This window comes from Pinus tabuliformis, chromosome 8, assembly GCF_031772625.1.
Source record: "Pinus tabuliformis cultivar Carrire ecotype Pingquan chromosome 8, CPIR1, whole genome shotgun sequence".
NCBI lineage: Eukaryota > Viridiplantae > Streptophyta > Pinopsida > Pinales > Pinaceae > Pinus > Pinus tabuliformis.
In genome coordinates this window covers 203,610,014-203,898,371 of record NC_142294.1, presented here as the reverse complement: position 1 = coordinate 203,898,371, position 288,358 = coordinate 203,610,014, and the positions used below count along the sequence as shown (strand labels likewise).

The 288,358-nt window shown below is 38.6% G+C and overlaps 1 protein-coding gene and 1 pseudogene across 1 annotated transcript; both read right to left on the bottom strand.

The window, feature by feature from the left end:
* Positions 1–115,099: 115,099 nt before the first annotated feature.
* Positions 115,100–284,189, bottom strand: LOC149234830 (non-structural maintenance of chromosomes element 4 homolog A pseudogene; annotated as a pseudogene).
* A 1,860-nt stretch (positions 284,190–286,049) lies between these two features.
* Positions 286,050–286,436, bottom strand: LOC149234829 (uncharacterized). Its single transcript, XM_089368389.1, has one exon. It carries the CDS (start codon positions 286,434–286,436, stop codon positions 286,050–286,052), a length of 387 nt encoding a protein of 128 aa, XP_089224515.1.
* Between the last annotated feature and the right edge of the window lie 1,922 nt (positions 286,437–288,358).

Below are 288,358 nucleotides of genomic sequence, written 5' to 3'. Positions count from 1 at the left end.
AGCACTTGCATTTCATATAATAAAACATATATTCAACATGCAGACCAAGGAACACATGAAATAACTCATTAACACAAGCTATTGAGAAAAATAAACCAGTTTGTATTAATAACGAAACAAAGAAACTCTTACAACCTGGCCTTGGTGTTGTGCAAGTTCCTCCCAGGGTCCATCAAGGGTTTTCCTCTACTTTGACAAAGCTCACCCTCTTCCAAGTAGAATCAAGTAAAGACAATCTCTCCTCACAAAGGCTCTAATGGAAGACCTAAATCCTGCAGCATTTACCCAAAGAAAATGTATAGCTCCAACCTCCTCTCCCTCTGGCTCAATGTCTTTATTTATAGTGCTGTAAAGAGGTTATTCAGGTCCACTATCAATGGGATCATCCCCCTCTTTAGGTGGGATAGCTCCCTTATTGATGGGATAAGTTCCCCCTTAATAGAGATACATGAACCAACTGGAGGCGCATCCATTTCATCAAACCGACCTCTAGAATGTTCTAGAAGTAACCACAAGTAACTTTTTCAAGATAAAACTTGCGCATTTTGCCTTTTACAAAGGGACGCACCTGTCCCTTAACATACAGAGCGTCCATGGACGCAGATTTTGTGAACATGGTCAGCGTCCCCGCAGGTAAGGCTAGAGAGAACCTGCGACCCCAGAGATAAACATAGTTTTTACAAGACTTTCTCTCTTCTTTGAGTTTGAGATGGATAACAGAGGCATGAGACTTGCCTAAGAGGGTAGCATGACTGTTGATTTGAGCCATACTAACTGTAAGTAGTCAAGGTGACATTTTTTAGTGTAACAGTCACCAGTTCAAATCCCCCGTGGATGTTAACCTACAAAAAAAAAGACAATAGAATATGTCACAAGCGCATAGAAAATAATATAGAGGAAATAATAATGTGAAAAGAGCTTAGTTCTTTGTTTATTAAATGGTATGTCATAGGACTACATCATAAAAAAATCCATGGTTGTACAAAGCTGAAGGTTCATATTTACATTATTTACAAATGCCTTTTCACTTAGGAGTCATGTGCTTGCATCATTTGTTTTATTGTCAAATATCGTGGGTGGATACCATGGTTAAATACCATGGGAAATTATCGTGGCGAATACCATGTTTGTCAAAACAACAGGCTTATAACCCATGAACGGAAAAAATCCAAGATTAATCATATCGATTTGATGGAAAAAGTGGATAGCCACCAATTTGGAATTAACTCATATTACAAGGTTAAACATAAGGTGAGGAATATCATAGTAGTGAAATCTCCTAAAAATTAAAGATTAATCCTTTTGATTCGATGGAAAAGGTGGATAACCACCAATTTCCACTCGGATCACCTTTTTCCATTGAGGCAACAGTGATCATGGCTCGCTAGGAGGTTCTCAGGCTAACATGTAGGTGGAGGTTGCAATCTACATTTACAATGAATAAATACCATAAGTGTTTGGGAGTAGCTGGGTGAGGTGGAAACATATTTGATTCGAAAGTGAAATTGTCTTTCTGAATCTGAGGTTATGGATGTAGTTGTAGTGTGGATGCAGGATGTAGGGGATAACCATGGTCGAAAAAATCAATAGATGTACACTATTGACCTCTCCTAGCATATGAAGGCTCTCCTTGCAAAGGTCCTACTTAATAGGAACAATGCCAAAGATGGAATACTCATGGTTCTAGATGACATCGCGTTGTAGTTGAAATAAATGACTGATAGGTTGATGTGTATTGAGGAAGTGGTAGCTTCTGGCATATGCCTAAGCTACACTAAAACTTATGGCTTTAGTGTAAATCATGGTCGCTACTTCTAATTCTACCTAGTTTTTAATGATTTTCTCTTTGTTGTCAATTTTCTTGTTCAATCATAAGCCTGATAAGGTTGGTAGGAATTATGTAGATAGTTCTCATGAAGTCCATAGATATATACAATTTACTGTGTCTAGTATTTTTAAACCTTTTGTACAACCATTTTTTGCAAACTGGTAATCTTTTGTTCTGTCAATGGTTTGGTTTCTAAAGTGGTAAGCCATTTACAATAAAAAATGGATGACACTTATAATTTTTTTATCACCAATAAAGATTATTAAGTTACAAAAAAAAGACTTTAGTAGACATGATAAGTATTTGTTATACTGATTAGGTCATGTTATGGTTGAATTTCACCAATATCATTTGAATGCTTAATAGGCCAAGAAAAAGGGAAAAGATGATTCTACAAAACATAATGTTAATGTATCTTATTATTACATGGAGAAAACAAATCATCATGGAATGTTACTGAGTTTCATACAATTCTGAATATATGCAATATATTTCATAACACTTATAGAGAGAATTTGAAAATTTTAGTATTTTAGAGAAGTCTTGATTGAGTGAAAAGGGAGGTGGAGGAAATGTAATTTTTCATAGGAGATTGGTTATGAATGATAGAAATAGCATGAAGAGCTCATGGCATCCCAACATGAAGGGGTGGGGTAACTCTAGGTCATAAATTCTTACAAAATGGTGGTAGCAAGTAAGAGCACATGAAGCCTCCCATAAGACACATCAAGGGCACCAAAGAGAGACTAAAAGGCGAAATCTTAATGTTTTAATGATTATTTAGAGAAGGTAGTTGAGAACTTGATATTAGAGCTAACCTTGCAAGAAATCGAGGGATAAATCTAGTATATGTTAAGAGTTTGTAGTCCTTTGTGGTTTCATAGGATTTTTGCCTTTGGAATAAATGTTATATTGGTTGGTTAATAATAAGTGGAAGGTAAAGGGATATATTGAGTTGAAAATCAATACAAAAAGGTTTTTAATTTCTAACTTGAGGTGCAATATAGTTTTTGAGTCAATGCCATGTTTTCTTAATTCCACTAATTGCATATGGTGTATAACACACAAAAAATTGATCTGACCAAGGAAGACATCTCCAAATTTCCAATTTGGATTATACTGTATTCCCTTTTAGTGGATTTTTGAATAAAGGAGGTGACGTAGAACCAAATGCTTTGCTCCAACACAATAATATTGAATAACTAGGCTTCTAATTTGGTTCATTAAAAAGCCCTAAACTATACTCCTGGCTCCGAAATTTGTCCTATTGAAAGGATATGCAAACCTACAAAACTAGTGAAAACCTATAGGATAAACAAAACACTATGGGGAAAATAAATTATAATATGGGATAAGGAAGAAAGTTTCATAGACAAATTCTATATCCATTGAATCCCATTAAATATATCTATCTATCTATCTATCTATCTATCTATCTATATATATATATATATATATATATATATATATATATATGCTCCCAAATAAAATGAATAGTATAACCTTCATTCACTTTTTTTTCACGAATCCATTGTCCTCTATCATTTATACCTACCTAAAAGAAACGACACTTCAATAAGATTCATCATCACTTCCTCTACAATTCCCTATAGTTTTTATTTATTGCTTTAAAACAAACTATTTTCTAATTTAGTAGAGTGAGGTATAGGATTGTACATTTAACCCCAAAAACTCTCAATGGATACTAACCACTTCCCCAAAAATAAGGCATGGAATTATTTATGTTGTAAATCTACCAAGTGTCCTTAAAATTTTGGTAGTTTGTGGGCTTGATACATCTACATGCATCATTCTCTCTTTGTTTAAATTTTTTTAAGCCTAATAGTTCAATGTCCTTGGATGTATTTTTCTTTCTTTCTTTTCCTCTATTGATCAATCCATTTCAAAAAACCTGTTATATCCCCAAACATCATTTTATTGCCATCGTGGATGAATCATAACTCACTTACACATGTAGATAAAATCATCTACATTGCCTCAACGTTATTCTTCACAAATGTTTTTGATGATCCATTTACGCTCTCTTTGTTATCTTTTAGGTTACTCCAAAAATTTTTACACCATGTCTAGGGGCACTTCATGCAATTCAAGTACATAGTGTATGCTTAACCCCTAGATAGTCATTGATGGAGTTGCATATGGGAGATGGTTCATGATGGATTTTTACATGGAGATGGCTTACTCAATGGTTGCTTGACCTTGGTTGGGTGCTTGTTTGGCATTCTTCCCTAGGGTATTGGGGATATATTGACAACTTAGGTAACATCCTACGTGTTGGCACACATAGATGGTTGCTTGCTTGGATAACACCCCACGTAGGTGGATTAGGAGCATTTTAAAAATTTGGAGGAGGTTGTTGGGCCTTAGACAACATAGGGTATCTTGAATTCCTATATAGAGGTTCGATCGAGCTCAGGGATGCCTAAGTGGTGTTACAATTGGAGCCTTGTTTATGGACAACATCACCTTGGAAATTGGCATGTGTAGCCTGGGAGTGTAGATTTTCACACAATGAGCCTACATATGCATATTGTATGTTACCAGTAAGGGCATTGGCCCATAATGTATTATTGGCCTCCCTTACTCGTCATATATGCAGGGGAGGAGAGAATCCCTCACTCACTTATCATTCTTATCAAACTTGTATTAGAGATAGGAGGGGTGCACTGGTCTTCCTATCTCTCTTAGATCTTTTTTTCAACTTGATATCTATCTCTCTTGAAGTCACTATGGTTTCCTAGACTTGTTGGAGCATCTTGAAACAAGAGTTAGGATTTCATCCCTTACATATTTAAATATTGGGGTTTTGAGATGAAGTCTTGGGTTGTCCTTAGTGAAGAGAAGTAGAATAAAGGACATCTCATGTTGAGATTGGTAGCTTGGGAAGTACTATGTTGTAGCTGTTGTAACACCCTCCAAAAATTTGGCTTACACTCAATTTCAGAGCCTTCCTTGGTCTTGTACATTGTTGTTGCAAACACCAAAGCTTGTTTCATGATCTTTCTTGAAGTGTTTTGTTCCCTTTCGCATGTTGGGTAAACTGTCATCTTTTGGCATGTTTGACTATCGCATAATGTTTACAATCCTATTATGATCGTTTTAAAGGTATGTGTTTGTGTATACAATTTTTTCTAACTATATAAACATATATGGCACTCATTCACAAATTTTTAAGCACCGTCGCACAATTGTCATCACGGTCATCCTAAAGTCTATCTTAAGTTTCACACTTGTTGTACCGTATCGTAAAGCTGTCACACAGAGGGAAATAATTTGATCATATGTTCGAATGATCTATGTTGTCGTGTAATCAAAGTATTCTAAGTGTGTGATCATAGTCAAAGTTCATCATTGTTCATCACCAATCTCACTGATCCCACACTTAGCCATTTTCATAAAAACTTCTTGACCGAGAAACCTAGCTTCATTGAGCCCCTTCTAAATTGTGCACTACGCAGTGTCAACCCTCTAGCTGTGACCTTGTTGCTTGGCACAATGCAATGTGCAACTCCTGTCTCCTAGGGCTGCTGCACTACGTAGTTTCTGTGCCCAAGTCCTGACCTTGACCTCCAAAATTATGCATTCATGTCCCCAAACCAGCTTAAACTGTGCACTTCACATTCTCAAGCCTCAATATCACCCCCTGAGTCCTTGAACTATGCAGGTGTGCAGTCACCCAACCTCCCTTGAAACCCAAAATTGCGCAGTTGGCTCTCCTAGTGTCCATTCCCTCAGCTTGCCCCCACAGGTATGGAAAATGCATAGTCTTGTCCCTCATACCTTCTTAGGTTATGCACTGCGTAGTCTCAGAGCTCAAGTTGTTCCCCTAGCTGCTGGAACTGCACACTGCTTAGTCACTGAGTCCCTCTTCCAAGCTTGTCACTTGTTTCGGGCTCAGTTGGTGGATCAGAATGCATCATCTTAGACTAGGGGGTTTTCAAATTGATGTCGTCTCATCATGAGTGAATTGCAGGAACATGTACCCTATCATGTCATGGCAAGATGATGGAGAAGGAGAATAAGGAGGGAAGCATGCTTAAATACTCTCTTGTAGATGAACTTACAAGTTGATCGATTAAGAGAAAACGAAGGGACAATAGTTTGCAACCATTGATGAGCCCCAATTTTGGTACAATTTGGGCTCATTTTGGCCTATTCTACTTGCTCAAACCATTCATTTTTTATTGCTTATGCATGCATTTGTTAGTTTATTCATGTTGTTTGTAGGAAGAAGGGTAGGCACTCTATCTACGTGACTAATGCATTATGATTCCAGGTTTTGGCATTAAAAGGGAGCAAAAGACAACGAAAAAGGAGACAAGGAGACAACGAGGTGGCACTGCTGGTTTTTAGGAGAGGATGTCCACGGTCTTAGGGACATTCCTCATGATTCCCACCAAGAACTCTGAGCTCCAATCCATCTCCCCTCCGAGCTTAGAAGCAGCCAGCTGTTCTACAGGAACAACAGTTATAAACTGCTCTACAGGAACAACAGTTATGACCGTCCTACAGGATCAGCAGTTAAACTCTAGTTGGACAGCCGAGCTCCTAACATCAAGGACACTTGTTGGATCATCGTTTTTGTATAAGTATAGAGGCCTTAGCCTTGGATAGGTTGTTGAAACTCTCGTATTGCTATTGTAATTTTGGAGCACAGCTCAGTTTTTGTTCCTTTTTGTAAGCCAATTTGGCATGATATCAGATTATGAATAAAGAAGGCAGATTCTGATCTAGTTCTGAGTTTTCTTAAGGAGACTATAGCTCTCAGGTTAGGGCCCAACCTGAGAGCCATAGATCCCCTCTGCTGTAGTGTTGTTTCCATTTCGTTTCGGCACCTTGAGTTTTCCTTTTCACATGCAATTCGAATTACAGGTTGCTAATTTAGTTGTTTTCATGAGTTTAGATAGGATTTGCTTATGGTGAATTGGTTTACAGTTGCTTAGGTTAGAAGAGGATAGATACAATTTATTGGAGCTCCAACAAAAAGGTTGTTAAGGCTCACTGCCATCTCATCTGGGATTGGAGTGCAGTCCATGACTAACCACCAAAAATACGCATTTCTTTATTCCATGATTGCTGCAAACACAGTCACGTTATGTTAGATGCTTCCACATGATTCACACCTGCACCACACTCCTTTACCACAGCTTCATGCACATTCTCCTTCGCGTTTAGATTGCTGTTCATTGAATTATAAGCACAGGTAGTCTAAGTTAATGCATTTTCGGTTTGGTGACAGTCACAAGCATTTGTTCCATTTACACTGCTTTCTCTCGTTCCATTACTTCGTCCTCCATCTTGATCACGCATGCAAACACATCTTTGACCTCTGCTCCGCTCTGTTATCTCCCAAAGTCTTTCACTCCTCACGTACTTCCATTCTCTAGCCCTTTCGTTGACCTAGCCCTCTATCTTCCAACCTACTCCCTACATTCGCTCCCTATCCCTATTCCTCCACTTCTACAGCCATCACCAGCCTCATTCCTACCTTACACATCTCCCCCTACCATTTCATCACTCCTCCATCACGCCAAACACTCACGGTAGGTCATCCTGTAGCCGTTTGTAGACATCCTGTAGAAACCAGAGTATCCTGTAGGATCCCCTGCAGACTTCCTGTAGGAGGCCACTCACTCGGTTGCCGAGCTTCTGAATGTGAGGAACCTCTGTGGATGGATGCTAAGGATCCCTAGGAACCTCTCCTAGCCTCCCCAACCTGTCCCACGCTTTCCTTCCTTCTCCATCCCATCTGCACAACCAAACCCTAGTTAGCACAAAATCACCATCATTCCACACACTTAAAGGAAAAATACAAAAACATATCTTTCATGATGCAAGTAGTTTAGATCCATGCATTTGCACTTATTAGAGGTAACAACAGCATTGGTAGAAGTTTCATTCCCATTTTTTTGCATTGTAGAGGTTAGACTAGTTAGATTAGGGTTTCCTAGGTTTACATGCTTTGATTTGCTTTCAGTCCATTTTGTCAAGTAGAGTAGTTTTCCTTTGAGAATAGCTTTCGTCCATCAATTAGCAAGCTTCTTCTGAGAGCCTATAGAAGTTGGCTTGAGCCCTAGCGGACTTGTGCCAGCTGACCAAGTGACAGCTGCGACAAGAGCTAGTACTTGTGCATATAGCACCGTCGCTTCCAAGTTTGTACGAACTACCGGGTTGATAAAATGAGAGACAAGAAGCCCCAGGAGTTGTAGCATTATTGCTACAATACTGGAGCTCACCATCTTTTTGGCGCCGTTGCCGGGGAAGCGTCAGAGTATTAGTAATTGTTGCTTTTCTTCTACTTTCGTACTCTTACTTCTGCTCAGTAGTTTATTTCATTTCCGTTCTGCAAAAGTAGCTTAGCATTTCCTGCTTTCCTAGATTAGCATTTCCTGCTTTCATAGATTAGCATTTCCTGCTTTCCTAGATTAATATTTCTTGCTTTCCTAGACTAATATTTCTTGCTTTCCTAGAGTAATTTTTCTTGCTTTCCTAGATTAGCTTTCCAATTCTGCAATTTCATTTGAGCAATATAGTTAGTTGTAGATCACTTTGTTTCAGTTTTGCAGGTACCAAAGAAAAAGCAAAAGCACTCAAAAAAAGAAAAGTCCTTTCCATTTCATGCCTCGTAGGAACCGAGATAGATCAGGCAAATTCCTACCAAACACCCCCACCACATCACTGAGTCACCCTTCTCTCTTCTTTGGTGACAGTGACCCAGAGGAACCTATAGGTGAACATCCTGAGATATACCAAGACCCTATAGAAGAAGAAGAGTTAGAAACCACTCCATCTGAAGCCATGGCTGATAATAGGAGAGAAGATGAGAGAATAGAAGGAGCTTTCCCCATCCGAGAGACCAATGGAGATATGAAAATGAAAAACATTAGCCCCTCCGCCTTGCCTCACTTCCATGGACTGACCACTGAGGATCCTGATACCTTCTTGTTTGAGTTTGCTATCCTTTGTAGAACCTATGACTATACTGAAGATGAGCAAAAGATGAAGCTTTTCCCTTCCACTCTTAAGGATGCAGCACTACGCTGGTTCATGGGATTACCTGGGAACAGCATCGCTACTTGGGCTCAGATGCAGCAAGCCTTCAATACCAAGTATAGGGATTATTGTAGGTCCAAGGAAACCAAGGGAGAGATCTTTCGAATGACCATGGGGAATGATGAGTCTTTAGAGGATTATGAGGAGAGGTTCCAACTTAGCTATAAACGGGCCAGGTGCACACTTGACCCTGAATCCCTCAAGTTGGTTCTACTCCGAGGAGTCCCTGAAGATCTCTTAGACACCCTTCACATGTTAGCTGGGGGGGACATTTACCAACTGCCTTATGAGGACATCAAGACTGTGTTTCGAAATCATTCCAGGGCAGCTAGAAAACGAGGTAGAGGAAATCTCCTCTCCACTGGTGTCCCTTTCTCCAAACATGAGTTTACAAACCAATTAGAAGATCTTAAGAGTGAGGTGAGACAGACCATTGCCATGCAGCTGGACACATTCAGGATCCAGCAGAAGAAAGAAGAAGCTGAGAGAGCCTTGGCTGTCTTCTGTCCTAGGTGCACCAGAAGACACCCTAAGAACGAATGTCCATTGCATTCGGTTGAAGTGTGTTTCGTTTGTGAGGAGGACCATCCTACCAATCAGTATCCCACCTTACCTGGGTTTAAAGCCATGTACCAAGGAACCGAAGCCCCCACTGAACCTCTCTACTTCATCAACCAAAGGAGGCCTCAAGGATCTAGACCTTATCAGCAGGGGATGCAAGGGGCATCTCAAGCTTATTACAACCCCAACCACTCGACTCCCATGCCTTCCTGGGGTCCCCCTGCTCATCCTTCTTGGTCCATGCCTCCTCCATGGTCTTATCCACCTCAGTACCCTACTCAACCTACTTCTCATCCATATCACTCACATACCCAGTCGCAGCCTCAATGGAGTGCTCCTCAGTCGGGGTGGAGGTCCCAATACAACACTCCTCCTGCCATTTTGCCTCCACCACCAGTTCAACCTCAGCCTTTACCTCCTGCTCCTCCAAGGCAACCTCAGATGCCTGCTCAACCGAACCCGAACCCCAACAATAGACAGGCTCAGCAGGTATATACCGGGGAGACCTCATGCCCTACCTATGCTGTGGAGATCCAGGAGATCAATCTTAGATCTGGAAAGACTCTTCCAGATCGCCAACCTCCTCCCCCAGAGGATGAGGAAAACCATCAGGAGAGTGAACCAAAGCCTATTCCACCCTTTCCTGAGAGACTAACAGCCACCACACAACCTAACCCAGAAGAAGATGAGCTTTTGGGTGAGCTCAAGCAGTTGTGTGTAAAAATCCCACTTCTCCAAGCCATCAAGGATGTGCCAATATATAACAAGCTGGTTAAGGAGAAGTGTTTCAAACACCCAGGCAGACGGAAGAAAGATGCCTCAACTATCAATGTCATAGGACAGCTGTCTGACCTTATGCTAGGACAAGTCATCTGCCCAAAGTACCTAGATCCTGGAAGCCCTGTAGTAGATGTTCACATCAATGGCACCATTATCCCCCACACCTTGATTGATCTGGGGGCGGCCATCAATGTGATGACCAGGGATACCATGCTTAAACTCAATCTTCAGGGTTCCTTGAGGAAGACCTCGACAGTACTGCAATTAGCAGATCGCTCCACCGTGACTCCCGAAGGGATTGTGGAGGATGTCTTGGTCTCTATCGATTCTTGGGAATACCCTGCAAACTTCCTGGTTCTGCAACCAAAGGCCAAGCTTACTGGATATCCTCTCATCTTGGGAAGGCCTTGGTTAGCTACTGCAGATGCTTACATAAGTTGTCGGGCAGGAAACATGACCATCAAAAATGGTCCCATGTCCAAGCAACTAGTCTTATACCCTCCTGCCCAACCTTCTTTAGAGCATGATTTACCACTCTGGTTGGAGGAAGGAGAAGAAGACGAGGTGTATTCAGCACCTCTGTGTACCCTAGATACCACTAGAAGAAATCCCCCAACCGAGGATGATTTGATTGAGACCCTGAACCAGAATCCACCTTCCAATGCACTATCTTTAGAGAAGTTGGTGGAGGATGCCCAAGCTAGCACCTTAGTGGACCTTTGTACAACCAGCCCTGTCACTCCCAGAGTCAAAAGTGTGGAGTTCGGCCCTGAGAGAGCATTAAAGATCAGCTCCTCCCTATCTCCTTCCCAGGAGAAGGAGTTGTGTAGCCTATTGGCCAGCCACTTAGATGCTTTTGCTTGGAGCTATAAGGAGATGAAAGGAGTCCATCCCTCGGTCTGTACCCATCATATATACATCAAAGAGGATTGTAAACCAGTTAGGCAACCCCAGAGGAGAATGAATCCAGCCCTTAAGGACATTGTCAAGGAAGAATTGCAGAAATTGTTGGATGCCGGATTCATCTACCCCATCTCAGATAGTGAATGGGTGTCCCCTCTAGTGTTGGTTCCCAAGAAGAATGGGAAGTGGAGGATCTGTGTAGATTACCGTGAGCTGAACAAAGCTACCAAAAAAGACCATTTCCCTCTACCTTTCATAGATCAAGTGTTGGATGGACTGGCAGGAAAGAAGTTCTTCTCTTTCCTGGATGGGTTTAGCGGGTACAATCAAATCCAAATCAGCCCGGAAGACCAAGATAAGACCACCTTCACTTGTCCTTGGGGTACCTTTGCCTACCGTGTCCTTCCCTTTGGGCTATGCAATGCTCCTGCTACTTTTCAGAGAGCTGTCTTGAGCATCTTCTCGGAGTTGGTCCATGATGCAGTGGAAATATACATGGATGACTTTACTCCTTATGGGGCCAACTTCCAGGAAGCATTGTCCAACCTGGGGAAAGTCCTAACCAAATGCACCGAGATGAACTTGTCCCTCAGCCCTGAAAAATGTGAATTCCTAATGACTGAAGGGACCGTGCTAGGCCATACAATTTCTTCCCAAGGATTGCAGGTGGATCCTAACAAAATTGCTCTCATCAAGAGGGTTCCACCTCCTCAAAAAGTAAGGGATGTCCGGAGTTTCTTGGGATTAGCAGGATACTACCAGAGATTCATTAAGGACTTCAGCAAGTTAGCCTCACCATTGTTTGGTCTGTTGGCAAAAGATGTGGAGTTTAAGTGGACTGACGATTGTCAGAGGAGTTTGAATGAGTTAAAGGACAAGTTGGTGTCAGCACCAATCTTGAGAGGTCCAAACTGGGCCCTACCTTTCCACATCCACACTGATGCCTCGAACAAAGCCATAGGTGCAGCCTTAGGACAAGTTGAGCAAAAACTTCCATATGCCATTTACTTCGTTAGCAAAAACTTGTCCAAAGCAGAGCTGAATTACACTGTAACCGAGAAGGAATTCTTAGCTGTTGTCCATGCACTGAACAAGTTCCGACATTATATTACTGGTTACCAGACTTTTGTACATACTGACCATGCTGCTATTAGATATTTGATGAATAAACCAGATGTGAATGCTCGTATTATTAGATGGTTACTTTTATTGCAGCAGTTTGATATAACCATTGTTGATAAACCAGGGAGAGAAAATGTTGTTGCTGACTTCTTGTCTAGATTGGATTTGTCTGCAGATGAAGATGGGACGGTGGATGACCAGATGCCTGATGAGCATCTGTTTGCTATCTCAGTACTCTCTCCATGGTTTGCTGATATAGCAAACTACCTTGTTTCAACTCAGTTTCCTCCGCACCTCTCTTCAAAAGAGAAGAGCAGAATCATCAGAAAGAGTGCCTCATTTACTTGGATTGGGGGCAACCTGTTCAAGCTTGGCCCCGATCAGATCTTAAGGCGTTGTGTAAGGGAGGAGGAAGTCTTCGACATCCTCCTCACCTGTCATGATGGGCCTTGTGGAGGACATTTTGCAACAAAGAGAACTGCCTTCAAGATCCTGCAGGCAGGCTACTATTGGCCCACACTTCATCAAGATGTCAGAAGATATGTCAGCCAGTGTGACCAATGCCAAAGAATGGGGAAACCAACCCAAAGGGATGAGATGCCTCTCCAACCTCAAGTGACTCTTGAGCCATTTGAGAAGTGGGGCATGGACTTTGTGGGTCCAATCAATCCCTCTTCGAGGCAAAGATCCTACATCATTGTGTGCACTGACTACCTGACGAAGTGGGCAGAGACCAAAGCAATCAAAGCAGCAACAGAAGAAAAAGTGGCCGAGTTCCTAAGAGAGAACATCTTCTACAAGTTTGGCTACCCAAGAGAGCTGGTGACCGATCAAGGGAGCCAGTTCACATCCAACTTGGTTGAAGATCTACTAGCTCATCACAAGATCAAGCATAGGACTTCCACCCCCTATCATCCTCAAGCAAATGGGCAGGTGGAAGTCACCAATAGAGCATTAGAGGGGATCTTGACTAAAGTGGTGAGCAGCAGCAGAAAGGACTAGGCAGATCGCCTGGTGGAAGCCACATGGGCTTACAACACCACTTGGAAGACCACCACCGGCTTCACACCTTATGAGCTGGTCTATGGGAAGAAAGCTTTACTGTCCATTGAGTTTGAGTATAACACTTTGAGGATGGCAGCTCAGCTGAACCTAGATCTCAGCCATGCACAGTAAGAAAGGTTATTGCAGCTGAATGGACTGGATGAGCACCGCATGCAGGCCCTCCTTCACTCAGAAGTGGTTCAACTTCAGAGGAAGGTGTGGCATGACCAACATCTCCATGACAAGCAATTTCAGCCGGGAGATTGGGCTTTGTTGTATGATTCCAGATACAAAGATTTCAAGGGGAAGTTGAGAACCAGATGGCTAGGACCATATTCAGTGGAAAAATGTCATGATAATGGATCTGTTCTTATCCAGACCATTGATGAGGAAGCCATCCCCATGCTTGTCAACGGGCATCGATTGAAGATCTACAGGAGGCCTCCCTCCAGACACGAGTTCATCAAAACTATGGAGAAGGCAGTATTGGTCATAGAGAAGGGTCCTGCCCCTGCTTTGGGCACACCCTGAAGCATCTAAAAAAAAAAAAAAATAAATAAAAAAATAATAAAGATCCTTGGGTGAAAACCTTCCTGAGGCGCCCAAGGCAGGTGGTAGGGGTGAAAACCTCATCTGAGGCGCCCCTGCTATCTTTCAAAAAAGAAAAAAAGAAAAAAGAAATAAAGATCCTTGAGTGAAAACTTCTCTGAGGCGCTTAAGGCAGGTGGTAAGGGTGAAAACCTCATTGAGGCGCCCCTGCTATCTTTCGAAAAAAGAGAAAAAAACAAAAAGAAAAAAAAACAAGATCAATGAGTCATTATGTGAAATTTGCATGCAGATTGCAGGTGTTCTATGGAGGAGAGGAAGCCTCTCAAGTCAAAGTCAAAGGTCCTTCTCATGCAGCCAGGACACCTCACAAGCTCCTCCTCCAAGAATGCTTATGTTTTTCAAGGTATGTGCAATTTTATCATGGTTTGAATCTTCTACAGGAAACTGCTGTCTTTTTACAGGAAGACACAGATTTTCTACAGGAAGGTGTGATTTTCTACAGGAAGGTGCAAATTTCTACAGGAAGAGCTGCCTGTCTACAGGAAGCTCTGTACTTCTACAGGGAACTTCCTGTAGAAGCTCAGAACGAGCCAGAATGCGTTTCATGAGCAGATCTGATGACTACGGGTTGGTGTGGACGCATGCAAGCCTCTTTTGGGCCCATGCACGACGCTGATACCTTGCTCCACCATCCTCGTCACCATGCAACCAAGATCCCTGCACCAGCAAACCAGATCAATGAGTTCTCGTGGAAAAATCAGTTGTCAGAGAAAAATGAACACCGAGAGCTCATACCATGTCCATGTCGAGCATCAGAAGCTTCGGGAGCGCGATTAGCAGGTCATCTCCATTGTCAAGTAGCATGCACCCAAGGAGGTGAGACTGTTACAAGGCACCCCGCGGGAATCCTGTAGCAGTCAAACCTGCAGGAGTGGATACCATTCATCGCCCAGCCATCTGCAAACAACACACGGGCGCATGCAACCAGAGCGTCCACTACAGCGCCAGCATCCTGTAACCACGAGCCTCCGGGACTGTGTAAGCCACATGCAGCAGGTAGATCCGTCGTCCAAAAAAACTGAAAATCATGTGCAGACGCGCGCAGGTAAGTGTTCTAATCCTTCCTTCCATCAAATCGCATGAGTATTACTTTGATTTGTTTGCATGGCGTAGAAATGAATGGTTGAGCGGCCGTAAGGCCAGTTGACTGGCCACGTTGGCTAGTGAAGGGATAGTCAGATGATGGGGTGGCAACCACGACAAAGGGAACACGCAGCACGCACGTGAAGATCAGTCCCGTCAACCGAGAAACGAGTTTAACCGAAAAGGGCGGCGGCAGATCTGTGGGAATGAATGCGGCAGCAAGTGAATGTGTAGGCGGATGATGGGTGACGTCACCCAACGGTCCGGCGGGGACAGCTCACCCTCCGCACCACGAGCTGCGCCGATTCAAAATCTAATCGGCTAGATTGTGCGCGTATATCCATCCACCTCCACTTCAAAACTTGAATAACTCTTCTGAATACCTCTGCATGTTGATACGCCAAGCTTTCGGCCGACTGAACGCCGGTGAAGCACCTCTCGACCGCTGGCCAACTACCGTTCTCCCCGAAGCCTGCGCACTGCTCCTACAGGAACAATTTCTACAGGAACGCAGTCCTATAGGAAGCAGTTTCTACAGGAACGCAACTCTACAGGAAGGTGAAGTCTTCACGTAAGAAAAGGTGGCAGAAAAGAGGTAACCCTGAAACTCCTTCCGCAATTGGCTTTCAAAGGTGGCAAGGTCATTATTCACAGTCTGGTCATAAAAAAATATTGGATTGCCGTGCCTATACTATCGCTTCTACAGGATAGCAGTATAATTAGACTGTGGTCTGTGAATTCATTGCATGCTCTGTCTATAAGACCGAATTTCCTTTGTATCTACCGCCTTTGGTCAAAACCACTCTGTTCATCATGCCTGGTGGGTTTATCAGGCGAGAGCCCACTGATTCAAATACACTAAGAAGAAATCCGGCAGTGGTTGAGCTCTTCACTAGAGCACAATGGATGCCTTTTTGTGATAAGCTACAGGGCTACGATGATGAAGTAGCTGAGGAATTCTTGCAGGCATTGAAGCCTAAATCCCAGACACTGGCCACAGTAAGCTTCAGAGGTCTCAGCCTCCAACTCACCCCAGAGCACATAAGTCGAATCATAGAACTGCCCATGGGTCTGCCGTGGGATAAAGAAGAGCGGAAGCAGAGCCAGCAAGCAAAGAAGGAGTTCTTCCCACCTGAAGAATCATTCACAGAGGACAAAAATGGGGTGAAAAGGACAAGCCTGTTGCCACCATGGAACGAAGTCAGTTTGCAAATTATGAAATATATCACCTGTGAGGGTCGTTATAGCATCGTATATGCGTATCACTTCAGGCTGCTCAATGAACTAAGACACCAGATTGACCTCCCTGCAGCACAGAGGCTGAGCATTCCTTACTTTTTACTGCAGTCCTTGATGGAGTGCTCTACAAAGCTCAAGGACGGAATTCCGGATCAGGTAGCCCACCATGGGTTAGTCAAGCTTCTTGTGGAGGATGCTCTCCACTCATATAAAGTCCCCCTTGCATGGGAATCATTTAGGAACTTAACAAGAGAAGGGGACATAAAAAAGTTGCTTGAAGAAACAGAATCCTCTAGCGGTGAAGAAGAAGAGCCAGTAGCCAAGAGTAAGAAAGGGAAAAGCCAAAAGGTCCCGACTCCAACACAGAAGAAAGAACGAAAGGAGAAGGAGGAGGGAAAGGATGACAAAGCAAAAGAGGACACCCCCATCCTGTCAGCAAGGGAAAAGAGGTTGAAAAGCAGGGCAGTCAAAACTGAGGTGGTCCCTGCCAGCCCAAGCACCTCGTCAGCTCCTGCAGTCAAAGCCAAAAGCAAAATCCATGCAGCCAAGCAAGAAAAGGTGGTGAGAGTTGCATCTGCAGGAACGCAAAAACTGGCTTCTACAGGAAGCCCGAAAACACAAACACAGGCTTCTACAGGAAGCCCGAAAACACAAACACAGGCTTCTACAGGAAGCCGACAACAAAGACAAAGGCTTCTACAGGAAGCCCGAAGATCAGTAAGGAGCAGGCTTCTACATGAAGCCCAAGAGCAACAACAAAGGCTTCTACAGGAAGCCCGAAAATCGTTGGAGAATAGGCTTCTATAGGAAGCCCGAAAGTGCAACCACAGGCTTCTATAGGAAGCCCGAAGACAGAGACAGGGGCTTCTACAAGAGGCCCGAAGGTCATTGAGAAACAGCCTCCTATAGAGAGTCCGAAGACAAAGAAAGAATCTTCTACAGGAGGCCCGGAAGCGGGCAAAGCAGGGTCTTCCACAGGAAGCCCGAAATCTAAAAAGGAGGGGCCCTCTACAAGGAGCTCCGAGAGAGCAAAACGCAAGAAAGAGAAGGCTGGCATTCTTGAAAAGGAGGCAGCAATGGCACTGGCTGCCCTCAGCACACCTCCAAAACCGAAAGAGAAAAGGGAGAGGGAGACCCCTCTACCACCTGAAGCCAGGAGAAGCAAGAGGATGACCACGGGCAAGTCATAGCCTCCACCCAGCAGCCAAACCACTTCAGGGGATGTCCCTACTTCACCCAGTGCAAGGACCCCCTCTAAAACATCAGCCACCCCCGAAAAGGGGAGCCCAAAAATAAGTTCCTGGACACGAAAGATAGGCCAGTCGCCTTCCGAAGCCCGACTCAAGGAAATAGGAAAGGGGAAGGAAGCATCACCCTCGTCACCACCAGGGGCAGAGAAGGCAGGGCCATCAAAAGCAGAAAAGAAAGAGCCTGTTCCGGTCCCGAGTCCTCGGCCAAGGACAAGGAGCAGGAGCAAGGTTGCTCAAGGATGAGCAAATGGTTCAGCTGGGGGGTGATGATGAGCCCCAATTTTGGTACAATTTGGGCTCATTTTGGCCTATTCTACTTGCTCAAACCATTCATTTTTTATTGCTTATGCATGCATTTCTTAGTTTATTCATGTTGTTTGTAGGAAGAAGGGTAGGCACTCTATCTACGTGACTAATGCATTATGATTCCAGGTTTTGGCATTAAAAGGGAGCAAAAGACAACGAAAAAGGAGACAAGGAGACAACGAGGTGGCACTGCTGGTTTTTAGGAGAGGATGTCCACGGTCTTAGGGACATTCCTCGTGATTCCCACCAAGAACTCCGAGCTCCAATCCATCTCCCCTCCGAGCTTAGAAGCAGCCAGCTGTTCTACAGGAACAACAGTTATAAACTGCTCTACAGGAACAGCAGTTATGACCGTCCTACAAGATCAGCAGTTAAACTCTAGTTGGACAGCCGAGCTCCTAAAATCAAGGACACTTGTTGGATCATCGTTTTTGTATAAGTATAGAGGCCTTAGCCTTGGATAGGTTGTTGAAACTCTCGTATTGCTATTGTAATTTTGGAGCACAACTCAGTTTTTGTTCCTTTTTGTAAGCCAATTTGGCATGATATCAGATTATGAATAAAGAAGGCAGATTCTGATCTAGTTCTGAGTTTTCTTAAGGAGACTATAGCTCTCAGGTTAGGGCCCAACCTGAGAGCCATAGATCCCCTCTGCTGTAGTGTTGTTTCCATTTCGTTTCGGCACCTTGAGTTTTCCTTTTCACATGCAATTCGAATTACAGGTTGCTAATTTAGTTGTTTTCATGAGTTTAGATAGGATTTGCTTATGGTGAATTGGTTTACAGTTGCTTAGGTTAGAAGAGGATAGATACAATTTATTGGAGCTCCAACAAAAAGGTTGTTAAGGCTCACTGCCATCTCATCTGGGATTGGAGTGCAGTCCATGACTAACCACCAAAAATATGCATTTCTTTATTCCATGATTGCTGCAAACACAGTCACGTTATGTTAGATGCTTCCACATGATTCACACCTACACCACACTCCTTTACCACAGCTTCATGCACATTCTCCTTCGCGTTTAGATTGCTGTTCATTGAATTATAAGCACAGGTAGTCTAAGTTAATGCATTTTCGGTTTGGTGACAGTCACAAGCATTTGTTCCATTTACACTGCTTTCTCTCGTTCCATTACTTCGTCCTCCATCTTGATCACGCATGCAAACACATCTTTGACCTCTGCTCCGCTCTGTTATCTCCCAAAGTCTTTCACTCCTCACGTACTTCCATTCTCTAGCCCTTTCGTTGACCTAGCCCTCTATCTTCCAACCTACTCCCTACATTCGCTCCCTATCCCTATTCCTCCACTTCTACAGCCATCACCAGCCTCATTCCTACCTTACACATCTCCCCCTACCATTTCATCACTCCTCCATCACGCCAAACACTCACGGTAGGTCATCCTGTAGCCGTTTGTAGACATCCTGTAGAAACCAGAGTATCCTGTAGGATCCCTTGCAAACTTCCTGTAGGAGGCCACTCACTCGGTTGCCGAGCTTCTGAATGTGAGGAACCTCTGTGGATGGATGCTAAGGATCCCTAGGAACCTCTCCTAGCCTCCCCAACCTGTCCCACGCTTTCCTTCCTTCTCCATCCCATCTGCACAACCAAACCCTAGTTAGCACAAAATCACCATCATTCCACACACTTAAAGGAAAAATACAAAAACATATCTTTCATGATGCAAGTAGTTTAGATCCATGCATTTGCACTTATTAGAGGTAACAGCAGCATTGGTAGAAGTTTCATTCCCATTTTTTTGCATTGTAGAGGTTAGACTAGTTAGATTAGGGTTTCCTAGGTTTACATGCTTTGATTTGCTTTCAGTCCATTTTGTCAAGTAGAGTAGTTTTCCTTTGAGAATAGCTTTCGTCCATCAATTAGCAAGCTTCTTCTGAGAGCCTATAGAAGTTGGCTTGAGCCCTAGCGGACTTGTGCCAGCTGACCAAGTGACAGCTGCGACAAGAGCTAGTACTTGTGCATATAGCACCGTCGCTTCCAAGTTTGTACGAACTACCGGGTTGATAAAATGAGAGACAGGAAGCCCCAGGAGTTGTAGCATTATTGCTACAATACTGGAGCTCACTCTCTTGTAGATGAACTTACAAGTTGATCGATTAAGAGAAAACGAAGGGACAATAGTTTGCAACCATTATCCAAGACTAGAGATCATTGAAGATTCCACATCACCAAGCCATGCAGAGGTGAAGAGAAAAATCATCTTCAAGAAGACATCCAACACTTAGCAACAACAGTGACTTGAAATTGCCACATCATCAAGCAGTCCATGTTAGTAGTGTCATGTCATGTCATGTCATGAGTGGTCATATGCCACATCAATATTGTGGATCATGTATATTGTATTCAAATGTGTTGTAAAGTGAAAGTCCAAAGGACACACATGGAATGTAAAGAGTCATATAAGATGAAAAGTCATAGGAAGTCAAACACTCATGAGGGTAGTCAAAGAGTCACCCATGGTTATATATACTCCCTCATTGTATGAGCAAATGACTTTTTCACCTTGGCTCCTCCCCACAAGGCATTAGAGAGATAAGCTAATTCTTTGAGGAGCAAGGAGTGGCTCCAATGCTCCTTTAATGGAGCTAGTGATGTATAACGTAAACATGTGTCTTGAAACGTTTACTTAATAACATAAGCCTTCAAGGCCAGCACATTATTCATGCATGGACTATGAATGTTTGTAAGACTATTTTGCAGATGTGTGTATTTCATGTTTGCTTTCACATGTGCTAATATAGTTGAACTATTTCGGTTATTTTGGTACTTATAATATTGAGAATGTGATGTAATGGTTGTTATTGATGTCCCATCCTTATGGACTATTCCGTAGGATAACAAATCTTTCTTCATTTGTTGGTTGTAACAAACGTTGCACCCGTTGTGGATTATTCTGTTGGATGTTAGAAGAACCCTTCTGGTTCATGTGTGTCTCTTCTTGGGTGGTACTATTATCTCTCACTTGGAGGTTCACTTTTCTCCCCTCTCTTCAGTAGAAGAAATTGACACAGTTGCAACTGAACACTCGCCAGACACACCTTCTTACTTTTGGAAGGAACCATTGCATCCCTCTCTCTTATTGACAATTAGAGCCATGGAAAATATTTAAGGATTCAACAACTGGGCCTTTATACCAGATGAGACTCATACACCAAATGGTGTGAGGTTTAGTTGAGGTTTCACATTGGGGAGATCCCCTGAATGTTGGTAGGTCCAGCACCGTCAACATTTCTAGCACTAGAAAGAGGGCAGCCAGTGTTTTATGGCTTATAACCCCACTTACCCTAAGATCTCATCTTCTGGTCAAGGCGACAACAATCATTGCACCTCCCCTACTCATGTTTTTTGAAGTTGGTGAATCTTCTCAACCCAAGCCTAAACAAACTTGTGAAATCCCATACGATCAGATTCGGGCCATCTGTCCTATAACCCGTCAGTTTATAAAAGTTGTTGGATTGATCCCAGGAGTACTCAGCCTACCATATTCTCCGAAGAAGAATAATACCACCCCCACAGGAATATTGGTTTATACTCTTGAATATTTGGTTCTTGCCACCCTTGAAGAATTAGTAGATTGCAGGTTTTAACCCCATACAAAAATTGCTTGCATATGAATTCTAAAAATAGAAAATAAACAATGGCGAGAGCATAAAACATAAAACAAATATACACAGAGATTTCCACTGGATCCCAAAACCAGGACTACCAGATTGATTTTTCATTATATTCCTTTCAATGTTACAATACGTATATACACATGTCAAATCATCCATAAACCCCAATCCATTAACCATGGATTAGAACATAATCATAGTTCCCTTGATCATATTTACAAAACACCATGGACCAAAAACCATCATGCCCAAAACTATGTGTGAAATCCATGCCTAAAACCATAGGTAGGTCTGCCCATTTAACATAGGGTCCAATTTTGTTTTTCCCAGGGTGCTTCCCTAGATCCTGTGCAGGGGCTGCCACCCCCCCGTGCATGGGGTAGTCGTGGAAGGAATATAACACACACCCAACATTCTTCCACTTGCTGTTTTATTTCCACAAGAGAGCTTAGTCATTGGTCCACCCCTACAATGCCCATTGTTTCTCTACACCAAGAGAACTTCTAAGTGCTCACAAAATTTGCCAATGCATCTACAATATTCTTCAAAGTGTCCACCTTTACTAGCAACACCTTTTTGTCCTCAACCATATCCCTCACAAATTGATACTGAACATCAATGTGCTTTGTCTTTGAATGATAAGTAGGGTTCTTTGCCAAGAAACTTGCACTTTGGATGTCACAGTCTATCCTTATAGCTCATTGTAGCAACCCCATACTTGAACACAATCTCTGCAACAAACTGCTTCCTTGCTTGCATGAGTGGCTGCCATGTATTCCGCCTCTGTAGTTGAAAGTGCCACTACATACTATCTCTTGCTCATCCAACTGACTGCACCTCCAAACAGGTTAAATACATACCCACTTGTTGATCTTCTCTAATCTAGATCTCCAAGCCAGTTTGGCTCAACAAATCCACGGATGTGAAAAACTATATCCAATCCTGGTCTTCCTTGGTAGCACAGATCATAATCACTAATGCCACACAAATACCTGAAAACATGCTTGACTATTATCCAATGCTCCTTCCCTGGTTTTGACATAAACCTGCTCAATACTCCCAATGCATGTGCAATGTCTAGTCTAGTACAAACCATTGCATACATAAGGTTACCACATGCAATTGTGTATGGAACACATGACATGTCCTCTTCCTCTTCTTGTGTCTTGGGACATTGTTTAATAGATAACTTTACACCTACGTGAATAGGAACCTTCACCGGTTTACTATCTTGCATATTAAACCTCTGCAATATTGTCTTGACATACTTCCTCTGGTTTAACTAGAGCTTCCTTTTTGCGCGATCTCATTTAATTTCCATGCCTAAAATATAGTTTGTAGTACCAATATCTTTCATGTCGAATTTGGAGGACAATTGGGTCTTCAATTCCTGGATAATTTCTTTATTATTTCCAGTCAACAACATATCATCCACATACAAGACCAAATAAATAACACGGTCACCAATTAATTTAAAATACACATAGTGATCTACTTTGCTTCTAGTGAAGCCAAGTGCCCGTACATATGTATTAAAATTCTGATACCACATCCTTGGTGATTGTTTTAACCCATACAAAGATTTTTTTAACCTTCATTATAGTTCTTTCTTACCCTTCACCGCAAAGACTTCAAGTTGCTTCATGTAGATCTCTTCTTCCAGATCCCTGTGAATAAATGTTGTCTTCACATCCATCTGTTCTACCTCAAAATCAAAAGCAACAACAACATATAAAAGTAATCTAATAGAAGCTACCTTGGAAACAAGAAAAAAATATCACCAAAATCAATTCCCGACACCTGGGAATAACCTTTTTCTACCAACCGAGCTTTGTATTTCTCCACCTTGCCTTTTGCATTCATTTTCTTCTTAAACACCCATTTGCTGCCAATGGGTTTCCTTCTAGCTGACAACTCCACCAGATCCCAATCCTCATTTTGTGCAAAGATGCCATTTCATCAACCATGGCCTCTTTCCAGAGTTTGCCATCCTCTGAATCTACTGCTTCCCTGATAGTTCTGGGATCATCATCACTAATAGATAAAGCAAAAGTTGAACAGAAAGTAGCTATACTATACCTTTCTGGCTGCCTTCTTTCTCGAACTGATCTTCTCATAGCTGGAGTTTGCGGCTCTTCATCTTCTAATTCCTCTTTTGTTGTAGAGTTAGATTCCTCCTCCTTTAGCTCAAACTCTATCTTCTTAGGTGCCTTTGGTAGGAATTCATGTTTAAAACATCTTTCACCTCTCTAAACACCACATCGTGGTTGTACACAAACTTCCTTGTTTCTGGGTTCTAAAGCTTATAACCTATTAAACCATCCTTATACTTAATAAAGATGCACCTTTCAGATTTACTATCCAACTTGGTTCTTTTCTCCTTTGGAACATGTACATATGCATCACATCCAAATACCCTCAGATGTGAAAGAGAGGGTTTCTACCAGTCCATACCTCTTGTGGAGTCTTATCCTCCAACGCTAATGAAGGTGATCTGTTTACCAGGTAACATGCAATCTCCACCACCTCGTCCCATAATTCAAGTCCTAACCGGGCACCACTAAGCATGCTTCTTGCCTTTTCCATCAATGTCCTGTTCATTATTTCTACAACTCCATTTTGCTGAGGTGTGTATGGAATAGTCTTCTACCCTGGTATACCACACTTCTTATAGAACTCTTCAAATTCCTTCTTGCAAAACTCTCCACCGTTATCTTCCCTTAACACCTTTATCTTCTTCTCTATCTGGTTTTCCACCAGAGCCTTAAATTATTTAAACCTGTCAAAGACTTCAGATTTCTTCCTGAGGAAATATATCCATGTATTCCTTGAGAAGTCATCTATAAATGATACATAGTACATAGACCTACCGAGTGATGGAATTGACACAGGTCCAAACACATCGTTGTGCACAAGCTATAATATCTGTTTCGCCCTATTAGCACCAGAGGGGAAACTCACCCGATTCTGCTTCCCATATACACAATTTTCATAGAAATCAAAATCTAGAGAGAAATTAGACATACCTTCTACCATACAATTACCATGAAGTATTCGAAGGTCCTTCTCTCCACTATGTCCAAGCCTTTGATGCCATAACATGGTATTTTCTCCAAAGATAGATTTTCTACTCCACTTTCAGGAACCACACAACTGTAGCACCCATCAATAACAGTGCTACCTTGAATATTGTATAGAGTTCTAATCCGAACTCCTCGCATCAATACCAATGCTCCCCAAACCATCTTGCAGGTATCTTTATAGAACACTGTTTTTACACCTGCATCATCCAACTGGCTTACAAAAATCATATTTCTGGCCAATGCAGGAGTATGCAGAACACCTGAAAGTGTTCTAATCCTTCCACCCTGCAACTTCAACTTGACTTTTCTATGACTGATGACTATAGCCTTCCTGTCATCCCCTAAGAAGACATCACCACCGTCATGTTTATCATACTTGTAGAACCACTCCCTATGGGGAGTGAAGTGAAAGGATGCACCTCAGTCAATCAACAATGCCTCATGATCTACATGTGGACTTGAAGAAGCCAAGTACACATCCCCACCTTCATTTGAGGTAGTTTTCGCCTATGCAGAAGGAGCATCATCAAATCCATTTCCTTTCTCATGAGCTTTAGATCTATAGTCCTTTTTGAAGTGCCCTTTCTTTCCACATTTCCAACACACCTTTACAGGTTTTCCTAGAGATTTAGATCTCCCTCTAGATTTAGATTTCCCACTCGAGGACTTATTTTTGTTTCTATTCTGGGACAGTCCTTGTACAGAAAAGGAATCACCATTCTGGCCCTCCATATTTTTCCATCTCATCTCCTCCGACAACAAGGATGATATTATTTCATTAAACTGCAAGGTAGTCACATTGCTACTATTGCAACAACCACACTATCCGACGAATCTGGTAGAGAACAAAACAAACTGAAGCACTTAACTTCATCTGAAAATTTTATATCAATAGATAACAACTGGCTTACCATAGTTAAAGGCGTTCATATGCTCTGTCACTGAGTCTCCATCCTTAATCCTCAGGTTATACAACTTTTTTTGTAGGAACAACTTATTCATCGGAGACTTAGATTGGTACAAATTCCCTAACTTGTCCCACAAAGGCTTCGCCGAAGCTTCCCCTGAAGCATTCAACAATATTGAATCTGAGATACACAACCACATTGTGCGCTTTGCCTTTCGATCCAACTTCGATTAGTCTTCAGCTAACATTATCGTTGGTTTAGTACCCATATCAAACGCGATCCACTTATCTTTATCCACCAAAAAATCCTCCATATTGAGTTTTCATAACTCAAAACTTTGACCATTAAATTTCTCGATCTCTATCTTTCCAGCACTCATCACCTTCTTTCACCACAAGAATCAATCCCACAGATCTACCACTGAAAAGGGTCTATCACAGGCCTGAGCAAAACCCCTCAGCAGCAAAGGCATCCCCTTGAAGCCAAAAACAACTCTAATACCAAATGTAGGTTTTAACCTCGTACATAAATTACCTGCATACGAATTCTAAAAATAGAAAATAAACAATGGTAAGAGCATAAAACATAAAACAGATATACACAAAGATTTTCCCCTGGATCCCAAAACCAGGACTACCAGATTGATTTTTCATTATATTCCTTTCAATGTTACAATATGTATATATATATATATATATATATATTAACCCTGGATTAGAACATAACCGTAATTCCCTTGACTGGATCTACAAAATACCATGGAAAGAAAACCATCATGCCCAAAACCATGTGTAAAATACATGCGCAAAACCACAGGTAGGTCCGCCCACCTAATATAGGGTCCAACAAAAATTCTTGGGGCACTACCCTGAACCTTGTGCAAGGGGGCTACTGCCCCCCCTGCAAACCCCCCGACAGGGGGGGCTTTCACCCCTCCTGTGACCCCCTCGTGCGTGGGGTAGTTGTGGAAAGAATATAAAACAAACCCAACACAGACTCCATGGAGAATGTAGAAGAGCCTCCACTCTTTCAAGGTGGTGACAGAGATAATGTTGTACTCTCAAGCACAACTTTCTATGGGTTAGACAGAGAAGAGGAGGAGGAAGAAGAGCCATCAAATTATGACAAAATAGAGGAGGAGAGTGAAGAAGAAAACATGGAAGACCAAGATCTGGACTGGATGACTCAGGGCCCACTTTCACTTCCAGGTGTTCTACATAATATGACAAAGCATTCAAAGAAGCTCTTAACGAAGTATGACCCTGATAAAATAGTGAAGGTTGAAGACCATCTAGAAAACTTTTACCTACATCTGCAAACAATGGATGTACGTCATGATGATGTTGGATGTAGAATTTTTCCATGTACCTTGGATTGTAGAGCACTTGTATGGTATCAAAGCCTTCCTCTAAACTCCATCCAGAATTGGAGGGGATTTAAGAAAATCTTCCTTGAAAAAATTGTTGATGATAAGACCCTCGCCATGTTATTGAAAGAGATGGGTAATCTTAAGATGGATCAAAAGGAGAAAGTGAAAGATTTCAATAAGAGGTTCAACTACATCTTGAATAAATTTCCAGAAAACATGAAACCTCATGAGTCCATCACAATAGATTACTACACTTCTGCCTTTCCAATAAGCATTGTGCAATTTGTGAAGCAGATTGTGAAACAAACATTAATGGAAAATTATGATGATGCTACCCGTAAGCATTAAGGAGAAAACCATCACTTCGGAAGTTAGAAACCAAGTTACATCCCTAGACACTTCGACCATTCTTCCTGGTGTGGAATACAACATAGTTGATGACATGAAGAAGGTTCGTGTGAACATTTCAATGTTTGAGTTAACTAAGATCACGAGATAGCAAGACATCCTCTTACGAGCACTTGGGCAGTCCACCGCAGGTAATGTTTCCTCTTCAGACAAGGGATCTGGCAAGTCTTCAGGTTCTTTCGAATCTGTACTTAACTCTTTAACAATGGATTCAAATACAATGGACCACTTAGGGTTCCACAGCTCTTCCATGCCTCCCCCTCGATCGGCTGAATGGTTTGGGCTCTTATACATGGGCATCGACGGAGTAAACAACAAGCGACCCTGTGGGTCGTTGGTGGAGGCCAAGAATAGGTCGGTGGAGGTCAGGGATTCCAACCCCGCCCGACACAAAATACACGTTGGTTGAAATTTGTTTTGGTGTCATGGTCAATTTAATACTGTTTTGGTTGTGGAGGTGCCTGGGAGGCGGGCCAGCTAGGCTGGCTAAGGCGGGTTCAACCCCTGCCACCTCCGGTATGTTGACAAGTGGTGAATCAGAGGGGTGGTGGGTCCGCCTTTGGTGGCCCGCCCACCAAACATAATATATATATGTATGTTGAATGGTCATGGGGTGTGGCAGGGTAACAACCCACCACACATTTTGAATTTTATTTAAATATAATATGATAAATCTCGGCGGGGGTGGCAACCCACCACCCTTGTTTTAATATTTTTTATTTTTTATTTTCATTTTTTTAAACTAAAATAGTCATTTTTAATCCGCCCAAAAAGAGGGTTACTGGATGTTTTAAGTAAGTGAAAAATTCTCCCGTCTAGTGGCCGTATTCCATGCGTCGGGTTGTTGCCAATTTGTTGCCTCATTAAGCCTGCCACTTGGCCCAGTTTGACCCAAAATTTGACCAGCCATAACTTGAGCATACGAACTTGGTTTTGAGTGTCGTTTACACCATTGGAATTAAGATGACGAGCACTATGTTCTCATCCTAGTTTCACTTCCATCTGAAGGCTTTTATTGTTTTTTTTTTTTAACTATTTTCAAGGCCACTTGTAATTTTGGATCCTCCTGGATCACTAGTCCTTGTGCATACGATATGTGGACTTTGTACTTCGATGGTTCCAAAACTCAGGAGGGCTCTGGAGCTGGTTGCGTTTTAATAGAGTCGCTAGAAAGAAAGCATTTGATCTCTATCCGCTTGGAATTTGAGTGCACGAACAACACCGCAAAATATGAAGCACTCATCTTGGGCTTGCAAAGAGCCATTGACCTCAATGTTTCTACCCTGAAAGCATTAGGTGACTCAAAATTTATGGTGTGACAGGTTTGAAATACCATACATTATGTGTCACTTCATCTTAGAAGCTATCAACAATAGGTATGGCATTTGATTTCACATTTCCAAACTTTTAATATCATTATGTTCCAAGAATGTGTAACACAGCTGCAGATGCATTAGCAAATGCCACTCGTAGGTTGTCACCATTGAGGGATGGTTTTTCTATTAAAATTATTTATAAGCCATCCGTCCCTGATAATATCACTAATTTACGTGTTTTTGATGATGACTAGCAGATATTGTGCTTCATGGCGAACATTGATGTGTTCAAAGATGCAACGATCGATGAGGACGAGCATGAAAAGGAATTGCAAGATGCAGCTAATGCAAGTAAAGGAAATATTATCCCAAAGGGTGTGGTATCATTAGAGAAGTTGTATGACCTTGATAATCGCTTCTAGGGACTTGTTAATGCTAAGACCCACAATTCCACACTGTCACATGAGCAAATTAACTTGGGAACAGATAAATATTCCAAGTATGTCAATCTTGGTACTTGCTATACACCATAAGAGTGACAAGCCTTTATCTGCTTATTCAAGCAGTACTGAGATCTGTTCTCTTGAACATACGATGAGCTTAAAACATATGACACGCGAATCATTCAGCATGTGATACCAATAAAAGAAGGGGCCAATCCATTCCAACAGAAGTTGAGAAAAGTACATCCAATGCTTAAGCCTCTGATTGGATCATATATAGAGTGCGACGCTCAACTTGGGTGTCAAATTTGGTCCCAATGAGGAAGAAGTCCAGGGAAATCTACTTGTGTGTAGATTTCTAAAATATCAATCTTGCCTAGGACAAGGACAACTATCCTGTGTTGTCCATGGAATAAATACTGCAAGCAGTATCGGGGTCAGAAATGTTTTCTTTATTAGATAATTATTCCAGATATAACCAAGTTCTGGTTTCAGAGCCTAATAGACTTAAAACCACCTTCTGAACGAAGTGGGGCACGTTTGCATTCAGGCGAATGTCGTTTGGGTTAATCAATGTCCGTGCAACATTTCAACGTGTTATGGACATCACTTTCCGCGGGCTGATTGGATGGAGTGTAGTGGTTTATCTTGATGATGTAACAATGTTTTCCAAACAAAGGTTAGATGACATATGCCACTTAAGGAAAATTTTCGAGCGATGTCGCAAGTATGGGATATCCTTAAATCCCAAGAAAAGTATCTTCGCAGTGTCCAAGGGTAATCTCTTGGGACACATTATTGCCAAAAGTGGGATTAAGGTAGACCCGGACAAGGTCAGGACAATCATGCAGATTCCCTTCCCAATGAATAAGAAGGCTATGCAGTCCTTCTTGGGGAAAATAAATTTCCTTAGCAAGTTCATCTCCAACTACGCTCAGATTGTCAAGCCCATACAAGATATGGTGAAGAAGGATGCAATTTATAAATGGGATAAAAGGGAAAATGATGCATTTTCCTGTATCAAGCAGTCTATCACAGAAGCACTTATACTGTACAACCCAAACTTCAATAAATATTTCTTTCTCTACACTTTTGCTTCTGATGCTTCTCTTGTTGCTATACTCACCCAAAAGGATGATTTGAACAATGAGCGACCTATCTCCTTCATGAGTGCAAGTCTGTAAGGACCAGAACTTAACTACCCCACTATGGACAAACAAGCTTATGTGGTATACAAGGTGATAAAACACTTTCGGCCCTATCTATTGAAGAATCATTGCATTGTCTTTGTCCCGCACCCAACAATCAGATCATTTCTCGTCCAACAAGAGCTGGGTGAAAGGAGAGGGAACTGGATGACCGAGTTGCAAGAATATGATCTAGTAATCAAGCTAGTTCACATAATAGAGGGCCATGGTATCTATTGACTAGCGACATAAGCATTGAACACAAAGGAGGAAGAAGAAGATCTTTCAGGACGGGAGAAAGAAATTGATATGTACAACATCGAGCAAGCCTCCCCCACTACTAGCACAAAATATTGGTACGCTATTGTGCATCAATATCTTGAGCACGACATTGTTCCCTCCAAGTTTTATGCAAGACATAAGAGGGAACTCAAATTTGAAGCATTATCTTATCAGTTGGTGCATGGGGTGTTTTTCAGAAAACACCACAACAGAGTACTACTTAGGTGTTTGGAAACACACAATTTAGAAAAATTATTGCATGATCTCCACGATGGAGCAGCATGCGGTCACTTTACGGGAAAAAAAACAGTGCATAAGGTCATGCAAGCTAGCTTTTACTAGCCTACATTATTCAGAGATGCTCATGATCATGCCCGCAATTTTTTGTTCTGTCAGAGGTGTGCCGACAGAAACAAGAAGTCAGCCACCCCATTGCAACCCATTGCAGTGGAAGAACCTTTTCAACTGTGGGGTTTGGATATTATTGGAGAAATCTTTTTGCCTTCATCAAAGAAGCAATGATACATCCTTAATACTACATATTATTTCACGCAATGGAAAAAAGCAGTTCCGCTCAAACATGTGAATGATCAGGAAGTCATTAGCTTTCTGCATCAGAACATCATTTCCAGGTTCAACATTCCTACTTCACTTATTTTAAACAATGCAAGATATTTTTCCTCGCTAAGACTTTATGATTTTGCATTGGAAAATGGCATTGTATTGAAACATTTAGCTAATTATTATCTGCAGGTGAATGGTCTTATTGAATCCATGAATAAGAACCTAATATGCATTATCAAAAAGACCATATTCTATGAGCAATGAAATTGGCACTCTGCTTTGGTAAATGGCTTATGGGTTGACTGAGTCATGCCAAAGCCTTCGCTGAACACCTCCCCTTACTTCTTGGTGTATGGAAAAGAAGTCATCCTCCCACCCAGCATATACTTTCCTTCTCTCCAACTCTCACAAGAATCCCAAGGCAAGCCATGCCTGTTAGTGCAGTGTAGGATGGACACCCTTCGCAAGCTACAAGAAGAAAGGTTGAAAGCAAAAGAAAAAAATCACTTCACAAAAATCGTATCAAGAAGTGGTTCGACTAGAAGTCTGCAGGGAAGAATAAATACAATGTGGGTGACTTAGTCTTGAAGTGGGATAAATCCCACGAGGACAAAGACAAACACACTAAGTTTCAGTCCCTATGGATTGGGCCATTCACAATGCATGAAAATCTTGGCCATTACACTTATCGTCTTCAATCACTTGACAGGAAGATTTACTCTCTCCCTATCAATGGCCAAGAATTAAACACTATTTTCAATGAATATCTGGGGTTGTGCCCTACACTGTGCACATAGTATTTTTTTTGTTTTTTTTGTTTATTTTCTTGAGTTTTGTTTTAGTTTTCGTCATGTGAATAAGTGTTGTGCATGTACATTTTGTGGCTTCCAAGAATGTGTGTGGCCGAACTCTAAAGAGTCTTGTGACACTTCAACATTTGGCTAGTCTTCTATCCATCTTCCTTGTTGTTGGTTATATCTTTTGACCAAAGAAGTTCCAACCGAAAATACGATCCGTCTGTAAGGAGAGTTTTGATCCAACCATGAACCCATGTCTATTCCGGAAACCTCATGCCTATACTCAGTATTTATGTTTCGGTATATTCATGCTTATCCAACTAGTAGAAGCAGAGAACGGGAAAAAATCTAAACGAGCAAACCTAAATCAGAGGTCTCTATTGCTTCTCTGAAGGAACAACCTCTTCTGCTCTCAATAAATTGAGATCCCTCTTCCGCCCAAAAATAAATAAGTGCCGATGCATAGTTCTCTTTAAAATAAATAAATAAAGGAGAAAGAAGAGAAAGGCTTCTTACGCAGAGAGGTGAAGCAAGCAACTCTGCCTGGGTATTGTCTAGGCTCGCTAGCAGTGGAGCGATGTTTGTGTTCCTATGTGACTTCTTCGGGGTACTCTCCAGGCCTGCTAGTAGCGGAGAAACACCAGAGATGAAAAATTATACTCTAAAAATCTTAAGCTCGCGAACTACACTACCCTTCCTGACTCAAAACATTGTGATATTACTGAATCTTATGTTGTGTTCAACCAAGAAGGTATAAAGGGGACCATGCCTATTCGTGGGGTAAGTGGGAAGGCCAAAGTAATCTACACGATGAATCAATACTCCCTGAAGAACTGAGGCCCTGCACAAAAGAAGTTAACTGAGATAAAGAAGTTGGAATTCAACTAGTGTGTCACCAAGTGTTGTAGTTGCTGCAACACCCTCCAAAATTTTGGCTTACACTTAATTTCTAAGCCTTCCTTGGTCTTGTACATTGTTGTCACAAACACCGAATCTTGTTTCATGATATTTCTTGAAGCGTTTTGTTCCCTTTTTCATACTGGGTAAAATGTTGTGTTTTGACATGTTTGGCTATTGCGCAATGTTTACAAGCCTATTCTTATGGTTTTAAAGGTCTGTATTTGTGTATACGAGTTGTTCTAATTATATAAACATTTTTCACACTCATTCAAAAATTTCTAAGCATTGTCGTACAAGTGTCGTCACGGTCGTCCTAAAGTCTATCTTAAGTGTCACACTTGTTGTACCTTGTCGTAAAGTTGTCGCATGGAGGGAATTGATTTACTCATATGTTCATATGATCTATGTTGTTGTGTCGTCAAAGTATTATAAGTGTGTGATCACATTAAAACTTCATCACTGTTCATCATCGATCTCATTGATCCCACACTTAGCCATTTTCCAGAAAAAATTCCCGATCGAGAAACCTAACTTCACTGGGCCCCTTTTGAATTATGCAATGCGCAGTCTCAGCCCTCTAGCTGTGACCTTGCTACTGGCACTATGCAATGTGCAACTCCTGTTCCCTAGGGCTGCTACACCACATAGTTTCTGTGCCCAAGTCCCCAACCCAAATTAAACTGTGCACTTCAAATCCTCAAGCCTCAAGCTGATCCCTTGAGTCCTTGAACTACACAACTACACAGTAGCCCAAACTCCCTTGACTCCCAAAACTGCACAGTTGGCTCTCCCAATGTCCATTCACTTAGCCTGTCCCCACTTGCTCTGGAAATTGCATAGTCTTGTCCCTCAGGCCTACCTGGGTTGCACACTGTGCAGTCTCAGAGCTCAAGTTGTTCCCCTGGCTGATGGAACTGCACACTGCATATTCACTGAGTCCCTCTTCCCAGCCTGTCACTTTTTCCAGGCTCAATTTGTGGATTAGAATGAATCATCTTAGACTAGGGGGTTTTCGGATTGATGTTGTCTCGTGATGAGTGAATTGCAGGAACATGTACCATATCATGTCATGGAAAGATGATGGAGAAGGAGAAGGAGAGAAGCATTCTTAAAGACTCTCTTGTATCTGAACTTACAAGTTGATCAATCAAGAGAAAGCGAAGGGACACTAGTTTGTGACCACTATCCAAGACTGGAGATCATTGAATATTCCGCATCACCAAGCCATGCAGAGGTGAAGAGAAAAAGCATCTTCAAGAAGTCATCCAAAACTTACCAAAAATAGTGACTTTACATTTCCACGTCATCACGCAATCCATGTTAGCAATGTCATGTCATGAGTTGTCATATGCCACATCACTATTGTGGATCATGTACATTGTATTCAAATGTACTGTAATGTGAAAGTTCAAAGGACACACATGGAATGTAAAGAGTCATGTAAGTTGAAATGTCATAGGAAGTCAAACAACCACGAGGGTAGTCAAAGAGTCACCCACGGTTATTTATACTCCCTCATTATATGAGCAAAGGACTTTTTCACCTTGGCTCCTCCCCCCAAGGCATTAGAGAGATAAGCTAATTCTTTGAGGAGCAAGGAGTGACTCCAATGCTCCACCACTGGAGCTAGTGATGTACATTGTAAACACGTGTCTTGGAAATTTTACTTAATAACAGAAGCCTTCAAGGCCAACATGTTCTTCATGCATGGACTATAAATGTTTGTATTTCATGTTTTCCTTCACATGTGCTAAGATAGTTGAACTATTTTGGTTATTTTAGTACTTATCATATTGAGAATGTGTTTTAATTGTTGTTATTGCTTTCCCATCCTTGTGGACTATTCTGTAGGATATTAGACATATATTTCTTCATTTGTTGGCTATAATGACCATCACACGCACTATGGACTATTCCATTGGATGTTAGAAGAACCCTTCTGGATCATGTTTGTCTCTTCTTGGGTGGTACTATTACCTCTCACTTAGAGGCTCACTTTTGTCCCCTCTCTACAGTAGAAGAACCTTGGCATAGTTGCAACTGAACACTCACCGGGCACACCTTCTTTCTTTTCAAAGACACCGTTGCATCTCTCTCTCTTACTGACAATTAGAGCCAAGGCAAATCTTTAAGGATTCGGTAATTGAGCCTTTATACCAGATGGGACTCCTACACCAAACGATGTGAGGTATAATTGGGACTTCATGTCAGAGAGATCCCTTGAATTTTTGGTAGGTCAAACACCATCAACATACTCCAAACCCTAGGGTACAAATTTGTGGAGGAATTTGACCCACATGGGCTTTGTGGGCAAGAGTACCCACAGTTGTGGGGATTTTCACCCAAAGTTGTGGGTGTGAATCCATGATGAGTTTTGGACACTTGGCACTTGGAGATGATGGAGCACCCTGAAAGGAGCTAGGGGTTTCTTGTAGCACCAAGAGTGGCCTTGTATATTGTGAGATAATAATTTTTGAATGTCTTTGTGTGGGCTCGTGGCACAAAGGACAAGTTGGCCTTGACTTGAGGAAGTTCCCTTAAGGGCTAGACGTTGCCAGAAAAGGAAGGTATAAATATGAGAGAGGAGAGACCTCATTATGATATCCAAGTGCAACAACATCACAAAGATACATCTATGAATTGGCAGCAGATTTGAAGAAGCCCTAACCGAAGATAAGGAGCATTTTTGCATCTTCTTATGACTGGTTTTGGAGCGAGTTTGTTTAGGATTGCAAGCCGACATCTTGGAGGAGAAGTCTGGAAAATTTTGTGCATATTTTGAGGTGTTTTATTCTTATGTTCTGGGTTTCATACTTCTGCGTTGATTGCATACCGAGACACATCTTTTGAGGAGGGTCAAAGACCTAGTAGGAGACCTAACCTAAGCTGCAATCACAACAAGGGACAACACAGTTATAAGAGACTTTAAGTGAGGGAGAATACAGATTTTTGGAGTAGATAGGGCTGACATGAGCCGTAACTAGAGCTCAAAGATTGTACAAAATCTAAGTTTAAGGGAGTAGCAGAAGGTTGCAAAAAAGGTATGTTTGTCCTCTTTATTTGATGTTGTTTGCTAATGGATAGATAGTCCAGGTTGGACAATTGTTAGAGGACATCTTTTGGTTGTTATGAGTGTATTAAGTAGGTGTTATGTTATGCCCTACGTGAAAACTTGAGAAGTACATTGGGTATGCTAGTAGAGGCAAGGATTTGGAGGCTAGGCGTTGAATCTTTGAAGGATAAAAGAAGGCAACCAAGTGGACTAATCATTGAGCCCAAGTTTGCTGAAGAGAAGGACATATTGTAGTGATAGAGGGAAGCACTCAATTCCCTAAGCTTGTATTCATTGGAGAAACATAGGAAGGCAATATAGGAAGAAGTCCCTAAGAGCTAAGGAGTAGTAGTGGGCAGTCTAGGAGTTGTTCACAAACGGAGTTGTGAACAACTCACAAGAAGACCCTATGAGTTGGATTCATTGATGGACTAATGAGTAGCTAGAGGGAAGATTAGAGAGCCATGTTCAGTGACTTAAAGGATCAAGATCCATTAATAGAGGCAAAGTTGCAGATGGGAGTAGAAGGACCAACATACATGTTCATGGTATGACCAAGTGGAGTTGTGATGGTGCACTACATCAGCGATTCAGTCAATTATATATTGTTCAAGGTAGATTGGTTGTAATAGTTGTTGACACCAAACCCTAGTTTGTATTATTGTATCAGTTTTTGTATGAGGGCCATGATACCTGGTATGAGAGCCCTAGAGTGCTGTATTATAAATAACAAATTTGGGTTACTGAAAAATTGTAAGAGAGTTATCTATATGTGCACGTGTTGATTTACTGTTGTATTTGTTTCGCTGTGCAAAGTAGTTTGTTTTGGTATTTGAGTTGGTAGTGTTAGAAATTCTTAGACCCTAACCTAGATTATTTAGTGTCATGGAAAAACAACATGGTATCAGAAATACTTTGAAGGGATAGTGAATCAGAGTGTGCACAAAGAGTACAACTCAAGAGGGAGTTGATCACATTATTGTTGAAGGAATGATAACAATGTCAAAGATATTAGTTGGTCTGCAATATGAGGACAAGTTGGAAGGATTATCCAACTATAGTCCATGGAAGGGAATGATCAAGTTGGTTATGATGGTGAACATGATCTGGGACTTTGCTAAGAAAGAGATCAAGAAGTTTATTGACCCTAAGGAGTTGGAAGTGTATGAAGAGATGGATATGAGGGAAAAGTTGATCATCCTAGATGGTGTCAAGGATCCTCTAATTCCTCATATGTATAGGAAGAACTCTTCCCATGAGATGTGGAAAGCTTAGGATTCATTTCAGAATAAGAATGAGAACCAACAGTTGGTATTGTGGGATAAGTTGAAGGCCACCAAGATGATAGGGGGTGAAGAGGTGGCTTCATATTTGACAATACTGTCTCAGGTTCGAGATGAGCTTTCCACCATCAGAGTGATTATTACAGATTTTGAGATGGTGAGGATTGCTTTGAAGGGGTTTACTACAGAATGGAAGTTTTTCATCAAAGGGATCGTTGCCAGAGAGAAGCTACCAAACTAGAATAGGACGTGGGATGACTTTACTCAGGAAGAATTGCGAGACGAGGATCTTCATCTGAAGAAGAAGGCTTCTGATGATGATGTGGCTCTTACAACAAGGATTAATGACAAGCAAAAGAAGGACTTGAGTAAGTTGAAGTGTTTCAACTGTGGTGAGTATGGTCATTATTTGACGAAGTGTCTAAAGAAGAAGCAGGGAGATGATGAGAAGAAGAAGGGGAAGGTGGTTGTAGGTGTTTCCACTTATACCAAGATATATGACCTCTCCAAGAGATTGGAGAGTGATGATTTTGTTTTGATCTCTCATTTCTCTGAGGGTGCCATTGATGAGGCTGCATGGTATGTGGACAATGGTGCGTTGAAGAACATGATAGGTTCATAGGATGTGTTTGAGACTCTAGCTAAGTCGGACTCAAAGTTGAACATGGTGGCAGGCGACAAGAGTTAGAAGGAGATTAGAGGATCATGTGTTGTGCCATTCAGAATGGAGTTAGGCCAGTTGATGCAAGTTCAAGATGTATTGTCTATACCAAAGCTCATATATAATGTATTTTTTTTATTTTTTTATTTTTATTACCTCAGTGATTGAGTAGAAGGGGTTCGACATGATTTTCAAGGATGGGAAAGTGAAGCTGAGTCCTAAAGGATCTAACTTTGGTGGAGTGGTCAGTGGAGTTAGAGAGCATAGTCTATACAGGTTGACAAACAAGCCTATAAATCATGAGAAGTATAAGTAGGAGAAGGTCTATGTTCAATAGGTTCAGAGGGATCTAAGTTCTAGTAGAAGTTTGAAAGTTCAGAGGGAGAACATGCATCCCAAGAAGAACATGAGTTTAGTGGGGAGCAAGGTTGCTTCTATAGTTGGAAAGAAGGAATCATGTAATGGCCTAAAATCATTTTAGGAGAAGAAGAATTAAGAGGTTTCTAGAGTCAGTGACACTATTGAGAAGGGAACAGTTTATGCTTTTGGGCATGTTAGAGTGATGAGCTCCAAGATTTGGGGTAGTGTCACCAATAGTGACAATGATGACAAGCTACTTCCTAGTCTTGGAAGTACCTCCCTCGCTAAGAGGGAGTGTTGATATTGGTTGCTTGGGAGGTACTCCTAACCTTAGGGTATAGGTTTATGGAGGAATTTGACCCACATGGCATTTGTGGGCAAGAGTACTTAAGCTGTGGGCTTTGCACCTTGTGGGTGTGAATCCATGAGGAGTTCTGGACACTTGGCACTTGGAGATGATGGAGCACCCTAAAAGGAGCTAAGGGATTCTTGTAGCACCAAGATAGGCCTTGTAGATTGTGAGATAATAATTTTTTAATGTTGTTGTGTGGGATTGTGGCATAAAGGACATGGTGGCCTTGAATTGAGGAGGTGCCCTTAATGGATAAACATTTCCACAAGAGGAAGGTATAAATATGAGAGAGGAGAGACCTCATTCTCACATCTAAGTGCAACAACATCACAAATATACATCTATGAATTGGTCATAGATCTAAATAATCTTTAATCGAAGATAAGAAGGAGTAGTTTTGCATCTTCTTATGATTGGTTTTGGAGCAAGTTTGTTTGGAAGTGCAGGCCGAGGTCTTGGACAAGAAGTCTAACATATTTTGTGTATATTTTGAGGTGATTTATTCTTTTATTTTGGGCTACATACTTCTATGTTGATTGTAGGTGGATGACACATATTTTTAGGAGGGTTGAAGGCTTGGTAAGAGTCCTAACCTAGGCCACAATCACAACAAGGGAAAACATAGTTAGAATAGGTATGAAGTGGGAGAATGTAGGATTTTGGAGAATATTTTAGGGCTGATGTGTGACCTAACCAAAGCTCAGAGATTACACAAAATCTAAGGTCAAGGGGAGCAGTAGAAGGTTGTAGAAAAAGGTATATTTGTCCTCTTGAGTTGATGTTGTTTGCTAGTGGACAGATATTCCAGGTTGGACAATTGTTGGAGGAAATCTTATGGCCATTAGGAGGGAAACACGTAGGTGTTCTATTGTGCCATAAGTGCATACCTAAGAAGGAAATTATGTCTGCTAGGAGAGGTAGGGATTTGGAGGTCAGGGGTTAAATCTTTGAAGGATAAAGGAAGGAAACCAAGTGGACTAGTCATTGAGCCCAAGTTTGTTGAAGAGAAGGACATATTACAGTGATAGAGGGTAGCCATCCATGCCCTAAGTTTGTCTTCATTGGAGCAACACCAGGACGGAATTGAGGGGAGAAGTCCCTAAGATCTAAGAAGCAACTGTGGGCAGTTTAGGAGTTTTTCACAAACTCAGTTCAACTCGCAAGAAGACCCTATGAGTTGGATTCATTGATGGGCTAATGAGAAACTAGAGGGTATATTGGAGAGTTGTGTTCAACGACTTAAAGGAGAAAAATCCATTAATAGAGGTAGAGTTGTACATGGGAGCAGAAGGACCATCAAACTTGTTCAGGGTACGACCAAGTGGAGTTGTGATGGTGCACTACATCAGCTAGTCGTTTAGTTGTATCTTGTTTAGGGTAGATTGGTTGTAATAGTTGTTGACACCAAACCCTATTTTGTATTGTTGTATTAGTAATTGTATGAGGGCCATGATCATTGGTATGAGAGACCTAAAGTGTTGTATTATATATTGATAATATAATGAAGTTGGGTTATTGAAAAATTGTAGAAAGGTTGTTTATTTGTGCACATGTTGATTTACTATTGTATTTGTTCTATTGTGAAAGTAGTTTCTTGTGGCATTTGAGTTGGCAGTTTTAGAGATTCTAAGACCCTAACCTATATTATCTAGTGTTGTGGAAAAAAAACACCTCACACTGGAGAACATGCTTGAGTGATTTATGCTCACTGGAACACCTTGGTTGAGCTAGGGTTTTGGACATAAGGTGGATTCTACTAGCCATGTGATCATGTTATGGTATGTATATGAAATTCATCTTTATGCATGTTAGCGAAGTTTTTAGTTATCCAATACTTGTGTAAATGTCAAATTTTGTTTTCATCAATTTATTTTCTTCATAGTTTGTAATTTCCAACTCTATTTGTCTTGCTAATATGGCCCAAGTCAAGTGATTTGAAATTATAATTGAAGACTATGAGGATATATTTGAATGTTTTTCTATATTTTCTATAAGTGTTTCTTAGGTCTACATATGTAAAATAATATTTTATTAAAGTGCTTAAACTTATTGGAGCATGTTGGTATAGTTTCTATTATATTTCCTAATAATTGGGTTACTAAGATTTGAAATAATGTTAGATGTTGTTGATATTTATTTATATCTCATAATAACCACAAGGTTGAGAATTCACATGGTCAAGATCCAAGAAAGCTCTAGTTAAGAGATGGCGTTTATGAACTCCAAACTAAGTTAAATATCCACTCTCTTCTCCAAATTACTTCGTCCTGATTACCACTTCATGAGTTCAAAACCCTTACAGGCATTATTTTCACTCTTGGAAAAGAATTAATTATCCTATTGCAACCCTCCATTATAAATTTCTCTCCTAGCCTCTCATCCAACTCAACAAGTTCCTCTTCCAAGATTCATTATAAGTGACAACAGTATGTCTAATTCAAATAAATGTTTGATTTAGTTTCATTTTCATAAATAAACGAATAAATGATAGACATTTACTTCTTCACATCCACACTATATTCTACCACATCAACACATCAATAATGTTCTATTATAGTGATAATTTGATTGTTCATTTCATAACCTTGTTCAACCCTAATCTTCCAAGCAATACTAGATTACAAGGGGCATAAAACATGGGTTGAAACCACCTAAAGCCCATAATACACCTATGATTCTCTTTGCAAAATAAGAAGACAATTTTTTTATCAAGGGATACCAACCCCCTACCCTTGGCTAGGGTAATGACCTTAGGCATCACAAAAACATGTTTAGATGTACAAATTATACCGCCAAAGAATATGACACATCCAATAAACAATCATATGCTTCACCCTTACTACAACTTATAAATCAACCTATTCTTTATCATATTCATGTGCACAATTTTCTCCACTTATGTCTCAAACATTTTCTAAAGGGATTGCTGCCTCCTCCCACCTATAGTTTCATCTCTTATTTATTCACACATGTTTCCATGGTCCATGCGAGCAGGCTTGGTTGTAACTATTATCTTGAGCTCCATTTCATATTCTTTAATTTCATGCACACAATCATTGGCACACTTATCCTCTTTCTCGTACTCTTCACTTTCATTTTTTATAATATCCATTCTTTTCGTATCCATCTTCCACAAATGCATAAGTTTAGTACTTCTCTTGCCTTATTTTCAACTTCTGTCACTATATTCAATATAACCATATCAATCTTCTCAATATATTCAATCTTATGAAAACACTTATTTCCCACTAGTATTATATCTCCCTTCACATCTTCAATTCACCATGCTTATAATCTTCACCTATTATCACATATGCAACATTATATTTCTTTTATTCTACATCATTTTCATTTTCTTACCATCTTGGTACCTCTTTTCCTTGGCATTGTATATCATTGACCTTATTTAATACTTCTATTGGAACTTTACCATCTTCCATTTTTCCTAAGTCTTCCTCGTGCATCGGATCTATCCAAAAATTTTCATTATGCTGTAAAAATATCATGCCTAATAAAATCTCTGATAATTTATGGTGTCCATGTGTTGCTATCATGTTTTTTCTTTTTTGCTCTTTTAATAACAATGGTATCAGAGTTCAGGGAAGAGCACTTTATGCGACAGATGATGTGTGGTTATACATGCGTCGAGGAGAGATGGGTGTAGTAGATCTAGGCTATGTTGGGGATAGTCGAGTTGCAATAAGGAGGTCACATGGTTGCATGGATATAGATCTCAAAAGTATCCATTGGACATGTGGCAAGGTGGTTTGTTGAAATTAGCAACAATTGCATCCATTGGCTTAGAATACATCACTAACACTGATGAGGAGTTTCCAATAGAGTGTGGGGCATGGTGAGATCCCTGTGGGGTCCTTGAAGGACTGGTGTTTTAATTTCAAGCATTGGCGAAAAGCCATGGCGGCTAGGCACATGGGTGGTAGAAACTGAGTAAGTGGATGCAAAGGTAAGATGAATAAAAAATAAAATGAATAGTGGAAGGGTTTCCAGGATAATTTATGGTGTCCATGTGTTATTTTCTTTATACATTACTATAATGTAATTCATTTATATTTATTTTAATAAAAACCTCACCAATCCAAAATTTGTTTGTGATGATTTCCCACTAAATACTCTTCTTCCTTCTACTTCTATTTGAAAATGGGCTAAATTTGCTTCAAATCCCAAATCAACCATAGCTTCATCATTTCATGTATGGAACTCTTTAGGCTTACCTTCTTTCTCAAATTCATGATGCACGTTTGTAGTTCCATGCTTTTCCTTCTTAACCATCTTTTCTTTGTTGTCATGATGAGAGGGATTCATCCTCCCATTATCAATTTCAACCCTCTTTTTTACGCATATAATCAATTATATCCTTTGCTTTCACCTCTATGTCTTATTCATTTGTTTCTTCAGTGTACTTAGCCATTTTGACCACTGTGATCTCTTATCCTTGCATCTCCTAGTTATATTGGCTCAATCTACTCTAATAGTGGTCTATAATGTGGGGTAGACAACCCACATGTTTCATTGACATAAATCATCCATTGAAAATATTTTTAATTCTTTGCAATCACCTTGTTCATTATTTATTTAAATGCTCTTGTTATCTCTTCATGGTTCATTAAAATTAAAGCTTTTAATCTGTAAGCTATTGTGGATATTCCATTGGATAGTTTTTTCACAATATATATGATAAAAATATATATTATGAAGGTTAATTTTTGTAGATTCCAAATTTATAAATTATTATTTATTGCTTATGCATGTAATAGATAAAATGTAGAAAATAAAGAACAATAAAATACAATCGAACACCAAGCACAATGAGCACAAGATATGCTACGGGAAAGCCTTATGGGAGAAAACCCAACTAAAAAGTGAGGTTGCCTTGCTCTCTTTTGTCTGGAATGGAAATAATGCAAGTACAAAGGAGAAGGAACTCTATGTGGAATTACTTGATACTTGTGTCTTGATAAGTTGCCACCAACAATAAACTCCCTCTATTATGCTTTGTCACTCCCACTCCTAATTTTTTCTTCTTTATTGTGGAACAAGATATGATCGAAATGAATGGAACCCATTTTTCACCTAGTGGCTATGTATATAGCTCGATAACCAACTAGGGGTCAAGTTTGACTCCTTCAATTCTAAAGTAGAGTTACAACTTTGACCCTTCTAGAGTTTTCTTCATAGTCATGACGTGGTTAATAGTCCCTTCTAGAGTCTTCTTCATAGTCCCTACATGGCTAGCCCCTTTTGCATGAGTAATGGGGGCTGACATGACATCCCCTTGAATCATGATGGTCACCCATGATAGGTCAAATACCAGGAGGCATAACTTTTGCATATGAACTTTGATTGACATCTTTCTTACATTATTTGAAGATCTTTGAGTGTAGGATAGAATCATAGGGCTTCCACCTAAGTGGGAAAGTAATACCCCCCAAAAATTTCATTTAACGCGTCAAAATTGCCTCAAAAGGATTTAGATTCCAATTCTCCAAATGGGTCTCACTGATAAAATTGCTCCTATAAGTTGATTCATTAATTTTTCCACTCTGAAAGCATCAAGATAGATTAAATATTATATGGTGATCCAATATGGATCATGCCTCCCCATTTTTGAAGGTTGTTGATCCCCAAAAGATTTATTGGGTGAGATGATGAAAAGTTTCCTCTACCTTCTCCTTGGAGTACCATTTTGCTTTTCTTGGAAGTTGTCATTTTAACCTAATCTACCAAAGGTCATGATACCCTCGTCTTGTAGTTATGTGCCTCTTCTACAAAATTGTGTCCCCTATCAACTTGGCTTGGGAATTTGGAACTAAGTCCTCTATGGAAGGTAGGACTGATTCCTCTTCTTGATCCAACATGGAAGGCTCATAGAGTTTGAGATATTTCACATTCACCACTAAGTAAATGCACATGTATGGGGGTATAATACGTCTGAAAATTTTATCTCTCACCTTTTCTAGTATATTGAAAGGACCATATCAGTGAGCCTTAATTTTCTTACCAAGACTTTGTAACCTATCCTTATTCAATTGCAACCATACTCTATCTCCCACTATGAATGAATTCTCTATTTTGTGTTGATCATGCCTGGATTTGTACTTTTCTGTGACCAATTTAGTGTCTCTTGTACTTGTAAATGGATCTTCCTAATTTCTCAACAAATATTTCTAGTCTTAAAGAATTCCTTATAATAGCCTTCCTCACTCCTCCTTGTTTCCCATACACACAATCCAAAGGTGAAGGTGGTGTTCATCTATTTTCCCGATAGGGGAAAATTCAACCTCCTAGGGTCTATTTCCAGGTTCCATCTACATTTTTATAGAGGTTGTACTCCTCTATTGATCGCACTTTGGTATGCATATAAATTGAATGTGAAAAATTAAGCATTCAACACATGCACCTGTGAGTGGACTAGGTGTTTTTCAAAGTAAAATTGAAATGATAGCAAAATAAATTATGTATTCACAAATGTATTCCACATTGTCATCCATAAGATACACGAGGAAACATATTTGAGGCGAATCCAAATAGATAGAAATAGAAAGCATTAGTCTAGTTACTTTGAGAACAATAAAATGGTTTCACATATTTAAAATCCAAAGAGCATAGGAAAACATTCACGAGAATTTTACTTCATATTTGAAAATTAAAGTTTTAGAATCACAAATGACATGCCTTCCAAAAATAAGCTCTCTATGATAGTCAAAATAATAATTTATGGGATTAAAGTTTTAGAATAAAGTCAAGTGCTTATAGCATGGTAATAAAATTTAGTCAATTAAAAATAAAATAAAATGCATTCATCCCTAAGGGATTAGGATTATGCTCCCATGGACCAAATAGTAATGATAAAGGCACTTAGAACAAAGAGATAAAATGCACTCAAGGATTGGCTTTATAAAACATGCAACAATTAAATACAATCAGATTGATTAAAGATTGAGAATAAAGCAAGGAATTGCTTCGAAGGAAAATAAAAATTCTGAAAATTATAGAAGGATCATAAGTGGAATGAATCCTCTCTCTCTTCTTTGTGTTGATTTGTGTAGCTTGGGAGGTACTCCAAGCCCTAGGGTTCAGGGTTTGGAGGGAAAAGCGCCACAAGGGTCACTTGTGGGCTTGGAACCCTTTGCACCCAATCATGTTTGGGGTGATTCTTGAGGTACATTTTTACATGTGACGGCATGAGATGATAGAGGGCAGAAAGGAGAATCTAATGCTTAGAGAATCATAGAATTCCGAGTTGTAGAAGTGGAAAAATGAATTTTTGAAGTTGACAATTAATTATTGGTTTTCAAGTCATGTAGGCTTGATATAAAAATTAGCCAATAGATGTGTCTCTTCATCTATTCATTGGAGCCATTTCATTGGCTATAAATAAAGGGTGATGTGATGTGTTTTAAGGCATCCATATCGTGCAAAACATATACATCAAAGAGGAACCCGGTGAGGAGGATACTTCTGAGCCCTAGCCGCAACAAAGAAGGAGGCATAACAACAAAGTGGAGGACTGTCTTTGGGTCCAAAATTTCTGTAGTGGAGGCCGAGGGCATTAGAGGCTAGTCCGAGTTGAAAAAGCCTCCTCGCAAGTTTGGTTTGGAGCAACAATTGGAGAAAAAACTACCTAACATTGTTGGCCATTAGCTACAGACTTGATGTGTGCTAGGCTGAAGACGTGTGGAGGAGGGTTTCAGTGGGTTGGTTCAAACCTACAACAAAAACATGGTAGAGGAGGGTTATTCCAAGGGTATGCCACATTTCATGGAGGTTGTTTGAGGGTTGTTCAAGGGTCGGTTAGTGGTTGTTGTAGCCTTTAAAGGATGCCCTAACAAGTGATAGTCAAGGGCAGCGTGAGGACAACAGACTTGGAGCAGAAGTTTGATTTGTGTTGGGTCAAGCAGTGACCAATTTGGATAAGTTATCATTGTAGCCTATTGATGCCATGTGGAGGGTCTTCTATGATGGTGAAGAGTCTTCATAGGAGCATAATTGACAGTGATTGGATTGGGTACCATTGATCTGATTGTAGGGCAGTGTGTTGGCTATCCAAAGTAGACCTAGAGCAACAACAGACAAGAAGGATGTTGTTGGTGCATGATTGGGTGAAGTTTGCAGCCTTATTAGTAGCTCTTTGATGGACAAAAGAAGCTACTAGAAGGCAGATTGGAGATCGAGAATTAGGCCTACCCAGAGAGGAGATTGATGAGCCCATGTTCATTGTAGCAGAAGGGACTTGCAATAGTGATAGGTGGAAACCCTCCTTTAGTCTCAATGTGTTGTCCTTTGAGGGACTAAGGGGCAGCTAGTGAGAAGTACGGAAGCAAAGGAATGACATGACAAGATATGACATCGAAGCTACATCGAAGTTTGTCATTATATATTGTATACCATAGACTGTTGTATTATTCAGATTTGGTTTAATATAACGAAGATTGGTGATTGTACAATATTGTACAATTTTGTTAAAAAGTGTGTATATTTGTGCATATGTGATTTACTGCTTTATATTTCCGCTGTGAAAAGTAGTTTATGGTTGAGATTCTTGGTTTGGTAGTGTCAGTGATTTTAAGACTCTAACCTAGACCCAAGGTCATGGAAATTCAACATGGTATCAGAGCATGTCTAAGCTACTTTGGAAGTAAGTAAATCATAGTTGTGCACAGTGAAGTATAGCATGAGAGGGAGTTGGTCACATTGTAAGTGAAGGGCTCACTACAATGTCGAAGTTGTAGGCACGTCTCCGATATGAGGACAAGTTGGAGGGGTTGTCGAACTATAGTCTTTGGAAGGAAAGGATCAAGTTGGTCTTACAGGTCAACAGGCTCAGGGAGTTTGCCAAGAAAGAGATCAAGAAGCCAACCGACCATAACGAGTTGGAAATATATGAAGATTTGGAGGCAAGGGTGAGATTGATCATCCTATATGGTGTGAAGGATATCGTAATACCTCATTTGTCCAAGAAGAAAAATGCACATGAGATGTGGATGGCTCTTCAAAATTTGTTCCAGAATAAGAACGAGAACCAGGTACTGGTATTGGAGGATAAGTTGAAGTCCACCAATATGATAAAGGGTGAAAGCATGACCTTGTATCTGACGAGATTGTCTCAGGTCAACGATGAACTTGCTGCCATCGATTTGTCTACCTCAAATGGAGATATGGTAAGGATTGCCTTGAAAGGGTTCACTGAGGATTGGAATCCCTTCATCAAAGGGATCATTTCTAGGCAGAAGTTGCCAGACTGGGATAGGTTGTGGGATGACTTCATTAAGGAAGAGTTGTAAGACGAGGATCTTCATCCAAAGAAGAAGTATTCCGATGATGGCATGGCACTTGCAGCACGAATGAAGGGTAAGCAAAATAAGGACTTGAGTAAAGTCAATTGTTTCAACTGTGGCGAGATGGGTCATTACTCGTAGAGATATCTGATGAAGAAGAAGGGAAATAATGAGAAGAAGAAAGGAAATCAAGTCACTGATGTTGCAACTTCAACTAAGATAAATGATCTCTCCAAGAGATTGGAAGAGGAGGAATTTACTATGACATTTCTCGCAGGGTACTATCAATGAGGATGGATGGTACATGGACAATGGTGCAATGAAGGATATGAAAAGGTCACATGATATTTTTGAGACTCTAGTTGAATGGGACTCGAAGTTTCACATGGTGTTGGGCGACAAGAGTTAGTTGGAGATCCGAGGATCAGGTGTTGTGCCATTTAGGATGGAGACAAGATGTATTAAGTAGGTCTAGGATGTACTGTTTGTACCAGGACTTTGATACAGCATTATTTTCATCTTGATGATCGAGAGGAAGGGGTTTGAGTTTTTGTTCCAGGATGGGAAGGAAAGACTCAAGCCCAGAGGCTCTAAGTATAAAGGGATTGTACTCAGAGTTAGAGAACATGGTCTTTATAGGTCGACGGGAAGCCTTTGGATCATGGAAAGAGGCAGGTCGAGCAGGTGCAGGTTCCAGAGAAGTAGGAGCAGGTGCAAGTGCAGATGTAGGCTTCAGAGGAGAAGGTACAGGTTCTCGAGAAGAAGGTACACCTTTCCGATAAGAAGGTCTAGGTTCTAGAGACACAGAGGGAGTCAAGTTTGAGAGGGAGATTGCAGATTTAGAGGGAGACTTTTCAGTCCAAGAAGAGTGCATGGTCAGTGGGGAGAAAGGATGCTCCTAAAACTTCCAAGAAGTAATCATGGAGAGAGTGGAAGATTTTACAAGATAAGAAGAAGAAGCAGGGTGCTTCCAGCAGTGACAGTGACACTTTCGAGAAGGGCGTAGTTCACCGTACAGGGATTGCTGCGATTGTGAGCACTAGGAGTTGGGAAAGTGTTGCGAGCAGTGATGACGATGAAAAATTAATTCCTAGTCTTGGAAGTACCTCCCTCGATAAGAGGGAGTGTTGGTTTGTGTAGCTTGGGAGGTACTCCAAGCCATAGAGTTTAGGAGTTGGAGGGAAAAGCGCCACAAGGGTCACTTGTGGGCTTGGAACTTGTTGTCACCTTTTGAAAAGAGAGTCCTAGTTGCACAAAGAGGGAAAAATAATAGAGAGGAGGTTGTTGTGCTTTGAAAATTGGAGATTCAAGGGGGAATAACAGGTTCATCTTAAATCGTTTTGGAGAAATTTCCATATTCTCTAAACCAGTTCTTTCACAAACCCCATTTTTCCTTTGTTTTTTAAACTCTAGCCGGAAGCCCTTTTTATACCCAACTCTAGCCATGTTTCCCATCCCCCTTTGAAATGTTCTAAAAAACACTAAGAAATCATGCTGAAACTGTTTTTAAGTGTCGGGACCCACAAACCATAATCGCTATCGGCCCCTTCCCTTTTTGTGAAGCATATCTGCATGCCACCATTCCTTCTCGCTGATTGCAATAATCTCCCCCCCGATTACGATATCGCAATTGAGGATCGTACAAGTCAAAGTCCCTTCTAGCTTGCGATTGCAATGTGCGAGAACCCTCCCAGATGCGATATTTTATGTATCATGCCTTGTTGAAGTTTCACATCCAGACAATTGGCGAGCACTATGAAATGTGGCAAAAGGGCCCTCTCTTGTATTTTGATTGTGATACCAATAGGCCCGGATCAACGACCCAGATTGAATCAGCTTGGATCGACGTCCTAGGTCAATGAGCATTAAGGCATCTATTTCACTTCCGCTCAATGGGACGACGAGGGTATTTTTCGGCATATATCTAGCAGCACGACCAACAAACAGGGAAAATAGAGGTAATACCATGTCATGGCCTATTGCGATATCCCAGGTGAGCCCAATCCCGCATATCGGCAATCGCAATTGTCAAGGGGAGGCACTCCCATCCCGTAAGAACCTTTAATGGAAAATCCCGATGTGATAGCTCTACGATGAACTAACACCAAGATTTAAAGGTGGGGTGGGTCGGCAGTTGAGGCATGTAAGAAAGGAGGTGCAACATTCAAAATCGGCATGGGTTGACCCAGAAAGGCCCCTTGTGACACGAAACCAGGGTCGACGAATATAGAGTAAATGAAGACATGGAAGGTCAGGAGGACTTGATGATCCAGCATGGTGCTCCACGCAGAGGGAAGATGAAGTACCACCCAGGTGCCCTCTGCTTTTGTACTGTGTCATTAAACTGATAATTGACCACTCCCAGTTTTGAAGAACGAACGATCCGAGCTGTAAAGGCAGAAGCGACGGGAACTGAATGAGTGACACAGGTGAACAGGCTGTGGGCAAGCAACAAACTGAAGAAAATGTGATCACAGGGATTGGCATGGAGATATTTTGTTGGCATGTTCACCTGATTGATTGTTTTGTTTTGTTTTCCTGTGACTTGTCACCATTTATTGAAGCAATTAATTTTTGTAGTCATTTTTGGGCCATAGATCCATCCCAGGCCAAGACAGCTAGTCAATTTGACAACTGAGGCTCGACTAAAGATATATTGTTGTAATTACTGTTCAATGCTCCCCTCTCTAGATAAATAGTGGGAAACAACACTTCACACAGGTTTAAAATTCTAAAGAAAGAACTACATGTTATTTTCAATATTATATTATTTTATGATATGCATCTTTCATAATATTAAGGAAATGGTGGTGATTCCTCCTTCGAGTACTACAATATGTTATCCCTCTGTTAAATTCTATTATATTCAAAATCAGCGTGGGTTGACCCAGAAAGGCCCCTTGTGACACGAAACCAGGGTCGACAAATACAGAGTAAATGAAGACATGGAAGGTCAGGAGGACTTGATGATCAAGCATGGTTCTCCATCTAGAGAGAAGATGAAGTACCACCCAGGTGACCTCTGCTTTTGTACTGTGGCGTTAAACTAATAGTTGACCACTCCCAGTTTTGAAGAACGAACGTTTCGAGCTATAAAGGCAGAAGCGATGGGAACCGACTCAGTGACATAGGTGACCAGACCGTGGGAAAGCAAAAACTTGAAGCAAAGGCGATCACAGGGATGGGCATGGAGATATTTTGTTGGCGTGTTCATCCGATTGATTGACTTGTTTTGTTTTCCTATGATGTGTCACCATTTATTGAAGCAATTAATTTTTGTAGTCATTTTTGGGCCACAGAGCCATCCCAGGCTGAGATAGTTAGTCAATTTGAAAGCAGAGGCTCGGTTGAAGATATTTTGTTGTAATTACTATTCAATGCTCCCCTCTCTAGATAAATAGTGAGAAACAACACTTCACAGAGGTTCAAAATTCTAAAGAAAGAACTACATGTTATTTTCAAGGCTGTATGATTTTATGATACACATCTTTCATAATATTAAGGAAATGGTGGTGATTCCTCCTTCAAGTACTACAATATGTTATCCATATGTTAAATTCCACTATGTTCATGTTTCCTCTATGAATTCATGTAATCGTAGCTGCTAGAAATGTTTCTACTTTCTTATAGATTCATATGTATTGACTGGTTAATGCATGTGCCTATATGGATTGTTGAGATTATATCTTTAAAATTGCGCTCCATGAATCATCGCAACCAATCTCTCTTTCGTCCATTATGTCTACCTATATCTCAAATAAGTGTAGAAATTCTTGATGCTTCAAGCTCTATGTGATAAGTGTAGAATTCTTGATGCTTCAAGCTCTATGCGATGAGTTAATCCTTCTCCTTATCCTCTCTCATTTCTTTGTCAAAGCTTATTAAACTGTAGGTCCTTGAACTACTCAGCCTCCACTATTTTATGCATATATTTCTGTGAGTTGTATATGTGAAGAAGTACCAGAAATACATGGCTTACGCCTTTAGATGAATGAACCAACCCATGCTATATATATATATATATATATATATATATATATATATATATATATATATATATATATGTGATGTCTCTAGTTTCTTGAGAATCATATGAGACACACAGAATCTAGATGTGCCCAGGCACTGGTCTTGTAAGAAATCTGAGGCTATCTCTAGGAGCGACAACATCTTCTAGCACCATTGCCGGGGAACGTATTGAAGGATTTTTCCCCTAGGATACGACAAGTTAAGCACTCTTTGTGTAGGTGAGCAAAGACGTTCTGATTGCATCCTCATCACCTTGGCGACTCCACAAATCCCATTATCTTTTATCATCCTGGCATTTAGAAAGCCTCACACTCACTCATATACCTCTCAATAGAAAACCCCATTTGTATCTGACCCAGAGAAATTAATCTTCAGGAGAGTCTAGAAGGAGAAAAATCCTACTACCTATGTTACTGTCTCATCATTCTTTGAAGCTTCCTCATCTAGCTCCCAACCCACTGTCACTCACTACTCAAAATTTACTTCTAATATCCTTACATACCCTGCTCTTAGTCTAGCCACTCCAACCATTATTTTTTTGGCCCAAGTTCCTCCGGAAAATATCAATCCCCCTCCATTAATTCAAATGCCCCTCTTAATTTACCTCAACCTCTAAGTGCTATGCCTCAGGAATACCTAAAGATTTTGCCTAGGTTCAATGGGGAGGATGAAAACACTGCATAGAGACACATTGAAACCTTCTATGCTTTTGCTGAGATTTTGAGTGTAGAACAATTTGATGTCGTCCTGAGACTCTTTGTACAATCCCTTGATGGAGAGGCCAAAAAATGGTTTAAAGCCCTACCCAATGCCTCCATCACTACCTGGGAGGAACTCAAAAACTCTTTCACACAAAAATGGGATGAAAAGAGAAGTCATGAGTATGTCCTCACAGAGTTCAATACTATAAGGAAGAAGCCTTACGAGGATATTTCAGAGTTCATAAAAAGATTAAATAAGAAGTGTAATAACTTGCCTGGTGAAATAAAGCCTCCTCAAGCTGCTTCTCGCCTAATATTTGTGGGAGCCTTTGAATCTGACTTTGGTTTTACCCTAAGAGAAAGGAAGTCTCGCACTTTGGATGAACTCCAAGTTGATGCCCTTGAGGTAGAAGAAAATTTCACCTCGGCGGGGAAGTCAAGAGGTAAGGAAGAACCTACAGAGAATAAAAGGGGGAAAGAAGAAACATCCTCCTCCGGTTAAGTTAACGAATCACCAGAGCTAAAGTGGGAAGAAATGGATAAACTCATCAAGATTTTATTGCATAACGTGGCGAAACTTGAGCTAGAAAACAAGAGTCTCCTGAAACCGAATACTCAAGGTAACAATCGAGGTTATAACACACAGTACAAAAGACCACCATTGCAGATACCTCCAAGGGAAAGAAAGGACCAACTTGATCAGATCGCTCATCCTCCATATTTAGAGGATAATCCCAATGAACAATCATCAGATACACATGAGATGCAGGGAAACTTGTATTCCTCTTTCTCCGAAGAAGAACATGAAAAGATGGCTCACCAGGAGACAAGTCATGATAGAGAAGCAACAACAAATGAGGAGGACATTGGTGATTATTGTAAACAATTTGCAGATTTCATGCAAGCACAACTACACCAAAGGTATGATCTAAGATCTTTAAGAAATAGGTCGAGGGAATCAAAACAACAAGAGGGAACTGCTCCCCAAGATATTCCCCAGTGTTCGATAAAGGGAAAGGTAAGCTGAATCCTGACTCATCCAAGGCAAAAGTCTCCTCAAGTAAGGAATGCAATGGCTCCGAGGTACACACAGAAGAGAAGGCACCTGTTCTGATAAAAACTACCAATGATAAGGAAAGATAAGTAGAGCCAAGAGGTATAGAAAAAGGCCAACCTGCATTCAATCTTCCAAAGGAGCTCGAAAAGGTAAAGATTCATGTTCCTCTAATTGAACTTCCAAAGAAACCCACTTATAAAGCTCAAGTCTCTCAGTTCATGCTTCCATCCACCTCAGCACCAACCCATGACTGTTTAAACCTTTAAGAAGAAAGACCAATGGTTGTTTTTGGGCCTCATGTTGAAGAACTTGATCCTTCCACTGCACCCTTCTATGTGACCTTGGTAATCCATGACCTCTTATTGCATAACTGCATGTTGGACTCTGAAGCCTCACATAACCTCATGCACTTAGCTGTGACGGAATAGCTTGGGTTGCAGATCACTAGGCCCTACAAAGACCTATACTCCTTTGACTCTAAGAGGGTCAAATGCTTGGGAATGATAAAATATCTGGTGGTAAACCTGGCTCAGATCCCTGTGAAGAGTGTAGTGATGGACATCGTAGTGGCAGATATTCCCCTCGATTTGACATGCTCCTATCTAGGTCTTGGGGTTCCAAGGTGGGGGGCTCTATCAAATTAGATCTATCGTATGCCACTATTCCCACTTTTGGAGGTGAAGAAAGGAGGTTGTACAAAGAGTCCAGATTTCAAAAAACTGTGACCCCAACTGAAGGTTCTAAAAATTCCCCAGTATATGGAAAAGAAAGTGACCTATCCTACTTGTTCCTAGAAGAATATGAGACCATATTAGAATAAGCACCAACACACCTAACAATGCGGTTATAACACCAACACATAGATGAAAACAAAGTGTGGAAATTATACTTTGATGGAGCAAATTCCAAAGAGGGAAATGGAGTAGAAGTATTGTTGGTATCTCTTGAGGGCAGCCTAATACCCCACTCATTCAAGCTGGAGTTTGAGGAAACCAACGACATGGCAGAGTATGAAGCATTGCTCCTTGGGCTACAAACAACAAGGAATATGAATATTGAATGCTTAACTATGTATGGAGATTCCGCGCTGATTGTAAAGCTGGTCAAAAATTGGTGCCAAGCTAAACACTCCAGATTGAGGACTTACCAGAATGAAGTATGGGATTTAATTGATAACTTCTTCCTGACCTTTAATATCCAATTCCTTCCCAGAGAAGGAAACAAAATGGTTGATTCTCTTGTTGTAGCGGCAAGAAATTTCAAACCCCCTCGAAATCTGCTTCTCAAGTATGAGGTGGAGGTCATATACAGACCCTCTATACCTGATGATGTCAAGCACTGGCAGGTATTCAAGGACGATGAGCAGATCAAATGTTCACATCATCAATGCGCAGGCACAGTCTGCTCCCAATTTGTCATGGTCTCACTACGAATGGCCATATGAAGAAGCGCTGCTCTGAAACAATTGTCAAAGTGCTTAATCTTGTGGAAACACTGATCTCACGGCATTAGTATGCAAGTGGAATAAGCGATCAGATGGGAATCCATCAAGGAAGCATTAATCAAAAGATGAATCGATCACAAAAATTAATCAAAGAGGCATTGATCCAAGATCAAGAAGAATCGATCACAAAGAAATATAATCGATCATAAAGAGAAGAATCATTTGGGTCTTCTCGCTCGGTAGCTCTATGGCTATTTGGCCATATAGCACTCGGGTTTGTCTCCCGATCTGCGAATCTGCCAGAATTTCAAGCACTCTCGAGCTATCATGCTTTGCTGTAGCTCTCTGCGGCGCTCTAGCTATCTCTGTGTAATGCCTGACCCTCTTGTTCTGCGGCTCTCCATCGGCGTAGCCTCCTCATTGAGGTCTCTGGCACTCAGGCTCTCTAGCATTCCCCAACACAGGCTCTCGGGTTTTCTGGCACAGACTCTCTTCCTCTGGCACGCCGCCCCACATCTATGTTACCCATTGTGTTTTATAACACGTTTTTTGGGATGGGGCAGTGCATAAAAATCGGAGGTCTATTGCTTGTAATAGAAGCCGTTTGTATGGAACAATCGACGGGTGCAACAACCATTAAAAATAGGCCTTTTATCATTTTACAACGATATGTCAAAAACTTGGAAAACACTGAAAGATAGTGAAAAATCCGAAAGTTCGGATTTCAAAATTTATGAAATTGGACTTATAAAATTTATCAGGTCTGGGATATATCGCAAGTCAGGATTGCAAGGCGCCGATCGCTGATCGCCGATGTCGCCGATTAGATCTAGATTGTTGATCAGTTCCGGATCGGAGGGTCCAAATTAAATTGCATCTTGCTTATCGCATTTCCCTCTCATCTCTCGATTAAATCCTGGCCGTTGATCGGTTTTCCGGATCCGACGACTGGGCTTGCATCACTATATCACTATCGCTGCGGCCCAGGGTCCTTCACCGATATAGGGTATATGTTGACGCCGATCCGCCGATGTCGACATCGCCAATTTAAAAGCATCGATATCGCTGATTTGACAACCAATCACATAACTTAACTCTCCACCATCGTCGATTTCCTGCCCCCGATCTCCGATTAATCGGAGATCGCTGATCGGGGTTTCCAAAGGCCCGCCTTAAGTCTACCCTTTGGACTATGCTGATTGCGATTTGCCTCTTAAGGCTTAAAGTCCAATTTTTATGGAAAAACCTTATTTTCTAAAGGATCAATCTGACCTTCTTTTTGCGATAACTTCGTCATCCAGACTCAGATTGGTGAACTGTTCGCACCTCCACGATCAGGAAGATAAGCTCTTCGATTTGGTCCTAATTCTACATCATTTTGATTACTTTGATTTTTGAGCGTTTCCATGCCATGGTGTCTGAAGATCCACCTGGATCAGACAACTTGGACAACACTATGCACTTTTGAGGCTCAAAGCATTTCTGCAGGATAGGGGTCCCGGGAGGACACCTCTGTGCAATTTCTGAGTGCAGTGTAGTTGGATTGATCTGCGCATTTCTAGAGAGGAGTGCTGGTTGGGACCTGTGGGGTTTCAGCAGGCAAGGGAGGTTGGTGTCTCTGCGCACTACGGGGTTTCAACATGCAAGGGAGGAAGCTTGATTCTTGTAGAAACAAAGCATATAGTTCTAGGAAGCTGGATGAGGATGGGTTGCTTGGGAAAATGGCTAAGTCTTAGATCAATGAAACATATGCAAACATTGATAGGACTCGACTGTGATCACACACAGACACTTAGTGACACAACGTAGACCATCCAAAATACATAAGACATACATTGCTTGATGCAACAACCTTCGTGAAGTGAGTGCATGAGTTGAGTGTGAAACATGTCTATGTGATGACAACCACTCATACACTCACAATTCCCTTACAACAAGACACCATCCCCGTAGCATGAGAAACAACAACCCCTGTGCCAGAAAATGACATATGGTAAATAAGATGAGAACACGGAAAACTCTTTAGGATTAGGGAGGGGAGCTTTAAATCATCAACTTATCAACAAGTGACCAAAGATAATCGATCGCAGGATCCGAGATAGGCTCTGAAATTTGCATCCAACCCAAAATTTTGGAGGGTGGTTGTAGCCGCTACAACATAACCATATTCACTTGTAGTGTATGTTTTGTTATAAATTACTCTAGGCCTGAATGTACTACAATGCCTGGTGATGTGTGTGTATTATAGTCTCCTTCCCCATAAGATAGTGTTTCCACTTTTTTACAACTTGTACTATATCATAGAGATCCTTGACATAGGTAGGGTAGTTTAGGACTACCCCATTCATTAGTCAATTGCAATCCCCCTTCCCCCCTTTTTTATTCTTAATTTACTTTCTTTATTCTTTATTACATTCCATATTTTAAATTTTTTCTTTTTCTTTTTTTGTTCCCTTGAATTCCTAAATATTCGATTATCATAGTTAAAATTTTTAGTATCATAATCCTAATATCATATTACTTATATTCTATACTAATTAAAACATTAATTTTCTTTTCTAGATGATTAACTCATTATTATTTGATATTATTATTATAATTTTTATTATCATAATCTTTATATCATATATCATATATCTTATACCTTATATTAATGATAATATTATTTTATTTCTTTTATACAACTAACTTGATATTATAAATTTGATCTTTTCTACAATCAAAACCTTTTACCTCTCGTTTAACCTTCTTCCCCTTTATTGTTTAATCACCCTTCTATTTTTCTATATATTTCTCTCTTCCTTGGCTTGTTTCATTCATTCAACATTCATTGTCCTTAATGATGGTTGGAGTACCCACTCAAAATGTTGGACATTTCAAATTAATGCACACAATTCACCCCCAAAAAACTCTCAACATTCATGAACATAACTGTTGCATTGCCTAAACCAAATGGAATCACTAACCACTTAGACAATCCTTGTATAATTTTGAAGGAAATATTCTAGTTGTCTTCTTCCTTAACTCACACCTAATGATATCCCAAATTTAAATCTAGGTTGGTGAAGTATATTTCTTATTGCAACTGATCCAACATATCATAAGTCTTGGGAATGGGGTACCTATGCTTAAGTGTACTCTTGTTTAATTGTTTATAATCAATTCACATTTTCCAAGTACCATCCTTCTTTAGCACAATTATGGTGGGTGACCCCAACGTAGAGTACATTGTTGAGTCACACCCTGCTCCAATAGTTGTTGCAACTGCTTCTTCACTTTACTTGCTTCTAGAATGGATTTTCTATACAACCCAATATTTGGCAATGGAGAGTTTGGGAACAATTTAATCTCGTGCTCCCCTCCCCTCTTGGGTGGTATCCCTTTAGACTCCTAGAACACTCCCTCATATGCCTTTAGCAACCTTTCTAGTTGTTGTGTCTATTATTTAGTACAAACCTCCATAGATGCCTTTTCCCTTATTGACTGCTCACTAGACTAATTTTCTCTTAAAAATAGTAAATCACATTTCTTGTTAGAATTGATCAATTTCTTAGCTTAGTTGGAACTTACCAATGAAATAATGGACTTGCCTTTGTGCACATTGATGATGAATAATTTTTCATCCTTGATGAGGTGGTACTATTTGGCTTTCCACATGTAGATTTCATCTCATATGTACATATAGGGACTCCCAAACATAACTCTACATACTTTCAAGTGGAACAACATCCAATTCTACTTCATCAATAAAATCGTCACTAAGACCAAATTTTATCCTACGCTATTTTGTTACCTTGATTTATGGATCCTTATTGAGTCATCCCAATGGATATGGGTGATCTATAAACTAATGTAGACATTCCACTAGACAATTCATCACAAGGGATATATTAATTAAACTGAAATATATACTTTGAAGGGTTAATTCCTTTAGGTTCCAAATATGTTATTATTGATTTTATTGTTTTTGCATGCCAAAAGATGTGAAAAATAGAGAACAATTAAATATAAACACACACCAATCACAATAGACACCAAGATATGCTTTGGGAAATCCATATGGGAGAAAACCCAGCTAGAAGGTGAGGCTATTCTAGTCCTATTTTTTTTAGAATGGAAATGATGCAAGTACAAAGGCGAAGGAACTATCTATGAAGTTACTTGAGATATATGACCCATGGTTTGCTACATAATACAAACTACCATCCAATATTAGATACTCTGATCTACTATGGAACAAAAGGCACACGAGGAGAATGGAACCCCTTTTCCTCCCAGTGGCTCGGTTATAACACAATCTAAGAACGAACCAGGGGTTAAGTTTAACTCCTTTAAATCTCAACTAGAGATACAAATTTGACAATTATATATTTTTCTATATATTATTCACATGGTTAGACCATATTCCATGAGTAACATGGGCTAAATTGGCATCATCTCGAATTATGGTGGTCAATCACAATTGGTAAACTTATGGGAGACATAACTTTTTCATATGAACTCTAATCTACATATTTATTACACCACTGGAATGGTTTCTAAGTGTATAATAGTTTCATAGGATCTCATGCTTAAGAAATAATATTTAAGTTAATTCCTTTAGGTTCCAAATATGTTATTATTGATTTGATTGTTTTTGCATGCAAAAAAAAAGGGAAAAATAGAGAACAATGAAATATAAACACACACCAATCACAATAGACACCAAGATATGCTTTGGGAAATCCGTATGGGAGAAAACCCAGCTAGAAGGTGAGGCTATTCTAGTCCTATTTTTTTTAGAATGGAAATGATGCAAGTACAAAGGAGAAGGAACTATATATGAAGTTACTTGAGATATATGACCCATGGTTTGCTACATAATAAAAACTACCATCCAATATTAGATACTCTGATCTACTATGGAACAAAAGGCACACGAGGAGAATGGAACCCCTTTTCCTCCCAGTGTCTCGGTTTTAACACAACCTAAGAACGAACTAGGGGTTAAGTTTAACTCTAAATCTCAACTAGAGATACAAATTTGACCATTATAGAATTTTTTATATATTATTCACATGGTTAGACCATATTCCATGAGTAACATGGGCTAAATTGGCATCATCTCTAATAATGGTGGTTAATCACGATTGGTCAACTTATGGGAGGCATAACTTTTTCATATGAACTCTAATTTACATATTTATTACACCATTGGAATGGTTTCTAAGTGTATAATAGTTTCATAGGATCTCATGATTAAGTAATAATATTTAAGCCCCAAAAAAGATTATTTAAGGCCTCAAATTGGCCTTGGAAGGCTTCAAACCCCAATTATTCAAACTAGGCCCCATCGATAAAATGACTCCTATAAGTCAACTCCTTTAATTTTTCCAATATGAAGGAATCAAGATGGATGTATACTTATATAGTGATCCAATCTAGATCATATCTTCCCATTTGGAAGGTTTTTGGTCCACAAAAGAGTTATTGAATGAGGTAAGGAATTTTTTCCTCTATCTTCTCCTTGGAGTCACTTTTAGCCTTGCCAATAAGTTGTGCTTTCAACCCAATATACAAAAGGTCATATTGCCCTTGTCTTGTAGTTTTGGACCTCTTATGCAATATTGTATCCTTTTTCAACTCTACTTGAGCATTGGGTGTTAAATCTTCTATGGAAGGTAGGATTTGCCCCTCTTCTTGGTCTAATATGGAAGGCTCATAGAGTTTTATATTTTCCACATCCACCACTAAGTAAATGTGCATGTATGAGGGTAGTTTGAGCCTATGTAGGTCTTATCTTCCACCTTTTCTAATATCTGAAAAGGACCATATTATAGAGCCTTGATGTTCTCACTAGTGCCCTGTAGCCTCTCCTTATTCAATTGTAACCATACTCTAAATCCCACTGTAAATGACCTCTCTGCCTTGTGTTGATCATGCCCGACCTTGTATTTATCTATTGACTTCTTCAATGCTTCCTATATTTGTAAATGAATCTTCATAATATTTTCAACAATTTTTTCTACTCTTAATGCATCCCCTGTGAGATCCTCCCCCACTCTTCCTTGTTGTCCATATACTATAGCCAAACGTGAAGGTGGAAAATATCCAAAACAAGTCTCAAATGGTGACTTATCAGTTGAAGTGTGGATTTATTTGTTGTAGGAGTGATGTGTATTGACCAGATTTTCATCCTAGGTTTTTGGATGCTTCTAATTATAACCCCTCAAAAGTTGTACCAAAGTCCTATTGACTACTTATGTTTGTATGTTTTTCAATCTATTTGTTGATGGCATGTTATAGACCTCTTCAATTTTGTGTCCATCTTATTCCATAATGTAGTCCAAAATGCGCTGAGAAACCTGATGTGATTGTTTGAAATGATGCTCCTTGGTATCCCAAAATGCACCCAAACCTATTTAAAAAAAAATGTTTGCTACTTCTTTCCTCCATATGGACTTCTTACAAGGCACGAGAGTGAACATCTTACTAAACTTTTCAACTACCATGAAAAATTAGTCATTTCCCTTCTTGGTTGTTGGTAAACCTCCCACAAATTCCATGGAAATGCTTTCTGATAAATGAGTGGTTACAAGTAAGGGTCCTATTAGTGGGGTTACTTGTACAAGAAAGTATACGTTCTTTTATGTACCTATTTATTTCTTCTTACATCCTAGGCCAATACACATACCTCTACAAATTGGCAATTGTCTTCCCAACACCAAAATGTCTCACAACCTTGGGGGTGTGAGCCTTTCTAATCGGTTGCAGTCACTCACCTCAAGGAACACATAACTTGTCCAACCTATAGAGTAACTCATTATGAAGAGGATAGTGAATTTTTCTGTCACCATCGTTTGCATGAATTTTCCCTATAACTGTTGATACACCTTAGTAAAGTCCTCATCCTCTATATATGACTCTCTGTATGCATCACCGGTGAAAGGGATCCATGTGCATTAGAGTTCCCAAAATTATGATTTTTGACACAGGAAAACTTGAAAGCATGTCAGAAAACTTGTTTGTTCCTCCCCTTTTTGTATATGACCACTAAATCAATTTGTTGTAAAAATTCCATCCACTTTTAATGCCTCGTTTGTTATAACTTTATTTAGGCCTATAGGTACTACGATGGTTTGGGATGTATGTGGATGACTGTGTCCTTTCCCATCATATAGAGTTTATACTTTTTTATAGCCTATATCAAGCCATAGAGCTCCTTTTCATAGGTAGGATAGTTGAGAACCACCTCATCAAACACTCCATAATGCTAGCATACATCCCTTCTTCCCTTCATTTAGACCAGGCCCATAACATACCTACTCTCATCCATCTCCACTTTGAAGAGATGTTGTAATTTTGGTAATGCAAAAATTCGTACTTAAATGACTTTCTTATTCAACTCCTCAAAGGCCTTCTCTGACCCTTTCCCAACGGGAAACTCTTGCTACTCGTTGCTATGGAAAGGAGTGGAGAAATTGATCCGTTAAAAAAGAAGGTATTATAGACTATGTGTGAAGTTTCCTATGTTACTTAGTGCAATGGATCGAAAAGATTGCGAATAACATAAACACATAAACAAGTTGAAAACACATTCAGGCACATCAACACAGCCAAATTTAATAAAGGAGCTCACCAGAATTTTTGGCTATGTCTCTTGGTCCTTCCGCTTCTAGTGCTGACCTCTTTATTTTGTCTTCAAATTGATGTTACAGGTATGAGCTCGAAAACAGAGTCTCAAATAGGAAAATGGACATCACCACTGTGTTCAGCTCAAGATTTCGAGTCGAACGAGTACAGACTCGACCATATTTGGCCACTGTGACCTCCAGACCCCCTGGAATGGTCCAAAACCATCATTTTCGGTTATGTTTCTATGATATGGTATTATATACCAGATGTAGTTGCAATCTGCGGTGAACATGGGATAATGCAATAACACCAAATCAGAGGATCAGTGGTCGTGGGTTGACCCCGACTGTCCGGCCTTTTCCTGACAGAGATCCCGACACATCTCGTTCGATCCAATGGCTATTGTGTCACCCGCTCGCCAACTAGCTTGGCCGATCTCCACCGTCCAATTGAACGACTGTCGCACAATCTTGTGCAGATTCTTGCACGACCGATATCAGGTCGAGAGCACGTGAGAAAAGTGGTTTTCTCATGCTACGTGTTTCCCGCTAAGGTTAATCGCGTGAATTTTTAAAAAACTGTTTACCACCTTTAGGGCGCGTGAGATACCACTTCCCACTTTCCTGTTGGAACTCAAAGAAGTTAAACTTATTTTTATTAACCACATCACGTCTGTTTACAATGTTAACCTGCTTGCATGTTCTGACGATGCGTCGATCTCCTCTGATTGGACGATCACCACTCTTGTTTGTTGATATGACTGATCCAACGAATGTGATGTGAACCAATCACAAATTTCCATGTCACCTTCTTTGCTGACATCATCCAGAACCCGTGACCCATTCTCGGGTTGCCACGTGTCCTACTCACATAGGCATTGACTGTTGACCTTTGACTGGATCTAACTTCTCCATCCGGACTCGAATTTATGCGTCGTTCGCACCATTGGAATCATATTGATGAGTACTTCGACTTGATCCCACTTTCATCTGAATGTGAAGAGTTTGATCTAGAGGCAAAACTGAATCCATTTTGGATCACTCTTCCCCACTGGAAGCTTTTGGTCCACCAAAAGTTGGTTTTAGCTGTCGAGTAAGAGAGGATAAAGTTCCCCCACTTTTCCAATCTCTATCCATCATGCTTTACTTGGATTTGTACCTTTGAGTCCAACTCGAAGATACTCAACATTTCCCCGTTGCAAAGTTCTTATCCTCCTGTAGCTCATTGAGATACTCGGGCAAAAGATCTTCAATGGAAGGTAGCTGACCTTTCTCTTCGGGATCTTCAATCAATGAAGGTTCATACAACTGCAAGTTTTCAACATTTACGATGGAATAGATCTGCATATAAGCTGGTAGATCTAGGCAGAAAGCATTTTCACCAATTTTTTCAAGTATTTTGAAAGGACCATATCTAATTGGTTTCAACTTTTTACCTTCCCCTTGCAGTCTTTCTTTGCTGATGTACAACCAGACTTGATCACCAACTTGAAAACTATGCTCAACTCGATGCTTGTCATGTCGCACCTTATACTTTGCTTGGCTTCTTTCCAGCTGTTCTTGTACTGCCTGGTGAATTTCCTGGATTTGTTCAATGAACTTGGTTGCTTTGTCCACATCACTGTGTCCATCAATTGCTATGTTTTTACCAAAGACTAAATCCAAGGGAGACTTTGGTATAAAACCAAAACAAGTCTCAAAAGGAGATCTCTAAGTAGAAGAATGGTTTGCATGGTTGTAAGCATGCTGCACATAACACAAATGCTCATCCCAAAGTTTGGGATGCTTGCTGCAATATTCTCGAAGCAACTGTATCACTGTCCTATTGACCACTTCTGTCTGATCATCTGTTTATGGATGAAATTATGTGCTCTTCTTTAACTTTCTATCCATTAACTCCCATAGACTTGACCAAAATTTCCCGAAAAATCGAGAATCTCGATCGGATACAATAGAAGTGGGTAACCCAAAATGAACCCATACATTTTGAAAGAACAACTTTGCAATTTGTTCAGTTGTGACTTGTTTATTACATGGTGTCAAAATACACATCTTACTGAACCTATTGACAACTACATACAAATAATCATGACTCTTTCTAGACTTTGGCAATCCCCCAACAAAATCCATGGAAACACTTTCCCAAGGACGAGAAGGAATTGGAAGTGGAGCATAAAAGCCTAATTTTCTATTACTTGGCTTGCTTGTAGCACACATAGTGCATCCTTTAATATATCTAGAAATTGTATCATTCATTCGTGGCCAATAGCAGAATCTTTGTAATTGTGCAGCTGTTTTACTTACACGAAAATGACTTGATATGAGAGAAGTATGTGCTTCTCGAATTATATTAACTCTTTCAGTTTGTGGAATGCATAACTTTCCCGAATGATATAAGAGTTTGTCCTTTATGAAATAGTCCAATTCTTCTACCTGCTTGACATGACTTAAATTTGCATATACATCCTTAAAATTTGTGTCTTGAGCATATTGTTCAATGTAACTTTCATGAATTATTGAATTATGCTTAAGTATTGTGGATACATTTATAATTGGTCTTGATAACATGTCTACAACCTTATTATGTATGCCCTTCTTATATCTGATAACAATATGAAATTGCTGTAGAAAACCCATCGACCTGTAATGTCGTGACTGTTGCAATTTAATTTGTGAGTGTAAGTATTGTAGTGGTTGATGATATGTATGTATGATTGTTTATTTACCCATTATGTAATATTTCCACTTTTTAACACTCTGAACTAATGCATACAATTCTTTATCATATGTAGGATAGTTAACTACTGTTGATGTGAATGTCTCAAAATGAAAGCATATAGGCTTTTTGTGCTACATCAACACTGACCCCATGGCATATTCACTTGCATCTGTCTCGATCTCAAATGGATGCTGAAGATCTGGCAGTGCTAGTACTAGCGCTGTACTGATCCTTTCTTTCAATGTGTTGAAGGCTTTTTGTTGTTTGGCTCCCTACTGAAACACCTGTTCCACACTTGTCAAAGCATGTAAAGGAGTTGCAATCAAAGAAAAGTTAGCAATAAACTTTCTCCAATATTTCACTGCCCCTAAGAAACTTCTAACTTCTGTAGCAGTATTGGGCTTAGGCCAATTTACAATGACTTCGACCTTAGAGGGATCTATATTCAATTCACCACCCCCTATAATATAACCCAAATAATTTAAAGACGTTTTGCCAAATTCACATTTTGACAATTTTACATAGAGTACTTGTTTTGTTTTGAAAGGAGTCTTCCATACATCCTGTTCTGCAACTCTGATATGATGGTAGCCGCTTCACAATTCCAATCTAGAGAAGTAAACTGCATCTTTTAACTGATCTAACAAATCATCAATACGAGGAAGAGGATAACGATTCTTTATTGTGATTTTATTAAGTGCTCTAAAATCAATGCACATTCTCCATGAACCGTCTTTCTTTCACACTAACACAATAGGTGATCCTCACGGTGATGTGCTTGGTCGAATAAACCCTTGATCGAGCAACTCATGTACCTGCTTCTTTGTCTCTACATTCTCTAGAGCTGATAACCTGTACATTCCAATGTTAGGTAGTGGAGCATCTTTCTGCAAATAAATCTCATGTTCTATCTCTCCCTTGGGTGGAAGCCCTTTAGGCTCTTGAAACATAATATCATAATCAGAAACAATTTTAACTAGATCTTCTTTGTGTTTAGGATTACAACCTTGGAATCCATCAGATTTATCAATATCCTTTGCCTTTACAATCATAAGTAAAAATTGTTTACTTGAATTTACAATTCTTTTCATCTGTCCTGAATTTATGAGAGAGAAATTATCTTTGAGTTTATGAGCCCTTACAATATATTCAGTTCCATCCTTAGTGAGTTGATACTTATTTCCAGTTCGATAGAAGATAACATTTCTATCATACAAGTATGGACTTCCTAATACAATTCCACATATGTCTAATGGGACTATGTCTAACTCAACATCATCTACAAACTTTGAACCAATAGCAAAACAAAGTTTACATTGTTTTGTAACTTGTAGCTTAGTTTTATCACACACCCAACCTAATGGATATGGTTTTTTATGAGGTTTTGTTTCTAGACCCAACTTCTTTACAATTGCTTCAGAAATCAAATTAACTTGTGACCCACTATCAAATAATGTATCAATTTTAGTATGCTTGGAAATGACTCTAATATGAAATAGCTCATTCCTTTTCCTCTCATCATTATCATTATCAACAGAATGCGAATAAGTACTTGTAGATGCTTTAGAATCTTTACCTTTTATACTTGTAGCTGTAACCGTTGTCTCGTCACCTGAATCTAATCCCAGGTCCTTTTGAATAGCAACAACATTCTTTCGCTCTTTACTCCCAAACTTCTTAGGCTTCAATTTCGGATGCAAAGACTAGAAGTGTGACTCATCATGTCCTTCCTTCTTATAATGAGTGCATGAAGGTTTATCCATCTTCACAATGTTTGTTTTCTTCTCTTTCCATTTGAGTTTCTTCTTGCCTTTATTCTTGCTTTCAATAGGTTTGGATGATTTCCCAACATCTTGGGTTACATTTTTACCTCTAGCTTCTAGATGAGTTGCTTGAACTGATACATAATCTAAGCTAGTTGGATTAAACATAAGTATGGTATGCCTCAAATAACTATGAAGAACACCTATGTATTTCAACAATGTCTCTAGTGAGTCCAATGATATGCCTAATGTTAAAGCTTTCTTACGGAATTCTTGAGTATAACTTTGAACACTTTGACCTTTTAATTGACATAGTGTTTGCCAACTCATCATTGCTTGTTGCATATAAGCCAAAGGATAAAATTGATCTTTAATAGCAGAAACAAATTCATTCCAAGTTGAAATGATTTTACCATGCTTTTGGAGATCTGCTTGTGTCTTGCCTTCCCACCATACAAGTGCCGTTCCTCCAAGTCGAAGGTTAGCAAGCTGGATCTTCTTCCTTTCTGAAACAACTTTTTGCACCCTGCAATATACTTCAATTTGTCTTATCCAATTATCAAGGTTTTCAGCGTTAAGCTCTCCATCATAAATTGGCAAATCAAAATTTACATCTAATTTGATCAAAGAGGATTTCTTTTTTTTTCTTCTTAGAAGAACTATTTTTATGAGAAGAAGACAATGATGACAATGATGGTGATGATGAAGGAGATGGTGGAGGAAGCTTTTCCCTTGTCTCTTTATCTGGAGGAATAAAAAGAAAAGGTTCCTCTACTCCTTTGTCTAGTTTAGGTGATGAAGTGCCTTCACCTTTACCCATTTTTAAACTCATTATACATCTCTTCCACCATTGCACGTATCGTCATGAAACTATCCAAGAATTGGGATTCTGACCCAAGTGGATTTTCATCTGTCATCCTTCTTTGTGAAAAGACCCTTCCAATCTCTAGATTTTCCTCAACAAGTTCACCTTCACCTCGTCCAAGCCTCAACCTAGTAAGCATTGAAATCTTCACACAAACTTGTCAAACCTTAAAAAACCTTGCTGCTCTGATAACACTTGATCCGTTAAAAAAGAAGGTATTATAGACTATGTGTGAAGTTTCTTATGTTACTTAGTGCAACGGATCGAAAATATTGCGAATAACATAAACACATAAATAATTTGAAAACACATTCAAACACATCAACACAACCAAATTTAACAAAGGAGTTCACCAGAATTTCTAGCTACGTCTCCTGGTCCTTCCGCTTCCAGTGCTGACCTCTTTATTTTGTCTTCAAATTGTTGTTACAGGTATGAGCTTGAAAACAGAGTCTCAAATAGGAAAATGGACATCACCACTACGTTCAGCTCGAGATTTCGAGTCAAACAAGTATAAACTTGACCATATTTGGCCACTGTGACCTCCAGACCCCCTAGAATGGTCCAAAACCATCATTTTCCATTATGTTTCGGTGATATAGTATTATATACCATATGTAGTTGCAATCTGCAGTGAACATGGGATAATGCGATAACACTAAATCAGAGGACCGGTGGTCGTGGGTTGACCCCGACCGTTTGGCCTTTTCTTGGCAGAGATCCCAACACATCCCGTCCGATCCAATGGCTATCACGTCACCCACTTGCCAACTAGCTTGGCCGATCTCCACCGTCCAATCAAACAACTGTCGTGCAATCTCGTGCAAATTCTTGCACGGCCGATATCAGGTTGAGAGCGCGCGATAAAAGTGGTTTTCTCGTGCTACGTGTTGCCCGCTAAGGTTAATTGCGTGAATTTTTGAAAAACCATTTACCACCTTTAGGGCGCACGAGATACCACTTCCCACTTTCCTGCTGGAACTCAAAGAAGTTAAACTTCTTTTTAGTAACCACATCACATCTGTTTACAATGTTAACCCTCTTGCATGTTCTGACGCGATATGCATCGATCTCCTCTGATCAGACGATCACCACTCTCGTTCATTGATCTGACCGATCCAACGACTGTGGTGTGAACCAATCACAAATTGCCATGTCACCTTCTCTGGTAACATCATCTAGAACCCGTGACTCATTCCCAGGTTGCCACATGTCCTGCTAACGTAGGCATTGACTATTGACCTTTGATTGGCTCTAACTTCTCCATCCGGACTCGGATTTACACGCCGTTCACATCATTGGAATCGTATTGACGAGTACTTCGACTTGATCCCACTTTCATTTGAATTTGAAGACTTTGATATGGAGGCAAAACTGAATCCATTTTGGATCAACAACTATTGTTGAAAATGAGGCAATGAAATTTTAGAGGTGCCATGCTGCCCAAACAAAAATCCTAACCTCAAAAACATTTATAGGAATTTGCCACTTCATTATAACGAAAAAAATACTTACATATATTATTATTATTGAATAATATAAGAATTGGTGCTTTACAATATTACTCAGACGATGTGCTATATAGCATTGACTGGTCACGAGTGAGGGTGAAATATGCAACTTCTATTAACCAAGTATTTATTCTTTATTATTTTCTTTCTAACTAATTAATTATTTATGATTTTCTTTGTAACATTGCCACCCTTTAAAATTGCTTTGTCCTCAAAGAAAGGGTAATGAGGGGTATTGTTGGTGAAAATTCTGCTTCACATGATGCATATTCTTCTTAAAGGTTTTCCCATTTGACAAGGTATTCTTTTACGATTCTAAATTGTAACATTTTTTCCTTAGTTGCAAGAATTCTTTGTGGTACTAAAATAATTCTTTCTTCACCAGTGAAGTTTGGAATCTATGTTTGAATAGGTGGATCTTGTCCCAACACCTTCTTGAGGTAAGACACATGGAGAGATTATGGTTGTGAAAATTGTCCAAACTTCAACCCATAGGCTACTTCACTAATTTTTTTTTTGATTTGAAAAGGCCCATAGAATTTTGGAGCCAATTTGCTTTTTCCTTGTTGTTTAAGTGATAACTGCTTCTAAGATTGGAGTCTTACAAACACCCACTCGCCTTCTTCGAACCTTATTTTTGATCTGTGTTGGTCTGTTTGTTGTTTCATTCTGTTATGAGCTGTAGCTAAATTTTATTTTAATACTTTGATGATATTTTTCTCTTTGCTAAAGTGATTCTTCACTGCTTGGTCGTTCATGCCAATTAGTAAAAATTCCTTCTATTTTGGTGGTTCATAGCCATATAAGGCTTGTAAAGGTGTCATTTTAGTGGATGTGTGGTAGGTAGATTTATAGCACCATTTAGTGAAGTGCAACCATTGGGATCACTTGTTCTTCTTAGTTGTCACAAAATAATGGAGGTAAGTTTCCAAGCATTTTTTTTTTACAATTTTTGTTTGTCTATATGTTTGCAGATGGTAAGCTAAACACATATTAAGGGATATTTAAATTTGTTTGTAAAATTATTTCTAAAATTTCCCTTTAAAATTTGGATCCTTATCACTCATAATGACCTTCGGAAAACCATGCAATTTAAAGATGTTCTTACCGAAGACATCAACAATATTTTTTGTTGTATTTATTTTTCTGAATGCCACAAAATGTGCAAAAAATGACAAAAATCTTATCTTTCCTATTGGACATGGGTAATCCTTTGATGAAGTCCATTGATATCTCTTCCCATTTTTGGTTAGGAATATGTAAGGCATGAAGTAACCCTAGTGTCATGCTATCCTCATTTTTATTTATGTGACATATGGCACATTCAACGACAAACTTTTGAATATATTTACTAATCTCTTTCCAATAAAAGGATTGTCATACATTATAGTATGTTTTAAAAAATCCAACATTTCCCTCTATTCGGGAACCATGTGCCTCATTTAATATTGTGCTTTTAAAATTTGAAGATAAAACTAGGTAAATTTTATTCTTGTAGCATAAAATGTATTTTTTCCATTAAAATTTTGGATTTTGGTCTAAATAATTGATTATGGAATAACATTTAGGATCCTTGGCATATCCAATTTCAATTTCATTTAACCAATCGAAAATCACCACTTTTGTTGCACATGTCATTATTTCATCACCCTTTTGTGACAATGCATCAACAACTACATTTTATTCCCCTTTTTATGTAGTAATTCCATATCAAAGGTTGACAATTTTTCCATCCATTTTTGTTGTTTGGTTGATAATGTTTTCAATTGTAATAAGAATTGAATAATGTTGTGATCCATACACATTGAGACTTTTCTGCCTAAGAGGTATTGTTGCCACTTGGCTAGTGCATGGATAATAGTTAGCATCCATTTATCATATGTAGATTTTAAGATTTTCCTCTTGTTGAGTTTTTTACTCAGAAAAGCTATTAGATGACATTTTGCATTAGTACTATACATATCCCAACCCTTGAAGCATCAAATTCTACGATAAAGGGTTTTGTGAGATATGTTGTTATTAACATAGGCGTAGAAGACACAACTTTTTCCAATTCTTCAAAACACTCCTCTACTTGGTTAATCCACTGGAAGGATTTTTTCTTCAACAAGTTAGAGAGTGGTGTTGTTAATTAAGTGTAGTTCTTGATGAACCTTCTGTAATAATCTATTAATCCTAAGAATCCTCTTAGTTATGATACATTATTTGGCCTTGACCATTCCCTGATTGCTTTAATTTTACTAGAATCCACCTTAACTACTTCCTTGCATATGACATGGCCTAGGTATTCAACTTCTTCCTTACCAAAAGCACATTTTTGTATTTTTGCATATAACTGATTTTCTTCTAGGAGAGAAAGTGTTGGAAATAACACTGAGAGGGGGGGTGAATCAGTATTATCAAATTCTTTTCAATATACCTTCCAGATTTATACTTTAATTTATTCTTCAGATATTGATCATTAATTTGTATGTCAGTACCATATAATAATGAACAACAACAAGAAAAATAGATAGGCACACCAAAGAACACCAGATATAAGGTGGAAGCCCAATGTGGGTGAAAACCACCTGCTGCAATATGTCTCTATCTTCTTTCAATTAGAAACTTCTTTTACAAGGATTTTGTACTGGTGCAGTCCTTTACCAGTACGCAGGATGCAACCTGCAGAGAGCTACAACTCTCTCTCGTTTTCCAGTCTCTCCTGGAAGGGAGCTACAACCCCCTTTGCTCTTTTACTTCTTTAAGGACCATGTTTCATTAATTTTCAGACTGGATCCAAGAAGATCAAATAATCATCAAGTACATGCAAATCACCCAATCTCCTTATACAATCAACCAATGAATCACCCAACTTCTCAGAATGCTGTAAACAAAAAAGTAATACCAGAAATCTAAACCCAGAACTATGCAACAATAGATAAAAGACAGCCAACAAATGTTTCAAGATAGGTCCACAACTTCACCAATAGAGGCCTGCGAATATCTGGAGCTCTTCTGTGTCTAAACTACGCAGATCCACACCTGGTCGGTCTTCTGCTCTGCGTATCTCCGCACCTACTCGTTCTACTGCCCTACGTACCTCTGCTCAGATCCGCACTGCACTGTCTGCCTGACAGCATACCTCCGCAACTGGTTCTTCTGTTTCCCTGCATACCTCCGCATCGTCCCTTCTTCTGATTTGCGTACCTTGCACTGCGCCTTCTGCTGCGCTGCGGATCCCCGCACTACGCCTTCTCCTGCGCTGCGTACCCCCGCACTCATGCCGTGGATCGCCTGCGAACCTCTGATTAGGGCCAAATTAACAGTCCTCCAATGTGCCACAGACAATCAGATCCACAGATCTGATCATGCGCCCGAGAGATCATGTCTTATCAATAGATTCGCCTTAAGTTTTCTCCTTGATTTAGATCTAGCTTTTAAAACCAATCACCCAAAATTTCAGATCTTAAGATATTCAAATTTCACCAGTATCTAGCCAAGTGATCTCCTTTCCTTTTTATAGGCAAGCCCTTATTCAAACCATGGGACAAAACCATCGAAAACCAATACAAGGGATCCAAACTGGGGTTCAATAATTTAGATCCTATACCACGGGCCAAAACCATAGGATCATGAACGACGGGCTAAATACCAAGGGCCAAACATAAGAAACCCCACATGAGCGCGCTTCTCTGCATTGGAGTGAGTGAACTGGGGGACCGCACCTTCTGAACGGAGAACCTGCGGGTATGTCCGCACTTCCTGGACGACGAACCTGCGGGTCTGCACCTTTTGAACGATGCACCTGCGAACCTCTTATTTTCCATCATTTTGAGAGCCTGAACAGAGTTTTGCCACTTGAGTGAGTTGCCATCAAGTACAACACCTGTACCATAGAGCCAAACCAGAATCATAATGCCAACAATCTCCCCCTTTGGACTTGATGGCAACCTCAAGATCCTCAACGTCATTCTCCCCCTTTGACATCAAGGGCAAAGGGTTATGCTCCCCCTGAGAACATGCTTAAGCCTTTGCTTTGCTGATCATGCTCCCCCTGACTATAGATCAGATCTGCAAAAGAAGAAAAAATTTCTTCAAGAAGAACCATAATCCACCAAACACCATAAATGACCATGAAAGAGATAGAGACATATTGCAGCAATATTCAGATCAGCATCCATGTTCTCCTTCTGTACTTCCTCCAAGATCTTCTACCATAATGCCAACAATGCATTATTAGAATAATATATGCTCCCCCTGAACCTGTGCCATTCGATCTTCGACCAATTAGTAACCCAGCAAATGTACACATATACCCCATATGAAACTTGCGTACAACCAATAATCTCTGTTCAACAACAAGATGATGCATCGACAACCCCCAGCTTTTGCCTGAGGTATTCAAAGGTCTCCCTGGGCAATGGTTTGGTGAGTATATCAGTAACTTGTTCCTTAGAAGGAACATACTCCAACTTGACCTTTTGTTCAAGCACTTGTTCCCTGAGAAAGTGATACTTGATCGGTATGTGCTTGGTCTTTGAATGCATGACTGGGTTCTTTGAAATGCTGATTGCACTTGTATTATCACATAAGATGGAGATAGGTGGAGTACAAGTGATTTGAAAATCCTGCAAGGTCTGCATCATCCAAAGGAGTTGAGTGCAGCAAGATGCAACAACCACATATTCCACTTCAGCTGTAGATAAAGCAATCGAACTCTGTTTCTTGCTGAACCAAGATACTAATCTGGAACCCATAAAGAATGCACCACCACTTGTGCTCTTCCTGTCATCCACGCTTCCGGCCCAATCTGCATCTGTATAATCATGAAGTGTGAGATCTGTGTCTCTAGGATACCATAAGCCATAGTTTTGAGTTCCTTGAAGGTTCTTGAAAATTCTCTTCACTACCTGAAGATGAGTTTCCTTTGGATTTCCCTGAAATCTTCCAACTATTCCCACTGCATGCATGATGTCTGGTCGGGTACCTGTCAAATAAAGTAGACTTCCAATCATAGATCTGTAGGTTGGTTGATGCACTGCTGCTGATTCATCATTTGCACCGAGGCTACATCCTGTGACCATGGGGGTACATACTGGTTTTGCATCTTCCATGCCATATTTCTTCAAAATCTGCTTGAGATACTTGGTTTGAGACAAGAAGATCCCGCCTTCATTTTGTTGGATTTGCAATCCAAGAAAATATGTCAGTTCTCCAAGCAAAGACATTTCGAATTCTTTCTGCATTACCAAGGCAAAGCTTTGACTCATAGCTTCTTCATTGCTGCCAAAGATAATATCATCTACATACACAACAAGTATTAGCAATTTGTCGTTTTCAATTTTTATATAAAGATTGCTATCTGCTGATCCCTTTGAAAAGCCTTGTTGATGAAGATATTTGTCCAAACGGTAGTACCAAGCCCTTGGAGCCTGTTTAAGACCATAGAGAGCCTTTTTTAGTCTGCATACAAGATTTGGATCATTCCCAAGGATGAAATCATCTGGTTGTTCAATGTACACTTCTTCTTCTAAGACTCCATTCAGAAAGGCTGATTTCACGTCCATTTGAAATACTTTGAACTTCTGAAAGCTTGAGAGAGCAAGGAACATTTGGATGGCCTCAAGTCTAGCAATGGGAGAAAAAGTTTCTTCAAAGTATATTCCTTCTTGTTGAGCATACCCTTTACAAACAAGTCTGGCCTTGTTTCTAATTACTTCCCCATTTTCATTCAACTTATTTTTGAAGATCCATTTTGTCCCTATGACATTCTTATCTTTTGGTCTAGGAACCAACTCCCAAGTGTTGTTCTTTTCGATCTGCTCAAGTTCTTCATCCATTGCCTTGACCCAGCATTCATCTTTGCATGCCTCTCTTACATTTTGTGGTTCAGTGGAGGAGAGCAATGCCAAATAGCTTGAGGCTTCTGCAATTGTTCTTCTTGTTTGTACACCTGCCTCTTTCTGCCCCAAAATCTGAGATTCTGGATGATTCTTCTGAACGTACCTGGATGGAGTCTTCTCTTCTATCCTTATCTGTTCCTTTGGTGCCTCTTGAGGTTCTTCTTCATTATCAGTCTGATTTGAAGGGTAGTCTTCATCCTCTTCAATATTTTCATAATTTACTTGCCTAGGAATGTATCCTTTTTCATCAACCACTACATCAATGCTGTCAACAATTCTTCCAAGTCTTTTATTGTAACACTTATATGCCTTTCTGTGGGGAGAATGACCAAGGAGAATGCCTTCATCTGCTCTAGGTTCAAGTTTGCCAAGCTGTTCATCATTGTTCTTAATATAGCATTTGCTTCCAAAAATTTTGAAATGCTTTACCAAAGGAGTCTCACCATACTAGAGCTCATGAGGAGTTTGAGTGCTGTTCACTAGGACATTTGTTTTGTTGAGAATAACAACCGCAACAAATGCAGCTTCACCCCAGAAGGTTGCGGGAGTTCTAGATTCATCAAGCATAGAACGAGCCATTTGTTGGACCGTTCTGTTCATCCTTTCCACCACTCCATTTTGCTGAGGAGTCCTAGCTGTAGAGAATTCCCTTCTTATTCCATGTTCTTCATACAAATTGGAAAATTCATTTGAGGTAAACTCCCCACCTCTGTCGGACCTGAGGCATTTAATTTTGTGATCTGATTCATTTTCAGCCAAGGCTTTGAAGGATTTGAATTTTTCGAATGCTTCGTCTTTGTGCTTCATAAGTCCTAACCAAACCATCCTGGAGAAGTCATCAATGAATAATATAAAGTATTCTTCTCCTCAAGGTGACCTTGTCCTAAATGGACCACATACATCTGTATGGACTAGCTCAAGAGGCCTGCTAGCTGATCCTTCCTTCTCAGGGAAGTTAGTTCTGGTTTGCTTACCAAACTGACATGATTTGCATATTGTGTTGTCTGGAATTTTGATATCTGGAAGACCACGAACTGCCTGGTATTTGCATGCTTTCCTTATTTGTGAAAAGCTTAGATGCCCTAACCTCTGGTGCCATAGTCAGTGTTCATCATCCTTGCTCAAATAGCATTGTTGTTTTCCTTCTTCAAATATGTATAAATTATTTGGAGTTCTTCTACCTTTGATCACTGTTTTTCCTGTATCAAGATCACGAACACTACATCCATTTGATCGAAATATTACCTCGGTTCCTTGATCGCACATCTGACTGACACTCAGTAGATTATGCTTCAAGCCATCAACATACAAAACATTTCCAGCTTTGATCTTTTCTTTCAACTGAGTAGTGCCTTTTCCTTTTATGGCTGCATGGGTATCATTTCCAAAAGAAACTTTCTTTCCCTTTTCTAAAGCAGTATATGATTCAAGTTTTTCTTTATCACCTGTCATATGCTTCGAACATCCACTGTCGATGTACCATAGATTTTCCTGTCCTTCTGCATAAAAAGCTATCCCACATCTTTCTGGTTGTGGTTCCTTTATTCTCCATGTTCTGGTGCTTGAGGCTTGTTCCTTTGTCTGCCGAAACCTGCTCCTGCATTCAGAATCTTCATGACCGAAGTTATTACAAATAGAACATTCAATTTCATTTTCAAGTGTCGAAAAGTTGTTATAGGTCCTTTTCGTAATCCCAGTCATACTTCTTTGTTTTTGAGCTTCTCTAGTCATGATTGTCTTATAGGCAACACATTGAGCTACTTTGTGACCAAAGTTATGGCAAGAGAAACATTGGCCATTGAAGAAACTTCTGCGATTATCAAATCTACCAGCCAAATGATTGTAATTTCTATTGTCATCCATTCTTGAAGCAAATTGAGAAGTTTTTACCTGTGGCTGGTTGTAGCTTTTGTTTACCCTTAAGATGGATTGCCCTTGGTTTACCTGGTAGTCTTTGTTTGTTCTTGATGTAATTCGTCCCTGCTTTACCTGGTGATCTCCATTGGGCTTTTGCTCATTCCTCCTTGCTGCATCAAGATAACTCTTTGAGGTGGATGCTTGAGATGTTTCTCCATTATAACCCAGACCTGTCTTGATTAGTGGAGAACGCTGTACATTGATAATCTCATCCAGAGTTTCAGATCCTTTAACAAATTTAAGATTAAGAGCCTTTGTTTTCTCAATTTCTTTTCTAAGGCCAACAATTTCACATTCTAACTTCTCAAGAAATTTTTCTTTTTCATCAAGTTGAAATTGCAGAGTATCAATGATCACATTCTTTTCTTCTAAACATGTCTTGAGTCTAGAAATCTCTTCATAAAAGCTATCCACATCTATAACATCCATGTAATCATCATCTTCAAAAGCCATTAAAAGTTTATAGTCATTACCTCGTTCATCTTCATCACTATTTGATAGTCCATCACTGTCTTCATGAGTGTAATAGCTTTTCTTATTTGCATTCTGTTTCTTGTTCCATCTAATAGGTTCCTTTCCCTTGTCGATCTTATCCTTATGAGGACATTTGGTAGCATAGTGACCTAATCTTCCACAAGCAAAGCATTTGAAAGATAACTTACCTCTGAATCTTCCAGTACCCCGTTGAAGATTTCTGACAAAATTTGATTCTTCTTCTTCTTCTGACACGTGTCCTGACTCATAGTACTCTCCTTTGCCTGAAGCCTTGAAGGCAGCTTCTCTCCTCTTTGATGGACCTCCTTTCCTCATTTCATAAGCAGTTAGAATTCCATGTAGCTGTGACATTTTAAGGTTTTGTAGATTCTCTTTTTCTTCTATAGCAGAAACTTTAGATTCAAACCTAGGGGACAAAGATCTTAGAACTTTTTCAACCACAACAACCTCTTTTATTTCTTCACCCAATTTTTTCATACAATTAACAATCTCATCTACACGAAGAAAATAGTTAGCCACACTTTCATCATTATACATCTTGATATTTTCATACTGAATCCTGAGGGTTTGAAGTTTTGCTCATTTTACCTGATCATCTCCTTCATAGCTCAGAACAATCTTGTCCCATATCTCTTTTGCGGATTTAAACTGCATTACCTTGACAAATTCAGATTGAGATAGGCATCCTAATAGAGTATTGAGCGCCTTTGCATTTGTTTCATATTTCTTCTTCTCAGTCGGATCTGTAGGAGTTTCTGATGGAAAAGTATACCCAGTATCTATGATATCCCAGACTTCTGTACCAAGAGATTGAAGATAGGCAGTAACTCTTACCTTCCAATAAACGAAGTTTGTCCCATAAAAAATCGGTGGCCTGATTGATGCTTCCCTCTCGTAGTTGCTCATGATGAAATATCTTTCTTCAAGCGATCAAGCTTCTTCTGAAGAACCTGCTTTGATACCAATTGTTGGAAATAATACTGAGAGGGGGGGTGAATCAGTATTATCAAATTCTTTTCAATATACCTTCCAGATTTATACTTTAATTTATTCTTCAGATATTGATCATTAATTTGTATGTCAGTACGATATAATAATGAACAAGAACAAGAAAAATAGATAGGCACACCAAAGAACACCAGATATAAGGTGGAAACCCAATGTGGGTGAAAACCACCTGCTGCAATATGTCTCTATCTTCTTTCAATTAGAAACTTCTTTTACAAGGATTTTGTACTGGTGTAGTCCTTTACCAGTACGCAGCCTGCAACCTACAGAGAGCTACAACTCTCTCTCGTTTTTCAGTCTCTCTTGGAAGGGAGCTACAACCCCCTTTGCTCTTTTACTTCTATAAGGACCACGTTTCATTAATTTTCAGACTGGATCCAAGAAGATCAAACAATCATCAAGTACATGCAAATCACCCAATCGCCTTATACAATCAACCAATGAATCACCCAACTTCTCAGAATGCTGTAAACAGAAAAGTAACACCAAAAATCTAAACCCAGAACTCTGCAACAATAGATAAAAGACAGCCAATAAATGTTTCAAGATAGGTCCGCAACTTCACTAATAGAGGCCTGCGAATATTCGCAGCTCTTCTGTGTCTAAACTGCGCAGATCCGCACCTGGTCGGTCTTCTGCTCTGCGTATCTCTGTACCTACTCGTTTTGCTGCCCTGCGTACCTCTGCTCAGATCCGCACTGCACTGTTTGCTTGACAGTGTACCTCCGCAACTGGTTCTTCTGTTTCCCTGCGTACCTCCACACCGTGCCTTCTTCTGATCTGCGTACCTCGCACTGCGCCTTTTGCTGCGCTGCAGATCCCCGCACTGCGCCTTCTCCTGCGCTGCGTACCCCCGCACTCACGCCGTGGATCGCCTGCGAACCTCTGATTAGGGCCAAATTAACAGTCCTCCAATGTGCCACAGATAGTCAGATCCACAGATCTGATCATGCACCCGAGAGATCACGTCTTATCAATAGATTTGCCTTAAGTTTTCTCCTTGATTTAGATCTATCTTTTAAAACCAATTACCCAAAATTTCAGATCTTAAGATATTCAAATTTCACCAGTATCTAGCCAAGTGATCTCCTTTCCTTTTTATAGGCAAGCCCTTATTCAAACCATGGGACAAAACCATCGAAAACCAATACAAGGGATCCAAACCGGGGTTCAATAATTTAGATCCTATACCACGGGCCAAAACCATAGGATTATGAATGACGGGCTAAATACCAAGGGCCAAACATACGAAACCCCACGTGAGCGCGCTTCTCTGCATTGGAGTGAGTGAAATGGGGGACCGCACTTTCTGAACGGAGAACCTGCGGGTATGTCCGCACTTCCTGGACGACGAACCTGCAGGTCCACACCTTTTGAACGATGCACCTGCGAACCTCTTATTTTCCATCATTTTGAGAGCTTGAACAGAGTTTTGCCACTTGAGTGAGTTGCCATCAAGTATAACACCTGTACCATAGAGCCAAACCAGAATCATAATGCCAACAGAAAGTAATTATTATAAATGCTTAAGGTGTTCCTTCCATGTCTTGTTGTAGATAAGAATGTTAGAAAAAAAAACTATTACAAACTTTCTTAGGTTGGATTTAAAGAGTCCATTCATGGTTTATTGGATGGTGGGAAGGGTGTTGGTTAACCCGAACAACATTATCTTAAATTCATAGTGACCTTTGTGAGTTCTAAAAGAAATATTTGCCACATCTTCTAGCCATAATCGTATTTGATAATATCCTAACCTTAGATATAATTTTTAGAAATATTTTTTTCCATGGAGCTCGTCCAACATTTCATCTATAAATGGGGTAGGAAACTTGTCTTTTATAGTTATTTTGTTTAGGCCTCAATAATCTATACATAGTCTGAAGGATCCATCTTTTTTTTGAACCAACGCTACTGAGGATGTGTATGGCCTCTTTCTCTTTGTAATAACTCCACATCGTTATAGGTCTTAAATTGATATTTCTCTTTTTATTTTATGGTGCTGAGGATATCAATATGGTTTGATGTTCATTGGTGTTGAGTCCAATTTAACTTTTATTATATGTTCTATCCTTCTTTCTAGAGGCATCTTCATAAGTAAGTCTTGGAATACCTTGTCATATTTATGGATTAATGCTTTAATCTCCACGTGTTGAGAATGAACCTTTTTTGGTGCTACTATCTCCATTTCATGGCATTGTGTGATGTAGACTGGTGCACCCTTTCTAATTAGTTATGTCATTTGCTGAGAAGATACAATTTGAGTTGGTGGAGAATTTGAAAATTTTATATTTTCTTCCTTCCCATTTGAATTTAATAAATTTATGCTAGTGGTTTGTAGAATAGGTCCCCAAGGTTTGTAGCCATTGAATTCATAATATGACATCTACTCCTCCCAGGGGTACACTTTAGAACCTAGATTTTAATTTGTAATCTTCTAATTGCATCTTGACTGTGTGGCACTACCTAGCTTCATCAATTTGTTTGTTTTTTTCTATCGTTACTCTTATGCCTGTAACTATATATAAAAATATATTTAGTATTTTTGTGATATTTATATCTATGAAGTTATGGGTGCTTCCTATATCTATGAGTATGGTGACATTTTCTTTTTTATGTTCCCTATTAGTTTCAATATTTGGTGTTGAACCATGGTTTTCATTGATGTCAACTCAAGCAACAACCAAAATAAGCCCCACTTTCGATGAAAAAAAGGGCAAGGAAGATCGGGGTCTTTGGGGTCAGGGGCATCATCATTTTATTCTCCTCTTCATGCTATTTCCGATGGTAAGTGGTATGTATATTAATTCCTCACAGTTGAGGAGTTACACCTATTTAAATATTGGAGCCCCATCTTTGGTCAAGGATCCCCAAAGGATATGCTACAAGCAATTTGTTTGTATTTAATAAAATTAAAATAACATGGGCCTAGAAGAGATTATTAAGAGAAAAAGCAACCAAAAATTAATCAAAATTTGACCTCAATAAAATATGGGATTTTTGGCTCCAAAATAATTTGAAATTTGAATCTCTTCCTCTTGCTCAACATAATTGTCTTATTTTTAACCTCTATCCTATCTTAAACACACTACCTAAGCCTCTGATTTAACCTTGGCAGCTTATTTATTCTTGCACTTCTCTTAAAATTGCACTCATTCATGTGCTTCTTTCATGGTTTTCATAGTAAGGGTTATATATGAACTTAATTGTTAATTAAATAGATTTAATATCTTATTTTCATTTGCAACTTATATGTTCTCTTTCCTAAGGTAATTTGATAAGGCGAAAGTATTAATCAATGTGGAAGATGGGTTGGTGCAAGAATGATTCTTGTATCGTTTGTCTTTCTTGCACTTCCGAGGAAACTGTCAACTTTAACTTGGTTCACCGCTTACGGCTGAGACAAGTTGACAAACTATGTAGATTCTTTGCCAAAAGAGCAGTCATCTTTGCTAGGCTCGGAGCATAGAGGAATACGCAGGATGTTAAGACTAGGTTTTCGACCAAGAGCCCTTTATTAGTCTTTTATTAAGGGCCCAGAGGCCCAAGTTAAACTCTTGTTTTACTTTCTGTTGTAGCCTTGAGCTGAGACTGTATATTTAATAGGGTTTCTAGTGGAAGTTAAGTAGCGATATGCTAAGGAATTTTTGACAGACATTGTAATATTTTTGTGTCACCATATTTTTTGGGCTGGATCTAGAATCCACGATGTATATTTGCAACTCTTGAAGTTTAATACAAAGGATTGCGCCAGTTATGCATTTTCCTGTTCTAATGTATTTTTAATGTGTTATTTGAGTACCTGAAGTCCCAAATCTCGTAGCAGGGAAACGAGCTGGTTGGCTAGGGCCCAACCAACCCAACTCATTCTCCCTTTTTCGTAAGGTGTGTTAAATTTATTTTTATGCAAGGTTTGAGCATATCGTATTTCGTTCTTTCATAGTTAACAAGCTTTGACTTCTATGTAAGTTGTGTGATTCAGATCCGAAGTGTGCAGGCTTGGGTGTGTTTATTTCCCACTTTTTGGGTTAACCCTGCTTTCCTTTGATGCATGTTTAATTTCCTTTCTGCAAAACGAGTGTGTTTTGGTTGCTTGCATCGGTGCGTTTTCATTTATGCAAGTGAAGGTTTCTTAGTTTACTTCTGCAAGATATTTTATTTCCTGCAAGATTCATTTGCTTTCTTTTGCAAATTGTGTTTTATTTTTGAGTGAGTTTCCAAGCATTCTCAGCATGAAAGTTCAGTTTAGAATGAATTTATCTTTATGAGCTCTAATGAAACACTGTTTGCATTATATAGATATGTACTTGCACTTGTTTCCCTTGTGGAAGTAACTCAATTTAACATTGAAATTATTAAAGGGACCTTTAAGCTAAAACTTTTATTTATAATAAGTGCAGATCTAATTTACATAATAATAATCATCTCAGGAAGAAGCCTGCTGGTATTTGAATCAGATAGTTATTTTTCACATGAAAGAAGTTCCCTGTTCTAGCAAGGATTTTCTCTTTAACTTTCGAAGTACCTTTTATTTATGAATGCATGATTAGTTAAAGGGTCTTTTGCTGACGAGTGTTTACTTTCTCATCTCGGTTTCAACTTGCAATTTATTCTTACTTAACACCCTTTTCATTTTCTGCAAGTGGTTTGAAAACCCAGTACAGGAACGCTAATTTCTTGGTACATGAACCTCTGTTTCGATACAGGAATCGATATCCTGGCATAGGAACAGAGTGCTATGGTAAATGAACACAATGCTCTGGTACATGAATCCAAATCTCTTGTATAAAGGTCAAAATCTTCAGTGTAGGCACAATACATACTTCCAGTGCAAAAACATTGCTTTAGTACAGGAACATCGTTCCAATGAAGGAACGCTGTTGCGGTGTAGGAATGATGGTCCAATGCAGAAAGGAAAATATTTAACGAAGAAATTTTTTCTTAATAGTTTAACTATTTGTTTTTCCTACGACTGCACTAAACTTAATCTCAGATATTTATCTTTCATTGATCAAGATTGATTTGAAGTTCCTTTTATTGAGTTTCTAGAAAATACTTTCTTTTTCATTCCAACACTAGAATTCTCTTGGTATTATTTGCCGTGTGATCTTTTTGATTTTGCAAACTGTAATTAAGAAAGATAGGAATAGATTTAGTGAAGGTTCATATCATTTCTTGGCATTTCCCGTGCTACGCCTCTAAGATTACGTAGTCCTGGGTTGACAAATTAAGTATTGAAGGAGTTTGCTGAAATGCAATTCCCGCACCCAACATTTTGGCGCTTTTGCCGGGGAGGCGTTTAAGATTGGTAAGAACTTTATGATTTTTTGTAGTAGGGGTAAGTCTACTATTATTTTTTCTGCAGTGTGCTTCTATTTCTTGGAGGATTTTTTAGTGCTGATCTTTTATTTCACAACATTTTTTTTTTTTTAAGTTTTGTCATTCCTTTGGTTAATTATTTTAATATGAATACCTAAAAAGGGTAGGGGTCTGAAGCCCAATAAGGGCCAAAGAAACACTAATAAATCTGAAGTTTGTTCTCATTTTGGGCCTTCTTTTGTAGGTAGAAAGTTCAAACAGACACAAACTCACCACACGGGAATTGTCCACTTGGATTCTGGAAATAGTAGTTCAAGTGTGACACAACCCAAAAAGGGGGATAAGGAAATTAGTGGTGATCAAAGGAATAATTTAAACCAGAGTCAACCTTCTGATTCTGTTAGGAGTGGTCCGATTGGAGTTATGAAAATGGCAGAAAATGAGGACTATGTTGAAAGAACTCGCGAGAATCAGGCAAATGAGGAACAATCCACCTTTGGGTTTCCAATCATGAATTCGGGAACAACTGTACAAATGAAGAATATTCCACCTTCAACTCTTCCTCATTTCCATGGTAAGGTACATGAGGATTTAGATTCTTTCCTGTTTGAATTTGATATATTATGCAGAAGCTATGATTACTCTATAGATGCCTAGAAATTAAAGTTATTTCCTGCAACTCTCAAGGATTCAACTTTATGTTGGTTCATGGGATTAGGAGGAGATAATATAAATTCTTGGGACCAAATGAAGAGAGTATTTTTGACCAAATATCAAGAATATTGTAAAACTAGAGAAATGCAGGACAAAATCTTCACTATTGTGCAAGGTGATGATGAGACCTTGGAAGATTATTTAGAGAGGTTTCTATACATCCTCCAAAGGTCAAAACATAAATTTGACATAAGTACTATTAGAACCTTGTTCTTATGTGGGCTTACTGAAGATTCTAGACATAATTTGAATTTATTAGGACAAGGGGATATTGCTCAAAAAGATTTTGATCAAATTTGTGACTTGTGCAGGAAGCTCTCATGGAACCAATTTAGATCCGGTAGAGGAAATCGAAGTAGAACTAATAAAATTAGATCTACAGATGCTATGATTATTGGTTTGGAAAATAAAATGGACAACATGAAAATTGAAATTATGAATATTGTTAGCAAACAAATAGACTCTTTGAAATTTCAACAGAAATTGGTAGAAGAACAAGAGTCATTGTCTATTTATTGTCCAAAGTGTAGGAAAAAGCATCTTTTAAGAGAATGTCCTGCTGATGTTAAAGGTGCTAATAAATGTGTGATTTGTGCAGGAAAACATGCCACCGAGGACTGCTCTTCTATACCGGGACTGAAAGTAGCATTCGAAGGAGGGCAATCTGAACCCAAGCCATTGCATGCTATGGGAACATGAAGAAATTGGCCTCAGGTAGGTGTAGGTATGGTTCCTGAAATTCCACCACATTTTTATGGTTATAATGCAACACCATATTCCTGTCATAATGCAAATCACTCTCAACCTTGGCAGCACGGGAATCACTTTCAATATGGACAATCTCATCAACCTTGGCAACAAGGATGGAGGGGGTCAAATCATTCTCACTATTCCCATCCTACACCTATGCAATCATATCCTAATACATATACACCTTATCCCATTTCAAAACCATCTTTTCCCTCCTTACCTCAGCAAATTCAACCAATGCCAACATTACCTTTACCACCACCCTTTCGACCACCCTAAGTACTTTCTCAACCGATACCGAATCCTAATAATAAAGCGGTACAATTGATTCATTCTATTGGACTTCTCCCTTCTCCCATTTATCTAACCTTTCCGGTTGGGATCCATGAGCTTCAATTGAGACCAAGAAAGGTAGTACAACCAGAAAAACAAAAAAAATCCACGGTGATTATCGAGGAGAGAAATGAGGAGGAAACTCTTGATTGTTCGAAAGAAGATGTCACCATTTGACCCATTCCCACACATTTGGAGTTGCCATCTTCTTCAAAACAACCTCCCTATCCAGAGAGGCTATTTATGGAGAAAAATGACCCCACTCCTGAGTTTAGTCTGGCTTCCGAGTTTAGGAATATTTGCATAAAGGTTCCTTTGCTACAAGCTATTAAAGAGATCCCCATATGTACAAAAATCATTAGGGAACTCTGTCTTAAGAAGCCAGGAAGGAAGAGAGTAGAACCCACCATTCAGTTTGTTGGCAGAGCAGCCGAGTTGATGACAGGATGTGTGCAAATGGAGAAATATACTAATCCTGGAAACCTGGTTGTTTCTATCCAAATAGGTGATATCCTTGTCTCCAGTGTATTAATAGACCTTGGGGTGGCCATTAATGTGATGACTAGGAATACCATGGATCAACTTGGGTTGGTCCATATTCATCCTACCCCTACTGTGCTTGAACTTGCATATAGATCCAAAATCAAGCCAGAAGGTGTGTTGGATGATGTGGTTGTTTCTATTGAATTGTGAGAATACCTTGCAGATTTTATTGTGCTTCAACCTAAAAATCATGTGTGTGGACATCCCTTGATTTCGGGATGACCATGGCTTACCACAACCGATGCTTATATTGGATGTCACTCTGGTGATATATAAATTTCCCATGGAGACAATAGGAATAAAGTCACCTTGTACCCACCTGCTAGATCTGTTTAGGAGCTCAAAGATACCTTATGGCTAGATTGCGACAGTGGTGATGAGGAGACTCGATACATGTCTTTGATCCATCATCATACTAAGTCCACCTTGGAGGATGAGTTACAGTACTTCTTGAACAATCAAGACATAATGCCAAATTTTGACATGCTTTGTCAAATCTTTAGTCTAGATTTTCAAGAAAGTTATAGTTTTAGATCTGAGACTTTTGTGATCCATAATGTAGATAGCAGTCTTTTGGATTAATCACATAGTAAGGATTGGGTCGACGTTTCGAACCAACTAATGTGTTTCATCCTCAGGACAAGGTGAGAAACCACACGATCTGAGAGAATAAATAGCAGGGATGCATCAAGGTTCAGGGTAAGCCGTTCAAAACTAGCCATTGGTGAAATAAAATTATTAAGTTAGAAAATAACTATTATATGTTAATTAAATATTTAATCTTGAAATTGTAACTTATTTATCCAATTAAATGATAATAACTTTCTCAACCTCCCTCATCACAGACTCTAGCAACATCTTCCTGTACTCTTGAGCATGAGACCAATCTTGTTGAGATTAGTCCAGGCAAATGTTTACACATCAGCTTAGACCTGGATTCATCACAACAAGAGAAGATTGTTTTATTGTTGCGAGATCATCTTGATGCATTTGCATGGAGTTATGAGGCTATGAAAGGCATACCTCCCCAAACCTGTACTCATCATATCTATATTCAAGAGGGGGCCCGACTTATTCTACAACCCTAAAGGCACATGAACCCCACGCTAAAAGAAGTTGTGAAAGAAGAATTACAAAAATGATTAGACGTTGATTTCATTTATCCTATATCCGATAGCCAATGGGTCTCTCTATTGGTGATGGTTTCGAAAAAATATGGGATATGGCACATTTGCATTGATTACATAGAATTGAATAAAGCCACTCTCAAGGACTATCTTCCTCTTCCTTTTATCGATTAGGTGCTAGATACCCTTACCGGTAAAAAGTAATTTTCATTTCTAGATGGCTTTAGTGGATATAACCAAATCCAAATCGCACCCGAAGATCAAGACAAAACCACCTTTACATGCCCATGGGGGACATTCGCCTACCGAGTGCTTCCCTTTGGGCTATGTAATGCCCCAACCACCTTTCAAAGGGCAGTGCTGGCTATTTTTGCTGATCTCGAGTGTGTTGAGATTTACATGGATGATTTTTCAGTGTTTGGTGACTCATTCCAAGAAGCCCTCAAAAACTTAGAAAAAGTACTTTTCCATTACCAAGAAGCTCACCTTGCTTTGAGTGATAAAAAATGCAGATTAATGTGCAAAGCAGGGATAGTTCTTGGTCATTTGATTTCTGACAAAGGTATCCAGGTAGACCCGGCTAAAATAGAAGTTATTTTGCGTCTTCCTACACCCAAAACATAAAGGGGAGTGATATTACCGGAGATTCATTGAGAATTTTTCTAGGATATCTACACCCCTTTTCCTATTAATAGCTAAGGATAGTGAGTTCTCTTGGTCCACAACTTTCCAACAATCTTTTGAGACATTAAAGGAAAAATTAGTACATGCACCAGTTTTGCGGGGGCCTAAGTGGTCCCTACCATTTCGTATTTTCCTAGGATGCCTCAGATACTGCCATTGGCACAGCTCTAGGACAAGAAGATAACAAACTATCCTATGCTATTTACTTCATCAGGAAAAACTTGCCATCTACTGAGTTAAATTACACAGTAACTAAGAGGGAGTTTTTAGCCGCGATTTCTATTATAAATAAATTTAGACACTATATTACAGGATATGAAGTCTTTGTGCATACTGATCATCCTACTATAAAATATTTAATGAATAAACCATTGACTAGCCTTAGAGTGACTAGGTGGTTACTTTTTTTTATAGGAATTTAATGTTACTATTATTGATAGACTAGGAAAATCTAATGTTGTAGTTGATTATCTTTCTAGATCAAATAATCCTGGTGAAGTAATTCCTGTTGATGATGATTTTCTTGACGAACATCTTTTTTCTATGTCAACAAAATCCCCATGTTTTGCTGATGTCGCCAATTATTTAGTCACTGCAAAAACACCACCTCACTTATCCGCTCGTGAAAAGCGAAATATCATAAAGAAAAGTGCTGCATATTCCTGGATTCAGGGATACCTCTTTCACACTAGACCAAATCTCATTATTTGTAGATGTGTAAGAGAGGAACAGGTGTTTGACATTTTCAAATTTGCCCATGATGAACCTTGTGGTGGCCATTTCTATGATAAGAGAACCGCATATAAAATTTTACGAGCTGGCTATTTTTTTCCCTCCTTGTTTAAGGATGCCAAATAGTATGTCAAGCGATGTGATAGCTGTCAATGAATGGGTCAACCTATCCAAGCCAATGAAATTCCTTTATGTCCTCAGGTTATGATTGAGCCTTTTGAAAAATGGGTTATTGATTTTGTAGGGCCTATAAATCTAACATATTTGAATAAAAAGAATATCATGGTTTGTACAAATTTTGTTACAAAATGGGTAGAGGCTAAAGCTGTTTCTTTTACTACTGAAAAATCGTTGTTGAATTTTTGTTTAGTGAAATTTTTACTAGATTTGGTGTTCCTAGAGAGATTTTTTCTGACAATGGACTCTTGAATTCCCTGATTATTCTCCTTCCCATTATGAAATTTCCCCCTTTCCCGCTTCTTTTTTTCCTTCATGGACTATATTGTAGGATCTGATAATAATTCATGGATAAGACCATAAGGCACATGATAATACCAAGAACTGGCGAATAAAACCTCCTTTGAAAAACTCTGCAATTTTTTCAAGATTCAGCCTATATATTGTATTTTATTAGAAACCTCTTTCTTCAAATATGCCGCAACACTTTCGAGTACAGGAACAATGATATTCCTCAATACATGAATGTGTGCTTCAGTGCAATAATTTTGGAATTTATGTTGTAGGAATATACACTGTTGTGTGCTCCCAGGTGCAAGAACATGTGTACCGTTGCAGGAACGATGGTAGTCCTCCATACATGAATGTGTGTCTTAGTCTAGGAACCAAAGACTCCTGAGTGCAAGAACGCGCATTGCAGTGCAGGGATGTCCGGGATAGGAATGCATGCTTGGAACAAGAGTTTGGTCTAGGAACAAGGGAAGTTTAACTTCATTTAGTACATGGATCCATTTCAGGCATAAATGGATGCACTATTTTATATTATAGCATGCATTAATTTTTCCTACATTCGATTAGACTTTGTTTTATCATTGCTAATTAGGGTTTTTTTTTTTTTTTTTCTTATCTCTATATAAGCATCATATGTACCCTATGCGAAATCATGACTTGATTGGGGGAATATGCCAACTCTTCTCATAATCTAACTTTCACCCTTGAGCCTTGTCGATAATTAATGATGACCTGATCCTATATGACACCTTGCGTTGTTTATATAACAAATCTTCTCCATGACCACCGTCCTCTACCAATCATCATTTCTGCATGTATGTTGCCGTATTGCCTCTTTTCCAAGACTAAAATTTCCATGATGAGAGTGTGACCATTGAAGAATGCCGATATAGTAGCATATAGCTAATTTGGTAACTGCAAATTCTTTCAGGCATAGTCCTAAATCTCTTGTTGAGTACTTTTCAAAATTTTGAGAAATCAGGTAAATCTTGAACAATTATGGCACCCATTCGAATTGAACCATGGTCTATAGGTGAATTGGAGCAGACAGTTGAGTACAAGCATAGTTTGTCTCTGCTGTAGGAATCAAGATTTCTCCCCTTCCTTTTCAAGTTCGATGGTTGTGATTCAACCGTTGCACTTGAATTTTCTCGGACCTTTGATGGAAGAAGAGATAAGGTGGGGTCCTTGGAGTTTGAAGTAACTGAGCAATCTATTTCGCAAGCTACATGATTAGCGAGAATGGGGGAGCAGTGGTTCAAAAAGGAAAAAAATCAAGAAAGGATCTTGGCGCTGATTTGTGGTCGATAAGAATCAAAAGGTGGACTGGAAGGTTGGGTTACAATGAAATGCAATGATAGAGAAGTGGAAGCATTTGCTATATATCTTGCAAAAGTTTCTCACTTGTGAAGGCCAATATTCATTAACCTTCTTGTACCACATTCAGTTGCTACTGCATTTTGAATCAGGTAAGTTAATTAAATTCCCCTATTTATTATTGAAGAGTTTAGAAAAGATGTCTAAAAGCATCTAGAAAAGTCGGGAAAACCAAATTGGGTACAAATTATGTCATTATGGGTTGATTTCAATTCTGGTTAAAAAGGAGTTAGAGGGGAAGAATATGAATTGGGAAGAGTTCCTGAAAGATTTTCCAAGAGGGGAGCACAATGAAGTCATCAGGAAAGAAGGGCAAGGTCACTAAAGAGAGACCTGAATGAAAGGGTAAACCCTTAACCTCGCAGACTAGTAAGACTAAGGAGAAGAAAACCCCATCCAAGAAACCAGTACTGGAGGAAAAGCAGGAACCCATAATTGAAACCTCGGGCCCTTAAAAAAGAATAACTAGGAGCTCTGTCAAAAAGAGGTTTTCTTCCTCAAAGGGAGGCCATACTGTATCAACCTCTCCAATAAATATAGATGATTCACAACCCAGTTCACCAAATGAAAATAATCTCTCTCTTCTTGTAGATGCTGCAGTTCATTCGATGTTTAGTGCAGGTTATATGGAGGAGGAGGATAACACTCCTCTGTCAGTTTTGGTTGGGAAAATGAAGAAAAGGAAGACTTTGGAGACACCTGATGTGAGTGCAGGGAAGGAACCAACAATGGATCAAGGTGACATTGAAACGTAGGGTATTGAAACACAAGGTGACATTTCCCTTGATGACACCGACACTTGTTATGAGTCAACTGCTGAAAGAATTTCGACATAGGAGGAGTTTAATAAGGAAGATCACACTCTCTACATGCATAGCCAGGTCGAGGAACTGAAACAACGTATTTATGGACTTGAGATATTGAACCAGGTTATGAAGGAACAAAACACAATGCTGCAGAGAAGGAATGCAGAATTAATGGAGGAGGTACGAAAGAGAAAGTGACAAGAAAAGGTGTGGAAATTTTGAGCATCTAAATGCTATGGTTGCCTTAGGAAAGTGGTCAAACAACTTAAGAAGGCTCGCAATAAGAAGTCGAAGACAAGGAAGACAGGGATCAGTATTCAGATATAGGATTAAAGGGAGTTCTCCAAGCCATTTTTTTGTAGAAGGTAAGGTTGTGTGAGGACACACAACAAGATGGGGATGGGAGGATGTCGCTTAGCAGAATTGTCCTATTTTTAACCTCTGTAGCATCTCTTGTGGCGAATCTATTAACTATTGCATACTATGGTAACGGTATAAGTTTATGAGGGTCCCCTTTTGTTTAAGAGTATAAATGTGCATTCAGATCCTTCTCTTGACAAGTGAATCGTGGAAAATTTGTAGTGCATTTCTTGTTTTTTCTGAGACGCTTTATGGAGCTTTAACACAAAATGTCATGCCTTAATCCGAGCTCTTCAATATTATATGTTGTAGATTGTAGAAAGTGTATTTTGGCAGTTTTTTGAGGCTATGAGAGGCTGGGTTTTCTGAGCATTAATATCATCCTCTATCTCTATTTTCATAGGTTTACTGAGGCATAACCATCTGTACTATTTTGGCCTCTTGAGATATCCCTTCTCTAAGCTCGGTGACAAATTTGTTGTCTATTTTTGGAGGTGTTTTGGCAACTATTATCAGGTAAGCCTTAAAGCCCTAATATGATCTAATTTAAGGCATATCATAGTGAAAATAATATTTTCAAAACAAGGATATGATGTTTGGAAATATGTAATGACTATATACAAAGAACCCTCTACTCTTCGAACGAATGATGCTGGTAAGAAGCTCTGTGATAGTAATGCTAAAGCTAGGAATGTTAGTTTGAAGGGTTTAATAGAATCAATGTATGTTAAAATAATGCATTACATATATACAAAAGATATTTGGGACAAGATATAAAATATATATGAAGGAAACAAAAAGGTCAAGGAAGCCAAGCTTCAGACCTTCATAGGACAATTTGAGCAACTAAGAATGAATGAAGATGAAAATATTGTAGTGTATTTTCTACGAGTTGATGGAGTAGTAAACAAGATAAAAGAATTGGGAGAACTAATGGAAAACAAGGTAATTATCTTAGAAATATTAAGATCACTCCCATCGAGATTTGATTCTAAAGTCTTAGTTCTAGAAGAAATATCAGACTAAGAAACTGTTAGCATGGATGAGCTACATGGAATGCTTACAACCTACGAAATGAAAACAAAGCAGGAGAATCCATCTAAAAATGAAGCAACTTTTACCACATATAAGAAGATAGGGAGAAACAAGCAATAGTCGAAGCTAAGTCCCAGTCGCAGTTGTAGCAAAAATTTAGATGAAAAAATAACAAACTTTATGAGGAAGTTGAAAAGATGAATAGGAAAGTACAAAGGTAAGATACCCTTAAAGTGTTTCAATTGTGGTGAAATCGGCCATATTGCTTCACAATTTTTTTATACAAAAAAATTATATAATGATGAAGGAAATAAATTTCTTAGAAAGCTAAAGAATAATAAAAAAAGATACAAGAAACAAGGTAAAAAGAAGGTCTTCAAGAAACATGTCTACTCCAAAGAAGACAATTCTTCATCTGAAGAAGAAAGCGATAGTGATAGCCATAGTGAAAATGGCACAAGAAGAGTATTATCCCTAACAAAGGATGATCAGAAGGAATATTCCAAAGAAGATGAAGAGGAAGGTGAAGTATATCTTGAAAGAGAACTTATCAACACCTTAAAGGATCTAAATGTAGAAAGATGAAATGTCGATACCTTGGAAGCCAAACTGAGTGAACTAAAGAAACACACTAAAAGTCTCAACAAGAAGACTGAAGAATAAAAAATGATTATCGTGAATCTAAAAGTACAATTAAAGTAGACCAAGAATATTTAAGAAACACTCAAAAGGGAATTGGAAGAATGGACCTAGACAAAGGAGAGTTTGGAAGCATAGATAGTCTCACTATGAAAGGAAGCACATAAGAGTAATATCCAACAAAATTTTGCAAACAAAACCAAAGTGTTGAATGAAATTATCAACAGTCAAATTTCATGTGATGACAAGATAATATTAGGATATAAGCCCACATTTGTTAAAGGTTCAAGCTCCATGTTAACAAAATCTGACCAAAAGACCTATGCATATATTGTCAAGGAACCTATCAAGGAAGAGGAAAATATTCTTACAAAAGAGAAGTGTTGAGATCATAACACATGGAATCAATAATGTGAAAAGGAAGGTCTTTGGAATATCATGTCACATAAAATATCCCCCACTACAAGATATCAAACTATCTTCTTTGGTGTATGTTACTCTTGAATAATTTTGGACACAAAGTTGTGAATTGTAAAGTTTATGCCACGAACAAAAGAAACAATGGAAGCTACTCTTGGAATGATTATCCTATAAACTCTCATGAAAGGTACAATCAAAATTATAAAAAAAATTGGGTCACTAAGTAATGAAGTAGAATGCTACAAATGCAACAATTGTGGACATAAAGCAAAATATTGTAGGTTGAACACTCTTCCAAGGGAGACAAAACATGTATCAAATGTTTTGCTAAAAAAACCTCCAAGAGTCTGGAAGAAGAAGTATGAATGTTGTGCGATTTCCTTAAAATATCAAAGCAAGAAAAGAGTATGGTATGTTGAAAATGGTTGTTCAACACACATGACAAGGGATAAAAAAATTCTTGTATCTCTGCATGAAGAAAATGATGGAACATTCACATTTGGGAATGATGGTTTGGCTACCGTGACAAGAAAATGTACAATTAAGCTTGGAAGCAAGAAAGCCAATGTAGAAGATGTCTTGTTGATTTAAGATTTGAACCATAACGTTTTGAGTGTAAGTCAAATGTGTGATCAAGGACACACTCTTTTGTTTGACTCAAGGAAATGTGAGATAATAAGGGAAAAAATAGGGAGATTAGTGGTGTCTGCAACAAGGAATCCAAACGATATATACACCTTGGATGAAATTATAAAGGAAGTTTATTTCCTGGCAAAGAGGATGAAAGTTGGCTCATTCATAGAAGGATGGGACAAATAAACTTCGACAATATTGTCAGAATCAACAAAAAAGAAGTTGTGAGAGAAATGCCACATATTCCAAAACAATCTAGCACCTCATGTAAGCGCTGCAGGCATAAAAAAATATAAGATTTGAAATAAAGGCCAAGGAACACTCCACTTAAAAACCATTAGAGTTTATACATACTAAGCTTTGTGGTCCCATGAGAACTAAGGGACTGGAAGGAGAACAATACTTCATGTTAATGATCGACGATTACACCATAATGATGACAATAAGTTTTCTGAACAAAAAGTTAGAAGCATCAAAATGTTTTAGAATTTATAAAGATATGGTTGAAAATGAAATTGATTTAAAGATCAAATGTTTAAGATCAGATAATGGATGGGAATTCACATCTAAAGAAGTATAACACTTCTGTGGGGAACAGGGAATAAAAAGACAATTATTATTAGTGAGGACACCACAAAAAAATGGAATCGCCGAAAGAAAGAACAAAACAATAGAAGAAATGGCTAGGACCACGTTGAAAGATTCCAAATTGAGCGATGTATTATAGGTTTAGGCAGTGGAGACAACGATGCGTATTTTGAAGAGATGAATCCTTAAAAGCAACTGTGACAATACCTGATGCGAACTATGGAAGGGGAGATTGGAAAATGTCAAGCACTTTAGAATATTTGGAAGTAAATTCTATATTAAGAGGGAAGATAAAAAAAATAGGAAAATTTGATTCTCGAGTTGATGAAGGCACATTTGTTGGGTACTCACATAAAAGCAAGGCTTACAAATGCTATAATTTGAGACTCAACAAGACAATTTTTTTCTTTTTTTCTTTTTTCAAGGAAATATCTTGGCAGATCCATTTGTAGGGATCACTTCCCACTCAATTATTAATAGATCCTAACCCTAATGGTGTCGAGAAGAATTGAGCCCATTACCTCCCATTAGCAAGTTGCTTTAGTGACGAGAAAACAACCAATTAAGCTAACCCTCAGGGCTAAGAATATTTGTTCTAGGAAGATATACCCAAAAGGATCACTTCTTGTTGGTTCAACCATGGAGCTTGACCTTGAGAGTGTCAAGAGAATTGAACCCATGACCTCTCAATAACAAAGGTGTTTTAATGACGAGGACTCAACCAATTAAGCTAACCCTTAAGTATAACTCAACATGATAGTTGAAAACTTTAATGTAACATTTGATGAAGTTCATGGGCAAAAGGTCAGGCAAGGAGAATCATCTTCAAAGGAACAAGGAACAAAATAGATAGAACAAGAAGAAATATTTAAGGAGGAAGAACAATGAGAAAAAGTGTCAACCTGTCAACTGGGAAGAGACAAGAGATCATCAACAGGTACCTTCTAAGACTCCCAAAAGATGGTATTGAAAGAATAATCCTTCAGAGAAAATCAATGGTGGCAAGAATGCAAGAATAGGAAATATAAGAAGTTGACAAACACACACGATAGAACAATGCCATCTTGCACTATTATCTGAAACTGAACCTAGCATCTTTGAATAAGTTAGCCATGATGAACAATCGATCAAGGCCATGGAAGAAGAACTGGATCAATTTGAAAATAATGACACATGGGAAATGGTTCCAAGGCCGAAGGAAAAAAATGTTATTGGAACAAAATGGGTCCTCAGGAACAATCTGAATGAAGATGGACATGTAATTAGGAATAAACCAAGATTGGTTTGTAAAGGATATGCGTTGATTGAATGAATAAACTTCGAAGATATATTTGCACTGATGGCCAAGATGAAAGCTATTAGGATTTTATTGGCCTATGCTTGTTTTGAGAAAGATGAAGTTGTATCAGATGGATGTCAAATCAACCTTTTTGAACAGATAATTAGAAGAAGAAGTCTACATGGATTAGGTTGAAGGATTTCTGCTTCCTGGTAAGAAATATTATGTTTGCAGGTTAACGAAATGTTTGTATGGTCACAAGGAGGCTCCTGGAGCATGGTGTGATCGTTTGGATAAGTATTTGTAGAAGTAGATATTCAAAAAAGGAAGTGTCAATAACAACTTATATATAAAATTTGACCAAGACAACTTGACTCTCATTGAGGTGTATGTGGATGATATAATATTTGGAAGCGATGATGACAGTATGAGTAAGAAGCATACAAATGATATGCAAAGTGAATTAGATATGTATTTACTTGGTGAGTTAATGTTCTTCTAGGGATTCCAAATATATTAGGAAGATGATGAGATAATTATTTGTTAATCAAAGTACATCAAATAAATGTTGAAGGGGTTCCAAATAGAAGACATAAAACCAATTACCACTCCAATGGTGACTAGTTGCAAATTAAGAAAGGACAGTATATCCAAGGAAGTATAGATTGATGATTGACAGTCTCTTATATGTGACAACTTCAAGACTAGATGTAATGCAGGTAGTTGGGCAGGTGGCTAGATTCCAAGCAACACCAAAAGAATCCCATGTTGTTGCAGTAAAAAGGATCTTCAGATATATCAAGGGAATAATAGATTTTTGACAATGTTATCCGAAGGGAAATAAATTGACCTTGAAATATTATACATGTGTATATTGGGAAGGTGGCATTGAATATTGAAAAAGCACCAATTGGGAAACATTTTATTTGGGTGACTGCATTGTTTGATGGTTGAGCTTCAGTCTCCTTGTCCACAACAAAAGAAAAATATATATGGCAACGACGACATGTTTTACTTAGGTTCTCTGGATGAAGAAAAACTTGTAGGATCTCCAAGTAAAGTTTGATGAGTCAATTCCCCTATTCTATGACAACACCAACACCATATGGCTCTCCAAGATTCTTGTAATGCATTCAAAGAAAAAACACATTCCTATTAAATACCACTTTCTTCGGGGACAAGTTGTATAGAAGAATATCAAGGTAGAGTACATTGGGACAAAAGAACGAATAACCGACATCTTCACCAAACCTCTACCTTAAGATACCTTTGAGTATCTTCAGAAAAATATTGGGATTCCACTAGATTCACATTGATATACATTCCATACATCCAAGTAGATAGGGGGAGATAAAAATGTTGCAGAAAGGGAAAAATAGATATCTCATTAGGGGGAGCTACTATTTTCCTTTGATGTCATAGGGGGACATAAATAAAGGGGAGATGATTAGAGGCATGGAGTTAGGGGGAGTAGTGATCGTAGGGGAAGTAAGGGGGAGATTGTTGAACCAATTTTGTCATTGATGTAAACTCAATCGTTTTAGATGACAAAAATGATGAGGAATATCTGAGCATTTGGGGTCAGGATCATCATCATTTGAATCTCCTCATCATGCCAATTCCGATGGTAGGTGGTACATATCCTAATTCTTCACGATTGAGGAGTTACAACTCTTTAAACATTGAAGCCACATTTTTGGTCAAGGAGACCCAAAGGATATGCTACAAGCAATTTGTTTTTATTCAATAAAATAAAAAATAACATGGGCCTATAAGAGATTATTAAGGGAAAAAGCAACCAAAAATTAAACTAAAGTCAACCTTAATAAAGTATGGTTTTTTTGGCTCCAAAATAATTTGAATTTTGAATCTCTTCCCTCCAAGTGGTCAATTTTGTTGGCCCCTCCTAGAAGCCTCCATGACTTGTACACATCAAGGGATAATTTTACCTTCCAACACCCAACATAACACCTAGTATCTCTTGAATCTTTTCAGCCTTGAGTAGTCTTGCAAATATGAAGATTGGAAGTTGAAATTATAGGTTAGTTTTGGAAAATTTTCATTGGTTTTGTGTGTGGATCAACTCGGGTTTCCTGAGGCCATTCAACCTTATTCCTCTGAGATCCTGTGTATGGAATTTTTTCCGTGACATGGAAATCTTTTGAGATCTATTATAAGGGATGTTTTTGTCCCTCCTTTTGTTGGCACATTAGTGGAGAATATGAAGGTTTTTTGAGGTCATTCTTGGCTTGTTTAAGGTTCCTTTTTCTAAGCTTGAATTCTGTCCTAGTACTTATCCAATTATTTGAGTCCTGGTTTAAGATTGTTAAAGCCTACTTCTAAGGTTCTTTATCGGTGGTTGAGACTGATTTATGGCAAGATATCTAAGAAAAACCGTGACATTGAAGCTCCCTTAATGGTAGAGGTTACTTGGCACTTGTGGTAAGCTTTGTGCAATTTATTTTTAGCATATCTTGTGGTGGATCTAAGACCTATTGCATACCATGGTAGCAATACAAGTCTATGAGGATCCATTTTTCTTTAACAATATAAAATGTGCATTCATATCCTTCTCTTGACAAGTGAATCATGGCAAAGTTATAATACATTTCTTGTTTTCTCTGAGATGATTTGTGGAGCTTTAATACATAATGATTTACCTTAATCTGATCTCTTCAATAGAATATGTTACAGAATGTAGCACGAGAATTTAGGGATTTTTTTGAGACTGTGAGAGGCAGAGTTTTCTAATCATGAAGATCATCCTCTATCTCTGTTTTCATGGGTTTACAAAGGAATAACCATTTGTAGTATTTTGGCCCCTTGAGATAACACTTCTCTGAGATTTTTGAAAAATTCATTGTCTATTTTTGAAGGAGTTTTGGAAACTATTATGAAGTAATCCTTAAAGCCCTACTATGAGCTCATTTAAGGCATCTCATAGTGAAATTTTATGTCATATGAGCATAAGAGGGTTATAAAGTTTCTAGGTCATTAAAACTTGCATCCTTGTGGTTCTTCCAAGGCATAAATTGGATAATAGACTTTCATCGTATGATGTCGAAAGAAAAACCCCTATTTGTATAACATATCATTGTTTGGTATATCTGTATATTTGTATGACAAAATTTGATGAACTATCTCATATGGATTTAAGGGTTCTCATTAAGGACATATTGATATTTGTGCTATAATGATCTTATGAACAATGATCAACTCTAGACTTGACATCAAAATAAGGGGGTCTCATCTACAACATTGGACAAAGGAATTAGTGTGTGTGTGTGTGTGTGAATAAGGTCGAATCAGAAGAAAACATATTCACACATATCGTTAACATAAATTAGGAGCAAACATCTTCAGGTACACGAGTAAGATTTTATGCTTCATCTTATTTGTGTATTATCTTGACAGTATGAAAAAGGAAGTTCTGTAGTTGATTGACGATCTGTGGTATACATCAACAATCTTGAGTTTGTCTATGTTGAATTACTATTGAAGTAAAAGACAAGAAGCAGTCTGAAATTTGAAAAGTCTAATATGAAGCGCACATTGGCAAAAAGGTTTTCATTAAATACCTTTGTAAGTGGGTCATTATCCTTGGTACGGGAGCCCACAAATTGTTTTTTCATTTTTTATTTTAAGGGTCATTGGGTAGTGCAAGGCAGAAGATGGAATTCTCCTTTAGGTTGGGGCCTAAAAATATTTAAGGGTGGCAGGGTGGTGCTAGGGCAAGTTGGAGCCTGTAGGGTGTTGGAGCATCCTATCAGTTGCAGTTGATAACACTAGAGTGTTGGAGAGTCCTTCAAGTTGGAATTGGAAAATTAGGGTGTAGGAGCATCAATTTAAGAGTTGGAGGTACCTAATAGATTTGAGTTATTTTCTAGAGTACCAGGAAGTTGGAGTGTACCTTGTAGTTGGAGCTGAAGTAGTTTTTGTACTCATAAAATTATTAGAAAAGTTATTGATGGTTTTTCTCCTAGAAGGGTTTCCACCTAAAAATTTGTTGTGTACTGCTCTTGTCTTATGTTGATGATTATTGTTCTATTTTTAATGATCTAAATTTTTATAATTAACTAATTGTAAGTGAAACCTGATTCACCCCCATCACAGTATTTCCAACAATTGGTATTAGAGCAGGTTACTTCACAAGCAATCTAACCACTAGATGGGAGATTATGGAGTGCACAAATATTGAAGTTCCAGTATTTCACTACAAGAAAAAAGGACATTGGTGAGGGGCGAAAAATGTCACCATAAGCTCATTGGTGACGGTCAAAAGAGCCTTCGTCACCAAAAACTAAACGTCACCAAAAGTGGCATCGCCAAAAGTATAGGTGTTGTAGTGACATTCAAAGTCCATCACCAATAATGATTTATAATGACGGATAGTGACCGTCACCATTTCATATGAGCAATGGTGACAGACCATAGCCTCCGTCACAAAAAACTGAACGTCACCAAAGGTGGCGTCGCCAAAAGTATAGGTGTTGTAGTGACATTCAAAGTCCATCACCAATAATTATTTATAATGACAGATAGCGACCATCACCATTTCATATGAGCAATGGTGATGGACCATAGCCTCTATCACAAAAAACTGAACGTCACCAAAGGTGGCGTCACCAAAAGTATAGGTGTTATGGTGACATTAAAGGTCCGTCACGAATATTGATTATAATGACAAATAGTGACCGTCACCATTTCATATGAACAACAACGATTTATTGTGATGGATCTTTCATGGCCGTCACTATTGGTGCATATATATGGTGACGTTTGTTGACCCTCACCAAAAGCTGCATTTCCATAAGTATAGGTGTTGTGGTGACATTCAAGGTACATCACGAATAATGACTATAATGATGGACATCGACCGTCACCATTTCATATCAACAACAACGGATTATGGTTATAGAGCTTTGAGGTTCGTCACTATTGATGCATATATATGGTGACGTTCGTTGACCGTCACCATTTCATATTTTGGTGATGGTTGAAAAATGTCACCAAAGCTCATTGGTGATGGTCAAAAGCTCATTCCATATGGATCATGTCAGGGCACAATGGAATCGAACCACCAACCTTCTGCTTGTAAAGCAGGTGCTCTTCCATTGAGCTAGCACCCTTTAAAGAATTAGACTTTTAAAATTAGACCTTGAAACTTCATAAATTGTAAATTCTACAACTTTCAATAAATTAAAGTCTCGACAATATTTTACTAAACAAGCAAAGCAACATCGAAGCTGTAGGTCCCTACCTAATGGTTATGTAAGTTATGAAAAGTGGGTGGAGGGAAAAACAATTATGTATAAGAGAATCAATATGTTCAGTTGAATACTCAATTAGAAGTGAAAGTCTGAAGACATTTATAATCTATAAATGACCTATAACTAGAAAATGCACCAAATATTGCAAAGGAAATGTCATAAGTTGATAAAATATGGAAGAAGAACATTGATGAAGACAGATGCAATATGTTATAGGTTGAGTGAAAGAAAAATCTCAATGTTGTTGTTGTTTGGTGTTTACATATCTGAATGATATCTAAACTTCTGTGCAAATGTAACACGGATCTCCAGAAACCATGAACGACATATATATATATATATATATATATATATATATATATATATATATATATAGATATATATATATATATATCTCCCCTTTACACAAACCAACATACAATTTGGAATTTCACAAGTCCACACTCAAAACATGATAGCAACCAACAAATAAAAGAAATTGACTTGGACAGAAAGCAATAGCTTCACCTTCATTCTTGAGCTGCTTCTGTTTATTTGAATTTGACTCATGACATTCTTTATCTGACAAGGAATCAAAATCATCACTAGTATTAAATTCATCCAACACGGACTTTGGATATCCCACTAACATCTGTGTTTTTGTTTCCATGCTTGAAAACCATGGAGTTTCCTGTTGATAGTAGAATAAGATGTGTGCCTGCTGCTCAAGAACACATTCCTTATTAACCATTGTTACTTGACAAAAACCAAAGAGACAACACAATATCAGCGTACACAAAATCCCCTACCGAAATATAATCATAACTTAGAAAAGAAGTCTAAAAGATGTTCTTAATTAATAAATTTTGTATTTGGAAATATTGTTTCTTTAGATTTAAAAAAGACTATGTTGTACAACACTTCTATCTATTTATCCAGACAATTATATCATAGCATATGTCACACAGTAGCAATCTATAGTACCTAAAGTAAAAAGACAAATTTGCTCAAGAAAATAGATTTACAAAAGAGATTTGAAAACTATAAGTTTGTCATCAAATATTTACTTAATTTAACAACAAACTAGTTGGAGTTTGAAAATTAAAATCATTCATAGGAAATGAATAGGACAATGGCCAAAGTCATTATTCATACAAATAAAGCTAGAGTCACTATTTCCATTACAAATAACTAAAATTTGGGCAGTGGTCTAACAATTAGAGCTTATTTTCTGGGAAGACTCGTCAATACCATCATTTTTTTTCCACGGTCTGTTGTGTCTCTAGATCCAAATCAAATAGCTTGTCATTCTCAAGTTCTACCTTTCAAGTACTGATTTCTGGCTCACCCTTTAAAACACAATTATACCACTCCATTTTATTTTGTTTTGTCAAGAGAATTGGCAGGACCTTCCATCCTTTGTTTTACATAATCAATAACCATCCATCAATGATATAAAGAATAACAGATACACAACAAAGGCCAAAGATGTTCTTGTTGTATACCTATGTTCTAGGACTCATTTGACCTTACTGGTGCAAAGAGCTCACCTTGAAAAAATAACATCCACATGGAATTTATAAAAAAATTTAAATCAAGCTCCAAGTAAACCAATCAAAATATGAACATCCTTTTAATCAATAAAATCTCTGACTTAAAATAAAAGTGGCCTAGAATTGAATGTTATATCAACCATGTCAAGTAACTAACATCGGGTGAGAAATACAATCCATGCATATTGGATTAGTGAAATAATTGATCTGGTAAAGCTCAAAAACAAATGACTTAGAGCTAAGAAATGCAAATAAATGACTTAGAACTAAGACATGAGGTTTCCCTTTCAACCCTGTCGTTAAATAACTCTTCTTTATGTCACTTACCATTAAACTTTTTTTGATACTAGGTGGAAGTGGTATTGTAACATTAACCTCTGATAGTCTATTTCCATGACTACTTCTCAAGATCCACTCCATTACTAGCATTTGGGGCTAGATAAGATACATGCAAAAACCATCAACATGAAAATCAAATCTACATCCTTGTAAAAAATGGGAGGAAAAAAAAAATCCACAAATTGAAATACACTGTAGGATACCTCATTCCTGCAACATGATTATCTTGTCATGAACAATAAAAAAATAAATCAGGAGAAATGTAATTTTTGCCACATTTTGACAATGAAATCTTTTGCATATTCTATGAACAATTGATGAAAAAAGTCAGCTAAAGCTTGTCAGCATCAGGATTATAGTAAAACATAAAGGAACCGCTCCAACACATATATAATCCTAAACATAAGTATCTATACATATAAGTATTTATTGAGGACATTGTATTTTGTGAAAATATGGAAGTCAAATCTTTGAAATAACACAATTTATGGTACCATTGCCTTATGAAGTCCATTCATTCGAGTATTTACAGAGTCCATTCAGCAATTTATTCAAAGTTCAAAGTTCAAACAATTAACATGTGGCCTAAAAAAACTCAGACTTGAAAAGGATATAACCCAAAGATGTGGAGTATATATCTCACATTTATATATCCTAATTTCCAGACATTGAAATGACACTTTTTAGCATACTATTGTGAATTCAGCCCAAAATGCTAGAAAAAAATATTGATGGTTATTTTTCTAATATAGAAGTTTTATACATGCATTTATTTAAACAATTAGCTTCAATGTCAAACATATCTAAGGATGCACACAATACGTTGCATCTTTAGCGTTGGTGTGTGAACTTGAGACAACGAAGTCCAACATTAACAGTTTTCCTACAATATGCACTAGCATAATAGCTGAACAATAGTATTGTAGGTATGTGTTATGAATATATGTATTGCAGGCCAATAGCCCTTCCAATTTTGCCTATAATTTTCACTGGTCTAATAGGTGAACAATAGAACTGTAGGTGTGCATTCTATATCACTTACCTAAATCCAACACCTTCAGCATAGAAATTTCAAAGAATATGTCCAGAACTGGTAGGTAATTTGCAAAATGAAAGAGTTGGCTTGATTGTTTCTGGAGAAGACTAGATTCTTACATTGTTCAATGTAAATTCATGACACTTTTCCAAGCTTAGATGGAACAAAAAGGAACCAAGCTAGAAGGTTATTTAAAGAATCCTTACTTAGCTAGGGTAAAATGTTAGCCCTTTTTTGTCAAAAAGCATAAATGTAAAAACTTTAAGAAATTCAGTGAAGAGACTGTAGAAATGTTCTTATCAAACCACTAACATAAACAAAGCTAAGAAATATTGCTTTGTAGAAGAGATATTCATGGTCAAATTAACAAGAAAGTGACCTTTTAGCATAGTTAATGCACTAGTGCTCATGTCGTAATGTCCCAGGGCATGCTAGGGACTACAGGGAGTGCTCATGTACATCTAGAGAAGAGGTGGGGAGACATCGAGCTATAGTCAGGAGGACTACAAGTGATGAGGGGTAGATACTTGAGGTACCCAACCTCTTGGATTATACCTTGCTACGGGAGCCCCAAAGAGAGAGTAGCAGGACTGGCGGATGTGGGTAGAGATGGATGCAGATGAAGCAACAAAGGGTTCTATAGTGCAGGAGTCCCCCGGTAGCACGAGGCTAGCAGGATGCAATAGTGCAAGCCCTAGTTGCGGTCACAAAGGAGCCCTAGATGCAGTCATGAAGGGAGTCCTAGACGGAGTCTTGAAGGGGCTCTAGCCATAGTCGAAAAGGAAGCCCTAGCTGCAGTAAAAGGCAGCCCTAACCATAGTCAAAAGGAGGTTTAGCCACAACAAGAGAGAGGCCTAAGATGCAGTCTAGAGAGAGGCCTAAGACGCAGTCTAGAGAGAGGCCTAAGATGCAGTCAAGAGAGGCATAAAGATGCAGTCAAGAGAGGCCAGATATGCAACAAAAGGAAGGCTCTTATCCATAGCAAAGGAGGCCTTAATCCGTAGCAAGAGGGAGGCCTTTATTAGCCATCAAGAAGAAACATATAGCCACAGTCAAGGAAGGTCTAAAGTAGCACTCAGAGAGGCCCTAGAAGCAGTCAAAGGGAGGCCCTAGCCACTGTAAGAAGGACCCATAAGACAATAAGAAAGAAGCCCTAGAAGCAACGTGGAAGTCTTATGTTTTACTGTAGATACAACGTGTGAAAGAGAGGTTGTTTTGGGTGTTGTTCTTGGGTGCTCTTGTAGGGAGAAGGGCCAAAGTTTGAAGTTTAAGATCACAACAAGAAGAGGCATTCAATGTGGGTTAAATAGGGTTGTTCTGTAGCTATTCCAGGAAGACTGAAGGGTTGAAAAGAGGCCAACTATCTTGCTTGAAGCTTCAACTAAAGGATGAATTAGCTTAATAAATTTCATGATGGCCTTTTACAATCATATACTTATGAGTGAACCCAACTCTTATTATTGGGACTTATCCTAGTGTCTTGATAGGTGGGATATAGAGGACAAATACGATCTCCCTTTCTCCATTGCATTCCTCTGATCTAGGTGGATGTTGGTGGCCACCCACCTATCCCACTTGGACCTCAACAACTGTCTCTTTCAGTTTTTCAGTTTCCGTAGTTGTAGCACAATTTACTATTTTTAGCAGATTTTCGGGTCCTGAACTTCCGGAGCTGTTTTGAGGCCCTAAACGACGTTTTTTGGGAAATCTGGGAGCAACATGGGTCCATGAATGTTGCTCTTCCCAAAGTTATAGTTCTCGGATAAATATTTCTAACGAGCTATTGTATGCGTCAAACAGAGATTGGGTGCCAAAGTTACAACCCCGTGAAATTGATGTACCAATTTACCCAAACGGGGCCCACAATTTGGCGTTTCATCTTCTAGGGTTAGGTTTTGGGATGTTAAGGGTTTTCCATTGTTTCTCAACAATAAAGAGGCCTTCGAGCCTCATTGTAACATAGTTCAGAGGCATGTAGCTGCCACATCTCTTCTCAGAGATAAGCTACCATCGCCCTAGCTGGTTTATTTCCATTTCTGTTTGTAAGCATATTTCAGTATTTTACATTAATGAAATGAAGTATTATTTCCGCTGCATCTTTATGTATATGGTTATCTCTATATTTTGTTGCGTTCTTGTTTAAATCCGGATTAGTGGTATCAGAGCGGTTTGCTTTTTCTCTGTTTTTCTTTGCATGTCCCCAACGAGGTCGGGATATAAGGAGTTAGGGCTTGAACTGGTCGAACCTTTACAAGACCAGCCTCGCAAACCCCGACGACCTCCCATGGCGGATGAGAATAAAGACGAGGGGGCAGGAGATACTATCAAAATCTTGCTCGAAGAAGCCCTCGAGCGACAAAGGAACACGATGATGGACAAATTTGCGCAGATCCTTCAGCGGCTACCCAGAGGTGACGCATCGGCTTCCAACAACTACTCTGGAAATGCCACATCCTTTAAGGTACAAGTTAATTTTGAAATCCCCATCTTTGAGGGTCAAATAGATGCAAATACCATAGATAAATGGTTAAATATGCTAGATGGGTATTTTTTTGTTCATGAATTTTCGAGTCAGGAAAAGATTATTTTCGCTCTTCTCAAAGCAGCCCCCCACGTCAAGGACTGGTGGGAAACCTACTGTGAACAGAAGGATGAAAGTACAGGCTCACTATTTTCAGCTGCACCCACTTGGAATTCATTCTGGGATGCCATCAAGGAGCAGTACTACCCTATAAAAAGCTACGAGGACAAATACATAAAGTGGACCACGCTACGGCAGGGAAGGGACCAAGATGTGCCAGAGTTCACAAACATTTTTCATACCCTTCACACACAGTTGGGTATCAAAGATTCTAATCTGCATTTGGTACTCAAATACTGCGATTGCTTACACAGATACATCCAGGAAGAGATGGAGTTCCTGAACATCTCCTCGTTCGGCACGACGTACCGATACGCTGTCAAAATCGAGCAAAAGTTCAAACAGAAGAAGCGAGACTTTGGATCTGCGAATCCGAAGACCAAAGGAAAAAGCCAAGGTGGGGTGACCCAAGATAACCCGTAGAAGCCGCAAGAAAAGAACAACACCATGAAGTCAAAGAAGGACAGAGGTAAGTGGTGCGAGTTCGACAAGAGCCCCGCTCACAACACAAGTGAGTGTCAGACCAAGCAGTCGCTGGTGGCCGAGTTGAAGGCTTCAGAATCAGATTCATGTTCTGACCCTGAGACAGAACCTAACAAGGGGAATGGCAAAGGGAAGCAGATCATTGATGTGGAGCCCAGTGTCATTGTTGCCACTGCCAAGATCTAGAAGAATGAGCCCGAAGATCTAGAGGAGGGGGAGCATCTTTTCCACTCACAGATGTGGGTGAAGGGTTCGCCGCTACAATTCATTGTCGACAGTGGCAACCAAAAGAACCTCATTTCAACAAAAGTCGTGAAGCGGTTGGGCCTACCGACTACACCACACCCACAGCCGTACAGTATCAGGTGGCTTCACGAAGGATGAGATCTCAAAGTTCACCAGCAGTGCCGCCTTCCCTACAACATCAAGCCCTTCACAGACGAGATATTATGTGATGTTACACCTCTGGATGTTTGTGATGTATTATTAGGCCAGCCATACTTGTGGAGGCAACATGCTATGTATGAGTTAAGGCCTCGTGCTATCATTATTTCTTTTTGTAATTCAATATATAGGATACCTGAGGTAGCCCCACCTACCACCACCTCTTTGATCACTGCTAAGAAAGGCAGCAGGCTCATCTCCCAGACTAGGAAATTCATCTGTTTGGTTTGCTCCCAAAGTAAGGGGAAGATCGTCACCACATCCATGACCCCCGCAAAGAGTTCCTCCACTCAGTAGCAGCAGTAAAGGGATACGGTCATGACAGAACACAGGAACAACTTCTCCTCACCCACAGGGGTACCACACAAGCTTCAGGTGGGAAACAAAGTCTGGTTGCATCTGCAGAAAGAACGCCTTACAAGAGCCCATCAGAAGCTCCGACCACGCCGACATGGTCCTTACACCATTACCAAGGCTATGGGAAATAATGCTTTGGAGCACAACATTCCTCCATTCCTTTGCCTACACCAAGTGTTCAATGTGTACTGCCCTCAACCATGCTTCCCACCATTACTGGACACATCCGAGATTGCAGAATAGCTCACGAGGGACCATGTTCAGTAGATGGAGGAACTCAACGCAAAGGGGACCATTGCTTCCTAAGGGGGGAGGAATGATCTGGGTGGATGTTGGTGGCCACCCACCTATCCCACTTGGACCCCCACAACTGTCTCTTTTAGTTTTTCAGTTTCCGTAATTGTAGCACAATTTACTATTTTTAGCATTTTTTCGGGTCTTGAACTTCTGGAGCCGTTTTGAGGCCCTAAATGATGATTTTTGGGAAATTCGGGAGCAATATATCTTTCTAACGAGCTATTGTACACGTCAAACAAAGATCGGGTGCCAAAGTTACGACCCCAGGAAATTGATGTACCAATTTACCCAAACGGGGCCCACAATTTGGCGTTTCATCTTCTAGGGTTAGGTTATGGGATGTTAAGGGTTTCCCATTGTTTCTCAACAATAAAGAGGCCTTCGAGCCTCATTGTAACATAGTTCAGAGGCATGTAGCCACCACATCTCTTCTCAGAGATAAGCTACCATCGCCCTAGCTGGTTTATTTCCATTTCTGTTTGTAAGCATATTTCAGTATTTTACATTAATGAAATGAAGTATTATTTCCACTGCATCTTTGTGTATATGGTTATCTATGTATTTTGTTGCGTTCCTGTTTAAATCCGGATCATCCTTCCACCTTGAAAATCAAAAGGGGACATAATGAATTTCATATACACATACTTAATATATATATATATATTCCCAATCTCTTGTCATCTACTAGTTGCGCTTGCTTGAGCTAGGCTCAAGCAATTAGTCAATCCAGAGCATGCATATCCCTACTTATTCTCCACACACCTCTGGGTGGATCTCTCTATCCCTGTAGTGCCAGTAAAAGGGTTTGGGTATGTGTTGATGCCTCGAAAATCGCTGCAACAACATTGGGGGATAACCACCCGGTCCAGACCTTAATACAACTCCTTTTCCGTTTGGAATGGTGGCTCCGATTGGATATAATGGGACCAGTTTCCCAATAATGAATAAAGGGGATGGGTGAATGACTGATTATCTAATCTAACGATAGGCGAATAACTTAATCTATCAGCAAGATAAAAGAACTACTACTAATCCTGGGAACTATTGTACTTTGAAGTGTAGCGCTTGATGATCTATGTCTATTGACAGGCATATAGATGGCTTTATCTAATAGACATGGACATTTATTCATTCAAGGATTACTTTGTTTAAATAGTTAAACAAAGTGATTAAAGTAATATTGCTACACTTATCATTTATATCATCGATATATATATGATCAAAAGAAAAGCATTACCATAAACATCCCATAGTAGAGGGAAAGAAATGCTGTTAAAACACATACATATATTCGATAATAGCAAAGGCGATCAAATGACAATTCATACAAAAAGAATGAATTCAGACATAGATAATAGTACCATATGAGCTGCGAGTCACTCCCCAATATCAATCGCTATTTGAGATTCTTCTTCCAACGCATAAATACTTTCAAACAAAGACAGTAGTGCACATTTGTATAAAAACTTCCTTGCCAAAATTAGAATAATTGGTCCAGTTTTATAAAAGAATAGGCCTGAAGTACAGTAGTGCAACTTCAAGCTTTTAAGTCATATACAAAACTTACGACCCTTTCCAAAACAATGAAAGGGTCTATAAATACTAAATTAAGCTAACTATCTATGAAACTGAAATCCTACTTAATTGGTATCAATTGATCTCGAATATCTCCTTCACAGCAATCTGGCAGTCGGCGACATGAATCATCATGTAGGTTGTTTTCCTTTAAACCTGAGCTGACATATCGCAAGCATTGGCTCCACTTCGGGCGGTCTGTTGAGACGAGAGTTGAGCTGGGTGGCATAGGTGGCATCCTGAATATCGGGAACAATATACCCGATTGCATCTATAAGGCATTTGAGGGCGGCTCTTTGGCTGTGCGGTTTTACTAAGAAGAACCAATAGGCGTCCCATGTCAAATTGTTAATTCCTGAGATTAATCTCCCATTTTTCTCTAGTTCCAGATAACATGACTGCTCCAATGTTTTCGCCGCTGTCAATTTACCTGGAGTGCATTGGGAAATCATGTTAGACAAGTAGAGAGTATTATTAACCAATTCAACCAAATTACTTGTGGTTGATTTACATCTTGAAATTGCCCTCTCTGCTTTCATTAACTGGGACTGCCATTCTGTAAATAATATTTCCTTATGTGATTCTAAAATATTTGGTAAATTAGCCGCCTGTCCTTGATCGGTATCTTGCCACTCAAGAAAATTAGTTAATGTTTCTTCAGTTTGATCCAAGTCTGTTCTAGCTTTGTCTGATTTTTCACTTATTGATGTCGTCAGATCGCATAATGGTTCCGCCTGGGCGATTTGTTGACATAAAATCTTAATCTGTGCTATTAATGCCTTATTTATCTGTAATGCCTCTACTTTGAATTCGGCTATCTGTGGAAGATTCTTTGTTTTCTCAAGCTGGGCTGATAGTTGAGCAATCTGCTCATCTTTTGACATTAGCATTTGTTCATTCGCTACCCTCAGTTGTGCCAATGCCTCAGACAACTCTTTCTGCTTCTGGACTGCGCTGTGGTCAATCCTCTGTTTCTCTTCCTGCAATTGTTGAGTTAATTGATTATTTATTTGCTGTTGTGCTAACAATTGTCGTTCTGCTTGCTCCGCCTTCTGCTGTGCTTCTGATAGTTGCGCTTGCAATGAGAAGATCTCCTAGTCTTTTGTTTTTAATAAAAGACTCACCTCTGATGCCTTATCTATTGTTGCTGCCGAATAGGCTCCAGCGAATTGAGATAGTTTTGTTAGGTCGTCAGAGGGGTCAAATTCCTCCTTCCAAACTACATTGCCCGTCACCATTTGTTCTGGGAACAGGGAAGGTTGATCAGTCCTTCTCCTCTTCCTCTGATGTTTTACCACAGCTTTGTGTTTTGGGCTATAGAAGACATCCAAGGGAGGAATTTCTTCTATTTGCAAAATAATTTGATCAGAGGGATCCTTTGGGATTATCTCTATTTCTTTTGAACTGGGTAGGCCGCTGGTTTCACTTAGAACCTGTTTTGAAGTGGTCTCCTGTGTATCTGCTGCTTTTGATGTCTCGGCATCTTTAGAGCATTCAAGATTATTGATAATTGAATCGAATTGCTGCCATTATTGGAGCAATTTCGGGTCGATTTGAGTATCTTCATTCACCTCTATGCTGCTCTTTTCCTGCTCTTTTGTCTGGGTTTCCTCTTGTCTTTTTATATGCACTTCCTCCTGTTCTTTTGATGTAACCGGAGGTTCCTTAGTATGTCGCTGTTCAAGCTCGCTTGATGCTGTTGTTGGGGTTGTTGCTAACAGATCTAGAGGCAGAGTTTGCAACCTCTGTTCTCTAAGTCTGTTGAATTCAACTAACCCTTCATCCTGATATTTCATTCTGGCTAGTGATTTAACCTGAAATATTGACTCGGCTGAGGAGAACAGGTCATCGAACATATCTTCTTTATGATCAAACTTTGTCAATTTGGCCTGTTCAAGTGCATTATAGGCGACTTTGTTGGGATCAAATCGCCTATTAGGGAGAGTTGCTAGAGTTAATGATTTTATCTTTGTAGCTTCTTTCTCTGCATGTTTGAAATCATGCAACGTGTAGACACCACATCTCAAAGGAAAAGAGGGCCAGACCTGCTTCTTATTTTTCTTTAGAGTTTGTGTAACTCCTTCGGAGATAATCTGATAGGCTATTTCCCTCGCCAACAGTTTATCAGGTATGTACAAAGGAAGGACATGAGGTTCGGCTTGGCTACCGAAAATTCTTATATAAGTAAACTTTTCCTCCCCGAACCATCTTCCTATTGATGTCAAATCAATCCCTGCTTGGTAGGAAATCTTGGGAGCAGGTTTATCAAAAATAGAGTAATGAATGGGTAACATAAAGCCATTGCAGACTTGGTATAAATGGTGCTTATAGGAAGTTTTCCACAATTTCTGATGGTATATGTGAATAGGCATGGAGTCTTGTGAAGTCCACCTCCAGCCGAGCACGGGAAATTCAGAATTAAAACACAGGGTGTCTAGTATATAAGCACTGTAGTAGAATGGGGGAATAAACCTTTCAGTAACGTGGGTCTTGTTTCTAAAATCAAGAACAGCTGTTGCTAGCTTATCTGACAGTATAGTTTCCCAATCCATTATTTCACTGTTACACGCCGCTTCCATCAAGGGAACCATTTCTATAGTGAAATTAGAGGAATCGTGCAACCCCCACAATCTACACATCATTATCCCAGCATAACAATAAGGAGAACATAGAGAATCAACAGAGTACTTACCGGAAGATTAATGCTTGTGTTTTTCCAGATTTTGTCTCCAATCCCGAATGGGTTCGGATTCAATTTCGTTCTCACTTCGGAATTTCTCTAGAAATGCCTTGTTGTACTTCTTCTCTGGCTCAGGCAAATGATACATTTGCCTTAAATCATTAGCCTGAAATGAACCGAAGATTCTCCCATCTCTAGTGCAGAAGGTTCTGTCTCTGATTGGGATTTCCTCAATTGCCCACCTCACTACATCCGTATATGGGAGAATTTGTTCCCGAGCTGCTATCCAATGAAGGAAGGAGTCGGCTAAGTCCTTTAAAGTACCATTAGATTTCCGAGTCGCATCTGCCGTGGCTTGTACTGTTGTCACCACAGGTTCTTCAGCCTCAATCAAATTATAGGTACTTTGCCAAGTAGTTTTGCCGAGACCTGAACATGTAGTATCAGATATCAATCCTTTCTTTTTATTTCCTGGATCAGCGACGGCTTGTCCTGTGGCTGGTGAAGTGGAAGCGATTGCAGTTTTCTTAGACTTCTTCCCCATTCTGCTTGAATCTATCACTTCAGAAGAGTTCTGCACAGGAGTGAAAATAAGCGTAACACAGAGAATTGAGCGAGAAATATTGATCAATGCACGATTAAGGATTAACTTAAAGTGGCCGCGGATACAATTTGTGAAAAGATTTTTTAAACTTACTATTTGATTAAATAGCCGTTAAAACCTGCCAATCCTTTAAATGCCCATCATATCATTAATCGGCTGAATGATTTGTTTAAGCGTGCCTTGGATGTTTTGGTGGTTGAGCGCAAGTGAATCACTATTTGAAAGATAAGGCCTTTAATACGAATTAATCGTAATATCCCCGCTTTAACAACTTTTTTGAAGTTCGTGCTTTTGGCTTTATCGCAATTGGGCGTCGGGGGAAAACTTAAATCTTTATATTGGCACCTTTTGGAATCCCCGATCGCCGATAGCGATATCGCATCGCATCGAGAGTATTAACTGGGGCACTTTAAAAGCATGCATGGTATATCGCCGATCGCCGATAGCGATATCGCATCGCATCGGAGCGAACGGGACTTTATCGCATCGCGTCGGAGCGAATGGCACTTGATCGCATCGCATCGGAGCGAAAGGCACTTTTGTTATGGAAACTTATTATTGCCGATATCCGATAGCCTATTGCATGTTATCGCGTCGCAGCAAACCAATGGGGTTTTTAAGTTATGCCTCCTTTGTCATTGCGATATGCGATTGCTTTATCGCAATGATAAAAGATTAATCATTTATATTATAAGACCAAAATTGGTTTGTCAAAAAGGTTTTTTGTAATGTTTTCATTTTGTTTTCGGACCTCTTTGAATAATACAAAGTTGATACCAATTAAAACTAAAAGGGACCCATTTCATATGATAGTTTTGTGAATAAAAATGATATGAAATGGGGGGTTGTTGTAGAGCACAACAGTATGGTAAGGGCTGCTAGCTATTTTTTTGAACCTTTGTATTTACATCTATTTTCGCTTGGCCTTACCCTACTTTCATCTCTATGTATTCTCAAATTAAACCAACTACAAAATCAGAAACTTTGTTCTTGTGTGGTATCTCAAAATACTTTTCAAACATAAAATTACAACATACTATCACAAGGAGACTAATCATGGTTTAACAGATCAAACTTGACATCTTACATTAACAATTTCATTTTACGTGATGCAAGTCTCCTGCCCAGGCCTTGGAACCATGCCTAAAGGGATGTACTACATGGCCAGGGGTTTTCACTACCAATAAACTTAATTATAACTAATTATGAGAATAAGATAACATTGTTTATATACCAGATTGCTTAAATTAAAGATTAGCTTCCTGTATGAATTACAGTGCACTGATAGAAACAGAGATAGTTTCCAACAAAAAGCACCCAAAAAAGCAGCAAAAGTCATAGGATACACTTGTTTCGCTTCTTCGGTGTTGGTCTTTGAAGACCTCCACCACCATCATCACTTCCACATTCATCCTCCTGCACCCTAAGAGTTGCAGGTACCACTCTGCCCCTGTTCCTTGAAATCTCTCTGGTAGGAGTCTCTGTAGCCTTCTCAGAACAAGGAATCATAAGTGGATTGGTTCTGTGAGGCATCAACTCCTCACCACTTTCAACAGCTTCCATCATCAACTTCCAGTCTTTAAAATCAAACCGAAAAACAAATTGTCTGTAAGAAGCTTCTCTAGATGACATTTCTGTAGCTCTGGGAGCATTTTTGGGGACAACAAAATGTTTTCCATTTTCATCGATATTTATTTCAACTCTACCATCCTTTACTAGAAATGACAGCGCAAAGATGTTTTCCACTGTCTGGGAAAATGATATTCTATTTAGAACCAAATTCTCTAATCTGGCTTGCTTCTGTTTTCGCAAAATGTTAAATATGCTTGCCATATTCTTGTCTATTTATGATTTTTCATCTTCCGGGGACTCTTTCACTGCTTCAGGTCAAGTGCTTTCTGTCGGCTTAGTCTGTTTTCTCTGTACTATAACTTTCCTTTGCTTGGGTTCATTATCCATTGGTCCAAGCATAGTGCAAATTCCTGCCACATGCTGGAAAACAGAAGCAGCTAAAAGCCCAATATTTCTCCATGATATTTGGGTTTGATCATCATTTCCCTCCAAAGACCTGCTTCCATATGCCTGGTCACTATAGTTTCTTAGAATATCACTACTAATAAAATCAACTGGAGTATCACCATCATTGTTTTGTGATCTGTTAACAGTAGCGAGGAGTGTGGATGTGAGATCAAAGAGTGTATCAGCATCTGTAACTTGCTCACGAGGTCTCTAAACAAAATTGTGCAAGCTTTCCACTTTGCTAATTATAGCCTCAAATTTGCCAGATTCTGCTTTTAAAATATTTTCTCTCTCCTCAGCAATCGAAGTCTTGAGGGGATGATAATGGTACCTTAATATATAGTGTTGCACCATACTCTGATTGTTACCACTGCATGCAATAGCATCTTCTTTCTCTCTCGGGGGCTTACTGTGGCCTTGTTGTGATCCTTTTACCCCACGAGAGGAATCTTCCAGTGTTTGACTCAATGTTTCTTCCTCTTTAACTCTAGCTTGGGTACCAAGCCTTCTACCCATCCTTTCTATCACCTGCTTTTGGAGTTGATAGAAATGAAAATATTCAACCAAAGCTAGAAGGAAGGGCTTGAAATTGAGATTTCTGATTGAAGAACTGCCGTGAAATGGAAAGAGAGCAAGAAAAGATTTTCGTGTTGCATTGAAATGAGGGAGGGTAGGGAGTTGTGATTTCCCCTACCCTGAGAAGTTTGCTTTGTAATAGAAGAGGGATGAAGGCCCACTACAGTGGATATAAAGTCCCAAGACATATGCATTGTCAAATGAAATGCGTAGGTGCAGTGTGCCAATTAAGCGTGAGGATTGGGAGAAGTGACACATGTGGAAGAGTGGTCATATTATTGAAGAATTGTTTACACTGAGGAAGGACACCATTTGAATATGGTAAGAGTGTCAATTCTAACGTGGAGAGTTTCCAACACCACTTTCTCATCTACATGAGGGAGTTTACAATTTGTATATCTTTGTCTCAATCCCATGGTGAATATATTAGTGTGAGGATCCACTGTTTCATGATCCATATGTTGGATGATTTGCTGAACTTGAGCTTTATAAGGAAATCTCTTTAGATATCCAGAATGTCTTAGAAATTTATTTGAACAATTATTGTCTTACAACAATGTTTATTGATGATAAATTGCTTGGTAATGTACACATGCATAGAAGAGTGTGATGTTGGTTTGTGTTATATTCTTTCCACGACTAGCCCACGTAGTTAACCGGGGGGTTAGAGGGGGGGGGGGGGGCAGAGTCCCCCTTCATTGCGCCGATTATGTAGCGGGGGGGGGGTCACAGGGGGTTTGAGGCGTACCCGTAACCCCACTTTATGGGGTCCAGGGCAGCGCCTTGGAAAATTTTGGTTTTGGACCCTATGTTAGGATGGGCGAACACACCTATGGTTTTGTGCATGATTTTCACACATGTTTTTTTGGACGCGATGGTTTTCGGTCCATGGTATTGGACACGATGGTTTTTTGGTCCATGGTATTGGATGCTTCGACATGTATAAATATGTATTATAACATTGAAAGGAACATAATGAAAAATCCAGTTGGTAGTCCTGGTTTTGGGATCCAGGGGAAAATCTCTGTGTATATGTGTTTTATGTGTTATTCTCTCGCATTGTTTATTTTCTGTGTTTTAGAATTCGTATGCAGGTAATTTTTGTACGGGGTTAAAACCTACATTTGGTATTAGAGCAATTTTGGCTTCAAGGGGATGCCTTTGTTGCTGAGGGGTTTCGATTGGGCCTGTGGTAGACCCTGCTCAGTGGGAGATCTGCGAGATCGATTTTGGTGGTGAAAGAAGACAACGAGCAGTGGAAAGATAGAGATCGAGAAATTTAATGGTCAGAGTTTTGAGTTGTGGAAACTCAAGATGAAGGATCTGTTGGTGGATAAAGATTAGTGGATCACGGTAGATCTAGGTACTAAACCAACAAGAGTGTCCGATGAAGAATGGAAGAAGTTGGATCAGAAGGCAAAGAGCACAATACAATTGTGTGTCTCAGATTCAGTATTGTTGAATGTATCAGGGGAAGCTACGACGAAGGCTTTGTGGGACAAGTTAGGGGCTTTGTACCAATCTAAGTCTCTGGTGAATAAAATGTTCCTGCGGAAAAAGCTGTATAACCTGAGGATGAAAGATGGAGACTCGGTGACAGAGAATTTGAACGCATTTAATACTGTGGTAAGTCAATTAGCATATGTTGATATTAAAATTTCAGATGAAGATAAGTGCATCAGTTTGTTGTGTTCTCTACCAGATTCGTGGGATAGTTTGGTTATTGCAATAGGTAGCAATGCAACTGCCTTGCATTTTGATGAAATAGTCTCATCCTTGCTGATGGAAGAGATGAGACGAAAAAATATGGAGAGCCAGAATGGTGATGCCTTGTCTGTACGAGGATGGTCCCAAAAAAGAAACAAAAATAAGTCATCGAGTGGGAGATCTAAATCTAGAGGGAGATCTAAATCTCTAGGAAAACCTGTAAAGGTGGTGTGCTGGAAATGCGGAAAGGAAGGGCACTACAAAAGGGACTGTAAATCTAAAGTTCCCGATAAAGGAAAGGGATCTAACGATGCTCCTTCTGTAGAGGCGAAAACCACCTCAGATGAAGGTGGGGATGTGTACTTGGCTTCTTCAAGTACACATGTAGATCATGAGGCATGGTTGATTGACTCAGGTGCATCCTTTCACTTCACTCCCCATAGAGAGTGGTTCTGCGAGTATGAGAAATATGATGGTGGTGATGTCTTCTTAGGGGATGATAGGAAGGCTAGAATCATTGGTCGCAGAAAAGTAAAGTTGAAGTTGCAAGGTGGAAGGGTTAGAACACTTCCGGTTGTTCTGCATATCCCTGCATTGGTGAGAAATCTAATTTCTGTAAGCAAGCTGGATGATGCAGGTGTAAAAATAGTGTTCGAGAAGGATACATGTAAAATGGTTTGGGGAGCACTGGTATTGATGCGGGGAGTTCGAATTAGAACTCTGTACAAGCTGCAAGGTAGCATTGTGTTTGATGGGTGCAATAGTTTTGTGGTTCCTGAAAGTGGAGCAGAAAATCTAGTGGTCTCTAGAGAGAAGACCATGTTGTGGCATCAAAGGCTTGGACATATTGGAGAGAAGGGCCTTCGAATGCTTCATGGTAAAGGTATGAGTGATAGCTCTCTGGATTTTGATTTCTGTGAAAATTGTGTATATGGGAAGTAGAATCGGGTGAGTTTCCCCTCTGGTAGTAAGAGGCCGAAACAGATATTAGAACTTGTGCACAGTGATGTGTTTGGACCTATGAAGGTTCCATCACTGGGTAATTCTATGTACTATGTATCATTTATAGATGACTTCTCAAGGAATACATGGATACATTTCCTTAAGAAGAAATCTGAAGCCTTTGACAGGTTTAAAGAATTTAAGGCTCTCGTGGAAAATCAGACAGAGAAGAAGATAGAGGTGTTGAGGACAGATAATGGTGGAGAGTTTTGCAACATGAAGTTTGAATAATTCTGTAAGAAGTGTGGTATAGCACGACAGAAGACTACTCCATATACACCTCAGCAAAATGGAGTTGCAGGAATAATGAATAAGACGTTGATGGAAAGGGCAAGAAGCATGCTCAGTGGTGCCCGGTTAGGACATGATTTCTGGGCAGAGGCAGTGGATACTGCATGTTACCTGGTCAACAGGTCACCTTCATTAGCGTTGGAGGATAAGACTCCACAAGAGGTATGGACTGGTAAGAAACCCTCTCTTTCACATCTGAGGGTATTTGGATGTGATGCATATGTACATGTTCCAAAGGAGAAACAAACCAAGTTGGATAGTAAATCTGAAAAGTGCATCTTTATTGGGTATAAGGATGGTTTAAAGGGTTATAAGCTTTGGAACCCAGTCACACGGAAGGTTGTGTACAGCTGAGATGTGGTGTTCAGAGAGGTAAAAGATGTTATTAAACATGAAGTCCAACCAAAGGAACCTGAGAAGATAGAGTTTGAGGTTAAGGAGGAAGAGTTAGACTCTACAGCAGAGGAGGAATCAGAAGATGAAGAGCCACAAACTCCGGGTGTGAGAAGATCAGTTCGAGAAAGAAGGCAGCTAGAAAGGTATAGTCCATCTGCTTTTTGTTAAAATTTTTCTTTATCTATTACTGAAAATGATCCTAGAACTGTAAAGGAAGAAGTAGATTCAGAGGATGGAAAACTCTGGAAAGAGGCCATGGTTGATGAAATGGCATCTTTGCACAAAAATGAGGCTTGGGATCTGGTGGAGTTGCCGACTGGAAGGAAACCCATTGGCAACAAATGGGTGTTCAAGAAGAAGACAAATGCAGAAGGAAAGGTGGAGAAATACAAAGCTCGGTTGGTAGCAAAAGGTTATTCCCAGGTGCCGGGAATTGATTTTGGTGATATTTTTTCTCATGTTGCCAAGTTAACTTCTATTAGATTACTTTTATCTGTTGCTGCTACTTTTGATTTTGAGGTAGAACAGATGGATGTGAAGACAACATTTCTTCATGGGGATCTGGAAGAGGAAATATACATGAAGCAACCTGAAGGCTTTGTAGTTAAGGGTAAGAAAGAACTGGTATGCAAGTTAAAGAAGTCTCTGTATGGGTTAAAACAGTCACCAAGGATGTGGTATCAAAAATTTGATACATTTATACGGGGACTTGGCTTCACCAGAAGCAAAGCAGATCACTGTGTGTATTTTAAATTAATTGGTGACCGTGTTATTTATCTGGTCTTGTATGTGGATGATATGTTGCTGGTTGGAAATGACAAAGAAATTATCCACGATTTGAAGACCCAATTGTCCTCCAAATTCGACATGAAAGATCTTGGTGCTGCAAACTATATTTTGGGCATGGAAATTAAAAGAGATTGGGCAAAGAGGAAGCTCTGGTTAAACCAGAGGAAGTATGTCGAGACAATACTGCAGAGGTTTAATATGCAGGATAGTAAACCGGTGAAGGTTCCTATTCTTGTAGGTGTGAGGTTATCTACTGAACAGTGTCCCAAGACACAAGAAGAGCAAGAGGACATGTACCGTGTTCCATATGCAAGTGTAGTCGGTAGCCTGATGTATGCAATGGTCTGTACTAGACCAAACATTGCACATGTAGTGGGAGTATTGAGTAGGTTTATGTCAAAACCAGGGAAGGAGCACTGGACAATAGTGAAGCGGGTTTTCAGGTATTTGCGTGGCACTAGTGATTATGGTTTGTGCTACCAAGGAAGATCAGAATTTGATAGAATGTTGGATATTCATGGCTTTGTTGATGCAGACTGGGTTGGGGATCTGGATCAAAGAAGATCTACAAGTGGGTACGTGTTTAACCTATTTGGAGGTGCAGTTAGTTGGATGAGTAAGAAACAATCTGTAGTGGCACTATCAACTACAGAGGCAGAATACATGGCAGCCACTCATGCAAGCAAGGAAGCAGTTTGGTTGCAGAGATTGTGTTCAAGTATGGGGTTAGTACAGGGAGCTATAAGGATAGACTGTGACAGCCAAAGTGCAATTTTCTTGGCAAAGAACCCCGCATATCATTCAAAGACAAAGCACATTGATGTTCAGTATCACTTTGTGAGGGATATGATAGAAGACAAAAAGGTGTTGCTAGTAAAGGTGGACACTTTGAAGAATATTGTAGATGCATTGACAAAATCTGTGAGCTCTGAGAAGTTCTCTTGGTGTAGAGAGACAATGGGAATTTCAGGGCTGGAAAAATGACTAAGCTCTCTTGTGGCCCCCTGTGGAAAGAAAACAACAAGTGGGAGAATGTTGGGTTGTGTTATATTCTTTCCATGACTAGCCCACGTAGTTAACCGGGGGGTTAGAGTGGGGGGGGGGGGGGGGAGCCCCCCTTTGTTGCGCCGATTGTGTAGCGGGGGGGGGCCCTTTGTTGCGCCGATTGTGTAGCGGGGGGGGGGGGGGGGTGTTATAGACATATTTGGGCACTTCAACCCCAAGCTTATATGTCGATAAAATAGGGCTCATCAACCTCTAAAAGAGTTGTTTCATACCCTAAAAGAACATAGTCATCTGATTACATCATTCCCCAAAAGTTCCACCTAAGAAACCATCCAGAAATGGCCTAAATTGAACCATACTGACTACTCCACTGGCAAAGTGCGATGCATACTGAATGGTACACTGCTAGGGTGCAATGCATACTGATGAGGCCTTCTATAGGGTGCGATGGGCGAGCATGGACAAATTTCTGAGACAGTTTGCTAGGCGGTTGCTCATGGAATCTTCTAGAAACTTCTCCTAAGCCATTTGCCTCTCTGAATTTGCCCAGGGATGAGTAAGAGATCCAAGAAATCTCCAAGTGGAACCAATTGTAACAAGTGGAATGACACTAATCAAACCCCATGGATGACTCACACCCTTGCACACATCTATAAATGGATCCCTCATCTAAGAGATCTAGAGGCTGGAATATTGTGAATTGCAAGGAAGTGCTAATAGTTTGTAATTGAGGAAAGAGCATTGTATTGTTGGTGTGATCTTGCTATTTCATGAGGTGAAGAGGGATTGAAGCTGGGAGGATGATGCTGGATTAGACAACTGGGTTGTAATTCTCCCTTCTATTAATAAAGTTCTTCAAGTTTTCTTCCATATGATTGTGCAATTGTGAATGTTATCATTTGTGAATGCTATCATTTGTTCATTATATATCTGATTCTGTAATGTTTATGTTGTAATAGATCACGATGCTTTAACGGTTCTTTGTTGCTGTACTTGTGCAGGTACTCTCCAAGCGGGTTAAGTATGGGGAGGAGTTGCAAGCTCTGTCAAGGGGGAGAGAGATCAAGCAATGGATTAAGCGGAAGTTCCAGGTTGGTTCCATTATCTTTCTCTTATCTGTTACACATAGAAGAAATCATTGGATTGCTTTAAACTGTTGTTTCTAGGGTAGCTGCCAAACCTAGAGGGCTAGTTGTTCGACAAGACACTAGTTTTCCCAGAAACAAATTGGCGACTCCACTGGGGATGAACAGATGTTTGTTTGTTGTTATTGTTTGTTTTATAAACTATAGACAAAGCCTGAAGTCAGCCAGGTAGCCTTCGAACTGCTCTTGCTCTGCAATTGCATAGTAGATGAATGCTACTTCAGTCAATCTCTGGTTTAGTTTATGAATTAAACATTTGACTTGCAAGCACATCTAGATGCCCTTTTGGTAGCTCAGTAACCTCTCAAGACATTCCTTAATACTTTGCTCTTTACTGTTCATCAAAGCTTAGCTTAACTCATTGAAAACAGTTGCACATCTGAGCCAAAACCCACTTCAATTGCGCTCCCTGGACCATCGCACTGTCTTCCACTATAACCCAGTATGCATCGCACCTCCCAAGTGTAGTAAGTGCGATGCATCCCTGTTTCTGTGAAGCCCAGGTGTGATGACTGATTGAACCCTTTTTCCATTCTAGAAATTAGGGGTTTTTTGACCTTGTTTTCAATTTTGTTTAGTTGTTTTGCTGCTTATGAACAATGCCTCCTTACTGAATCCCACTTGCATCACATAGATCAGCCTCTATTAGATTAGGATTAGTGAATGTTTTTGTGTATTTGTTCATCATTTACAATCCCTTGTTGAAAAGTTGTTTAAATCGATTTGTCGCTTTGGTACAAAAGTGTTGTAATTGTTGTTTTGTGTCGAAAAGAGAAGTGTCATGAATTCTTCCTTCCCTGGATAGTCGATTGAACTTTTCTTCATGTATTTGGTTTGATTTGTTTATATTCGAAGTGTCAAAAGCATTTTTTTTATTCAAAATTGAAAAGTGTCATGGAGTCTTCCTTTCTCTTTTGAAAAAGAAATTGTCGAAAATGTCACTTTGAGTAAAATATTTCAGATCTTTGCTACATTTAGTTTTCCTTTTTGGCATTTTTCACATTAAGGAGAACGAAAACAAATACATGCATTTGCATTTAGCATTTTTAGTTTGTGTGCGAAAAAATTATTTAGGAAAATGCACTAGTGTGTGCTCTTTGCTCTTTGTTTGAAAGAATTGTAATCTTCTTTCCATAGTAGCTAGGATTTTCATTGCTCAAAATAAACAAAGATTGTTTATCATTGTAGATTGCATTTTAGGAATTTCAAATCATCATCATGCGGTGAACCATTGAAAGGAAAACTCTAAACAAGATCAACTTTAAAATAAATTTCAATGAACCTAACAATGCTTTGGAACTTAACACAACACATCTAGAGGTCTAGGGTAGAGACGTGTTCTGGTGTCATTAAAACTAGTGGCTATCATTTTCATTGAAGGTTGGGTGATTCCTGATCCTTGATATGACAAGTGCTAGCACGGACTTGTGTTCCCCGTACCGTCAAGTATATATTGGGAAACCATAATAGGCTTATATCCTTTATCCATAGGAAACTGAGTCTGCTGCCTTATTGATCGCAATGCACTGAACACAACATTCGGGAAGATTGACTGCCGTACATAAGTCCTTGGTAATTTCTCTTTAATTTATCACCAAGGTGTATATTGTATTTTTGTGATTGGTTTGGTAATCCCTCTGTCTAGATTTTCCAGAGTAGTCACTTTCGTTCCTTTTCGACTCTTTAAAAGAAAAGGTCCATCTGAGCACTTGTCCTTTCAGGCTCATTAAAAATCGAAGGAGACTAGAGTCATCTTTAGCTTTTTCTCGACTCTTAAAAATTGAAAAAGCAAAGTTGTGTCAAAGCATCTTTAAAATTAATTGAATTTGGAATAACATCCCTATTCCTTAGTTGATCTTAGGTTGAGATATATGGAGACAAATCTAGAGTCCACCAATCAAGGAATCCATTTTGAGGGGAATCCTGGTCTTTTTCCTTCTTTCGGAAATATTGGTGCTCCTTACATGGCTACATTATCCCTTCCGGGACTTACCATTGGCCTGCCAGTATGGCTGTTTTCAACCTCTGTGGTTCAAAATGCTGTGATTTCTCCGCAATCGAATCAACCACCAGTTGACCCTGAAATTGACCCTTCGCCTTCTTCCTTGCTTGTTTTTCCCTCCCATTCTTCCTCTTCACTTGGTGAAAGTAGTGATATTAGTAACCAGGTGGCTGAGAAGAAGAAGAAAGGGAAGGAGAAGAAGAAGAAGCCAATTCAGCAAGGGGGCAACAAAGCAACCATTGCTTTGAATGCATCATCTGATGGAAATCCGCCCATTAAACTTCCCAAACCCAAATTTCCATGCATAATTTGTGCGGGAGACCATTTTCATTGAGATTGTCCTTGCTTTCCTCAGATCTTGAGAGAATGGTCTCCCCGTTCACACCATCCCGTGTCATCAACTTTTGGAGATCATGTTGGTAACACACCTTCAACTAGTGATAGTAAAGTTCATGGACAGAGGAGAAAGGTTAAGTTTCCATGTAAGTTATGTGAAGGTAACCATTCCCTTCACCTTTGTCCCTTTTTGGATGAAGCCAAAAGAGTGTTGGATAACTGTCCTACTTCACCACAACGACTCCCTTCTGGTTACAAGAAAATCTCCCTAAGTCCTTTACTAGTTGAAAAACCGACTGACTTAAATCAACCGTCGGTCAAAACCACTCTCTCTAAAAGTGAATCCTATGTGTCTATACCTGACCAAAATCAACAAGTTGAGGTAACAGTTGACCCAATTTCACCTTCAGCTAATCGTACCTTTCCCAAAGAGAGTGAGAATGATACCGTTCAAATTATTTTGTTACTTTAGATTCTAATGAACTTGGGGGCAATCCGCCTGTTCCTTCACGACTGGAGGAAAACCCCCCAGTTCTCATAACTCAAGGGGTTAATTCACCCATTTATTCGGTACCCCCTCCAAGTAGTCTAGTCACTTCCTTTGATTGGAATCGACTGGCAAGATCCCACCTTCCTTCTTATGTACCTTTCCGGATCATAGTACAAGTTTGTAAAATGATCATGTCTGGCACTATTATAGATGAAGGTGCATCAATGAGTATCCTTTCCTCAACTACTTGGAAAGCGCTTGGTTCGCCACTGCTTATGCCTGTTACACAGAATCTATTAGGCTTTAACAAAGGAACCAGTCAACCATTAGGGATCCTTCCTAAGTTACCTATCACTTTGGGAGGGAAAACCGTTCATCTGAACGTGATGATAGTCCCAGGACCGTTAGATTACAATTTACTTCTTGGGCATGACTATGTTTATAACAGGGAAGCCATTGTTTCAACACTCTTCCGAGTGATGCGTTTCCCGCATAAAGGCAAGATTATCACTGTTGATCAGCTTTCATTTCCCGATTCAAGCATAGCTCCAAGTCAATCATCATCCCTAAATGGTCCTTTTACGTCAACGGTATCACTTGAACCTTCATTCCATCCACCTGATAGCCAGGAGTAATCTGGTGAATGTAATGAAGCTTTGGGGGGCATGCACCTAGTTGTAAAGATGAGTTTCCCTGTAGGTTATGAGATTGGTCTGTCACACCATTCACCTCTATCTATTCTGGACGTAGCCGACCTACTTCACCGCAGTGACTTCCTTGGTCTGTCACACCATTCACCTTTGTCTATTCTGGACGAAGCCATCCCGCTTCACCGCAGTGACTTCCATTTGGTTACAAGATACTCTCTTTTTCATCATGCTGGGGGCATGCAAACCTTTTCTCCAAGCATAGTTTTGTCATTTCGATCTTGTGTAAAAATGAAACTGACTTCAAGCATAGTTTCTCGTTTCAAGCTTGTGTAAAAATGAAACTGAATCCAAGCATAGTTCCCCCATGGTTCAAGCTTGTCAAAAAATGAACCCATTTACAAGTAATTAACCTTTGTGATTGCCATTCTATCAGCCTTTGAGCCTTGGTTGTGTACATCCCATCACCACCATTCCTTTGGCTGATCATACGCTTCCACTTGGTTGTTTTACCATTTTTGAGGAACAGTTGCAATGAGTGGTCTTATTAGCCAACCTCTTCACAGAAATCAACATGTTTTGAGAAGTTCCAAATTCACCGGAACTAGTTGCTACCTTAGACACCACTCGTTCCTCAAAATCGAGTCCCCTTTAAACCCTTTTTAGACTCGTTAAATATGAAAAGATTGTCGAGTGCTTGTCTTTTTCAACTCGTTAAAGTGATTGGAAAAGTCATCCCTCTTGTATTATTTTATACTTTTTCGGAACCAAGGGATTATCTTACAAAAAATTTGAGCACTTGTCTTTTTCAGCTCATTAAAGTGATTAGAAAAGTCATCCCTTTTGTATTATTTTATCCTTTTTCAAACCTAAGGGATTATTTTACGAAAAAGAACTTATGGAGTTTTTTTTTCATCCCTTTTCAAACTCTCTAAACATGAAAAGGACTGAGTTATCCTTGTCGTTAAACTTGTTAAAACAATAGTGACAAACTTGTCCATTCTAGACGAGACCGAGTTTCACTGTCGCTAGACTCGTTAAAACATAGCGACAGGTTTGCCTGCAAGGCGAATTATAGAACAAGCATATTTTATCCTCCTCAAGCTTGACAAAAATAAAGAGGTACTGGTTAGCAATGACTGGGGAAAAAGGGAAAAAACTTGAAGAATTTATGGTAGTAGGTCGCTCTTGAACATGGCACTTTCACTTCATCTCCATTATTGAGTTGGGTTGGGTTATTCCATTCACCGGTCATCGCACCATTGGTCTTTCATACCATCCATCTTTTGGGGTTAACGCTGCCAATTCATCTTAGTGTCGCCGACATGTTCAAGAGAAGTCATTCAGTTGAGAAACCACCATCCAGTTAATGTCTCATCCACTACAATACCTCCAACCTTCATTTTTTCATGACCGCCATTCCTGAACCTTGTGTCATTAGTTCATTTTCACCTCCCGAAATCATTTTCTTTGTTTCGTGTCATAGATGTGGGATACATTTAGGCCCTCCTACGAAGAGCCACTTCTTGTCGACATCAACTTATTATCCAAGAAGTTGGCTTAGAAACATTCCAGTGCTTTGAAGCTTGCATACATCAATGGCAAGTTTCTCACTTCCGGCAACAGGTTGACATCAATGGCCTTCGATCGAAAGATTTTGCGTGGTGTTCGACATCGGATCATATATTCACACCACGTGAATTGTACTATAGTACCTTGAGGGTCATTATCATTATCGGTGATTCCTCTCGTGCCTGTTAACAACTTACATCATTGGCTGGTAATTAAGGGATGTCTTTCCATGTTCAACTTCAGAACATCTCTTCACATGGATTGACTTGTACATCAGGCGAAGATTGAACGAGTTTGAAGACCTCGGATCTAGTTTCATCCATCCGGGCTGCGATATATTCAGGGATATAAAAACATCAAATGTAGGAAGGCTCTACACAGATGGTCATCCTACCTATGGATGATGGCTCTATATCTGAAGAATCATTAGTCTGTATCCGCAGACGACTATCTGATCTATGTACATGAAATGAATTTATAAAGTTGAGCATGGGAGTGCCTCCCTCAGCTAGATCATGAAATTATATTATAATGATGTATTGTATTGTAACTTATGCAGGTCACCTTCCAGTTCGAAACTTCGGATCCTCATGATAAAGCATTCACTCGACATCAATATTTGCGAGTTCATGCTTTAGGGGGCAACTATTATAGACATATTTTGGCACTTCAACCCTAAGCTTATATGTCGATAAACTAGGGCTCATCAACTCCTAAAAGAGTTGTTTCATACCCTAAAAGAACATAGTCATCTGATTATATCATTCCCCAAAAGTTCCACTTGAGAAACCATCTAGAAATGGCCTAAATTGAACCATACTGACTGCTCCACTGGCAAAGTGTGATGCATACTGAATGGTACACTGCCAGGGTGCGATGCATACTGAATGGTACACTGCCGGGGTACGATGCATACTGATTAGGCCTTCTATAGGGTGCGATGGGAGAGGATGGACAAATGTCCGAGACAATTTGCTAGGTGGTTGCTCATGGAATCTTCTAGAAACTTCTCCTATGCCACTTGCCTCTCTGAATTCACCCAGGGATGAGTAAGAGATCCAAGAAATCTCCAAGTGGAACCAATTGTAACAAGTGGAATGACACTAATCAAACCCCATGGATGACTCACACCCTTACACACATCTATAAATGGATCCCTCATCTAAGAGATCTAGAGGCTGGAATATTGTGAATTGCAAGGAAGTGCTGATAGTTTGTAATTGAGGAAAGAGCATTGTATTGTTGGTGTGATCTTGCTATTTCATGAGGTGAAGAGGGATTGAAGCTGGGAGGATGATGCTGGATTAGACAACTGGGTTGTAATTCTCCCTTCTATTAATAAAGTTCTTCAAGTTTTCTTCCATATGATTGTGCAATTGTGAATGCTATCATTTGTTCATTATATATCTGATTCTGTAATGTTTATGTTGTAATAGATCACGATTCTTTGATGGTTCTTTGTTGCTGTACTTGTGCAGGTACTCTCCAAGCGGGTTAAGTACGGGGAGGAGTTGCAAGCTCTGTAAAGGGGGAGAGAGATCAAGCAAGGGATTAAGTGGAAGTTCTAGGTTGGTTCCATTGTCTTTCTCTTATTTGTTACACATAGAAGAAATCATTGGATTTATTTAAACTGTTGTTTCTAGGGTAGCTACCAAACCTAGAGGGCTAGTCATTCGACAAGACACTAGTTTTCCCAGAAATGGGGGGAGGGGGTCACAGGGGGTTTGAGGCGTACCTGTAACCCCACTTTATGGGGTCCGGGGCAGCGCCCCGGAAAATTTATTTTCGCACATGTTCTTTTGGACGCGATGGTTTTCGGTCCATGGTATTGGACGCGATGGTTTTTCGGTCCACGGTATTAGATGCTTTGGCATGTATAAATATGTATTATAACATTGAAAGGAACATAATGAAAAATCAAGCTGGTAGTCTCGGTTTTGGGATCCAGGGGAAAATCTCTGTGTATATGTGTTTTATGTGTTATGATCTTACATTGTTTATTTTCTGTGTTTTAGAATTCATATGCAGGTAATTTCTGTACGGGGTTAAAACCTACATGTGACTGATGGCATGGATACTCGGCCTTTCGGGTCGAAATGGCCACCTCTAAAGATAATATTTGGAATATCCTTTGAGCCTTTCTTTGAGATGGCATCCAAGAAGTTGGAGTGAAGACATCAAGGAACTCTATATTTTGACATATTCCAGCTGAATCACCAAACATGCAAGAGAAACTAAAACCAGGGGTTATATAAGTAATAGCCCCAGTGTATGGGAAATCCAGGCTTTTAGAGGAATATTTCCGCATTTAATAATTGGATGAGGATGAATATTTCTGTTACACTATGTGTTGTTATTGATATGTTTGGACATTTTGGGTGAACACTTGGCCCATCTTCAAGAACATCCAATAACATTCGAGTCCAAGACAGATTTAAAGAGATCATTTATCAAATTAGTTGTCTAGCTATGAAAGACAATCAAGTTTTGGAAGAGATACATCGTAGTACTATCAAAGCAGATTGTGGACCATGTTAGAAAATGGATCAAAAAGGTTTTCAGAATGTCTGCTAAAATTTGACATTTAGCATTGTCTTAACATTTTCTTATCAACTTTCATGGAGGCAAAAAGTGACAGGAGAAACTTGCACAATAATGGCGGCCACTAGAATGAGAAACACAATGAATTAGAAAAATGGAATCTGTTGCTACGATGACACATGGGAATATACTTATTACTCTCAACGTAGTTGTACAGGAAAAATAATTTTTGCCTTTGAGTATAGTTGATGTATCGTAATGTAGCAGTTGTTTCCCTACTGTAATAAAACAAATATATATCCATCTCAAGGTGAAAGAATAACACCAATATACCTTCGAATGATATGGGCTATGTGTTGTGCTCAACAGCTAGGAAAGTCTCTATCGGTCATAGTGCGATGAAGCAATGGGTTCGGGTTTCTGTGCCTGTGCTGTCAAAGTATATCAATACAAGTGCTGAAAAAACATATGTTCAATTCCCTGGAACCTATCTTATTTTCATTACTTGTTTAGGATAAATCCACGACCATAGTTGAGAAACGTAATCAAAAGAAAATAAATATGTAGTTTATTTAAACAAATGTGGCATGAGCGGAAAAGATATGCACCAAATTACAAAATGCCAAAGTCAAAGTTCTGTATAAAAGTTTTAAATTAAACAAATTTCAAACAGTTTCCAAGAAGTTTAATGAATGCAATTGCCTAGCACTCATCCAATGGCCATTCGAGGAGGGTCGAAGCCATCCATCAATATGAAGAGATCTATAAAAGAAAACAGGGACTTTGAAGTAGGGATCCTTGATTTTTCATACCCAAATGTTGCCTGATTATTGAGAAAGGGCCTAACGAGTTAGTGAGGGTTTCTCTTTTGTTTTTGTTTCAATCTATTTTCATGCTTAGATTTTTGCTAATATGATGTCATTGGTGGACCTTAATATACGACGTTGCACCATACTCTGATTGTTACCACTGCATGCGGTAACATCTTCATTCTCTCTCAGGGGCTTACTGTGGCCTCGTTGTGATCCTTTTACCCCACAAGAGGAATCTTGCAGTGTCCGACTCAATGTTTCTTCCTCTTTAACTCTATCTTGGGTACCAAGCTTTCTACCCATCCCTTCTATCACCTGCTTTTGGAGTTGAGAGCAATGCAGAAATTCAACCAAAGCTAGAAGGAAGGGCTTGAAATCTATGTTACTAGAAACCAGAAAGGGGAAATGAAATGAGAAACGACAACGAGACGAGAAACGGAGTTTGGAGATTTCACATTCAAGAAACGAGGAGAGAGAAAAACAAGACAAATATGAAACATACAACCAAGCATTTGTTTCACATTCAAGAAATGAGGAGAGAGAAAAAATAAGAAAAATATGAAACATAAAACAAAGCATTAATCATTAACATTCTCGAATACTATGGTTCATAGGTAGTTGTTCATAGGCTTTAGCTGCTCACATTGGTCATTCCTTAATACTTATAGTGATCAATAAAGCTTCCATTTCTCACATAAGCCATTCTTGAATACCCATGTTTGATCCTCTAGGCTAGCAAATACAATAGTGAAGAAACACTTGGCACCGAATTCAAGTTTGATTTAGCCTTTGCATTTTCTGGATGAGTACATGATCCCACATACATTGTATATATTCTTGGATGTGACATGAGTGGACCTCAAATTTGGGATCTATTGTATCATTTTCCACACAGTTATTGGGTTATTATTTTCATGGTTGGGTAACAAGATGGTGGAGATTGAGTTTATCTCCATTGGATATAGAGCCAAAAATAGAGGGTTGTCTCGAACTATTGCCACTTGCAGAACCATAAATACTACAACATGTGTTTGAAGACAAAATCTAAAGAGAAAAATTTCAAAAATTTATCTTTAATCCATTATAATAGAAAACTAATCTTTATAATAATAAAAATAATATATTTTAAAAGTATAGTTGAACTAGATATTAAATTGCTAGTTTGAAAAAAAAAAAATTTAACTAAATTATTTAACTACTAATTTATATATATATATATATATATAAAATATCTATACACATTACTAATTTATAAAAGAGATTTGATCCCTTTAGGGCGTTGGTACATCCAAAATTAAGATGGATCTAGGCTAGTATATATTATTTACCATAATTATTGTTAAAGTGTATAATGGCTATCTCATATTTGTATTTGCATTGATTAAATGATTATTATATGTAGTCATGTTTTATATTAATTATTTTAATGCATCATATATATGGTTTTGTATAGTAAATTTATAATTATGTTAAATTTTAATAGTTAAATTTGGATATTATTTCTTGATATTAGTTATTGTTTTATTAATTTTCATTTTATTCTGTTGGATCCATTAAAATTTGTTATGTGAGTCAATGTTTCCAATTAACAAGTGTGGTTGATCAATACAAATAAGTGAAATAAATTATTAAATTGTGATTTTTTTTAAATTTCTACTTAGTTAAATATTATATATAAATATCATTTGTGGTTATAATATACCAAACCATTCATTTTTAATTGTTAAATATGATTATGTTAAAATAACTTAAAAAAAAATGTTATCACCTGGTTTTGAACTTACCAAACCATTCTTTTTTAGTCCCAAGATTTGTTTTTGTTAAAATAGCTTTTGAAAAAATGTTATGGCCAATAGTTTTGTTATATTCCATGGTTTTGTACTTTATATTCATTTAATTTGCTAGTTTTTGCACATGGTTTTGTTAGATTCCATGGTTCTGTATTTAATATTTATTTAATTTATTAGTTTTTTCTCATCAATTTTCTTTCATAAATTAAAACAAGCGAGAGAGACCTTGAAGTCTTGAAAAGAAATGTCATAATCTAGGTATTTTATTCTAGGCCCCTCTTAATATATTTTTGGTTGTTAGATTTTTGTGCCAAGAGACCCTTTCCACCTGGGGAATATGTTATAATATTTGGCATTTTAACTCAGTCAAAATAAAACAAAATCAAATCAAATAAAAAAAATTAAAAAACATAAAATTCTCCAGTGCATAGTTTTTTCTTGCCCATGGTTTTTTCCCATGGTACTCCTAACCCATGGTTTTTGTCCATGGTATTTTTCTGCAATGTAGCCTATTCAAAGGCTAATAACTAAAGCAACCTAGATCCATTTTAACTGTGGATCAAGCGTTGAGAGGATCAAATCTCTTCACTTAAAGAGGTTTGTAGCTAGAGAGAGAGAGAGAGAGAGAGAGAGAGAGAGAGAGAGAGAGAGAGAGATAGTTTTTTCTTGCCCATGGTACTAATCAAATAAAAAAAATTAAAAAACATAAAATTCTCCAGTGCATAGTTTTTTCTTGCCCATGGTTTTTTCTCATGGTACTCCTAACCCATGGTTTATTCAAAGGCTAATAACTAAAGCAACCTAGATCCATTTTAACTGTGGATCAAGCGTTGAGAGGATCAAATCTCTTCACTTAAAGAGGTTTGTAGCTAGAGAGAGAGAGAGAGAGAGAGAGAGAGAGATTTGATCTACGCTGGTTATTTATAAATGAAGAGGAGTATTTTCTTGTAGTAGTACTCCTATTTGTTTTGTATTTAAAATTTATTAAATGATGGATTTCTATTTTGTATTTTGATTTTTGAGACTTGTTTATTTTTATAAATTTACAATTATTTCTATCACTATTTTTATGTAATTATGAAACTTTCCATATTTATCATAGTTGAAATTATGTTTGTATTATAGACATATTAATCAATAGCTTGTTTCTCTTGAGCTTTATTATTGCAAATTATCTAACAGTCTCTCTTATCACCCATGAGAAAAGTATTTATGGGATAAAACTATTAATGGGATGGATAATAGATAATTATTATTTTTTATATATTAAATTAATGTCTTTGGTTGATGATATTTAATATTATAGATAGTCTAATAGTTGATAAAAGTTTCTATAGGATGGTTTTATCAAAATCCTTTTCCAATCATTTGAGAGGTTATAAACCAGACCAATGGAAAAAAAAAAATTGTGTCCCAATGTTTACATAAAATAATTAATTAACTAGAAAAATTAACTAAATTATTTAACTACTAATTTATAAAAATATATATAAAATATCTATACACATTACTAATTTATAAAAATATATATAAAAAAACCTTATAAAATTTATAATTTTATATAAAAATACACATTTTAAATATTAGATACAATCACTAAATCCGCTTTTAAATAAAAGCAACAAAAAAATAACAATTTTTTTTTGTAAAAACTTAACCATACACTGCTACACATCAATGGCTACAATTTAAAAAAAAAAAAAAAAAAAAAAATAATAATAAAATCCCTAAATAGTCAACGTTGTTAAAGATATATTAAGCAATTTTATGATTCATGTCGACGTCCAATCGGGAAGATATCCATATTGCAAATGAACCAGATTAACATTTTCCATAAAACAGTTTCAAAAAACGAACCGTTTTTGGAAAACCCAGTTTCTTGCATTAAAAAATGAAAACTACCGTATAAAACACCGTTTTCCGTGAAATTGAGATTTCTGATTAAGAACTGCCGTGAAATGGAAAGAGAGCAAGAAATTTTTTTTGTGTTGCATTGAAATGAGGGAGGGTAGGGAGTTACCCTGAGAAGTCTACGTTGTTGTTTTTTCCATTGTTTTCCAGGTCTGGTATACTACCAAATTAGTATTTTTGTAATTTCTAGTGTGGTATACTACCAAACTACTATAAGAATTCAGCGTATATTTAATATAAATTTCATTGCAAATATATTAATTATGGGGCTAGTTCATCTGAAGCTAAATTCTTAAAAAACAAAACCCAAATAACCTATTTTCAGGTGAAAAAGTTGGTAGATTCTTTGAAGAAATTGAAATCGAGGAAGGAATTAAAGGAGAGAAAGCGTACCTATGCAAGTATTTTCTTGGGCTCTTGAAAGAAGACCAAGGCTTCTGATCCTTCTATCGTGGTCCAAATTTGCCCAGTGAAAATAGATCCATGTTTTGTGAGCAAGCCATTAAAAAGATCCTCCTCAATCTTATTTCTCAACGCATCCAAATTCAGCCATGAAATAATAACTGCCAGCGAATTACTGCAACATTTCATGTGAAAATATAAAACAAATTTGCAAATCAATTCTAAGAATGGCCATAAATCTAGAAACCCTAAAAATTGATCCAACGGCCTATACCTGTTCCATATAGACACAAGTCAGATTGTACTGTGCCCATGGTTTTTCCTTTTTCCTTTTTTTTCAACTACTCAACATACATTACATGTGAAAATATAAAACAAATTTTCAAATCAATTCTAAGAATGACCATCGATTAGAAACCCTAAAGATTGATCCAGCGACCTGTACCTGTTTCCATATAGCCACATATCAGATTGTATTGTGCCCAAGGTCTATTTCCATATAGCCACAGAGTAAGGCAGGGAAGAAAACTTGTTCTGGTCTTTCCTTTTTTTTCAACTACTCAATATTCATTCGAATACACTAAGGCGGGGAAGAAAACACCACATAATGGTCTTTCCTCTTTTTTCAACTACTCAACATTCATTCGAATACACTAAAGCGGGGAAGAAAATGCGGCAAAATGGTATTTCCTTTTTTTTCAACTACTCAACATTCATTCGAATACACTAAGGCGGGAAAGAAAATGCGACAGAAATTAAATTTTTAATTTGGATGATTGTTAAATTTTTTAATTATAATTATTTATTTTTTTTTATAAATTTTAAAAACATTATATTTTATGAATATATCAAAATGTATGGAATGTATATTTTATTATCTTATTGTATACTCATTTCAAAAAATTATATTTTTTATTTTTCAAAATTACAAAATAATTAACCATGTTGTAAGTTGTAATTTTAAACAAATTCAGATTTGGATTTTATATAATTAAAAAAAAACTATAAATATTTTTTTATTAATGTTTAATTATCTAATACTAATATTATGGGTTTCCATGTTATTTAAACAAATGAGATTTGGTTTTATAATTATTATGTCAAACTTTAAAGCTAAAAATTAACTTTTAACAATGCAATCTTTTATAACCAATTTGGATGTAGTTCATTGTTATGGCAGTAAAAAATGAATCTCATGAGTCAATTTGGTTGTAGTTCATTGTGATGGTAGTAAAAAATGAATCTCATGAGCCTGGTCCCACCCACACATTGGTATAGTTCCACCCAAGGAACCATTGATCTTTCTCCATGAATCGGTAATATTGTACCAAGAAGCACCATAATGTATGGCATTTCTATTTCCCACAATTGAAAAAGCACCATAAATCCTTCTACATGAGCATTTTGCTTCCGTATTGTTGAACTAAACATGGCAAGACTTTCCTGTGGCAACAAGAATTTCTGAAACCCTCATCCCCCTATCACAATATATCTTAGAATCTGTCATGTTGGAGTGTAGTATCCCTAGTAAGCATATAGGAGTGTAGGGGAACACAACCTCAAAGTCAATGGGAAGCCAAGGGGAAAGGTTTGTGCATCTAAGAGGGATACCTCGATTACATAGATGTGGTTTTCTAAGCTTTTGCATTAATCAAATGTATATTTGAGGGGGAATTCAACCATAAAAAAATGCTTGACTGAATTTTCATACACAAGGGTTGATTCTACTTCGAATTTTGATACTTTGTGTTTACTCACTTTAATGTCATTACATATAACTAATAATTTGCAAGTCCTTGTCTCATTTGATCTCATTTTATTTCAATTGTGAAGTGACTAAGCCTTGAACCCCAAATCCTCATAGCTAAGATTTACAAAGTATGCATTGCCTCATTTCCTCTCATTTTACTTCAATTAAATGGAGCAACTATGCCTTAGCCCCAAACCCACACAACTAAGCTTTTCACACTACAGAATCCTCTCTCTCCCTAGTATTGAACTTGGTTTAGATATACTTTTTTTATAAGAGAAGCAATGTCTCACTAAATACCTTACATGTTAACTTATCATTTGATCCCATTACATTTTCCAAGCATTAAGGAGATTAATAAAATTTTAAAATTCAATTTCACACTCATTTGATGTAATCACCATGTTCCATCAATTTCAGGTAAACTCTACAAATAAATGTAAGTAATTATTTTGATTTTTTTCATTGATTCTAAATTAGCAAGTGAGAAAACTGCAGATTCATCTTTATTTTTAAAGTACAATCATCCAAAAAAACTCATCAAAGACTAAAGATAGGTTAAAACCTTTATGGAGTGAAAAATATTGTTGGTATCCTCCATAATAATACTACTTTCAGAAGCTGGGTTCAGATTTTACCACAAATGCAAGAACCAAAGTGAAAAGCTTATTTTAAAGTTTTTATAACATGATATATTATAAATTTTTTTGAAGAAGCACACAATACAAAAAAGTTTTGTATCTAGTATCATTCTAGATAGAGAAAAGTACTTGTTAGGCTATTTATGACATGAGTAAGAATTGTTACCCACCTAATTTCAAAATCATCACGGATATTTAAATATTAAAAAAGGAATTGATTAGGCTACCTATGACTAAATAAGAGTTATTCCCCACCTTTCCAGACTATCATGTACATTTAAGCTATCATATTTTATCAACATCCTTTCTATGATGCAACATGTTACAACTTTCCATTATATTTATGCATTATATGAGTTGATGTACTTGTTAGGTGCATAAATTCCAAAATAATTGTCCAAATACCCATGTTTCCACTAAATTAATTGTTTAAGTAAGAGACACATTTTATTGTAGGAAGCATGCATCAATCAAACACTGCTATACTCATAGTTTACAGACCTTGCCAATTTTTCATACACAAACACATTCAAGACTAATCCACAATAACAAACAATTCTCAAAACAATATTCTTCATCAAACATATACCAATGCATAAACAATGAGGAGACAAGAGACACATAGAATATGCAATCAACCAGGGCCAAAACCTCTCCCACATGAGAGGAAAACCCAAACGAGATCTTCTTCTTATATAGACTTCAATTGACGAATACCAAGATTATGGCCTAGACCCTTGACTCAATGACCTCTCCAAGACCAAGTCACAAGCCTCCTTTATTCAACTTCCTTATTTTTCCTTGAGTCAACGATGATCAAGCTTCTTCCTTCTATAACTCGACTATCCTTCAAATTCCAGTTCATGGATCAGATTTGTAGTTCTTGGCCCTCTTGCATAAACCCTAGAACATGTGGTTGACCAACCTTTTGAACCTTGATCTTCTTTGCTTGGATGGTATGAACTCTTATTATAATTCGGTGTGTAAACTTGCTTATCTTCTTCTTTGATTCGACTTCTTGGACAACAACAAGATCTTCGACCTTTTCTGTAGTAGATAGTTCTTCCTTCCTTCACACGTGTGGATCTATTAGCCCTAAAATAGACCCATAAACAACACCAAAATCTTCTCTCTTTGTTTCCTTCTCTTGGTTGGTTATCTTCGCACTTCTTATTACATACTTACTTAACCAAATTTGCTTGTCCACAAATGGAGGATGAGCTGCCCTATATATAGTGTTTTTTCCATCAAAAACACGCACTAGGAAGTGTTAAGGAGTGCTAGGGGAACACAAGGGAGCAATAGGTGAAAATAATGCATGCAAATGAACGATTAAGATTTTGTGACAAGAAGTGTTAGTGAGTTCCAGGTGTGCTAAGGAGGGAGTGATAAGGTATGCTAGGCAGTGTTAAGGCATATTAGAAGCCAAGGAAACATGCCAAGATGTGTCAGGTGCTAGGGTGTGCCAATGCATGCCACGGAGTGTTATAGAGTGCCAGGGAAACATAAGGGAGCACTAGTTTCAAATGCATGGAAATGAATGACTAAGCGTGTGTGACAAGGAGTGTCAGCGAGTTCTAGGTGTGCTAAGGAGGGGATGACAAGGTATGTTAGGTGGTGCCAAGAAATTCTAGAGTGTTAGGACGACATGCCAGGGTATGCCAATGCGTGTCATGGTGTGCCAATGAATGTCAGGGTGTGCCAATGCGTGTCAGGGTGTGCCAATACGTGTCAGGGTGTGCCAATGCGTGTTAGGGAGTGTTAGGGAGTGAGACATAAACACAAAGGAAAACTAGTTCAAAATGCATGGAAATGAACACATAAGAGTGTATGATAGGGAGTGTCAGTGAATTCCAAGTGTGCTCAGGAGGGAGTGAAAAAGATATATGCCAGGTAGTTCCAAGGCATGCAAGAGTGCCATGACATGTCAAGGAGTGGTATGGTATGATAGGGAGTGCTAAAGCATGCCATGGCATGCAGGGAATGCCAACATGTGCTACATAGTGCCAAGGGATTGTTAGACATGCCAGGTGCTATGACATGTCAAGATGTAAACTATGTTGCATAGTTGTTTTATGGCCATGGTTAGACGTGAGCCTTGACTTGGTAACTTCTTAAGTGAGATGAGCTAAGATTGGGCATGAGTAGCCTAAGATGAGTTATAGGCCATTCTTAGGTGAACAAGGGATAGTATAGTTGTAGTAACTGTAACTTGGTCAAGATGTTGTAGTTGAGGTAGGACTTGGTTGGTTCCCAAGTCTTAAAACCAATAAGGGTAGTTATGAGGGCATGATAGCTAAGGAGTGCCAGGGCATGCCAAGGAATGAAAAGGTGTGATAACACATGCCAGACAATTTCAATGCATGTCGAGGAGTGTTGGGGAGTGTGAGGGCATCACAAGGGAGAACTAGGTCAAAGTGCATGGAAACAAACGAATAAGAGTGTCTTCCAGGTGTCCCAAGGACGAAGTGTATTAGGATAATTTCATAATAGGACTTGCAATTGGTAAGCCTACGATTACGATAAGGGGATGGAAAAAGAAATTTTAGACAAAGGGAAACTTTTGTCTAGGAACACCACTATTTTTTCAATGACTTGGTTGGGTTCCAAAGTCACAAAAAAAGTAAGGCTATCTATGAGGGCATGAAAACTAGGGAGTGCTAAGGTGTGAAACGAATGCTAGGAAGTGATAACACATGCTAGAAAGTTCCAAGGCATGTTATTCATTCCAAGACATGCCAAGTGCTAAGACATGCCAAGAGGTGTCAGGTGCTAGGATATGGTGCCAACACATGCTAGGGAGTGCCAGGGAAACACAAGGGAGGACTAGTTTCAATTGCATGTAAATGAATGAAAAAGAGTGTGTGATAGGGAGTGTTAGTAAGTTCTGGGTGTGCTAAGGAGGCATTGATAAGGTATGTTAGGTAGTGTCAGGGAAACACAAGGAAGGACTAGTTTCAATTGCATGGAAATGAATGAATAATAATGTATGATAGGGAGTGTTAGAAAGTTCTGGGTGTGCTAAGGAGGCATCTCTGGACAAATTTTGGGAAGGTTTTGAGAAAATTTTGTGTTTTGGTGCAGACTTGCAATTTTTTGGTAATTTTTTGTCTAGCATCACAGCAAGCTCACGCTTTTCTTCTTCCTCAGGGCTCCAAATGATGTAAAATCAACATTTTTGGAAAGATTATGACCCCATCTCAAACCCCATTTGCCCACTTTCCTGGTCTGGGGCTCAGGTTTTGAGAAATTTGCAAAAAAGAGGCCAAAAATCACCTTTCTACCCCTCTCTTTCCATTTTGTTGCGCACCTGGAGACACCTTGGGAGAATGGCCATATCTTAGCCAAAAATTGGTCATTTTGAGTGAAACAATACTCTAAAGACATCTACACTCTCCCAAATTTCCAGAAAAGGCTTTTGATCTAGATTTGGACTTCAGAAAGGCACTCAAAAATGGCCTCCAACAGCTCGCTATACACCTGGAAATTTATGAGATTTTTGTAAAATTTTCACTGTGTAATTTTTTGTAATTCCTAGTTTGACTCTAGTAAAAGTCAAAAGGGTGAAGTAGATGAATATGAGGGGTAAAATTAAATGTAAATAATGGGTGGTTAGTATTTATAAGTTGTTTTGATGTAAATTTGACCTCATTTATGAGAGAGTTTGTAGTCAAAGTTAATTGTATAAGTCGTTTTTAACTTCCCTAGACATTAGGGTTTGGTTAGAACACCTCATGGAACAGTTCCTAGAGTCATTGATTCAATCCCTAAGAGTGGGGAGATGTTTTTTTGGTATTTATGTATCAGTTTCTCATTGATAGAATGGGTTGGATTTCAGAGGAGAGAACTATTGTAGCTTGTATTTGGACATTTTCTGGAAATCAAAGGACACAATTTGCAACTATTATCTAGGAATTCATGTGCAGTAAGTTTGTGATGTTATTTTTTCTCTGTTATAGCTTTATATGAAAGATATTAATCTTCTCTTTCCATTCATCAATTATTAAATGGTTTTCCTTACAATTTATAAACAAAATTCTTTGCATAAAGCTCTGTTTTGATGGAAAAATCATTATGTGTTACTTTATTTCTTGCTTAATGAATTCATGTTTCATGCTCATTAATACCTTTCGCTTCTTCTAAACACTACACTACACCGAAAAACCCTAAGATACATCAGAAAAGTAATGCTACCTTTCTCCTTTTTGTATTTTTTGTTGTAACCCTTTGATCCTCTAACCTAGCTACCTAGTTTTTCTCCCTTATCCAGCAACAAAACCCTAAATTTTCCAAAACCCACTTGAACCTAGCTATCTAACCTAAAATCCTTTACATTCCAATCATCTCTTTGTTGTGATTTCATAGAGAGAGCCCTCTCTAGTTTGGTAGGGGTAGCTACCAAACTAAAAGCTTGGTCTGTGATTACCTCCGTCAATCTCCTCATCAGCCTGGGACATTGTGGAGGATAATAGAGGGCATGAAAACTAGGGAGTGCCAAGGTGTTCTAGTGAATGTAATGTTCCCAAGTCATGGAAAAATGTAATGCTAGTTGTAAGTTCATGACTGCCAAGGTGTGTTAGGGAATGCTAGGGCATGCTAACATGTGCCAGATAGTACGAAGACATGTCAAACAAGATAAGACATGCCAAGTGCGAAGGCATGCCAAGATGTACAAGGGTGTGACAATGCATGAGATGGACTGTCAAGGGAACAAAAGGGAGGAACAAGTTAAACTACAAGTAAATGAGCACATAATAGGGTTAATAAGTCATCAATTTACCTTTTCCATGAGGGTCATGCTAGGAAAACCAACACTAGGTGCTAATAGGTGCCAAGTGCCAAGTTTCAATGCATTCTAAGTGCCAAATCTTCCTCTGTTTCTTCTCATCCAGTTTCCAATAATTGATCTCTAATAACTTTAATATTAAACCATGCCAAATCATACCAAGTCATCTCAACGCATGCCAAACATTCTAATACTTGCCAAGTGACAACACGTGCCAAGTGCCAATGTGCGTCAGGGAGTGTGATGCGTGCTATGAAGTGGAAGAGCATATTGAAGAGTGTTAAGGTGTGCTAGATAGTGCCAATGCATGCTGAGGAGTGTTAGGGAGTACTAGGACAACACAAGGGAGCACTAGGTCAAAATGCATGGAAGTGAATGAATATAAGGGTGTGTCGGGGAGTGTCAATGAGTGCTAGCTGTCATGCCAAGGAGGGAGTGATAAGGTATGCTAAACATGGGTAAGGCATGCCAGGTAATATAAGGGAATGTCAAGAAGTGCTAGAGTGTGCTAGGTACTTTCGGGGTGTGCTAGCATGTGCCAAATAGTGCCAAGGCATTCCAGGTGCTAAGACATGATAGGATGTGCATGGTGCCATAGTATGCCAATATGCGTCAAGGAGTTTCAAGGCAACAAAAGGAATAAAAAAGCTAAAATGCAAGGAAATGAACACATAATAGGGTTAATAAGTTGAGACTTTATCTTTTTCAAAAGGGGCATGCTAGGCACACTTATAATATGTTCCAATATATCCCAAGTGCTAATGTGTGCAAAGTTCTAATGTTTTTCAATGCAATATTTTGCCAAGGTGTTCTAGGGCATGCCAACACATGATAGGGGAGTGCTATGCTATGCTAGGGCATGCCAACATGTGCTTGGGCATCCTACTCATGGCAATATGTTCTAGGTGCAAAGACGTTCCAAGACATGCGAGGTGCTAAGGAATGTTAGTGTACTGTTCCAAAACATGTTAAGGTGTGCCATGAGTGTTGAGGAGTGCTAGGTCTCTCTCATTAATAGAATTGATAGAGCTTGATTATGTATTAAATAATATAGTTCCTACACACACTAGTGGAACTTTATTTAAAGGAAATTTTCTAGATAATAAACCTAATAGAGATGAATCATGTGTTGACTCATAGGAAAACTATATTCTTATGACTTGAGGGAAATGATACACACTAATTAATTCTTAACAAATTGACTGACTATTATAACCACTATGACCTTGGACACATAATAAAAAATACTCCACAACAATGGTCTTAAATCGTTATCTTTTGAAAAAAAATATAGTAACAAGTACATAGCTTCATCAAAAACTCATTGGAATGATCAATGATGATGAATTTTTTTTGATCGTCACCAAAAGTAACCAAAAAGAGCATTGGTGAGGGTCAATAAAATATCATCACTAGAAGTGTCACCAAAAAGAGAATTAGTGATGGGCCTTTAACGACCCTCACCAAAAGTGTCACCAAAGAGAAAATTAGTGACGGGCCTTTAACGACCCTCACCAAAAGTGTCATTGAAAATGGATTTGGTGACAAACCTTAAAGGACCATCACTATATACACTTACAACAACGATTTTTTAAAGACCGTCACCATATGCGACATTGGTGACGGACCTTAAAGGTCCATCACAGACATGAAGCGTCATAAAAAACTCGTTTAAATGATCAATGATGACGAACATTTATTGACCGTCTCCAAAAGTAACCAAAAAGATCATTGGTGAAGGTCTATAAAATATTGTCACTAGAAGTGTCACCAAAGAGAGAATTAGTGATGGGCATTTAACGACCCTCACCAAAAGTGTCACCAAAGAGAGAATTAGTGATGAGCCTTTAACAACCCTCACCAAAAGTGTCATTGAAAATGGCTTTGGTGACAAACCTTAAAGGACTATCACTATATACACTCACAACAATGCTTTTTTAAAGACCGTCACCATATGTCACATTGGTGACGAACCTTAAAGATCCGTCACAGGCATGAACCTCACCAATGACCTTTTTTCTTGTAGTGTTTAATGGACAAAACTATTTACTTTGGAGCGAAAGGATGAAAGTGTATGTGTAAGAAAAAGGATATGATGTTTGGAAATCTATAATGACTAGATATAAAGAACCTTCGAATCCTTTAACAAATGATGCTGGTAAGAAGCTTTATGATAGTAATGTTAAAGCTAGGAAGTTTTAGAAATAAAAAAAATATTATCATCAATCTAAAAGTATGGTTAGAGGAGGCCAAGAAAATTGAAGAAAATCTCGAAAGGGAATTGGAAGAAAGCACCCAGACAAAGGATATTTTGGAATGAGAGACAGTCTCACTACGAAAGGAATCACATAAGAGTAATATCCAATAAAATTTTGCAAGAAACACCAAAGTGTTCAATGAAGTTATCAACATTCAAAGTTCATGTGATGACAAGATAGGATTAGGATATAAGCCCACGTTCGTTAAAGGTTCAAGCTCCAGGTCAACAGATGCTGACCAAAAGACCTACGCAAATATCGTCAAGGAACCTATCAAGGAAGAAGAAAGCATTCTTGCAAAAGAGAAGTGTTGAGATCAGAAGATGTGGAATCAACAACTTGCAAAGGAAGGTCTCTGGAAGACCGCGTCACATAAAATATCCCCCACTCCCAGGTATCAAACTATCTTCCTTGGTGTATGTTACTCTTGAAATAATTTTGGACACAAATTTGTGAATTGTAAAGACTATGCTAGGAACAAAAGTAATAATGGAAGTTACTCTAGGAATGATTATCCTATAAACTCACATGAAAGTACAACCCAAATTATAACAAATTTGAATCCCTAAGTAATTAAGTAGAATGCTACAATTGCAACGATTTTGGACATGTAGCAAAATATTGTAGGTTGAACACTCTTCCAAGGGAGACAAAGCATGAATCAAATGTTTTTCTAAAAGAACCTCCATGGGTCTAGAAGAAGAAGGATGAATGTTGTGCCATTGCCTTAAAAGATCAAAGAAAGAAAAATGTATGGTATGCCGACAGTGGTCGTTCAACACACATGACAGGGGACAAAAACAAGATTTTATCTTTGCAAGAAGGAAATGATGGAACATTCTCATTTGGGAATGATGGTTCTACTAAGGTGACATGAAATGGTACATTTAATCTTGGAAGCAAGAAATCCACTATAGAAGATGTCTTGTTGATTGAAAATATGAAGCATAACCTCTTGAGCGTAATTCAAATGTATGATCAAGGACACACTCTTCTATTTGACTCAAGAAAATGCAAGATAAGAAGGGAAAAATCACAAAGATTAGTGGTGACTACAACAAGGACTCCAAATGATATATACACCTTAGATGAAATTGGAAAGGAAGGTTGTTTCCTGGAAAAAGAGGATGAAATTTGGCTCTAGTACGAAAGGATGGGACACATAAACTTTGAAAACCTTTTTAGAATCAACAAAAAATAAGTTGTGAGAGAAAAGCCACAAATTTCAAAGCCAGTTGGCACCTCATGTAAGCACTGCAGGCATGGAAAATAGACAAGATTTGAAATCAAGGCCAAGGAACACTCCACTTAAAAACCATTAGAGTTTATACATACTGAGATTTGTGGTCCCATGAGAACTAAGGGAATGGAAGGAGAACAATACTTCATGTTAATGATAAACGATTACACTAGAATAACGACAATAAGATTTTGAGGAAAAAGTAAGAAGCATTCAAATGTTTTAGAAATTATAAAGAGATGGTTGAAAATGAAACTATTTAAAGATCAAATGTTTGAGATCAGAAAATAGAGCTAAATTCACATCTAAATAATTCCATCACTTCGCTGAGGAATAGGGAATAAAAAGACAATTCTTATTAGCGAGGATACCACAACAAAATGGAGTTACTGAAATAAAGAATAAAATAGTAGAAGAAAAGCCTAAGACCATTTTGAATGATTCCAAATTGAGCAATGTATTCTGGGTTTAGGTAGTGGAAACAACGATGCATATTCTGAAGAGAGGAATGCTTAGAAGCAACTGTCACAAGACCTCATATGAACTATGAAAGGGGAGATTGAAAAATGTCAAGCACTTCAAAATCTTTGGAAGTAAATTCTATATTTAGAGAGAATACACGAAAATTAGAAAACTTAATTCTTAGGTTGATGAAGGAATATTTGTTGTGTACTCACATAAAAGTGAGGGATCACTTCCCACTGGATTATTAGGAGAGCCTAACCCCAATGACATTTAGAATAATTGACCATATGACCTCCCATTAGCGAGGTGATTTAGCGACCAGGAACTCAACCAATTGAGCTAACCCTTAGGGATAAGAATATTTGTACTAGGAAGATGTACCTAAAAGGATCATTTCCTGTCGGTTCTACCATGAGCCTGACCTTGAGAGTGTTAAGAGAATTGAACCCATGGCCTCTCAATAGCAAAGGTGCTTTAACGAAGAGGACTCAACCAATTGAGCTAACCCTCGAGGCTAACTCAATCGGATAGTTGAAAAATTTAATGTAACATTTGATGAAGTTTGTGGACAAAAGGCTAGGCAAGGAGAATCATCTTCAAAGAAACATGGAACAAAAAAGCCAGAACAAGAAGAAATATTTGAGGAAGAAAAATAAGACAAATAGTCAACTATCAATTAGGAAGAGACAATAGATCATCAGTAGGTGCCTTCTAAGACTTCCAAAAGATGGTATCGAAAGAATCATCCTTCAAATAAAATCATCGATGACAAGAATATAGGAATAGGAACTAGAATAAGTCAAAAACTACACACAATATAACAAGGAGATCTTGCACTATTATCCACAATTGAACCTAGCAACTTTGAATAATCTAGCCATGATGAACACTAGATCAAGGCCATGGAATACAAACCGGATCAAATTGAAAATAATGACACATGGGAAATGATTCCAAGGTTAAGGGAAAAAAAATTTATTTGCACAAAATGGGTCTCCAGGAACAAGATGAAGGAAGATGGACAGGTAACTAGGAATTAATCAAGATTGGTTTATAAAGGATATGTGTAGGTTGAAGGAATAAACTTCGAAGAGATATTTGCACTGATTTCCAGGATGGAATCTATTAGGATGTTATTGGCCTATGCTTGTTCAAGAAAGATTAAGTTGTATTGGATGGATGTGAAATCAACCTTTTTAAACAGAGAATTAGAAGAAGAAGTCTACATGGAGTAGCCTAAACGATTTATGCTTACTAACAAGAAATATTATATTTGCAGGTTGACAAAATCTCTGTACAGTCTCAAGCAGGCTCCTGGAGCATGGTTTGCTTGTCTGGATAGGTATTTGTAAAAATAAGGATTCAAAAAGGGAAGTGTCGATAATAACTTATATATAAAAGTTAAATAAGATAATTTAACTCTCATTGAGGTGTATGTGGATGATATTATATTTGGAGGTGATGATGACAGGTTGAGTAAGAAGTCTGCAAATGATATGCAAAGTGAATTTGAGATGTATTTACTTGGTGAGTCGATGTTCTTCTTCAGACTCCATATATCTTAAGAAGATGATGGCATATTTATTTTTCAATAAAAGCACACTAAAGAAATGTTGAAGAGGTTCCAAATGGAAGATTGCAAACAAGGACTATATGTCTAAGGAAGTAGATCAATGATTATATGTATTGGCGATTTATAGTATGTTATATGTGACAACTTCAAGAACATATGTAATGCAAGTAATTGGGTAGGTGGCTAGATTCCAAGCAACAACAAAACAATCCCATGTTGTTGTAGTGAAAATAATCTTCAGATATCTCAAGGGAACAATAGATTTTGGACTATGGTATCTGAAGGGAAATAAATTGACCTTGATGTCCTATACAAATGCAGATTGGGCAAGAAATATTGATGATTGTAAAAGCACCAGTGGGGATGCCTTTTTTGGGTGATTTCCTAGTCTCCTTGTCCATAGAAAAATCAAATAAAATATGGAAGCAACAACATGTTGTACTCAGGTTCTCTGGATGGAGCAAACCCTACAGGATCTCCAAGTAAATTTTGATGAGCCAATTCTGTTATTCTATGACAAAACCAACACCATATGTCTCTCCAAGTATCCTATAATCCATTTAAATTAAAAACACAATCCTATTGAATACCACTTTATTCAAGAACATGTTGGGTGTGGAGCCTGATTATCTTCATTATTCAGAGGTATCACCGCATTGGACCTGGTTCGAAATGTGGCGGCAACACCGCTCGTAATATTTGCACTGCAAGGGGGGTCCAGGGGGGGCAATTCACTAGGTGGAGATTTGATGATAGAAGTTATGTTTAATTTAGGGTTTCTTGCCCTAGAAGGCAACCCCTCGCTATATATGAGTGAATTATATTGCGTCTATGTAGATCTGTATTTTGAGTGAGAAAGAGAGAGAGGATATTGTGTGAGAGCGAAGAGGGAATTACAATGGATCTACTGTAGGTTGTATCTCTTCAGTTTGCTGGATAATATAAAAGGAAGGACTGGCTGTTTCTCCGTGGACGTAGCCCAAATTGGGTGAACCACGTATATCTGTGTCTCTCTTGTTTTATGTGTTTTCTGTGTTTATATTTCTACAATAGATTTTATGTGTTCCATTGCTCTGTAATATATAGTTTTCTAACAACTGGTATCAGAGCCGAAGGTATATTTGGCTGATAAACTCACAGGAGAGAAGGGTTCCTGGTTTGAGTGGGAGAAATGGCGGAAGATGGTAGGTTTAGGGTCGAAAAATTTAACGGTAAAAACCACCAGCCATGGTAGATGCATATGGAAGATTATTTGTACCAGAAAGATCTGTACCAACCATTGAGTGGAAAGACAAAGAAGCCGATGAGTATGATAGACACATAATGAGATATTCTTGACAAAAAGGAACTTGGAACAATACGGTTGTGCCTAGCAGCATTGGTAGCCTTTAATATTTCAAAGGAAACGACAATAGAGGGTTTAATGTCGACATTGGCCAAACTTTATGAAAAATCCTCGGACTCAAATAAGGTAGTTCTTACGAAGCATTTATTTAATATGAAGATGCCAAAAAGTGGATCTGTTGCTGATCATTTAAATGAATTTAATACAGTTACCAGTTATTTAAGTTCTATAGGGTAACTTTTGATGATGAAGTTAGGGCTCTGTTATTTCTATGCTCATTGCTAGAAAGTTGGAATGGTTTAGTTATGGCCATTAGTAACTCTATCTCTAGATCTAGTACTTTAAATTTTGATGATGTTGTCGGTGCAATCCTTAGCGAGGAAATGCGACGGAAAAGCTCTGGTGAGACATCAGGTAATGCTTTGACTGTAGAAACTAGGGGAAGAAAAATGGAAAGAGGAAAGAGCCCAGGATATCACAGTAAGTCAAGGAAAGGCAGATCCAAGTCCAGATCGGGGATAGTGTGCTGGAAATGTGGGAAGAAAGGACACCTGAAGAAATACTGCAAGTCTCGGAAGGGAAAAGAAGGAGACGCGCAGCAAGAAAACAATCATGAAGCAAATGTGACAGGTGATGTGTTTCAAGATGCTTTGATTCTTTCATTAGAAAATATTATTGATGCCTGGGTGGTAGATTCAGGGGCCTCATTCCATGCCACACCTGATAGGAAACATTTTCATGATTATGTTCAAGGAGATTTTGGATAGGTTCGATTGGGTGATGATAAACCCTGTAAAATCATTGGAATGGGTACAGTTTTCATAAAACAACAAAATGGAAATCAATGGCTATTGAAGGAGGTAAGGCATGTCCCAGATTTGAAGAAAAATTTGATTTCAACAGGGTAATTGGGAGGTGAAGGTTGTGTAACTACTTTTACAGATAAAACCTGGAAGGTTACTAAAGGAGCCCTGGTAATAGAAAAAGGAGAAAAGGTTGGTACATTGTATTTATGCAATGGTATTTCTAATTCTGTTAATGCTTTAACCTCTACATGAGAATATACAACATTGTGGCATCATAGGCTTGGGCACATGAGTGAGAAGGGGATGCAGATTCTTCACTCAAGAAATTTGTTGCTAGGTTTGAAGCATGTTGATTTAAAATTCTGTGTATGGAAAACAAAAGAGAGTCAGATTCCTCAGAGTTGGGAAAGAAAAGAATAGCGAAAAATTAGAGCTTGTGCATACAGATGTGTGGGGACCTGCTTAGGTGTCATCTCTCGGTGGATATCGTTATTATGTTACTTTTATTGATGATGAAACCAAAAAAACCTGGATTTATTGTATTCAAAATAAATCTGATGTATTTGATACTTTCAAGAAATGGAAAGATTTGGTTGAAAATGAGATAGGAAAAAGGTTTAAGTGTCTTAAATCAGACAATGGAAGTGAATATTGCAGCAAAGAGTTTGATAGGTACTGTTCAGAGAATGGAATTCGTAGAGAGAAGACAGTTCCAGGAACACCACAAGAAAATGGTGTGTCAGAAAGGATGAACAGGACAATCATGGAGCGTGCAAGGTGCATGAGATTGCATGCAGGATTGACTTTACAATTTTTGGCAGATGCTGTAGATACTGCTGTTTATCTAATAAACAGAGGGCCTTCAAGTTCCTTGGATGGTGGTATTCCAGAGGAGGCATCGACAAGTAAAAAGGTAAACTACTTATTTTTAAAGACTTTTGGTTGTGAAGCCTTTGTCCACATTAATAAAGAAAATAAAACAAAGCTTGAGGCAAAATCAAAGAAATGTACCTTTATTGGATATGGTGTTAATGATTTTGGTTATCGTTTTTATGATTATGAAAAACACAAAATCAATGGGAGCAAAGATGTCATATTCAATGAAAAGGTTTTGTATAAGGACTAGATGCAGGAAAAGAAACAGGAAAAATAAAATAGAGAATACACAGTGCTTGATGAGATCACAAAAATAGTGAAGGTGCTTGAAAATGATAATGATCAACATCCAGAACAACAACAATGACCACAATAGAAACAAGCACCTCAAACGCCTGAAAGTGGTCTTAGAAGATCTACTAGGATAAGTAGACCCCCTGAATGATACTCTCCTTCATTATATTATGTATTGTTGACTAATTCTGGTGAATCAGAATGCTATGAAGAATCAGTGCAGGTAGAAACCAGGAAGAAGTGGGAGCAAGCCATGAAAGAAGAGATGGAATCCTTAGCACATAACCAAACTTGGGACTTAGTCAGGTTGCCTGCAGGTAAAACAACATTGCAGAATAAATGGGTTTATAGGTTGAAGGAAGAATATGGAGGTAGAAAAATGTATAAAGCTAGACTTGTGGTGAAGGGGTTTGCACAGAAAAAGGTTATAGACTTTGATGAGACATTTTCTCCTATTGTTAAAATGACTTCAATCAGAACTATTTTAAGTCTAGTAGTAGTTGAAGATTTTCATCTTGAGCAACTAGATGTAAAGACAACCTTTCTCCATGGGGATTTGGAGGAAGAGATATATATGCAGCAACCACAAGGATATGAGGTAAAAGGGAAGGAGAAACTAGTGTGCAGGTTGAAGAAGAGATTGTATGGCTTAAAACAGGCTCCAAGGCAGTGGTATCTAAAATTTGACAGGTTTATGTCTGAACAAGGTTATACTAGATGTCACTCTGATCATTGTGTTTATCTCAAAAGGAAAAATGATGGTAGCTATATTATATTGTTATTGTATGTAGATGACATGCTTGTTGCAGGTTTTTGACATGCAGTAAATAAATGTGCTCAAAAGAAAATTGGAGAACTCATTTGCAATGAAGGATTTGGGTGCTGCAAAACAAATCCTTGGTATGAGAATAACCAGAGACAGGAAGAATCGAAAATTAACATTGTCTCATAGTGAGTACATAGAAAAGGTGTTGAAAAGATTTAATATGCAAAATGCAAAACCAGTTAGTATACCTTTGGCTAGCCATTTCAAACTAAGTAAGGAGGTGTGTCCCAAGACTCAGGAAGAAATGGCTTATATGTCTAAAGTTCCATATGCATCAATAATTGGAAGCTTAATGTATGCAATGGTCTGTACAAGGCCTGATATTGGACATGCAGTGGGAGTTATAAGAAGGTACATGAATAATTGAGGAAAAGAACATTGGATGGCGGTGAAGTGGATTCTCGGGTATTTGAGAGGTACCACAAATCAAGCATTATGCTTTGGTGGTTCAAACATTGTTCTACAGGGATATGTTGATGCAGAAATGGCGGGTGATAGTGTTTCCGGGAAATCTAGTGTCACTATTTGATCTGCTCCTCCCACTAAGACAGGTAGCTATCTTAGAAACAAAAAATTCAAAGAAACTTGTGTTTTCCTTTATGGATGATAGATGAGAGAGAAGCAGGGAGCACCAACCTCAGTCTTTCTCTTGGCTCCTTGCTTGTTTCGTCTCTCCTTTGATAGAGCTTCCCCACTCCTTTCTCACTTGTCCCGCTTCAAAGAACACCTGTAGAGGCAAAGCAGAAAAATACCATCAAATCATAGAGATCTATAATGCCATAAACAATGTAGAATCAAATGTACATTAACCATACAATTGCATTCACAAATGCAAGATTTACAAGTACATAAGTATATGGAGGAAAACTCAAATAACTTTATTGATAGTAGAAGTAGAAGAGAGGATTACAACCCAGCTATCTGATCCAGCATCATCCTCCCAGCATGAAAGCCCTCTTCACCTCATGAAAAGCAAGATCACCCAACAATACAATGTCTCAAAGAGAAACCAACAACACTTCCTTACAAATTACAAAATTCCAGCCTCTAGATCTCTCAGATGAGGGATCCATTTATAGATGTCTTGCAAGGGTGTGAGTTAGCTCTGGGTTTTTGATTAGTGTCATTCCACTGATAGTTCTTTGTTCCACTTGGAGATTTCATTGATCTATTACTCATCCCTGGGTGAATTCAGAGAGGCAAGTGTCACAGGAGAAGTTTCTGGAAGATTCCATGATCATCCACTTAGCAAACTGTCTCTGCCATTTGTCTATTCTCGCTCATCGCACCCTACAGAAGGCCTTTTCAGTATGCATTGCACCCCCCGTGTGTACAAGGTGAGATGCATCACACCCTGACCATGGAGTAGTCAGCATGGTCCCGTTTTGGCCAGTTCTGAGTAGTTTTTCAGGTGGAACTTTTGGGAAATGATGTAATCAGTTGACCATGATCCTTTAGGGTGTGAAACAACACTTTTAGGGACTAAAGAGCCCTTAGTTTATGGACATATGAGTTTGGGGTTGCAGTTCCCAAATATGTCTATAACAGCTGCCCCCTAAAGCATGAGGTCGTAAATCTTCTGATGTCGGGTGAAATGCTTTATCACGAGGATCCGAGGTATTTGTACTGGAAGGTGACCTGTATAAGATACAATACAATACATCATCATCATATTATTTTCATGATCTAGTTAAGGCGGGCATTCCCATGCTCAGCTTTATAAATTCATTTTCATGTACATAGGACAGACAATTGTCTGCTGTTGCAGACTGGTGATTCTTTGCATGAAGAGTCATCTTCCCTGGATTAGATGACTATCTGTGCAGCTTCTGTGTACAATTGATGTCTTTATTTTCCTGAATATATCACAACTCAGATGGATGAAACTAGATCCGGGGTCTTCAAAACTCGTTCAATCTTCGCCCGATGTACAAGTCGATCCATGTGAAAAGATGTTCTAAAGTCGAACATGGAAAGACATCGCCTGATTACCAGCCAATGATGTGAGCTATTAACAGATGCGAGAGGAGTCACCGATAATGATGATGACCCTCAAGGTACTACAGTACAATTCACGTGGTGTGAATATATGAGCCGATGTCGAACACCATGCAAAGTCTTTCAGTCGAAGGTCATTGATGTAAACCTATCGCCGGAAGTGAGAAACTTGCCATTGAGGCATGCAAGCTTCAAAGTACTGAAAGGGTTGTTTCTAAGTCAACTTCTTAGATAATGAGCTGATGTCGACAAGAAGTGACCTGTCGTAGGAGGGCCTTGATGTATCCCACATCTATGATGCAAAACGGAGCAAATGATTTTTGTGGAGGTGAAAACGATCTGATGATATAAGGTTCAGGAATGGCGGTCATGAAAAATGAAGGGTGGAAGTATTGCAGTGGATGAGGCATTTGCTGGATGGTGAATTCTCTGAATGACTTCTCTTGAACATATTGGCGACACTGATATGGACTTGGTAGCATTAACCCCATGGATGGCACGGCGAACCAATGGTGACGGTGAACAGAAAAAGACCCAACCCAACTCAATCACGGTGACGGAGTGAAAGTGTCATGTTCAAGAGCGACCTGCTACCAATAAAGTTCTTCAAGTTTTCTTCCCATTTTTCCCCAGTCATTGCTGACTAGTACCTCTTTATTTTTGACAAGCTTGAGGAGGATAACATATGCTTGGTCTATAATTTTTCCTTCGGGCAAACTTGTCGCTTTGTGTTTAGCGAGCCTAGCGTCAGTGAGACTCGTTCTTGTCTGGGTTGACAAGTTTGTCGCTATTGTTTTAACGAGTTTAATGACAAAGATAACTCGGTCCTTTTCATGTTTAGAGAGTTTGAAAAGGAACAAAAAGGAGACTCCAACAGTTCTTTTTCGTATCATAATCCCTTGAGTCCAAAAAAGATTAAAATAATACAAAAGGGATGACTTTTCCGATCACTTTAGCGAGCCGAAAAAGACAAGTGCTTGATCTTTTTGTGGGATGATCCCTCAGGTCCAAAAAGATTGAAATACAAGAGGGATAGTACTTCCAATCACTTTAGCGAGTTGGAGAGGCCAATTGCTCGACAATCTTTTCATATTTAGAGAGTCCAAAAAGAGTTTAAAGTAGACTCGTTTTTTGAGGAACGAGTGGTGTTAGGGGTAGCAAACAAGTTCTAGGTAATCTTGGAACTAGTTCCGGGTGATCTTGGAACTTCTCAAAACATGGTGGCGTGAAGAGGTTGGCTAATAGGACCACTCATCGCAGATGTTCCTCAAAATGGTAAACAATCAAGTGGAAGCGTATGATCGGACAAACCGATGGAGGTGATGGAAAGAACACAACCAAGGTTCGAAAGGCATATAGAATGACAATTACAAAGGTTATTTACTAAAGGTGGGTTCATTTTTAATGAGCTTGAACTCTGGGGGAACATATGCTCATTAGCGGGTTTATTTTTTAACAAGCTTGAACCTTGCGGAAACATTGCTCGTAAGTGGGTTTATTTTTTAACGAGCTTGAACCTTGCGGAAACATTGCTCATGAGTGCGGGTTCATTTTTTAGTGAGCTCGAACCTTGCGGAAAGTATGCTTATTTTCCTTTTTATGTAAGCTAGGAACGACCAAACTATAAAGCTAAAAATCTAAAAAATGCTAAAAAGCTAAAAAATGAAATTGGTCATTTTTTGCTTGTATAAAAAGGTTTGCATGCCCCCAGCATAAAAGAAAGTCTTCAGTAACTATATGGAAACTTACTATGGTTAAGCAAGATGATTTTCTATCAATACTTAGACAAAACACTTCCCGCACTTTGTCCGCCAAATAGACAAAGGTGAAAGGTCGCCTGGACCGATCACATAACTTACAGGGAAACTTATCTCTACAGCTGGGTTTGTTCGCAAAATAGACAAGGGTGCATGCCCCCTAAGATTTGTTACATTCACCAGACTACTCGCGGTAATTAGGTGGATGGAATGAAGGTTCCTTTACGAGATCAAGTGAAAGACTCGACTTGGAACTTTGCTCAGCCTTGTTTCATTTTTAAATGAGCTTGACACAAGACAAGGAATTCTGCTCAGATCCTTGGTTTCATTTTTTAACGAGGTTGACACCAGCCAACGAACTATCCTCTGTGACCCATAGTATCAAAATGGTCAGAGTTCTTCTTAATATTTGATGATGTAGAAGATATCATATGACAAGTTTCCACTGTGGCCACTTCCGCCAGATTACTTGGAGGCGGGAGGGAAAAAGTACCCATTAAGGAAGGGTCTTTTAGGAGACCTACTCCGACATTTTGAAGCGATTAAGAACTTCCATGGATCAATGGAATGCTTCCAGTAGCTTGTGAACTATTGGGGAAAAAGGTTAGTTGGTCAACAATTGTAATTCCGCCTTGGAAGGGAAATGCAATCTTTCTGAAATATGTTGACACAACAACAACCATAGCATAAATCCAGGGCCTTCCCAGTAGGATATTGTAATCGAGGTTTCCATCGATAACTTCGACTTCAATTTCTACTATCTTTCCCCCCAATTCAACTTGCAAGTTACTTAATATCCCATATGGTGTGTATGTTCTTCCATCGAATGCTTTTAATGTCGTTGATAATCTCGACAAGGGTGGCAAGCCTAAAGTTTTCCAACAACTCATCAACATAATACAAGTAGATGCCCCCTCATCAACGATTGTTCGATGAACAGTTTTGTTGAGGGCTTTTACCTGTACGAGGAAAGCGAGTTGAGCCGGTAACTGAGGTTCATATCCTTTATGGTTAAAGGCCACAAGATTTGAATCGGTTGTGTCAATCCCACTTATTGCTGGTAATAAAGCTTGCTTTTGGGAGGGGCAATTTTGTAGTACTTCAAGTGTCGACATAGTGGATGGCGATTGAGCCAGATCCTCTACTATATTATAATTCTGTGCTGCTTGAGCACAAGGATTAAATGTCAATTTATGTACTACTCCCTTTGGCGGCTTTATTGTTAGTTCAGGAATGATGGGTGGCACAACTTCCGACGAAGTTGTTGTCGAACTACTAGGTTGATCTGTAGCCTTGTTGTTGGACATCTGTGGATTCCCATAATCTTTATTCCTTGTCGATATCAAAGCATCATTTTGTTGTTTCGAAATGGACAACATAAGCACTTGGGATGGGGAAGCATGATCGATAGCAACCAGATTGGTTTCTGGGTTTGGAAACGGATCAGTCAATACTGCCGAGGTAGTTGAAGTCTTCAAAAACTTCGTGACCTCAACTCGATGTGGACAATCTCTCGTATAATGGTCTTCATCACATATGAAACATGGCTGATTAGGTTTCTTTCGCCTAGTAGGGTTTCCAGAAGATTTCTCAGGAGTCGTATCTTCCTGTTTCTTCTTTTTGTTTTTCCCTTTCTTCTTGCCCCCTGGTTGCTTCGGTTCTTTGCCTTTGTCGGATGACACAGCATTAACCTCTGAGGCAAGAAGTTTGTCATTTGCTTTTTTACTAGAAACTGCAAGGGCTTTACCAGATGGAGCCTTTTCGGTTTGCGTACTTGAGGTACCAATCACGCCATCGCCGGCATGAGTGTCCCTGTTTGATTTAGGAGGGGGAGGAATGGAAAATTTTGGTCTAGGAGCGTCAGGAATTTTGTCATAGAGCGTGCCAGACTGAGTATAGATCAAGTCTAGATATTGTGCACGAGCAATGACTTGCTCTTCAGTGACAACTCCTCCCTTGGCCACATCTTCTGTAATAGAAGGTAATAATGACTTAATAAACTACTCAGCTAGAAGCTGATCAAGATAATATGTTTTTAACATTCGACGACAATGTCGTCACTCATGAATATGATTAGATATGTGAGTGGCTGTTGTCTGTTTAAAATTGGTAAGGAGCTCCGTTCCTGTTTCGTACCTTATGGGTAACTGAAAGTGGGTTAAAAAGGTAGTGGAAAGGGTGGTAAAGTTATCGAATGAAGCTCTAGGCAATTCAATGTACCATTTCACTGTCGGACCAGTTAGCGTTTGCTGAAAAAGGCGAAGCCTAATCGAATCATCATTGAGGGTGTTGGATGAAGACCACAAATGAAAGGTCATTACGTGATTCAATGGATCTTCACACGGATTTCCATTGAATTTAGGAATATCTGAGGGAAGTTTATGAGGAATCGCCGACCACCATGGGGCGTAAGCAATTGGATCATTCGTTAACCGGTTCAAATTTGGTAACTCTAGAGTCACTACAAAGGGAAACTGTTGATTCAGGTTTGGCGAAGCGTACCCAGGATAGGATGGGATCGCCTGAGCAGTGGGTCTTTGCATACCAATGTAATGTATCTGATGCTGATAAATTTGATAAGGTTGATGGGCATAACCATTATAATATGATTGTTGGTAACTGTTTTGAACATATGGTTGCCCATTACCTGCAAAGCTTTGTTGCTCAGGTCCTCGGTAAGCTTGCTGGAATTGTGGTTGTTGATATTGTACCAGCCATGGTTGTTGGACCATTTGTTGTTGTCCAATACTGGATGTTTGACCAAGATGAGGGGTGATAGTACCCATTTGAGCCTGAGTTGCTTTAGTTAAGGAGTCACTAATCTGAGGTTGTGATTGAGCCGCGGAGACAAGAGGCTGTTGTATTACAACCTGAGAGACTTGAGGTTGACATACAACAGGCAATGCTTGTACTTGCAACACCATCACAATAGCAGGTGTAGTGGGAATGTTCGACACAGGTTGATTTGGTTGCATTGAATATACAACTCTTGGTTGTTGAGGCAGTATTGGTACCCAACCATTGGATGCAATTCCAGTTTGACCCAAATTTTGTTCTGAACTCTCATATGGTTGTTCTCCCGGAGGGAACAATGAAAAGGCATTCTGCCCCCCATATGGTGGCAATCCAGCGTTCAAAGGATAAATTGGTCTTTGCAGACTGGACTGCCCAAATTGATACTGATGAGAAGGATCAATTTGCTGAGTCTCAATAAGAAATTCCAGATAAGATTCCAGATGAATAAATAGGAATATACAATGCTGTTGAAACAGTCCCTGGGTGGACTCCATCTAGCGATTGAGAACTAGTTGGGACATATGGTATACCAGCGAACATTGTCGAAGTAGCAGCAGGAGGCTCTGCTGCTGCTGTATCAGATGACACAATCCTAGATGTTGATGGTTGTTCAGACATATTTAGTCTATCCAAATATTTCCTAGCGATTCGATAGGAACTTGCAATGAAGGGTGATTAAAAGAACTAACCTCTGTAGTAGAAGGATATAGGTGGATCCCAGTTCCAAAATGGAATGGGGTACTGGAGGGAAGATCCTCTACAATCTCTTCTATAGCAATCAGTCCAGGTGGAAGAGGTAGACCATCAGGTCCGTAAAATATTTCCGGTGTCGAAGAAGGTATAGTTTCTTTAGCGACAGATACTGGAGGGGTGACACCTTCTAAATCAGCCCTAGATGGAGCTGGTTCAGGGATAGAAGTGTTTACCATCACACTAGGATCAGTTCTAATGTTCTCTTGTAACTATGGAACTTCTTCTGTAAAGGTAGGGGTACCAGAAATAATTGAAGTAACTGGAGTCTCTGATGATGTTGAAACACAAGTTTCAAATACACCAGGAGAATTTGACTCAGTTAAACGAGACTGCTTGGCTCGGAATGGCTTCATTTCTGGAGTCAAAGACGGTTGACTCGATAGCCTCCGTGAACGATGGGGTTTTGATTGACTTTCTTCCACGATTGCGAATTACTTGATCAACTCAAAATTAAAAAAGGGGAAAATGTTATTCCGAATTAAATGAATTTTATGACGCTTTGACACAACTTGCTTTTTCAATTTTTAAGAGTTGAGAAAAAGCTAAAGGTGACTTTAGTCACCGTCAATTTTTAATGAGCCTGAAGTGACAAGTGCTCAGATGGACCTTTTCTTTTAGGGAGTCGAAAAGGAACGAAAGTGACTACTCTGGAAGTCTAGACAGAGGGATTACCAAACCAATCGCAAACTGCAATAGACACCTTGGTGGTAAATCAAAGAGAAATTACCAAGGACTTTATGTACGGCAGTCAATCTTCCCGAATGCTGTGTTCAGTGCATTGCGATCAATAGGGTTGCAGACACGGCTTCCTAAGGATAAAGGATATCAGCCTATTGTGGTCTCCCAATATATACTCGACGGTATGGGGAGCACAAGTCCATACTGGCACTTGTCGTATCAAAGAGGAGGAATCACCCAACCTTCAATGAAAACGATAGTTACCAGGTTTTACGATGCCAGAATACGTCTCTAGCCTAGACTTCTAGATGTTGTGCATTAGGTTCCAAAGCGTTTTTATGTTCATTGAGGTTTATTTTAGAGTTGATCTTTCTTAGAAGTTTGTCTTTCAAGGTTCACCACGTGATGTAGATGTAAAATTCCTAAATATGCAATCTAAAATGATAAATAGTCATTTGTTTTCTTTTAGCAATGAAAATCCTAGCTACTAAGGAAAGAAAAGTATGATTCTTTCAATAGAGAGCAGAGAGCACACACTAAATGCACTTTTCCTAAATCATTTTCTGCATGCAGTCTAAATGAAAATGCACATGCATGTATTTGTTTTTCTGCTTCCTTAATGTGTGAATGCCAAAAAGGAAAACTAAGTACAGATCTGAACTATTTTCTTGAAAGCGACACTTTTAACAATTTCTTTTCAAAACGAAAGGAAGACTAAGACAACACTTTCAATTTCGAATGGAAAATTGCTTTCGACACTTCAAATATTGACAATTCAAATCAAATACAATGGCAAAAGTACAATTGACTATCTAAAAGAGGAAGACTTTACGACACTCTTTTTCTTGACTCAAAACGACAGTTACGACACTTTCGAATCAAAAGACGACAGTTCGATTAAGCTACTTTTTGCAAAGGAGGACTGTAAATGATGAAAAATACATAAAAAACATTCACAATTCCTTATCAATGGAGGTTGAATAATGTAAAGGAAGAAGGCTTCAACAATGATATATTGATCATAAGTTGCAAAACTACTGAATAGAGCTGAAAACAATGAAGAAAAACCAATTTCTGGAGAGAGAAACAGTCTCATTCAATCATCGCACCTGTCCTTAAGGGAAACAAGGATGCATCTCACTTTCAGCACATGGGAGGTGCGATGCATCCAAAATGATAATGAGAGACAATGCGATGGTCTAGAGAACGAAACTGAGCTTGGTTTCTGCTCAAAATTTGTAGCTAAGTTTAGCTATTTCAGTCAAGCTATGATAGACAGTAAACACAAAGTATAGGGGTATGATCTTATGAGGTTATTGAGCTACCACCAGGGCACTTAGGATGTTTGCAATTTAGATGTTCAGTTCATAAACCAACCTGGAGATTGACTGAAGTAGCGTTGATCTACTTTGCACTTGCATAGCAAGTGCAGTTCGAAGGCTAGTTGGCTTAACTTCAGGCTCCGTCTATAGTTTATAAAGCAAACAACAGTAACAAACAAACAAAATATTCACTCCCCATTGGAGTCACCATTTTGTTTCCGGGAAAACTAGTGTCGCTATTTGATCTTCTAGTCCCACTAAGACAAGTAGCTATCTTAGAAACAAACAATTCAAAGCAACTTGTGTTTTCTTTTATGGATGATAGATGAGAGACAAGTAGAGAGCACCAACCTCAATCTTTCGCTTGGATCCTTGCTTGTTTCCTCTCTCCTTTGATAGAGCTTCACCACTCCTTTCTCACTTGTCCCGCTTCAAAGAACACCTATTAGGGCAAAGCAGCAAAATACCATCAAAGCATAGAGATCTATAATGCCATAAAAAATGTAGAATCAGATGTACATTAACCATACAATTGCATTCACAAATACAAGATTTACAAGTACACAAGTATATGGAGGAAAACTCAAATAGCTTTATTGATAGTAGAAGTAGAAGAGAGGATTACAACCCAACTGTCTGATCCAGCATCATCCTCCCGGCATGAAAGCCCTCTTCACCTCATGAAAAGCAAGATCACCCAACAATACAATGTCTCAAAGAGAAACCAACAACACTTCCTTACAAATTACAAAATTCTAGCCTCTAGATCTCTCAGATGAGGGATTCATTTATAGATGTCTTGCAAGGGTGTGAGTCAGCTCTGGGTTTTTGATTAGTGTCATTCCACTGATAGTTCTTGGTTCCACTTGGAGATTTCATTGATCTCTTACTCATCCCTGGGCGAATTCAGAGAGGCAAGTGTCACAAGAGAAGTTTCTGGAAGATTCCATGATCATCCACTTAGCAAACTGTCTCTACCATTTGTCTATTCTCGCTCATCGCACCCTACAGAAGGCCTTTTCAGTATGCATCACACCCCCCGTGTGTACAAGGTGAGATGCATCGCACCCTGACCATGGAGCAGTCAGTATGGTCCAGTTTTGGCCAGTTCTGAGTAGTTTTTCAAGTGGAACTTCTGGGAAATGATGTAATCAGTTGACCATGATCCTTTAGGGTGTGAAACAACACTTTTAGGGACTAAAGAGCCCTTAGTTTATGGACATATGAGTTTGGGGTTGCAGTGCCCAAATATGTCTATAACAGATAGAGATAACAGGAGGAGCACAATAGGGTATGTGTTTACTGTAGGTGGAACAACTGTTAGTTGGATTTCAAAAATGCAAAGTGTTGTTGCACTCTCAACAATGGAAGCAAAGTATGTTACTACTATAGAGGCTAATAAAGAAATGATTTGGTTACAAAGGTTTCTGGATGAATTGGGTAAGAAGCAGGAGTTGGGTAGGTTATACAGTGACAACCAGAGTGCCATACATCTTGCAAATAACTCTGCATTTCATTCCAAGACAAAACATATACAACTCAAGTATCATTTCATACGGTCAGTGTTAGAAGATGGATAGTTGAAGCTAGAAAAGATACACACTAGCCAGAATCCTGCAGATATGTTAACAAAAGTTGTAACCAGGGAGAAACTGAGATTCTACTCAGTTTCAATTGGTCTTCAAGTATGATGAAGAATATGAGAAACAACCAGGTCCAAAGTGGAGTCATTGCCCAACAAATGAAGAAACGATGGAGTTGCTATAATCAGTCTCCAGGTGGGAGATTGTTGGGTGAGGAGCCTAATTATCTTCTTTATTCAGAGTTATCATTGCATTGGACCCCAGTTCGAAATGTGGCGGCAATGCCCCCCGTAATATTTGCGCTGCAAGGGGGGTCCAGAAGCTAAAAATAGATGTAAAATTGCCTTGTAAAATGTTGTCATTTCGTAGTCAATCTGGGCCGTTCATTAGGTGGAGATTTGATGATAGAAGTTATGTTTAATTTAGGGTTTCTTGCCTAGAAGGAAACCCCTCGCTATATATGAGGGAATTGTATTGCGTCTATGTAGATCTATATTCTGAGTGAGAAAGAGAGAGGAGATTGTGTGAGAGCGAAGACAGAATTACAACAGACCTAATGTAGGTTGTATCTATTAAATTTGCTGGATAATATAAAAGGAAGGACTGGCTGTTTCTCTGTGGATGTAGCCCAAATTGGGTGAACCACGTATATCTGTGTCTCTCTTGTTTTATGTGTTTATATTTCTGCAATATATTTTATGTGTTCCATTGCTCTGTAATAAATAATTTTCTAACAGAACAGGTTGTAGAGAAGAATATCAAAGTAGAGTACATTGGGACAAAGGAACAAATAACCAATATCTTCACCAAACCTCTACCTCGAGCACACCTTGAGAGACCTTTGAGTATCTTTGACAAAAGCTTGGGATTCTACTAGATTCACATTGATATACATTCCATACGACCAAGTAAATAGGGGGAGGCAACCATGTTGCAAGAAGGGAAAAGTAAATTAATCATTATTGGGAGTTACTCTTTTCCATTGATGTCAAAGGGGGAGAGAAATCAAGGGAAGAAGATCAAAGGCATGGATTCAGGGGGAGCAGTGAACGTAGGGGGAGTATGTGTGTTTCCATCAATGACAAATGGGGAGATTGTTGAACCAAGGTTGTCATTGATGTCAACCCAAGCAACAAGTAGAAGAAGCCTTGCTTTCAATGACCAAAATGACAAGGAAGATCAAATCTTTTGGGTTTAGGATCATCATATTTTGATTCTCCTTGTCATGCCAATTTCAAGGTGGTACGTATCTTAATTCCTCATGATTCACGAGTTGCACCTATTTAAAAAATAGAGCCCCTTTTTCGGTCAAGGATCCCCAAATGATAGGCTACAAGCAATTTGTTTTTAACTAATAAAATAAAAATAACATGGGCCTAGAAGAGATTATTAAGGGAGAAAGATAAATTAAACTAATGTAAACCTCAATAAAGTATGGGTTTTTTGGCTCAAAAATAATTTGCAATTTGAATCTCTTCCCTCCAAGTGATCAAGTTGGCTAGCCGCCCATAGAAGCCTGCATGATCTGGACACATCAAGGGATAATTTTCCCTTGAAATACCCAACATAATTCCTAATCTCTCTTGAATCTTTGCAGCCTTGAGTAGCCCTGAAAATTTGAGGACTAGAAGTCAAAATTCTGGGTTAGTTTTGGAAAATTTTTGATGGTTTTTATCTGCATCAACTCAAGCTTCGTGAGACCATTCGACCCTATTTCTATGAGATCCTATGTATGGAATTATTGCCATGGCATGACAGTATTCTGAGATCTTTTATAAGGGGTGTTTTTGTCCCTGTTTTATTTAGCACATCAATGGAGAATATGAAGGTTTTTTGATGCCGTTATTGGCCTGTCTCAGGTTCCTTTTTCTATGCCAAAACTTTGTCCTAGTACCTATGCAATTATTTGAGGCATGGTCTAAGATTGTTAAAGCCTACTCCTGAGGTTATTTATCGGTGGTTGAGACTGAGTATGACAAGATCTCTTTGGAAAACCATGAAATTGAAGCTCCATTGGTGGAAAAGGTTAATTGGCATCTGTGGTAAGATTTGTGCAATTTATTGTTGGCATATCTTGTGGTGGATATAAGGCCTACTACATACTATGGTAACCATACAAGTCTCCAAGGGTCTGATTTTTTTTAAGAGTATAAACTGTGCATTCATATCCTTCTCTTGACAAGTGAATCATGGGAAAGTTATAGTGCAATTTTTTTTTTTTTTTTGAGATGCTTTGTGGAGCTTTAATAGATAATGAATTGCCTTAATGTGAGCTCTTGAATAAGATATGTTGCAAATTGTAGCACGAGTATTTAGGATTTTTTTTGAGGATACGAGAGGTTGAGTTTTCTGAGCATGAAGATCATCCTCTATATTTGTTTTCATGGGTTTACTGAGGCAAAGACATTTGTAGTATTTTGTCCCCTTGAGATAACACTTCTCTTAGCTCTATGCCAAATTCATTGTCTATTTTTGATGATATTTTGGAAACTATTATGATGTAAGCCTTAAAGCCCTAATATAAGCCCATTTAAGGCATATCATAGTGAAATTTTATCTCATATGTGCATAAGAGGGTTATAAAGTTTCTAAGGCATTCATACTTGCAGCCCTATTTTTCTTCTAAGGCACAAATAACAGAACTTAATCGTATGTTGTGAAAAGAAAAACCTCTGTCTCGTAAAGCAGATCGATTCAAAGGGATGAATTCCCACTGGATTATTAGTAGAGCCTAAATGGAATGTTGTCAAGAATAATTTACCTTATGACCTCCCATTAGCATGGTGCTTTAGTGACGGGAAATCAACCAATTAAGCTAATGCTCAGGGCTAAGAATATTTGTACCAGGCATATGTACCTGAAAGGATCACTTCCTACTGGTTCAACCACGAGCCTAACAACAATATTGTGAAGAGAATTGAACCCATGACCTATTAGTAATAGAGGTGCTTTAATAATGAGGATTCAACTAATTGAGCTAACCCTTGAGGCTAACTTAATAGGATAGTTGAAATAATGTAACATTTGATGAAGTTCATGGAAAAAAGGCCAGGAAAGGAGAATCATCTTCAAAGGAACAAGGAACATAAGAGCTAGAACATGAATAAATATTTAAGGAGTATGAATAATTAGACAAAGAGTAAACTGTAAACCAGGAAGAGACAAGATCTCATCAATAAGTGCCATCTAACACTCCCAAAATATGGTATCGAAAGAATCGTCCTTCAGAGAAAATCATTGGTGATAGGAATGCAAGAATAGGAACTATAAGAAGTCAACAAATACAAACAAAAGAACAAGGACATCTTGCACTATTATCCATAATTGAATCTATCAGATTTGAAAAAGCTAGCAATGGTGAACACTGGATCAAGGCCATGGAAGAAGAACTTGACCAAATTGAAAAAAAATGACACATGGGAAATGGTTCCAAGGTTGAGGGACAAAATTGTTATTGGTATAAAATGGGTCTTTAGGAACAAGCTAAATGGTCATGGACATGTAACTAGGAATAAAGCAAGATTGTTTTGTAAAGGATATACACAGGTTGAAGGAATAGACTTCGAAGAGGCATTTTCACCGATGCCCAGGATGGAAGTTATTAGGATGTTATTGGCATATGCCTTTTCTAGAAAGATTAAGTTGTATCCGATGGATTTCAAATCAACCTTTTTGAACAAAGAATTAGAAAAATAAGTCTACATGGAGTGGCCTAAAGGATTTCTACTTACCGATAAGAAATATTATCTTTGTAGCATGGAAAAAGTTCTTTATGGTCTTAAGCAGGCTCCTAGAGCATGGTTTGCTCATCTGGATAAGTATCTGTAGAAAAAAGGATTCAAAAAGGCAAGTGTCGATAGCAACGTATATATAAAAGTTGAAGAAGACAACTTAATTCTCATTGAGGTGTATGTGGATCATATCATCTTTGGAAGCAATGATGACAGGTTGAGTAAGAAGTCTGCAAATGATATGCAAAGTGAATATGAGATGTCATTACTTGGAGAGTTTAAATTCTTCTTGGGACTCTAGAAATCTTAGGAAGATGATGAAAAAGTTATTTTTCAATCAAAGTACATCAAATAAATGTTGAAGAGGTTCCAAATGGAAGATTGCAAACCAGTTACCACTTTGATGGTGACTAGTTGCAAATTAAGCAAGGATGATATATCCAAGGGAGCATATTAATCACTGTATATATTGATAATTGGCAGTTTGTTATATGTGACAACTTCAAGACCAGATGTAATGCATGCAGTTGGGTAGGTGGCTAGATTCCAAGAACACCAAAAGAATCCCATGTTGTTGTAGTAAAAAGGATCTTCATATATCTCAAGGGAACAATAGATTTTGTTCTATGGTATCCAAAGGGAAATAAATTGACCTTGACATCTTATACAAATGTAGATTGGGTAGGAAATATTGATGATTGGAAAAGAACTAGTGGAAAAACCTTTTATTTGGGTGATTGTCTTATTTCATGGTTGAACAAGACACAAACTTTAGTATCCTTGTCCATATCAAAAGAAAAATATATGTGGCAGTAAAAACATGTTGTACTAAGTTTTTCTAGATGAAGAAAACCCTGTAGGATCTCCAAGTAAAGTTTGATGAGCCAATTCCACTTTTCTGTGACAAAACCATCACCATATTTCTCTCCAAGAATCATGTAATTCGTTCAAAGATAAAATAAATTTCCATTAAATTCCACTTTCTTCGAGAACATGTTGTAGACAAGAATATAAAATTAGAGTACATTGGGAAAAAGGAATGAATAACTGACATCTTCACCAAACCTCTACCTCAAGCACACCTTGAGAGACCTTTAAGTATCTTCGACAAAATCTTGGGATTCTACTAGATTCTCGTTGATATATATTAATTCCAGCTAAGTAGATATGGGGAGACATGCATATTGAAGGAAGGGAAAAATAAATATGTCATTAGGGGGAATTACTCTTTTCCATTGATGTCAAAGGGGGAGAGAAATCAAGGGAAGAAGATCATAGGCATGGATTCAGGGGGAGTAGTGATTGTAGGCAGAGTATGTGTGTTGTCATCAATGATAAAGGGGGACATTTTTGAACCAAGGTTGTAATTGATGTCAAACCAAGAAACAACCATAAGAAGCCTTGTTTTCGATGAAAAAAATAACAAGGAAGGTCAAAGCTTTAGGGTCAAGATAATCATATTTTTATTCTCCTCGTCATGCCATTTACGATGGTAGGTGGTACGTATCCTAATTCCTCACGATTGACGAGTTACACCTCTTTAAACATTGGAGCCCCAAAGGATATACTATAATAAATTTGTTTTTTATTCAATAAAATAAAAAATAACATGGGCCTAGCAGAGATAAGGGCAAAAGGAACCAAAAAGTAAACTAAAGTCAACCTCAATAAAGTCGGTTTTTTAGCTCCAAAAGAATTTGAAATTTGAATCTCTTCCCTCCAAGTGATCAGGTTGGATGGCCCATCCTAGAAGGCTCCATGGCCTAGACACATCAAGGAATGATTTTCCCTTCAAAATCCCAACATAACACCTAATATCTCTTTTATCTTTGTGACCTTGAGTAGTATTGCAAATCTGAATATTGGAAGTCAGAATTCTGGGTTAGTTTTGGAAAATTTTAAATGGTTTTTGTTTGGATCAACTTGGGCTTCCTAAGGCCATTCGACCCTATTTCTTTGAGATCCCGTGTATGGAATTTTTTCCATGACATTGCAATCTTATGATATCTTTTATAAGGGATGTTTTCATCCATCCTTTAGTTGGAACGTCACTGGAGAATATGAAGGTTTTTTTAGGCCATTATTGGCCTATCTAAGGTTCCTTTTTCTTTGCCAGAACTTCATCTTAATACCTATGCAATTATTTGAGGCCTGGTATGAGATTGTTAAAGCCTACTCCTGAGATTATTTCTCGGTTGTTGAGACCGAAGTTTGACAAGATCTCTATGAAAAAACATGACATTGAAGCTCCCTTGGCGGTAGACGTTTCTTGGCACTCGTGGTAAGCTTTCTACAATTTATTGTTAGCATCTCTCATGGTGAATCTAAGACCTATTTCATATTGTGGTAACCATACAAGTTTCTTAGGGTCATTTTTTGTTTAAGAGTATAAAATGTGCATTCAAATACTTCTCTTGACAAGTGAATCACGACAAAGTTATAGTGTATTTTTTGTTTTTCAAGACGTTTTTTGGAGTTTTAATATAGAATGTCTTGCCTTAATCCAAGATCTTCAATAGGATATGTTGCAGACTGTGTCACACATATTTAGGAATTTTTCTAAGGCTATGAGAGGCCGAGTTTTCTAAGCATGAAGATCATCCTCTATCTATGTTTTCATGGCTTTACTAAGGTAGAACCATTTGTAGTGTTTTAGCCCCTTGAGATAACACTTCTCTGAGCTCTGTGACAAATTTATTGTCTATTTTTGAAGGTGTTTTGGAAAATACTCTAATGTGAGCCTTAAAGCCATAATATAAGCTCATTTAAGGCATATCATAGTGAAATTTTATCTTAGATGTGCATAACAGGGTTATAAAGTTTCTAGGGAATTGAGACTTGCAACCCTATGGTTCTTTTAAGGCATAAATTGGATAACAGACCTTCATCGTATGTTTTCAAAAGAAAAACCCTTGTCTAGTATAACAAATCCTTGTTTGGTATATCCGTATATTTGTATGATAAACTTTCATGAACTATATCATAGGGATTTCAAGATTCTCATTAAGGACATATTAATATTTGTGCTGTAGTGACCTTACGAACAATGATCAACTCTAGATCTAATATCAAAAAAAGGGGGTCTCATATACATGTTGTGGCCAGCAACAACCCCCCTTTTTTATTTAGTATTAGTAATAAAACTAAATAAATGGGGACCCTTCTAAAAAATAAAAAACTAGCACTTATAATTCCCTTTGAATAAAACACACTATCATAAACTTAGGAAAACATCCACAAAACCCAAAAAACTTAAGTTTTATGATAAGTTTCGAATAAAATCGTTCTCTTAACAATAAAACATCACATCGAAAAAGGTAATGGAGGACATCATATAAGAAAACTTTCGAAATTGCGAAAACGCGATGTGTGATCGCACGCCTTAAAGACTCATCGCACATCGCAACTTTCATATGCCACAAACACCACCTAAGATAAAACATCCCGATCCTGCGATATGTGATAAAGCATCTCGCAAATCGCATCTCGCGGTCTCATAAAGAAATAAATGATTGTTAACAAAAATGATTAGCGATATTGCGAAGCAAATCGCAAAATCACTTTATCGCAGATCGGCAAGGCTGATTGTTCAATGAAATATTTCTCGTAATCCGATACCAAGTTATGGGCATTAATGTCAACTTAGTGGTTTATTGATGGTCATATATGAGATAAGATTTAGATATGATCGAAAGGCAGTTTCACGTAGGTTGATATATTTGATATGATTTCGGAATTAAGAGCCTTCTCGTCACCTTATCTCTTTCCATTATTCTTTCCTTATTTGTAAACTTGCAGGAGTGGCAAACAGAATAATATACACACCAATGTGCAGAACGTAATGGGAAAGATGGGAAAAGCTCCGGTTGCTGAGGACAAAGAGATGACACCCTTATTCCCAGACACCACCTGTACTAGAGATGCCGACATATCCACTTGGGAAGGCATGTACAATCTACTCGAAGAAGAAAACCCCAAAGTTATGGAAGTTAAAGCGACAGCAGACTCACGTGGGTCATCTAAAGCATCAATTACTGAACTTGCATGTTCATTCTTGTACCGAATAGCGGCAAGGCCTAAGATACTTCCATATACAGACATGATTAAGTGGGTATTGGACAACGCTGATATAACAGACAAAAAATTCAAGTCTTGGAGCCAAGAGCTCATTGGGTCATTCACGCCACAAGATTTAAGGCTTATGTATCATTTACTAGAGCCACAGGCAAGCTACAACAAACAGTTCGTGGAGAAGTTCGCCAAAGAAAACAAAGATTTGGCGGAGTGCACCAAGAACTGGTCGGCAAAGGAAGAGCCATTGAAAAAGGACAAACATGGTATGTACAGTACTGGTTCCCTCTCCTCCCCGTATTGTTTTGCTGCTGCTATGCTATGTAGGCTATTTGGAAGGCCTGACATCAACAAGTTTTCATCTGAATGGCTACCCCTATTAGATGCAGCCACTAACGCCACTATTATGGATTGGGCCCAGATATTGTCTGATAATTTAGCCTCGGCCATTTGGAACTACCGATCTAAAAGAACTCCCTCTCAGAGGATTTATCCTCCTTTCTTTTTAGCTGCTTATGTTATGGATGCAATCTGTTCTATTTCCAAATTTCCTTTAATGGGTTGGAAGTGGACTATACAGAATCCCTTGCCCATTCACATTTACCATAAGGAATTGTGGGATTCCAATTTTATCCCATATTTTTACAGAATTTGTCATGGAGTTATGTTACCTCTTCACAGAATGTTGTATAATAGGGACACCCCAAGATTTTCCCCCAAAGTGGAAGTTGATATTCTCCTTGTTGGAAGATGGTTTGGGGAAGAATTTTTCACTTATGTCAGAGTATTTGGAAGCATTGCTTCCCCTCATGTTCTACCCTTGTATGCTCCTGATAAGTTATTGGCTTGAGAAATTGCCTACCAGACCTGCACGGTGGGAGGAATGAGCAAAGAATTGAAAGACAAGAAGAAGGTTGTTTGGCCGCAATTTCCTGTGGCCTGTGGGGCCTTTTCACTGTTTGATTTAGGTCATGTATTCAAAGAAGTAGACAATATGCTGAGTCTACGACTGTTCAAATTTCCAGGGAGACAATTCGATCCCAATGATGTCATAAATTTTTTTACTACAGCTGTCAAGATAAAGGTATTTTCTAAAGAAGATGATCTCTTTGATGACATCTTCCAACAAAAAAGCACACTGAAAGACATTTTGCATATGGCTCAAATTCAATTTCCCCCAACAAAATTCCAAGAATTCAAACTCTACAGAGAGAGGAGATTAGCAAACATCCCCTTGGATAAGTTGCGCTTAGAACCAATAAGGGAGCCAACTCCCAGCGTCAGTTTAAGTGGAAGCTCAGGTACAGACAAGTCCAGGTCTAAGTCTGGGAAAGAATCACTAGAATGCTCTAAACAATTCAAGAGTGACCATAATAGAAGTGAAGGGCCAGCCAGGGATACTGCCCAATCTAAAGAGCACCCAGAGCAACAAGTTTTGACAACACCACAGGTGAAGGTTCCCTCTCCCATCGTCTAGCGACCAAAGCCAGTAAGAATTGAGCTAGATAAAGAGTGGGAAACATTTAATGAATTGATTAATACTGAGGAGCAGAACACAAAGACACCTGAGAGTACAATGCAGACAATGACAGATATGGTCATTGGAACAGTCAACAACACTCCAGAAATGGAGCATATTCCCATAACCCCATCATCTGAAATCATGCTGAAGATAGAGGAGATTCCTCCTCTAGATGTATGTTATAGTCCACAACACAAGGTAGTGGTAAGAAGATAAAGAAAGAAATGGAAATTGGACAATGTGCTCTCACCTGAGGTAGAGCAGTTAGATGTCCTTTGGCGAGACCCTACCACTGACCCTACTGAAAATTTGACTAAGTTATCCTAGATCGCAGGAGCCTATACTTCTGCTACTATCAATAAAGCGTCTGAGGTACAACTATTACTTAGGGATAAAGAGGAACAAATCCAAGTTTTTCAACAACAGCTATAGCAGGCCAGTGCCAACCGAGAAGCAGAGGAGAATTAGAAAAATTACAACAGCATTTTCAACAGATGCAACTGGGGTGTTAGAGAAATTTGTCCGAAAAGGAAAATCAATTATAGGCCATGCTAGAAATGCATAAAGATGACCCCAAAATCACAGAGTTTGTCTCAGAAGCCCTTGCCTTGAATGACCAACTCTTGCAACAGCAAGAGGCACTATGCCAAAGAATATCACAATGGAGTTCCCATTGCGAGATGAGCAATAAAATTACAAGTCAAGTCGTGGATTTGCGACTCGATTATGATTTAATTGATAAAAGAATTTCTGATTATTTGATTTGGTAGGAATCAGAGGAAGGAAAGAAAGCAGGCTTGCTCAAAATCAATGAAGCCCACAAAGAAATGATGTTCCATAAGTGGGATGCACAGATTAAAAAGGCAGAACAGGCAATGGAAGAAGTAGCGACAGCGGCGAACAATGTCATTGACTGTGTCAATGAAAATCTGCATAGAGAAAACCTGATATCAGAAACCGCTCTGGGATTTCTCCCAAAGGCACAGCAACTGTAGACAAGCTGGAAACATAAGGCTAAGGAAAAGGCAGAGTCCATCAAGAAGTTAACCAAGTTGAATTGGGACACTTACTGGCAGTACTTGGTTAAACCACATAGTCAATGCATGACTCTCAAGTGCCTTACAAATTCTGCCGAGAAGATAGCGCCAACACTTGCCGATTCTGTTTTCGCAGGACAACTAAAATCAGAGGTCGGCCAACCGACGCTCCTCAAGCCGATGCTGAATGCTTGCGATCTCAGAGAACAGATGCATAGATAGTTAATTTCCAGATACAGTTTTAGTTTTATTTTTTCCTTAGATGAGGACAGTCATTTAAACCTCCTCCTATATTTTTGTAATAAACTATTTTTAGTATTTAGTTAGTAGTATTTTAATCCCTCTCGTGCATTTGGAGAAGGGTCCTGAAATTTGTCAAAAACGTTTCCTCAGAACATGCACTTCTGCACCCTCGGAGGAGGTTTTGATGAATGAATGGAATGAGATTTATTGATATCTGTGTTTAATGTCTGCTACTGAAATGCATTTATGTACTCTTAGTAGATATTGAATTAGGAAGAGATAAATCTATATTGCTGAAGCTCATGAGTAGAACTTGTTATCAATGGTACTTTTATCTCTTAATTATTTCTAGTTATGTGTCGAAGTAATATTTTATGTTCAGTTATTTATATATGAAGGCTTGAATGTTTTAGTTATCATTTGGCACTTTTGTACGGTGATGACTATTCTGTTTATGCTTAATGTATGAATGACTTATTATGCGATATGCTTCTCACAATTGTTTCGACTAATTTCTTATACGAAACAATTCATTTTTAACGAATTCTTTTCTAGTAGCGATTGAATGATCTTTATTATCAGTTGCTGTCAGAAACTATTTTAGATCGCATAAGTGAAAAGTTAATTCCCGGGTTAGTTTTAGAATTAGATATTTCTGTTCATTAGAATAAAATTGCATGTTTTAAATTATAATTAGATTAAAATCATTTTATTTAGAAATCATTAGAAATGGAAACATCAATTCTTATCATCACACACAAATTGGGAAACTGGTCCCATTATCCCCAGTCGGACCCACCATCCCAAACGGAAAAGGAGCTGCTTTCAAGGTCTGGACCGGGTGGGTATCCCCCTTGTTGTAGACCTGATTTTCGGGGCTTCAACATATTTGGCGCTAGAAGGAGGGCTCGAACTGTGAATGGCTAGTAAATCTAAATCTAAATACCATTCTGAGAGTAAATCGCCCTCAACATCTCCCCCAACTTCTCCATCGCATTCCGAGTCTTTAAATCTTAAGCGAGAAGTTGAGAAAACAACAACCATTGCCACAAACCCAAACATTTCAGAGAAATATACTATCGAACCTCCTGAAGTTGAGTCTTTAATCCATAAACTTCAAGGATTTTCCATGTCACCGCAAAAGTATGAAATATCTCAAGGTAGTGTGACTTTGCAATACAATCCTTCTCATCCTCTTACTAGATTACATAGTGAAAAGTTTGGTATTGAACCAAATGAATTACCTCTAACTAAAAGGAAAAGAGTAAGGAAGTCACCTCAAGGGTCTGATAGTGAGACTCTTTCATCATCAACCTCCATTCCAACTTCCCCATTGCAAAGTCAACCATCCACCCATCCACTTCAAGTTGTTGTCCATCAGAGTACTGGAACTTTAACATCCTCATCCCTACCACAAGGAACTTCATCTGCGCTTTCCTCTATTAGTAGTTCAATGATGGCTCAAAACCCATGGAACAATCTAGGGGTAGTCTCAATGCCTGCGCCCTTGAGTCAATTACCGGCCCATCTTGAAAAATGGCTGCCCAAGTTTAATCCCGAAGCAAGCATGCTAGTAGAAGAACACATAAACAACTTTATGTTATTCATAAATTTAAATGGAGTTACAAATGAAGACGCTGTTGTTAGACTTTTTCGTTATACTTTACAAGCAGCAGTTGGATCCTGGTATTTTTCATTACCATTGGGGTCCATTATTAGTTGGGACATTTTCCAAGAGAAATTCTTGACTAAGTTTGGCCATGATAGATCTACGACAACATTGATCAATGATCTATCGAATCTAAAGACTGAATCAAGAGAACCTATCAAAGATTTTAACTTGCGTCTCAACAAGCTTTTGAATAAAATTCTGACCGCTTCCAAGCCTAGCGAAGAAGTTCGAAGTGAATGGTACATACCTGCTTTACCATCGAATATAGCGATCTTTGTTGATAGGGCTGCCAAGACAACATTGGCTGAAAACATGAAGAAAGCGATAGCGGTAGAAAAACGTATCTTAGCTTTAGAAATGAAAAGCGCTATCAATGAAAGAAAATTTAAGAAGGTCACTTTTAGAGATGATCCTAAGAAAAAGCAATCAAAAGACCCATTTGATTTAGAAGGATTGCATAGAGTCCTAAAAACCATGTCTAACAAAATGGTTGACATTAAGAGACAAGTAGCAAAGACTTCTTCTAAGAAACCCTATAAGCCTTATAGAAGAAATCCTTCAACTGATTCAAAGCCTCCCAATGCTATAACAAACGCAGAATCTGAAGGAGAAGAAGAGGAAGTTTCTAACGAAGAACCTACTGATGAAGATGAAGTTGTAGAGTTACAGGGAATGTGGGACTTCATTTTTCCAGACGAAGAGGATCAAGAGGCATCACCAGTCAGTACCATAAATAGAAATCAACTCGATCCTCCACAGCCTAGTTCTAAACAGAAGAACGCAAGCTCGATATCTAAGGATAAAGTTGCAGGTAAGAAATCATCACCAAAAGCGACTCAAACAAGCCCAGTCCAATCCGATTCATCAACTACATCTAAAACATTGATTGTTTATGATGAGATGGAGCATAATATCGTTGAAGACATGAAGAATACTAGGGCTAACATTACTTTTCACGAACTGAGTAAATTGAAACATCAACAGAAGCTACTTTTGAAAGAGTTACATGCAATACCTATTGCACCTCTGCCTGTAGCTGTAATCTCGCAAGCTTCTCATGAGATGGGAAGACCTCCAAATAATATTGCAAATAAAGCTGATCCAAATGATATCGCTTTAATTGGAGGTAGATCAAAATCCCATACTCCCCCATTCCTTCTCACTTACGAAATTTTCAATAAAAATTTGCATAATTGTTTGGTAGATTCAGGAGCTTCATCTAATATTTTGCCTAAAACAATATGTGCAAAATTAAACATCCAACCTCAAAAATCTGCAGTACGCATAGTTCAGCTGGACTGATCGCAGGTTGAAGTAATTGGTGAACTAAATCAAGTTACCATAAGGCTGTCATCTAATCAAAAGGTATGTCAAGTCATTGATATTCTAGTTGCAGACATTCCCAAATTTTATGGTTTAATCCTTAGTAGGGATTGGTCTGAAAAGCTTCATGGATACTTTGCAATCGACTGGTCATGCATGTGGCTCCCTTACAATGGTAAACCAAATCAGATAAAGGTTGAGCAAGAAAGACACCAAAAATACATAGTGACGGAATTGGAAGGAGAAAATGAACCTGTAGCATACAACAACAATATAATTGACAACTATTTTGTTGACTCTTTCTTAGGAAATTTTAATGCTCATACTTCGCCTTATTTAGAACATTCTGTTTTGTCTCAAGTAGAAATTTTTTCTCAAACAGATAGTTCTAAATGCGTTAATTTTGTAGATAGTCCTGTAAATACTTCTTTGTTTTGGAAATTATTTTTTGACGGATCTAAGTCTAATGATGGAGCAAGAGCAGGATGTGTATTAGTTAGTCCAGAAGGGAATAAAACTATGCTAACTTGTAGACTTGAGTTCAATTGCACAAACAACACTGCAGAATACGAAGCTTTAGTGCAAGGACTGTACAAGGCAATCGGACTAGATATCAAGTATCTACAAGTCTTTGGAGACTCTGAGATTGTTATTAAATAGGTACGAAATACTATACATTGTCTATCAGGTCATTTAAAGCATTATCAATTTTTAGTGCAAGATCTGACTGAACATTTTATAGCATTCAATATTTCATCCATTCCCAGACTCCAAAATGCTAGCGCTGACCTCCTGGCTAATGTAGCTTCCAAGCTCATTCCCTTAGAAGACTATAGCCCAGACAGATTCTCAATCGAATTGATCTTTAGGCCCTCCATCCCTGATAATGTTACCAACTAGAGAATTTTTAATGATGACCCTGATATTGTAAGTTTCCTAACATCAGAAGGATCTTACACTAATCAGATAATTGATGAGGACCAACATGACAAGCAGTTACAACAAGAGAGCACCAATAATGCTATACCAAAATCTGTAGTCAAGTTGGAAGACCTATATGATTTGAAAGACCGATTTAAAAGGTCTACCAATTCAAAACTTCAGAGTTCAACTCTGAACTATGAATTAGTAAATCTAGGAACGGATACCAAGCCACAGAATATCAACCTAGGTCTTGGCCTAGCCCCAGAAGAAAAATTAGCCTTTGTTCGGCTCCTGAAACAGTATAAAAGTGTCTTTGCCTGGAATTACAATGACCTTAAGACTTACGACACTTCAATCATTCAGCATACTATCCCAATGATAGCTGATGAAAAACCTGTCCAACAAAAGTTGAGGAAGATCCATCCTAATCTGGAAAGTAAGATTATTACTAAGCTTAATAAATTATTGAAAGCCCAAATTATTTTTCCCATTTGACATTCTAGATGGGTTTCCAATTTGGTTCCAGTCAGAAAGAAAAACGGAGACATTAGAATTTGTATTGACTTTCGAAATCTTAACAAAGCCTACCAAAAGGATAATTTTCCCCTGCCTCCTATGGAACAAATATTGCAAGCGGTTGCAGGATCAGAATTAATGTCCTTTTTAGATGGTTTCTTCGGCTACAACCAGGTTTTGGTCCATCCTGACGATCAGCTAAAAACCACGTTCAGAACCAAATGGGGTACTTATGCATATCAAAAGATGCCTTTTGGGCTGATTAACGCTGGCGCCACATTTCAAAGGGCCATGGATATCGCATTTAAGGGATTAGTAAACAAATCAGTGGTGATTTACTTGGATGACATAATAGTATATTCTAAAAAACATGGTAATCACCTCAGAGACTTAAAGCAAATCTTCCAACGTTGTCAAAGGTATGGGATTTCACTTAATCCAAAAAAGTCCTTTTTTGCATTAAGTGAAGGAAAACTTCTTGGATTTATAGTGTCAAAATATGGAATCCATATTGATCCCGATAGAATTAAGGAGATTTTCGAAATATCCTTACCACATAATAAGAAAGCCATGCAATCCTTCCTTGGCCAGATTAATTTTGTTAAAAGATTTGTTCCAGACTTCTCAAGGATTGTGTCACCATTACAAGCAATGATCAAGAAAAATTCACTCTTCAAATGGGGTTAAGCAGAGTATGAAGCATTCAAGTTGATTAAGGAAGCGATTGTCAATGCCCCATCCCTAACAACTCCAAATTTTTCTGATCCTTTTATTTTGTATACATTTGCCTCTGAGAAGTCATATGCTGCAATACTCACTCAAGCCAATCAAGACAAGGTGGAAGCCCCAATTGCCTTCTTTAGTTCAAATTTGCAAGGGGCTGAATTAAATTATTCTGACGTTGAGAAACAAGCTTATGCTATTTTCAAAGCGATCAAACATTTTAGACCCTTTCTTCTTAAAACCCATACAAAGATAATAGTGCCGTTTCCAGCGGTAAGAAATCTCTTAGTACAGAAAGATGTGGGTGAAAAGAGAGAAAATTGGGTCAATGCCCTATAAGAATACAACACTGAGATCAAGCCAACAAATATTGTAAAAGGTCAAGGCTTTTGCAAGATGTTGGCTGGAGCATCGCTTATTTCTAAAATACCATCTCCAAATCAAGAGGTACAAATGTATGAGGTAAGCCTAAACGATATTGAATCGAGATATGCTGATATCATATTTTATCTAAAAAATAGATATGCTCCTTCAAATCTGAATTATACAAAGAAAAGAGCCCTAAGATTGAAAGCCAAGCAGTATCAACTCGTAAACGATGTGCTTTTTAGGATGAATTATGATTTTGTTCTCCTTCGATGTCTTGAGAAATCTGAAGCTGAAAAAGTGTTGCAGGAACTCCATGATGGACCAGCAGGTGGACATTATGCGGGAGATGCTACAACACATAAAATTTTGCGCGCAGGATACTATTGGCCTACACTATTTAAAGATGCGCATAGCTATGTAAGGAAATGTCAAGTTTGTCAAACTGCTGCTGGAAGACAGAAGAAACCATCATTGCCATTGCAACCAGTCAATATCGATCAACCCTTTGATCAATGGGGATTGGATATAATAGGTGAGATTGTTCCTCACTCTTCTAAACAGCATAGGTACATCCTTACAGCTATAGATTATTTTACTAAATGGGTAGAAGCAGTTCCTCTCAAGATAGCTAATGCTGAAAAAATCATTGATTTAATAGATCAGTTCATAATTACCAGGTTTGGTTTACCCTCTGCTTTAATGTTTGACAATGCATCATATTTTTCTGGCAATGCTATGACTGAATTTGCACTTAAAAGAGGTTTTAAGCTTAAATATTCTGCCAATTATTACCCACAAGGTTGGCCGAATCAACGAATAAAAACTCAATCAGAATCATTAAGCGAACCATTGATCAGAATCATAAAAATTGGCACAAATCTTTGATGTATGCTCTATGGGGCAGACCAAATAACTCAAAAAGCTTCCATTGGCACTTCTCCCTTTAATTTAGTTTATGGGAAAGAAGTAGTTCTACCAACTCATCTAGCAATTCCTTCTTTGGCCTTAGTTCAATTTATTGATGAATCACCAACTTCATCTTTACAACTAAGACAACTGCAGATCCTTAAGCTAGAAGACCAACGAGAATAGGGTAAAATTACACATGCACATCATCAAGCATTAGTAAAGGCTTCCTTCGATTCAAACATGGTATCTAGGAAGGATTTTCAAATTGGAGATTTAGTTTTGAAATGGGATAAGGCTAATGAAGAAAAAGGCAAGCATTCTAAATTCCAATGAATGTGGCTTGGCCCATTCCAAATTGTTGAAATTATAGGTCCATCGACTTTCATGTTGCAAGATTTAGCAGGGAAAAGAGAATCTTTACCTGTTAATGGGTAGATCCTTAAAAAATACTTTCCATAGAAGATGACCTCTTCTATTTTTGTAAATTATTGTTTATAGCTTTATTTTGATAATAAAATAGGTTGTAAATGGTTACCTTTGGATTTCACGAAAAAGATAGGTGTTTCTTTTAAATTTTGTTTTTCGCTTGTATAAATAGAACTAATTTGGAAAATCGATCATTATTATTGAAAGATACAGTCAAATGCTACAAGCCTAAAAATTTTACTAGTTTCAGCCTTATGAATTTTGATAAAAAACAACCTTTAGTGGGAATTTGTTTTATATCAGTCATGAAAAGCATCAATAACAAAACGAAGGTTCTCTATAGAAAAGCTGTCTCCAAAAAACTCTATAATTGTTGTCCAAAGCTATTCTTAAGGAACCAATGACTTCCTCCCCACCTAGGGAATTACGAGTTTCAAGGAGTAATCCAATGATACACTATAGACTTAAAGAATAAGAGGTCTCATCACGAGCCGACTTATCATGATCATAGAGATTATAACTTGCTGACATTGCCAAAACTGCATACCAAAATAGGGCAATGACTCAAGATTGTTGAAATCAAAAGACAAGGGGTCTCATCACGAGCTTGTTCAACAAAGTTATAAATCAAGTGAATGGCACTATCATAATTTGGCTACCAAACCAAGACATTGTTCTTTAAGAATTAAAAGAAAACAAAAGCAATAAGTGTGGATCTGGATTTATCTTTGAAAATTGTATATTTCTCGAAGTAGGATACAGGATCATTGCTGGGTAATAGGTAACCCTGTCGAGGCTATGAACGCCTGCTGGCAGCAGAGGCTCTACCTACGACAAATGAGCATACTTAAAACTGATCTACAGAGATGTCTTTGTTTTTATCTTTATAAACTAAGTAGTGGCTGATGTAAATACAATGACTAGCTTTGGGAAGAAAATAATCAGAATTAGCACGGAAGAAACAAACTACCATTAATGGCTAAAAGCATGATGCACTTTATATTTCTATAATAAAGTTTGATTTTCCAGAAAACTTTTCTGTTTTGGAAGTTTTAGAAAATTCAAAAGATAATTAGAGATAATTGGTTCTTCCTAGTGAATCGCCAATTGTTGTGGCCAGCAACAACCCCCCTTTTTTATTTAGTATTAGTAATAAAACTAAATAAATGGGGTACCCTTCTAGAAAATAAAAAACTAGCACTTATAATTTCCTTTGAATAAAATACACCATCATAAACTTAGGAAAACATCCGCAAAACCCAAAAAACTTAAGTTTTATGATAAATTTCGAATAAAATCGTTCTCTTAACAATAAAACATCGCATCGCAAAAGGTAATGGAGGACATCATATAAGCAAACTTTCGAAATTACGAAAACGCGATGCGAGATCGCACGCCTTAAAGACTCATCGCACATCGCAACTTTCATATGCCACAAGCACCACCTAAGATAAAACATCTCGATCCTGCGATATGCGATAAAGCATCTCGCAAATCGCATCTCGCGGTCACATAAAGAAATAAATGATTGTTAACAAAAAGGATTAGTGATATTACGATCTGCAATATTGTGAAGCAAATCGCAAAATCGCTTTATCACAGATCGGCAAGGTTCATTGTTCATTGAAATATTTCTCGTAATCCGATACTAAGTTATGGGAATTAATGTCAAATTAGTGGTTTATTGATGGTCATTTATGAGATAAGATTTAGATCTGATCGAAAGGTCGTTTCACATAGGGTGATATATTTGATATGATTTCGGAATTAAGAGCTTTCTGGTCACCTTATCTCTTACCATTATTCTTTCCTTATTTGTAAACTTGCAGGAGCGACAAGCAGAATAATATACATAGCAGTGTGTAGAACGTAATGGGAAAGAAGGGAAAAGCTCCAGTTGCTGAGGACAAAGAGATGACGCCCTTATTCACAGACACCACCTGTACCAAAGATGTCGGCATATCCACTTGGGAAGGCATGTACAGTCTGCTCGAAGAAGAAAACCCCAGAGTTATGGAAGTTAAAGCGACAACAGACTCACGCGGGTCATCTGAAGCATCAATTACTAAACTTGCATGTTCATTCCTGCACCGAATAGTGGCAAGGCCTAAGATACTTCCATATATAGACATGGTTAAGTGGGTATTGGACAACGCTGATATAACAGATAGACAATTCAAGTCTCAGAGCCAAGAGCTCATTGGGTCATTCACCCCACAAGATTTAAGGCTTATGTATCATTTACCAGAGCCACAGGCAAGCTACAACAAACAGTTCATGGAGAAGTTCACCAAAGAAAACGAAGATTTGGCGGAGTGCACCAAGAACTGGTCGACAAAGGAAGAGCCATTGAAAAAGGACAAACATGGTATGTACAGTACTGGTTCCCTCTCCTCCCCATATTGTTTTGCTGCTGCTATGCTATGTAGGCTATTTGGAAGGCCTGACATCAACAAGTTTTCATCCGAATGGCTACCCCTATTAGATGCAGCCACTAACGCCACTATTATGGATTGGGCCCAGATATTGTCTGATAATTTAGCCTCGGCCATTTGGAACTACCGGTCTAAAAGAACTCCCTCTCAGAGGATTTATCCTCCTTTCTTTTTAGCTACTTATGTTATGGATGCAATCTGTTTTGTTTCCAGATTTCCTTTAATGGGTTGGAAGTGGACTATACAAAATCCCTTGCCCATTCACATTTACCATAAGGAATTGTGGGATTCCAAGTTTATCCTGTATTTTTACAGAATTTGTCATGGAGTTATGTTACCTCTTCATAGAATGTTGTATAATAGGGACGCCCCAAGATTTTCCCCCGAAGTGGAAGTTGATATTCTCCCTATCGGAAGATGGTTTGGGGAAGAGTTTTTCACTTATGTCAGAGTATTTGGAAGCATTGCTTCCCCTCATGTTCTACCCTTGTATGTTCTTGATAAGTTATTGGCTCGAGAAATTGTCTACCAGACCTGCGGGGTGGGAGGAATAAGCAAAGAATTTAAAGACAAGAAGAAGGCTGTTTGGCCGCAATTTCCTATGGCCTGTGGGGCCTTTTCACTGTTTGATTTAGGTCATGCATTCAAAGAAGTAGACAATATGCTGAGTCTACGACTGTTCAAATTTCCAGGGAGACAATTCGATCCCAATGATGTCATAACAAATTTTACTACAGCTGTCAAGATAAAGGTATTTTCTAAAGAAGATGATCTCTTTGATGACATCTTCCAGCAGAAAAGCACACTGAAAGACATTTTGCATATGGCTCAAATTCAATTTCCCCCAACAGAATTCCAAGAATTCAAACTCTACAGAGAGAGGAGATTAGCAAACATTCCCTTGGATAAGTTGCGCTTAGAACCAATAAGGGAACCAACTCCCAGCATCTGTTTAAGTGGAAGATCGGGTACAGACAAGTCCAGGTCTAAGTTTGGGAAAGAATCACCAGAATGCTCTAAACGGTCCGAGAGTGACCATAATAAAAGTGAAGGGTCAGTCAGGGATACTGCCCAATCTAAAGAGCACCCAGAGCAACAAGTTTTGACAACATCACAGGTGAAGGTTCCCCCTCCCATCGTTCAGCCACCAAAGCCAGTAAGAAATGAGCTCGATAAAGAGTGGGAAACATTTAATGAATTGATTAATACTAAGGAGCAGAACACGAAGACACCTGAGAGTACAGTGCAGACAATGATAGATATAGTCATTGGAATAGTCAACAATGCTCCAGAAATGGAGCATATTCCCATAAACCCATCGTCTGAAATCATGCTAAAGATAGAGGAGATTCCTCCTGTAGATGTATTTTATAGTCCACAACACAAGGCAGTGGTAAGAAGACAAAGAAAGAAACAAAAATTGGACAGCGTGCTCTCACTTGAGGCAGAGCAGCTAGATGTCCTTTGGCGAGACCCTACCACTGACCCTACTGAAAATTTGACTAAGTTATCCCAGATCGCAGGAGCCTATGCTTCTGCTACTATCGATAAAGCATCCGAGGTACAACTATTACTTAAGGATAAAGAGGAACAAATCCAAGTTTTGCAACAACAGCTACAGCAGGCCAGTGCCAACCGAGAAGCAGAGGAGAAATTAGAAAAATTACAACAAAATTTTCAACAGATGTAGCTGGGGTATCAGAGCAATTTGGCCGAAAAGGAAAATCAATTACAGGCCATGCTAGAAATGCATAAATATGACCCCAAAATCACAGAGTTTGTCTCAAAAGCCCTTGCCTTGAACGATCAACTCTTGCAAAAACAAGAGGCACTATGCCAAAGAATATCACAATGGAGTTCCCATTGCGAGATGAGCGATAAAATTACAAGTCAAGTCGTGGATTTGCGACTCGATTATGATTTAATTGATAAAAGAATTTCTGATTATTTGATTTGGTAGGAATCGGAGGAAGGAAAGAAAGCAGGCTTGCTCAAAATCAATGAAGCCCACAAAGAAATGCTATTCCATAAGTGGGATGCACAGATTAAAAAGGCAGAACAGGCAGTGGAAGAAGTAGCGACAATGACGAACAATGTCATTGACTGTGTCAATGAAAATCTGCATAGAGAAAACCTGATATTAGAAACCACTCCGGGATTTCTCCCAAAGGCACAACAACTATAGACAAGTTGGAAACAAAAGGCTGAGGAAAAGGCAGAGTCCATCAACAAGTTAACCAATTTGAATTGGGATACTTACTAGAAGTACTTGGTTAAACCGCACAGTCAATGCATGACTCTCAAGTGCCTTACAAATTCTGTCGAGAAGATAGTGCCAGCACTTGCCGATTCTGTTTTCATAGGACAACTAAAATCGGAGGTCGGCCAACTGACGCTCCTCAAGCTGATGCTGAATGCTTGCGATCTCAGAGAACAGATGCATAGATAGTTAATTTCCAAATACAGTTTTAGTTTTATTTTTGATTTATTTTTGCCTTAGATGAGGACGGTCATTTAAACCTCCTCCTATATTTTTGTAATAAACTATTTTTAGTATTTAGTTAGTAGTATTTTAACCCCTATCATGCATTTGGAGAGGGGTCGTGAAATTTGTCAAAAACGTTTCCTCAGAACATGCACTTCTACACCCTCGGAGGAGGTTTTGATGAATGAATGGAACGAGATTTATTGATATCTGTGTTTAATGTCTGCTACTGAAATGCATTTCTGTACTCTTAGTAGATATTGAATTAAGAAGAGATAAATCTATATTGCTGAAGCTCATGAGTAGAACTTGTTATCAATGGTACTTTTATCTCTTAATGATTTCTGCTTATGTGTCAAAGTAATATTTTATGTTCAGTTATTTATATATGAAGGCTTGAATGTTTGAGTTATCATTTGGCACTTTTGTACGGTGATGACTATTTTGTTTATGCTTAATGTATGAATGACTTATTATGTGATATGCTTCTCACAATTGTTTCGGCTAATTTCTTATATGAAACAATTCATTTTTAACGAATTCTTTTCTAGTAGCGATTGAATGATCTTTATTACCAATTGCTATTAGAAACTATTTTAGATCGCATAAGTGAAAAGTTAATTCCCGGGTTAGTTTTAGAATTAGATATTTCTGTTCATTAGAATAAAATTGCATGTTTTAAATTAGACTTAGATTAAAATCATTTTATTTAGAAATCTTTAGAAAGGGAAACATCAATTCTTATCATCACACACAAATTGGGAAACTGGTCCCATTATCCCCAGTCAGACCCACCATCCCAAATGGAAAAGGAGCTACTTTCAAGGTTCTGTCCGGGTGGGTACCCCCCTTGTTGTAGACCCAATTTTTTGGGCTTCAACAATACAACAATGGACAAAGGAATTAATGCGTGTGTGTGAGAAAAAAGTCAAATTATAAGCACACATCTTCAGGCTTATCCTTGACATAAATCAAAAGTAAACATCTTCAGGTAAACGAGTAGGATTTTATTCTTTTGATTATTTGTGTATTATCTTGATAGTATGAAAAAGGTAGTTCTGTAGTTGATTGCTAATCTAAGGTATACATCAGCAATATTGAATTTGACTATGTTGAGTTACTATTGAAGTGAAAGACAAGAAGCTGTTTAAATTTGAAAAGTCCTATCTGAAGTGCACATTGGAAGAAATGGTTTCATTAAATATCTTTGTAAGTGGGTCATTGTCCTTGGTATGGGAGCCCACAAATAGTTTTTCTATTTTTATATTTTAAGGGTGGTTCAGTAGTGCAAGGAAAAAAATCAAAGTCTCCTTCAGGTTGGAGCCTAAAAAGGCTTCAGGGTGGCAGGGTGCTGCTAGGGCAAGTTGGAGCTTGCAGTGTGTTGGATCCTTTTATCTTTTGGAGTATTTTATCAGTTATAACTGATAAAACTAGGGTGTTGGAAAGTCCTTTAAGTAGGAGTTTGAAAATTAGAGTGTAGGAGATTTTTTTCAGGAGTTGGAGCTACCTAATAAATTCAAATTCTTTTCTAGAGTACTGGAAGTTGGAGTTGAAGTAATTTTTGTACTCACAAATTATTAGAAAAGTGTTCGATGGTTTTGCCCTAGAAGGTTTTCCACCTAAAAATTCTTTGTGTACTTCTCTTGTGATGTGTTGATGATTATTGTTCTATTGTTAATGCTCTAAATTTTTATAATTAACTAATTTTTAGTCAAATATTGATTCAACCCCCTCTCAATATTTCCAACAATTGGTATTAGAGTAAGTTCCTTCACAATCAACCTAACCACTGGAAGGGACATTATGGAGTGCACAAAGATCTAAGTTTCATTATTTAATGGACAAAAATATGCACTTTTGAGTAGAAGGATGAAATTGTATATGAAATCACAAGGATATGATGTTTGGAAATCTATAATGATTGGATAGAAAGAACCCTCACCTCCTTTAACAAATGATGTCGGTAAGAAGATTTATGATAGTAATACTAAAGCTAGGAATGCTAGTTTGAATACTTGATAGGGGATAAAAATAAGTTTATCTCTATAAGAAGGAAACAATGGAACATTCTCATTTGGGAATTATGGTTTGACTATGGTGACATGAAAGGGTACAATTAAGCTTGGAAGAAGGAAAGCCACTACTGAAGATGTCTTATTGATTGAAAATATGTACCATAACCTAATGAGTGCAATTCAAATGTGTGATCAAGGACACACTCTTCTATTTTAATCAAGGAAATGTGAGATAAGAAGGGGAAAAATCATGGAGATTAGTGGTGAGTACAAAAAGGACTCTAAATGATATATACACCTTGGATGAAATTAGAAAGGAAGGTTGTTTCCTAGCAAAAGAGGATGAAAGTTAGCTCTGGCATAGAAGGATGGGACACATAAACTTTGACAACCTTGTTAGAATGAGTAAAAAAGAAGCTATGAGAGAAATGCCGCATATTTCAAAACCAGCTAGCATCTCATGTAAGCATTGCAAACATGGAAAATCTACAAGAGTTGAATTCAATACAAAGGAGCACTCCACTTCAAAAACATTAGAGTTGATACATATAGATCTTTTGGGTCCCATGAGGAAAGGATTGGAAGGAGAACAATAATTCATGCTAATGATCGACAATTACACCAGAATGACGACAATGAGTTTTCTGAAGAAATATTTAGAAGCATTCAAATGTTTAGAATTTATAAAGTGATGGTTGAAAATGAAACTGATTTAGAGATAAAAATGTTTGAGATCAGATAATGGAGGGGATTTAACATCTAAACAATTTCGATTCTTCTGTCAGGAAAAGGGAATAAAAGGACAATTCTCAGCAGCTAGGACACCACAACAAAACAGAGTCACCGAAAGAAAGAATAAAACAATAGAAGAAATTGTTAGGACTATGTTGAATGATTCCAAATTGAGCAATGGATTCAGGAAGTGGAGACAACAATGCATATTTTTGAATAGAGGAATGCTTAGAAGCAACTGTGACAATACCCCATACTAACTATGGAAGGGGAGACGAGAACATGTCAAGCGCTTAAGAATCTTTGGGTGCAAGTGCTACATTAAGAAGATTATAAGAAAATTTGAAAATTTGATTCTTGGGTTGATGAAGGCATATTTGTTGGGTACTCACACAAAAGCAAGGCTTACAAATGCTATAATTTGAGACTCAACAAGATAGTTTTTTTTTTTTTTTTTTTTGCCCCTTGAAGAAAATCCTAGCAAATCCATTCAAAGGGATTAATTCCCACTAGCTTATTAGCAAATCCTAACCCTGAGGGTGTCAAGGATGATTGACCCTGTGACTTGCCATTAGCGAGGTGATTTAGTGAAGAGAACTTGACCAATTGATCTAACCCTCAGGGCTAAGGATATTTGTACTAGGTCGATGTACTCGAAAGGATCACTTCTCGCTGGATCAACCATAAAGTCTAACCTCGAGAGTGTTCAGAGAATTGAACCCATGACCTCTCAATAACATGGGTGATTTAATGATGAGGACTCAACCAATTGAGGTAACCCATGAGGCTAACTCAATAGGATATTTGAAGGCATTAATGTAACATTTGATGAAGTTCGTGGACAAAAGGCTAGTCAAGGAGAATGATCTTCAAAGAAAAAAAGAACAAAAGAGCTAGAACAAGAAGAAAGAATTAAGGAGGAATAACAATCATATACATATTCAACTTTCAACTAGGAAGAAGCCAAAAATCATAAACAGGTGCCTTCTAAGGCTCCCAAAACACGGTATCAAAAGAATCAACCTTTAGACCAAATCATCGATCGCATGAATGCAAGAATAGGAACCAAAAGAATTCAACAAATACAAATGACATAACAAGGACACCTTACGCTATTTTCCAAATTTGAACCTAGTAGCTTTGAAGAAGCTAGCCATGATGGACATTGAATCAAGGCCATAGAAGAAGAACTAGATCAAATTGGAAAGAATGCCACATGGGAAATGGTTCCAAGGCTGAGGGACAAAAATGTTATTGGCACAAAATGGGTCTTCAGGAACAAGCTGAATGAAGATGGATAGGTAACCAGGAACAAAGTAAGATTGGTTTGTAAAGGATATGCAAAGGTTGAAGGAAGAAAATTCGAAAAGACATTTACACCGGTGGCCGGGATGGAATCTATTAGGATGTTCTTTGCCTATGCTTGTTCAATAAATATTAAGGTGTATCAGATGTGCATCAAATCAACCTTTTTGAATAGAGAAGTAGAAGAAGAAGTCTACTTAGAGTAGCCTGAAGGATTTTTGCTTACTGATAAGAAAGCTTATGTTTGCAGGTTGAAGAAAGCTTTGTACTAATCTCAAGTAGGGTCCGAGAACATGGTATACCCGTTTGGGAAAGTATTTGTAGAAACAAGGATTTAAAAAGCAATTTTTTGATAACAAATTATATATAAAAGTTGTACAAAACAACTTGACTCTCATTGAGGTGTATGTGGATGATATCATCTTTGGAAGTGATGATGACATGTTGAGCAAGAAGTTCTCAAACGATATGTACAGTGAATTTTAGATGTCTTTACTTGGTGAGTTGACTTTCTTCTTGGGAATCCAAATATCGCAGGAAGATTATGGAATATTTATTTTCAATCAAAGTACATCAAAGAAATGTTGAAGAGGTTCCAAATGGAAGATTGCAAACCAGTTAGCACTCCAACGGTGAATAGTTGCAAATTAAGTAAGGAAGCTATATCCAAGGAAGGGATCAATGACTATATAGATCTGTTGACGGTGTTGGATATTTCCAATAGTAAGGGGTATCCCGCATATGAAGTCCCAATCAAATCTCACATTGTTTGGGATAAGAGCCCCATTCAGAACAAAGGACTGATTTCCGTTTATTCTTAGAGATTTTCCTTGACTATAATTAACACATAAGAGAGCACACACATACTTTGAGATAAGAAAGTAAGTTAGCCCTTTTGAAACACAAAAATGAAATGTATATAAGGTAATTTCACGAATGGGAAAAGGAAGAGTGAGCCTTTAGTAGAAAAGTAATTATACTATCTTAATAAAGACATACACATATATAGAAATAATCGTTAATTAACCTACGAAATAGTTCACAAAGTAACAATGATAATGAAATCAAGTAAGGAAGTATAATTCAAATATGTATAACAAAGCCAACGAAATAGTTCATTTTCTTTAGTACATATGAAACACAAACATACATTGCAAACATGAAAGAATAGTCTTACAACATTCACGATACATGCATGAATGTGCACCATCTCTCAGAGATTCAAAACATTAAGTGAAGGTTCCAAGATACACAATTACAATGATGCATCACTAGCCCCAATAATGGAATGTTAAGCCACCACTATGTCTTCAAAAGAATGATCTTCTCTCCTATGCCAAGGTCGAAATGCCAAGGCTAAAAGTATAATATTCCTTTGCTTGATTTATGAGGGTTTATTTACAACAAATTAGGTGGCCTTTAACCTCCCACGTGACTCTTGATCTCCCTAATGACTCTTGAGCTCTCAAATGACTTTTGAGATCTTACATGACTCTTGGACATCCTAGTGACTCTTCACATTCCATGTGTGACCCTTAGGCTTCCACACATTTACATTTTCCAATTTTCTAAATTACATAATTACATTTCACCAATAATGTGGCACAAATACATAAAACAAAATAACACTCTCGTGTTCACACTTTGAGAGGCTAAAATTTGGCTACTGTGACATGACACTTCATTGTAATGTATGATTGCCAAATTATTTTATTTGTTTCTATGTTTTCAAATGTTCATGATTGACCTGAGAAGTGATTCATCTTCACCATCCAAAGGGTCTAGATAAGTATTGGAACCTTCTAAGTCAACATGTGTTGCCATCTCTCTGTCATGGTTCAAGATTCCTTTAATCCTACATTATAGCGTCTTTGTGTCTTATCTCCACATGTGTCCTTTTGAAACCTCTCCTTATTGACCTCATTGAACATCATCCTTCAATTTTAGGATGATAGTACCTGAAAATGAAGTTCACTAATGGAAAGACAATATCAGTCCCAAAATCACCTATTCTACCTTGTTTTCTCATGTAAGATGCTGACCGTGACGAGACTGTGTGCATGGATTGAGAGAGAGAGGCCTTCTTGGGAATAGAGTGTGGGTTTAGGAGGTAAGAGGTGGATGTTTGAGCACTGGGAGTGTGCACTATACAATGGAAAGAGGAGAGGGACAAGTTTGGGCACAGAGCACATGTCCAAGAGGCAAGGGTGACATGCTTGATCAATAAGGATTCAAAATGCACAATGATTGAGGATGATACTCTTGGCTAGCCATAGGTTTCCACTGCAAGGGCCAAGGGAAGGCCTCACTATCCACTAAGAGTAAAAAATGCATAACAAAAGGTAGGGCTGATCAAGGCTTGTGCAGTGGGAAAGTGTAAGTAACAAGGAGTTGGGTTACTGTGGTTTAGAGATGCACAATGTGCAATGAATGGAGATGTCCTCAATATGGGCATAGGGCACAATTTTAGATGAAAATAGTATCAACATTGAGGCTTGGAAGTGCTCAATGTGCTCATCACTTGGATGAAAGTTGAATGTGATCATAACTTGCGTATGAAGGAAGAACTCCAAATTGATTAAGTGTGAGATCGATGGGACAAGAGCGAGAGAGAGTAAGAGCATAAAACAAGTCCTAAACACGATCACCTACAAATACACAATCAAAATTGTGAAAAGAAGATGCATTGTACCCAAAACCAACATTTATACATTGAAATGACAACACAACGACACTTATCTCCAAGTGCGACAATTAGAATGCAAGTCTTTATTACAAAGTGTTGACTACAATGAGAAAGGGCACTAAGTCATAGGAGTGTGTCTAGCATATGTTCTCATGATAGAGATGATCAACTAATGTGAAAAAGTGAAATGGAGCTATCTCTAGAAGGTGTGCCACAGTTCCCTTAACAAGATATGTGAAATCAAGTGAAAGCGACACATGCACAAGGAAAAAGCAAGAAAACGTGATAATTAAAATGTTTACATGTATGATGGCATACTTTCAACCAAGAGTGAGAGAATGTTACTTGTGCTTCAAAAGTGCGTAGATATCAAAATAAAAATATGAATGTTAAATGAGCTCTAGGTTGGTCTCTTTATATAGGGAGAGCATACATGCAACTAGGTATAGGGTTTGTTAGTGCACTCAACACATGCCAGGAAACTAGGAGATAAGGATGAGTTAACTACCACTTGTGACAATTTTGACTTGGGAAAGTGTGCTTTCACTATCAACAAGTGGTTCACATTGAATATCAACAAGGAGTGTGCAGTGAATGTCAACAAACAATGTGAACAACAAGGAGTGCATAATCACTGTCTCTGGGAACCTTGCAATGAATTTCTCTAGGAACTACGCTATGTCTATCAAAAATAATTGCACTTGCTTGTGTTCCAAGAATATGCATTGAATTTCAATAGGAAGTTCACTCTACCTAATGGAAAAAGTGCACTCCACTATCTCCAAGAAGTGCACAAGGCCTACTTGGATGGGTTTCTCTTATGAAGGAATCAAGAGTTAGGCATACAAATGCAACCAATTTTGGAACATAGGTTTCATAAGGGAAGACTCAAACACTTAAAAAACATGACCTAACATGACATCAACGACTTGAAATTACAGAGGAGATGATCGTAACAAGGTTGCAAAATTTAAATGGAGGCAAAATGTTGGAAGTTGTTGTAGCAACTAAAAAGAATCAATGTTTAGTAGTCTAGGGTATGTGATAACTTCAACACTAGACACAATGCAAGAAATTGGGTAGGTGGATAGATTCCAAGAAGCACCAAAAGAATCCCATGTTGTTGCAACAAAAAGGATCTTTAGATATCGTAAGGGAATAATAGATTTTGGACTATGGTATATGAAGGGAAATAAATTGACCTTGACAAATTATACAAATGTAGATTGGGAAAGAAGTATTGATGATCACAAAAGAACCAATGGAGTAAACTTTTATTTGGGTGATTGTCTTGTTTCATGGTTGAGCAAGAAGCAATCTCCAATCTCCTTGTCCACAGTAGAACCAGAATATAATGCAACAAAAACGTTTTGTACTTAGGTTCTCTAGATGAATCAAACCCTACATAATTTCCAAGTAAAGTTTGATGAGCCAATTCCGTTATTATGTGACAAAACCAATGCCATAAGTCTCTCCAAGAATCCTGTAATGCATTCAAAGACAAAACACATTCCTATTAAATATCACTTTCTTTGGGAATAGGTTGCAGAGAAGAATATCAAGGTAGAGTACATTGGGACAAAGGAATAGATAAGTGACATATTCACCAAACCTATACCTCAAGAGACTTTTGAGTAACTTCAAAAAGATCTCGGGATTATAATAGATTCACATTGATATACATTCCATCCAGCCAAGCAGATAGGGGAGTCAAGGATGTGCAGGGAGAGATAAATAGATATCTCATTAGGGATAATTACCATTTGCCACTAACATCAAAAGGGGGGAGAAATCAAGGGAATAATATTAGAGGCATGGGCTCAAGGGGAGTAGTGTTGCAAGGGGAGTACATGTGTTTCCATCAATGACAAAGGGGAAGATATTTGAACCATGGTTGTCATTGATGCCAACCCAAGTGGGAGCTAGAATAAGCCCCAATTTTGATGAAAAAAATGACAAGGAAGATAAGGGTCTTTCGGGTCAGGCTCATTGTCATTTGTTTCTCCTCGTAATCCTAATTCCGATGGTAGGTGGCACTTATCCTAATTCCTCATAGTTGAGGAGTTATGCCTCTTTAAATATTGGAGCCCCATTTTTGGTCAAGGAGCCCCAAAGGACATGCTACAAGAAATTTGTTTTTATTTAATAAAATTAAAAATAACATGGGCTTAAAAGTGATTATTAAGGGAAAAAGCAACCAAAAATTAAACTAAAGTCATCCTCAATAAAGTATCGAGTTTTTGGCTCCAAAATAATTTGAAATTTAAATCTCTTCTATCCAAGTGATCAAGTTGGTTGGCCCCTCCTAGAAGCCTCGATGACTTCTATAAATCAAGGCCTAATTTTCTCTTCAAACACACAACATAATTCCTAATCTCCATTGAAGCTCTGCGACATTGGGTATTGTTGCAAATCTGAAGATTGGAGGTCGAAATTCTGGGTTAGTTTTGGAATTTTTCATTAATTTTTGTCTGGATAAGCTCGAGCATCCCAAGGCCATTAGACTCTATTTCTCTGAGATCTTGTGTATGTAATTTTCATTTTGACATGGAAATATTTTGAGATTTGTTATAAGGGACGTTTTAATCCCTCCTTCAGTTGGTACATTAATGGAGAATATGGAAGTTTTATGAGGCCATTCTTAGCTTGTATAAGGTTCCTTTTTCTATGCTAGAGCTTCGACCTAATACTTGTGCAATTATTTAAGGCTTGGTCTAATATTGTTAAATATTTCTCCTAAGGTTATTTCTCAGTGGAAGAGACTGGCATGTGACAAGATATCTATGATAAATTATGATATTGAAGCTCCCTTGATGGCATAGGTTACTCAACACATATGGTAAGCTTTGTGCAATTTATTGTTAGCATCTCATGTGGCGGATCTAAGACCTATTTCATATTGTAGTAGCCATACAAGTTTGTGAGGGTCCCTTTTTTTTAAGTGTATAAATTGTGTGTTTGGATCCTTCTCCTAACAAGTGAATTGTGGCAAATTTGTAGTGTATTTATTGTATTTTTTGAGATGCTTTGTGGAGCTGTAATACAAAACATCATGCCTTAAACTGAGCTCTTCAATAGGATATGTTGCAAGCTGTAGTAAGAGTATTTTGGAATGTTTTTGAGGCTATGAGAGGTAGTTTTCTGAGCATGAAGATCACCCTCTATCTCTATTTTCTTGGGTTTACTGAGGCAGAACCATCTGTAGTATTTCAGCCCCTTGAGATAACCCTTCTCCGAGCTCTATGACAAATTTGTTTATTTTTGAAGGTGTTTTGGGAAATACTATGAGGTAAGCCTAAAAGCCTTAATATGAGCTCATTTAAGGAATCTTATAGTGAACTTTTATCTGAGATGTGTAGAAGAGGATTATAAAGTCTCTAGGGCATTCAAAATTGCAACCCTATGGTTCTTCTAAGGCATAACTTAGATAGCAGACCTTCATTGTATACCATCAAATGAAAAAGCCCTACTTGGTATAGAAGACCCTTGTTTGATATATCTATATATCTTTATGACAAAATTTCATGAACTATCTCAAAGGGATTTCAAGGTTCTCATTAAGGACATATTAATATTTGGGCTGTAGTGACCTTATGAGCATCAGCTCTGGGCCTAACATAAAAAAAGGGGGTCTCATCTACAACAATCAATAAAGGCATAAATGTGTGTGTGTGTGAGAACAAGGTCAAATCAAGCCCGTACATATTTAGGCATATCCTTGACATAAATAAGAAGCAGACGTCTTCAGGTACACCAGTAAGATTTTATGTTTAAGATTATTTGTGTATTATCTTGACAATATGAAAAAGGAAGTTCTATCACTGATTATTCATTTGAGGTATACATTAGCAGTCTTGAGTTTAGCCATCTCGAATTGTTATCAAAGTAAAAGACAAGAAGGGTTTCATTGAATATCATTGTAAGTGGGTCATTGCCCCTGGTACAAGAGCCCATAAATAGTTTCTCTATTTTTATATTTTAACGGTGTTTGGGTGGTGCAAGGCAGGAGAGTGCAGTATCCTTTAGGTTTGAGCCTAAAAATACTTTAGGGTGGAAGGGTGGTTCTAGGACATGTTGGATCTTATAAGGTATTGGAGTATCTTATCAATTGCAACTGATAAAACTAGGGTGTTGGAGCATCCTTTCAAGAGTTGGATCTACCCAATAAACTTGAATTATTTTCTAGATTACTAGGAAGTTGGATGTTCCCTTTCAGTTGGAGTGAAGTATTTTTTGTACTCATAAAATAATTAGAAAAGCGTTCAGTGGTTTTTCTCCTGGAAGGGATTCCACCTAAAAATTTCTTGTGTAATGCTCTTGTGAAGTGTTGATGTTTATTATTCTATTACTCATGCTTTAAATTTTTATAATTAACTAATTGTAAGTGAAATACTAATTCACCCTCTATTAGTATTTCCAACATTTGGGATTGTGTTATTGCTGACATTGTTGCAATTGATATATTGGGAATGGCATCCTTATCTTCTATATTTCGAATATTTTTTTTCCTTATATTCTTCTATTGAGTGATTGCTAGATGTGTTAGATTCTATCTCAGATTCACATGTATATAGTTTTGTGTTGTTGCATTTGTGTGTGGTCGTCCAATTTTCTCCACAACACCTATATTTGTTGACCCCTTTTTTATTTGAGCTCTGGTGTTAATTCTCTTATTCTCCCAAGGAAGGCGGTATATACTTGTGAGAATTTTATGTGGGGTACCTTTTTGACCTTTCATTCGCATATCTACTTGGTTTTTCTAGACTTGTAAAATATGTGTAATGGCCCCATTTTCAGTTTCAGTTATGATGCGGCTAGGATGGATCTCCAGGGTTGGTGATGACTTGGACATGGGAGCGATATTTTGTTATTAGTTGACCTAGAGGGTTTTGGAGGAGTTTTGTGGGTCCATTGGGGAATTTCTCACAACATTTCATCATCAGGGTCAGTTTCACACATCTTATTCTTGGTTCCGCCGCATTTTGACAACTCCCATAAAATGAGGTTATTACTAAACATATCTTAATTAAATATGGTTAAGGTGTCATTTTGGGAGGAATATTTGATGAAACATCTTAGTGTAATAGATCGTTTGAATTGGAACAAAGAGATATACATGATGGGATGGTGAAAAGTGTCTTTCAATGACCAGAGAGATCATAAAGGCAGATTTACCATTTTCCTAAATTAAAAGTGACTCTAATTAGTCACTCAATTAATTAAAAAGGGGAAAATTATTAATTGAAGAAAAAGGCTAGATGTGGGAAAGTAACTTAAATAAAATAAATAGAAGTCACTTGAATAAAGTAAAGGGGAGAATCTTATAGAATGGAAATAAAATAATAAAATAATGTACTTCTAGAAGGTTAGAGAGGCTTCCATTTGATCTTTAAAAGGAAGGGTGTTATGCAACCAAATAAAAAAAATAGAAGAAAAGATAGACCAACGACTTAAAAATTAGGCTCTTCAAGGGGGAAACCTCCTTTACATCACATAAATGAACAATTCTTAGATGATACAAATGACAAGACTATAGGATTCTAAGAGGTCACAATATAATCATAGCCTACATAACAATAATAATGTAAGGGCACAACAATACCAATATGGGGCACAACAATAACAATATGGATACAGTAAAAAATGTTTTCCTCAACACTTGACTAGTTCTGGATACTTCTGTATAAAATTCTCATCCTCCCATGTGGAATATTTAGCGGGTAAGTTCTTCCACTTAATGAGATACTTTGAAATTGGTCGATTCCATAGTTGTCGAGTTATTTTTTCCATGACTACTTTAGGCTCAAAGAGAGATTTTGCATTCGCCGATAACCTTATTTAAGCATGAAACATGGAAAACTGGGTGTACTCGGGAAGATGTAGGAAACTCCAATTTGTATGCCATAATACCAATCTTTTGCAACACTTTGTAAGGACCATAATACTTGGGTGATAATTTATTATCCTTATTAACTTTCTTGAGGGATATTTGTTTGTATGGTTGTAGCCTTAAAAATATCCAGTTTCCTACATCAAAACTTCTTTCACTGCGATGTTGATCTGCTTATTATTTCATTCGATTTTGTGCTAGAGTGAGGTTATCCTTTAAGAGTTGGAGAACTTGTTGTTGATGCTTGATGTGCTCTTCTACTACTTGAACCTTAAAATTTTCTCTTAAAGATGATGTGATGGATCGTGGATTGTATCCATAAAGTGCCATAAATGGGGTCATTTTTGCTGCAGTATGGAAGGAAGTGTTATACCACCATTCAGCTAGAGGTAACCACTTAACCCATTGTGTTTGTTTATTAGACACAAAGCAATGAAGATATCCTTCCAAACATTTTTTCACTATCTCAGTTTTCCTATTAGACTGAGGATGATAATATGAGCTATGAGCTAATTGAGTACCAAGACAAGAAAGTAATTCCATCCAAAAATTTCCAGTGAAAATTTCATCCAATAATTCCATCCAAAAATTTCCATGTAGCTTTTGAATTGTTTCCATAAATGCAGTAGTAACTATATTGGCTTTAAAAGGATGAGATAATGCACAAAAGTGTGCATACTTCATAATTCTATCAAATACCACCATGATGATACTCTTCCTTTCAAACTTGGGTAAACCTGTGATAAAATCCATTGAGACCTCCTCCCAATGCTAACTTGGAATGACTAAGGGTTGTAATAGACCCGAGGTCTTTATTGTCTCAACTTTATTTTGTTGGTAAACCAAACATTTTACCACAAACTTCTGAATATTAGATTTAAGGCCATGCGGAAACAATTCCTTCTTGACCCTGCGCTAATTTTTAAAAATTTCGAATGCCCTCCTAAGGGGGAGGTGAGGAATTCCAAAATAATCTTCTTCTTTTTTTCTTTTTTCTTTTTTCGAGTTGGGAATTATTAGAGAGATATAAGCGATCTTTGTACCATAATGAATCATTTTTCCAGATAAACGTATCAGATGTACTGGGATCTTGATCAACTTTTGAATGAGTGTCCACATCTCTTCATCATTCTTCTATTCATCCCTTGCTTCATTTATCCAATCAGGTTGGATAATAGAAATGGCATAGAGCAATGCTTCCACATCCTCATCCTTTATTGAGAGTTCCACATCCTCATCCTTTCTCGAGAGTGCATCTGCAACAAAATTTTGCTTCCCTTTTTTTAGATGATTTCAAAGTCATAACCCAACATCTTTGCGACCCATTTTTGCTACTCTTCTGAAGACAATCTTTGTTCCAAAAAGTATTTAAGACCATCATGATCTATTTTTATCTTCAAGTGTCTTCCAATTAGGTAGGGTCACCATTACTTTAGTGAATTTAGTATTGCCAACTTTTCTTTCTCATAAATAAGTTTGTGTAATTACTTTCCCTCAATTGGACGTATTTCAAAAGCAATGGGTCTTCCTTCTTGCATTAAATCGACACCAATTCCATTTCTTGAGGAATCACATTCCACAATAAAGGTTTATGTGAATTTTGGTTGAGCTAAGATTGGTGCTTTGCACATTGCTTCTTTAAGATATTTAAAAGCCTTAGTTGCTTATGGAGTCCAAGAAAATGCATCTTTCTTCAGTAATTCTATTAGAGACCCTGCTATTCTCCCATAATTCTTAAAAAACTTGCGATGATACCCTGTCAACCCAAGAAATCCTCGAAGGTGCTTTAGGGTTGTGGGAATTTTCCTTTCCTTAATGGCTTTAATTTTGTTAGTGTCTACATTAACACCCTCATGAGATACAATATGTCCCAAGTATTCCACCTCTTGTACTCCAAAGAAACATTTGGAGGATTTTTCATATAATTGTTTCTCCTTCAATGGTTTGAGCACCCAGTCAACATGTTGAATGTGATCCTTCCAAGACTTGGAGTAGATTAGTATATCATCAAAAAATACTAACAAAAATTTTCTAAGGAAGGGTTTGAAAAGAGAATTCATTAAACCTTGAAATGTGGAAGGTGCATTAAGGCCAAAATGCATGACCAAAAGTTCATAATGACCTTCATGAGTTCTGAATGATTTTTTCAGGACATATTCAATACTCATTCTAATTTGATGATATCCTACATGAAGATCCAATTTGGTGAAGTAAATTCCTCCATGTAATTCATCCAACAATTCATCAATGACATGAATGGGAAATTTATCTTTAATAGTGAGCCTTTTGATCTCCCTATAATCTAGACACATATGCCATTATCCGTCCTTCTTGTGCACCAATACTACTAGAGGAGAGAAAGAAACTTGACTAGGTTGAATTATACCTGCTTCTAGCATTTTTGCAACCATACATTCAATTTCTCTCTTTTGGGCATAGGGATATCTATAAGGCCCGATGTTTGGAGGAACACTTCCTAGACTCAAGTGAATAACATGATCATAATCACGAATAGGTGGGAGGCCTTTGGGAGTCTCAAATACCTTGGAATGATTGTCCAAGACTTTTTGGAGATATGGATAAATATATTCTTTCGATGTTTGAACCTCTAGTGAGCATAATTGTGCAATTACACCTTGTTGTTCTTTGTTCAAAAGATTTTTCATGCCATTAGATTTGATTATCTTCCCTGGTTTCCCTGCAATACCCCTTAATTCGATTTCCTTTCCTTCCCAAATGAATTTCAAGAAGAATTATTGAAAATTAGAAGCTATCATCCCCAAAGATTGAACCATTGGATTCTTAGTACAACATCAACACCACCCACTGGAATGGAAAGAATTGGACTATTAAATACATATTCCCCCATGGTTAGTTTGATATTATGACACTTTCGAGAGAAATTATAGTTCCTCCATTTGCAACCGTCACTTGACACTCTTGTGTTGGATATAAAAAGTAATTTAATTCATTGTCTATCTTACAATGAATAAAATTATGGGTACTACCCGAATCAAGCAACACTATTACCTTTTTCTTTTTGATATATCCTTTTATATTGAGAGTTTGAGGAGTGGTAATTCCTACCAATGCATTACAAGATATGTTCGGATTCATTTCTTATTTCTCGTGGGTTGGTTCTCTGTGTGTATCCTCTTCTTTTGATGTTTCTTGTTCCTTTTCTTCCTCCTTTTCACAATCTATGTAAAATAATTTCTTCTCAGCACACTTATGACCTTTAGTGTATTTAATAACACAACTGTAACAAAGCCCTTTTTCTCTTTTTTCCTCCAATTGTTGTGGTTTCAACCTTGTAGGTTTTGGAAGGCTAGGAGTAGCGACACTTCCATCTTTATAGTTGTAGGCGATAGACTTGTTTCCATAATTTTTCTTTCAACTTTTCTTGCCACCCTGAATGTGTTCTACAAAAAATTAAGTTCCCAAAGGTGAACCTCATGTTGGATGTCATCCTTCAAAGTATCTATGAAGACATCAATCCTATGCTCCTCTGGAATATCAGTTACCCTAATATTCAATATTTGGAAGTCCTCAGAAAGCCCCAGGATAAAAATCCTTGGGTTTCATATTGTGAGTTGGATGAAAGCCTTGTAATAATGGAGATCATATCTACAATTAATCTAAAGATTGGAGTGAGGATCATTCAGATTCTCTATTTGGGCATCAATTTCAGTTGCAATTTTTTTGTGAGAGCCCAACATCAGTATTGCACTAGCTACTTGGAGGTCCCCAGTTCAACTATGCCCATGTAATATATTTATAAAATAAAATAAATCTGAGATTTCTACTATTCTCGTGTGCATTTTTGAGTTGCAACCTATAATTGAAAATGTGTTGGGATGCTTAATAAGAATTTTATATGGATTTTTCATTAATATTTCTGGAAAAATTTATGTTGAAATATTTTATGGATATTTTTAGCCAGATATTCTGAAAGGGATATTACAATGGTGTCAGAGCTGGTTTCCTTACCAGCTTGAGGTTCTATTGTAGATTGGTTTTGAAACAATTTCATGGGATTATTTTTGGAACTTCCAAAGAGAAAAATATTTGCCAGAATATTTTGTTTAATTGCAGGTGATTTTTCAGGTGTCGAAGTAATTATCATTTGCCGGAAGTGCATTTACATAAAGGTATGAGAGCACTAAATTATAGAGATTAGAAGTCATGATCATTGTTGAAGCTGAGATATTTATCTATTGAAGACTGAGATCAACTATTATGGACGCTGATTTCTTTATCATTTCTGGAGGTTGTGGATCATTATAAGAGGGTGGCTAATGAAAACATCTTCAGATCAGTCATATTGGATGAGTGCCACCACCTTTAGAATCTGAGTTATTGATATATAAGGGTCGTGATGCTTCTCTTGAAGCTGAATTATTGGACTACTTTTTTATGGTAAAATCCTAAATTGTGCATTTATCTTTTGAAGGCCAAATTCTCCAGATCATAGAGTTTGAGTCTTGTAACATTCATTTATCTTCTTATGGATATGATAGACATTCATAAGGAGGCTGAATTCTTGACAGTAGTTGGGATATTCATCAGATCACAAGTCTGGGAAAGCTCTTTGTTACAAATAATTAGAGATCCATGATATTCTCTGTGCGTTTGCTGACTTGGTAATTGGTCCTAGTCTTGAAGAAGACTACATTGCTGAGTTTGTAGTCATTAAAGGAGGAGTTCAAATTGTTCTCGCGTGCCAAATCAAGTCTCGTTCTAGAGGTTGAGTATATTATTAAATATTTATATCGATATTGGAATAACTAAAATGCAAGTTCTATCTCTGAGTATTGCAATATCTCTTAATGAATCAATAGAACAGTTTGAGTTTTCCCTGCATGTCATGTTATGACAAGTGTTTATTACCTTGCATATCAAGCGTTTGATGAAAGTACTACGTACTAAGTGTTTAAAGAAACCTCACAAAGAAAAAAATTGCATTTAATTAGCAAGTTCTAGCTTCAGTATAAGAATAAGACTGAGAATAGAGATCAAATCTTCTCCTTTATTATTCTTGGATGTTTAGAGATCGAATCTGTCAATTTCTAGGCAAACATTTGTCAAAGATATACCTTGGAAGGTCGAGTTGCCTGCTACAAGAGGGTTATTTCTATGCATACTATTCATGGTTTAGAGGCCAATTTATATCATATGAAGTGATTTAGTAATCATATCCTTGAAGGCCGAATTTCTAGGCATTTTATTCATCATTTGTGGAGCTGATTTCCAAACTTATCAAAGGAAGAGATACTAAGTGTATGATAGGTCAGGGGTTTGTTATAATATCTCATTGAAGATTGAACCATCTCATATCGGAAGCCCAAATTATACTATTGGAGGCTATTTAATGTGCATTATTTTCTTCAGATTGGAAGCCAAGTTTTGTGCACCATTGTAAGCCAAACCTTCTTATTGGGAGGCTATTCACTGCAATGGTATTATATTGGAGACCAAGTTATGCACAATACCATAGATTTATATATACTTCTCTTTATAATTCTTTTCTTGGAACAATTTTTATCAGTCCTTATAATTCTATCCTCAATTTGTTCGAAGAAAAGCTTTCTCTCAAACTGTTTGAAGAAAGTCTTGTTTGCCAAGTGTTTGTAAAAAATACTCTAAGAAAATTATTGGGTTGTATTAGCATATGCTGTAGTAGAAGTTTGCCTTACTGATCTTCAACATCTAGAAAGGGATAAATTAGGTTCACTATGATATATTTCCCATTTTGAATCCAATGTTTACTGTTTTCTCTTAAGGTGTTTGAAGAAAATATTATCATAAAGTATTTGTAGAAGTTTATCAACAAAATTTCTAACCATATTTAATCATCATAAAAGATGATAACATATTTTAGAGAGTTCTGAATCTACTATAGCAAACCAAGTTTATAATATTATTCTAGGTCGAGACCATTGGAGGACGAATTGATTAGTTGTGGTATGTCTCCCTTGAAGACTTAATTATCTCACACAAAAAAATGTTTGTGAAATGTCTACTCACAATCTGTTTGATAATGCATCAAGGAAGTTCCTAAAAATTTGTCAAAGTTATATCCCTTGCTGAAGACAAACTAATTTTGGTAGCCAAGTTTATAGTTGGTATATGCCATGTTTATGTGTGGTTGAGTCTATATAAGCCCTATAATTTTTATGTAATAGAAATATATTGGTTGTTAGGATATTGTGAGATTGATGCTACGTTTGGTTACATATCAAGGTTTGTTCATTGATATGGGAAAATGTAGTAGTATGTATGCAAAGTGTTTTAATTGAGTCAGATACTGCCTATTGTAATGGTCATATATAATGTTGAGTATTGTACAATAAATGCTCATTTCTGTCATGTTGGATAGAGGATATTGTCATATATGCTACACATATTTGCCTAGTGAGGGAGGAAGTGATTGTGTTGCTAGCCTTAAGTGGCTAAGTCAAAATTTGTATTGTTACCATAATATTTGTAAACCTATGAGTATTCAATGAGTTTAATGATATATCTATAACCATGAACATGGAAATTTAATCCTCTATGTAATTGCTAAGTATAATTTGTGAGGGTTGAATTGAGTGTGAGTTGTTTATGGGTTAGGGTTCTGCTTTTGTATAACAAGACTAGTATATGTTTTTGAGTATTTGATTGTCTAATGTGTGGTGAGAAAGTTGGGAGAGTTGGTTAGTCAGAGTTATGTATGAGTCAACTTGATGTATTTGTATAATATTGTCATTATTGGACCGAAATATGGATGATTATAAGAATTCCTTCGCAAATACCCTTAATAACTTAACAACAACTGGTTTTTTGGGTCGTAATGCTTCCTTGGGCCAAAGAACAAAGAAAAAGAACAAATCCTTTTCAAAGGGAGTACATGCTATCCTACAATTGGAGCAACTGAGGGATTTGTAGAAAGAATTGAAGGTAGGAAATTAGATTTTTGCACTTGGGCCAGATTTGAAGAACACGAAGGTGATTGAGAAAACCCTCCTCAATCTAGAGAAATTAGACTCAAATTTCTAAGGTGAGCCAATCATATTTGAGGGTTCTAAATTGGGCACTAAAACCAACAATGCTTGCCTTGATCCAACAAAGATTCTTGGAGCACCCTTATGAAGGGGTCAAAATTATAGTTGCCTCTTGTCTTAGTCAGATCGTTAGGATAACTTCACCGATGCTACCTTATAATGATGGCATTATGAAGGAAGTCTTCCCTATTGATAGAATAAAATCTTCAGTAGATGCATGACACCTTGGGTCGTACCTTTAGGAAGAGGGTCAAGATTTTAGAGATAATGTTTGGAGTTATGGGTAACCATGATGCCATTTGCAAGATGATGCACTTCATATTGTTAGACATTTGGAGGAAATAATAGGTAGTACCACACATTGCTTATGACCTAGCTAAAAGGTTGGTTGAGCAGAAAATGAAACTATTTAGAAGGCAACTAACCAAGGAGGAGTTGAGGAGGATGCAAGTTTGTAATGAAGATAAGGATGCAAAGATTCAATTTGGAAATAGGAATGAGTTGAGGAAAGGTATGTGATTTATCTTCAAGGGACCTTGGGGGCCTAACCACTCATGCTTGAGTGATATGGAGGAGTTGATCGAGGTAGATCAAGAGGAGATTCCTTCTGACCATTCTGATTTTCACGAGGATACCTATAAGGAGCATGTGCCATCATATGAAGATATTAATAGTATCTCACATATGCATCCATGTTTGACAGTTGAGAGTGATGAGAAACATATTGATCCCATTGGTGAAGAAGGCCAAAGAAAGGACACTCACGAAGACTTGAGGAATGAGTCACTATCAATAGTCCATCATGGAGAAGACTTAGAGGAGCATGAGTTAGAGGAGGAGTATGACACTCATAGTGTGCATGATGAGTCACCTTTGAGGATCTAGTTGGATACTCAAGTTGAGATCGCAGTCGAGGAGGTTGAGCATCCATCTTTGGGGCCAACCCTTGACGAGGTGTAGGTGGATGCAGATGCATTCAACAAGGCTCCAAAAATTTGAGATGGTAGCTACTAGAAGAAGATTGAGCACTTTAGGATCGATATTATGGCATTGAAGTAGAAGATTCAGGTAGTATGAGGCACACCTTGCAACAAAATAACATAATTGGGGAGCTTAGAGTGGTATGTGCTAAGTCAAGGGGAACGTTGTCTAACATTGAGGGATGAATAAAGTCCCCAAGGAGGTAGCAAGAGGATTATACTTGGGAGTTTGAGAGAAACCCTCTTCAGGGTTATATTGATAAGGCTTGTAGCACGATTAACCCATTTCTATACATTGGAGAGAAAGGGGAAAATACTTCTAGATGGATTTTATTGGTTGAATGGCTGGAGCAACATGAGTTGAGCATGGAGAAACATTGACATGGTGGAATGATTCTATGTTTAGGTATTCATGCATTTGATCCTTCCCACGAGATGGATTGGCTAGGGATTATGAGTTGGTATCTTATTGATGGGGCAATTCTGAGGAGGATATTTTTGGTCAGGGATATAACACAACATGAGCCCTTAGGCATGGGAAATGATGATTGGGATCTAGGCGGACCTATTGATGAAAAGATGAGTTAGAGATTCATTTTGGGATTTAGGCATTGAGGGATCCATTCATGGTTGGTTCGCATGGAGGTATGGTGTCGCACAATGGTTTGTATGGGATACTGGTATTGGTGTAGCAAAATGATTTGTATGGGGATCTTGGTATTGACGTATAAATGCTTATACAATGGTCCGATGTAGATTACTCGAGGGAAATAAATGTTGCGGTGGGAGGATTTGTAATGTCCCCATTTTCAATTTTCCTTATGATGCTGGTAGGATGGATTTCTAGGGTTGGTGACTACTTGGCCATGCAAGCGAGATTTCATTATTAGTGGGATGAGAGGGTTTTGGAGGAGTTTTATGGGTCTAACAGGGGGCTTGCAACATTTCATCATTAAGGTTAGTTACACACATCTTATTCTTGGTTCTATTGCATTACGATAATTCTCATAAAATATGGAAATTATTGATCATATCTTAATTAAATACGCTTAAGGTGTCATTTTGGGAGGAATATTTGATGAAACACCTTAGTGTAATAGCTCGTTGGAACCAGAATAAAGAGATCTATAGGATGTGATGGTGAAAAGTGAATTTTAGTGGCAAAAGAGATCGTAGAGGTGGATTTACCATTTTCCTAGATTAAAAGTGACTTTAATTAGTCACTCAATTAATTAAAAAGGGAAAATGCTTACTTGAAGAAAAAGGCCAGAAGGGGAAAAATGACTTAAATAAAATAAATAAAGGTCACTTAAATAAAGTAAAGGGAGAATCTTCTAGAATGGAAATAAAATAATAAAATAAAACACTTCTAGAAGGTTAGAGAGGGATCCATTTGATCTTTAAAAGGAAGACAAGAAAATCATTTGGTACATCTTGGAGTTGAGTAATTTTATTATTTGAGATATTTGGGAACAAGGTTCTCAACTTTCAGTAGGCCCTAGGATGAAAACCTTTGGGTTTCCTATTGCGAGTTGGATGAAAACCTAACCCACCATTGAGAAAATTTCACTCAGAAATATCATGGAGATTCAATAGTACTGTTGGAGATCAAATCTGCAACATATATGAATATTGGAGTCAGGATCATTCAGATTCTCTATTTAGGTGTCAGTTTCAACTGCAATTTATTATGGGAGGCTGACATCAATATTGCAGTAGCTAGTTGGAGGTCCCCAACTCGTGTGAATTTTTGAGTTGCAACATTTAATTGAAAATGTGTTGGGATGTTTAATAATAATTTTTTGTGGATTTTTCATTAATATTTCCTGCAAAATTTCTATTGAAATATTTTTTTGTGTATTTTTAGCCAAATTTTTCGAAAGGGATATTACAAGATGGCTTGTTGAACTTGTTATTTTGTTCGATTAATTTTACTACGTGCTAAACATACTTAATTGTTTTAGGATTCCTTAGCTTTATTTCACCATGGATATAATATTTTAGTCCACTTATGTACAGTTTTAGCAACTGTTCATATATGAACCAATTTTGTCTAGTTGCCAAAACATCCCATTCATGTGTATGTTCGTTTAGTTTCCTTTTTGTTTAAGACGAGAAACGTTGTTGCACAAATAATTGTCTTATTTTTCATGAAACCTTTTTAATAAGGCAGTCGTGAACCTTTTTCAATGAAAGGAACAAACATCACAATTTTTTTGTCTATCAGAAGAACCAATCGTAAGCCTCCCCTTCTAATTTTTTTGAAGTTATCATTATCTTTTCTCTTTCTCCCATCTATGGGTTTGATTAAAAACTTCCTTCCATTCTGTTGACTGATACAACTGCTCCTTTATGGTCCTTACCATCATACTTTGGTAATTCCTTCTTAATTTGTTCATGATTTCTATTTGGAATTCTTGTGTGATATTGACTTCTTGAAAAAATTACTTCAGGTGGTTCTTGATGGTCCCGTTCACTTGTGTTTTGTGGACTTAATGTTGACCTCTAATAAACTAAGGGTTGTTCCATTAATTCATCTACTTTCTCAGTTAGTTGATTAAATTTTTCTCCATGGTAGTTACGTGTCTTGGTATTTTCATCCTTGTCACTGTTGAAAATAGCAACAAGAAATGTTAAAAATAGAATCCAGAATATTCCAATTTTAATTTGTCCTTGAATTAAAATTGTGAATGAAATTCGAATTTAGTCTCACCAGCTGCTTGAAAAATAATTAATTAATTCATCTTGAGTTAACTAGTTAGAGAAATTCAAGCTAGAAGTCTTTCTGAAGTCATGCAACAGTTATCCCTTAAATTAAGGAGATTATTCCTTAATTAAGGAGATAAGATTGAGTTATATTTGAGTTGTAATTAGTTAGCTCAGTTTACTTAGTTAAGTCCAGTTAAATTAGTTCCAAACTGTTTGAGGAACTAATTGTGCGTTATCAGTCAGTTTATGTATGCATTCACTCAACTAGTGTACTCTAGAGAACTGAAGATTCTCTCATCAGAAACTCATTCATGTCTATTTAGAGAAAGACCCAGTTGAGCTAAATGTCAAGGATAGGTTACTATCAGTTGCATGAGTTTTCCTTTAAAGGAAACTCATCCATGCTGAAGGAATAAGGTTCCTTGAGGATTGTGTAGTTTTATAGGGTGTGAGATCAGTGTTACACTTGGTAACAATAGGATCACCCAGGAGAAACAACGCAAGGAAATAAGAGCTTGGAGGGTAGAGGAGAAGGCTTATGAGAAGCTTTGATTAGCTGTGAGCATCTAGGAGGATTGTACTGAGAGCTGGCTAGCTGTGAGAGCTAAGGCTTTGTATAATTCTGATGTATTTCCACCTTGTATGATAATACAGATAGTGGGGTTTTTAGCTGAGGCTTTCCCCTGAGTATTTTTTGTGTTTCATGTGCATTGATTCTTCTTCTTATGGTTATATGTGTTCAACTCTAATTCAACTCGATCTTTAAGCTTCCACAAGTTTGATAGTAGAAGTAGATTATAGTATTTTGCTTTGGTATATTACATTATCGAGTTAATCTACAATCAGATTTTCTACATAGATCTCAGAGGTAGATTTGTGGAGAATTTGTAGGAAATTATACATGGTATCAGATCTACGTTATCAAAGTTGTGGATAGTATACTGAGAAGAGAATTGGAAGTTTGAAGTTCGGGGTTGCAGGTGCAAATCGAATCCATCTCATATTTCAAGGTTGGTTAATGGCGTTCTATGGCTTGAGACTCGAGTATGCCTTGGATGGAAGCTCAAATTATGTAGCATGGAAAGATCGCATGGAGGCTGTATTAGAAGACAACGACTTGAAGGATTTCATTGATCAAGAAATCCAAAAGCCAGGTTCAACTAATGCACAAGAGTTGGCTGAATGGAAGAAGTGTGTGGTGAGGGCGAGACGGATCATCCTTGAGGGAGTTCGAGACCATATTGTCTCGAGTCTCCATGGGAAGGATACTCCATATTCAATGTGGAAGACATTGAAGGACCTCTACCAGAACAGTAGCAACCAGAGGAAATTGGCGCTCAAGGACAAGCTTTGAAGAATCAAGATGGAGAACGACGATACTATTTCCACATATCTGAACAAGCTCACCAATTGTAGAGATGAGCTTAATAGTGTGGCAATAACTACTGCCGATGATGATATGGTGAGCCTCACTCTCCTTGGCCTTCCAAAGAGATGGAATAGCTACTAGGACTCTGTGAATGGAAGCGAGAAACTGCCAAATTGGGAATGACTGTGGTTGGATCTCATGCAGGAGGAGATCAAGAGGAGCACATGAGATGGTTCTTCATCCAAGGATGATGAAGAAAATTTGGCCTTAGCAAGTAAGGAAAGGAAAGGGAAGGGGAAGGCATTCCATTCCGAATCGAATTCTTCTCATGGAGGGAAGAAGGTTGACAAGTCTAAAGTGAGATGCTTTAATTGTCACGAGATGGGTCATTATGTGACTAATTGCTCATCGAAGAAGTCCAAGAAGGGATCCTCGGAAGGATCTGAAGGTGAGGCATTGGCCTCTCAGTTCAAAATGGACTTCACCCTCATCGCATGCATGGTGTCATCGATGATGGGTTGTGGTTGGTATCTTGACAGTGGAGCCTCATTCCACATGACTGGTGATAAAAGTTTATTTAGTACCTTGGAGGAGAAAGACCTCAAGATGTGCATAGAGATGGGTGATGACGAAAAGTTTAGTGTTTCAGGAGTGGGCATGGTTGCTTTTCAGAGGGAGCATGGAGCTCCTATCACCTTGACAAATGTGAAGTATGTGCCTGGACTAAAGAAGAACTTGGTATCGGTCACGATATTGGAGGACAAAGGCTACGATGTTGTCTTTAGTAAGGGAAAGGTTTTCCTTAGACACATCACCATGAGACAAGTGAAACAAATCGGTTCACGAGTTAAGAACCTCTATGCTCTTGAGGTTGAAGATGCATGAAAAGCCTTGAGGAGCAAGGCAAATGTTAGAGACTTGGTGGTTGAGAGGGAGAGTAAATTACCTCTCAACATGCAGTCCCAGAAGAAGTCTCAGACAATTGTGGAGGAGCCATAATTAGGGAAGTGGGAAGAGGGATCACATGCAGCCATACCTCCAGGTGTGAGGTGGGGCAATGTGAAGTGATAGTCCCAAGAAGGTTGAAATTGGGTAGGGTACATTGAGAGGTTTTATTTCATGGATCGTACCTTGCTATGGAAGCCCAAAGTACATAGTAGAGGGAGGAATCAGTGGGATTGATGCAGTCAGAGATCAAAGTGACAGAGGTTAGAGCAGTCAGATACTGAAGAGCATAGTGCAAAAAGGTTGAGTTAGCAAAAGCGCAAAGTTTTCAGTCGACAGAGGCAATAACAGTCAGAGACTTTGATGAAAAATGCATCATACTGATTCAGGTTGGATGTTTTTTTGTTTCTGGAGTTGCTGGAGCAACAACACTAGAGAGAAGTGTTGCATGTAGAACATTCCAAAGGTTCAGGATCAAGATCAAGTTGAATTCCTTTCTTGTTGAGAGAGAGTGTTGAAAATAGCAACAAGAAATGTTAAAAATAGAATCCAGAATATTCCAATTTTAATTTGTCCTTGAATTAAAATTGTGAATTAAATTCAAATTTAGTCTCACCAGCTGCTTGAAAAATAATTAATTAATTCATCTTGAGTTAATTAGTTGGAGAAATTCAAGCTAGAAGTCTTTCTGAAGTCATGCAACAGTTATCCCTTAAATTAAGGAGATTATCCCTTAATTAAGGAGATAAGATTGAGTTATATTTGAGTTGTAATTAGTTAGCTCAGTTTACTGAGTTAAGTCCAGTTAAATTAGTTCCAAACTGTTTGAGGAACTAATTGTGAGTTATCAGTCAGTTGATGCATGCATGCACTCAACTAGTATACTCCAGATAACTGAAGATTCTCTCATCAGAAACTCATGCATGTCTATTCAGAGAAAGATCCAACTGAACTAAATGTAAAGGATAGGTTACTATTAGTTGCATGAGTTTTCCTATAAAGGAAACTCATCCATGCAGAAGGAATAAGGTTCCTTGAGGATTGCACAATTTTACAGGGTGTGAGATCAGTGTTACACTTGGTAACAGTAGGATCACCCAGGAGAAATAGCGCAAGGAAATAGGAGCTTGGAGGGCAGAGGAGAAGGCTTGTGAGAAGCTTTGATTTCCTATGAGCATCCAGGAGGATTGTACTGAGAGCTAGCTAGCTGTGAGAGCTAAGGCTTTGTATAATTCTGATGTATTTCCACCTTGTATGATAATACAGATAGTGGGGTTTTTAGCTGAGGCTTTCCCCTGAGTATTTTTTGTGTTTCATGTGTATTGATTCTTCTTCTTATGGTTATATGTGTTCAGCTCTGATTCAGCTCGATCTTTAAGCTTCCGCAAGTTTGATAGTAGAAGTAGATTATAGTATTTTGCTTTGGTATATTGCATTATCGAGTTAATCTACAGTCAGATTTTCTACATAGATCTCAGAGGTAGATTTGTAGAGAATTTTCAGGAAATTCTACAGTCACTATTCCTCATTCTTAATGCAATTTTCCATTGATCTTCAAATTCTATGAGTATATTATTAATTTTGTCTCTCTTCTCTATTAGCTGATTCATTTGATGAAATAACACATTTTTCCCTTCCCCCAACTCCATCTACGCTTTTTCAATGTTTCCAAGATTATGTCTTACTCTATTGACTTCATCTCTTTATTGATTAACATATGAAATAATTTCTTTGTTGAGAACCATTTTTTTCTCGTGGACCCCACTTCAATTTTTTTTCTAAAGTAAAAAACTATAAAATAAAGTCACTTAAAAAAATTAATTAACTTAATACAAATTATTATTATTATTTTTATATTTAAAAAGTGGATTTATACGACTATCTGTAATAACCTTGTTTGGTGGTGTACTTAATGGTAGACCGTAACAATATGTGGCAATGGTCGAGTACAGTCTGTGGTGGTGGTAGTTACTGTGTGGGGATAAGAGTCTAACGCAATGGTGGTTGCAACCATTGGTAAAAAGCACTACAATGTCGAGTAGGGTGGTTGAGTATGGTTTGTGGTGGTGGTCATTACCATGAGAGGATAATGTTAGGGAGGCAGTGGATTCAAAGGATGTAAAATTCTAGAAAAATGCCATGGCTGAATAAATGACAACCTTGGAAAAGAAGGAGGCTTGGGGTCTGATGGAGTTGTCAGTTGGAAGAAAACCCATTGGAAGAAAATGTGTGTTTAAGAAGAAGATAAATGCAAAAGGAAAAGTAGAGAAATACAAAGCTTAGTTAGTGGAAAAAGGTTATTCCAGGTGTCGGGAATTTATTTTGGTGATATTTTTTCTCCTATTTCCAAGTTAGCTTCTATTATATTACTTTTATATGTTGTTGTTTCTTTTGATTTTTAGGTAGAATAGTTGGATGTGAAGACAACATTCCTACATGGGGATTTAGAAGAAGAGATATACATGAAGAAACTAGAAGGCTTTGCAGTGAAGGGTAAGAAATAACTCGTTTGTAGGTTAAAAAATTCTCTATATGGTTTAAAGCAATCACGAAGGATTCAATATAGAAAAATTGATACATATAAACAAGGAATTGGATTCACAAGGAGCAAATAAAATCAGCGTGTTTATTTTAAATTACTTGGTGATTGTGTTATTTATTTGGTATTGGATGTGGATGATATGACGCTGATTAGAAATGACAAAGAAATTATCCAGGATGTGAAGACCCAATTGTCCTCTAAATTCGACATGAAGGATCTTAGTTCTACAAACTTTATTTTGGAAATGGAAATTAAAAGAGATAAGGAAAAGTGGAAACTTTGGTTAAATCAGAGGAAGTATGTTGAGAGAATATTGTAAAGGTGTAATATACGGGATAGTAAACTAGTGAAGGTTTCTATTCCTGTAGGTATAAAGTTATCTGAAGAATAATTTTCCAAGACATAGGAAGAGGAAGAGGACAAGTCTTGTGTTCCATATGCAAGTGCAGTTGGAAGTTTGATGTATGAAATGGTATATACCAAACTATACATTGCACATGTAGTGGGATTATTGAGTAGGTTTATGTCAAAACTGGGGGAGGAGAATTGGACAATAGTAAAGCAAGTTTTCAAGTATCTGTGTGGCACTAGTGATTATGGTTATGATACCAAGGAAGACCAAAATTGGACAAAGTGTTGGACATCCATGGCTTTGTTGATGTAGACTGGGTTAGATATTTGGATAAGAGAAGATATACAAGTGGGTATGTGTTTAACCTATTTGTAGGAGCAATAAGTTGGATGAGAAAGATATAGTATGTAGTGGCACATTCAACTATAGAGGTCGAATACATGGAAGCCACTCAGGTAAGCAAGGAATTAATTTGGTTATAGATATTGTGTTCAGGTAGGGGGTTGTTACAACAAGTTATAAAGATATATTGTGACAACCAAATTGCAATTTTCTTGGCAAAAATCATTGCTTATCATTCGAAGATAAAGAATATTGATGTTCAATATCACTTTGTGAGGGATATGGTTGAAGACAAAAAGGTTTTGATGCTAAAGGTGGACACTTTGAAGAATGTTGTAGATGCATTAACAAAGCCTGTGAGCATTGAGAAGTTTATTGGTGTAGAGAAATAATGGGCGTTACTGCCCTGAACTGGTGACTATGTACTCCTACAACCCCTTGTGTGCAAAGAAAACAAGTGGTATTAAAGCTAAAGGTCTCAAGTTTGAAACACACTCGGGTCACACTAGGGGGATATTTTTGGATGAATGAAAGCCAATGCTTCTCTGTTAGGTCCCTATACTACTAGTGTAACCCCTATTGTTATTAGTGCAACCCCCTTGTTATATTGTTGTCCCCATGTAGTCTCCATATTGTTATTATTATGCCCCATAGAAGCCCTCTATTGTTAGTGTTGTGCCCTTACATTATTATTGTTATGTCAGCTTTGATTATATTATGACCCCTTAGACTCCTATATGTAGAAAGGAGTTCTTGTCATTTGTATCATCCAATAATTGTTCATTTGTGTAATGTAAAGGAGGTTTCCCCCTCGAAAGACTTATTTCTAAGGCGTTGATCTATCTTTTCTATCTTTTTGTGAGCTGGTTTCATAACATTTGGTATCAGAGCTTTGGATTCTAGGGTTTCACTGCTCCAAACAGGTAATCATGGAATTTTCTCTATAACTTTTTTCATTACGAAGTTTTAGAAGCTAAAAAAAACCCATTTGAGAAGAAATCAGTCTAAAACTCGAGTCCGAATTTCAGATCTTGTCTTGCTATATTTTTGGAGATATGATCTGAGGAAGTGTTGAAGCCCCGAAAATCGGGTCTACAACAAGGAGGATACCCACCCAGTCCGGACCTTGGTTAGCAGCTCCTTTTCCATTTGGTATAGTGGGTCCGACTGGGGATATGGGACCAGTTTCCCAATTTATGTGTGTGTGTGTGGAGAATTGATATTTCTTTTCTAACGGTTTCTAAATGGAATGCCTTTACTCTAACTCTAATCTAATAACATGCAATTGTATTCTAATAAACAGAAACATCTAATTCTACACTAACCCGGGGTGTAATCCTTCCGTTATGCGATCTAAAATGATTTCAAATAACAATTGGTAATAAAGATCATTCAACTGTTATGAGAAAAGAATTCAATAGAGATGAACCACTTCGTATAAAAAGTTAGACGAAACAGTTGTGAAAAACATATCGCATAATAAGCTACTCATATATTAAGCATAAATAAATAGCTATCACCGTACAAAAGTGCCAAATGATAACTCAAGCATTCACACATCAATATATAAACAACTAAACATAAATATCACTTTAACACCAAGGCAGAAATAGTTAAGAGATAAAAGTACCATTTGTAACTAGTCCTACTCATGCACTTCAAGTGATAATGATTTATCTCTCAATCCAACATCCACTAAGAGTACAAAAATGCAACATCGGTAGTAGATATCAATAAATCCTATTCCATTCATTCATCAAAACCTCCTCAGAGGGTACAAAAGTTCATGTTCTGGGGATAAGTTTTTGAAAAATTTCAGGACCCTTCTCTAAATGCATGAGAAGGGTTTAAATACTACTAACTAAATCTAAAAATAACTTATTACAAAAATGTAGGATGCGGTTTAAATGACCGTCCTCATTTCAGGCAAAAATAAAACAAAATTAAAACTAAAATTGAATCTAAAATTAAAACTACTAACTAATTATTTCTGTATCTGCTCCTTGAAATCGCACGCGTTCAGCATTTGTTTGAGAAGAGTCGGCTGGCTGACTTCCGATTTTAGCTGTGCTGTGAAAACAGAATCAGCAAGAGCTGGCGCCATCTTCTCGGCAGAATTGATGATACACTTGAGGGTCATGCACTGGCTGTGTGGTTTTACCAAGTATGCCCAGTAAGAATCTCAATTCAACTTGGTTAACCTTTGGATTGATTCTGCCTTTTCTTGAGATTTCTGTCTCCAACCTGTTTGTAGTTGTTGTACTTTCGGTAGATACCCTGGAGTGGTTTTTGATATCAGATTTTCCCTATGCAAATTTTCATTTATGTAGTCAATAACACTGTTTGTTGCCGTGGCTGCTTCTTCTACTGCTTGCTCTGCTTTCCTGATTTGTGCGTCCCATTTGTTAAAGAGCATTTCTTTTTGATTGTCATTGATTATTGGTGTGCTTGCTCTTTTTCCCTCCTCTGTTTCTTGCCAAGCCAAATATTTAGTAACTCGTTTATCAATTAAATCATAATCATGTCGTAAATCCACGACTTGATTAGTGATTTTATCACTTATTTCGCAATACGAGTTCCACTGTGATATTCTTTGGCTCAATGCTTCCTGTTGCTGTAGTAGTTGATAATTTAAGGAAATGGATTCTGTGATGAATTCTGTAAGTTTAGGATCATCCTTGTGCATCTCCTGCATATCCTGTAACTATTTTTCTCTCTCAGCCAAATTGTTCTGGTAGCCTATCTGCATTCTTTGGAAGTCCTGCTGTAGCCTTTCAAGCTGTTTCTGTGCTTTGTTGTTGGTGTTGGCTTGTTGCAACTGTTGTTGCAAAACTTGTATCTGGTCTTCCTTTTCTTTTAGCAGTTGATGTACCTCAGATGCTTTATCAATGGTTACAGAGGCATATGCTCCTGCGATCTGAGATAATTTAGTGAGATTCTCAGTGGGATCGGTAGTAGGATCTTGCCATAGGACGTCTAATTGCTCTGCATCATGAGAGAGCACGTTTTCCAATTTCCCTTTCTTCCTTTGTCTTCTCACTACTGCCTTGTGTTGTGGACTATAAAATATATCAAGAGGAGGAATCTCTTCTGTCTTGAGTATAAGTTCAGAGGATGGGGTAATAGGAATATGTTCCATATCTGAGACATTGCTAATTGTTCCTGTGACTATATCTTTTGTTGTCTATACATCAGTTACAGGTGTCTTTGTACTTTTTCCTTCAAGATTGATCAAATCATTGAAGGTCTCCCATTCTTTATCTAGCTCGGTTATGACTAATGGTGGTTGAACGATGAGAGGGGGAGGATCTATTTGTGGGGAGGTAAAAGCCTATTGCTGTGGAAGCTCTTTTGACTGGGAAGTATCCTTTACTGACCCTTCGCTTTTATCATGGCCACTTCCAGATTTTTTAGAATGTTCAGATGTTTCTTTCCCGGACTTAGATTTAGATCTGTCTATGCCTGAACTTCTACTGAGACTGATACTCGGAGTTGGTTCCCTTACGGGTTCCAAGCGTAGTTTTTCGAAGGGGATACTAGCTAACCTCCTTTCCCTGTATATCTTGAACTGTTGAAATTCTTCTGGAGGGAATCGCATTTGGGCCGAATGCAGAATTTCTTCAAGTGTGCTTTTCTGTTGGAATATGTCATCAAAAAGATCATCTTCTCCAAAAAACACCTTTATTTTGAGTGCAGTAGTGAAATTCTTAGCAATATCATTGTGGAGTATTGAAGAAGGTATGTTTTCATCGACTATTTTTCCATCTTTTCTTTAGAACTCATAACATCTTTGCATCATGAACTAGGTAGATAATGGGAAATCATGACAAAATCTATAAAGATTTATGTGCAACATAAAAATGCTAATAATTGCTATTTCTTATGCAGGAAAAGGAAAAAACTAAAGATTGCCGCTCCAAGGAAAAAGACAGGGCCAAGCTAACCGCTGCCCCTTTGGCGGGGAACCATATGCAAACAAGACGATCTAAATTAAAACATCTCAGCCAAGGAAAGGAAAAGGAGATATCGACTCAGCGCAAGAAAACGACCGGATAACTGAGGATTAACAGCTTGGCGAATCCCTCGGGATCCTTTGATCTTGAGGGATCGCTGCTTAACTATTTTTGCATCCTTGATATCTCCACTTCAGCTGTTATAAGTAAGGGCATCATTACTAGCCTGGGGGGAGAGAGACTATTAATTTGTCATGTAACTTTGCTCTGTACTTGAACTTTGATCATTGACTCTCATTGAGAAGAGACTTACTGTAACTCTGTTTCAATGCTTTAATATAAATCTGGTTGCTGTTCCATCTGTGATTCTATAATAACTTCAAGAGGTGTATCCTTGGAGGCTAAAGGCCCGGCCTTGGTGGAACACTTGCTCCTATATCATTACCTTTAGTTCATGTGTGGTTTGTATTATCAGCTTTAATCAGTAATCTGGTGTGTTTTGTTATCTTATATCGCATCTCTGTTATATTTTATATATCGTTCTCTGCAATAGGAAAGTCGTATCGTGCATTCTGATCTTATAACGTATTGCTGTTCTTTTAAAGTCATTAATGTAATATCGCTGTTCTTTACAGAATGCTGTTGCTGTTTAATTGTAGAGTAATCAAGCTATAACCTTCTTAAATTGGTATTACTATATTCGTCTATGGTTTATACTTCATACGATTGCTATTCAATTGACATTGCTGTTTCATTATGAATTGCTATCATCACCCTTTCTAACCGGGATCAATACTTTCAGTATTAGACTCAGATTACTGTTTTCTTAATATTTGTGCGCGCTGTGTGTATTATTTATTTCAGCACCATAGGCTCTAAGCACTGTTCCATGTCTTTGGTTGCCGTTCCATTTCTATTTGCTGTCCGATTTACCCTTTGAGTAAAGATTGACATTTGGTTTCTGTAGGGTGAGATTGTTGTACTTGTTTTTGTAGATCAAGGTGTTGTTGTTCATCAGACTTAGTTGCTGTTACATCTTCTAGTTGTTGTTCCATTTCTTAATTGCTGTTCCATTTCCTGTTATTTGAGTTATTGATTGCTTTGGTGTGCAGAACGATCTGAAACTGTAGTGGACATTGGCATTTGCTGTCTAGTCCCCAGATTGACGATCTGTTCCTTGATTACTTTTGGTTACATCAGTTTCCAAAGGGATGAGTTATTGTTACTGAACCCTTGACTGATACATTGCTTAGTTTTCCAAGTGCATGATTTAGGTTTCAAAGTATTTTGCTGTAAGTATATTTCCTTTCAAGCATCCATTTACTCTTGTATTTTTTGAGCACTATACTACCAGCATTACTCTGACAAATGACAGCCTCAAAATGAGTACACTCTTTGAGATAACAAATCGTTCCTGGATTGAAAAGTTAATGTGAGGTAAATAGAGGTGAAAAAGACCCTTTTTACGGCTCGACATTTTGGCGCCGTTGTCGGGGAAGAGTGTAGCCATTTGTTTCTTTTTCAGAGTAGTGTAAGAACCTGTTAGGAAAGAGCTGGGTTTTAAAAACGGAAGGTAAGAACCTGCGTAAGGAGCATGTAATAGCCCTGCTCCCCTATTCGCTTTCCTGCAGATTTGTTACTGTTTTGTTTGGGTAGAACCTAGCAGTTGATTTGTGTGCATGACTAAGCAGAAAAAGCCAAAAAGGAATCCCAAACCTCTACCCAAGCCTGATAAAGCTAAGGGGCCGGTGACCCTTCGCCGATCGACCTTTATAGACGAAATTCTTAAGAAAGCAGAATCTCAGCCTTCAGTAGGACCTATAAAAGTTACTTCTAGACAGCCTACTAGTTTCGTTCAGGCCACAGGATCACCATCTGTAGCCTTTGCTGAGGTGCATAGTCAAACCGAAGAGCAATATTTTCAAGAAATTGAAAATTCTAGCCCAAAATCATTGCAAGAAGGGAACCTTAGCAATCTTTGTGAAGGAAGGGGAGAAATAGGAGAAGCAAAAGAACCAAAATCTCCTCTTAGGGTAATTCAACCATTAAGCAGCCCAGATAAGGGAAGTGCTGAAAAAATCATTTATAACGAAATTCAAGAACCTAAATCGCCTCAGACATTAGGAACTCTCATCATCCCAGATAAAGAAAGTACTGTCAAGGCCATTGCCTCTCGACAACCTAGGAATACCCTCCTAGATATCCCAGAAGGCTATTGGCATATATTTGATCAAATGGCCCAGAATCAGCCTAACACCCAAACCTCTACTCTGCAATACCCCATTGTGGATACTGCAGCCAATGCACCTATGAAAGCAATTCCCCTCCAACATATCCCTACATTCCATGGCCTTACATCAGAAGATCCAGATGCATTTCTGTTTGAATTCGACGTGCTGTGTAGAGGATATGACTATACCACCGATCCCCAGAAACTGAAATTATTTCCTTCGACATTGAAAGGAGCTGCTTTAAGATGGTTTATGGGATTAGGTGGTGGTGTTATAAATAATTGGGATCAAATGAAAGAATCTTTTCTAAAAAAGTATCAGGACTATTGCAGGTCTCGAGAATTAAAAGATGAAATATTTCAGAGGGTGGCTAAACCAAATGAAACATTGGAAGAGTATGTTGAATGATTCCAGTATAATTTTCAAAGATCTCCTTATGCATCATTACCTTTACCTGATAATGTATTAAAAACAACATTAATTAGGGGAATGAAGGAACAGTGGATTGAGACATTAAACATTATGGGGAAAGGAGATATTTATCAAGAAAATTTTGCTGACATTATTGATTTATGTATCAGGAGTTCGAGAGGCAGCACAAGACTAAAACCAGCAGAGCATGATCGATTTGTAAGGGATAATAGAATTTCGGCAGAAGGAGTAACTCGTGCGGAAATTGGAAATTTATTAGGAAATTTTAAAACTGACATATTGGGGAACTGACAGCACAACTTGATATTATGCAGGCTAAATAGAAGCAAGTAGAAGCAGAACATAATTTGGCAATCTTCTGTCCCAGATGTAGAAAGAAACACAGCCACAAGGAGTGTCCATTAGATGTAGTTCAAGTTTGCGCCATTTGTACAAAAGACCACTTCACAGAGAGCTGCCTCTCACTTCCTGGATTGAAAGTAGTATACAAGGAAGCAGAAGAAGAGATAGAACCAGTGTATCTACTTAATCAACGCCGTTAGTGGCAGCCGCGACAAACATGTATGTTCTCAGACCCAGCTTCTTCTTTCCACCCTCAACAATACCATGCTCAACAATATAATTCAATGTGGCAAAATCAACCTCCCTTCCCGAATTGGTCACAACAATCATTCCCTTCATCATCTCCATGGCCGAGTCAAGTAAGCCAACCCAATTGGCCAAATTTTCCCTATACCCTACCATATTGGCAAAACAATGTTTTCCCACCACAATGGACTCCTCCTACTTCACAGAGTCAAACCTGGCAGACAAACTAGCAAAGACCGATGAATCAGCCAGTAGGAACTATTCCGCTCCCTCAACCTACACTGCCAGCCCTACAACAAAATCCCCAGTCTAATTTAAGGCCGCAACTCCCAGCCCAACCCAACCCCAATCCAAATAACAGACCGGTCCAGACCATTCAAATAATCGAAACACCAGAGATAGGAACCGATCTAAAGGAGTGTGATGACCTTCGATTAAGATCTGGGCGTATCATTGAAACAGAGGGAGATAAAACAGTGCAAGTTGAAAATCAGTTACCTATAGAACAATCATTGCAGGAAGAGGACGTGGCCAAACAACAAATTCAGGATCCAACAACCACATCTTCTCCTCCATTCCCAGAACGCTTAATTATACCTCGACCTATACAACATCCTGATTTTGACATTCTGGGAGAATTACAAAACCTGTATATAAAAATCCCGTTCCTCCAAGCCATTCAAGACATCCCGATATATGCAAAGACTATTAAAGAACTATGTATAAAGAAACCAAGGAGGACAATAACAAATAACCCAAAAGTCCAAGTAGTTGGCACTTTATCTGACTTATTATCAGGAAAAGAAACACCAGTTAAATACGAAGACCCAGGAAATCCAATAGTAACCGTACAAATCTATGGTCAAACTTTCTCAAATGCCTTAGTTGATCTAGGAGCTGCAATTAACATCTTAACAACCGCTACTTGCCAAAAACTGGGCATTACATCGGTCGAACCGACCTCCACTTTATTAGAACTAGCTGATCGATCTGTAGTTAGGCCAGAGGGCACACTACAGGATGTTATGGTATCTGTTGATTCCTGGGAATATCCGGCCGATTTTCTGATAATAAACCCCAAAAGCCGACTTGATGGACATCCGTTGATTTTAGGCAGACCTTGGCTCGCAACTGCCGATGCTTATATTGGCTGTCGACAAGGTAATATGACCATTACTAGGGGGACAAATATTAAAAATCTAGCTTTATATCCCCTAGCGCAGCCAAGTGTCACCATAATAAAAACTAACAAGCACCCTGTATCATACCTCACAGAAAATATTAGATCTCCATTAACCATACAAGAGGCCCTCGATTTCAAAGACCAAACAGAAGACGATTCCATTAATAATTTCATTAGCTAAGCCGAACCCAGATCCCACATACAATGTCACATGATAGAAGCGGCATTTGATAATGAATTGGAAGAGGATCTTCTTAAAGATATGCATGATCAACCAATACCTACTACCTCTGTCTCGAATAGAAAAATTGTGGAAATTGAGCCAGGAAAGACTTTAAACATTAATGCCAACCTGACTTTAGAACAAGAAAAGAAACTCATCCAGTTATTGAGGAAAAATAAAGAGGCATTTGCATGGGACTACCTTGATATGAAAGGAATTGATCCCCAGTTATGTACCCACCACATTTATATAGAAAAAGATGCGAGACCTGTTCGCCAACCACAAAGGAGACTTAATCTTCATCTAAAAAACGTTGTAAAAGCTGAACTCCAAAAATTTTTAGATGTTAATTTCATCTACCCTATTTCCGATAGTAAATGGGTCTCTCCACTTGTTGTGGTATCGAAGAAGAATGGAAAGTGGAGGATTTGTGTAGATTATAGGGAACTAAAAAAAACAACACAAAAAGACCACTTTCCCCTTCCATTCATTGATCAAGTATTAGACACTTTAGTAGGAAAGAAATTCTTTTCTTTATTAGATGGCTTTAGTGGACACAATCAGATTCAGATTGCCCCTGAAGACCAAGACAAAACTACTTTTACTTGTCCTTGGGGAACATTTGCCTACAGAGTTTTACCTTTTGGCTTATGCAATGCTCCTGCCACATTTCAAAGAGCTATCCTCAGTATTTTTTTAGACCTAATAAATGAAGGGCTCGAAGTCTACATGGATGATTTTACACCGTATGGAGATGATTTTGATCTAGCATTGGACACACTAGAAAAAGTCCTGCAGTGCTGCATTGCCACCAGGCTTTGCTTAAGCCATGAAAAATGCTATATGATGATGACTGAAGGACTTATTCTAGGCCATTATATCTCAACAGCTGGCATACAAGTAGACCCAACCAAAATCCAAATAATTTTGCTAATTCCCACCCCTACACTCAAACAGAGGTACGCAGTTTTCTTGGATTTTCTAGTTATTATAGAAGATTTATAGAACATTATTCACATATTTCTGCACCTCTATATACACTGATAGGTAATGTTGAATTTCTTTGGACAAAAAAATGTGACTGTGCTTCTCAAGATCTGAAGAAGCTTGTCTCCACAGCTCCAGTCCTTCGTGGACCAAATTGGAACCTACCATTCCAGATTTTGTCAGATGCCTCAGATACAGCTATTGGAGCAGTCCTTGAGCAGGAAGAAGATAAAAAACCTTATGCAATTTATTATATTAGCAAGAATTTATCCCCTGCTGAATTGAATTATACTGTTACTGAAAAATAATTTCTAGCTGTAATACATGCCATCAATAAGTTCAGGCATTACATTACTGGATATCCTGTTATTTTATATACAGATCATTCTGCCATAAAATATTTAGCAAATAAACCAATCACAACTAGTAGAGTAACTAGATGGCTGATTTTATTGCAGGAATTTGATATTACAATCAAGGACAGACCCGGAAAAGAAAATCCTGTAGCTGACTTTCTCTCGCGAATACCAAAACCAGTGGATGCAACAGTAGTTGAAGATCAATTCCCAGATGAGCATTTGTTTGCTGTCACTGTTAAAACACCCTGGTATGCTGATGTTGCAAATGACTTAGCAGTAGGTAAATTACCAAAACATTTGACCCCCAATGAGAGAAAACAGATTGTCCAGCGAAGTGTTCGATTTTCCTGGATTGGGGGCTACCTATTCCATACAGGAGCAGATATGCACATCAGGAGATGTGTCCGGGAGGATGAAATTTTTGATATTTTGAAAGCTTGTCATGATGGACCATGTGGCGGACACTTTGCCGATAAGAGATCTGGACATAAGGTGCTGCAAACAGGATATTACTGGCCTACAATCTTCAAAGACGCAAAGAAGTTCGTTCAAGCTTGTGATAGTTGTCAAAGAGCAGGACGCCCTGGTCAGGCCAATGAAATGCCCCTGAACCCACAATTGGTTATTGAACCATTTGAGCAATGGGCACTTGATTTTGTTGGTCCAATTAACCCATCCTTGAATCAGAAAACATATATTCTGGTGGCAACAGAATATGTCACCAAGTGGGTTGAAGCAGAAGCATTACCGAGAGCTACAGAGGATTTTGTTATACAATTCCTGTTTTATATATTTGTGCGATATGGGCTTCCAAGAGACATAGTTACAGACGGTGGACCACATTTTGCTGGTAATAAGATTGCTTCAACACTTAAAAACTATCATATTCAGCATAAAATTACTACTCCGTACCACCCACACGCAAACGACCAAGTAGAAAGCAACAACAAAATAATAGAAGCAATTCTGACAAAAACCATTGCATCACATAGACGTGATTGGGCTGCAAGACTACTAGAAGCCTTGTGGGCCTACAGAACAACGTGGAGAAGCACTACTGGCTGTTCACCATATCAATTGGTGTTTGGAAAGCAACCCATTTTCCCCATAGAATTCGAAATCCAAACACTGAGAATAGCACAAGAAGTCGGCCTAGATCTAAACGAGGCACAGATTAATAGATTACAACAGATCAATGAGTTAGATGAAATCAGGTTCTCTGCCCTTCAACATATTGCATTAATTCAATAGCAGCGAGCTAAATGGCATGACGCTCTCATTAAAAACAAAGTCTTCCACGAAGGAGACTGGGTGCTCTTATATGATTCCAGGTTTCAGGATTTTCCCGGGAAACTTCAGACTCGCTGGCTAGGGCCATATGAAATCCAGAAGGTACATGATAATGGCACCTTAACTCTAGTTACTATTGATGGATCTGGATATACCTTTAAAGTAAATGGCCACCGAGTTTGGTTATACCACAAACCGCTTACTCAGGAATCCTTCTGTCAGCAACTACGTGAGCACTCGGATATGCAAATTCTACAGGGGGAAGAGCAATCTTCCTCACCTGTAATTCATTAAGTAATTCACCTTTTTATACTTTGTACATAATTTCTTTGTTCTGTATATATTTTTGTATTTCCATTGTTTTTCCTGCTGTTCCTTTTTCAGAAGGAACAGCACTTTCGATTTTTGCTGTTTTTTTCTAAAAAGACAACATTTTTGTTTGCTGTTCCTTTTTCAAAAGAACAACACCTTTGTTTCAGCCGTTTCTTTTTCTTTTTTTTTTTCATTTTTGCTGTTCCTTTTCCAAAGGAATGGCATTGGAGTGTTCTGCTGTTCCTTTTCCAAAGGAACAACACTTTTGATTTTTGCTGTTCCTTTTCTAAAGGAACAACACTTTCGATTTTTTGCTGTTCCTTTTCCAAAGGAACGGTATTTGCGTGATCCGCTGTTCCTTTTCCAAAGGAACAACATTTGAGTGTTTTTGTTGTTCCTTTTCCAAAGGAACAACACGTTTGATTTCTGCTATTCCTTTTCCAAAGGAACAACACTTTCGATTTTTGCTGCTCCTTTTCCAAAGGAACGACATTTGGGTTTTCTGCTATTCCTTTTCCAAAGGAAGGACACTTTTTTATTTTTGCTGTTCCTTTTCCAAAGGAACGACATTTGCGTTTTTGCTGTTCCTTTTCCAAAGGAACGACACTTTTTAGCACTTGCATTTTTGTTGTTCGTTTTTCAAAGGAACGACACTTTTGGATTTCTGCTGTTTACTTTTCTAAAGGAACGGCATGTTCGGTTTTTGCTGTTCCTTCTTCAAAGGAACGACACATGCGATTTTTGCTGTCCCTTTTTCAAAGGAACAACATCTGTATTCCTTTGCCCTGCCTTTTTCAAACAACAACATTCTTGTACTCCTTCTACTTATGCCTAAAGATCCCTGTTGTTCCTCTCGTTTCAGGTCTTTTGGAGCATATTTATACACTCATGCAATGGATACAAAGCCAGAGCATATTGAAATTAGAGAATTATATAAACTGCTATTTTTACAAGAAATTTTTGTGAATTGATAACGAGGAATGAAGGAAGGACACAATTATTCATTACTTTTGCTGTCACTACCCTACTAATACTGACATGATTAGTCATCTTTATCATGCTGGTTCTTTTTAAAATTCCTAGAATCTTCTTTGATAATTATTAAGGAATAAGAATAAAGGGTTTATATTTTTCTATTGAGATGTTAAGACTTCTTCTACCATTCCTACTCTTAAGGAGGGCTGAACCACCCTTTGTGTATAAATGGGAAAGCATGTTATAAAAATAAAAGAAAAGACTAATGTTTTGAAATGTCAAATGCAGGATAGGGGGTCTCATCAAGAGCCAGCCTACCATGATCATACGGAAGAAAGTGAAGTGGCATTCCCACTATGGCCACCATACCAAGGATATGGCCCAAGAGGCACATCAGAAAAAATAAAGAGTCCTTGGAATAGGAGGTCTCATCACGAGCCGGCCTGTCCACCTTTCACTCCTTCCTAGTGAATGGCATTATGATTTAACTGGTTACCAAGCCAGCATAATGACCTCCATTTTGACACTGAATAGAACTTCCTATGCATACACAAAGGATCATGGTTCCATGCGTGAAACAAACAACTCTGCCAAGGTTATGGACACTTGTTGGCTGCAGAGCTCTGTTAATGGTATTGAAGTCACATTTCTTATACGCCAATAGTCATCATTAATACCCTTCTCGGCATTATACCTTTCTAATCTGTCAAATAGGATTGTGCATTTCCCTTCCCCGAACCATTAAACACATGAAAATCCATTATAACCAATCATGACGGAAAAAGTAGACAATGACCGCATTACACTCGTTATGCACGTCAGCTGTCCTATCCTCCCAGCCTCGCATCATGTAACCGCATTTTCTTATTTATTAAGCGATCCGATTATACACCTCGATTTCGGTAATCTGCTACTTTTGTAAACATGGCATCGTTGCATACGCTGTTCCTTTATGACCCTGTACCAGAACAGACCGGCCCGCCACTTCTTCATTTGACGGCCGAGGATGGCCTATCACATTGCGGGGGGGGGGGTGCTGACTTCATAATTTGCTGACATACGTGTCAGGCTATCACTCGTCAAATTCTTACTTGGGAATAGCAAGGCTTAACGGTATCTCATTTTTCAATTTGCATGCTGTTCCTAAGATATTTCCTTCTGCAATAACTAGGAAGATTTGAACGAGCCTTGCGATTTTACTATTTTTCTTCTGTGTTTCTAACAGTTCGAACAGTTTGCTGTTCCATTGCCGTTTCTTTGTTTTTACAGTAAGCTCAAGCATGAGGGGAAGGTCAATTTGAAAATAACCACAAGTATTGACAGTTTCGGACGCTGCACGGGAAATCCTGGCAAGGGCGGGATGGTTAGTCTATCTTAATCGCATTCAGGAATCCAACGAGACCGTGGCAATAGAATTCTTGCAGAATTTACAAGAAAATCACTCCACAGTAAGGGGAAAAAATATAGCAGTCACCGATGATGTAATTGCAGAGGTCTTGGGACTGCCAGCCACTGGACCTGTGTGGACTTTGAAGAAGGAGAGACTGCAAAAGATCATGGAGATCTTCCAGGATGAAGGCCAGAACTTGACAGTCAGAGGAAAGGGAGTCCTACCAGCAGCATTAGGAGATCCGTGGGCAGAATTGGCGAGGATCATCGAGAGCTACATCACCTGTGAAGGCAGGAAAGGTGTGGTAAGACCACGACACCTTAAACTTTTAGCTGTATTAAAAGAAAAATGCTCTGTGAACCTACTTGCATTTTTAAATTCATTACTGCATGATGTTGCCCGAAGCATGAAAAAGTCACAACATGTGGAATCAGTGGTGAGTCACCATGGGCTGATACTGCTGATAGTTAGCCACAGTTTGGCTCAGCAACAGAGCAGCTGGGAAGAACTAATTGCTATAATAGATGGAGCACCGACTCCGCCAGCCCCAAAACGCAAACACACTGCCAGTACACCAAATAAACCATCAAAACGGAGAAAATCAGTTAGATTGGCACGGATTAGAGGAAGATTGGAAAATCCCCAAGGGGGTACTAGCCAGCCTGTGGAGATAGACGACTCAGGGGATGAGAAACCCCCGCAATTGGAAGGAGAAGAGAATGAGAAAGAAGCAAAAGGAAATGAGGAAGGAGAGACAGAGGAAGAGACCGAGCGACCTGAGTAGGTGGAGGTAGAGGTAGAAAAACGTGAAGAGAGTCCACTGCAAAATCCATTGCAAGAGGATGAATTGGCCAAAATTTTGGCCAATATGGGCAAATATGGCCAGCCTCTCAGCCCGCCAGGCCTCTAGACTGAGGAAGAACCGAAAGAGCATTCTGCTCAGGATAAAAATGCACCCGAGGAACTGCACGACGGGGAAGAAAATGAAGAGAATCATTCTGTTCATGATGAAAGCATGACAGGAGGAGGAAATGATGAAGACATAGAAGGGGAACAATCCACCCCAGCCAGACTACACCAGAAGAGTTGCATGAAGAAGAAGGGGTGGACAAGGAAGTTACCCAGGAAGTAACAGAGCCAGTTAGGGTTTCTACTCCTGAGCAGGCTGAACAAAACACCGAAGAAGCACCCCAGGAGGAAAACCAGGGAATTGGACAAGATAACAGTCCAGGCCCGAGTAAACAGACAACTGTTCCTTCTAAGGAAGTAGAAGAAATCAAACAATTACGAAAAGAACAACAAAGGTTATTAAATGTGATAGCTCGACTTCGGCAGCAAATCAGGGTTTTGAGAATGAGAAAGAGAGCAAAAAGAGCTTCAGGGGAGAGACATGTAGCTACTCCGGTGAGACCACCTAAGAAAAATATTTGAAAGACCCCTGTTCAGCTTGTTGTTCAAAACCCTGTCAAAGAACAATCTGCTGTTCAAATTACCGTCGAAGAACAGTCTGCTGTTCAAATTGCCATCGAAGCACAGTCTGCTGTTCAAACCGCCATTGAAAAACAGTCTGCTGTTCAAACCGCCATTGAAAAACAGTCTGCTGTTCTAACTCTTGTTAAAGTGCAGACTGCCGTTCAAAAGCAAAAGGAACAACATCCCACTGTTGCTCATGTTGAAGTACAAATGGACGATATATTGGCCTGTGACAAGGAAGTTCAGACAGAGGCATAGTCTTCTGAAAGGATACAGACTATAAACACAAGGCGACGCAATAGGAAGATTCAAGTAAATCTTCCACTGGCCACTACTGTGTGGGATAGCGATCCAAGGACAGTAACCCTACGAGAGGAGTTGATGCAAGCGTAGCAAGCAGTTGAAAAACTCACGGAACAAACGGTTTCTCGAGAAAAGTATGAAGAATTACAACAACAGCTGAGGAATGTCAATTTATTTGAAAGCCAAGCCTTTGAAGGATGGCGAAAAGAACAAGAAAAAGTTGCAAAGGTAACTCATAGATTAGATGTAATTATCAGACAGATGGATACCTTATGCTCTTTGTACACTGACGTCCTAGCATGTAGAGCCCCTGCCAAGAATTATGCCTTGTTTTTAATGGAATGATATTTGCAATTGAAAATTAAGGCTGTCAAAGCAGGAGCCCCTATACAAATTAATACCATTGATGATTTTATAAATTGTTGTAAGCATTATGGAGTGAAGGTTAAAAGACTATTGTGTGAATTCTATCTGCATAACCTTGTGCTAGACCAGGACACAGAGCAGAACCCTGGCCCTTTTGTTGGGGATATCCAACTGCAGGCGTTTATTTCATTTGGAGTTAATCAAATCAAATGGCTTAAAGCCTATAATGCCTTCCAAAGACAAGAAAACGGATTAGACTTATGGGTAAGAGCTGAGCCTAGAGATCCATTACAGTTATGGAACCAACACAGGAGCCTTATGAGGACTCCGGGCGTGATTGACGCATTAAAACCCATTCATATAGCAATCAATCAGCAAGGGATAGAATACTTCTTTACCATTAAGGACCTTGCCATTACAGCTGCTAAATTTCGATATCAGACCTCTAATCCGAACATCCAACTCAGGGAACCATTTAATTACGAGAATTTTAAGTTAGCTGCTGATCGTTTGAACCTCTATGGCGAAATTATCCTGAGGGCAGGGCCATCTTGGTCAGGATATAGGTTTCGAAGTCCGATTATTTGGCACCGTGCACTTGGATACCAAGCCCTATATGAGATGCCTGAGGGTCAAAGAGGCCATCTTTTTGAACACCTAGTTAGGCATCATAGCTGTAGGCCACCACATGATATCCCATCTCCAGCCTACTCTCTCACTGCCTTACGTGTCAACTACAATGTTTTCATGAGGGCATGAAAAAGGGTAAGCAGGGGGGTGTGTGGAGTATTGAAGAAGGTATGTTTTCATCGACTATTTTGCCATCTTTTCTTTAGAACTCGTAACATCTTTGCATCATGAACTAGGTAGATAATGGGAAATCATGACAAAATCTATAAAGATTTATGTGCAACATAAAAATGCTAATAATTGCTATTTCTTATGCAGGAAAAGGCAAAAACTAAAGATTTCCTCTCCAAGGAAAAAGACAGGGCCAAGCTAACCGCTGCCCCTTTGGCGGGGAACCATATGAAAACAAGGCAATCTAAATTAAAACATCTCAGCCAGGGAAAGGAAAAGGAGATATCGACTCGGCGCAAGAAAATGACGGATAACTGAGGATTAACAGCTTAGCGAATCCCTCAGGATCCTTTGATCCTGAGGGATCGCTGCTTAACTATTTTTGCATCCTTGATATCTCCGCTTCAGTTGTTATAAGTAGGGGCAGCATTACTAGCCTGGGGGGGAGAGAGATTATTAATTTGTCATATAACTTTGCTCTGTACTTGAACTTTGATCATCGACTCTCATTGAGAAGAGACTTACTGTAACTCTGTTTCAATGCTTTAATATAAATTTGGTTGCTGTTCCATCTGTGATTCTATAATAACTTCAAGCGGTGTATCCCTGGAGGCTAAGGGCCTGGCCCTGGTGGAACACTTGCTCCTGTATCATTACCTTTAGTTCATGTGTGGTTTGTATTATTAGCTTTAATTGGTAATCTGGTGTGTTTTGTTATCTTATATCGCAGCTCTGTTATATTTTATATATCGTTCTCTGCAACAGGAAAGTCGTATCGTGCATTCTGATCTTATAACGTATTGCTGTTCTTTTAAAGTCATTAATGTAATATTGCTATTCTTTACAGAATGCTGTTGCTGTTTAATTGCAGAGTAATCAAGCTGTAACCTTCTTAAATTGGTATTACTGTATTCATCTATGGTTTATACTTCATACGATTGCTGTTCAATTGACATTGCTGTTTCATTATGAATTGCTATCGTTACCCTTTCTAAACGGGATCAATACTTGCGGTATTAGACTCAAATTACTGTTTTCTTAATATTTCTGCGTGCTGTGTGTATTATTTATTTCAGCGCCATAGGCTCTAAGCACTGTTCCATGTCTTTGGTTGCCGTTCCATTTCTATTTGCTGTCCGATTTACCCTTTGAGTAAAGATTGACATTTGGTTTTTGTAGGGTGAGATTGTTGTACTTGTTTCTGTAGATCAAGGTGTTGTTGTTCATCAGACTTAGTTGCTGTTACATCTTCTAGTTGCTGTTCCATTTCTTAATTGCTATTTCATTTCCTGTTATTTGAGTTATTGATTACTTTGGAGTGCAGAACGATCTGAAACTGTAGTGGACATTGGCATTTGCTGTCTAGTCCCCAGATTAACGATCTGTTCCTTGATTACTTTTGGTTACATCAGTTTCCAAAGGGATGAGTTATTGTTACTGAACCATTGAGTGATACATTGCTTAGTTTTCCAAGTGCATGATTTAGGTTTCAAAGTATTTTGCTATAAGTAGATTTCCTTTCAAGCATCCGTTTACTCTTGTATTTTTTGAGCACTATACTACCAGCATTACTCTGACAAATGATAGCCTCAAACTGAGTACACTCTTTGAGATAACAAATCGTTCCTGGATTGAAAAGTTAATGTGAGGTAAATAGAGGTGAAAAAGACCCTTTTTACGGCTCGACAATCATAAGGGTCAAACGGTCTTCTCGGAAATTTGAACAATTGTAGACATGTTATGTTGTTTACTTCTTTGAATGCATGGCCTACATCAAATAGTGAAAAGGCCCCATAGGCCATAGGAAATTGTGGCCAAATAGCCTTCTTTTTGTCTTTCAAATCTTTATTTAAACCTCCTTCTGCGCAGGTTTGATAAGCAATTTCTCGTGCCATGAGTTTATCAGGAACATATAAAGGTAAGACATGAGGGGAAGTGAGACTTCCGAATACCCTGACATATGTAAACAATTCTTCTCCGAACCATCTCGCGACAGGGAGTATATCTACCTCTGCTTCAGGAGAAAATCTTGGAGCATCTTTATCATATAACACTTTGTACATGGGTAGCATGATTCCATGACAAATCTTGTAGAAATACGGAGTGAACTTAGAGTCCCACAATTATTTATGATAGATATGAATGGGTAAGGGGTCTTGAGTTGTCCATTTCCAACCCATCAAATGAAACTTGGAAACATAACAGATCACATCCATCACATACACAGATAAGTAGAAAGGGGGATAAATTCTCTAAGAAACAGTTCTTTTAGACTGGTAATTTACAATGGACGTGACTAAGTTATCAGACAATATTTTAGCCCAATCCACAATAGTAGCATTAGTGGCGGCATCCAATAATGGTAGCCATTCAGATGAAAATTTGTCAATGTCTGGCTTTCCAAAAAGTCTACAGAGCATGGCAGTAGCAAAGCAATACGGGGAGGTGAGAGAACCAGTACTATACATACCATGTTTATCTTTTTTTTAGCGGTTTGTCTCTCCTCGACCAATCTTTGATGGTTTATGCCAGGTCTTCATTCTCTTTGGAAAATTTCTCCATGAACTATTTGTTATAAGTCGCTTGTGGCTCTGGTAAATGATATATAAGCCTCAAATATTGTGAAGCGAATGAGCCAATGAGTCCTTGACCCTGAGTCTTAATCTGTCTGTTTCTGATATCAGTGCTGTCCAGTATCCATTTAACCATGTCCGTGTATGGAAGAATTTTGGGCCTCGCCGCTATTAGGTGTAAGAACGAACAAGCTAGCTCTGTAATGGATGCCTAAGAAGAACCATGTGAGCCTGTAGTAGCCGCAACTTCCATCACTCTGGGATTCTCTTCCTCATGTAGACTATACATGCCTTCCCAAGTAGCAATACCAGCGTCTCTGTTACAAGCAGTGTCTGTATATAAGGGCACCATTTCTTTGTCTTCGGAACTTGGAGCTTTGCCTTTCTTTCCCATAATGTCCTGAATACTGCTTTGTATATTTCTCTGTTCTCTGTTCCTACAGTTTACAAGTGAAGTGAGAATAATGATAAGGAAAGGTGACGGGAAAGTTTTAAATGCTGAAGACATATAAAATACACCACCTTACATGAAATGACTTTTCGATAAGCACAAAACCATATTCCATTAATGACTGGCAACTAACTCATTAATTAGCATTAAAGCACATAACTAGGTCTCGGTTTATGGAAAATACTTTTTCGAACCACGAGCCCGAAAGATCTGCGATGAAGTGATTTTGCGATTTGCTTTGCAATATCGCAGATCGCAACATCGCAAGATCGCAGATCGCAACATCGCAAGATCGCTATATCGCAACATCGCAAGATCGCTATATGTGTCAATCATTCGTTAATCTATTTTCCGCGAAATGCGATTTGCGATATGCGCCATCGCATATCGACAGTTTGAGGTTTTTCAGCTTAGGTCATTTTTGAGGCATGCGATGCGATAACTGTTTTTTGTAATGTGTAGCTTCGCATCACGATCTCGCAATCTTAGACTCTCGCTTGTAAGGAGGTATCCATTATCTTTTTGCGATGCGCCATTTCTGAAGGCGTGATTTTATCCTAACTTACCATAAAACTTAAGCTTTTTAGACTTTTAAAGGATATTCTTCTAAGCTTATGATGGTAAGTTTTATTAAAAAGGAAATACAAGCACTAATTAATTTTTAAATTTTTGACTAAGGGTCCCCACTTATTTAGTATTAGTAATAACACTAAATAAGAAGGGGGGTTGTTGCTGGCCACAACAATTGGCGATTCACTTGGAAGAACCAGTTATCTCTGCTTTTCTTTTGGATTTTCTAAACTTCCAAAACAGAAAATTTTCTAGAAAATTAAACTTTATTATAGAAAGACAAAGTACATTATGCTTTTACCTATCAATGATATTTTGTTTCTTCTATTTTCAACTTTGATTATTTACTCCCTCAAGCTAGTCCTTGTATCTACATCAATCATTACTTGGTTTATAAAGATAAAAACAAAGCCTTCTCTGTAAATCAGTTTTGAATATGCTCATTTGTCATAGGTAGAGCCTCTACTGCCAGCAGGCATTTATAGCCTCGACAGGGTTACCTGTTACCCAACAATGATCCTGTATCCTACTTAGAGAAATTTACAACTTTCAAAGAGAAATCCATATCCACACTTATTGCTTTCATTTTCTTTTTTATCTTTAAAGAACAATGTCTTGGTTTGATAACCAATTTATGACACCGTCATTCACTTGATTTATGGCTTTGCTGAACAAGCTGGCTCGTGATGAGACCCCTTGTCTTTTGATTGCAACAATCTTGAGTCATTGCCCTATTGTGGTATGCAGTATTGGCAAAGTCAGCAAGCTATACTATCTATGATCATGATAAGCCGACTCGTGATGAGACCTCTTACTCTTTAAGTTAAAGTGTATCATTGGATTAGTCTTTGAATGTTGAAGTTTCCTAGGTGGGGAGGAAGTCATTGTTTCCTTAAGACAACTCTGGACGACAATGGTAGAGTTTTTGGAAAGAGCTTTTCTACAGAGAATCTTCATTTTTGTTATTGATACCTTTCATTGGACTGATATAAAACAATTTCTTACTAAAGGTCGTTTTTTGTCAAAATTTACAAAGTTGAAACTAGTATCATTTCTAGGCCTAGAGTCTTTAACTGTATCTTTCAATAATAATGATCAATTTTCTAAAAGTATTCTATTTATACAAGTGAGAAAACAAAATCTAAAAGAGAATTTGTATCTTTTTTCATAAATCTCAAATGTAACCATTTACAACCAGTTTTATTATAAAACTAAAACAACTAATCTACAAAATAGAAGAATAATCTCCTATGGAAAATATTTTTTGAGGATCTATCTATTAACAGGTAAAGAATCTCTTTTTCCTGTTAAATCTTGTAACATAAAAGTAGACGGAACTATGACTTCTATGATTTGAAAAGGGCCAAGCCACATTCTTTGAAATTTTGTATGTTTCCCTTTTTCCTCATGAGCCTTGTCCCATTTTAAAACTAGATCTCCCATCTGAAAGTATTTTTTGGATACCATGTTTGAATCAAAGGAAGCTTTCACTAATGCTTGGTGATGAGCATGAGTTATTTTAGCCTGTCCTCGTTGTTCTTCTAACTTAATTATTTCTAGCTGCCTTAGTTGTAAGGAAGAAGTTGGTGCTTCATCAATATATTGAACCAAGGCTAAAGAGGGAATTTCCAAATGAGTTGGAAGAACCACTTCTTTACCATAAACTAAATTGAAGGGGGAAGTGCCGATGGAGGTTTTCTGCATTATTTGATCTGCCCATAAAGCATATATTAAAGACTTGTGCCAATTTTTGTGATTTTGATCAATGGTTCGCTTAATGATTCTCATTAAGTTTTTATTTGTAGATTCAGCTAATCCATTCCCCTGTGGATAGTAATTGGCGGAGTATTTAAGCTTGAAACCCCTTTTGAGTGAAAATTCAGTCATTGAATTACCAGAAAAATATGATGCATTATCAAACATTAAAGCAGAAGGCAACCCAAACCTGGTGATTATGAACTGATCTATGAACTCGATGATATGTTCAGCATTAGCTGTCTTGAGTGGAACTGCTTCTACCCATTTAGTAAAGTAATCTGTTGCTGTAAGGATATATCTATGCTGTTTAGAAGAGTGAGGAACGATCTCACCTATTATATCCAATCCCCACTGATCGAAAGGCTGCTCAATGTTAACTGGTTGTAGTGGCAAGGATGGTTTCTTTTGTCTCCCAGCAGCGGTTTGACAGACTTGACATTTCCTCACGTAGTTATGTGAGTCTTTGAATAATGTGGGCCAGTAATAGCCTACGCATAAGATTTTATGAGCAGTAGCGTCTCCAACATAGTGTCCGCCTACTGGCCCATTGTGGAGTTCCTGCAAGACTTTTTCAGCTTCAGATTTCTCAAGACATCTAAGGAGAACATAATCATAATTTATTCTAAAAAGAACATCGTTCACGAGCTGATATTGTTTGGCTTTCAACCTTAGAGCTGTCTTCTTGGTATGATCAAGGTTTGAAGGATCGTACCCATTCTTTAGATAATAAATGATATTAGCGTATAATGACTCAACATCTTTTAGGCTTACCTCGTACATTTGTATCTCTGGAGATGGAATTTTGGACATAAGCGATGCTCCGGCCAGCATTTTGCAAAAGCCTTAACCTTTTACAATACTTGCTGGTTTGATTTCTATGTCGTATTCCTGTAAGGAAGTAACCCAATTGGCTCTTTTCTCACCCACATCCTTCTGTACTAGAAGATTTCTTACCGCTGGAAACAGTACTATGATTTTTGTATGTGTTTTGAGTAAAAAAGGTCTGAAATATTTAATTGCTTTGAAAACAGCATAAGCTTGTTTCTCCACATTTGAATAATTTAACTCAGCCCCTTGTAAATTGGAACTGAAAAAAGCAATTGGGGCTTCTGCCTTTTCTTGATTTGCTTGAGTGAGTATCACAGCATATGATCTATTAGAGGCAAATGTATATAAAATAAAAGGATCGGAAAAATTTGGAGTTGCTAAAGATGGAGCATTAACAATTGCTTGTTTGATCAGATTGAATGCCTCATGTTCATCTTGGCCCCATTTAAAGTTTGAGTTCTTTTTAATCATTGCTTGTAAAGGATACACGATTCTTGAAAAATCTGGGACGAATCTCTTTACAAAATTAATCTGGCCAAGGAAAGATTGCATAACTTTCTTGTTGTGAGGTAGGGGAACTTCAAAAATCTCCTTGATTTTATCAGGATCAATATGAATTCCAGATTTTGACACTATGAATCCGAGAATTTTTCCTTCACTTAATGTGAAAAAGGATTTTTTCGAGTTAAGTGAAATTCCATACATTTGACAATGTTGGAAGATTTGTTTTAAATCTCTAAGATGATTGTTTCATTTTTTGGAATATATAGTTATATCATATAAATAGATTACCACTGATTTATTAACCAACCCCTTGAATGTGATGTCCATGGCTCTCTGAAATGTGGCACCAACATTAATCAGACCAAATGGCATCTTTTGATATGCATATGTGCCCCATTTAGTTCTAAATGTGGTTTTTAACTAATCATCGAGATGTACCAACACTTGATTGTATCTTGAGAATCCATCCAAGAATGACATTAATTTTGACCCCGCGACTGCCTGCAGTATTTGTTCCATGGGAGGCAAAGGAAAATTATCCTTTTGGCAGGCTTTGTTAAGATTTCGAAAGTCAATGCAGATTCTAATGTCTCCGTTTTTCTTTCTAACAGGGACCATATTGGAAACCCATTTGGAATGTCGAACGGGAAAAATGATTTTGGCTTTCAATAACTTATTGAGTTCAGATTTGATCTGGTTTTCTAGATTGGGATGGATCTTTCTCAGTGTTTGCTGGACAGGTTTTTCATCGTTTATCATTGGGATAGTGTTAGTGTCAGTCTTTCCAGCCTTCCTACAGTGATCAAATACGCTCTTACAAAGTGGTCTCAGAGTGTCAAGGTCAAATTTTGTCATTTCAGTGAGTCTTCAAGCAAAATTTGATCACTAGGCATTAGATCTAGGGTTTGCTTTCACTCTTTTCAAAGTTGCCCAAATGTCAATCTATGTCACTATTCAGCTGAGTCTATCATTATTCATAGGGTTTTCATTTATCATGTCAGTGTCTAATGTGTCATTTCACACCTTGTTCATGCTTCAGTTGCACCTAGGCAAGGTCATTTCCCTCTCCTAGGGTTTTGAAGGCAATTTCTCTTGGATGGTCAAATCACTGGCAAAACTTGTTTCCTGATGTTCATACACCTTTCCCTATCCTTAAATTACCTTATCAAACACTTCCCATCCCTTAGATCCGCCAAATTCCTCATTTTTGCACAAACCCTAGTTTCTAGCTGCAACCTGGCAATTTTCTAGGTTGGGCCTGTGTTTTGCCCTTTTGGACCCCTTCTCCTCACTCAATCTCTGAGATTCCACTTTCCCCTGCTTCCTAACATCCCTCCCCACTCCCAAAAATTTCCCCAAGAATTTAGAAGCCCCCTATCCCCTTCATTTCGCTCCATTTCGACAAAATTCCTTGTTTCACACATCGGGACAAGTTGCACTCAAATGATGTTTTAGAGAAATAAAAGATGAATTTTGGAAAAATGAGAGAGGTTTTTGTCCATAACATGCCAAGGAAGAAAAACCTCCTTCACTTTTTGCACAGGTGTCATGGTTTTAGAGAAATTCCAAAATTACAGTCGCCGGATCCAAGGAGTTTGGCCAAGGCACAAAAGCGGAAAAAGAAGACCAATCCCCTCCGTATCTTGGCTGAGGCTTCACTCAAGGATCATGGCACTCATTAGCCTAGCCACAGCTCAAATCCCAAAAAATTCTGAAAATTTTGGGTAATTTTGATAATTTTTGGAAATTTACAGGTTTTGCCTCCTCAACGGGTCTCACCCCCGGTGAGGGGGTGAGACCCTTTGTCATGGCAACTCCTTTTTACAAAAACTCAGCATTTCCTGATTTTTTATTCAAAGTTACATATGCCCATGGATGGACTTGAGTTTTTATGGAGTTTTGGGCCTTCAAAAGGTCAAAATACATGCAAAATTTGACTTTCTGCCCCTTTTTTGAGTTGCAGAAAGCTGTCTTGGGAGAATTGATTTTTGACAGGGAAAATGAACTCCAAATTGAAAAATTCTAGTTGGGTTGGAAATTAAACTCAAATACCTTTCCAACTAGCTATCCTGCACTTGATTCTGATACCAGGAAGGCCTCCAAACAGAGCTGCCAATGTGCGCGACCCGTTGAGAAAATGTGCGCGACCCGTTGAGGAAATTTTGCCAGATTTGACCAGTTCAGCCCAGAAAACGCAGTTTGGCTCCAGTTTGACTTTTTGAGGTTGATGGTGGTCCTCTTGGATGTAATTGTGACACTTTTTAGATACTTTTACTCTTGTTTAACACTTCTAGAAGATTCATTCATGTAAAGGGTAAAAATTGAATGTATGAACTGGTTTCCAAGTTTATAGAGGCAAGTTGTTTTGACTGCCTATTTTCTAGTGTCTAGTTTAGAAGTTGTTGAAACAGCTCCTAGGATAGTGAGCTCGACCCATGGAGGTAGGAAAATAGGTTAGATCATCTATATTATGTACTTTCTTGCTCATTTTCATGGTTGGACTCTTGAGGGAGAAGCTATCATTGTATATTTTCATTGTATCTCTGCAATTTTTGGCTAAGGAAGACCAGGGTTTTGCAGTCATCTTTGGGATTCTTGTGGAATCATGTGTTGATGGTGTGTTTCTCAATGTTCTTGTAAGCTTTGTTATGTGATTCATTTCCTTTCTTTACTGCTGCACATTAAACAAATGAAGTGTTAAAGTATGAATTCATGCTAGCCATGCTCTGCTTTTAAATTTGTTTAATTTCAATGTTTTCTTCTGTCTAAAGAGAATTCAAAGTGATTGTTTGCTCTCTTTAGCTCCTCATCTTTCATTCTTGACCATTCATTTCAGTTAAAGGCATAAACGCTGTCTCCTACCTCGCCCCAAAGAACCCCCTGCAGAAACTGTGTCCAATCCCCGCACCCAAAATTGCCATCCCCTCAATTTGCCACCAAAAACCCTAAAAACTCCAAATCAACCCTTTTGATCAGTTTACTAGCCTAAAATCAGTGTTACCCTATTGGTCATCTCATCCCATTGAAGATCTGCCGAGATTGACCGGAGAGAGCCTTCTCCTACCCCGTAGGGCTAGCTACGAGGCTAAATGGTTTGATGTAGCCTTGAGGTTTACCTTTCTCAGCCTGAGGTGAAATTTCAAGCGCTAACAGATAGTATGTTGGATGATGGAGGTGTCGTATGTTTTGAGTTCATCGTAATTCCAAGCAAAGACACTTTTGTGTTGTCTCAAGAGACGAATATACACTAATTTTTCTTCAGGAGCTAGACTAAGGCCTAGATTGATATTCTGTGGTTTGGTATCAGTTCCTAGATTTACTAATTCATAGTTCAAAGTTGAACTTTGGAGTTTTGAATTGGTAGATCTTTTAAACCAATATTTCAAATCATAAAGGTCTTCTAACTTGACTACTGACTTTGGTATAGCATTATTAGTGCTATCTTGTTGCAATTGTCGGTCATGTTGGTCTTCGTCAATTATTTGATTGGTGTAGGATCCTTCAGATGTGAGGAAACTCACAATATCCAGATCGTCGTTGAAAATCCTCCAATTGGTAATGTTATCAGGAATAGATGGTCTAAAAATTAATTCAATTGAAAATCGATCAGGGCTAAAATCTTCTGAAGGAATGAGCTTGGAAGCTACGTTAGCTAAGAGGTCTGCACTAGCATTCTGGAGTCTGGGAATTGATGAAATATTAAATGCTATAAAGTGTTCAGTCAGATCTTGAACTAAAGATTGGTAATGTTTTAAATGACCTGATAAACAATGTATAGTATTACGTACCTGTCTGATTACAATTTCAGAATCTCCGAAAACTTGAAGGTATTTGACGTCTAATCCGATTGCTTTGTACAACCCTTGGACTAAAGCCTCATATTCTGCGATATTGTTGGTGCAATCAAATTTGAGTCTGCAAGTTAGCATAGTTTTATCTCCCTCTGGACTTATTAACACGCATCCTGCTCCTGCTCCTTCGTTAGACTTAGAACCGTCAAAAAATAACTTCCAAAATAAAGATTTACTTATAGGACTATCTATAAAATTAATACATTTAGAACTATCTGTTTGGGAGAAATTTTCTACTTGAGATAAAAGAAAATGTTCTAAGTAAGGTGAAGTACGAGCATTAAAATTTCCTAGGAAAGAATCTACTGAGTAGTTGCCAATGATGTTATTGTTGTATGCTACTGGTTCATTTTCTCCCTCCAGTTCTGTTACTATGTATTTCTGATGTCTTTCTCGTTCAACTTTTATTTGATTTGGTTTACCATTGTAAGGGAGCCACATGTGCTACCAGTCAGTTGCAAAGTATCCATGGAGGTTTTCTGACCAATCTCTGCTAAGAATTAAGCCATAAAATTCCGGAATATCAACAACTAAAATGTCGATAACTTGACATACCTTTGGGTTGGATGACAGCCTTATGGTAACCTGATTTAATTCGCCAATCACTTCGACTTGCGATCGATCTAATTGAACTATGCGCACAACAGATTTTTGTGGTTGAACGTTCAATTTTGCACATATTGACTTTGGTAAAATATTCGATGAAGCTCCAGAATCCACTAAGCAATTATGCAAATTTTTATTGAAAATTTCATAAGTAAGAAGAAATGGGGGAGTATGAGATCTCGATCTTCCTCCAATTAAGGCGATATCGTTTGGATCAACTTTATTAATCACATTAGTTGGAGGTCTTCCCATGTCATGGGAAGCTTGAGAGATTGCGGGCAAAGGTGCAACTGGTACAACATGTAATTCTTTCAAAAGTATCTTTTGCTAGTGTTTTAACTTGCTCAATTCGTAAAAAGTGATATTGGCGCTAGTCTTTTTCATGTCTTCTATGATATTATACTCCATTTCATCCGAAACGATCAGCGTTTTAGATGGAGTTAATGGGTCTGTTTGGACTGGGATGGTTTGAGTCACTTTAGGTGTCGTTTTCTTAGCTGCGATTTTATCCTTAGTCATTGAGCTTGCGCTTTTTGGCTTAGGTGTAGGTTGAGGAGGATCAAGTTGATTTCTACTGCGAGTACTAACCGGGGATGCCTCTTGATCCTCTTCATCTGGGAGGATGAAATCCCACATACCTTGTACTTCCACGACTTCTTCTTCTTTGGTAGGTTCTTCCGTAGCATTCTCCTCTTCTTCTTCTTCTGATTCAGCACTTGTAATAGCGTTAGGGGGTTTGGAATTGGTTAAAGGGTTTCTTTTAAAAGGTCTGTATGGCTTTTTAGAAGAAGTTTCTGCCACTTGTTTCTTAATGTCGACCATCTCGTTAGACATGGTTTTCAAAACTTTTTGTAATCCTTCTAAATTGGATGGATCTTTCGATTTTTTTTTCTTGGGATCTTCCTTGAAAGAAACCTTCTTGGATTTTTGTTCTTCTATCGCGTTCTTCTTTTCTAGGGCTATAATACGTTTCTCTACTGCTATTGCTTCTTTCATATTTTCAGCTAAAGTTGTTTTGTTAGCCCTGTTAATAAATATTGATATGTTTGATGGCAAAGCAGTGATGTACCATTCACTTCGCACTTCTTCGCTAGGCTTGGAAGCAGTAGGAATTTTGTTTAAGAGTTTATTGAAATGTGCATTGAAATCTTTGATAGGTTCTTTTGACTCGGCCCTAAAGTTAGACAGGTCGTTGATCACTGTCGCCGTAGACCTGTCATCACCGAACTTAGTCAGGAATTGTTCTTGAAAAATCTCCCAACTAGTAATAGATCTAGACGGTAATGAGAAATACCATGATCCAGCTGTTCCTTGCAGAGTATAAGGGAAAAGTCGGACGACAACATCTTCATTGGTAACTCCATTGAGACTTATGGATAACATAAAGTTATTTATATGTTCTTCCGCTAGCATGCCTGCCTCAGGATTAAACTTAGGCAGCCATTTTTTGGGATGGGCCAGTAGCTGACTCAAGGGCACAGGCATTAAGACTGCCCCTGGGTTATTCCATGGAGATTGGGCCATCGCTGAACTACTAATAGAGGAAAGTGCAGAGGATGATCCCTGCGGTTGAGAAGATGAGGATATTATGACTCCAGATGATTCAAAAGGAGATGTGGGAGTACCGGTGGACTGATGGACAATGATCTGAAGTGGAGGAGTGGATGGTTGATTTCATGGTGGAGAGGTTGAGATGGATGATGATGATGAAAAAGTCTCGCTATCAGACCCTTTAAGAGATTTCTTTTCTCTCTTCCTTGTGGGTAGAGGTAACTCAGTTGGCTGAACGCTAAATTTTTCGCTCTTTAATCTGGTAAGAGGATGAGCAGGGTTATATTGCGAAGTCACGCTGCCTTGAGATTTATCAGATCTTTGAGGAGATATAGAAAATCGCTGAAGTTTGTGAATCAAAGATTCAACTTCAGGAGGTTCAATAGTAGATTGTTCTGAAATGTCAGGGTTTGTAGCAGCGACTGTTGCTCTTGTGACTTCTGGCTCTGGATTTAAAGATTCTAAATGCAATGGAGAAGTCGGGGGAGATGGTGAGGGCGATTTACTCTCAGAATGGTATTTAGATTTAGACTTGCTTGCCATTCATAGTTCGAGGCCCTCCTTCTAGTGCCAAATATGTTGAAGCCCCAAAAATTGGGTCTACAACAAGGGGGATACCCACCCGGTCTGGACCTTGGTTAGCAGCTCCTTCTTCGTTTGGTATAGTGGGTCCGACTGGGGATATGGGACCAGTTTCCCAATTTATGTGTGTGTGTGTGTTGAGAATTGATATTTCTTTTCTAATGGTTTCTAAATGGAATGCCTTTACTCTAACTCTAATCTAATAACATGCAATTGTATTCTAATAAACAGAAACATCTAATTCTACACTAACCCGAGGTGTAATATTTCCGTTATGCGACTAAAATGATTTCAAATAACAATTGGTAATAAAGATCATTCAACTGTTATGAGAAAAGAATTCAATAGAGATGAACCACTTCGTATAAAAAGTTAGACGAAATAGTTGTGAAAAACGTATCGCATAATAAGCTACTCATATATTAGGCATAAATAAATAGCCATCACTGTACATAAGTGCCAAATGATAACTCAAGCATTCACGCATCAATATATAAACAACTAAACATAAATATCACTTAACACCAAGGCAAAAATAGTTAAGAGATAAAAGTACCATTTGTAACTAGTCCTACTCATGCGCTTCAAGTGATAATGATTTATCTCTCCTTAATCCAACATCCACTAAGAGTACAGAAATGCAACACCAGTAGTAGATATTAAACGCAGATATCAATAAATCCTATTCCATTCATTCATCAAAACCTCCTTAGAGGGTACAAAAGTGCATGTTCTGGGGATAAGTTTTTGACAAATTTCAAGACCCTTCTCTAAATGCATGAGAAGGGTTTAAATACTACTAACTAAATCTAAAAATAACTTATTACAAAAATGTAGGATGCGGTTTAAATGACCATCCTCATTTCAGGCAAAAATAAAACAAAATTAAAACTAAAATTGAATCTAAAATTAAAACTACTAACTAATTATTTCTGTATCTGCTCCTTGAAATCGCATGCGTTCAGCATTTGTTTGAGAAGAGTCGGCTGGCCGACTTCCGATTTTAGCTGTGCTGTGAAAACAGAATCGGCAAGAGTTGGCGCCATCTTCTCGACAGAATTGATGATACACTTGAGAGTCATGCACTGGCTGTGTGGTTTTACCAAGTATGCCCAGTAAGAATCCCAATTCAACTTGGTTAACCTTTGGATTGATTCTGCCTTTTCTTGAGCTTTCTGTCTCCAGCCTATTTGTAGTTGTTGTACTTTCAGTAGATACCTTGGAGTGGTTTCTGATATCAGATTTTCCCTGTGCAAATTTTCATTTATGCAGTCAATAACACTGTTTGTTGCTGTGGCTGCTTCTTCTGTTGCTTGCTCTGCTTTCCTGATTTGTGCGTCCCATTTGTTAAAGAGAATTTCTTTGTGATTGTCATTGATTATTGGTGTGCCTGCTCTTTTTCCCTTCTTTGTTTCTTGCCAAGCCAAATATTCAGTGACTCGTTTATCAATTAAATCATAATCATGTCGTAAATCCACGACTTGATTAGTGATTTTATCACTTATTTCGCAATACGAGTTCCACTGTGATATTCTTTGGCAAAATTCTTCCTGTTGCTGTAGTAGTTGATCATTTAAGGAAATGGATTTTGTGATGAATTCTGTAAGTTTAGGATCATCCTTGTGCATCTCCTGCATATCCTGTAACTTTTTTTCTCTCTCAGCCAAACTGTTCTGGTAGCCTATCTACATTCGTTGGAAGTCTTGCTGTAGCCTTTCAAGCTGTTTCTGTGCTTTGTTGTTGGTGTTGGCTTGTTGCAGCTGTTGTTGCAAAACTTGTATCTGGTCTTCCTTTTCTTTTAGCAGTTGTTGTACCTCAGATGCTTTATCAATGGTTGCAGAGGCATATGCTCCTGCGATCTGAGATAATTTGGTGAGATTCTCAGTGGGATCGGTAGTAGGATCTTGCCATAGGACGTCTAATTGCTCTGCATCATGAGAGAGCACGTTTTCCAATTTCCTTTTCTTCCTTTGTCTTCTCACTACTGCCTTGTGTTGTGGACTATAAAATATATCAAGAGGAGGAATCTCTTCTATCTTGAGTATAAGTTCAGAGGATGGGGTAATAGGAATATGTTCCATATCTGAGACATTGCTAATTGTTCCTGTGACTATATCTTTTGTTGTCTGTACATCACTTACAGGTGTCTTTGTACTTTGTCCTTCAAGATTGATCAAATCATTGAAGGTCTCCCATTCTTTATCTAGCTCGGTTCTGACTAATGGTGGCTGAACGATGAGAGGGGGAGGATCTATTTGTGGGGAGGTAAAAGCCTATTGCTGTGGAAGCTCTTTTGACTGGGCAATATCCTTTACTGACCCTTTGCTTTTATCATGGCCACTTTCGGATTTTTTAGAATGTTCAGATGTTTCTTTCCCGAACTTAGATTTAGATCTGTCTGTCCCTGAACTTCTACTGAGACTGATACTCGGAGTTGGTTCCCTTACGGGTTCCAAGCGTAGTTTTTCCAAGGGGATACTAGCTAACCTCCTTCCCTGGATATCTTGAACTGTTGAAATTCTTCTGGAGGGAATTGCATTTGGACTGAATGCAGAATTTCTTCAAGTGTGCTTTTCTGTTGGAATATGTCATCAAAAAGATCATCTTCTCCAGAAAAAACCTTTATTTTGAGTGCATTAGTGAAATTCTTAGCAATATCATAAGGGTCGAACATTCTTCCCAGAAATTTGAAATTGTAGACATGTTATGTTGTTTACTTCTTTGAATGCATGGCCTACATCAAATAGTGAAAAGGCCCCACAGGCCACAGGAAATTATGGCCAAATAGCCTTCTTTTTGTCTTTCAAATCTTTAGTTAAACCTCCTTCTGCGCAGGTTTGATAAGCAATTTCTCGTGCCATGAGTTTATTAGGAACATATAAAGGTAAGACGTGAGGGGAAGCGAGACTTCCGAATACCCTGACATATGTAAACAGTTCTTCTCTGAGCCATCTCGCGACAGGGAGTATATCTACCTCCGCTTCAGGAGAAAATCTTGGAGCATCTTTATCATATAACACTTTGTACATGGGTAGCATGATTCCATGACAAATCTTGTAGAAATATGGAGTGAACTTAGAGTCCCACAATTCTTTATGATAGATATGAATGGGTAAGGGGTCTTGAGTCATCCATTTCCAACGCATCAAAGGAAACTTGGAAACATAACAGATCGCATCCATCACATATGCAGATAAGTAGAAAGGGGGATAAATTCTTTGAGAAACAGTTCTTTTAGACCGGTAATTTACAATGGCCGTGACTAAGTTATCAGACAATATTTTAGCCCAATCCACAATAGTAGCATTAGTGGCGGCATCCAATAATGGTAGCCATTCAGATGAAAATTTATTAATGTCTGGCTTTCCAAAAAGTGTACAGAGCATGGCAGCAGCAAAGCAATACGGGGAGGTGAGAGAACTAGTACTATACATACCATGTTTATCTTTTTTTTAGCGGTTTGTCTCTCCTCGACCAATCTTTGATGGTTTCTACCAGGTCCTCATTCTCTTGGAAAATTTCTCCATGAACTATTTGCTATAAGTCACCTGTGGCTCTGGTAAATGATACATGAGCCTCAAATATTGTGAAGCGAATGAGCCAATGAGTCCTTGACCCTGAGTCTTAATCGGTTTGTTTCTGATATCAATGCTGTCTAGTATCCATTTAACCATGTCCGTGTATGGAAGAATTTTGGGCCTCGCCGCTATTCGGTGTAAGAACGAACAAGCTAGCTCTGTAATGGATGCCTCAGAAGAACCATGTGAGCCTGCAGTAGCCGCAACTTCCATCACTCTGGGATTCTCTTCCTCAAGTAGACTATACATGCCTTCCCAAGTAGCAATACTAGCGTCTCTGTTATAGGCAGTGTCTGTATATAAGGGTGCCATTTCTTTGTCTTCGGAACTTGGAGCTTTGCCTTTCTTTCCCATAATGTCCTAAATACTGCTTTGTATATTTCTCTGTTCTCTGTTCCTACAGTTTACAAGTGAAGTGAGAATAATGATAAGGAAAGGTGACGGGAAAGTTTTAAATGTTGAAGACATATAAAATACACCACCTTACGTGAAATGACTTTTCGATAAGCACAAAACCATATTCCATTAATGACTGGAAACTAACTCATTAATTAGCATTAAAGCACATAACCAAGTCTCGGTTTATGGAAAATACTTTTTCGAACCACGAGCCCGAAAGATTTGCGATGAAGCGATTTTGCGATTTGCATCGCAATATCGCAGATCACAACATCGCAAGATCGCAGATCGCAACATCGCAAGATCGCTATATGTGTCAATCATTCGTTAATCTGTTTTCTGTGAAATGCGATTTGCGATATGCGCCATCGCATATTGGTAGTTTGAGGTTTTTCAGCGTAGGTGATTTTTGAGGCATGCGATGCGATAAATGTTTTTTGTAATGTGTAGCTTCGCATCATGATATCACAATCTTAGACTCTCGCTTTCTTAAGGTGTGATTTTATCCTAACTTACCATAAAACTTAAGCTTTTTAGAATTTTCAAGGATATTCTTCTAAGCTTATGATGGTAAGTTTTAAAAAAGGAAATACAAGCACTAATTAATTTTTAAATTTTTGACTAAGGGTCCCCACTTATTTAGTATTAGTAATAACACTAAATAAGAAGGGGGGTTGTTGCTGGCCACAACAGGAAGTTAGGGTTTTATCAAGCTCTAGAATTTCATCTCAAATAGGTTGATGAGCCTAGGTATTGCAACAATAATGCTGCAACTCCCAGGGCTACCAGCTTTACTTCTCAACCTCGGGTTCATACAAACTTGGAGGTGACAATGTTATATGCACAAGTAGAAGTGAAGGTCCCGCCTGTTGTCACTGTTTGTTTGGAAAGAGACCCTAGGGGTTCCAATCCAAACTTCTATAGGGTCAGAAGAAGCTTAATTCTTGATGGAAGGAGAGAAAACCTATTCTAAGAGAGAGCTACTCTACTGTAGTAATGAAGAAAACAACATGAAATGCTAAACTTACCCCATAACCTAACTAAGCAATTAAACATCTATGCTAAGCAGGATTGCTAAATTAACACTAACCTAATGCTAATTATCTAAGTTTCAGAAGTAAAGAGCATCAAAACTAGACTAAGGTGTACTAAAGAAACTTAGGCTAAATCGGGTTTTAAGCGGAAAAAAAAGCAATCGGAGGTCGAAATTAGTGAAAGGAGGACGTGAGGGAGCAATAATGCATAAGAACCGTTGGATCAGTCGGGTGAAAGGAAAATGAATGGCAGAGATTGGATCGTAGGAGGTTACGTAGATATATGGGCGAACATGGTTAATGAACAGGATGAATGGCTGAGGTCTTATCGTGAAGGCTTAAGCAACTAGATGGATGAATAGGATGAATGCAGAGGATGAACGGTGGAGATCATATTGCACGGGTTAAGTCAAGGGATAGACGGACAAGGCTAACAGGAGCGATGGACGGCTGAGATCTTATCGCACGGGTGAATTCAAGAGATGGATGATGAAGATCATATCGCGGGGAAGAGAAACTTGGGGAAATGAGGGAGCGGGTTTGTAAGGTGGTACGTAGTTTCTTGCGTGCCATTCATGCTGTAAGCAGTTTTCGGAAATTTAACACAATTAGCCTTACTACGTGACACGTAGCACGAGAAAACCACTTTTCTTGTGTGCTCTTGGGCAGATAACGTTTGTGCACTAATCTGAATGAGATTGCGCGATAGCCATTGGATCAAGCGAGGCTAATCAATGGTGGAGATCAGCCAAGCTAGTTGGCGATCGGGTGAAGCGACAGCTGTCGGATCAGGCAAGGAAGATCGACGGTGGGGGTTTAAAATGCCTAGAGGTGTGGAGGTGACGCGATGGCTGTCAGATCAGGCGAGGTAGATCGACGGTGGGGACTTAAAGTTCATAAAGTGAGTGGTGGACTCCACGCAAGGCAGTAGTTGGAGAAAATAGTGAATCAGACGGTGGTTGTGAAGGTTTGTTGGTGATCGGATGGCGATGAAGCGATGCATGAGGAACGCGCTGGAGGTGGTTTCAAATGAAAATGACAGAGAAAACCAGTGTAGGTGAACAAACAACTGTATTAAACAAAAAACTCCATAACTCATGCGAGAACTAGAAACTATGTTTTTGGGGTTGCTGAAGGGTCTCTTCCTCAAGTCATGGTCCCAGAGGGATGAGATGAGGCCAAGACACATGCGCACAACCTGATAGTAATATTTTACTCTAACTAAACTATGAATAAAAAACACAAATGGAAGTAAACTTAAAGCCAATGTAGCTACTGAAGCAAATAAGCAGAAACATGAAGCTATTCAAACAAATGAACAAAACCAGAAAACTAATTGAGCAAATGAATCAGAACCAGAAAACTACTTGAGAAAATGCATCAGAAAACCATGAAACTACTTAAGCAGATAAATAGAATAGAACTCTATGCTAGCAGATATGTACAATGAAGAGGAGTTGTGGCTTCTTGGGTCGGGCCCTAACCCAAGAGCTTTAGCCCTCGAAGTTAACTTAGAGCTAGCTTAAACAGAACTCATTCTTATTAGAAACCATGGATTACAGAGAAAACTGTCACAAGTCTTTGCAACTCAGAAATAAAACAGAGTTTTACAATAGAAGTTTGAATCCTAATGAGGTCCTAAGCCTCTATATTTATACATATGAAGTCTCTAATGGCTTCCTTCCCATTACGGAGGCTTGGCTCCCAACTTAAGATAAACTGTTTTCTGTCTTTTTCACATGCTCGACTATCTTGTAGTCTTCAAAGCGATGGCTATGTTCACTCCGAGCTGATGGTAGAATATTTGAATGGAGGGGTAGTAAATGAGGAGGACTTACCTCCTATAATTACTTTCCCTTGTCCCATTCGAGTCTTTACCAAGGTATTTTTCATAGTTCTTTGCTTTTATCCTTTATACCTGCATTTTCCCTTGCTTTTATCCTTTATTCCTGTATTACATGCACATTAGACCACAAAGCCAAGTATCCAACTCTAACTCATTTCATAAACAAAATATAATCAAAAGTATGAAATAAGTTGTGAGAATAGTTGGTTTGACTAAGCTAGGAGGTGAATTAAGGCCAATTAAGGCCCATATAATTAATCAATAATGAGGCTCATCATCACCCCCCTACTGAAAGTGTTGGTCATCCTCTGAGCAACTTAGTCAATATCCATGTCCTTCATGGCTCTAGTAGCCTCTCTGACATCCCATTCTTTTGCTATGGTCTCTTCTTCTTGTTTATAGAAGCCTGCTTTCCTTTCTACTTCTTCCCACTGCCTTTTTCATCTTCTTCTTTTCCCCCTTCTAGCATCCCTAGGAGTAGTGGTGGACTGAGTTTTAGGCCTATCCAATTGACCTTTAACCTTTGCATTGTTTGCTCATACATAGGTGCCCTGTTGAATGCTTTTCTCAACCTTTGAGGGGAGTGATATTCTCTTATCTTCAAGTTGTGTGGTAGTGTGTTCCATCTCCTTTAGAAGGCATGTATATTATCATCTTAGTTGCCTAAACATATCCTCAAAAAGTGAAATTGCTTGCTCTTGGGCAGCAAGCTATCTAAGTGCTAGCTGAGGATTATTTGCAATTAGATTATGGGTGCTAATTAGGGCCATGGGATTTGATTGTTCAGCTCTAATGAAAAGAGGTTCATTTTGCTCTCTGGCCAATATTCTTTTCATCTCTACAGCCCTTGACTCCTCATGGTTCATCCATGATGCCAAAGCCATTAATTGTAGATATCCTAGCTTTGCATTAGGATCCAAAATATTCATGTCTGTGAGGGTCATGTTGTGTAAGTAAAACTCAACCATTTTGGCCCTATATTCTAGTGCACTTTGATCACAAAGATCAATAAATTGTCTGCAATCCTGAAATGGCATGGTGCTCCTTTGTGCTAGTGTTTTACTCTGAAATTGCAGCCATTGTTTTCTGAGGTAAAAACATAGGATTTAGCTGGCATCCTACACTGGATGGCCTCCAAGGAGAGGCTGGCCATAGATGCTAGTTGGTTTTCCTTTTCCTATGGCTGTCCTATTTGTTTTTCTTATCTTCTTCCTTTCGCTGTTCTTTCTCATCTCCATCAGTTTCTTCCTCTGTTTCAACATCATCCTCCTTGTGTTTCAACATGTTCCTCTTTATTAGTTTCTTCTTGTTTTTCCTCCTCCTCAATGACAGAAGGACTAACATCATAGGTGAGGGTTTTGATGTCATCCTATATTGGTAAGTCTCTGAAGACTGACCATTTTATAGGGATCCTGAGGTTTTGGAGGGCATCCTTAATGAGGATTCCGATCAACCCATGGTGAACTAACTGCTGGGAATTCCATTCCTTTAATTTGCTGCGGGAGTCTATGAGTGATTGCATCAAGAAATAGGGTATGTTGAGTCTTTGGTGAACTGGTGTTTCTACCTCAAATCTTAATTCTTCAAGCATTCTCAAATGGTCGCCATAACAACACTGTATCTATGGACTCTTGCATTCTCTTTTGACTTATTAAAGAATTTCCTTTTTGCCACCTTTTCACTTATAAACCAACTACCTCTTAAACTTTACAACTTTTGATCAAATGATGCATATAAGTGAGTGACTGGGATACTTACTTGTGGTCTTGATGCCATGCTGTAGCTGTCAAAGATTAGAGGTGATGCTGATGGTCATTCTTCTTCCTCCTCTGTTGTCTGTTGATGGTTTATTAGCTTTTGCAGGTGTCTGTGACTAAAGATTTGATGCTGTTACTGCTGCTGTGAAGCTCTTGGATTTGATGCTATGGAGCTGTTGGATTTGATGCTGCTGCTGCTGTGGAGCTCTTGGATTTGATGTTGCTGCTGCTGTGGAGATCTTGGATTTGATGTTGCTGCTGTTGTGGAGATCTTGGATTACTACTTGGCAATGTTTGGTGTCTCCCTTAGAATTTCTTGATCATGTTGCTGGTTGGTGCTGTGAGGATGCTATAATGGATGGACAGAGGGAGTAGGAGTGTTTGTGGATGCAGGGATAATGGTAATGGATGAGGTGATTGTTTAGATCATGTCTAGTATGAATTTTGAGGACCTAACCAATCTACCATTCAGGGGATCCTGTGGAAAACACAATCTTCACCTGAATTGAAGCAATGAAGTGAAAAACAATGGAATTGATGGAAGGATGCATGGTAAAGAGTGGAGGAGATGAATATATGTGAGGCAGGGTTCCCTTTGGATCTTCTCTTTGCTCCTTGACTGTCTTTCTCACCCACCTGCAAAGAACAATTATGTCTTGTTTTTCTTTTTTCTTTTATTATTATTATTATTTTTTGAAAAATACCTAGGCTGCCTTAGAGAGGTTTTCACCCTAGATATTTGCCCTAGGTGCCTCAAGGAAGGTTTTCACCCCGGGATCTTCTTATTTATTTATTTTTTTCTACCCTACCCTACATGAAAAACAAAATAACTTTCAAGTATAAGAATACTTCCAATGGAGCCAGGTGCACATCAAGATGACAGAAAAGATGATGTGGAGGCTTGAAATGTATGCTTTGATATGTACCTGGATTTCAGAGACCAAATGATTTGACTTTGAAAGGATCAAGCATATTTGAGGAAGAGAGTGATGCTGCAACTTAGTGACTGTCTGGAACCATATTTCAATGTAGTTGTGATATCCCTGGTCCGCTTGTTGATTTGGATCATCTTGGATGTCTTCTTCTTTCATGACCTTCAAATCTTCCTCTTTTTGCTGAGTGTTCTCTTGAACATATGGAGGATTTGATGGTAACCATGAGGGAGCTTTCTCAATATCTAATTTTGCTGTCTGCTCTTCATTGAATGCAGCCCATGGTTCTTTGATCTTCTCTTTGAATCTTCTTCTTCTGTATGTTGTCCTTCAATGATATTAGGAGAATCTTTGTTTTACAATACTCTTCCTGAGCTATGGTGAATACCATTGACCTCAAGAGGAGATGTTTGGAAGTGTTGTATCTCAGCATTGTAAGTGGGTTGAGCTACTTTAATGTGTGGGTTTGGAAATGGTGGTACAGGTAGTTGAGTGGGAGTGTATATTTGAGATGGATGTGGATGGGGTTGTGGTTGTGGTGGAGGTGAATGGTAAGGATAACATGGAGTTTGGTATGGAGGATATTGAGGAAAATACTGAGGATATTGAGGATATTGTGGATGGCTCCCATAAGTTCCTTGCCAACCTTGTTGCCAAGATTGGTTTTGGGGTTGTGATGGCCAATGTTGCCAAGGAAAAGGTGTGTTCCAACTACTTGGAGGTGGATGTGCATAAGCCTAAAATTCTAAATTAGGCTCTTACATCATATTAGGCTGAATAAGCTGCCATGGTCCTCTTGGAGCTACATAACATTGCAACATTGGCAATGGACTTGGTCCATTGTCCTCCTGGTGAACTTTCTTCAACCTTGGTTATGATGGAAAATGTCTAACATCCTGTGATTTTGCAACACAAATATCAACATTTTCTTTTCCTTCATCTTGCATTCTTAACATTTCTACTTGTTTTGTTAGATTGCTAAGAATTTATGCTTTAAAATCATCAAACAAATTTACAAGTTTAGCTTGACTTACTGATCTTGATGCTGATTTACCTACTCTTGCTTTTCCTCTTGATATGTGTTTGCATGTTTCACATATTTCCTCAAATGATAATTGGTATACATCACCTTTACTCATGATATTAAGGAGATCAATCCATTCATCCCTAATTGTTCTAAGTAAGAGGGTTTTTAGTGTGTCAGATCCTAAATGATGTAGTTTTTCCCTCTTAACATTGTCCATGAACCTCTCTATTAGATCCTCTAGACTCTCATCTTCTCTTTGATTCATTCTAAAGATTTCTTCTTTAAGATCATGATCTTTATATTTGTCTAGAAATATCTTTTGCATATCATTCCATGATGTTATTGAATTAGTCCCTAATCTCACGAACCATCTAAGAGCTCTATCTTTTAAAGTTGTTGGAAACAATCTCAGTTTTTGAGTTTTTGATGGGTAACCATAAGATCTACAAATAATTTTAAACTCAAAGAGAAAGGTTTCTGGATCCTCTATCCTTAGACCATGAAATTTTGGAAGGAAAGGTGGAGGGATGTTTTTCATGTGCACACTACCATCAGTATCTTTAATGGGAAATCCAAGTGGATCTTCCTCATTGTCATCATCTCCATCCATTTCTTCTACTTTCTTTGCCATTTTCTTCTTCTACCTGCAAGAGTGAATGGTGATGTGGCTCTTACTGCACCACATGATCAAATGGGGGGTTGGGTTGGTATTTGGAGAATTTTGTTTTGTTTTGTTTTTATGATTGAAATTCTACTTGCAGAATGGAAAGGAAAGTAGATAATGACAACTGAAAGAAAGGAAGAAACTAGATTGCTTTTGCAAAAATAAACTAATGGAAGAAAGTTGGAAACTAGAAAATAGAAGAAAAGAGCAGTAATCACTTCCACTCTGACACCTCCCCGGTAACGGCGCCAAAAAGTGATGAGCCTAGGTATTGCAACAATAATGCTGTAGCTCCTAGGGCTACCGACTTTACTTATCAACTAGGGGTTCGTACAAACTTGGAGGTGACAATGTTATATGCACAAGTAGAAGTGAAGGTCCTGCCTGTTGTCACTGTTTGTCTGGCAAGAGACCCCAGGGGTTCTAAGCCAAACTTCTATAGGGCCAAAAGAAGCTTAATTCTTGATGGAAGGAGAGCAAACCTATTCTAAGAGAGAGATACTCTACTGCAATAATGAAGAAAACAACATGAAATGATAAACTTACACCATAACCTAACTAACCAATTAAACAACTATGCTTAGTAGGATTTCTAAATTAACACTAACCTAATGCTAATTATCTAAGTTGCAGAAGTAAAGAGCATCAAAACTAGACTAAGGTGTACCAAAGAAACTTAGGCTAAATTGGGTTTCAAGTGGAAAAAAAACAATCGGAGGTTGAAATTAGTGAAAGGAGGACATGAGGGAGCAATAGTGCATAAGAACCGTTGGATCAGTCAGGTGAAAGGGAATTAATGGTGGAGATTGGATCGCAGGAGGTTACGTAGATAGATGAGAAAACAGGGTTAATGAACAGGATGAACGACTAAGGTCTTATCGCGAAGGCTTAAGCAACTAGATGGATGAACATGATGAATGCACACGATGCATGATGGAGATCATATCGTGCAGGTTAAGTCAAGGGATAGACGGACGAGGCTAACAGGAGTGATGGACGACTGAGATCTCATTGCATGGGTGAAGTCAAGAGATGGACGACGAAGATCATATCGCGGGGAAGAGAAACGTGCATAAATGAGGGAGCGACTTTCTAAGGCGGTAAGTAGTTTCTCGCGCGCCCTTCAGGCTGTAAGTAGTTTTTGGAAATTTCATGCGATTAGCCTTACTGCGCGACACATAACATGAGAAAACCACTTTTCTTGTGTGCTCTTGAGCGGATAACGTTCGTGCACTAATCCGCGTGAGATTGCGCGAAGGCCGTTGGATTAGGCAGGGCTGATCAACGATGGAGATCAGCCAAGCTAGTTGGTGATAGGGTGAAGCGACAGCTATTGGATCAGGCAAGGTAGATCGACGGTGGGGGTTTAAAATGCCTAAAGGTGTGGAGGTGACGTGATGGCCATCGGATCAGGTGAGGCAGATCGACGGTGGGGACTTAAAGTTCATAAAGTGAGTGGTGGACTCCACGCGAGGCAGCAGTTGGAGAAAATAGTGAATTAGGCGATGGCTGTGAAGGTTTGTTGGTGATTGGATGAAAATGAAGCGATGCATGAGGAACATGCTGGAGGGGGTTTCAAATGAAAATGACAGAGAAAACCAGTGCGGGTGAACAAACAACTGTATTAAACAATGAACTCCATAGCTCATGCGAGAACCAGAAACTGTGTTTTTGGGGTTGCTGAAGGGTCTCTTCCTCAAGTCATGGTCCTAGAGGGAGGAGATGAGGCCGAGACACTTGCACACAACCTGATAGTAACCTTTTCCTCTAACTAACCTATGAATAAAAAACACAAATGGAACTAAACTTAAAGCCAATGTAGCTACTAAAGCAAATGAGCATAAACAAGAAGCTATTCAAACAAATGAACAGAATCAGAACCATAAAACTACTTGAGCAAATGCATCAGAAAACCATGAAACTACTAAAGCAGATAAATAGAACATAACTCTATGCTAGCAGATATGTACAATGAAGAGGAGCTATGGCTGCTTGGGTTGGGCCCTAACCCAAGAGCTTCAACCCTCGAAGTTAACTCAGAGCTGGCTTAAATAGAACTCATTCTTATTAGAAACCATGGATTACAGAGAAAACTGTCACAAGTCTTTGCAACTCAGAAATAAAATAGAGTTTTACAATAGAAGTCCGAATCCTAATGAGGTTCTAAGCCTCTCTATTTATACATCTGAAGTTTTTAACAACTTCCTTCCCATTAGGGAGGCTTGGCTCCCAACTTAAGATAGACCGTTTTTTGTCCTTTTCACATGCTCGGCTGTCTTCTAGTCTTCAAAGTGATGTTGTGTGCACTCTGAGCTGATGGTGGAATATCTGAATGGAGGGGTAGTAAATGAGGAGGATTTACCTCCAATAATTACTTTCCCTTGTCCCATTCGAGTCTTTACCAAGGTCTTTTTCATAGTTCTTTGCTTTTATCCTTTACACCTGCATTTTCCCTTGCTTTTATCCTTTATTCCTATATTACATGCACATTATACCACAAAGCCAAATATCCAACTCTAACTCATTTCATAAACAAAATATAATCAAAAGTATGCAATAAGTTGTGAGAATAGTTGGTTTGACTAAGCTAGGAGGTGAATTAAGGCCAATTAAGGCCCATATAATTACTCAATAATGAGGATCATCATAGGTCATCGTGGAATTTTCGCTATAATAGTTTTTCTATGAAGGTTTAGACTATGAAATTAAAACCCATTTGACTCGAAATCATGGTGAAGCTCAGATCCGAATTTTATATCTTGTCTCTCTATATTTTCGGAGATATAATATGAGGAAATTAGGGTTTTTGCAGACTCACGAATTACATTCTAAACAGGTGACCTTGGGAAAATCGTCATAACTTTCTCTCTGAGCATCAGATTGAAATTTCGTAAGAAGTTATAGAAAGAGGACGGACTTTAGTTTTCTGAGTATAGTTTTCAGATCTGATGGTTTAAGCAGTCACATGTGGCACATCGTACAAGTTTTCTCTATTGAAAAATTATATAATCAGGTCACCTTAGGAGATTGGACATAACTCTTTCTTGGAGAATCCAATTTTTATCAGGATGGTGGCATTGGAAACAAGACTCAGAGGGTTGCTGCAGGAAGAAATTTCAGACCTTGGAGGTCCGCAATTACAGAGATACAACAGATTCAATATCAAGCTTCTACAACGTGAAAAAAAGTGTGTAGTCTTTTTAAAATTTTGCATAAGTTTGGGTTGAAAAAATTAGTTTGATGTTCAAAGGGCATAGTGAAGCATAATTATCATTAACTGATGCCCCGAAGAAAGAAAATGGAAACACCTAGTAAGCAACCTGAAAGCTCTAGCATGACTCATGAAGAAGAGGAAGAAATGCAACATGATATATCAAAATTATGAGACCAAGTGTAACAAATTTCACTCTCACAAAAGGTAACAGAAGCTAAGATTGATGGTTAAAAAAAGGCGTGGAAGCTAAGATGAATGGCGTGGAAGCTAATATGAATGGCGTGCAAGTTAAGATGGATGGCGTGGAAGCTAAGATGGATGTCATGGAAGCTAATATGAATGGCATGGATGCTAAGATGGATGGTATAAAAGAAAAACTAAAAGGCAACATGGAAGATTTGAAGATAGATTTGACTAAGTTGCAAAAAGAAATGCTTACTAATGGTGAAAGGGTAGGAAACGAAACTCATGATGAGAAAAAAATAAATGTTAATCATGATTTCATAGACTCTAACGTTGGATTTAAGACCCACCATGTCCCAAAGATCGATATGAGGAAGTTTGATGGCAAGGATCCTGCAACATGGATACTACAAATGGAACAATTTTTTGATCTCCATAATGTGAAAAACACACAAAAGGTACGCATTGAAAATTTATATTTGGAACCAAATCAGTTTGTATGGTATCAATGGCTTTGCTCTCGTAAACAAATTGTCACTTGGGCAATTTTTATGGAAGAAATGATAGCACATTATGAGGATACAAAAAGCAACACTTTTTTTAGCCAATTGATAAGCCTCAAACAAAAGGGTTCAATGATGGAGCACATTGAGGACTTCCAAAAATTGAATATAAGGGTAAAATATATTCCAGAGGAGCATAGGATTGATGTGTTCATAAGGACTTTAAAGGATAACATCCAACATGAGGTTCGCCTTTGGGAACCTGATTCATTGGAGAAGGCATTCAGGTTGGCAAGAAAAATGGAAAGCAAAATTATGGAAAAAAGGAATCCTACCACTCACAATTATAAATATGGAAGTGTTGTTTCCCCTAGCCTTCCACAACCTACAAGGTTGACACCACAACAATTGGAAGAAAAAAGAGAAAAAGGGCTTTGTTATAGTTGTGATAGAAAATACACTAAAGGTCATAAGTGTGCTGAGAAGAAATTAATTTACCTAGATTGTGAAGAGGAGGAAGAAAAGGAACAAGAAACGTCAAAAGAAGAGGATATACATCAGGAAAAAACCCTAGAGAAATAAGAAATGAATCCGACCATATCTTGTAATGAATTGGCCGGAATTACCACTCCTCAAACTATCAAGATAGAAGGACATATCATGAAGAAAAAGGTAATAGTGTTGATTGATTCAGACAGTAGCCATAATTTATTCATTGTAAGATAGCCAAGGAATTGAATTGCTTCCTATATCTAGCACCAGAGTGTCAAGTGATGGTTGCAAGGGGAGGAACCATAAATTTCTCTGGGAAGTGCCATAATATCAAGCTATCCATGGGAGAATATGTATTGAATAGCCCAATGCTTTCCATTCCAATGGGTGGTGCTAATGTTGTACTAGGAGTCCAATGGCTACAATCCTTGGGTACAATAGATTTTAATTTTCAAGAACTTTTCATGAAATTTTATTTGGAAGGAAAGGAATTTGAATTAAGGAGTATCACAAGGAAACCAGGAAAGATAATTAGCTCTAGCGGAATGACAAAACTTCTAAATAAAGAACAAAGAGGCGTAATTTCAAAATTATGTTCGCTAGAAGTTCCCACATTGAAATCATCTATTTCTCCAGATCTCCAAAAAGTCTTGGACAATCATTCCAAGGTATTTGATACCCCCAAAGGCCTTACAGATATCCATATGTCGAAAGGAGTGAAATTGAACATATGATTGCAGAAATGCTAGAGGTTGGTGATGAGCCTCATAAATGGGTAATTATATGGGCTCATTTTAACTCCTAACCTAGTTAAATCAACCATTCTCTTAGCTTATTGTATGATTTTCTAATTATATTTATGCTTATAGAGTGAGTTGAGTTAGTTATGATGCCATGTGGTCTAATATGTGTTTAATGCAGATTATTGATGAATTTTGTGGTCAAAGTCAAGGATCCAGTGGACAAATGGCAGCAATAACTCGAAGTGGACAAAGGAGAGGACTTATAGGAGGGAGTCCCCCTCATTTATTACTCCTCACTTTGAATTCCCCTTCCTTCAGCTCAGAGTACAAGCAGCCAAATCATTCACTAAAAGGTAGCCAAATCATTCACTAAAAGGCAGCCGAGCAAGTGGAGGATGACTGATGATTATCTCGAGTTTTGGGAGCCAAGCCTCCCTGATTTTAAGGAAGCTGTTGGTAGCTTCATTTGTATAAGTAGAGAGGCCTAGGGCCTCACTAGGTCGGATTTTTGTTGGATTTTTGTTGTACTTTTTCTTATGTAAACTCTGCTCAACTTCGAGCTTATTATTTTGACAGTTTCATGTAATCTTGTTATTATTTTGGAAATAAAGATGGAATCCTTTTTGAGTTAGCACTGAGTTACCTCAAAGGGATGAAGCTCTTGGGTTAGGGCCCAATCCAAGCAGCCAAGCTCCTCTTTACTTTTATTCGTATGTTTTATTTCAGTTGTAGATTAGATTGCTATTAGATGTATTTCTTTCATGATTAAGAATAGGTTGCTTTTGATGTTTTAGTAGTTTGCTTCCATTTGTGCTTTCTATAGCAAGTTAAGCAGTGGTAAAGAAAAGATTCAAAAGGTTGGCAACAGTGCCTTGGCCTGTCTTCCACCCTTTGGGACCTTGATCTGAGGCAAAGACCCTCTTGCTGCCCCAAAAACACAGATTTTCCTCATTCATAGGACTTCTAGTGCTTACAGCTTTCTAGTTGGTTAATAGTCTAGTTTTCTTTGCTTCAGAACTTCTCCATCATGTTCAATTATTTATTTACCATAGTATTCTTCCATGCTTTCCTTTCTTGCAGCATTTCTTAGCATTTCCTTTCATAGATCACAGTTTAGATTAGTTTGATGCAAAACTCTATTTTTCTAGATGCACTTATTTCATCGCTTGCTTCATCTCATTGGTTGATTGTCAGTTGGCTATGTAGAAGATATCTTCTAATAGTAGGTCAGATTATCATAAATCCCATCCTCCATCTGATCCATGCCCTACAGGTTGCCCAAGTCTCCCCTCAATTCTGCCTTAGTTTCCTGCATTTTCCATAGAACTTCTTCCTCTCTCCTTGAGCAAATCCAATCATCTTTCTCTCTCCTAATGATTCTTGGTAGACCCTAGGTGCCCTAACACCTCATTCCATCCTTCATCCATCTTTTCCACCCACTCTCACACCCTCAAAACGGCCAAAACTGCTTCCAGCCTCCTCCTGTAGGCCTCCTGTAGAACGTTGTTTTTCCTCCTGTAGATTTCCTGTGTCCTCATGTAGATTTTCCTGTAGGCTTTCTTTTGAAGGCCGAGTGTGGGAAAAGCCTCCAGAAGGCCACCTGAGACCTCCTAGGACCCAACCACACCAAACTACATGCTATCAAGCCCCAAAACCACCTTTCAACACCACCTATTTGCTGCCACATGCACAAACAATAAATCACATACATGTCAAATTCACATAAAAATACATAAAAATCCAAAAAGATGTTTTTTGCTCATTTACTTCCAGAAATAGCTTAGTTAGATATTGTTTACTTCTTTGAATAGATAAATGGAATTCCTTTCATGGTTTTCATAGTGCTTTCTGCAAAATTAGGATTAGTTGGGTAAGTAGGATTTACTTGGTTTGCTTTACATTTCAGTCTTTGTCCTTTCTGCAGTTAGGGTAGTATCTGTAGAGTAGTATTTTTCTCCTTTCATCACATATAGAGCTTCTTCTGGAATCCATAGAAGTTGGCTTGAGCTCCTAGGGATCTTGCGTTGGCTAACCAAGTGACAACCTCCATTAAGAACTAGTACTTGTGCATACAACATCGTCGCTTCCAAGTGTGTTACGAACTACCGGGTTGATAAGAGTAAAGAAGGTAGCCCAGGAGTTGCAACATTATAGTTGCAATACTGGTGCTCACCATCTTTTTGGCACCATTGCCGGGGAAGCGTCAGAGTATTCTGTGATTACTGCTTTCTTTTATTTACTTCTTTCAACATTATGTTAATAGTTTATTTCAGCGAAAGTAGAATAGTCATTTCCTTTCCTTTCAAGTTCTGCATTTCCTTGCTTTCCTTTTCAATTCTGCAACTTTCATTTCAACAAGTTCATTTCAGTTAGTTGCAATTTTTTTTTTTCAATCAATTTCAGTTTTACAAGTACTATTAGTGTGGGGAAAAAGAAACAAAAACCAACCAAAAAGATTTCCTTTCATGCCTCGTAGGAATAGAGATAATTCAGGAAAATTTTTCCCAATACCCCCACTGCTTCACACATCCAACCTTCTCTCTTCTTTGGTGGATGCGATCAAGAAGAACCCTTAGGCGAACAACCTGACATATTTGAAGAACCTATAGGGGAAGAAGAAGAAGAAAACATTTCTTTGGAGCCAATGGCTGAACACAGAAATGCTAGGTGGAATGGAGAGAGAATAGAGGGTACCTTTCCCATTTGGGAGACCAATGGGGACACCAAGGTGAAGAATATAAGCCCTTCCACCCTACCTCATTTCCATGGTCTGACTATAGAAGATCCTGACACCTTTTTTTTTGAGTTTGTTGTTATCTGTCGAACCAATGACTATGCGAAAGATGAGCAAAAGTTGAAACTGTTCCCTTCTACTCTCAAGGATGCAGCCTTACACTGGTTCATGGGATTACCTGGCAATAGCATCACAACTTGGGCTCAGATGAAGCAAGCCTTTAACAACAAGTATCGAGACTATTGTAGGTCAAAAGATACTAAAGAAGAAATCTTTCGAATGACCATAGGAAGTAATGAGTCCCTGGAGGACTATGAAGAGAGGTTCCAGCTCAGTTACAAAAGGTCTGGGTGTACACTTGACCCTGAGTCTCTGAATCTGGTCCTGCTCAGGGGAATTCGGGAAGATCTTTTAGACACCCTCCATCTACTGGCCAAGGGAGACATCTACCAACTATTCTATGAGGACATAAAGATTGTTTTTAGAAACCATTCTAGAGCAGCCAGAAAGAAAGGTTGGGGGAGTCGACCCAAAGCCAGTACCTCTTCCTCTAGCTCCTCCATTAAAGGAGAAATTGGAAACATGCTGGAAGACTTCAAGAGTGAGATGTTGCAGACTCTTGCCATGCAAATGGATACCTTACTTATAAAAAGGAAACAAGAGGAAGCAGAGAGGGCTTTTGCCATTTTTTTCCCTAGATGCACCAGGATGCATCCTAGGAATGAATGCCCGTTGAACTCTATAGAAGTTTGTTTAGTATGTGAAGAAAATCATTCAAGATACAAAGATTTCAAGGGAAAGCTAAGGACAAGATGGTTGGGACCCTACACTGTGGAGAAATGCAATGAAAATGGTTCAGTTCTGATCAGAACCATTGATGATGAAGCCATCCCCATGCTTGTCAATGGACATCGATTGAAAGTCTACAAGAAACCCCTCTCCAAGCGAGAGTTCATTGAAAATTTGAATAAGACAGTGATGGTATTGGAGCATGTCTTGGCCTCCACTTCATCCACTCACTGAAGAAAGAGAAAAAAAAATAAAAAATAAGAACTCAAGTGAAAACCTCCATGAGGCGCTTGAGTCCCATCGTTGGGTTGAAAACCTCTTCTGAGGCGGCCTAGTGATGGCAAAAAAAAAGAGAAAAGAGAAAAATAAGATCCTTGGGTGAAAAAATCCCTTGGAGGTGCCCAGAGTAGGAAATTAGGGTGAAAACCTCCCTGAGGCACCCTAGTTGTTTTCAGAAAATTAAAAAAAAAAAAGAAAAAAGAAAAAAGAAGAAAAGGAAAAATGAAGTTCCAGTTGCATTGCAGGTTTGCAAGAGGACTACAGGAAGCAACAGAAGGTACCAAGGGAGCCCTGAAACCAATACCAGCACCTATCCTACCTTCCCACACCTTTCTCCATCATTCTTGGCATTCTTTTCACCTCACTGTGCTTCTTTTTCAAAAACTGTGTTTTCTACAGGAGGCTCTGTGTTTTCTACAGGAGGCTCTTGTAGGAATTACAGAGAGCCATAAATGGATATAAAAGGTAGTTTGAGGGATAGGGAAGCTTCATAAAAGATCTATAAATCCTCCTACAATCTTCAAACCTCCTTGCCATCATTTCCAAGCCTGCATCACATCCCAAGCATCATTCTTCTTCCTGCCCAAGGAAAACACAGAAAAACAGTTTTTTATAAAAAAGGAAAAAAAACAAAAATAAGAAAGGAAACAACACCATCCACCTCACCTGAAGCCTACCTATTACCTCTCCATCTCTATCTACATCTCTGGAATCATCCTCACATCTCCAAGCACAGAAAGAAGCTAAAGTTTCAAAGGGAGAAGCAGCTACAGGAGCTCCTGTAGGAATTCCTATAGCAGTTGATCCCATTAAAATCCAGCATCAGCAGCAAGAGGGTGCAAATATGAAGGTTGAAGAAGACACCTGAAGATCAAATCCAGCCAGAGAGGAACCTGCACAAAGCACAGCCACACATCAGCAAGCAGATAGCATGCATCAAAAGAAACAAAGGCATGTAGCAGAGAGAAAGAGCCACAACCTTCACAACAAATACATTCGGATCTCAGGTAAGTAACTAACCCGCTCCTTTGTTTGCATTTGTATAATTAGAAGGCATGCAACAACAACGAGATGGTTGAGGTTGAACAAGGGAAAGGTGGCCAATTAACTTGGCCACCTTCATCTAGTTGACTCCACTCATCCGAAGATGTCACCCACACGTGCGCATAGTCAACTCAGGAAAGATGTCAAGGACAGGTAGTGGAGGAAGTGTGAACTCCGATGCAATCATGAGGGATGATTACGAGGAAAGGGCCATGATGACAAGGCAGGTGGGGACCAACGGTCCGAATATGGCCAATTTACACTTGGCCAGCTCACCCTCCATCACCGGAAATATCCATAAAAAGCAATAAGTACTCCTCCCCGAGCACTCTCACCACCTTTTCCTTCATTCTCTCCTCGAAACTCCGCTCCTGCAATCTCCTCATGCCCCCACAACCTCGTAACCATCATTCTCCATTGATCTCTCCCATATTCCTTCTCTCAACGTTGTCTACAGGAGCACTTACAGGTTCTACAGGAGAACCTACAGGAATTCTATAGGAGGGACAACAGTCTTCTACAGGAGGGCCAGTGAGTTGTTTTGAAGGGAGAAAACACGGGTTTTAGCACAATTCTCAGGTTGAGGAGGTAGGTTCTATGCATACCCCCATTGAATATCAAAATATGCAAGCAGTGGTTAAATTTTGAGGAGGAAATAAAGCCTTTAGGTGGAGGAAATACATAAAATAATTTCTGCTTATTTCTTGAAAAAAACACAGTCTCTCTGTTTCTCTGTTTTTCTTCAAAAATTGTTGTCTCCTTCTCCTCATTTGGTTTCCCAAAGAAGCATAAAAAAAATGATAGGAGGTTTTATGAGGAAGGAGCCCACCAACTCCTCCAGGCTCCATGCACATCCCCAAGTAGTGGACATATTCACAAGAGAAAATTAGATGAACTTTTTTGAGAAATTCCGAGGGTTTGATAAGGAAATTGCTCAAGAATTTGCCCACTCTTTGGTCCCTCACACCAGAGCACATGCCACTATCACCTTTAGAGGCCTTTCCATGGATATAACCCCTGAATTTATCAGTAGGGTCACTACCCTTCCTCTTGGATTGCCTTGGAGTAAGGATGAGAAACCAATTGGCCAAGCTACTAAGAAAAACTTCTTCCAAAACAATGAAACCCCTATAGAAGATAAAAATGGCATAAGAAGGGCTAGCATACCATATCCTTGGGATGAGGTTAGCTACCAAATAATCAAGTATATTTCCTGTGAGGGGAGGTACAACATTGTCTATGGTTACCACTTTAGAATCCTTCATGAATTAAGGTATGGCATGGACACTCCAACCCCTCAGAAGCTCAGCATCCCCTACTTCCTCCTGTAGTCCCTCATTGACTCCAGTACTAAAGTAAAAGTAGGAAATCTATAGTAGCTATCTCACCATGGGTTAATCAAAATTTTAGTGGAAGAATCCCTCCATACATTTACACTCCCTATAGCATGGGAAATCTTCAGAAACATGACAGTTGAAGATGACATAAAGACCCTGACCTATGATATCAGTCCTACTGGCAGTGAGGAGGAAGAGAAACAAGGGGGAGAAGGTGAAGCAACTGGTGAGTTAGAAGAACAAGAAGGGAAGAAGGAAGAAACCAAGATAGAGGAGGAGAAAGCTGAAGAAACAGAGTAGGAGGAAACAGAGCAAACAGAGACAGAAAAAGAGGAAGAAAAGATAGAAGTGTCCCCTGAGACTCTAGAAAGAGAGGTAGAAGTTTCTCTCACTGCCCTCAGCACACCAATTAAGCCAAAACAGAAGAGGAAAAGGCAGAACTTAATGTATTTCAAGGTTAGGAGGAGCACAAGAATCAAAACAGGGAAACCCCAGCCTTCTTCAAAAGTGCCAATTATTATTGAAGGTTCACCCTCTGCCCAAGGAAAAGAATCCCCTTCCAAGGCACCTATCACATATGAAAGGGGGACTCCTAGATCCCCCACATGGAAAGAGAAGGTGGAACTACAGGACCCAAAAACAGTCCTACAGGAGGCACAGACAGTTCTACAGGAGACCCTGTCAAAACTACAGGAGACCCAAAAGCTTGAGAAAAGGGTAGAAGGATAGCCACAGGGAAAGGAGGAAGAAACAGAGCTACAAGAACCTGATCCCCAACCCAGTCTTGGCTCCTACTATAGTCTTCTTGAGGGGGGAAGAATAATTCCACAAAAATTTTCAATTCCACTGTTCTTTGAACTAGAAAAAGAAAGGATAAGGACCCATAGATGGATGCAAATAGCCAAATCCAAAGGGGTTGAGGATATTGGCCATATGGAGAACAAACTCAGAGAAATGGGTAGAGAGTTAAGTGCTGTCAGACACAGAGAAGAAATCACAAGAAGCCACCTTGAAACTGAAAATAAATTGCTAAGAAGACAGCTGCAAGAGAAAGAGACCCAACTGGCATGCATGGCCAGCTGGTCCATGGAGGCATTGCAATGTAGGACACCAGCAAAATCCTATGGCATGTATCTCAAGGACCAATGGTTGCAATTTCAGATAAAAACTTTGGCACAATGCATTTTCAAGATTACAGGAAGTTTATGGACCTGTGTGACCAAAGCACATCAGAAGATAAGGCAAAGATGGCAGAATTCTACTTGCATAACATGGCCCTCACAGACATGAATGTGTGGGACCCCAATGCTAGGCTAGGGGACCTACAACTAATGGCCATGGCCTCATGGATGAACCATGAAGAGTTAAGGGCAGTAGAAATAAGAAGCTTGATGATAAAGGAGCAGAATGAGCCATTAATGATCAGAGATGAGCCATCAGATCCCATGGCACTCATCAGCACACATAACCTGCTTGCCCATAATCCTCAGATTTCCCCTAGATATATAAGTGATCAGGCACAAGCCATTGCACATTTTGAGGATATGGAAAGGTTACTTGGGGATGACTGTGTACATGCATGTATGAGGAGATGGAATACCTTACCACACAGTCTGTAGATTAGGGAATATCATTCCCCAATGAGGATGAGGGAGGCATTAAGGAGAGTGCCAATGTATAAGCGCTCCATGCAGAGGCTGAAGGTCAATTGGATTGACCTCAAATTGAGTCACCCACTGCTGCTAGGCATACTGGAAGGAAGAAGGGAAGAAGAAGAGCAGGAGCAGTGGGAAGAAATAGACAAGAAGGCAAGATTCTATGACAAGGAAGAGGAGACCACATCAGAAGCATGGGATGCTAGGGAGGCCACCAGGGCCATAAAAGATGAGGAGATGGACTAAGTTGCTCAGAGGATGAGCAACACTTTCAGTAGGGGGGTGATGATGAGCCTCATAAATGGGTAATTATATGGGCTCATTTTACCTCCTAACCTAGTTAAATCAACCATTCTCTTAGCTTATTGTATGATTTTCTAATTATATTTATGCTTATAGAGTGAGTTGAGTTAGTTATGATGCCATGTGGTCTAATATGTGTTTAATGCAGATTATTGATGAATTTTGTGGTCAAAGTCAAGGATCCAGTGGACAAATGGCAACAATAACTCGAAGTGGACAAAGGAGAGGACTTATAGGAGGGAGTCCCCCTCATTTATTACTCCTCACTTTGAATTCCCCTTCCTTTAGCTCGGAGTACAAGCAGCCAAATCATTCACTAAAAGGCAGCCGAGCAAGTGGAGGATGATTGATGATTATCTCGAGTTTTGGGAGCCAAGCCTCCTTGATTTTAAGGAAGCTATTGGTAGCTTCATTTGTATAAGTAGAGAGGCCTAGGGCCTCACTAGGGTCGGATTTTTGTTGGATTTTTGTTTTACTTTTGCTTATGTAAAATCTGCTCAACTTTGAGCTTATTATTTTGACAATTTCATGTAATCTTGTTATTAGTTTGGAAATAAAGATGGAATCCTTTTTGAGTTAGCACTGAGTTACCTCAAAGGGTTGAAGCTCTTGGATTAGGGCCCAATCCAAGTAGCCAAGCTCCTCTTTACTTGTATTTGTATGTTTTATTTCAGTTGTAGATTAGATTGCTGTTAGATGTATTTCTTTCATGATTAAGAATAGGTTGCTTTTGATGTTTCAGTAGTTTGCTTCCATTTGTGCTTTCTATAGCAGGTTAAGCAGTGGTAAAGAAAAGATTCAAAAAGCTAGCAACAATGCCTTGGCCTCTCTTCCTCCCTTTTGGACCTTGATCTGAGGCAAAGACCCTCTTGCTGCCCCAAAAACACAGATTTTCCTCATTCGTAGGACTTCTAGTGTTTATAGCTTTCTAGTTGGTTAATAGTCTAGTTTTATTTGCTTCAGAACTTCTCCATCATGTTCACTTATTTATTTACCATAGTCTTCTTCCATGCTTTCCTTTCTTGCAGCATTTCTCAGCATTTCCTTTCATAGATCATAGTTTAGATTAGTTTGATGCAAAACTCTATTTTTCTAGATGCACTTATTTCATCGCTTCCTTCATCTCATTAGTTGATTGTCAGTTGGCTATGCAGCAGATATCTTCTAACAGTAGGTCAGCTTATCAGCCATCCCATCCTCCATCTGATCCAGGCCCTACAGGTCGCCCAAGTCTCCCCTCAGTTCTGCCTTAGTTTCCTACATTTTCCATAGAACTTCTTCCTCTCTCCTTGAGCAAATCCAATCATCTTTGTCTCTCCTAATGATTCTTGGTAGACCCTAGGTTCCCTAACACCTCATTCCAACCTTCATCCACCTTTTCCACCCACTCTCACACCCTCAAAACTGCCAAAACTGCTCTCGGCCTCCTCCGGTAGGCCTCCTGTAGAATGATGTTTTTCCTCCTATAGATTTCCTATGTCCTCCTGTAGATTTTCCAGTAGGCTTTTTTTGAAGGCCGAGTGTGGAAAAAGAATCCAGAAGGCCACCTGATACCTCCTAGGACCCAACCACACCATCCTACATCCTCTCAAGCCCCAAAACTGTCTTTCTACACCACCTATTTGCTGCCACATGCACAAACAATAAATCACGTACATGTCAAATTCACTTAAAAATACATAAAAATCCAAAAAGATGTTTTTTGCTCATTTACTTCCAGAAATAGCTTTGTTAGATATTGTTTACTTCTTTGAATAGATAAATGGCATTCCTTTCATGGTTTTCATAGTGCTTTTTGCAAAAGTAGGATTAGTTGGTTAAGTAGGATTTACTTGGTTTGCTTTACATTTCATTCTTTCTGCTTTCTACAGTTCGGGTAGTATCTGTAGAGTAGTCTTTCTCTCCTTTCATCACATATAGAGCTTCTTTTGGAATCCATAGAAGTTGGCTTGAGCTCCTAGTGATATTGTGCCAGTTGACCAAGTGACAACCTGTAGTAAGAACTAGTACTTGTGCATACAACACCATCGCTTCCAAGTTTGTTATGAACTATCGGGTTGATAAGAGTGAAGAAGGCAGCCCAGGAGTTACAACATTATTGCTGCAATACTGGTGCTCACCAGTTGGTATAATTATCCAACCAAATTCGATCAACGAAGCAAGGGATGAATGAAAGAATGACGAAGCATGGTGGGAACTCATTCAAAAGTTGCAGAAGACCCTAGTTCAAAGAATATTTCCAGAACTTGACAAGGAAGGAAAAATCATATTGGAACATGATGCAGTCACAGAACCAAGAAATTGACAGCTACAAAATCGATCAATTTCAGAGTATCTCATCAAGTGGAAGAACTTACCTGCTAAAGATTCCACATGGATGGATGATAATTTTATACAGAAGAATCCAAGACTACTCAAGCATTGAGGACAACACTTTTTGAAGGAGAGGGGAATGTTAGGTCCCTATACTACTAATGTAACCCCTATTGTTATTAGTGTAACCCCCTTATTATATTGTTGTGCTCATGTAGTCTCCATATTGTTAGTATTGTGCCCTTACATTATATTGTTATGTCGACTCTGATTATATTATGACCCCTTAGACTCCTATATATAGAAAGGAGGTCTTGTCATTTGTATCATCCAAGAATTGTTCATTTGTGTAATGTAAAGGAGGTTGCCCCCTTGAAGAGGCTTATTTCTAAGGCATTGATCTATCTTTTCTATCTTTTTGTGAGCTAGTTTCATAACATTCTCACATGTTTGACATGTGCCTAACGACCTCTCAATGATCTATTAAGTCTAGCGCTGCATCTTTATACTAACACCTGTGGGATTTAGTGTAACAACAATCATGATTCCAACATATAGGAGTTTGATGTGATGACGATGCCAATGATTCATCAACAATGTGACAACATCAAGTGGATAATTGGTCAAGTACAATTTAGCAGTGAATGTGGACAATCATTGGAGTGGGAACAAAGTGTACAATGTTGTACAAACTCTAGTCAGTGAAAAAATTTGGTGGCTTTTTGTAGTGAACTAGATTGCTAGTTGTGGTACCAATGTAAGGAAAACATACTTATAGATAATAATATTATTATTGAATATGATAAGAATTGATGCTTTATAATATCACTCAAATGGTGTGTTATACAGAATTTACTAGTCACAAGTGAGAGGGTACCATGTCCACCCTTTACTAACTAATTATTTATTTTATATTTTAAGCTTTTTTGGCTATCATTTAGGTATTTTTTATTCGGATTATCCACAGTATTGTGTGCCTCTTGTTGTCGACGTTTCAAATCCCAATGTGGATCCATCTTCAAGATAGAAGTGATAGATTGAAAGAGAATCTTACAAACTAGAACAAATAAAATCTATCACTTCTGTCCTGAAGATGGATCCATGTTAGGATTCAAAACGTTGACAACAAGAGGCACACAATACTATGGATAATCTGAATAAAAAAATCCCTAATTATTTATTATTTTATTTATATAACATTAATTAATTAATTATTATTTTATTTGTAACATTCATGGTGGCCTCCATCTTGACATGATCTATCTTAAGCTCCCCTCTACCAATCACTTAGCCTAAATACACCAAATATTTACATGAAAACTATTGGCTTGAGGGGGCTTGGACCCAGGTTTGGAGTTAGCTGTGCTAACCAAAAAATCCCTACATTACCAGCCCTTTCGGTAACGACCCACATAATGCAGGCTGCAGTTTCACCCGAGGTAGTATTGGGGGATGCTAGAACTAGGTTTCTGCATCTAGAGGGCTATGTGATGTGTTTTATGTGGACCTAGGGCTTTATATTGACATTCACGAACCCTAACGCTTGAAACCCATAAATTACAGTAAATAACAGTTAACATATTTATGTCCTTCGCCAATTTCGCTAAACATGCATAACATCATACAAATACGCAGAACTATGTCTTCACGAATCTATTAAGTACTTTTCCTGATTAAATGCATTCAATAGTTCATAAATAAAATAACTTTAGAAACAGACAGTAATACACAGATACACAAATATCATTTCAAAATATGTGTTTTATTATGCTTCATATTCTTAGATACAACTTTTTCCAACCTTGCACACATAGCTACAGGGGCTCACACACTTAGCTGCGGACTTACCAAGGTCTCTGCGCACATAACTGTAGGAGACTTCCCCATCACCCAAGTACAAAATAGGAAATTTTAGATTCAACTCATGGACTTCTTATTGCTGACCTATGACTCTTCTATGACTTCCTTTTATACTCTTTCTTCATTATAATACCATGGTCCGAGAACCATGGGCGGGTCTCAAAACAACTTGACTTTAACAAAATAAGGGGCTTTTACCTTCCTAAATCCCCTTTGATTCCTATTGACCTATGCTACTCACGCTCCGCTCCTCAAAATGTAGAGACTTTACAACAAATTTAACAAAACTTAACAAAATCTGACCCAGGGGACCCTGTCCCAACAGGCCCCCAACACAAAGTCGTGAGTCGTCCTGAGTCACTATGTTGGTGTCCCCTCAAATTTTGTTTGCAGGCCGCTGAATGAGATATTCAATGCTTGAAGATCTGATGTTCCCTATGTGGCGGCCTGACAAATTTCTTCGACCAATTTCTCCATCATTGGACCTTCGACTATAAGGTCCATGGTTCTCTATGTCTGTTGAAGGGCCTTTAGCTTGACCTTAATGGTCTGACACAATTGTCTTGCCTCATCAGCCCATGAATGTGTTCACACTGCAATTATGGATGCTTTTCGGTGTAGCTCATTAATCTGTGTCTGCAGAGTGTTTCCTTCATGAAGTCTGGCGAACCTTTGCATAGGTGCAAGGTTCCGCGCTATCGCTCGGATCTCATCAAACTGTAGTTGTATATTGTGGATGTTCACTTTGATCTTCTACAAGTGTGGGTCCTCCTGCAATGAAGCCCACATTTCCATTGTCTTCTCAAATAATTGGCTGCAGTCCTTGACTGCAATGGCCAGAGTTATCATATCTGATTTAATGGCAGCTTCGCGCTACTCTCTGACCTTCAGAGGGGTGGTTGGCTGCAGCTTCATTTGAAGCTCTGAAATCTATAGTTGTAGCTCAAACCGTACCTTTCCGATTTCCTCCTTGGATTCCTTCACTACAACAGCTAACTTATGAATTTTCTCCATAAAGGTTGCCTTAGATGGAATTTGGAGCTCAGGGAGCTCGCTGCACACTTGGGTAAGGGTTGCCTCTAGCTACTGATTGTGATGTATCACCTTATCACGGACCTACAAGGCTTGCGCTTTCTCTGCAAAAATATGTTGATTGTTAGTCTTTACTTCGTCGATAATCAACATAACTCTTTTCTTCTGGACACAGAGCTCATCTGAAATTCCTTGGTGAAACTCGTGAAAGGTATGGATAGGTAGTGATGCAATGTTGATACTCATGTTGGTCATATGCTGCAACCTGGACTGATCCTTAGCTATTTCAACATGCAATGAACCCTCTAGAATAATTACTATGCAAAGGTCGATAGTCAGTTCTTCCTTTGATGTCCCGCTCGCCTGAATGGCGCCCGCTTGACCCACGCTCTCTTGAACCACGCTTGCTTGGACCTGCAATTCCTCCAAGCCCTATTGCACTTTGTCCAGTACCTGCTTGTACTGGTCCTCGATGTGCCACCATATGTTTTCCATTGCAGAGAAGACAACATTGCCTATCTCATCAAGATCCCCCTCCGTGAGGGCCAATGGTTCAATACTTGTAGACTTATCAGAATTTTGCTTCTTGCGTGGTGTCATAGAACTACACTTCTGTCTCTTCCTAATCCTGAAGGGCAACTCTAATTCCTCTAATTTGACATAAGGGTCTGTGCCCCCTTTGTTATCGGGAAAAGTGTCTATTCAGAATGACCCTATCCCACTGAGTTGTGACAGTAACTTCAGAAACAAACAGGGAAAACTACTCTTGTATTCTCCTTTATGAACTATAAACGAAGAGGAATAGGATGAACCAACCTGTGTCTTGCGCTAGTCCTTTGATCCAATCTCTCTCCTCTTTGACAGCTTCCAGCTACCTGCTCCCTTACTTGCCCAGCATCACCAAGTTCCTGCAAGATCACAGAAGGAGGAAACTACACAAAGACATGGATTTATGTTCATAAAAAGCTTAGGATCAGATTTAAGCTAAACATACAAATATAACAAACATCAATGATATACAAGCATGTAGGAGAAACTCAAATAGTTTTATTGATAAAACAAGAAGATCCAGGAGGAGTTATAACCGATGATTCCTGATCCAGCATCAACCTCCTAGCATAGAATCCCCTCTTCACCTCCAACAAAGCATAAATCACCCAATACTCTGATATCTATCTCAAAACCAACAACAATTCTCTGCAATGTACAAAATTCCAGCCTCTGGATCTCTTGGTGAGGGATCCATATATAGATGTATGCAAAGAGGATGAGTCAGCTCATGAATTGATTAGTGGCCTCTCTCTGTCAGTTCTTGCTTCCACTTGGAGACTGAGAGCCTCTTACTCATCACTGGTCGAATTCAATGAGGCAAGTGTCATTGGAGAAGATTCTGGAAGCTTCCATTGTCTCTCCACCTCGTTGAATGACTCTGCCACTTGTCATTTCCCGCTCAACGCACCCTGGTAGTGCATTCAAGTGCATTGCAACGCACCTAGCCAGTGTATTTGGGTGCTTTGCAACGTAGTTAGCTAGTGGAGCAGCTGAAATGATCCTGATTTGACTAGTTCTGAGCAGTTTCTGGTGGAGAACTTCTGGGAGAAGCTGTAATTTGTTGACCTTGTTTCTTTAGGAGCTGGAACAACACTTTTAGGGACTTAGGATCCCTTGGTTTATGGACATTTCATGCTTATAGCTGTAAGGCACAAAAATGTCTATAACAGTTGCCCCCTAAAGTATGAGGCCGTTTAGCGGGTGAAATGCTTTATTAGGAGGATCCGAAGTTCTTTCAATGCTGGGAGGAGACCTGTAGTAAGATACAATACAATACATTATCTTCATACTGTTTTCATGATCTAGCTGAGGTGGGCATTCCCATGCTCGGCTTTATAAATTCATTTTCATGTACACAGGACAAACAATCGTCTGATGGTAGACTGATGATTCTGATGAAGTCATCATCCTTTTGGTAGGATGATTATCTGTGCTGCAATGCTGTACATTTCAATGTCTTTATTTTTCCTGAATATATATCGTAGCCCGGATGGATGAAACTAGATCCGGGGTCTTCAATCTCGTCTGATCTTCACTCGAAGTACAAGTCGATCCATGTGAGAAATGTTTTGAAGTCGAACATGGAAAGACATCGCTTGATTACCAGTCAATGATGTAAACTGTTAACAAGCGCGAGAGGAATCATCAATAATGATAATGACCCTCAAGGTACTGCAGTACAATTCACGTGGTGTGAATAAAGGACTTGGCGTCGAACACCATGCAAAATCTTTCAGTCGAAGGTCATTGATGTATACCTGTCACCGGAAGTGAGAAACTTGCCATTGAGGCATGCAAGCTTCAAAGTACTGAAGGGGTTGTTCCTAGATCAACTTCTTGGATAATGAGCTGATGTCGACAAGAAGCGATCCGTCAAAGGAGGGCCTTAATGAATCCCACATCAATGACACGGAACGGAGCAAATGATTTTGATGGAGGTGAAAACGATCTGGTGATATATGGTTCAGGGTGGCGGTCATGAAAGAATGAAGTATAATGTATGGTAGTGGATGGGACACGGGTGACTTCTCTGGATGACTTCTCTTGAACATGTTGGCGACACTTATGTGATGGATTGGTAGCATTTACCCCAAATGTGGATGGTATGGTGTGACCATGGTGATGTGACCGGTGAATGAAAAAACCCAACCCGACTCAGGCACGGAGTGGAAGTGTCATGTTCAAGAGCGACTTGCTACCAATAAAGTTTCTTTGAGTTTTCTTCCCAATTTTTCCCCAGTCATTGCTGACCAGTACCTCTTTATTTTTGTCAAGCTTGAGGAGGATAACATATGCTTGTTCTATAATTTTCCCTTCGGGCAAACCCATCGCTATGTTTTAACGAGCCTAGCGATAGTGAAACTTGTTCTCGCCTAAAGACAAGTTTGTCGCTATTAATCTTTTTAAAGAGTCTAACGACAAAGATAACTCGGTCCTTTTCATTTTTAGAGAGTCTGAAAAGGTACGTAAAGGTAACTCCAAAATTTCTTTTTCGTCATCTAATTCCTTAAGTCTGAAAAAGTATAAAACAATACAGAAGGGATGAATTTTCGATTTAGCTTGAACGAGCCGAACAAAACAAGCGCTCGATCTTTTTGTGCAATAATCCCTCAGGTCCAAAAAGATTAAAATCTAGAGGAGGGATAGCACCTCTTGTCGCTTTAACGAGCTAGAAGGCCAAAACTCGACAATCTTTTCATATTTTACGAGTCAGTTGAAAAGAGCTTAAAGAAGACTCGTCTTTTGAGGAACGAGTGATAAAATGGGTAGCAGCTGATTCCAGGTAAGGTTTGGAATTTTCCAATCACGGCAGTGTCACAAGGATGGCTAGTGAAATCACTCTTCGCAGCTGTTCCTCAAAATGGGTAAACAATCAAATGGAGGTGAATGATCGGCCAATGGAAAAGTGGAGGTGACGGTGCAAACACGACCAAGGCTTTAATGGCTGAAAATGCTTCATTCACGGTGGTTATTTACCGGGGGATGGTTCATTTTTTAACGAGCTTAAACACGGGTGGAAACAATTGCTCAGTCTTAAGTTTATTTTTTAACGAGCTTGAACTATGCGCTAAAACTGCTTGATCTTATGTTTATTTTTTAACGAGCTTGAACTATGTGCTAAAACTGCTCGATGATAAGTTTGCATGCCCCCAGCATAATAACGCAAATCGAGGTGCATGCCCCCCAAGCTTCATTGCATTCAACTCGGTGGTTGGAATGAAGGTTTACCTTTGAGATTTGAAAAGGGGATTTGTTTCATTTTTTAATGAGGTTGACACAGTAAAAGAACTATCCTCATGACTCCTTGTTTCATTTTTTAACGAGGTTGACACGAGATAAGAACCGTCCTCGGAGTCCAAATCCATTAGATATAGAAGGTTTCATATTCCACTGTGGCCACTTCCACCAGGTTACTCGGAGGCGGTAGGGCAAAAGTACCCATTAAGGCAGGGTCTTTTAGGAGACCTACTCCGATATTTTGGAGCGAATGATTGCTTCCATGGATCATTGGAATGCTTCCCGTAACTTGTGAACTATTGGGGAGAAATGTTTGTTGGTCGACGATTGTAATTCCTCCTTGGAAGGGGAATGCAATCTTCCTGAAGTAGGTCGACATAACTATGGCCATGGCATATATCCAGGGTCTTCCCAATAGGATGTTGTAATCAAGGTTTCTGTCGATTACTTCAACATCAATTTCTACTGTTTTCCCTCCTAGTTCAACTTTCAAGTTACTTAGGATACCATATGGTGTATATGTCCTTCCGTCGAATGCTTTTAATGTCGTCGAAGATCGCGACAAGGTTGGAGATCCTAAAGTTTTCCAGCAACTCATCGACATAATGCATGTAGATGCCCCCTCATCAATAATTGTTCGATGAACAGTTTTGTTGAGGGCTTTCACTTGAATAAGGAAAGCTAGTTGAGCTGGTAACTGAGGGTCATATCCTTTATGATCAAAGGCCACAAGATTGGAATCCATTGGGTCAATCCCACCTATTGCTGATAATAAAGCTTGCTCTTGGGAGAGGCAATTTTGCGGTACCTCAAGTGTCGACATAGCGGACGGTGATTGGGCCAGGTCCTCTATTATATTATAATTCTGTGCTATTTTTGCACGAGGATTAAATGTCAATTTGTGCACTACTCCCTTTGGTGACTTTATCATTTGTTCAGGAATGATGGGTTGCACAACTTTGGTCAAAGTTGTTGTCGAACTACTAGGTTATTCATTAGCCTTGTTATTCGACACCTGTGGATTCCCGTAATCTTTATTCCTTGCCAAAGCATCATTTTGCTGCTTTGAGATAGACAACATAAGCACTTGGGATCGGGAAGCATTTTGATTAGCAACCAGTTTGGTTCCCGGGCTTGGAAACGGATTAGTCAACACTGCTGAGGTTTTCGAACTTTTAAAGAATTTCTTAAGCTCAGCTTTGTATGGACATTCTCTCGTCCAATGATCCTCATCGCATATATGACACCCTGCAGGGGGTTTCCTTTGCCCAGAAGGGTTTGTAGAAGGCTTTTCAGGAGATGACTCATCCTGCTTCCTTTTTCTCCCTTTCTTTTTCTTCTTGCCCCCTGGTTGCTTCAGTTGTTTTCCCTTGTCAGTCAACACGGCATTTACTTCCGAGGCAAGAAGTTCCTCATTTGCATTTTGATTAGAAATCTTACAGGCCTTTTTAGATGTAGCCTTTGTCGATTTCGTGTCTGTCGCGCTAATCACGCCATCGATGGCATGAGAGTCATTGTTTGATTTAGGAGGAGGAGGAACTGAGAATTCCGGTCTAGGGGCGTCAGGTATTTTATCGTAGAGCGTGCCAGACTGAGTGTAAATCAAGTCCAAATATTGCGCACGAGCGATAACTTTCTCTTCTGTGACGACTCCCCCTTTTGCCACATCTTCCGTGATGGAAGGTAGTAATGACTTGATAAACCATTCAGCTAAAAGCTGATCAGGAACATACGTTTTTACCATTCTACGACGACGTCGCCACTCATGTATATGATCAGATATGTGAGTGGCCGTCATTTGTTTGAAGTTGGTAAGGAGTTCTGTTCCCGTTTCATACCTTATCGGTAATTGAAAATGGGTTAAAAAGGTTGTGGCTAGGGTACTGAAGTTGTCGAATGAAGCTCTAGGCAATTCGATATACCATTTTGCTGCCGGACTAGTTAGCGTCCTCTAAAAAAGGCGAAGCCTAATCGAATCATCGTTTAGGGTGTTTGATGAACACCACAGATGAAAGGTCATCACATGATTCGACGGATCTTCACTCGGATTTCCATTAAATTTAGTAATATCTGATGGAAGTTTATGCGGAATCGCTGGCCACCAAGCGGCATAAGCAATTGGATCATTCGTCAGCCGATTTAGATCTGGTAATTCTAGAGTTGCTACAAAGGGCAACTGTTGATTCAGGTTAGGCGAAGCATACCCAGGATAAGATGGAATCGCCTGAGCAGTGGGTCTTTGCATACCAGCATAATGTATTTGATGCTGGCAACTTTGACAAGGTTGATGGGCATAACCATTATAGTATGGTTGTTGATAACCGCTTTGGAAATGCAGTTGCCCATTACTTACAAAGACTTGTTGCTCAGGTCCTTGATATGATTGCTGGAATTGCGGTTGTTGAGATTGAACCAGCCCTGGTTGTTGGACCATTTGCTATTGTCCAATACTGGATGATTGACCAAGATGAGGAGTCATAGTACTTGTTTGAGCCTGAGTTGCTCCAGATAAGGAGGCACTAACCTGAGGTTGTGATTGAGTTGTCGAGACAAGAGGTTGTTGTATTGCAACCTGAGAAACTTGGGGTTGACATACAACAGGTAGCGCTTGTACTCGCGACGCAATCACCATACCAGGTATAGTGGGAATATTCGACATAGGGTGGACTGGTTGCATTAAATATGCAACCCTTGGTTGCTAAGGCAGTATTGGTACCCAACCGCTGGATGTAATTCCAGTTTGACCTGAACTTTGTTGTAAACTCCCATATGGTTGTTCTCTGGGAGGGAACAATGAAAAGGCATACTGCCCTCCATATGGTGGAAATCCAGTACTTAAAGGGTATATTGGCCTTTGAAGACACATTGGATCGATTTGTTGAGTTTCAACATAAGAAATACCAGATGATAATCTGGATGAAGAAATAGGAACTGACCATGTCGTCGAAACAATCCCTGATTGGACTCCGGCTTGTTGTTGATAACTTGCCGGGACAGATGATATACCATCGAACATCGTTGGAGTAGGAGCAGGAGGCTCTACCGCTGCTGCGTCAGATGACACAGTCCTGGATGTTGACGGTTGTTCAGACATATCTAGTCTATCCAAAAGATTTTCTAGCGATTCTACAAGAACTTGCGATGAAAAGAGACTAACTTCGAAGACCAACGAGGGAATGGTGATGATTATTCCGTTTAAAATAAATTTTAGACGCTTTGACATAACTTGTTTTTTCAATTTTTAAGAGTCGAGAAAAAACAAAAGATGACTCTAGTCTCCTTCGATTTTTAATGAGCTTGAAGTGACAAGTGCTCAGATGGACCTTTTCCGTTAAGGAGTCTGAAAAGGAACGAAAGGGACTGCTCTGGAGGTCTAGGTAGAGGGAGTACCAAACCAATCGCAAAACTGCAGAATACTTTTTACAGTACGGCAGTCAATCTTCCCGAATGCTGTGTTCGGTGCATTGTGATCAGTAGGGCGGCCGACACGGCTTCCTATGGATAAAGGTTTTATGCCTATAGGGGTCTCCCAATATATACTCGACGGTACGTGGGAGCACAAGTCCGTACTGGCACTTATCGTCTCAAAGTGGAGGAATCACCCAACCATCAGTGAGGACAACAGTTACCAGGCTTTACGACGCCGGAATACGTCTCTAGCCTAGACCTCTAGATGTTGTGCGTTAAGTTACAAAGCGTTGTTAAGTTCATTGAATTTATTTTAGGTTGATCTTTCTTATGAAGTTTGCCTTTTGGGTTCGCCACGAGATGTAGATGTAATTCCTAAAATGCAATCTAAAGATGATAAGCAAGCTTTTATCTCTTTTCAGCAATGAAAATCCTAGCTACAAGGGGAAAAGAAAGACACAATCTTTTCTCAAAGAGAAAAGAGCACACTGTAGATGCACTTTTCCTAAATCAAGCCAAACAGAGTGTCAATATGCAAATGCACATGTGCATGTATTTGTTTTTCACTTTCTTAATATTGATGCCTAAAAAGAAAGTTGTTGTACAAATTTGAATTTGCTTTCAAGTGAAAAACACAAACAAGCTTCTTTTCGAAATCAAAAGGTAGAGACGATTATGACACTTTATGATTTTGAAGTAAACACTTGTTTCGACACTAGAAATTCACAAATTCAAGCCAAAGGAAAAAGTAAAAACATAATCGACTGTCAACAACAAATAAACTTTTTCCTAAGATCAAAATCGACACTTACGACAGATCTAAATCAAAGGACGACAGTATGACTAGTCTACTTTTGCAATGGGAAACTGTAAATGACGCAAAAAACACACAAAAACAAATACAATTTCTTTTATACAACTGAGGCAGAATTAAGGCAAAGAAAAGGGGCTTTTAAACAGACACACACACTGATCACAGGTTGCAAAAATCAGAGGCAAAACTGGAAAAAATGAGCAAAGAACCTCAGCTGCACAGGGCTAAGCTGATCAACGCACCTGCTACATAGAGAAACTGGATTGCAACGCAGGTAGCCCTCTCGGGAACTGCGTTGAAATGCAGAGTCTCTTCACAGAGCCTGCGCTGGGGTAGAAACGAGAATTCTCTCCGGGTTCTGGGTCACGGTTTGCAGTTTAATCTATGGTTTTTGGCCGGGTAAAAGCAATCAGTAATGCACAATCAGAGGGTTGATTTAAAAGAGGTTTAAGAGCTATCACAAAGGGTAATCAGATCATTTGTGAATCATCTGTTCAGATCATAAACAGATCCAGTGAATGGATTGAAGTAGCAGATGTCTACTTTGCATTTGTAAATGGCAAATGCAGTTCGATTCGCTACTTCTAAGTTTATGAGACGAACAACAAGAGAAACACAAACAAACTAACTAGACATGATCCCCAGCGGAGTCGCCATTTTGTTATCGGGAAAAGTGTCTATTCAGAACGAACCTATCCCACTGAGTTGTGACAGTAACTTCAGAAACAAACAGGGAAAACTACTCTTGTATTCTCCTTTATGAACTATAAATGAAGAGGAATAGGATGAACCAACCTGTGTCTTGCGCTAGTCCTTTGATCCAATCTCTCTCCTTTTTGACAGCTTCCAGCTACCTGCTCCCTTACTTGCCCAGCATCACCAAGTTCCTGCAAGATCACAGAAGGAGGAAACTACACAAAGACATGGATTTATGTTCATAAAAAGCTTAGGATCAGATTTAAGCTAAACATACAAATATAACAAACATCAATGATATACAAGCATGTAGGAGAAACTCAAATAGTTTTATTGATAAAACAAGAAGATCCAGGAGGAGTTACAACCGATGATTCCTGATCCAGCATCAACCTCCCAGCATAGAATCCCCTCTTCACCTCCAACAAAGCATAAATCACCCAATACTCTGATATCTATCTCAAAACCAACATCAATTCTCTGCAATGTACAAAATTCCAGCCTCTGGATCTCTTGGTGAGGGATCCATATATAGATGTATGCAAAGAGGATGAGTCAGCTCATGAATTGATTAGTGGCCTCTCTCTGTCAGTTCTTGCTTCCACTTGGAGACTGAGAGCCTCTTACTCATCACTGGTCGAATTCAGTGAGGCAAGTGTCATTGGAGAAGATTCTGGAAGCTTCCATTGTCTCTACACCTCATTGAATGACTCTGCCACTTGTCATTTCCCGCTCAACGCACCCTGGTAGTGCATTCAAGTGTGTTGCAATGCACCTAGCCAGTGTATTTGGGTGCTTTGCAACGCAGTTAGCTAGTGGAGCAGCTGAAATGATCCTGATTTGACTAGTTCTGAGCAGTTTCTGGTGGAGAACTTCTGGGAGAAGCTGTAATTTGTTGACCTTGTTTCTTTAGGAGCTGGAACAACACTTTTAGGGACTTAGGATCCCTTGGTTTATGGACATTTCATGCTTATAGCTGTAAGGCACAAAAATGTCTATAACACCCTTCCTCTTCATTTATGGTTTCTACTCCAACATCTATGCGCTTCATATCAGGTTCATCGAGGTCAATGGTGACTTGTGTTGTTGCTTCTTGCACATGTTTTTCCTTCTGCATGTCCTTGTTTTTCTTAGAAGACTTATGTGATTCTTTCTCTTTCTTAGAAGCCTTTTGTGCTTCTTTCTCTTTGTCTTTCATGGCCTTTGTTGCAACTATTTTTTTCCCTGTTTCTACTTCTGCGGCCTTACTTGTTCTTGCAGCTTCGCTAGATGGGGTGAGCCAATCACTTGACCATTGGATGATGACCCCCATAATATCATCCTCTGTGACTAAATAAGGCAACTTGTGCCATGTTCCTACGACATCCTTCTTCATGCGCATGGACAGATTGTGAAAATCTGCTTTGAAGTCTGCTACATCTTTATACTGTGCATGTAGACTAGGTGACAACCGTGGCTACTAGTTGATCACAATACGCAACTCTGATTCAAATAGTACCCAAAAAATCTTGTTTTCAATGATACGGTCAGGGTCCTTCATTGCCCATAGTGAGGTGGATTTTTCAGTCTCACACAAGTCTGGATCCGCCATTGGGAACTGGGAATCCTTTGGCATCCTCCAAGCTACTAATGTGATCAATAACAGTAACCACATGTAGTGGAATGTTTTTCCATCCTCCTAAGCTTCGCAACAATCATCCAAGAATTATTGGCAGAGGTACTTTTCCCAATTGAATTGGACCCCCTGGATGCATTGTGCAACTAAGGATACCATTAGTGCCAACACTTCATCGGCACAACATTTCCGCATTATTTTTGCTGCCAAGATCTGTGTAGCAAACCACACAGATTCATCTGATATAAAGCTAATGGCATAGCCTCACTACTTCTTCACCAACCTGAATTCACTCTTCATTTGATCCACAAGATTTTTCTCCTGTGACTTTTCCACACAAGCGTCTATGGGGTTTCAGCCCTGATAAGGTAGCGTTGTGATTCTGTGGACCATCATCTCGTCAATTGTGATGGGCCCACCCAGCCAGAGGTACCCATCATGAACCAACACCAACAATTGATGCACACAGATGGTATTAATAATTTCATGGCTAAAATGTGGGACATATAACATGTTGAGCAACCCTGCACACTCAATACTTTCCACCCACTTCATTGGTTCAAGCCTTGTGATGCCCACCTCCTCATAGTAGACTGATTTCAAGAATTTATTCAGTTCTAACTGCGAAATTTCACATGATTTTCCAAATCCCAATCCTCCATATTTAGAAATGGTACCCAGGCCAACAAGTCACCCTCAATAGGTACTTCCTTCAGTAGCAATGGCGTGAATGCCTTGAATTTCAACGAGTCAAGGTCCTTAGTTACTTTGGTAGTTGATTTCCTAAGGGGTATATATGGTGGCAGTTGAGAAATTTGCTCGATGTCTTCTATGTTGATATTTTCAATCCCCATAGTCATCTCTTCTTCATCAAGGTCCTGGGGTTCCATAAGCTGCTTGTTTTTATCCATATGACCCTTCTGTCTGACCTCAATTGGGAACTTGCGTAGCGATTTCCGAATCGGGGCTTGTTGTGGTTTTTTCAGCTTTTTCTCTCCTACCACGGAGGCAGTAGGTTTTGGCCTAAGCAACTTGGGTGTAGTGGTAGGGACTGGTGGTGTTACAGTCATATTGTCAAGGCTCTCCCAGAAGAGTTTCTTCTGCCACCCAGAAAAATCTCCCTCAAACCCAAGCCCCTCCTACGAAAATTCCCGCTCTACCTCTTGCTAATCTCGTTCAGACATACAAAAACCTTCTATACTCAAAATTTTGTGTAAAATTTGAAGACAATCTCTCTGGAAGCAAAGTGTCTGAATGTGGATCAGGATGTTGTATTTATAGCCCTTTTGAATTCAAAGCCATCGATTCCTTCCATATCGCCCTCATTAATTCTCTTTTGGCGGCAAATTTCCAAATATATGCTTCTTAAATGCTTTTCTCCCTCTCCCTTCAATAGAAAAATAGTGATCCAATCATCTAAAGTGCTTCCAACAACACTTTTTGGCCAGGCCGCGCGAGACCCACCTTGCTAGTGCAACTCCTTCATCACAACCCCAATCTGTGCCTGCCTTATAACCATCACATAGCCCAATCTCTTCACCAAACGTTTCTCGTGACATAGTAGTTTATAGTGCCGCAATTCCTTCCAACACCCTGAAGTACTAAGACTGCCTTGCATCCATGTAGTCATCGCGCAGGGGTGGGATCGCCCCTGTACAACTTCAACCAACTCCCATTGATTCTTCCTGGAAATAACTCCCCATTCAGCTTTGTGAGCTGAACTGCACCTCCATCCATAATTTCCTTGACAATATATGTTCCTAGCCAATGCATATGAAGCTTTCTTGGGAAATTAGTAAACTTGCTATCATACAGTAGCACTAAATCTCCATTTTTAAAGGTGTGTTGCTTAATGTTGCGATCATGCCACCCCTTTTCTCTAGCCTTCTGCACCTCCTGACGAAAACCTGCCAAGAATTGATCTTCTTCTAACTCAAGTATGTGTGCGACGTGGTCTTCCATTATATCTCGATCTTCCATCTCTGTGACTGCAAAAATCCTCAAATTGGGCATTATGTATTCCATTGGCATCACTGATTCTTGTCCATAAACCAATCGAAATGGTGTTTGTCTAGTCAACTTCTTACATGTAGTTCTATATGCCCAAAGAACAACTATTATGCACACATCCCAATCATTCCTATTGACATTACAAATCTTTGTCAAAACATTCTCCATGATCTTATTGAAAGCTTCCACTATTCCATTTACTTGAGGATGGCATGGTTTGCTTTTTTGATGATACATTTGGAATTCTTTGAGCAAAGCAACAATCATTTTGTTCAGAAAATGCGAACCCCTATCACTCATCAAAATATTAGGACAACCAAACCTAGATAGAATGTACTCAAATATAAAACTTGTAGTTGTAGCTGCGCTGCAATCCTTCACAAGCTGCACCTTAGCCCACCTGGTCAAGTATTCTGTCACCGTGATGATGTAGCCTGCTCCTATCTTCTTTCCTTGTGGCTGAGTAGGTCCCACAAAATTTGCTGCCCATTTGTTGAATGCTTGTCATAAGACTTGTGGGTCCAAATGCAATTCATCCCTTCGTGACAGATTCCCGATCCTTTGACAGACATCGCATGCCATACAATACTCCTTTGAATCTTTGTGCATAGTTGGCCACCATAATCTAGCTCGTAGGATCTTCTGCGTAGTTTCTTTTCCAGCATAATGTCCTCCAACAACTCCTCCATGTGCTTCGGTGAGGATACTTTGTCTTTCATAATCCAACACATACCTGCGCAAAACTTCATCCATCCCCATTTTGTACAAGTGCCCTGCAATGACGGAGAAATCTGTAGCCTTGACCACCAATTCCTTGTTCTTCTGCGTCATATATCCTTCAGAAGCTACACCCGTAGAGTGGATTTGGATTAAATCCGCAAAATGTTCATCAACAATGCGCACAACAAAGAGCTGCGTGTCAAGCAATCCTTCATCAAGACTTGTAGGTTCTTCTCCATTCACAATCCACAAAAGGTGATCGCGTCCAATATTTAATCTTCCTAGATTCACAATTACTTCAAAGTCATACTCCTGAAATAGAAGTAACCACCTACAAATTTTCCCTCCCAACACAGGCTTGTTAGCCAGGTACTTTAAATCTAAATGATCTGTATACATTTTGAAGTGCACAGACAACAGATAATTCCTGAACTTTTGGAGCACAAAGACCATCACCAACCCTTCACGCTTCGTGGTTGAATAATTCTTCTCGGCCTTACAATTTTCTGCTCGTAAATTCAATCAGATGGTCGATATCTCCTGTGCTTGGTTGGGTTAAAACTTCTCCTAATGCTATCCATGACGCATCCACATGTACATGAAATTATTTCTTCCAATCGAGGAACATTAGAATAGGTGTTGTAACCATCTTTTCCTTCAAAACATCTAATATTTTATGGCAATCATCCTCCCAGAAAATGTCACATCTTTCTTCAATAATTTCTCCATGGGCGCAGTGATCTGCACGTATGCCTTAATGAACTTTATATAGTATCCTGTATGGCCCAATTTTGCTTGCAACTATTTTACATTCTTTGGGGGATGCAAAGAGATAATCACCAAAATTTTAGCAGGGTCCACCATCAACCCTTGCTTACAAACAACGTGGCCCAAAAGTATTCCATATGGTACGCAAAATATACACTTCTTTAGATTTAGGGAGATCTGATACTTCCTACAAGTATCCAACATTAGGTGAAGACTTGAAACATGATTTTTAACTAACCTGAACACCATCCAATCATCAAAGTAGACCTCCAAAAACTTGTGAATAAATTCCTTAAAGGCTGCAACTACCACCCTAGAAAAGATCGCAGGGGCATTCTTAAGTCCAAAGGGCATAACTGTATATTGAAAAGAGCCCCATTCTATGGCAAAGGTAGTCTTACTTCGATCTTCTAGTGCGATCTTGATTTGGTGATATC

Coding starts and splice junctions, on each gene's coding strand:
- LOC149234829 (XM_089368389.1), bottom strand. CDS start 286,436: ATGCCCAATTTGAGGATTTTTGCAGTCACAGAGATGGAAGATCGAGAT.